Here is a 264,593-nt window from a genome sequence, read left to right on the forward strand (position 1 = left end):
CTCACAATCACTGAGTTTCACTTCCCGCCAGGACCCACCGCAGCCCCCTACCCCAACCAATATTGTAATAATAATATAATAATAATAATAATTTATTATTTATACCCCACCCATCTGGCTGAGTTTCCCCAGCCACTCTGGACGGCTCCAAATCAAATGTTAAAAACAGTACAGTGTTAAATATTAAAAACTTTCCTGAACAGGGCTGCCTTCAGATGTCTTTTAAAGATAGGATAGCTACTTATTTCCTTCACATCTGAAGGGAGGGCGTTCCACAGGGTGGGCGCCACTACTGAGAAGGCCCTCTGTCTGGTTTCCTGTAACCTCACTTCTCGCAATGAGGGAACCGCCAGAAGGCCCTCGGCGTTGGATCTCAGTTGAATGATGGGGGTGGAGACGCTCCTTCAGGTATATTGCCATAATATTATGTGTTACAGTGGAATATGGAGAGAGCCATCCCTTCAGACCCTGGCAAAGGAATATGGGCACAGCAGAAGTGGGCATTGGAGGCTTTTATTGCCTCAGGGGACATAATGTTCTATCTGCCCCAGGGGCTGTGGGTGAATCACAAGGGCCTTAAATCATTTCATCGTGATTTTTCAAGTAGATTTCAAGTAGATATTTCAAGCGGAGCTTCTCTTCTTGGCAGAGTGGGGGAAATGGTCGATGCTGCTCCAGTCTGGAAGGCTGACAAAATTGTTGACCAGGACGATTTCTCTCTTACTCTTTTTGCTTTTACCTGGAAGAGAATCAGTCTAGAATCAGAGGATGGAGAGCAGAAACAACGTAAGGTAAAGGACCTCTGGGTGGTTAAGTCCAATTGGATTCAACTATGGGGTGTGCCACTCAACTCCACTTTCAGGCTGAGGGAGCCAGCCTTTGTCTGCAGACAGCTTTCTGGGTCATGTTGCCAGCATGACTAAATCGCTTCTGGTACAACGCAACACCACGACAAGAATTAAATCATTATGCTGGATAGTAGGGTTTAGTGAGGTCAAGGCCGAGGCTGGGTTTGGCAAGAGAGGCTGTTTAACCATTTTGGAGATAATATCCAAGACCCTGGTCCAAAATATATAAACAATTTTTCATGAAAGCATGTTCCAAAGTTCCCACAGCCTCTCCAACAAAGTTGGGGGATAGGGGTTTGTTGATTTTGGCTAGATGAACGGGAGTCCTGAAAAAAACCTCTTAGGCAACAACAACAACAACAACAACAACAACTTATTATTTATACCCTGCCCATCTGGCTGGGTTTCTCCAGTCTCTCTGGGTGGCTTCCAACAAAAGATTAAAAGTAAATTAAAACATCAGTCATTGAAAATTTCCCTAAACAGGGCTGCTTTCAGATGTCTTCTAAACGTCAGTGTCTTGACTCTGCATAAGGCAGCTCCCTATGTTTTTGTGGATGAGCGGTGCAAAAGAGCGGGCGCCACACAGATCTACTGCTGTGGTCCTCCCATGTAGGGCTGGCAGGTACTTACTTCTGGGCTTTGGGTGCTCCTTTCTTTGGACCTTTTATCTTCTCACTCCCCTTTTTCTCCAGAGCCTTCTGGCCTTCTTTATTCCTAAGGAAACAAAGAGACCCTTGCTGTTGTTCCCTGGCAACCAGCACTCAAGTGGCACATGGCCAGCATTTGCCCTCTCATCCTTACTGGTTCTTTCCCCAGCACCCTCCCACTGTCTGTCACGGCATCCATCGACTCATGGAGTACTGCAGTAGCATGGCCACTTGTTCATCAGAATAAGAGCCCTGGCGGGACTTCCGGGCAAGGAACGTGGCGGACTGAACATCTACTGTCGACAGCTAAGCCAACAGAGATAATTGCATGGGGATTAATGATAGCCAAGCCATAGATCTTGGTTATCGAATTCTCACTGGATAGAGTCAGGGCTTCCCCCCCCCCCTAGAAAAAGAGGTGTCTACAGGTTCTATGGGGGAAGCCATGACTGCATGAAGTGGCATCATAGTGCTTTAAATGCATGGTGGGCATGCATATACGTGGCTTGGGTTTGGTTTAAAGACACAGTAAGGGAGACGGGGGATATTGCATTTGCTCACCCACAGTTATGATCTGGACAGTATGCCTGGCCATGAAATTAGTATGGAGAAATGTTCTGCATTGCAATTAAAATTATGGTAGCTCTCTTTAATGGTGCATCTATACATACAGTGATACCTTGGTTCTCAAACAGCCTAGTTCACGAAAAACTTGGAACCCGAGTGTAGCAAACCCAGAAGTGAGCGTTCCGGTTCTCATTTTTTTTGGGGGGGGGGAGTCGAATGTGCTTTGTTTTGAGTTGCACTGATTATTAGCGTCCTACCATTTTAATCAAAGAGTTCCGCTTCCGCTTTTAGTGTTGTGCTGCTAATTAGCATCCTACCTATCTGCAGACCAGTGTGAGAGAGCACACTGATTTGGGAGGTGGGGGAGAAATGTTCTTGCAGTGCTCTGCAGCCCAGCTGCTTTGACATGAGAGAGAGAGAGAGAGAGAGAGAGAGAGAGAGAGAGAGAGAGAGAGGGAGAGAGAGAGAGAGAGAGAGAGAGAGAGAGAGAGAGAGAGAGAGATCTCAATAGATCATGCTGATTAGGGCAGTGCAGAGAAGCGCCACGGCAGCTCTGAAGCCCAGAAAGAGGAAGAGATCTCAAAAGATAGCACTGATGGGGTGGAGGTGAGAAGCATTTTAGGGGTAGTTTTTCAACAGTCAGGAACGGATTCATAGTTTTTGCATTACTTTCTATGGGAAAGTGCGCCTTGAGTTTGGAGTGTTTTGGTTTTGGAACGGACTTCTGGAACGGATTAAGTTTGAGAACCAAGGTACCACTGTATAGCACAGCACGTGCCCATTCTATGCAAATCTTCATTCTCTTTGGTCCAGGGCCAGCCCAAGGCATTTTTCTGTCTGAGGAGGAGGAAGAGGTTATGCTCCCAACACCATTCCATGCACGGAAACCAACTGGAAAGGGAAGGTGAAACATTGGCTAATCAGTAGTGTCCTTCATGACACATGATACCAGCAGGTTAGTTATGGGGGTTCAGGATAGGCTGCGTGACAGACACAGCTCTGTCCTCCAACAGAAGGCAAGTAAGAAGTGTGCCATGATAGAAGTTTATAAAAAATTATGCACGACCTGGGAGAAAGTGTATAGAGAAAACTTCCCCTGCCAAAAAAACCCCTCTAGAATGTTAGAAGATTCAGAACAGATAAGATAAATTCCTTCTTCAGGCAGCGCATCGTTGAACCATGGAACTCACACCTGCAGTAGGCAGGGATGACAATTGACTTAAAGGTAAAGGGACCCCTGACCATTAGGTCCAGTTGTGGCCGACTCTGGGGTTGCGGCGCTCATGTCACTTTACTGGCCGAGGGAGCCAGTGTACAGCTTCCGGGTTATGTGGCCAGCATGACTAAGCCGCTTCTGGCAAACCAGAGCAGCGCACGGAAACGCCGTTTACCTTCCCGCCGGAGCGGTACCTATTTATCTACTTGCACTTTGACTTGCTTTCAAACTGCTAGGTGGGCAGGAGCAGGGAACCGAGCAACGGGAGCTCACCCCATCGCGAGGATTCGAACCGCCGACCTTCTGATCGGCAAGTCCTAGGCTCTGTGGTTTAACCCACAGCGCCACCCACGTCCCATGACTATTGACTTAGGTGGCTTCAAAAGAGGATTGGACAAATTAATTGGGGGGAAGGCTACCATTGGCTATGTTCTGCCTCCACAGTAGGAGGCAACAATGCTTCTGAAGACCAGTTGCTGGAAACCACAGGAGTGGAGAAGTGCTCTTCTGCTCAAGTCCTGCCTGTGGTTTTCCCACTGTGACACGCATGAGCTGAAAATGGGAGGTTCATAGAATCATAGAATAGAATCATAGAATCATAGAGTTGGAAGAGACCACAAGGGCCATCGAGTCCAACCCCCTGCCAAGCAGGAAACACCATCAGAGCACTCCTGACATATGGTTGTCAAGCCTCTGCTTAAAGACCTCCAAAGTAGGAGACTCCACCACACTCCTTGGCAGCAAATTCCACTGTCAAACAGCTCTTACTGTCAGGAAGTTCTTCCTAACGTTTAGGTGGAATCTTCTTTCTTGTAGTTTGGATCCATTGCTCCGTGTCCGCTTCTCTGGAGCAGCAGAAAACAACCTTTCTCCCTCCTCTATGTGACATCCTCTTATATATTTGAACATGGCTATCATATCACCCCTTAACCTCCTCCAGGTTCAAGCTCCATTCACACCCCATCCTGACACCCTGGCACTTACGGTGGTTGGGACTGGCTGGGTACCGGTGGTGGTGCCTCTGCAACTGGTGGCGCACTAAGGAAACTGGAAAAAAAGAGAGCAAAGAGTTCAGAAGTGAGAAGCACGCTTTGGCCCCTTGCGACCACGCCAGAGATAGCAGCTTATTTACTTCCTCCCCAACTGTTGCGTGGCGAGTTCCTGCCCCCACCCAGTGGAAAAAAAGACTCATAACACAATTTTTAAGGTTAATGGGCAAAATAAGGCCACAACATTATTGGTTACAGGTGGTGAGCGGTATTGGCTTAGGCATTGGTCCTAACCAACTATATCCGGCTTCAGCAAGTCTGGAAAGGGTTAGCCACCAGTAGGGGGAGTCCTGCTGATGCACATCAACTAGGAACTCCCCTGGGGGCACCGCTCGGGGGCGTGCCTTAGGCCCTCACCTCCATAGGCTTCGGACAGGGCCACGCCCCCTGGAATCCTTTATTGGGCTACCCTTCAATATGTGGGTCAGGTGATGGCGCTTCCTCCCCTCTTCCATCTAAATAGCAATACCAATACCAATGCCTAACCGCCAATACCGAGAAAGTTGTGGCGATTTGCTACGAGGTTGGCGAAAACCAAGTGGCTGGTGCCAATTTGCCAAGTGGAAAAATTCCTACCAGGTCCCTCAATGGCGTCCAACCAAGGTCCATAGCAAGGTCAAGGAACAAAAACCTTAAAGGGCAGGAGGGTGGAAAAAGTAGGAACAGCTGGCAGACAGCAAAGAGGGAGATCCTCGGCCGTGCCCCCTTTAAATAAGTCAGGCCACGCCCCCAGACCCAGCTGATTGGCTAGCCAGGGGGTGACGCGGCCAGGGATTCCCCTCTTTTGCCGCCTCCAGCTGCTCCTGTTTCCCACCCTCCCGCCCTTTAAGGTTGGCTCCAGCCACCGCACGTGTGGTGGGAGCGTGAAGCCCGCAACCCCACCTCCTCTGGAGGGCGGAAGTGGCTTTCCCAGTCAACAGAGATCCTTACAGATCCAAACCTAGACCAAGGAGTATAAAATGACAGCTAAATAAAATCACAGCTAGTTGCTCTCCTCTGCCCCTCACACTTGCTATCTTATAGTTCAATCCTACACCTGACGGTTCAGAGGTGCTTCCAAGCACTGGTGGAGAAAGGGGTGTGCGGTGGGTGCTGCCAACCCCGGGGGGGTGTCATCCCTGAGGTGGGTGACACCGCTGCGGGTGGTGCCCCCCTGGGATGCTCGCAGACGCACCCCCCGGGCAGCTAGCCCCTTCCCCAGTGCACAGCATGGAGCTGTGCTTCCAAGTCTCTTTCTCACAAGTAGCTGAAGACAGGTACAAATTGCTCGTACCCAGGAACACCCCCCCCTAAGTGCACTGCTCAGCTGCTGGGTCACCAACTACATAGACTGTAAACTCATTGAATGCTACCTGTGCATACCTGAATACAACTATTTGTGCCCCAGGTCCACAGACTGTACACTCCTGTGCACTCAACTCCTTTTGTTACTCTCCCCATTCAGTTTGATCAAAGATTAAAGCAAAATGCCTTATAAAGAAGTAAATAAACTAAACAACAAATGATAAATATAATTACGCTTTGCTCCTTTTGACTTGGTAAGTTATCAGGCCTCCAGCTAAGATGATCCCAAAAAGACTTCCAATAGCAATCACTGCGGTGATCCCCAGAGGAAGGCCTTTGGCTTTTGCCGCTTCGTCCTCTCCTGAAGGTTTAGCCTCTAAAAAAACCCCAAAAGACATGTGAGAACTAGGAAAATGGCTCCCAATGCCTACTGGCTCCAGCTTGTACCAAGTAGTGACCTTCCTTATCCTTGCCACCACTGGAAGGTAAGATGGGAGAGTTGTTGGCTGGCATCCGTCTGTCTCGAGAGACAATGGAGTGTGCCTCCTTGGGTGAAGCCAAACTGCTGCAGTAGCAGCGCCAAAGTGACTTCCTGGGCAGCGAGTATGGAGGTTCTGGGCTGCCCAGGCGACAGGACTCCTGATGTGGCCTTGCTGATGTGGTCTAAGGAGATAGATCAGAGGGGCTTGGAAATTACTCATCAACACAGTGAGCTCCTAGACAGCAGAATGAGAAGAAGAAGAAGAAGAAGAAGAAGAAGAAGAAGAAGAAGAGGAGGAGGAGGAGGAGAAGAGTTTGGATTTGATATCCCGCTTTATCACTACCCGAAGGAGTCTCAAAGTGGCTAACATTCTCCTTTCCCTTCCTCCCCCACAACAAACACTCGGTGAGGCACTTCCGGGGTGGCGCCATCGGCATTGGCGGACTCCCTCCGAACCGGAGGGACCAGCTCCGCGCGAAACGGGTCTTTTCCGCTGCGGCGAAGCGGGGACCCTTTCAGAAATCACAGGCGGATGAAGCCTGTGACCGTGGGACTCGGTGGGCACCTTTAGCGCCCCCCAACCCGCAAAGGAACCCACTAACAGGCTCCGAAGCGAAGAGGGAAAAGTGGCGCGGTGCTGTGAGTCAACTGCTATTTCCGTGGAGCGAAGCCGCACCTAAAGTAATCGCCCGTGAGTACTCAAATATTGAACAATTGGACTTCAAATAAGAACTGGCGATTAGAAAGGAATTGGACTTAAAAATTTACCTTAATTTGGCACTGAAACGAGAAGGTCTAAACAGGAAGTCAGCCTTCCATTTCCTTTTAGTCAGAAGAAAGCAAAGACAACGTAAACTAGAGCTTAGAAAAATACTTTCAAAGGATTGGTTTTCACCATTTAAAACCGTTGAACCCCCCTTTGGTAGCAGGAGAAGAAGGGGGATTTTTTTTGGACTGTTTAAACCTGCAGAAGTGAGTTTAAGTAAAGTAACTTTCCACCATCCTGACCCTGGAGCGGGGTGTCAGAATTGACGTTTTGAAGCTCATTGACCAGAGACAAATGCTTTTGACAGATAGTTTAAAAAAGAGTAACATTGTGATTCCACTGTTTCCTTTCGCATTTTAAAGGAACTAATATTGACAAAATATATTTAAAAAAGAAAAACTTTGTTGCTATTGTCCTTAAAAGAAAGAACAACCAGAAGTTCCCCCTCTAGAGGGGGACTGTGAAATTGTAACCAATTCTAGGGAGCTTGCAGCTGCCACAGATTACAGTGGTACCTCGCAAGACGAACGCCTCGCAAGACGGAAAACCAGCTAGACAAAAGGGTTTTCCGTTTTGGAGGCGCTTCGCAAGACGAATTTCCCTATGGGCTTGCTTCGCAAGACGACAGCCCATAGGGAAATATCGGGGACAGCGGGGAAGCGCAGCGCGTCTTCCCCACTGTCCTTGGACCTCCTCCGAAGCTGGGCGGTGGGGCGGGAACGCCTCCTCCCGCCGCCGCCGGGCTTCGGAACGATGCTCCGAAGCCGGGCGGCGGGGCGGGAACACCTGCCTCCGAAGCCGAGCGGCGGGGCGGGAACACCTTCTTAAGGCGGGCGGGGGGGGGAAGTCTTTGTTCCCCCCTGCCTGCCTTCCCGGGAGAGCGGAGAAACACAGCACGTTTCTCCGCTGTCCCGGAGGGCTTTTGAAGGCAGGCGGGGGGAGCAAAGACTTTCGCCCCCCGCCCGCCTTCAGAAGAGGTCCTGGACCTCTTCTGAAGGCGGGCGGGGGGCAAAAGTCTTTGCTCCCCCCCTGCCTGCCTGTCCCGGAGGGCTTTTGAAGGTAGGCAGGGGGGGAGCAAAGACTTTCGCCCTCCGCCCGCCTTCAGAAGAGGTCCAGGACCTCTTCTGAAGGCTGGCGGGGGGCAAAAGTCTTTGTCCCCCCTGCCTGCCTTCCCAGGGGCTTTTAAATCGCCCCGGACAGCAGAGAAGTCCTCCGCTGTCCCAGGGCGATTTTAAAATGCCGCCTGCCAGCATTTTAAGATCGCCCGGACAGCGGAGAAGTCCTCCGCTGTCCCGGGGTTTTTTAAAATGCTGGGGGTGGGAAGAAAAGCCCTTGTCCCCCCCCAGCCTTCAGAAGAGGTCCGGGGACAGACTGTCCCCGGACCTGGTCTGAAGGCGGTTTCCCTAGGAACGCATTAATTGATTTTCAATGCATTCCTATGGGAAACTGTGCATCGCAAGACGAAAAACTCGCAAGACGAAGAGACTTGCGGAACGAATTAATTTCGTCTTGCGAGGCACCACTGTACAACCGTGGGAAAGGAATTGTGACCTTGCAGGACAATGTTATCAGAAGCACTGTTGGGTGCTTTCTGTAAAATAAATGCCCTATTGGATCAGTTAAGTCAGAAGACGGATTTGATGACTAATGCGGCCAGAACATTTGAACAGGTAGTGGGAAATTATATGGAGCCCACCCAGGAACTTAAACAGGAGTGTGTCCTGACAGAGCAGATGATAGAAGAGGATGTTGCAGAATCTTGGGTGCCAGAGATGGAGGGACTTTTGGCCCAGCAGGAAAATGAGCCTTTGGATTTGACAAATGAACTTGGAAAAAACCAGATTTGGAAAGACAAAGTTTGGATTGATTTGGAAATGGGGGGTTGGACTGACCCCCCTATGCAGGGATGTTTGGACTTTCCAAGTCTGGCAATGGGCCATCAGAGGTTTGGAGCTGTTGGGACTTCCAACTTTGGAGGGAATTTGAATCATGTCTTAAAATACCACATGGAGTCTAGTCTGGACTGTGAGAAAGGGGCTGATTTGTTGAAAAGGGTCAAAAACACTACCAAGCTGGAGTTCCCATAAGTGAAAGGAAAATATGAAGAGCTGCAGAAGGGACATGGAAGAGATTTGAAGGCCTCGGATATAAGATCACCAGGTTAATGTGCCAGACTAATGGGATAAAAAGGACTGACAATCCCGGGACCGGGGGGAGGGGACGCTGGAAGAAGATTGGATTGTTTTTATTCTCTTTTTTATCATCAGAAATGTTTTATGAACGTTGGAAAAATGTTGAAATGAAATTACTTGGCTCTTGTAAAAATGTTTAAAGAATTAGGTAAAAAGGTAATGGTTATGAGAAGCTGGTAAAAATAAGATTTAAGTCTTAAGTTTTAAGGTTTTTTATAAGATAAGATGAAAATAGAGTAAGGTAATGTAATGACAAATTATGAATTATGGAAAGGATTTGCTGTGACAATTATTAATCAAGATACAAGAGATGGGAGGAGGAGGAGGTCATGGAAAGAAGGTAATGAAAGTGGAGAATGTGAAAATGATGGTTTTATTTTTTCTTTTTCTTTTTCTGTTTTTGTCTTTTTTCTTTGTAATTTTGTCTGTTTTCTTTGTAATTTTTAAAAAAATTCTTTTTTCAATAAATATCATTATAAACAAAAAACAAAAAAAACAAACACTCTGTGAGGTGTGTGGGGCTGAGAGACTTCAGAGAAGTGTGACTAGCCCTAGGTCACCCAACAGCTGCATGTGGAGGAGTGGGGAAGCTCTTTTTTTGAAAGTGGGAAGTGGGTGTTGTAACAAAGCCGCTGATCGTTTGCTGATCAGGGAGAGAGATAAGGGATGCTAGAGATAAAGAAGGCTGCCTGGGAGCAGGGAAGGTAAAGACAGCAAACTTGCAAAGGGGGGAAACAGGAAAACTAAAGCAATAAGGAGAGAAATTAGAAGAAAAGGAGGAGCAAAAAACTGCTCCAGCTAATGAAAAGACACTAAGGCAAACAAGAGGGAAGGGAGTGTTGAAAGGAAGCAGCTGATTGGCGCTAGAGATAAAGGAGGCTGCCTGGGAGGGGGGAGGTAAAAGCCCATGGATCCTCAGGATTTTTGCATTGGGTCACCCCAAATTCACCATCAGATGACATAGCATGTCCATGGCTATAGCCTGCACCCAAAAATCACGCATCCACTGTTGCTTTTGGCACAAAAACATGGTAACAAAGCACGGATCCACATGGATTCTCAGGATTTTTGCATTGGGATACCCCAAACTCACCATCAAATCACACATCTGTGGCCACAGCATGAACCACAAAAATCATACATCCACTGTTTCGTTCAGAATATTTTCTTTCCTTGTTTTCCTCTAAAAAAAAGGTGTGTCTTATGGTCAGGTGCGTCTTATGGAGAGAAAAATATGACACACACACACACACACACACACACACACGTCTCTCTTGTATCCTCCTTTTCAGGCTGCAATTCCTCTTTACTGGCAAAGCCTCGGTGGCCACTGTCCTACTAAGCTCTCTAGTGGATGCTTGGCTCTGCATGAAGGCCAGTCCTCCCGTTTGGCCGTGAGGCAGATACCTCAGGCAGCAGATTCTAGGGGTCACAGAAGGGCATCAAGTTGGTATTTAATTTGCTAACGTATTTCCTTGTCACAGTTATTTAGTTTAACACCATCCATGCTTGGGAGAAGGAGAGGCGTTTGTGGGATTTCCTGCCTCAGGTGCCAAAACAATTTGCTGTGCATCTTGATTTGGAGGGGTGATGGTGGAACAGACACTTGTCTTGCTGACTCAGGCAACAACATGCCTGGGGACACCCCTGTCTCGCATCTCAACGGTAGGTTGGTGTGCCAGAAAGGGGCTGCAGCTCAGCAGAAGAGCACCGGCAAAACCAAAACTGGTGCCAATTTGAACCAAAATAAAACAATTAGTGGTTTGATTCCCTGCCCCCCAGACCTAGGCTAAGGTTCTATAGGATGTAAAATGTTTACCTTTGAACACCACAGGTTTTTCTCCCTCTTTCATTTCTTTACCATCAACTCCTTGTACTTCCACCTGCAGCAGATAGAAGGTGGCATCTTCAGGAGTTAGCTCCATTATGTGGAGGGCACATTCTGCATTTACAGATTCCCTGCCAGTATAGGCAAAATGGTACTCCAGTGAGGAATTGGGTGGTGGTATGTAGGTCAAGATTTGACTAGACTTTGCCTTACTCCCCCGAAACCAAGTGCAGGAGGCGTAGCTGCCTATCCCTTTTGGGATTAGGGTGACGTCCATTCCTATCTCTGGAGTAACTGGTTCCAAATCAATAGTAATATCACCCCCGGGACTCTCGGGTTCATCAGGCCCCCCAGGAGAATCAGGACCCTCAGTTTCCATAGTTTGCATGGTTCCCGAACCAGTAACTGTGGCACCCGTAGTTTGTGACCCAGGAGGAACAGTAGGAACCTTTGTTGTTGCTGCAGGAGCAAAAGGAGGAGGAGGTGGTGGTGGAGGTGGTGGAGGAGGAGGAACAGTAGCCTTAGGTGTCACTGCAGGAGGTGGTGGTGGTGGTGGAGGAGGAGGAGGAGGTGCAACAGTAGCCTTAGGCGTCACTGCAGGAGGTGGAGGTGGTGGTGGTGGAGGAGGAGGAGGAGGAGGTGGTGGTGGAACAGTAGCCTTAGGTGTCACTGGAGGAGGTGGAGGAGGTGGAGGTGGAGGTGGAGGTGGTGGAAGAGTAGCCTTAGGTGTCACTGGAGGTGGTGGTGGTGGAGGTGGAGGTGGTGGAAGAGTAGCCTTAGAGGTCACTGCAGGAGGAGCCCCAGTTGTTGCAGGTGGAGCAGCAGCCGTTGTAGGTGGAGCACCAGCTGTCGTTGCAGGAGCCCCAACTGTGGTGGCAGGAGGAGCGACAGCCACGGTTGTTGTTGCTGCCGTCATCACAGGAGCAAACAGGAAGCAAGAGCTCAAGATGTAGGCTGTGGAGTGAGGAAGAGAGACAGTCATTCAGTTCAAGAGGCCAATAGCAGTCAGGAATAACAGAGATAGCAACCCTCTTGATTTTATTTCTAGATCACCAAGCCAGACTGAAGGCCTGGATGATGCCTTCCTAGAACAGATTACCAAACATTTTTTTTTTAAAAAAAGGAAAGATATAGGACTTCCAGAGGCGGCGCAAAACGGTAATGGCGGTCCTCTTTGCGCTGTGAAGAGGGGCTCCGCGGAAAAGGGTCGTCCGTTGCGGCAGAGCGGAGACCCGTTAAGAAAACCCACAAGCAGAGTGAGCTTGTGGTCGTGGGACTCGGCGGGCACCTGGAGCGACCCTGGAAACGAAGAAGGAACCCTGTAAGGGGCTCCGGAACGTGAAAGGGGGAGCGGTGCTGTGAGTTCATCGCTCTTTCCGCGGAAGTGAAGCCGCGCGGCTGCTACCGATGAGCGCTGACCTTTCTTCTATGAACATTCGACTTTAAACAACATACTCGTGAGTAAGAACCACAAGATTGGGGAACTAAATTACTGAATTCGGCTGAAAACGGGAGACGTCAAAAGGGAAGTCCGTCTTCCGATTCTGCTTAAGATCAAAGCAAAAGACTCTGACAAGCGGGAGCGCTGAAAGGGGGACTTTAAAAAGGAATCGGCTTTTACTGTGCAAACTCTAACTTTGCTATTTACAAGTAAAGAGGATTACTTTTGTGTAACTAAATTGGATTTGGACCGGGACTGTGCCCCTCTTGGTGGATTACAAAATTTTGAGAAAAGACAGTCTGCGGACTGCCGGGATACAAAAGATCTGTCAATTTGCGGAAACTGTATCTAAAGATTTAACGTGCTACTTTTGAGCCTCATCGTCAGATACAAACAGGGAACTGTTACATGCACCATTATTGAAACTTTCTTTCTGACTTGGGTAGAGCTCTGCAAGTTTAAAAGCTTAAAAGGATATTGAAGGTACTTCCTATTTTATCTTTTTTTTTTCCTCTTTGTTGGTCTATTGGGAACTTAATGGTGGAAAGTTTTTACTTTTCTTTGACTACAGGGGAGCTCCCCCTAGAGGACTGTGGATTATTTGGTCTCTGAGAACTTCTTATTGTTTTGTCTATCTTCTGCCTGGATGTTTTTATTCTGGATTACTTTTCCCATGGGATTTACAATTTGACCTTGACACATAGACAGCTGTGGAATGAGTGGCACAGGGAGAACAAGGGCTGCTAAATCAAAACCAAAACAATCTGAACTGTTGCAAACAACTTTGACTGTGCAGACACGCAGATCATCTGTTCCAACTGTCTTAGGCTTGCAAGAAGGAGAAATCAAACAGCCAGATTCAGGGGATATGGCTTCAGGAGGGCTTGACCCAGTCTCTAAAGAAATCCTGGAACAATTGGCAGCTTTAAACAGGAAAGCTGATGAACAGGCGGAAAAATTTGATCAAGTGACAGCCACTATCAACAAATTGACTGAGCAAGTTACTCAAAATACACAAGCAATTGGGAATATCCAAACAACAACGGCTGAGAATCGTAAACTGGCTGAGGAAGCGAATCAAAAAGCAGAACAAGCCAACAAGAAAGTTGAGGAGGTAAGAAAGGAAGTAAGGCCACTGAGCAGGCAAATTAATGAACAACAGGCCTATCTGTCTATGGTGGAATTGAAAAATTGGGAGAATAATCTTAGACTGAGATCAATTCCAGAACTTGAAAAAGAAGACTTGATTGGCTTTTTGACAGCAGAATTTTCTAAGTTCTGGGGTACAGCGGAAGACAAGGACTTTAAAATTGTCACCGCTTTCAGACTGGGAAGAGTGGTAAGGAAGGATAGATCTAGAGACTGCCTGATCATTTTAAGATCTAGGCAAGAAAGAGATAACATACTAGGCCTACATTTCAAAAATCCACTGGTGATTCAAGGCAAGAAAGCAGAAATCTACAGAGACGTTCCGAAACAACTTTTGGATTTAAGAGCTACATACAAAGACCTAGCAGGACTATTGAGAAACAATACAATTCCCTATAGGTGGGAATTTCCCCAAGGAATATCTTTTAACTTCAAAGGGAAAAAAGTAAAAATTAGATCAACAGAGGACCAAGAGAAGTTTCTGCACGACCACGGGGAGGACCTTCGGAAAGGAGTGGCAGGAGTCTGGCCACCACCTCCGCCTGAACCAACACCTGGGCCACCTGTAGGTCTGGACGAAAAAGTTGACTCTCTACTAGGACTTGCAAATTGATCCAGGATGTCTCTACAGCTACTTAGTTGGAACATTCATGGCGCAAATTCCCCGGAGAAAAGAAGAAGGATTTTTCATATTTTGAAAAAAGAACAATTGGACATTATTTGTTTGCAAGAAACACATGTGACTAGGCTCCACAGGAAAGTGCTAATCAACAAAAGATTAGGCCAAGAATTTATTTCTTCAGACAAAGTCAAGAAAAGAGGCGTAGTGATTTATGCAAAGGAGAACCTGTCACCGAAATTTATGTTTAAAGATGAACAAGGAAGAATTATAGCAATAGAGATACAAACACAAGGAGAAAAATTTTTGATAGTAGGAATCTACGCACCAAATGAGGGGAAATCGGAATTTTATAAGAAGCTGCATGAGACAATGCTGGACTATATGGACTATACTAACATCATTATGATGGGAGACATGAATGGAGTGGTCTCTACTTATATGGACAAGTCACAAAGCCAAAATTTGACTAAAGATGGCAGACTACCTAAAACTTTTTTCGAACTAACTGACACTATGGACTTGATTGACATTTGGAGGACAAAGAACCCCCTAGGGAAAGAAGGAACTTTCTTCTCTGAGGCCCACCTATCATGGTCAAGAATCGACCAAATATGGACAACTAGAGGGCTGGCGCCTAAGACTAAAAAAGTGGAAATCTGCCCAAAAACCTGCTCCGACCATAACGCTCTGAAAATGGAATTAAGACTTACTCCACCCGGTTCTTTTAGATGGAAAATGAATGACACTCTGTTAAGAGATCAGGAGATTGTGAAGAAGGCCCAAAAAACTTTGAAAGATTATTTTGAAATAAATTTAAACACTTCGGTTGAAAAGAGAACAATCTGGGACGCAAGTAAAGCTGTGATGAGAGGGTTCCTGATACAACAGAATACGATCAACAAAAAACTCTGGACTGGAAAAAAGGATAAGATATTAGAGAAGATAGGAGACGGAGAAAAAAAGCTGAGATTAAAACCAAAATCAAAAGAAATTCTAAGAGAGATTAAATTCCACCAAGCACAATATGCGAAATTGATAAACCAAGAAGTGGAATGGAAAATTAAGCAAATGAAACAAAGATCATTTGAATCGGCAAATAAATGTGGAAAGCTGCTAGCATGGCAGCTGAAAAAGAGACAAAAACTGAACTTTGTCACCAATCTGGAGGTTGAAGGGAGAAATATTCAGAAACCAGAAGAAATTAGAAAGTGTTTCCAGAGATATTTCAAAAAACTGTTTACGCAAGGGCCACAGGAAGAGACTGAGATAGACCAATTTTTAAAAAATAATGGATTACAAAAATTATCTCAAGAGAAGAGAACAACCCTGAATTATAGAATAACACAACAGGAAATCGAGAGTGCCATTCAGAATATGCAATTAGGGAAATCTCCAGGCCCAGACGGACTTACCTCCAAGTACTATAAGACATTAAAAGACTTTTTGATTCAACCATTAATGGAGGTATGCAACCAGATTATGGAGGGGGAAAGGGCACCAGAATCGTGGAAAGAAGCATTCATCACATTGATACCTAAATTGGAATCTGAAAAGACTCAACTAAAGAACTACCGTCCCATCTCACTCCTTAATGTGGATTATAAAATTTTTGCTGATATTTTGGCTAATAGACTTAAAAAAGTGTTAAATGAAGTAATTCATAAAGACCAGGCTGGCTTTCTCCCAGGTAGACATTTGTCTGATAACACTAGGAACATTATTGACATTTTGGAATTATTGCAGACCAATATAAACACGAAAGCAGTTTTAATTTTCATAGATGCAGAGAAGGCCTTTGACAACATTTCTTGGAAGTTCATGAAGAAAAACTTGGAAGGGATGGGAGTGGGACAGGCGTTTCAAAACAGTATAGAAGCAATCTATTCAGAGCAAAAGGCCAAACTGATAGTGAACAATGTGGTGACGGAAGAGTTCAAAATTGAAAAAGGGACATGACAGGGGTGCCCTCTCTCCCCTCTGTTATTTATTTCAGTCCTGGAGGTGCTTTTGAATTTACTTAGGGAGGACCGGTTGGTGCAAGGAATACAGGTCGGAGTGAAACAATATAAACTGAAAGCTTTTGCAGATGACTTGGTGTTAACACTACAGGAGCCAGAACCTAGTACCAAAAGAGCTTTAGAACTGATTCATGAGTTTGGTCGGGTGGCAGGATTTAAGTTGAACAAGCAAAAAACCAAGGTTCTGGGGAAAAATCTGACACCTTCAGAAATAGATGGGTTTCAGAAGGAGACAGAGTTAAATGTGGTTAAAAAAGTGAAATACCTAGGGATTAATTTGTCTGCTAAAAATTTGAATTTATTCAAAGATAATTATGAAAAATGTTGGTCAGAAATCAAAAAGGATTTTGAAATCTGGTCAAGATTAAAACTTTCCTTGTTGGGACGAATAGCTGCCGTTAAGATGAATGTATTGCCTAAGATGTTGTTTTTGTTTCAAACCCTACAGATCGTGGACAGAGTGGAATGTTTTGGAAAGTGGCAGAAGGATATTTCGAAGTTTGTCTGGCAGGGCAAAAGGCCCAGGATAAAGTTTAAAATTCTAACTGATGCAAAAGAAAGAGGGGGATTTGCCCTGCCGGACTTAAGGTTATATTATGAAGCTGCATCTTTCTGCTGGATGAAAGATTGGTTCTTATTAGAAAACACCGATGTCCTAGATCTGGAAGGGTTTAATAATGCTTTTGGATGGCATGCATACTTGTGGTACAACAAGGTAAAAATTCACAAAATGTTCAAAAACCATATTGTCAGAAAAGCTTTATTTATAGTCTGGACTAAATACAAGGACTTGTTAGAAAACAAGACCCCGAGGTGGCTATCACCAATGGAGGCTAAGGCCCGAAAAAGACCCAACATGGAGGTTGGTTGGCCAAAATACTGGGAGATAATAGAAAAAACCGGAGATAATTGGAGATTGCAGACCTTTGATAAATTAAAAAACAAGGTGCAAGACTGGTTGCACTATGCTCAAATTCAAGAGGTATTTAAAATGGACAAAAAACAGGTTTCCAGGTGGAGAAATCAAAATTAGAAACAGAATTATTGGAACCAAAGACTAAAATTCTTTCAAGAATGTATACCGTATTTTTCGCACCATAGGGCGCACCGGACCATAGGGCGCACCCAGTTTTTAGGGGGGGAATTCAAGAAAAAAAATCTTTTTTCCCCCCGCAGCCCCAAAGAGCAGCGTACAGGCTGCACACAACCTCTCCCTGCCGGAGGGGTTGCGTGCAGCTATGGATCAAGCCAAGGCAGCGAGCGGGATGGATCCCGCTCGCTGTTTTGGCTTCCCCTAGCCCCGTGCAGCCTCTCCCTCCCGGGAGAGGCTGCGTGGGGCTAAAGAATCCATAGCCCCGTGCAGCCTCTCCTTGGCAGAGGGGTTGCGCGCAGCTATGGAGGAAGCCAAGGCAGCGAGCGGGATGGATCCCGCTCGCTGTTTTGGCTTCCCCTTTAGCCCCGTGCAGCCTCTCCTTGGCGGAGGGGCTGCACGGGGCTTTCCTGGCTTTACTGGGAGGTGGGGGGATTCCCTCACCTCTCCCAAAAGCCCGCAGAAGCCGTGCAAACCCTTTAAAGAGATTGCGGCTTCTCCTGGCTTTCCTGGGAGGCGGGGGGATTCCCCCACCTCCCGCGAAACCGGCAGAAGCCGCGCGCCTTTTAAAAGGGCTGCACGGCTTCTCCTGGATTTCCTGGGAGGCGGGGGGATTCCCCCACCTCCCGCGAAACCGGCAGAAGCCGCGCGCCTTTTAAAAGGGCTGCACGGCTTCTCCTGGCTTTCCTGGGAGGCGGGGGGATTCCCCACCTCCCGCGAAACCGGCAGAAGCCGCGCGCCTTTTAAAAGGGCTGCACGGCTTCTCCTGGCTTTCCTGGGAGGCGGGGGGATTCCCCCACCTCCCGCGAAACCGGCAGAAGCCGCGCGCCTTTTAAAAGGGCTGCACGGCTTCTCCTGGCTTTCCTGGGAGGCGGGGGGATTCCCCCGCCTCCCGCAAAACCAGGCTCCCCCCCGCCAGCCTTCTAACCAAGTCGGGGGACAGCGGGAAGGGCGCGCTGCGCCCCTGCCGCTGTCTCCCGAGTTTGCGGGGCTGGCGACGGGGAGGAGCAGGCTTCTCCCCCCGCCAGCCTTCTAACCAAGTCGGGGGACAGCGGGAATGGCGCGCTGCGCCTCTCCCGCTGTCTCCCGAGTTTGCGGGGCTGGCGACGGGGAGGAGCAGGCTTCTCCCCCCGCCAGCCTTCTAACCAAGTCGGGGGACAGCGGGAAGGGCGCGCTGCGCCCCTGCCGCTGTCTCCCGAGTTTGCGGGGCTGGCGACGGGGAGGAGCAGGCTTCTCCCCCCGCCAGCCTTCTAACCAAGTCGGGGGACAGCGGGAAGGGCGCGCTGCACCTCTCCCGCTGTCCCCCGAGCTTGTGGGGCTGGCGGTGGGGCTCTCCTGAAGCCTAGAGAGCGAGAGGGGTCAGTGCGCACCGACCCCTCTCGCTCTCCAGGCTTCAGCGAAAGCCTGCATTCGCACCATAGGACGCACACACATTTCCCCTTCATTTTTGGAGGGGAAAAAGTGCGTCCTATAGTGCGAAAAATACGGTAACTTGCCAACTACCCCAATATCTGTTGGAACACAGACTTCCCAGGAGGTGGAAGAAGCAACAAGGGGATCTTCTATATTGGACCTGGTCCTCACCAACAGGGAATAACTAATTGACAAAGTGGAAGTACTTGGAAAGTTTGGAGGAAGATGAATGTAGTTGGACATGAACTCTGGATTTTAAGGAGGCCAATTTCAAAAAGCTCAGGGAGCTAGTGGATGAGATCCCATGGTCAGAAACATGAAAATAGAAGGGAGTCCAAGATGGATGGGAGCTTCTTAAAGGTGAAATATTGAAGTCCCTAAAGCAGACATTTTCAACAGGAAAGAAAAGTAGGAGGCATATAAAGAAACAGATGTGTCTGCATAAGGAGCTTACAGGTGAGCTGGAATTTAAGAAAGGTGCATTTTTTAAAAAATGGGAGAAATGGGAAATCACAAAGGAGGAACCAACACACGAGTAGCCAACAGATTTATGCGGCAAAAATCCTGGTAATGTTCCCCAGTGGGGTCTGCAGAGCTCACTGCATCCCACTGTGCTGCTCAAGCCCGTGTCTGCCAACCTGAAAGTCAGAGCGCGTGTGACCTGGGAGCGTGTCCCTACCAAGGATAAGCCTCCATCTCTGGCATAATTTGTGGCTGGTTCCTCCATAACCTGGACAATTGTCATTAATCAAGAGGTGCTCCTGGGCTGACATATGCCAATGGGCTGCAATCAATCAGCTGCCGAAAGGACTGGGCTCTTTGAAGGGGGTGGCGGGGGGGGAGGGGAGAAGATCCAGGTAGCTACCGACCGGTGAGCTTGACATCGATGCCAGGAAATGTCCAAGAACAGAGAATTCAACAGTCAGTCTGTGAGCGCTTAGAAAAGGGTGCTGTGATTACTAAGACCCACCATAGGTTTCCCAAAAACAAGTCATTCCAGAGGAATCTCACTTCTTTTTTTGATAGAGTTATAAGCCTTGTGGATTGGGAGAATGAGTCAGAAAAAAAAAAAGCTAATGCGTACCAGAGAAGAATAGTAAATTAAACTGTTGGAACGAGAATGGTAATTTAAACTGACCGGGAAGCTCAGGAACCAAGAAGACCAAAACTTTAACAAAGAGTGGAGGGGGGAATTATCTTGGAGACCACCGTAAGCAGATGAAAACGTTAGCAGGACTGCAATAACACTTGTAATGTAGCAAATACTATGGAGACAATGGAGTGATATAAAATTTGAACTAACTGAATAATATGCAGTTAAATCTGCAATGATAAAATGGGCACAAGATATAGGATATAATATTATGTTTGCTGACTGGGAGAAGTTGTGGACCACCGGGATTAAATTTACGACGTGTAATGCCCTAAGAGAGAATATTATGAAAATGATGTACAGGTGGTACATGACTCCAGTCAAGCTTGCAAGAATATATCATTTGCGCGACAATAAATGTTGGAAATGTAAAGAAATTGAAGGTACATTCTTTCACCTTTGGTGGACGTGCCCAAGGATTAAGGCTTTCTGGGAGATGATCTATAACGAAATGAAAAAGGTATTTAAATATACTTTCCTGAAGAAACCAGAGGCCTTTCTCCTGGGCATAGTTGGCCAATCGGTGTTAAAGAAGGATAGAACTTTCTTTATGTACGCTACAGCAGCAGCAAGAATTCTCATTGCAAAGCACTGGAAGACACAAGACCTACCCACTGTGGAAGAATGGCAGGTGCAATTAATAGACTATATGGAAATGGCGGAAATGACTGGCAGAATCCGAGACCAGGGAGAAGAGTTGGTGGAAGAAGATTGGAGGAAATTTAAAACTTATTTACAGAAACATTGTAAAATTTTTGAATGCTGATGACATTGAAATGAATTGAAGGGGTTCTAGCAACAAGGTAAAATGCAAGATGGGATTGATAATAGATAAACTAATAGGATATGAATTTGCTGAACCAATTTTTAAAAGGGATACAAAAAAGGGAGGCGTGAGGAAGTCAGGAAAATAAGTTAACTAAAGATGAGAAATTTAAAAAGAGGGAGTTTTGTTTTCTTTTATATGTGTTTTAATTTCTTCTTCTTTTTCGTGTTTAATGTTTGTATTTTTGTATTTTGTAATTTTGTATTTTTTTCTTGTTGTTTTTGTATTTTTCTGAACTTTTTCTATTGATAAAACTTAATAAAATATTAATTAAAAAAATAAAAATAAAAATATGCAGTTGAAAGGGCTGACAATAGGACCCATGAAGGGGAGGATGGGAAGTCCAGAGATTCAGAGGAATCTTTAAATATGGATGAGTATGATTGTATTGTCATATTCTTATACTTGTAAAATCAAATAAAAATTATTTCCAAAAAGGAAGAAAAAAGAAGCTAATTCTGTTCTAGGCAGCCTAGGGTCCAGATCCAGGGAAGCCATAGTACTGACTGCTCTAATCTGCCTTGGTCAGACCCCCAACTGGAGTCATGTGTTCTAGGTGCCACCGTTTAAGAAATATATTGAGAGGTTTGGAACGCTGATTCTTCTCCCCAGGCCAGAACCTCTGTTCCCCAGAGACACCCCCCATGTCTTACCTGCTAGAAGTAGAACCAGGCAGGACCTTGCAAACCCAGAAGGTCCGCAAGCTGTTGGGCGGCGTCTGCATGTTGATCGAGTTGCTCTTGCAGGTGGGAGGGTGTGGGGCATCCTGGGAGGTTCTCTTTGTGCCCAGGTTGGTGCCTGGGTTCCCCCCGTGTTCTTTGATGCCAGTGATTGGGATCCCCAGCTGAGCCCAGACACCCATCCTAGGTTCTCTTCTCCCACCCTAGGCCCAGGGTGCTTCAGTGCCAAGAGCCTGCTCAACCCCAGTGTAAACTCCCGGGTAACAAGAGAAAGAGGTCATAAAGCAGAGACATGAGTCACAAGCTGAGGGAGACCCCATGACTTTCCTTCTGCCCTGCTATGAAATAATAATAGTAATTATTATTATTGTTATTACTATTATTATTATTATTTATACCCCACCCATCGGGCTGGTTTTCCCCAACCACTCTGGGCGGCTCCCAACAGTATATTAAAAACACGATAAAACATCCAACATTTAAAACTCCCCTAAACAGGCCTGCCTTCAGATGTCTTCTAAAAGTCAAGTAGTTGTTTATTTCCTTGACATCTGATGGGAGAGCGTTCCACAGGGCGGCCGCCACCACCGAGAAGGTCCTCTGCCTGGTTCCCTGTAACCTGACTTCTCGCAGGGTGGGAACCGCCAGAAGGCCCTCAGAGCTGGACCTCAGTGTCTGGGCAGAACGATGGGGGTGGAGACACTCCTTCAGGTCTACTTGGCTGAGGCCGTTTAGGGCTTTAAAGGTCACCACCAACCCTTTGAATTGTGCCCAGAAATGTACTGGGAGTCAATGTAGGTCTTTCAGGACCGGTGTTATGTGGTCTCAGTGGCCACTCCCAGTCACCAGTCTAGCTGTCGCATTCTGGATTAGTTGTAGTTTCCAGGTCACCTTCAAAGGTAGCCCAACAAACAGGCAGGCAATCAACTCTTACATCCTCCTAGTGTCGCAGTAGCTTCTGCAGTGTGTGGAGACTGGCCCCTTCCTTGGAGATATCAGAGGCACTTTATCTGATTTTATTTTCTTTAGCATGAAGCTAGGTTTAGGGGGAGAAACTTGACTTGGTTGGCATATGAACCCTCCTATACCTCACTTTCCAAAGCAATTAGAATCATAGCATCGTTGAGCTGGAAGGGACCACAAGGGTCATCGAGACAAACGCCCCCTGCAGTGAAGGAATCACTTCTTTGTGATTGGCAACCCAGTTCCCTGGCCAAGGAAGGTGTGCAGAAATCCATGCGCTAGGCATTACGTCGGGCAAAATTGCATTGCGGGGAAAAAAGGTGTATATCTCTGCTTGGCAAGAAATGTGCATGTTAAGAGAAAATCCGTGCTTTCACGAGGTCTTTAAAAAACCAACTTACTGCGCACTAATGTGTAGTTGAACTTGTAATTGCAAAATATGAGAAATGGGGAGAAACAGAAATGGACCTATTTGCCTACTGTTACTCACTGATGAGACAACAGCAACACCACCAATAACCCAATAACAATATGCACATTATAGAATACTATGGCAGATACTGGAATATAAATTAATTAATTCTTATGATGTTTTTATAATGTTGCACTATTTTAGTGTTGTTAGCCGCCCTGAGCCCGGCTTCGGCTGGGGAGGGCGGGATATAAATAAAATTTATTATTATTATTATTATTATTATTATTATTATTATTATTATTAACCCATCCCAGCAGTCCTTTGCAAAGCAGTGCCAATACAGTCAGAAATAACCACTTGAGGCTTTTATTTCATCAGCAGATATGGTGTGTGTGGTTTTTCTTTTTCTGCCTGGGGGCCTGGATAGACCTAAGAGATGGTGCTTAAGTGATCCACCACGATCTCCATGCATACGATATTCCTCTTCTGGGGTGGGGTAGGGGGGGGGTTGGAGGTTCCTTGGACTTTGCTGATGCTGCTCCATACTTGAATGATGACAATATTCTGGACTAGAATGATCACTCTGGCTTTAACCTGGAAGAAAGCCGGTCTAGAATCAGAGGACGGTCACCACAACTGGAAGCAACCCCACCATCTTTATCTCTGATACGCTGGAAGGTTATACTTCTAACACATGAAATTTATTTAATTGTTGCAATTATATCGCCCCCTGTCCCCCTCCAAGGAGCTCGAGGGGGCATACATGGATCTCTGCCTTCTCATTTGAGCCTCAAAACAGGCTAGCTAGGGCGTCCCCTGCCAATCGGTGTTGATGATACTGAGATAAATGAACCAATGGCCTGGCTCATTATAGGGTGATTTCCTGTGCTGCGCAGGATGCTGAGATGCTAGAAGAGGATATGATATTTGTCGGATATGATCCTTCCTTCCTTACGTTTGTGAGTTCAGCAGAGGGGAACCCCCCTCCCCCAATAACAATATGAATTTTGTGCAACATTTGTCTTCATTTAATAACTGGACCCTCACCCCAAACCACTTTCTCCCCAAAGGTGGAAATGGAATTCCAGAAGTCTGCCCTCCCTCTCTGCCTCCTGCCAGATGTTGTTTAATCATCATCATCTTCTTCATTTTATTATTTATACCCTGCCAATCTGGCTGGGTTTCCCCAGCCATTCTGGGCAGCTATCAGAATATATAAAACATAATAAGGCATCAAATCTTAAAAACGTCCTGATACAGGGTTGCCTTCAGATGTCTTCTAAAAGTTACGTCGTTCTTAACTTTTAGAAGCCATCTTAACTTAAGTAGTTTGTGGTTTTTGGAGAGAAAATCCAGTTTTCTCCAGAAAGAGAGGTTTCAGGCTCCATCCTCTAGGTTTGCTACTTACTGTGCTGCAGAAGACGTGGTTACCGTGGACAGGTCCAATTCATTGCTAAAGAAATGGGGGAAAGGATTGAAGAGTTTAGGAGGGAGAAGTTTGGCACCTCTCCGTTGTGTCAAAGATGGTCGCTTCTTTAGAAAACCTCCATGTCCCTTATTTGACTGGGGCTCTGTTTTCTGCCGTTCACTGAGCCTCTCTGGTGCTTAATTTGCCTTCTGGGGACACCTCATTCAATGTTTTGGCGTGAGATGCTACCGTTGTCATTCAACTCCCCTCCCCAGGGTCTATTCATGTCTAAGGGTGGGCTGATTCAGTGCCAGATTTATGTATAAGCTAAACCAGCTATAGCTTAGGGCCCCACTCTCTTGGGGGCCTCCCAAAAAAATTAAAGGAAAAAAACCTGGATGTACATTTCAAAAATATAAGACAAAAACAAAATAAAACCTACATACAGCAACAGTGTTTTGTGTTGTGTAGGCTCCTACGATGTACATATTTTGTTATGTGCAGATGGCTTTAGATACCTATTAGGTCCATAAATTTCCATATAGCATATATTCAACACGAAAAACAGCGACAATCTGTTGTTGACAAAGGACAGTTGGACATATAAAGGGCCCCGTTACCTTCAGTAGCTGAGGGCCTCATCAAACCTAAATCCAGCCCTGGGGCTACCCCTTTGCAGTTTAAAAGGAACTTGGATTGTTTAAACTAAGAGGCTCACACTAGCCCAGGGGTCTGCAACCTTTAAGACAAAAAGAGCCACTTGGACCAAAGAAAAAAAAAACGGGAGCCGCAAAACCACTGCGACATTTAAAACAGTGGGGAGTGTCAGGGCACACAATGCACCTCCTCCCCTCGCTAGTATCCGCCCCGGAGCCGCGGCAAAGGTGTAAAAGAGCCACATTCCGCTCCGGAGCCGCGGGTTGCTGACCCCTGCACTAGCCTATCCAAGCTGCCTCAACACCTGAGCCCAAGCCCTGTGTCATTTAACCCTTGGTTCACATTACACCAACAAGAAGAACTTGCAGGAGAGCTGGTGTGGAGAACCTCTGGCCTTCCAGATGCTGCTCTCATCTTCCCTGAGCATTGGCCGTGCTTGCTGGGCCTGAGGGGGGTGGGTGGTTGTGGGCCAGCAACATCTGGAAGTCCACAAGTTTTCTGCACCTGCCACGGAGGCAGGCTGAGGAACTTGCGCCCCACACACCCAGCACTCACTGCCCCATTGTGTAAGGCTGGTACTTACGTAGGTGCCTTGCTCTGACTGCCCACCCTAGGGAAACAAAGGAAATTTCAGATGTAGGCATTAGACGTTCATCGTTCCCCACAGTGGACCAGAGTCTCCCTTCTTTTGAAGGCATCTATGCAAAGCTCCACCTCATCCTCTCATCCACCCCCGAGACTGGGTTGGTGGAGCAGCCCTGTGGGACTGCTGCAGCCATAGATCTCTCCCAACCTCACTGCTGCCTTGCCCTGGTGAGTGCAACCCTAGTGGTACCAGGGGAAAGTGCCACTTTCCCCACCAACAAACTAACCAGGGGTGTGTTTTTTTCAGCAGGAACTTGGGGAAACTGAGTTCCCTTACCTTTTAAAATTAAATAATATATATAAATATATTGGTCGAGGGTGGGTGGGTGGGCCTGGAACATATATGCCGCCTCCTCCTCCTCATCATTTTTAATTTGTATACCGCCTTTCTATCTTTCTTTTTTTTTTAGATAATTTTATTTATTTATACATACAACAAGAAAAAAACACACAGAGAAAAACACAAATACCAAATGACACACAAATTACAAAAATAACCATAGACATATAATTTTCTTGGCAAACAATAAAACATCTATTGGTCTTAACACTAAAGACCCAACTTCCCGTCTATTCCATATTTCAAATTCATATTACGTATTGCCAATACACACTTTTTTCATAATTAAACTTATTCTCAATAAATCTAATTTCTTCTATCTACCTAGCAACTATCACTGAAGTTCCTTGAAGTTTTCTATCTTACAATACTCAAGGCGGTTTACAAGCTGAAGAAACAAAAAATTTACATCTCATAACAATCTAATACAATACAAAAACGTGATAATAAAACATAACTTTAAAATAGGCAACCTCCATCAAAAAGCTGACATTCAACAGTCATTAGAATAGTATAAAATAATAATATCAACATATAAAAGTTAAACAGAAATCCACTCAACAGTTACAATACTATCTAAACTATAATCAATAAAACAACGGAAAGCCACAGTGCATAAAACAATACAAGACACATTGAGAAGCAGAGGGTGGAGCAAGGCAGGTGGAAGGAGGCCTTGCCTGATGGACGCACCCAATCCCTGAGCCAAAAACACACCTATACCTGTAATCAATGAAATTGTGGCCATTTCTAATCCAGATCGTTGTCTGCTTGAGTTTATTAATTGCATCTTACATTTAGCCGCGGCCTGGGGAGGAGCTGTCTGCGCTGCAACTGGGTCCGCAACAAACAAACAAACAAACTTTGCGGTGAGTTCCCCCACTCCCCACCCCCTGTCCTAGAAAAAAGCACTGGAGCTACCACTGCTCAGGGGAGTAGCTGAATGACTGACCTAGTGATCTATAGGGTCCAAGGCATTATAGGGCAAAGGTGGAGTCGTTTATTTTTTTTACTAGGACCCCAGTCAGGTGCCGGACTTGGGTGGGTGGATATATGCTCAGAATGGGGTACCTTGGAACACACATACTGCTCAGGAATTTGTGATCTGTACCCAGGACCAAGCTCACAAGTCCCTCCACACAAAAGCCTGCTTCTTTCTGCGTGCTAGACCACTACAAAGTCACAAACCCTTGTTGATCCACTGCAAATCAGCCAAAGATCTATCAGTATCCGTTCCTCCTGATCTACCTTCTGCCCTCCTGTTCCAGGGGACCCCAAGAAAGTTCCATTTCCCTGAGGAAATCTGGCCTGATCCGCAACAAACATCTTAAAGCACAGCCAACACACCTTGAAAGCACATGGCTTCCCCCCAAGAATCCTGTAGTTTTCCAGTCACAAGAATTGCAGTCCCTGGCACCCTTAACAAAATACAGTTCCCAGGATCCTCTGGGGGAAGCCATGAGCTTCAAATGTGCATTGGTTGTGCTTTAAATGCATGGTGTAGCTCTTTCCATAGTCACAGTGGGTTTTCCCAGCTGTTCCCCAGGTTGAAGATTGTTTAGTTTGTCCCATTGGTTGGAGCCAATGAGAACCAACCAGACCCTATTTGAATAGCTCCACCCCTTTATCTCTGTAGCCCTGCCTTGAACTAGAAACCCACCGACTTCACCGTTCTTAAGTGCAGTACTTAGTGCTGGTTCTTACTAGTCTCCAGGGATAGGGGTTACCACCATTTTTTGGTTTACGTCTTCCATAACAGAGGGTGGAGTCAGAAGTGGAAACTCTTGGGGCTTAAGCGTCTTCTCAGAATTTAAGCCATAGGTATCTTTCCCCTACAGAACAGAGTTGTTCAAATCCCAGTTCTGCATGTCTGCTGCAGAAATTGACTAAGGATAGCACTGATTGGCTGGTTCCTGTGATGTCAGGAACCTTCAACCTTCCCTGGACACATCCTTGGAGAAGGTTTTGCAGTTCTTTTAAATTGTTTCTTTTGGGGGGGGGAGATGCACATTCAAATGAACAGGAGTAAATGTACATGCTGTGCTTAAAAATAAAATATAATTCAGACAAGCAGTCTGAAGAAGCACTGTGGGGATGTGAATGTCAGATTGTTGAAGTAGTGTTCAGTTTGCTGACATGCATGCTTGCCATTTCAGGTAGGAAGCCTGGAGAAGCCAGACTCCTGCTATGGCTGAGGGACACTCTGTAAGTTCTCTTATTTTTGTTACCTGAATCCCTGCACTTCTCATAGAACCCCAAATATGGAAATGGAATCTTGGAGCTCTGAGACACTCCTGTAACTCCCAAAAGCTGTTTTTTTCAAGAAGGAGGAGGAGAAGGAAGAAATGAAGAAGAAGAGCACCCAGGATTTGCCTGCTGCTTACCTTGAAGGTTTATTGCTTGCTATTGCAGGTTCTGGTCCAGCACTCCTAAAATAAGCAAAAGGACAGAGAGTTCAGGAGCAACAAGGTTGTTCTGGACCCTCTCAACTGCATCACAGAAAGTCCTCAGATATTTGACGCCTAAGTCATCTAGGTGCTTTAAACACTAGTCCGAACACCTTGAATTTCACACAGAAATGAACCAGCAGCAGAATGGAGCCGTCCATGAGGAATAAGGGGAGGAGGCATCTAACCAACAGCTCAGTTTTCCTGACCAAAATTCTGTGCCACCCTAGGCTATTTGAGTTTCCTCTGCATGAGAATGAGGAGGATGGTCTAGATAGGGAAAGCACTGCCGCGTGAACAGGGAACAGCCCTCCCCAATGCCACAACTCATCACCAAAAGCAGGGTTGTGTTATGAAATGCCTCCCCAACAAGACCCGACCAGCGCCCACCACCCACCATCTTCAGACACCAGGCAGCAGAAACCAGGTTCTTCTAGAAGGCTTTTGGGGTCTCGCTGTTCATTGCTTCCCCTGTTGCTATAGAAACGGTTATTGATTTCTGTTTTAAACATTTTGATTTAGCCGTCAGTAGAATTATGTAGTGCTCACTGGAAGGACAGATCGTGAAGCTGAGGCTCCAATACTTTGGCCACCTCATGAGAAGAGAAGACTCCCTGGAAAAGACCCTGATGTTGTGAAAGATGGAGGGCACAAGGAGAAGGGGATGACAGAGGACGAGATGGCTGGACAGTGTTCTCGAAGCTACCAGCATGAGTTTGACCAAACTGCGGGAGGCAATGGAAGACAGAAGTGCCTGGCGTGCTCTGGTCCATAGGGTCACGAAGAGTCGGACATGACTAAACGACTAAACAACAACAGAATTATGTATCTTATAGTAATGGAGCTCCGGAGTTGTGGGCAATACCTATCAGGTGTCCACACTAAGTTTGGCATAGTTTCTCTCTTAATGAAAAAGATTGCCTCAGAGCGTTAGGCCAAGCCCTCCAGCATTTCTATGATTATTTTTTTAAAAAATCTTTTACCAACAACCAAAACACAAACATTGAAACCCCCTAGGCAGCTGATACATTGGGTATACATATTCAATAACATACATATTCAATCATATACTCATTCAATAATATACATATTCAATAATATTCAACAATAACATGTTCACATCAACCATATGTACACTTCTATATACCTTAACACTCCTCCCTCCACAAGGTTTATTTAACTTTTAACATTTTAATTGCCCCAAATTGTTCAAAAATACCAAAATAATTCAATATCTTCTCAAACCAATCCTCTTCTTTCTCACTGACCTTAAACCCTTTCATTCTTTGTATCTTCACAGTTAGGTATTCCAAAATTATAATATCATTCAGTTTTTTCCTCCATTGGTTCACCCCTAGCTCTTCTGCATTTTTCCAATTACTCGCTATAACCTGTCTGGCTGCAATTACCATGAATTTTACCCATTTACATTCCTCTTTTGTTTTTAACTCAGGCTACTCAGAACTGAGTAGCTCCAACATTTCTATGATGAAGATAGTTGTCATCCCTATCTATACCCTCCAACATTTCTCCGATGAATTTAGGGATGCCCAGTGCTATTTTTCTGGAAAAAGAGGTGCCAGAACTCATAAGGAACACCTCTTTCGTTCTACTAGAATGGCAATGGCACCCACCAGACAGGTGCCGGAACTGAGTTCTGGTGAGTTCCGGCTGGCAGAGAGCCCTGAGGATTTCCTATTCCATACCCTCCAACATTTCTCTGATGAAAATAGGGACATCCTGGAAGAATGGCAGATGAAGGTGATAGACTACATGGGATTGGCAGAAATGACTGGCAGAATCCGAGACCAGGGAAAAGAGACGGCGGAAGAAGATTGGAAGAAATTTAAGAACTATCTTAAGAAACAATACAAAATTAATGAGTGCTAGAACGATGTGGCTTTAGAAATCAAATGGAGTACAGCTGTAAAGATTAAGTTAAAAGAAAAGAAAGGTTGACAATTAGATAAAATTAAGGGTGAGGATTTGCTGAACTAAATATTTGAAATGGGAATGCAGAAAGGGGAGGTATGAGGAGGTCGGTGAAGTAAGTTTTAAGAAAATAAGGTTCTGAAATTATACTTGTTCTTTTTTTGTTTGTGTTTGTGTGTATTGTTTTGTTTGATATAATTTGTAAAACTTCAATAAATATCTTTTTTTAAAAAAAAGAAAATAGGGACATCCTAAGGAAAAGCGGGACATTCTGGGATCAAATCAGAAACCAGGATGGCTAGTGTAAATCTGGGACAGTCCCTGGAAAACAGGGACGCTTGGGAGGGTCTGGGTTGGCTCCTTTCAGTTTCCTGAAAGATTAAATCAGAATCTATCCTTCTAAGATACAAGGAAAAACAACAAAGTAATAAGTGACGAAGAGATATTTGTTACCTTTGAGTTGATTTGGTTTGGTAGCTAATCAGTCCCACGGCCAATATGACCCCCAGGAGACACCCAAGAACAATGGCTGTGATGGCTCCTCCTGAGAGGCCTCCGGCTCTTTCTACCTCTTTCTCATCTCCTGGAGGTAAGGGAAAAGTCATGTGAAAACAGCGATGGGAACCCAAATCTGCCTGTGGCATTGGCACCGTGTGGTTTCCAGAAATGCAAAGAACACTTGCCTCTCTATGGACTCTGACCGTTAGCCTTCTATTTCTGTCTCGGAAATTATGCTTTATTATACTAAACCAGGGTTGTGAGACATGAAAGAAAGTTGCTGAACTTCCTTTTGCAAAATCTCCCCCCAAAATGAGGGGATTTGGTGATTTTAAAGGAAATTCTTGGACATTTCTACGGATTTTTGTAAATTCCGCCAGGACACTATTTTCGACGGGCGAATCCCAGATATATCTGGGAAATGATGGACATATGGCAGCCCTTGCTTTGGCCATTTGCCACCTGACACCAGAAACAGCTGAGAACTCTTTCTATCACCTGTTTCTGGTGTATGGTGGCCAAAGGCCATAGCAACAGTTCAACAACTCTGTCTACAGCTCAGCCGAGTGCAGCAGCTGAGGGCCTTTTTATGCAGGCATATTTTTATAGATTGGATTGAGGTTTTCGCCTTGATGGAGGTGCTCCTAAACCAAGCATTCCATTTAAGCTTGATCGTCTTTCGCACCTGTTCTAGAGGAAAGAAGGGCCCAAAAAGCAGTTACCTGTAACCTCCAAATATTTTTGCCCAACGAGAGAGTATTCTATCCCATTCCTCCACACTTCCATCTCTACCTCATATACAGCAGTGTCCTCAGAGGTGATTTTGGTGATGAGGAGAGAGCAATCCTGATTAAGAATTTCCCGACCGGTATGGCCAAACATGTATTGCAGCGAGACATTTGGCTGCGTATAGAAGAGCGCAATGGTCCTCGATATAGGGCCTACCCCTCGCTTCCAAAGGCAGCCCACAAAGCCTTTGATATCTCCATCCAGGGTGAGTAGAATGTCCTCGTCTATGACCGGAATCGATGGGTAAAAACTGATAATGATATCCCCCCTGGGTGGTGCCACGGGTTCCTCGGGCTTAGGGCGCTTCGAAGTAGGACCACCAGGACCACCAGGAGGACCCTTAGTTGCCACTGCTGGAGGGAGAGGGGGGGGAGGAGACTTAGTTGTCGCTGAAGGAGGACGGGGACGAGGAGTCTTAGTTGGCACTGCAGGAGGAATGGAAGGAGCCCCAGTTGTCATTGCAGGAGAAGTCCCGATTGTCGTTGCGAGGGGAGTCCCCTTTTGCATTGCAGGGAGAGCCCCTGTGGTTGTTTCAGCAGCTGCAGCTGCTGTTGCGGGGGGAGTCCCGGTTGTTGCTGGAGGAAGAACAGAAGCATTCGTCGTGGCAGCCACCTGAGGCAAACAAGGAGGCTTAGGAGCGGCCATTTTCTTCACATGAGGATGACGAACTTTAACCCTTCTGGCAGCTTGAGTCAACAGGAAGCAAGAGCTCAAGATGGAGGCTGTGGAATGGGGAGGAGAAAGTCACTCCGTTCAACAGGCCAAGAACAGGCAGGAGTAATGGAGACAGAAACCCTCGTAATTTCATTTATTCTTTCTCCTACGTTTAAATCCTGCCTTTCTTCTGTCATGGCACCCAAAGTGCCATACATGTGGCTCTAAGGTGGTCAACAATTCAGCCACTGACCAGACTGAGACCTACTAGGCCTCAGCAAATTAGTGGTGGCCTCACCTGCCTTCAGACCATACCCTGCAATTTTGCAACCAGAAGGGGCTTCCCAGCTTACCCCCTGCGAACAAATAAAGGGGGATTTTCGATCAACTTTATATTTAAAAAATATACAATTGTCATCTCAGAATTTGGGAGGCATGGCTTTTTATACTGAGGTGGCCGTAGAACTTATAAAACAGCTTCTCTCTCAGTATTAGATCTCAGCTGTACCTCACTGTTAGGATATTGGTTGAGATCATTTCTTCTAAATGCACAAATGAAAAATGAAGCTACAAGGAAACTAGCAGAATATGAAAAGAAGCTGACAAGAGATCATATAATGGCTAAGGGATGAAATTTCCTTTTATACAAACCCTTTTCATGAACCCATTTTGCTCCTAACAAAATCTAAAAAGCTGGTGCTAATTAAATTGGGATATAAGCATTGAAGAAGATAAATTGAACAATTTATGGACAAAAGCACCATATAAATATTTGTCAGCAACTACCAGGGAATGCTTATTAAAAATTGTGCATGGATAGTATTTAACACTGAGGCATCTATGGATGCCAAATTATAGGTACACACCAACTTATGTGGTGGAGCTGTCCACAAATGGAACAATTTTGGAATGAAGTTTTAAAAGAGATTGTAGCTCAGACAACCCCAATAACCCCAGTAACAGTCTTACTTCATTACTACAGATATGGACCAGTTAAGAAGTAAGGAATTAATAACACATTTATTGAAAGCAACTAGAATGGCAATAGCCAGAAATGGGGAAAACCTTGCCGTTAATGAATATTGAGCCCTGGTATAATACAGTCTGGCAAGCAGCTGTAATGGAAAAGCTGTTTGAATCATAGAATCATAGAGTTGGAAGAGACCACAAGGGCCATCGAGTCCAACCCCCTGCCAAGCAGGAAACACCATCAGAGCACTCCTGACATATGGTTGTCAAGCCTCTGCTTAGAGACCTCCAAAGTAGGAGACTCCACCACACTCCTTGGCAGCAAATTCCACTGTCGAACAGCTCTTACTGTCAGGAAGTTCTTCCTAATGTTTAGGTGGAATCTTCTTTCTTGTAGTTTGGATCCATTGCTCCGTGTCCGCTTCTCTGGAGCAGCAGAAAACAACCTTTCTCCCTCCTCTATGTGACATCCTTTTATATATTTGAACATGGCTATCATATCACCCCTTAACCTCCTCTTCTCCAGGCTAAACATGCCCAGCTCCCTTAGCCGTTCCTCATAAGGCATCGTATCCAGGCCTTTGACCATTTTGGTTGCCCTCCTCTGGACACGTTCCAGTTTGTCAGTGTCCTCCTTGAATCGTGGTGCCCAGAACTGGACACAGTACTCCAGGTGAGGTCTGACCAGAGCAGAATACAGTGGCACTATTACTTCCCTTGATCTAAAAGCTATACTCCTATCGATGCAGCCCAGAATTGCATTGGCTTTTTTAGCTGCCATGTTTGGGGGAAAAGGTGCCATGGTGGAGAGAAAAAAAACCCAGATATGTCTACACAGTGTGTTGTGATTTTATTAAATATACAAACAAAGCAACATACGGATGAGAAATACCTGCAACCTATATTGCAATATGGCATAGATAAACAGGAACTACTCATTCGCTCCCTCCTATTACTCTGTGTTTTCTAAGCTGAACTGCTGAAGAACTCATTTTACAGGTTTACTGTAATTATCTCATTATTACGTATGTACAGTCGTACCTTGGTTCTCAAACGCCTTATGACTCGAATGTGTTGGCTCCCAAACACCGCAAATCTGGAAGTGAGTGTTTCAGTTTGCGAACATTTTTTGGAAGCCAAATGTCTGCAGCCAATCGGAAGCTACGCCTTGGTTTTTGAACGTTTTCAGAAGTTGAATGGACTTCCGGAATGGATTCCTTTCAAGAACCAAGGTATGACTGTACTGTAAAACAAGATAGTTGGTATTTTAGGTCCCCACCCAGTAACCCATATTTTGTTAGTCCTGTTATGTTTAGGAGCTATGTGTGTACAATTTTGTAAAAGAATATTATATAGCTATAGCTATAGCTATAGCTATAGCTATAGCTATAGCTATAGATATAGATATAGATATAGATATAGATATAGATATAGATATAGATATAGATATAGATATAGATATAGATATAGATATAGATATAGATGATATAGATATATGTATTTTAAAAAATAAATAGATCTCAGTCCTTCTGGGTCTCTTCTCCCCAGACCATCATCAAGCCAGGATCTCTGTTCCCCAGAGACGCCCCCCCCCCCAATCTCTTACCTGCTAGAAGCAGAACCAGGCAGGATCTTGCAAATCTGGAGGGGCCCCAAGCTATAGAATGGTGTCTGCATGATGTCTGTGTTGTTCTTTCAGGTGGGAGGCTTACGGGCATCCTGGGTGGTTCTCCGTGCCCAGATTGGGGTCTGAGTTCCTCCCAAGTTCTTTGATGGTGATGACTGGGATCCCCAGCTGAGCCCAGACACCCATCCCTGCTTTTCCTCTCCCCCTCAGCCCAAGATGTCTCACTGCTTGGGAGCCTCCTTACCCCCTAGTGCAAACTCCCAGGTAACAGGAGAAAGAGGTCATAAAGCAGAGATATGAGTCATGAGCTGAGGGAGACCCCATGAGTTTTCTCCTGCTTTGAAACAGGCAAACTAGAGACTCATACATCACTCCGATAGCCCCTGGAGTCTGTGTGCTATAGAGGTTGGACCCTGTAGATATCTGAAGTGCTGCGTTTGATTTAAAAACAAAAACACATACTGTATTTTTCGCTCTATAGGACGCACCCAACCATAGGACGCACCTTGTTTTAGAGGGGGAGAACAAGGGGGAAAAAATCTCCCCCTCTCTGCACAGTGCCCCTTCAGCGAACCGGCAGGAGAAACGGAGCCCCTTCCATTTCTCCTCCCACTTAGCTGAAGGGGCACCTACTCTTCAGCGAAAGGAACCCGAAGCCTCCAGAGTGCAGCGGGAACTCCCACTGCGCTCCAGAGGCTTCAGGCGGCTATCTGGAGAGGGAGAGGGGTCGGTGCGCATCGACCCCTCTCGCTCTTCAGATAGCGTTGGGTTCCTTTCGCTGAAGCCTGGAGAGCAAGACTCTCCTGGCTACAGCAAAAGGAACTCGAAGCCTCCGGAGCACAGCGAGAGCGCTCTCTCTGCGCTTCGGAGGCTTCGCGTTGCTATCGCTGAAGCCAAGGAGCCTGCATTCGCTCCATAGGATGCACACACATTTCCCCTTAATATTTGGAGGGGGGAAAGTGCGTCCTATGGAGCGAAAAATACAGTATGTTGCATCATCCAGCAGGCCACACAAAAAGCCCTGTTCCCAATCCACGGAGCTCTGCCAGCTTAGAGTTAGCATATTGAGGAAACAATCCATCATTCTGCCATCTGTCCTGACTCCTGTCTGATGACCTCCTCAGACTCAGATTATGGCTTTCAGCAGAAACTTCAATGATCAGATCAGTACGACACATAGGCCAATTGGAGACCTAAAGACACAGCATGGGCTAGAAAGCTGGACACTGTAGCTGGGAGCAGAATAGGAGTCTCCTAAAAACTCTCAGCACCTTTAACAAACTACTGTTCCCAGAATTATTTAAATAAGCTATGGCTATTTAAGGGAAGCGGGTGGCGCTGTGGGTTAAAGCACAGAGCCTAGGACTTGCCAATCAGAAGGTTGGCGGTTTGAATCCCCGTGACGGGGTGAGCTCCCGTTGCGCGGTCCCTGCTCCTGCCAACCTAGCAGATCGAAAGCACGTCAAAGTGCAAGTAGATAAATAGGTACCACTCTGGTGGGAAGGTAAACGGCGTTTCCATGCGCTGCTCTGTTTCGTCAGAAGCGGCTTATTCATGCTGGCCACATGACCCAGAAGCTGTACGCCGGCTCCCTCGGCCAGTAAAGCGAGATGAGCGCCACGACCCCAGAGTCGGTTGCGACTGGACCTAATGGTCAGGGGTCCCTTTACCTTTACCTTTTAGGGCTATTTCAAGTGGTGCAACGTTGCTTTAAATGTATAGTACAGAGGAGACGGACCTCATTACATTCATTTCACATTGGAGGCCTTGTTTTGAAAACGGATCCCAAACCCTCTGATGAAAATAAAGACGTCCCATTCCATAATGATAATTTTACCATTTACACTCCACACATCTTACTGGGTTGCCCCAGCTGCTCTGGGCAGCTTCCAACATATATAAAAACATTAATATATATATTTTAAAAAACCCTTCCCTATACAGACGGCTCGAGGGCTGGATAATTCCATACCTTCCAACATTTCTCCAGTGATAATAGAGACATCCAGACTTGAATCACTCTGAGAAAATGTACCTTCTCTCCACAAAGGAGAGTTAAAAAATAAAATTAAAAGGAGTTCAACGTCCTCCTGAAGTCTCTGGCAATCAAGTCTCCTTTCATCCAGTTTAGCAGATGTGGCGTCTTTTTTCTTCTTCTTTTTTAAATATATTTTTTATTAGTTCTTACCTTTTTTAACACAACATATCCAACATTATAATAACAAACAAAATCCGCTCGCCCCGTCCCTTGGGTGGGCAGGGTTTGCGACACCATGTGGGCTCCTGGGACAGGTGAGCCACCCACCTGTGTTCCAGGGAGGCCATTGCCCTGCCCCCATCTCGGCAGGCCTATGGGCAGCTGGCTGGGGGTGGAGCGAGGGCCAGCATAAGGGACCAATGACCCCAGGCTCACTTTTTTTCCTTCCAGGTCCCAGGACCTTTGCTGGTGAGGTAAGTGCTGCCCCCCCCCCGCCATGTGGGTTTTGGGCTGCTGTGCTCGCTCTGCAGTACTGCCCCGCTAGCCTTGTACGTGTGTGTGTGTGTGTGTGTGTGTGTGTGTGTGTGTGTGCCTGGCGAATGTTTCCTTTGACAGAGCAGCGCGTGCCTCTCAGCTGGCTTGGAACTCCCGGGACCGCAAAAGCATTTTGTTGTTGCGTGTGTGCTACATATCCAACATTATAATTACAAATACAGTGGTACCTCGGGTTAAGTACTTAATCCGTTCTGGAGGTCCGTTCTTAACCTGAAACTGTTCTTAACCTGAAGCACCACTTTAGCTAATGGGGCCTGCCGCCGCGCTGCCGGAGCCCGATTTCTGTTCTCATCCTGAAGCAAAGTTCTTAACCTAAAGCACTATTTCTGGGTTAGCGGAGTCTGTAACCTGAAGTGTATGTAACCTGAAGCATATGTAACCTTAGGTACCACTGTATAATCTTTGCTTTGCCAAGCTTATGACTTGCCTCCGGCCCTTTAGCTGGTTTTTTTGTTTTCAAGTCCTTGTATCGCACTTTAAAACATCAATTTCTGACCTTTATGCCTTTAAAATCAGTTCTATCTCAATTGGTCTAGAAAATTTTAAAGTTTATCATTGCCAGATTCATTCCAATCCCGCTAGTGTTTTCACATTTTTACAATAATTAGTCATATACCAAATAAATTTACTCCAGTCTCTTTGAAATTTTTGGTCGTCTTGGTTCCAGATTCTACCGGTCAGCTTGGCTAGTTCCGCATATTCCCTCATCTTCGTCTGCCACTCCTCAATCATTGTTAAAGCCTGCAATTTCCATCTTTGGGCTAATAAAGTTCTTGCTGCCATCGTGGCGTACATAAATAATCTTTGGTCTACCTTCGCAATTTCTTCTCCCATCAAAGCCAGCAAAAATGCTTCTGGTCTTTTGGGGAAAGTATATCTAAACATTTTTTTAACTCATTGTAGATCAATTCCCAAAATGCTTTTACTTCATTGCAAGTCCACCACATATAATAAAAATCTCCGTCTTTCTCTTTGCATTTCCAACACAATTTGTTTCTTATCCTGTACATTTTGGCCAATTTCACCGGTGTCAAATACCATCTATGCATCATTTTCATTACATTCTCTTTTAAGGCCATACAAAATTTTATACTTTGATTCCACAATTTTGACTAAGCTTCAAACTCAATATTATACCCAAAGTCAATAGCCCATTTTATAATAACTTCATTGGTCTCTTCATCTTTTGTATACCATTCTAACAACAAATTATACATCTTTGTGAACAATTTAACTTTGCCCTCCAACAATTCGGTGGCATCTTAGGCAGTTGTACACATGCCTTAGAAGGAACCAACATGGCACCCTGCAGGTGTTGTGAGACTCCAACTCCCATCAGCCCCTGCTACCATGGCCAATGGTCAGGGGTGATGGGAACTGTAGTCTAACAACACCTGAAGAGCACCGTGCTGGCTACCCCCACAAGACATCTCCAACAATCAAATGGACCCATTTATCCAACCTGTGTGCAATTGGGCAGACAGATTGGATAAATGCCAATTATAGTACACATGCCGTGTAGCATTCATGCCATGGAAAACAACAAAGTTACAGGCAGCAGATGGTCGTCCGTCTGTCCCGCTTGAAATCAGTGCAAAAATGGAAGCAAAACTGAAATGAAACAAAAGTAAATTGAAAACAAGGTCCATGGAAATAAACAAAACAAAGGCATCCTTCAAAACGAAAATTAAATGGAAGGCGAAATCTATTCCCGTTCAAGTGCCTACCCTTAATTCAAGGTGATTCACCATGATGTTATCAATTTTAATATATACATTATGTAATACCATGGAAGTTAATGGCGTATACACCCATCCCAACCCAGCCCCGGGCAAAGGATTACAGATGCCAAGAGAAGTGGGTTCTGGAGGCTTTTATTTCATCAAGGGCCATGTTGTTTTTATGCCCCTGAAGGCTTGGGTGGGTGTTGGTGTTTAGGGTGTTGATTATTTCGTCATGATTTCCAAGGATATGGTCTCCTCTTCTGGAGTGGTGGTGGTTGGGGGTCCACGGGCTTGGCTGATGCTGTCCAAGACTTGAATGCTGACTAAATTCTGGACTAGAACGACCTCTGCTTTCACCTGGAAGAAAACCAGCCTAGAATCAGAGGAAGGAGACCAGAAGTGGAAGCCGCCACATCCCCCACCAGCTTCCGCTTTGAAGGCTACAGGTCTAATCCCATTCCACAATGAGAGTCTGACCCAAGCTGGACATAGAACTAGAATCGAGGAACTTTGATCTCTGTAATGATCTCAGGCAGGCAAGCAAGCTCCGATAAGAATTAATGAGTCTGGAAAAAATTTAAAGATTATTTACAGAAATATTGTAAAATTAATGAATGTTAGAAAAATGTTGGAATGAAGTTACATGGCTTTAGTAGAAATGTTATAAGGAATTAAGTATAAATATATTAATAATTAAAGGAAAAAATAAGGTTAGAATGAGTTAAGATAATTATACGATAGAAAACAGAGGTAGATGGAAAGGAATTGCTGAAATAATTAACAGAAGTGGAATACAAAAAGGGAGGTGTGAGGAGGCCGAGGAAAGAAGTGAATGAAAGATGGAATAATGAAATTTGATTTATTTTATTGTTGCATTGTTTTGTTAGTTTAATGTATTGTATTGTTGTGTTTTTTCTTTTCTTTTAGTGTTTAATTTTTTGGGGAAAGTAATAAATATTATTATTTTTTTAAAAAAGAATTAATGAGTCTCTGTTTATTTACAATTAACACCCAGAGAGTGGCTCCGAGCCTGCCGCTCTTCGCTACGAATTGGTCACTCTGAGTCTCCTCCCCTTTCGCAGCACAAAGGGCGCCAAAGTCCAGTCCTTCCTCTCTTGTACTTCCGTTGCATTTTCACCCTTTCAGTTCTTCTGGTTCAGGGAGAAGGTGGGTGGCCTCCCCTCCCCAAACGAAGAGTCCTCTGAATGCTGCCTTCCTCCTGTTTGCTTAGCAACCCTTCAATGCCATCTATCTCCTCCCTTCCCTTAGCCTGCAAGCTTTCCGAGTCTGTAGCTCTATCTGAGCCTGGGAACTCTTGATGAAGGCGGCCCGAACTAACCCACTCCTGCTCTGTCTGTGATTGCATCCCCTCATCTCCAGAGTCAGGCAATCAATTCAGCCACATCCCTGACAACCTCCAACTTCTGTGGTTTCAGACAACACGGGGCAAAATGAGGTAGAAAAGTCCTGAGTCCACGTCCCTTCTAAGCTTATACAGTGGTACCTCGGGTTAAGTACTTAATTCGTTCCAGAGGTCCATTCTTAACCTGAAACTGTTCTTAACCTGAAGCACCACTTTAGCTAATGGGGACTCCTGCTGCTGCCATGCCGCCGGAGCACAATTTCTGTTCTCATCCTGAAGCAAAGTTCTTAACCCGAGGTATTATTTCTGGGTTAGCGGAGTCTGTAACCTGAAGCGTATGTAACCTGAAGCGTATGTAACCCAACCACTGTACAACCTTCTCTAAGACTATACAATAATCTTACAGTGATGCAATAATAATAGTTAGGGATGAATTGCGATGACCAGTGGAGATCTCCTTGTTTTGTCTTTCTGCTAGATCTGCTCATTTCTGCTTCAGTATCTTGTTTCCCAGTTATTTGTGTTTTCAGTGAAGTTCCATTCTACATAACTGGCAGGGACTGTAGTGAGGAGGTACTTTTTCTGAACCAAGAGCAGGAGGACAGTATTGATTTAGAACAGTGGTTTGAAGAAGGGCATAGTCCAGAGTGGAAAAGCTGGGAAATACTAGGTGAGGAACAGCTAGAAGAAGAAACGGCAAGAGACAGCTGGCAGATTCAGTGTCCTTGGACAGCATTCCTTGCACACACACACACACACACACACACCCTTCGCCTAAGACTAGAAGGGTTTGTGAAGCGTTAGAACAGAAAGCACAATGACAACAAGCTCAGATTACCTGACGTAGGAGTGACGTAGATTAATGGGGATGGAGGGGGTGAACCTTTACTGGGAGCAACGCCGTTTTTTAGAGAGATATGCATTCCTTTGTCTCTCGCTGTGATCATTAAAGAACTTATCTGGTAAGAACGCTCCTTTCATTTGATCTGCTTATTTACTGCCGCAGGGGGAAGGGATCTGATTCCCCGAAATCTGACAGTAACAGAACTTTCATGACATTCTCTTGAAATGGAAGCACCTTGGGTTTCCAGAGTTCCTAAATGCTTAGCTTCAGAGCACACAGAACAACTCCTCCTTGGGGTTCCTCCCATGCGCCTTCTCCAGAATGACTCTAGGAGCCAATCCTCAATGGCCCCCCTTTCACTCCAATTGGCTCCAATCAGCACAAAGAAGGCTCCTTCTCGGTGGCTAAAGCACTCCCCTTTCATGCTGATTGGGCAGCTCCTGGATGTTGGAGATAGAGAACCTGCTGGGACCCTGCTGCAGAAATAGTAGCGGGTCTTTGATCTCACCAGGACCCTGGACCACTACACCACTGCAGATGGGGCTTGAGAGAGAACCAAGGGACAAGGCATAGAGGAGGAGGAGGAGGAGGAGGAGGAGGAGGAGGAGGAGGAGGAGGAGAAGAAGAAGAAGAAGAAGAAGAAGAAGAAGAAGAAGAAGAAGAAGAGGTTGAGGAGGAGGAGCAGTTTGGATTTGATATTTGGATTTGAGAGCTCTACCTCTCTTTTAAATCAGAACCAGTGAAGGCGGTGAAGGTCCTGTGTAAGTGTCTGGAGGCGGTTGGAGGATGGATGGCGGCTAACAGATTGAGGTTGAATCCTGACAAGACAGAAGTACTGTTTTTGGGGGACAGGAGGCGGGCAGGTGTGGAGGATTCCCTGGTCCTGAATGGGGTAACTGTGCCCCTGAAGGACCAGGTGCGCAGCCTGGGAGTCATTTTGGACTCACAGCTGTCCATGGAGGCACAGGTCAAATCTGTATCCAGGGCAGCTGTTTACCAGCTCCATCTGGTACGTAGGCTGAGACCCTATCTGCCTGCGGACTGTCTCGCCAGAGTGGTGCATGCTCTGTTTATCTCCCGCTTGGACTACTGCAATGCACTCTACGTGGGGCTACCTTTGAAGGTGACTCGGAAACTACAACTAATCCAGAATGCGGCAGCTAGACTGGTGACTGGGGGCGGCCGCCGAGACCATATAACACCGGTCTTGAAAGACCTACATTGGCTCCCACTACATTTCCGAGCACAATTCAAAGTGTTTGTGCTGACCTTTAAAGCCCTAAATGGCCTCGGTCCAGTATACCTGAAGGAGCGTCTCCACCCCCATCGTTCTGCCCGGACACTGAGGTGCAGCGCCGAGGGCCTTCTGGCGGTTCCCTCATTGCGAGAAGCAAAGCTACAGGGAACCAGGCAGAGGGCCTTCTCGGTAGTGGCGCCCGCCCTGTGGAACGCCCTTCCAGCAGATGTCAAAGCGATAACTACCTGACATTCAGAAGACATCTTAAGGCAGCCCTGCTCAGGGAAGTTTTTAACGTGTGATATTTTACTATATTTTTGGTTTCTATGGAAGCCGCCCAGAGTGGCTGGGGAGGCCCAGCCAGATGGGCGGGGTATAAATAATAAATTATTATTATAAATTATTAATTATTATTATTATATTCCGCTTTATCACTCCCCAAAGGAGTCTCAAAGCGGCTAACATTCTCCTTTCCCTTCCTCCCCCACAACAAATACTCTGTGAGGTGAGTGAGGCCGAGATACTTGAGAGAAGTGTGACTGGCCCAAGGTCACCCAGCAGCTGCATGTGGAGGAGCGGGGAAGCGAACCCGGTTCCCCAGATTACGAGACTACCGCTCTTAACCACTACACCACTCTGGCTTAGGAAGCTCAGGAAGAAGGAGGAATCAGAACCATGAGACAGGCCAGGTTGGGGTCTGAAACTGGGGGGAAAGGGATGGCACTATTTTCCGATTCTCATTTTAATTACCCACATGTGGGCCCCACAAATCTTATTTTCCTCCCACCGGTACTTACCCAGGTCGGACATTGTGGCTGCTTAATATCAGCTGATTCTCCATCCTAAGGAAACAAATAGAATCTCAGAGGTGGGCTTGGGACTCACAGGGTTCCCAAAACAGGACCAGAATCTCCCCACTTTTCCAGCTCCTCTCCGCAATGCCGCCCCCCAGGATACAGCTAAGAACCTGATTAAAGGACATGCCAGCATCCTACACATCTGGATAGGCTTGCCTAAACAAAAATGTTTTTAGCTGGTAAAGAGTACATGCCTTAGGCTGAGGGGACAATGAAAGGCCTGGTGTCAAGAAGCAGAGAGTTCCAAAGTTTTGCAATCTTTGCCAGAACCAAGAAAAGTACAGATTGACAAATTTGCCAATTTTGGTTCTCTAAATTCCTTGTTTCCCCAGCATTTGAGTGCGAATTTCTCATAATGAACCCATTTTTGTCTAATCAACACCCCCTCCCATAAAATAAACCAATCATTTTTGGGAGGGTTGCTTTCACAAACATGCATTTATATGCACATTTTAGTATATGCATTTCTGAACATATTTTTTTGCCTGGAGAACTGCATGGCGACTTTTAGGGAAATGTGGATTTTGAAGGATAACTGTGCTTCAGTTCACATTAGGCAAGCTCAATTTTAAACAAGAACAGAATCATTTCCCACAGGAAAACTGGAGAGGCCATGTTCGTTCTCAGGCTGAGGGACCCTCCATGGGTCCCCTCAATTTGCATTCACTGAATCATTGGACCCTCATTTAACCCCCAAAGGTGGACATGGAGTCCCGGAGCTCTGAGACCACTCCAGCCCACCGAAGGTGGTCTTCTTCCAAAAACAGGATCTGGGCTGTATCCTAAAGGCCTGCGATTTACCTTGCGTGAGAAGGTCTGTTGCTTCCCATAGAGCTGAGGAAAGAGGAAAAACAGCAAAGAATTCACGTGTGAGAAGTTTATTTCTGGAAGCTCTCAGCTGCCTCCCACAAGCGCCAGCTTCCCTTCTTTGACATCCATGGAGAAGTTTTGCAACAGTTTTAAACTGTTGAGGGGCATTTTGAACATATGAGAGGAATTGTATGTGCATGGTTTTAAAAATAAAATAAAATCTGCAGACAGTGTATATTTTTAGGACCCATCTGATTTCTGTAACTGTAAGTTGTTTTAAACCATTTTAAATGTTTTCATGTTCTAACCTGCCCTGGGACCTTAGGGTTAAGGGCAATGAATGAATGAATGATATGAATCACAGTGAGGAAGACCACGACTGACTGTTGAAGTCATGTTCAGTTTTCTGCTCTGCATACCTGCAATTTCAGAGTCATATTATGGCTGAGGGAACATCCCTTCCCCAATAACAATACAAATTTTGTGCAACATCTGTTTCCATTTGAATAACTGGGCCCCACCCCCACCCCAAACCACTTTGTCCCCAAAGGTGGAAATGGAATTCCAGAAGCCTGCCCTCCCTCTCTGCCTCCTGGCCGATGTTGTTTAATCATACCTGAAGGAGCGTCTCCACCCCCATTGTTCTGTCCAGATGCTGAGGTCCAGCACAGAGGGCCTTCTGGTTGTTCCCTCACTGTGAGAAGCAAAGCTACAGGGAACCAGGCAGAGGGCCTTCTCGGTAATGGCACCCGCCCTGTGGAACACCCTCCCATCAGATGTCAAAGCGATAAACAACTACCTGACATTTAGAAGACATCTGAAGGCAGCCCTGTTCAGGGAAGTTTTTAATGTGTGACATCTTAGTGTATTTTTGGTCTTTGTGGAAGCCGCCCAGAGTGGCTGGGGAAACCCAGCCAGATGGGCAGGGTACAAATAATAAATTATTATTATTATTATTATTATTATTAATTATTATTATTATTATTATTATTATTATTATTACGCCGCCGATCGAGCTGGGTTTCCCCAGCCATTCTGGGCAGCTATCAGAATATATAAAACATAATAAAGCATCAAACATTTTAAAAAGTCCTGATACAGGGTTGCCTTCAGATGTCTTCTAAAAGTTATGTCGTTCTTAACTTTTAGAAGACATCTTAACTTATGTAGTTTGCGCTTTTTGGAGAGAAAATCTGGTTTTCTCCAAAAAGAGAGATTTCAGGCTCCATCCTGTAGGTTTGCTACTTACCGTGCTGTAGGAGGCATGATGGTTACCACGGTGGGGTCCGATTCATTGCTAAAGAAACAGGGAAAAGGATCAAAGAGGTTTTATATATATATATAAAATATTTATTAAAGTTTCAAAAAAAGAAATTACATAAAAACAAGAAATACAAAGGTAAAAGACAAAAATAAAAATACAAGAAAAATACAGAATAAAAAAAAATAAGTGCACTTACAAAAAAAGGGGGGGGGAATGAACCTTTCCATATCTTACATTCATATCCTTGTTTCCCTGACCTCCTCATACCTCCCTTTTTTGTGTTCCAATTCAATTAATTATTTCAGCAATTTATTTCCCTCCTTATTATCCTGATCTTTGATCTTAATATATTATAACATTAAATTTTTACCTATTTAGAAATCCAATTTTTCCATATTCTTTTATATCATTACAGCTAGAAACCACTTAACTTCAATCAAACATCATTCTAACATTCATTAATTTTGCAATACTTCTGTAAATAGTCTTTAAATTTCTTCCAATCTTCTTCCACCGACTCTTCTCCCTGGTCTCGGATTCTACCAGTCATTTCCGCCAATTCCATGTAGTCCATCACTTTCATCTGCCATTCTTCCAGAGTGGGTAAATCTTGTGTCTTCCAATACTTTGCGATGAGTATTCTTGCTGCTGTTGTAGCATACATAAAGAAAATTCTGTCCTTCTTTAACACCGATTGGCCGACTATGCCCAGGAGAAAGGCCTCTGGTTTCTTCAAGAAGGTATATTTAAATACTTTTTTCAATTCATTATAGATCATCTCCCAGAAAGCCTTAATCCTTGGGCACATCCACCAAAGGTGAAAGAATGTACCTTCAGTTTCTTTACATTTCCAACATTTATTATCGGGCAAATGATAGATTTTTGCAAGCTTGACTGGGGTCATGTACCACCTGTATATCATTTTCATAATATTCTCTCTTAAGGCATTGCATGCTGTAAACTTCATACCTGTGGTCCATAACTGTTCCCAGTCAGCCATCATTATGTTATCAAAGAGTTTAGGAGGGAGAATTTTGGCGCCTCTCCGTTGTGTCAAAGATGGTCGCTTCTTTAGAAAAGTTCCATGTCCCTTATTTGACTGGGGCTCTGTTTTCTGCTGTTCACTGAGTCTCTTTGGTGCTTAATTTGCCTTCTGGGGACACCTCATTCAGTGTTTTGGTGTGAGATGCTACCGTTGTCATTCAACTCCCCTCCCCAGGGTCTAGTCAACATATGTCTTGGTGGGTTGATGAGATACATCTTCAGGACATAGGAACATCCAAGGAGGCTGCTGGATGAGGCCAATGGTCCATCTCACCCAGCATCCTGTTCCCACACCCAGATGCCTATGGGAAACCCATGAGCAGGATCCGATCACAACAGCAACTCTCCCCTCCTGTGGTTTCTGGAAACTGGTATTCAGAATCATTGCTGCCTCTGACCATGAAGACAGAGGAGAGCCATGATGACTGGTAGCCATTGATAACCTCCATGAATTTGTCTAAACCTCTTTGAAAGCCAGAAAGCTGGTGGTTTCTCATGTGGAGACAACCCATGAGAATGGAAGTGCATGAGCAATTGGGCTGTCTCCCAGTTTCTCACCCCCCCTCCCCATATTTCCATATCGGTTTGTGATTTGTTTATTGTTAAATCCTCATGAGAATTCATCAGCATTATTGCGACTTTCTCCTAATGCAGACATATTTTGTAGAGACATTCACAGAATCACAGATTTGTAGAGCTGGAAGAGACCACGGGAGTCAACTAGTCCAACCCCTTGAAATGCAGGAATCTTTCACCCAACCTGGGACTCGAACCCACAACCCTAAGATTAAGAGGCGCATGCTCTACTGACTGAGCTATGGGATTTTGCCTGATATACACATTGTGGAAAAGCAATCTCGTGTAGGCACCAGCTCTTTAGGATGACCCAGTGCCCACACAGGCCATTCGTATGCTGGTCAAAAACCTGGCTCTTCAAGAAGGCTTTTGGGACCAGCTGATCTATTGGATCTCCTACTACTACTACTCAGAAAAAAGTGGGATTGGGCTTTGCTTTTTAAAAATTTGTGCTCAGGCCATATTCAATATCTGACTCCTCCTATCCCTCTGATTCTCCTTCCGTTTCAATTTTTTTTAGTCATTTTGCATACAACTTTTACATTTTTGGTTAGCCCCCTCAAGATTTGTGCAAGATCAAACTGGAATGCAAGAAGGAGAAGGAGAAGGAGAAGGAGAGGAGGAGGAGAAGGAGAAGGAGAAGGAGAAGGAGAAGGAGAAGGAGAAGGAGAAGGAGAAGGAGAAGAAGAAGAAGAAGAAGAAGGAGAAGGAGAGGAGGAGGAGAAGGAGAAGGAGAAGGAGAGAAGGAAAGGAGGAGAAGAAGGAGAAGGAAAGCAGAGGAGAAGGAGAAGGAAAAGAGAAGGAGAAGGAGAGGAGAAGGAGAGGAGAAGGAGAGGAGAAGGAGAGGAGAAGGAGAGGAGGAGAGGAGGAGGAGAAGGAGGAGAAGGAGAGGAAAAGGAGAAGGAGAAGGAGAGGAGAGGAGGAGAGGAGGAGGAGGAGGAGGAGAAGCAGAAGAAGGAGAGGAGAGGAGGAGAAGGAGAAGGAGAAGGAGAAGGAGAAGGAGAAGGAGAAGGAGAAGGAGAAGGAGAAGGAGAAGGAGAGGAGGAGGAGGAGGAGAAGAAGAGAAGGAGAAGGAGAAGCAGGAGGAGGAGGAGAGGAGAAGAAGGAGGAGAAGGAGAAGGAAAAGGAGAGGAAGAGAAGGAGAAGGAGAAGGAGAAGGAGAGGAGGAGGAGGAGGAGGAGAAGGAGAGGAGAAGGAGGAGGAGAGGAGGAGGAGGAAAGGAGAAAGAGAAGAAGAAGAAGAGGAGGAGAAGGAGGAGGAGAGGAGAAGGAGAGGAGAAGGAGAGGAGAAGGAGAGGAGAAGGAGAGGAGAAGGAGAAGGAGAAGAAGGAGGAGGAGAAGAAGGAGAGGAGAAGGAGAAGGAGAAGGAGAAGGAAAGGAGAGGAGAGGAGAAGGAGGAGAAGGAGAAGGAGAAGGAGAAGGAGAAGGAGAAGGAGAAGGAGAAGGAGAGAAGAAGGAGAAGGAGAGGAGGAGGAGAAGGAGAGGAGAAGGCGAGGAGAAGGGAAGGGAAGAGAAGGAGGAAGAGGAGGAGGAGGAGGAGAAAGCATCACCTTGTAGAAGGTAACATAGTCAGGAGAGTTACCAGCACAACCCCAAAAAGAATCGCTCCCACAATGCAGCCAAAAGCGAGCCCTGCGATAGCTCCAGGAGTTAGACTTCTAGGCTTTCTCAGCTCTGGAGTCTTTTCTTCTGTGGAGACAAGGAAAGGCAACCGTGAGAATGAGGAAAAGGAAGGATCACAAACTTCTTGCTCCAAATTGTCAAAGCTACTTTGCTTTGGCAAGTGAGAATCAGGTTAAGTTTGCATGGAATCGTAGAGTTGGGAGGGACCACCAAGGGTTATCCAGTCCAACCCCCCTGCAATGCAGGAATATCAGCTGAAGCATCCATGACAGGTGGACATCCAACCTTTGCTTAAAAACCTCCAAGGGAGGAGAGCTCACAACTTCCAGTGGGAGACCATTCCACTGTCAAACAGCTCTTACTGCCAGAAAGTTCTCCCTGATGTTTAGTCGGAATCTCCTTTCTTGTAACTTGAAGCTCTTGGTTTAAGTCCTACCCTCCGGAACAGGAGAAAACAAGCTCGCTCCACCTTCCAGGTGGAGCCTAGGACTTGCCAATCAGAAGGTTGGCGGTTCGAATCCCCACGACGGGGTGAGCTCCCGTTGATCGGTCCCTGCTCCTGCCAACCTAGCAGTTCGAAAGCACATCAAGCGCAAGTAGATAAATAGGTACCACTCCGGCGGGAAGGTAAACGGTGTTTCCGTGCGCTGCTCTGGTTCACCAGAAGCGGCTTAATCATGCTGGCCACATGACCCGGAAGCTGTACGCCGGCTCCCTCGGCCAATAAAGCGAGATGAGCACCACAACCCCAGGGTCGGCCACGACTGGACCTAATGGTTAGGGGTCCCTTTACCTTTACTTATCATAAATGTGAGCTGAGTCAGATTTCTTCCCCCGGTTCCCAGTCCTTACCTGTGACCAGTAAGAAGGCCTCACCCACTTCGTTAGCAATCTTTCTAGTCTTGAATATTTCGTAGAGCCCAATGTCGTCGAATGTTACGTTCCGGATGTGCATGGAGCAATCGAAGCTTGGCGTCTGGCGTCCATCATAGGCTGCTTTAGGGTAGAATGCAGCTTTTGGGGGTGGGTGGTAGAGGAAGATGGGGAAAGACTCGTCCTTTTCCCCCTTTGTCCACAGGCAGGAGATGACGTCTATCATAAGCCCTTTGGGGACGAAGGTGACATCCTGCCCTACCAGGGGGTATTCTGGGTCTAGGCTGACATCAATGGTGATATTCTGAACAGCTTGCGTCAACAGGAAACATGAACTCAAGATATGACCTAGAGGTGAAGGGGTAGAGAAGAGACAGTCAGGGCAGGGCTACACTTGACAATTATATTGTTATAACTGCATTATAAACATGTGGCACCAGATGGCGCTGCAGAGCAGCAATCCATCACCAGAGGGATTTTCCATTAAGAGCTTTTCTAGCGTTTTTTTCCCCTATAGAGTTTTTTTAAATCTGTATAGATCCAGCCTCAGTCAGTTCTAGGAAGTGACATAAGAAAAAACTCTTATATTGGATCATACCATTCTATGCATGGGGGTCTGCTGAGGGCCTTCTGGTGGTTCCCTTGCTGCAAAGCTACAGGGAACCAGGCAGAGGGCCTTCTCGGTGGTGGCGCCCACCCTGTGGAACACCCTCCCATCAGATGTCAAAGAAATAAACAACCACCTGACTTTTAGAAGACATCTGAAAGCAGACTTGTTTAGGGAAGTTTTTAATGTGTGATATTTTAATGTATATTTTAGAAGCCACCCAGAGTTGCTGGGGATGGCGACGGGAGATTGTTTGCAGCCGCGAGCAGGAGATATACAGTGGCGATTGGGCAGGTGATTGATGTATGCACCGAGGGCTGTTTGGGATTGGCCGTTGTGGTGGCAATTGGGGGGGCGATTTGTGGCTGCTGGTGGCGATTGGGCAGATGATTGTTGTTTTTTGCGAGGCGTGCGATTGACAGCTGCGGTCAGGCAGGTCAGGAGGGTGAGTGATTGTTGGCAATCTGCCCCCCATAAAGCTCAACAAGTCTGGGCAATCCCCCCCCAAGGAAAAAAAAATACCCTCTGGGCAATCTCCCCCCATTTTCTTAATTTGGAGTCCCCAAAAATAGGCGTTGTGTTATACACGGTGTGTGTGTGTGTGTGTGTGTGTGTGTGTGTTATATACGAAAAAATACTGTAAGTCCTGCCCCACATAGTCAATCACATGACGCAGCACACACAAAGCTTTTGAATGGCGGTACCCATCAGTTTTTTGGGGGGAAGCCCCCTCGAATATTTTATGGCAAAGCCCCCATGGCCCCTATGACTAGCCCACAAAGGCAGGTCCATGTGCTCTACGAAGGGTTGTATCATCAAGAACATGCCTCCCATGGAGGGTCTGATGAGACTGTAGCCCCTTCTCTGGTGGGTTTGAGAAGGACGTTCCGCGACTCCCACACGCCCAGCACCAATATGGTCAGCACTGGCTATGGTACAGTCACTTCTGAGAAAGCGGTTGGTTGGGAGCTAACCAAGCATTTAACTAAAGATCAGTACCGGAGTTTGTTCTTTTCTTCCACCCTCCCAATGCCCTTTCCTTTCATGCCATGTATTTTGGATCGTAACATTTAAGGGCAGGGACTACAGAGGCTGGGAGTACTTTTCCACCGAAGTGCAGGGTGTAATGAGGAGGAGGAGGGAAAGGTAAACACCAGGGGAAGAACAAGAATCAGGTGGGGTTGGACTAGATGATCCTCAAGTCCCATTCCAACTATGAGTTCTATGAGGAAGGTCTGACAAAGTTGCACCCCTGGGAAAAGGGGTTAGTAAGGGGAACATGTCAGAGACATCACTTTGCCAACAGAGGTCCGTATAGTTAAAGCCATGGTTTTCCCAGTAGTGATATGTGGAAGTGAGAGCTGGACCATCAAGAAGGCTGATCGCCGAAGAATTGATGCTTTTGAATTATGGTGCTGGAGGAGACTCTTGAGAGTCCCATGGACTGCAAGAAGATCAAACTTATCCATCCTGAAGGAAATCAGCCCTGAGTGCTCACTGGAAGGACAGATCGTGAAGCTGAGGCTCCAATACTTTGGCCACCTCATGAGAAGAGAAGACTCCCTGGAAAAGACCCTGATGTTGGGAAAGATGGAGGGCACAAGAAGGGGATGACAGAGGACGAGATGGTTGGACAGTGTTCTCAAAGCTACCAGCATGAGTTTGACCAAACTGAGGGAGGCAGTGGAAGACAGGAGTGCCTGGCATGCTCTGGTCCATGAGTTCAAGAAGAGTCAGACACAACTAAACGACTAAACAACAACAAAGGAGAACATTATATCCTCTTTACATATTTCAAAGAACAGTTGTATTGTTGCACCACGTTGTCAGGATTTTGGGGTTGGGTGGGGCATGGCTTGTACTAAGACAGCCAAAGAGTTACATCACCTCGAAAGGGCAATTTTAGATCTAAGTGCCTCCCCATGGAGTCCCAAATAAACTCTCACCTGCTAGAAGGACCAGGGCCCAGGATCTCCCATGGCTACAGGAGGCGCCACCTTTTGGGCACTGTCCACATGATGTTCCCGCCCCTCTTGGAGATGGGAGGGGCTTGGACATCCTGGGAAGGTGGCCTTTGTGCCCAGCTGGTTGCTTAAGTTCCTCCCGTGCTCCTTGCCGCCAGCGGCTGGGACCCCCAACTGAGCCCACCCACTCCCCACCCACCCCAGGCTGTCCTCCTAGGCCCAGGGTGCTTCATCCATAGCTCCCCTCTTCTCCCCTCCACCCCACCCCTCCACCCTACAGCAGTGTGAAGCTCCCTGGTAACCGGAAGAGGTCACAAAGCAGAGGTCTGAGCCACAGGGAGCAGCGTGTGACTGGGGTAGAGTGGTCCTGTCTGGGGAGGTTCTTCTGAAAGGCAGGCTATACATTTGTACACCAAGCCAGAACTTTTTGCCATTTTGGAGGTGGGGGCAGTTGGTTTGGGTCAGCGACAAGGAGATTCCTTCCCCCCCCCCCATAACTTTTATTAAATTTTATACAATTATGACACACTCTACAACAACAACAAAAGAAAAGAAAAGAAAAGAAAAGACAAAAATAAAAATAAAAATAAAAAGAAGAAAAAAACAAAAGATACATCTGTAACAGATAACAACCAACACATAAACCACAAAACAATCTTAGTTATTTAAAAATCCAATCTTATAAACATATTAATTGACTTCCTCAAATCCCTCCCTTCTGAATTTCCTTGTGTCTGAATGTAACAGTTTTCCAATATCATTATTAACCCACAATATTCCAGTTATAATCAATTTTCTTCACTTTTCTTAATGTTCTAAATCTCATTTATTTAAATGAATCATAATTTGATCCTAAGCCTATTTGGTACTTTTGTGTAACTTCTAATTTTTAATATTACAATATTTATTCAAATAGTCTTTAAATTTCCTCCAATCTTGGTCTTCTTCTTCTTTCTGGTCATGGATTCTTCCAGCAAGGTCCGCTAGCTCCATGAAGTCCATCATCTTCATCTGCCATTCTTCCACAGTTGGTAGTTCTTGTGTTTTCCACTTCTTGGCTAGTAAAATTCGAGCAGCAACGACAAGGAGATTCCAAGCCAACTCCCTGAATTATCAGCTGTGTGTGTGTGTGTGTGTGTGTGTGTGTGTGTGTGAGAGAGAGAGAGAGAGAGAGAGAGAGAGAGAGAATTTTCACATTTCTTTTCACATTTTACAAAACACAAGAAAACTAATAACGTTTTTTACTCATTCACAAAAATGTATTTAATGATAATAATAATAATAATAATAATAATAATAATAATAATAATAATAATAATAATAATAATAATAAAAATTTTATTTATACCCTGCCCTCCCCGGCCAGAGCTGGGCTCAGGGTGGCTAACACCAGTAAAATTACAGTAAAAACATAATAGGGGAGAAAACCCAATTTAAAATACAGGTTAAAATGCAGTTTAAAATGCATCCTCATTTTAAAAGTAGCCCATAGATCAAAACCATAAGGGAAGAGAGAACATAAGAGTCAGACTGAGTCCAAACCAAAGGCCAGGTGGAACAGCTCTGTCTTGCAGGCCCTGCGGAAAGATGTCAAGTCCCGCAGGGCCCTGGTCTCTTGTGACAGTGTTCCACCAAGTTGGGGCAGTACTGAAAAGGCCCTGTCTCAAGTTGTGACCAATCTAACCACCTTGCGACTTGGTACCTCCAAAAAGTTGTCACTTGTAGACCTTAAGGTCCTCCACGGGGCATACCATAGGTACATGGGTCCTATATACACCTCTATTGCTATAACACCCCAAATGGTTTAAATTCTGCATAGAACTATGCAATATTAAACAGTTAACATCTATTGTTATTGCTTGGAAAGGGGTCGCATGCTTGAAAGGATAGTCTTTCTTCACACACGCCACGGCCTCGGCTGAAATACCCATCACAGCTGAACCAGAGAAGCCAACTGACGGACAGAGCATCGCTTTAACACCAGGAAGTATAAATCTGAAGACAATGAGTGTCTGCAGCTGGAGAAAAACAAGATCGTTATCTATTTCCTACATCCACTTTCTGCACAGAGAATTGGATCTGCCCTCACTGGGAGGGAAGCTGGGACCCCCAAACTGCTCTCTTCCCATCATAGATTTAAGGCCAAGCGACTCTGGAACTTATAAACTGAAAACAGAAAGACCTCTGAGACATGAAACAGTCCATCATTAGGAAAGATTTCCCCTTTTCCTATCTTTTAGAGACTCCCAATGTGCCTTTAGAGGGTTCTCAGTACATGGTCTCGGACCAGGTTTCTGAGCACCAGCTTCCTAAAAAAATTGCCTTGTTGATTTTTGTAATGAGAGTGAGCAGCCGATGTCACGAAGCACAGAAACCTCAGCTTTCCTCAAATTGTATGCTGTGCTTCCTCATTTTAGGAACCATCGGCTTTTAATTGGTGCATCTATCGAAGCCGGGCGATGTTCAACTTGCCCTTGCAGTCCATACCTCTGATTCAATAAACATTTGTTGTGATTCGGGAATGTCTGTCGTTGATCCTACAGACCACAAGGAATGTCTTGGTGACTTGCATCCAGAACTTTGGGGGGTAATATCACAAATGATATTTAAAAATTGGATTTAAATGCTGGGGGCGGGGCAAGGCAAGTTGGCATTTTGATGCCGCTGGCATTGGGCTGAAGTTGTCAAAGATTTGCATGCATGAGCAGCACCCAGCCAATGGGAACTTGAGGGTTGCAAGGCGCTCCAGGGATGGGCAGGTCCAAGGCAGGTTTAAAGGAGAGAGAGAGAGAGATGTCCCAATGACCCAGGGACATTATTTACAATGAATTTTTAAAAATATTAAAATATAACTTTAGCAAAAAAAAAAGAGGCATTTTTATTAGGGCTAATTGATGAAGAAATTGATAAAAAATATGTAAATTTATTTATGTATGCCACAACGGCAGTGAGAATCCTCTTGGATCAAAGGTGGAAGTAGCAAGAACTCCCTACATTGGAAGACTGGAGAATAAAAAGGGTAGAATTTGTGGAGTTGGTGAAGCTGATGGGGAGAATCAGGAATCAGCCCGAAGAAAAATATCAAAAGGACTGGAGCAAATTTATTTATTATTTGAAAGAAAACTGTACTCATTTAAAAACGTTTGTAGCATTAACGTGAAATTATGATGCCGATTTATAAATAAGAATGTGATTTCTTAACATGATTATAGATAAAGAAGTGATTATGGGAATGCGAAAGATATGTTATAGGCTATAGGGGTGTCAGAAAGAGAGGTAGAAGGAAGTCAAAGCTCACTTTGAGCAAATAAGATGTTGTGAATATGTGTATTGAATTAAAATGAAATGTGGAAAAATCCAATAAAAATTGTGTGTGTGTGTGTGTGTGTGTGAGAGAGAGAGAGAGAGAGAGAGAGAGAGAGAGAGAGAGAGAGAGAGAGCTGTCAATTTCAGGACATTGGACAGCTCTGGGAAGGGAAGAAAATCTAAGATAGCTAAGGCATTTGCAATTTCTCCCCCTCTGTACATTATCTCAGTGCATTTTAAATCGACTTTCTTTTTGGTGTGATTCTTTGGCCAATAGCTGCATGCTCACTGGAACAAATTAATATGCCGTCCACCAGGCAAGGCCTTTTCCACCTGCCTTGCCCTCCAGTCTCTGCTTCTCAGTTGTATTATTTTATGTACTGTGACTTGCCATTGTTTTTATTGATGATGGTTTAGAAATTATTTATTGTACTTGTTAAGAGTGGGTTCCTGTTTAATTTTTATATGCTGATATTTAATATTCCACACTGTTCTAATGGATTGTTGAATATGACATTATTTGATATCGGTTGCTTATTTCAAAGTTATGTTTTATTATCACATTTTTGTATTGGATTAGATTTTTACAATATCTATATTGTCATTGTCCTATAAAGAACAATGAAATTGAAAAATCTACATAAGACATTCAAAATCCCCTAAAAACTCTGAAACCCCATTTTAAAATACAATATACTATAGAGACTCCTTATACTGCGTTTAGAACCAGAATTGCATTTGCGTAGAAACTGTTTCTCAGGCGGCTAGTCCTGGTCTTTATAACCCTATACCTTCTTCCAGAAGGAAAAAGCTGAAAGAGATTATTTCCGGGGTGTGCACTATCCTGCGCTATCTCTGCAGCTTTCTTATGGCACCTGGAAGCATAGATTTGATCCAAGGTGGGAAGAGTGCACCCAATTATTCTTTCTGCAGTCTTTACAACCCTGGACAGCATTGTTTTTCCCCTGGCTGTGCAGCTCCCAAACCACACACAGAGACCATAAGTTAATACACTCTCCACAGTACAATGGTAAAATGCCATCAACAGGTCCTTTGAGAGATTGTTTTTCTGGAGGATTCTCAGAAAATATAACCTCTGCCATGCTCTCTTCATCAGGTCTTTGCTGTTTTCTCCCCAGGTTAGGTCATCTCTCAACTCCATTCCCAGAAATCGAAACAGCGAGACCTGTTCCACGCACTTCCCCTCAATAATAAGTGGCTGAATATTCAATTTACATTTCCTAAAGTCCACAATAATCTCTTTTGTTTTATTTAAGGAGTAAGTTGTTTTTCCTGCACCACTCCCCCAACTGCTCAACTTCCTTCCTATAGGTCGCCTCCCCCTCTCTAGCCGTAATTAAACCAACCACCGTTGTATCATCTGTGTTATAAGGTTGTTATGTACTGAGTTGAATAGGATCCAAAATGCAGCAGTATGATTGGTCCGCAGGAGCCACCCAATCCAGCTCCAGGTGGAAGTGAATCCACAACCTGATTGGCCTACAGGAGAATCCCGGAATTAGCCAATCACGTGCAACCCATTGTGTAAATAATGTATATAAAGCAGACATTCTGGGGGAACTTCCATTCCTCCTCACCACTATGAGCTGAATAAAGAGCATGAAATCCACTCTAGACTCCGAGTATATTTCAAAGGAGTACATTCCTTGAAAACCGCCTTGGGTATAGTAAAATAGAAAGGTGGTATAAACATTAAGTGGCCGACTCTGAGGTTGCGGCGCTCATCTCGCTCTATTGGCTGAGGGAGCCGGTGTACAGCTTCTGGGTCATGTGGCCAGCATGACTAAGCCGCTTCTGGCGAACCAGAGCAGCGCACGGAAACGCCGTTTAGCTTTCCGCTGGAGCGGTACCTATTTATCTACTTGCACTTTGACGTGCTTTTGAACTGCTAGGTTGGCAGGAGCAGGGGCCGAGCAACGGGAGCTCACCCCGTCGCTGGAATTTGAACCGCCAACCTTCTGATCAGCAAGTCCTAGGCTCTGTGGTTTAACCCACAGCGCCACCTGTGTCCCGATGTGGTCTTAGCTGAGATATATTGAATGACTGACTCAGCTAGATGCAACCAATAAATGTTCTGGCTAAGTACACCCAGAACTTTCTGGTCAAAGTACATCAGGTTTACAAGTGTGGAGGAAGCAATGAAAGGCAAGAATAAGTCTTCCCCTGGGTGAGGGGAATGGGGCTCTCTGCTGGCCAACAGGCAAGGGCTTTCCGCATCTGTCTTGCCACATCTTCCAGCCCTCAGAGCCCTAGGAGCTTTCAGAAGGAAGTTGCCTGGCAATGGGGCGACACTGGGGGCTTTTCCTTGGGTGGAAAAGGAGCTGGGAGGCAGCACTTCTAGCAGGTGAGAGGGATTGGGACCCTGAGGGGGGAGGGGGGGAGGAAGACCCAAAGTGGGTTGCGGAATGGGTTACCCTTGATAGTCTTTGGTGGTGTGTAAGTAGGTTTCCGCACTGTACTTGTCTACCTTTGGGGTTCATTCCCCAAATCGATTCATCCTGCTGTTGCTGTAGCTACTGCTGTTATTAATACAAATGATTCCCCACCACCACCACCAGGGCCGCATTTAGGTTTGATGAGGTCCTCAGCTACTGAAGGTAATGGGGCCCTTTATATGTCCAGCTGTCCTTTGTCAACAACAAATGGTCGCTGTTTTTTTGTGTTGAATATATGCTATATGGTAATTTATGGACCCAACAGGTATCTAAAGCCATTTGCACATAACAAAATACAGTGGTACTTCGGGTTAAGTACTTAATTCGTTCCGGAGGTCTGTTCTTAACCTGAAACTGTTCTTAACCTGAAGCACCACTTTAGCTAATGGGGCCTCCTGCTGCCGCCGCGCCACCAAAGCCCAATTTCTGTTCTTATCCTGAAGCAAAGTTCTTAACCTGAAGCACTATTTCTGGGTTAGTAGAGTCTGTAACCTGAAGCGTATGTAACCCGAGGTACCACTGTATGTATTTTATCAAAGTAATTGTTGAACTGGAATACAATTAAGAAGAAGTAGATTAATAGTGAAATACAATTAAGAAGAAGTACATGGGGGGGCAAGAGAGAGGGGGCCTAAGCTATAGCTTGTTTAGCTTATACGTAAATCTAGCACACACACCCCCGACAGCCAGTTCTGTTCCTATTTCTGATGCTCTCTGGGACAGAGGACCCCCACCCACTTTTGATAAGATTTGCACAAAATCAGAAAACGGCAGCAGTAAAACTCATCGTAAAAATTTCTGCGCCCTATATATTGTGCAGCAATTTTGTGTACGCAAAGTTTATGGCTCCATTCCTTTCTTTCCAAGTGGGTGTGTCAGGAACATAGGCTTTTATACGTATAGATGGAGGAGCAGCACCGTTGCCAGGAAAGGTTCCAGAGTTTGGGCCTCTTTAGCTCAAGGAAAAGGCGAGTCGGAGGCGACACGATAGAAGTTTATAGAATTCAGCCTAGTGGGCAGAGAAATGTTTTCCTCCCTCTCTCACGACACCAGAATTCATGGGCATCTAAGGGAGCTAAGTGTTAGAAGATTCAGCAAAGATAAAGTCCTCCTGCACACATACTTAAACTATGGAACTCACTGCCACAAGAGGGCAAATTCATGGATCGCAAGACTATCAAGGGCTACAAGCCATGATGGCTGTGCTCTGCCTTCAAGATCAGAGGCAGTACAGTGGTACCTCAGGTTAAGTACTTAATTTGTTCCGGAGGTCCGTACCTAACCTGAAACTGTTCTTAACCTGAAGCACCACTTTAGCTAATGGGGCCTCCTGCTGCTGCTGCACCGCCAGAGCACGATTTCTGTTCTCATCCTGAAGCAAAGTTCTTAACCTGAAGCACTATTTCTGGGTTAGCGGCGTCTGTGACCTGAAGCGTATGCAACCTGAAGTGTATGTAACCTGAGGTACCACTCTAATACGTCTGAAGACCAGTTGCTTGAGATGGCAGGGGTGCCAACTTGAATAAAATATGGGGGGGGGCCTAGGTATGCCCTGTCCTGCATAACCGATCACATGATGCAGTGCACACACAACATTTGAATGACAGTGCCCACCAACTTGGGGGGGGTGAGCAGCCCCCTTAAATATTTTATTGCAGAGGCCGAAGCCCCATGGCCCCCTAGGAGTTCGCTCCTATGGCAGGAGGGGAGAGTCAGTTGCTGCTTGCCAGTTTTGCCAAAGACATCTAGTTGGCACTGTGAGAACAGGATGCTAATTAGATGAGCCTTTGGCCTCATCCTGCAAGGGACTCTTCTTATATTTCCTTTTGATCCCTCACTAGCTATATCTATTTATTTTGATTATCCCAAATTTACACACACACACACACACACACACACACACACACACACACACGAACCGATTGCACAAGCAAGTTCGCAATTGCCTGTTGACTTTTGCACATTTCTCGGGTGGGGGTTGTTTTAAAAGGAAGGCGCACCCACGGCGTTCTGTGCGCATGCCCTGCCTGTACTTTACTGGCATAACAGATTTGACAAATTAAAAGGTGGGAACAAACAATCCAGGGGAACGCTTCCTGGTATGAACAGGTGAAGCCGAAGTTGCAAATACATGCAGGTGTGGACTGCTTTGGTCTATCGCAATTGGGGATAATGGGGATTAACAGCAAAGTAGTGATATAATGTGGACGAGTCCCATGTTTCCTAGAGGAAATGGGGGCAGGTTGCTGAGAAGGTCCAGGAACAAATGCTCAAAACAGCTTTCAAAAACAGTTTTTCTCGCTACCACCATATATATATATGGCCTATATAATAGTGTTGACACGGTGGGTGCGAGGCGGGCAGGGTGTACTCTGGGCAAGAGCGATTACAGTGGTGCCTCGCAAGACGAAATTAATTCATTCCACGAATTTTTTCGTCTAGCGAATTTTTCATCTTGCGAAGCACGGTTTCCAATAGGAATGCATTGGAAATCAATTAAAATATATAAAATAAAAATAATGCGTTCCTATGGTCAAAAAAAGTCCAAACAAAGCCAAATTTGCTACAACAAGAGTTTATTAAGTGCTCTTTAAAGTCACACATACTGTAAAGAGCATTTCAAAATTCAAACCCAGAATTTTTTTAAAAAACAGCAGAGTGGCCCAATGGTCACAGAAAATCATAAAAATGCAGAAAAAATCACACACAAGCTTCCAGATTCTTGCAAACCCCTCCCCAACTGTTCCCCCAGCCACCCAGCACACAGAAATTCAAATCCAGATTTTTTTAAAAAAAACAGCAGAGTCCCCAAATGGTCACAAAAAATCATAAAAATGCAGAAAAAATCACACACAAGCTTCCAGATTCTTGCAAACCCCTCCCCAACACCAAGTCCTTGAATTCCAAACACCCCAACCCAAAATCCAAAACCCCCCAAAAAAGTTTTAAAAGCTTAACTTACCAAATGGCTGCAAAAGAAGTTCTGGAAAAGCTTCAAAAATCACCAAAGTCTTTAAAAACCTCAAAAAAGGCTACTATGTACACTGCGTGCTATGAGTTGCTCCTCGAAGTCAAGTCGCAACTGTATTAACGGTGTTAAGAAAAAGGAAACAAACTTGCAAGACGTTTTCGTCTTGCGAAGCAAGCCCATAGGGAAATTTGTCTTGCGAAGCAACTCAAAAACAGAAAACCCTTTTGTCTAGCGAGTTTTCCGTCTTGCGAGGCATTCGTCATGCGGGGCACCACTGTATTTCCTTTTTTCTACAGCATCACCAGGAGGAAGGGGTGGGTGCAGCTTAGCACAGTGCCATCAAATAATGGTCAAAGAATAGTGGCTCATAGAATCATAGAACTGGAAGGGGCCCCAAGGGTCATCTAGTCCAACCCCCTGCAATGCAGGAATCTCAACTCAAGCATCCATGACAGAGGGCCATCTAACCTCTGCTTAAAATCTCCAAGGAAGGAGAGTCCGTACTACTGTTGGACAGCTCTTACTATCATAAAGTTCTTCCTGGTGTTTAGTTGAAATCTCATTTCTTGTAACTTGAATTGGTTTGAGTCCCACCTTCCAGAGCGGGGGGGGGAGGGGGAGTTTGCTCCATCTTCCCTGTGACAGCCCTTGAGATATTTGAAGACAAATCTCCTCCCAGTCTCCTCTTTTCCAGGCTAAGCATACCCAACTCCCTCAACCATTCCTCATAAGGCTTGGTTTCCAGACCCTTTGTTGCAGGAAAACCTACTCCCTTTCTCATGAGTAAACCAAAAAGTTCATGAAGTGGGGTTTGTGAAAAAGGAGTCCAAACATTTATTTCTGCGCAGAAGTTTTGATCTAGTGGGATTGCTTTGCAAAGACTGGACAACAAACAAAGAACCCAACAGTTTTTCTATTCATTTACAAAAACTACAAATTCAGTCACCTAATCAGAGCATTTTGTTTCTCTCTTACAAAACTCACTGGTATGAACATGCTGTCTCCTCCTAATTGGTCTGAATTGCAAACAGTGAGAGCAGGCGTACTAGTTAGCTTTAGACAAAGGAAATTCCTTGTGGTTTGTTAGATTTTTATTGCAGGATTAAGTTTCACCTCAGTTGTCAAGGGCTCCATGATCACTGCAGATGGTGACAGCAGTCATGAAATTAAAAGACTCCTGCTCCTTGGGAGAAAGGCAATGGCAAACCTAGACAACATCTTAAAAAGCAGAGACATCACCTTGCCAACAAAGGTCTGTATAGTAAAAGCTATGGTTTTCCCGGTAGTGATGTATGGAAGTGAGAGCTGGACCATAAAGAAGGCTGATCGCCGAAGAATTGATGCTTTTGAATTATGGTGCTGGAGGAGACTCTTGAGAGTCCCATGGACTGCAAGAAGATCAAACACATCCATTCTTAAGGAAATTAGCCCTGAGTGCTCACTGCAAGGACAGATTGTGAAGCTGAGACTCCAATACTTTGGCCACTGTTATGTACTGAGTTGAATAGGATCCAAACTGCAGCAGTCTGATTGGTCCTAGAACAATAGGATCCAAATTGCAGCAGTCTGATTGGTCCTAGAACAATAGGATTCAGAATGCAGCAGTCTGATAATAATAATAATAATAATAATAATAATAATAATAATAATAATAATAATAATAATAATAATAATTTATTATTTATACCCCGCCCATCTGGCTGGGCCTCCCCAGCCACTCTGGGCGGCTTCCATAAAAACCAAAAATACAGTAAAATGTCACACGTTAAAAACTTCCCTGAACAGGGATTGGTCCTAGAACAATGCAGCAGTATGATTGGTTGGCAGGAACCACCCAATCATGCTCCAGATATAAGTGAATCCACAACCTGATTGGCTTACAGTAGAATTCCAGAATTAGCCAATCATGTGCACCCCATTGTGTAAATAATGTATATAAAGCAGATACTTTGAGGGGACTTCCATTCATTCCTCCTCACCACTATGAGCTGAATAAAGAGCATGAAATCACTTTGCGACTCTGGGTATATTTCAGCCACCTCATGAGAAGAGAAGACTCCCTGGAAAAGACCCTGATGTTGGGAAAGATGGAGGGCACAAGGAGAAGGGGACGACAGAGGATGAGATGGTTGGACAGTGTTCTCAAAGCTACAAACATGAGTCTGACCAAACTGCGGGAGGCAGTGGAAGATAGGAGTGCCTGGCGTGCTCTGGTCCATGGAGTCACGAAGAGTCGGACATGACTAAATGACTAAATAACAACAACAACAGTTGTCAAGCATGCTCAGATCATACCAAAAGCTCAGTTCAGTATGTTTCCCTGTTCTTCATTACCTCACCTTGATCCTCTTGGTCACTGCCCTCTGCACACCTTCCAGCTTGTCAGCATCCTTCTCTAATTGTGGCACCTGATGAAATTGTGGCACAAATTTGGGGCCTGGGAGTCTGCAGCGAAAGGGCGTTAAGGAGGAGTGTAGGAGGCATTCGACCTCCTGCCTTCTGTTCCTCTGCCAAAGTCAACACCCTTCTTTTTCCTTCTTCCCAATCTTAAGAACATGAGAAGGTCAGGGGCCCATCAAGTCCAGCATCCTCACATAGGCTAGCCAGATGTCTACAGGAAGGCCACTGGCACAACCCGAGTGCTGCAACAACACCCTCCCTACTTGTGACTTCCAACAACTGTTATCCAGAAGGATAACACCTCAGACAGTGGAGGTGGAACGTTTTGTTGTTTAAAGCCCTACATGGTCAGATCCCAAATATCTGAAAGGCCATCTCCTTCCCCACAGACCCTCCTGAGTGTTAAGATCAGCTGAGAGGGTCCTCTTGGTTTTTCCACCATCTGCAGAAGCTCAGCGGGTAACAGTCCAGAAAAGGGGATTCTAAGTTATGGATCTCTCTCTCCGCTATAAGTTTTCAGCAAATTCTGAAGATGCCCCTCTCTGGCCTTTGAGAGCCAGTGTGGTGTAGTGGTTAAGAGCAGTGGACTCGTAATCTGGTGAACCGGGTTCAATTCCCCGCTCCTCCACATGCTCATGGGTGACCTTGGGCTTGTCACACGCCTCTGAAGTCTCTCAACCCCACTCACCTCACAGAGTGTTTGTTGTGGGGGAGGAAGAGAAAGGAGAATGGTAGCCGCTTTGAGACTCCCTAGGGTAGTGATAAAGCGGGATACCAAATCCAAACTCTTCTTTGACACCTGAGACACAGAATTTTTTAGGACCCACCTTGCCATTGGCTTCAAACAGCTTTTCACGCTGCATTGTACATGGGGAACCACAATCCCTCACCACCAACAGTTGGAATGGGTCCTGAGAACGCCTCTTGCTCAGCCAGAATCTTACATGTGCAGAAATGGGAAGAGGAAGAGACCCCAACCAAAGAAGGACAGCTTATAACGTTAATGGAGGATGCTGAAATGGCTGAAATTGGCTGTAAAACTCAGAGATTGAAATGATGAACTGTTTATCTTGGAAAACTGGAGAGCTTTTTGGGGACCATCTGGGAACCAATGTAGGTCTTTCAGGACTGGTGTTATATGGTCTCGGCAGCTACTCTCAGTCACCAGTCTAGCTACTGCATTCTGGATTAATTGTTTTTTCAAGGTCACCTTCAAAGGTAGCCCCACATAGAGCGCATTGGAATAGTCCAAGTGGGAGATAGCCAGAGTATGCACCACTCTGGCAAGACAGTCTGCGGGCAGGTAGGGTCTCAGCCTGCATACCAGATGGAGCTGTCGTACCAGATGGAGCTGGTAGACAGCTGCCCTGAAAACAGAATTGACCTGCGCCTCCATGGACAGCTGTGAGTCCAAAATGACTCCCAGGCTGTGCACCTGGTTCTTCAGAGGCACAGTTACCCCATTCAGGACCAGGGAATCCCCCACACCTGCCCGCCCCCTGTTCCCCCAAAACAGTACTTCTGTCTTGTCAGGATTCACCCTCAATCTGTTAGGCACCATCTATCCTCAAAATAATAATAATAATAATAATAATAATAATAATAATAATAATAATAATAATAATAATAAGTGTCTTTCTCTCCTGGTCATATGATAGATGGTTGTGTAGTAGTTGTGTAGAGACTAGTCCACTGTACAAAGGTATGTGTCCCTCAGGCTGAAAAAGATTGCCACCCCTGGCTTGATGAGAAAAATCTCTCTTATTTCCCACACTGCAGCCTCCATCGTGAGTTCTTGCTTCCTGCTAACTCAAGGCCAGGACACCATCGCCACCAAAATCTCCATCGCTGTGGAACCACTGAATCCAGTAGCAGGGCAGAGCATCACCCTTACACCAGGAGTTGTCTTAGAAGATTTTAAAAGGTGCCACTGGTACCGTGGGGTGACAGCTGAATCGGAGGGACTGATCTTCACCCATACACCTCCGTTTTATGTGCCAGGAGCGGCCTACACTAGGCGAGAGACAATGGGTCCTGGCTGCTCCCTTCACATCAGGAATTTAGTACCAGAGGACTCTGGGATTTATACAGTAACACTGGACGAAAGTGGGATGCTTTCCGCCACAGGCCATGTGGACATGGAGGTTTCAGGTATGACGTTCTCCAGCCCTTCTAATGCCTTTATGTCAGGGATGAGGAAATCTGTGGGCCTCCAGATCCTCAGCCAGCATGGCCAATGATCATGAATCATAGAATCATAGAGTTGGAAGAGACCACAAGGGTCATCGAGTCCAACCCCCTGCCAAGCAGGAAACACCATCAGAGCACATCAGAGAATGAAGGAAGTGGGAGTTGAACAACATCTGACACCATCCTGATATATCTTTAGGCACCGGGGGGACGGGGGGACATTCTTCTATAAACAAGTATTTGGCCTTCAACCATCTGTATGTAGCCTTTTAGATATAGGTGTAATATTTTTAATGTATTTCTTCCCCCTCTTTCCCCGCTTGGTTTTAATGTATCTACCATATTGGCCTGAATATAAGTTGCACCTGAATATAAGCCACACCTTTAAAATTTGGCAGTTTGGGGGAGGCTTGGGAGTCTCAGACGGGACGGGCGCCGTTGCCCCGTGCTCCTGGGCTGCTTCCTGGCGTGGGGGGAGCCACGCCGCTTTGCCAATGGCATAAGGTCGTGAATACAGTGGCGTAGCGTGGGTTGTCAGCACCCGGGGCAAGGCAAGTAATTTGCGCCCCCTAACCCGTGGATTTTAGCACTCAAGTGCGAGCGCGCCCTCGGATTTTTCCGGTAACACTTGACTTTATAGAATCATAGAATCGTAGAGTCGGAAGGGACCCGATGGTCATCTAGTCCAACCCCCTGTGGTGATGATGATGATGATGATACATTTTATTTATACCCCGCCCTCCCCAGCCAGAGCCGGGCTCAGGGCGGCTAACACCGGTAAAATTACAATAGAAACATAATGGGGGGAGGGACCAATTTAAAATACAGGTTAAAATGCAATTTGAAAAGCAGCCTCATTTTAAAAGTAGCCCACAAATCAAAACTGTAAGGGGAGGGAAGGCATAAGGGTCCCACTGAGTCCAAACCAAAGGCCAGGTGGAACAGCTCTGTCTTGCAGGCCCTGAGGAAAGATGCAGGACCACGCAGCTGTCCCGTGCGGGGATCGAACCTGCAACCTTGACATCCCTATTTCCATAGGGTTCGGGTTTCCGAGTGGCTAGGGAAACCAAGCTGGATGGGGAGGGGAAGCCACAAACATGAGTCTGACCAAACTGCGGGAAGCAGTGGAAGACAGGAGTGCCTGGCGTGCTCTGGTCCAGGGGGTCACGAAGAGTCAGACACGACTAAATGACTAAACAACAACAACAATAATAATGTATGAAGTTACATTGAAAGACCTACATTGGCTCCCTGTACGTTTCTGAGCACAATTCAAAGTGTTGGTGTTGACCTTTAAAGCCCTAAACGGCCTCGGCCCAGTAGACCTGAAGGAGCGTCTCCACCCCCATCATTCTGCCCGGACACTGAGGTCCAGCGCCGAGGGCCTTCTGACGGTTCCCTCCCTGCAAGAAGTGAGGTTACAGGGAAGCAGGCAGAGGCCCTTCCTGGTAGTGGCACCTGCCCTGTGGAACGCCCTCCCACCAGATGTCAAAGAGAAGAACAACTACCAGACTTTTAGAAGACATCCGAAGGCAGCCCTGTTTAGGGAAGCTTTTAATGTTTGACGTATTAATATATTTTTTGGAAGCCGCCCAGAGTGGCTGGGGAAGCCCAGCCAGATGGGCAGGGTATAAATAATTTATTTTTATTTTTATTTGACACCCCCCAAGCCAAGGAGATAAGTAACTCTACAACTTCACAAGTCATCTGAAGGGAAGTTTTTTTAAATGTTTCATGTTTTATTATATTTTTATCCAAGGTGACTGGGGCAGCCCAGTCAGATGGGAAGGGTATAAATAATAAAATTATTACTATTATTATTATTATGGAATAGGGCGTCTCAATTTTCTTTGATGAAATGTTGCAAGGTATTCCGATTAATGCTTTTTATAGGATATTGGACACGGTGCGAGTTTATGGCTGCCAAGTATTGGCCTGAAAGGAAGCGCAGCCGGCGTCAGAGAACTGCTGGAGGATGGAGCTTGCAAGTGTTAGAATGCAAAACGCGGACAGGTTCAGGCACGCAAGAAGGTGGGGGAAAGGGGAGCCCGGATGGCTCAGTTTAAGAGCACGGCGCTGATAAGGCCAAGGTTGCAGGTTCGATCCCTTGTAGGGGGCAGCGGCGTATTACTGCATTGCAGCGGGTGGGACTAGATGACCCTCGGCTCCCTTCCAGCTCGACAGATTCTATGAAAGCACATGGAGCGCGGAAGTTGCATTGCAAGTAGTACGGGGGGGGGCGCAAGGGTTGCAGAGAGAGAGAGAGAGAGAGAGAGAGAGAGGGAGGGAGGGAGGGAGGGAGGGAGGGAGGGAGGAACTGGCCCTCCGCTGGACAACTGACCCGGCCGGGCTCTGTTTCCCAGGGAAGCAGCAAGAAGTTGCAATCCAAAGTTGCAGAAGCGCCCTGCTCCTTCTTCCGCGGAGGGAAACGCTCCTGCGGAGGCAAGAGGCAGCGAGGAGGCGACGAGGTGAGGCTTTTGTGAGGTAGGGAGAGGAAAGACGGGGGAGGGAACCCAAGGAGGATTTGCACGAGAGGGAATGAAAGGGAAACGCGCCTCCCACGCGGAGCACTTTTCCCCGGGAAATGCACGGGGTGGGGTCGTGGCTGATCCGTGCTGCGCACTTGCGTCGTGCGGCCCAAAGTGCTGCAGGATCGCCAATGCAAGACCCCCTTTTAAAACCTCCCCCTCCCCCAGCTCTGGAAAAAAAGGGGGAAGGGAAGGGAAGGGAAGGAGGAAGGGTATGGCGTCAGGGTGCGGAGGCTGCCCGTGCCCGGCCAGGCGTCGGTGGTGGCGTCAGCGCTGCTGCAGCGGCTGCTCCTGCAAGCAGTGAGTGGAGCGCAGCCGCAGCGGCGGCGGGGGGGCGCGCGTGCGCCAAGGCGCAAGGCTGGCGGTGGCGGCGGGGAGCCCGTCGGAGGAAGGAACTTGTCCCTTCCCTCTGGACTCGCGCCCCCCGCAGATGTTGCGCCCGGTGCGGCTGGCACCCCTGGCACCCCCCACGCTACGCCACTGCGTGAATATAAGCTGCACTTTCAGACACGATCAGCTGCACGATCAGAATTTGGGGAGGAAAGTGCAGCTTATATTTGGGCCAATACGGTATGTGGGGTTGTTTGCTTGGAAGTCACTTTGTTTTGCCCTGGGCAAGATAAAGGAACTAACCAAATTTTATAATTAACAATAACAATAATATCATCTGGGGAGCCACAGGTTCCTTCATGCCTAGTTTAAATGTGCCCTGAGTTGTCTCTCCTGCTGCGTCATTAAAAAACCGGAGGCATTCCTTTTAGGTTTAATTACAAATGATATCCCCGACAATCAAAGGAAAGTATTCCTTTATGCAACAACAGCTGCCAGGATGCTTATAGCAAAAAACTGGAAAGGGAGAAAAATTCCATCAATGAAAGATTGGCAAATTAAATTTTGTGAATACATAAATCTGGCAAGACTCACAACATTCGTAAGGGGACAATCGGACCAGAAATTATTAAAAGAATGGGGTTGTGCTAAAGAGTATATGAAAAAACATTGTTCTGGAGTAAGTATATTGGTATGTAATGAATGATGCTTTACAGGGTTAAAGGGGGGGAAATGGTGTTAAAAAAAAAAGTACAAAGATGGATGTAATCTAACCAGACACAACAATATAGTAAGAGTAAAATTTCTGAGGTCTTAGAACAAAGGAATATAATAATAATAATATAATAATATCTTTATTGTCATTGCCCCCTCTCGGGGACAACGAAATTACTTGGCTGCTCCATCCACCCAGGTAGTCAATATGTGTATATGTACGTAATGATATGGTTTTTTCTGTAGATGTGTGCTTTTTCATTTTTGTTTAGTGTTGTTTTGTTTCCTTTGCTTTTTTTTTTTTTTTGCTTTTTTCTGGGGGGGGGTTTGTATGTTCCGTTCTTTTTTGTTTGTATAGTATTATTTTGGATTCAATGTTTGTAATTTTTGTTATGATTATGCATTGAAAATTAAAAAAATAAAAAATAAAAATAAATAAATGTCAGGCTTCAGAGGATGCAACTCCACACGGTAGGTTGCCAGGAGTGGATAAGACGAGGAAAGTTCTTACCAATGTTTTTTTATTCAGTATTCACAGAGAGAGGCTTAGAAATGCAGCCTCTTGGAGTAATGGTGTTGCTCTGATTGAAACGCTACCCCCTCTGTCTCTCCCATTATGCATCATCACTACGGTGGGCTGAGCTGTGCCTTCTGCCTCTGAGCTCTCTGCTCTCCTACTTTCAATGCCTGCCGGATTCTGGGAAAGGAGGGGTCTGGGATGCTTTCTAAAGACACTGAGTCTGTCAGCTGTCTCTCCCCTGGTGCCAGTGTGGTGTAGTGGTTAAGAGCGGTAGACTCGTAATCTGGTGAACCGGGTTCGCGTCCCCACTCCTCCACATGCAGCTGCTGGGTGACCTTGGGCTAGTCACACTTCTCTGAAGTCTCTCAGCCCCACTCACCTCACAGAGTGTTTGTTGTGGGGGAGGAAGGGAAAGGAGATTGTTAGCCGCTTTGAGACTCCTTTGGGTAGTGATAAAGCGGGATATCAAATCCAAACTCTTCTTACACAGGCACACATGCTAGTCTCCCAACAGCTTACAGCCTAAAGGAGGTGATTCATTTAAATGTCAGTGCACTATGCCAACCATTCGGGGTTCCTTTTCCAGTCAGCAGAGTCACCCAGAAAGGGAAAGGATAGTGTTAGCCACTTTGAGACTCCTTTGGGTAGTGATAAAGCGGGATATCAAATCCAAACTCTTTTTCTTCTTCTTCTTCTTCTTCTTCTTCTTCTTCTTCTTCTTCTTCTTCTTCTTCTTCTTCTTCCTCCTCCTCCTCCTCCTCCTCCTCCTCCTCCTCCTCCTCTCCCACTATTTCCCAGCTTTTCCCCTCATCTGCCTCTGAGTTGTTGTAATTCTGAACTGTCTTCTTCTTCTTCTCTGGAAGGGTCAGGCTGGAGAGGCAGTCTCCACCATTTTTTCCTCTGCCCAGTCCCTGGCATTAAGTAAAGCATCCCATGTGTTTCACCTGAGAGTCTAGTCAACCTCACCCCCTCCCCAAGTGAGCCTCTCCTGTCTTGGGAAATGGTCTAAAGGTGGGGTTCCTCAATGGTCATATGTGATGGAGAATGCAAGAGCTGGAACACACAAGGACTCACCAAGGACAAGCCTCTTTCTATTCTCTGTACAGAAATCCTCTCCAGACCAGTTCTGTTGCCTGTAGAATCGGTGCTGGCAGAGAACAGGAGCGTCACCTTGCGCTGTAGCACCTCCGACAGCTCCAATGTCAAAGTCTTCTGGTTCAAGAATGGGGAGCTCCTCCAAGCTCAAGCAGGACTCTCGGAGCAGAACAGAACCCTCACTCTAGCTGGAGCCTCCGAAGATGAATTGGGGACCTATACCTGTGAGGCCAGAAACCCCATTAGCAACGCCATAAGCAATCCCAGCGTAATAAGTGAGTAATCCTAACCTGACCATGCTGCTAATTCCTATTCTCCTCTCTTGGGGTGGGTGGGTTGTGTGCATCCAAGAGATGTTTTAAAAAAAAGGTAAAGGATCCCTGACAGTTAAAGTCCAGTTGCGAACGACTCTGGTGTTGCGGTGCTCATCTTGCTTTATTGGCCCAGGGAGCCGGCCTACGGCTTCCGGGTCATGTGGCCAGCATGACTAAGCTGCTTCTGGCGAACCAGAGCAGCGCACAGAAGCGCCGTTTACCTTCCCACCGGAGTGGTACCTATTTATCTACTTGCACTTTGACGTGCTTTCGAACTGCTAGGTGGGCAGGAGCAGGGACTGAGCAACTGGAGCTCACCCCGCCACGGGGATTCGAACCGCCGACCTTCTGATCGGCAAGTTCTAGGCTCTGTGGTTTAACCCACAGTTGGTGATTACCTATTGTCACGGGCTGCCTCTGGTCTCAGCTCACAAAAGACCAACGCCAAGCTCTTCTTATATACAAGGATGTTTATTGCAGTTCATTCTTGGTTCCACAACCGAGGCATGCAGCCCCGAGTGTCTAACGTCAGACATTTGAAGTCCCCTCTGACTCGGTCCCGCCCCAACTTATGAGGCTTGTGCTAGACCACCGCTTCCTGTCTTTCCTTTTCCGCAGGGTCTTTCTGCCCCCCCTGGGTTCCTTCCCTCCTGCTCTCTCCCGAAGCGGATTCCTGAGATGCCTGTTCCCCCCTCCTTCGTGCTTTGGGGCTGGGCTCCTCCTCCGGGCTTTCTCCATTTCCGCGCGCCTCCACATTTGAACTTGGCGCGCGCTCGCTACCCCTGACCTTCCTTTTGACACTGACACTACTCCCTGTACTACTCTCCCCCTCTTCCGGCAGGACGTTCTCCCCAGATCTCCTTCCCCTGTCTCTTTCCTGCTCCGCTCCGTGTGTAACACTGGGAACCCCCCTCTCTTCCCTTCGTTCCTGCTGGGAAGCCGGCCCCGATCTCCCACTCCCGCTCGGGGTTTCCCTGCTGCTTCCCTGCTCCTGGCAGGTCCCCCCTGTGACCCCCCTTGTCCTGACTAGGGGCACCCCCTCCTGAGAATCCTCCGATTCACTTGAGAGACTCATGGAAGATCTCAAGTCATTGTCATCCTCTTCCTCACTGTCCTGGGATTCTTCCTCGTCGCTCTCCGTCTCCTCCCTCACCTGTGCCTCTGTCCCTGAACCCCTGACACCTATTTTGCAAAATGAGAGGTGCTGAGGGCAAACCTGCCTAGCAGCTGCAATTTCCCACCTTCAGAGATAGGGTTGGTCCTAGAACATATACACGCCATGTAAAAAGGTGCGCCTTCAGCATTCACCAAAAGCTGTATAGAGAAGGTGCTAGGACTATTTCTGTGGGGAAGATATTCTACAGTTTGAGGGCTGCCACAGAGAATGCCGAGTCCTGGCTGACTCCCTCGACAACTGAAGGTAGAGGAACTACAAAGAAGGATCCCTCTGCCAATCGTAACACTAAGGGTGGTCTGTAGGGAAGGAGGCAGCTTTCCAGATATTTGGGACCTATGTTGTTTGGGGCTTTAAACACTAGCATGGGCACCTTGAATTCTCCCTGGATACAAACCGGCTGTCGGCACAGTGGTTTTAGAATACTGATTAATTAAGTTCTAAAGGTAAACACAATCATTAATCTGGCCACTGCAGCCCTCAAAAGGACATTTTTCGATTCCAGGTTCTCGTTCAAGTCAAGCTGCTTGGAAAGCAGAGGACATTGCTAAGATCACTACTGGGATCTTGATTCTGATCCTGTCATTGATTGGGCTGGGGATCTCGCTCTACAGATGCCGTGAGTATGACAATGAAAGCTGCAAGCTAGAACTAATTGCTAGAAAGTTAAAGCTGGGGCTGTTGCTTACAAATCCCTATTGGGGGCAGTGGGGGGGGGGAATAAGCAGTGTGGGAACATAGGAACAGAATAGGGAGTTAGAATGTGCCATACAGCCCAAATAATGGGGAATTGTTTTAGAATCTGTATGGAACATTTCGTTAGACTTAAAATGGAGACTGATTCAGCCAAAATTAATGTTTCAGGTATACTCGACTTCACAAGGTATAGTCTAATAGGATAGTGTGAAACAGTCTAACATAGCCTATTGCAGAGGAATACTGTGGTACCTCTGGTTGCGAACAGGATCCGTTCCGGAGGCCCGCTCGCAACATTAAAAGAGTGCAACCCGCAGCAGCGTGTCTGCGCATGCACGGGTTGCTATTTGCCACTTCTGCACATGCGCGTGACATCATTTTGTGCTTCTGCACATGCGCAAGTGGTGAAACCCGGAAGTAACCCTTTCCGGTACTTCCGGGTCACCACGGGATGTAACCTGAAAGAACGTAACATGAAGCGGACGTAACATGAATTATGACTGAAATGCTGAAAAGGCCTCATTGAGGCATCTAATGTGGCATGTGACCCAAAATTCCTTTTGGTCTGAAGGTATTGTCTGCATTCCTTTTGTACTGGAGAACTCCTTTGCAGTTGTCTATTTGTTTATTGCATTTTCGAAGGCAGCCCTGTTCAGGGAAGTTTTTAGTGTGTGGTGTTCTATTGTGCTTTTACTATTTTATTTTTCAACCACCCAGAATGGCTGGAGCTACCCAGTCAGATGGGCAGCACATTATTATTATTATTATTATTATTATTATTATTATTATTATTATTATTATTATTATTATTATTTCTGCCCCACTTTTCCTACAATGAGCTCAAGGTGGCATATGTTGGTTCTTCCCCATTGCATTTTATCCTCACAACAACTTTTGTGAGGGAGGTTAAGCTCAGAGATAGCGACTGGCCCGAGATCACTCGGTGGACTTCAGGTGGCCAAGTGAAGATTTGAACCCTCGTCTCCCAGCTCCTGGTCCAGTACTCTAAGCCACACATATCGTATATTCTTAAAAAGTAACAACTAATGGAGAGCTTGAATGTTAAGATTTGGTTTCCAGTAGCCTCTCTCCCTCAGGTGGCCGATGTCGGACTGAAAATACTTCCACTGTTGAGGCACCTGAACCGCCAACATGTGACCCTCCTGCCTATGAAAATGTTGCCATTCCAGACAGGTAAGGCCTTAGATGAGCTTTGTAAGGCACCCCTACAACGAGGCAGTATTTCCTTTCAGTGCTGTCATTAAGCCTGGTGTTCTAATTGAAGAGAATATAAAGGAACCTGCCCTGGGTAATTTATAGGCTAGATTAAATGAGTTAAACTGAGGGTCACCAAAAGGCAGTGGCAATCCTGAGCTCTTCCCTGGTTGCCTATGAACCCTCTGAGCACCACACTCACACAGCCTCCTTGCACATGAGGTGGTGAGAATGGTTACCCATTTTTCCCTTGAAAAGCAAACAAGGCTGAAGAATGAAAGCTGGAAGAGAGACGCTCTTTCCCGCTTCCTCCTTCAGCTCTATGACCTTTCCAAGGTTCAGATTCATTCTATTTGGATTCAGCTTTTACTGAGATCCCTTGGAAAAGGGAAACTCGTGTGTACACGCTTTCTCTCTTTCAGTTTTTCCACGGGAGCAGAGGTGGGAGAGAAGTGACCCGAGGGCAGGCACGCCAACTCGAGAAAGAGATTGTGGGGGCTTGCGTTGCGTCCAGGCATCACGTGCGACGTCACAACATTGTGCGTGATGCCTGGACGTCAGATACGAAAAAACACCCACTGAAAATATAGGGCATAACTCACTTAGATTAATCCATTCAAATGGGCCTTTCTGTAAGTAGACGTATTTGGTACAGCCCCTAGGATGGCATCCCTGGTACTTGTTCCATTAGCAGAAGGATTTACACTTGCACAATGGACTTCCCTTCTCCTTCCCTCGAATCTGCTCTGGAGGGTCAGGGAAAGCCCAGAACAGATTTAGGGGGCACATGGGAGTACAGGAGAAAGTTCCATTGAGCAAGCATAAATCCTTGCACTAACGGAACAAGTTACTCAGTGTTGCACTGGATGCAAGTCCTAAACTCCGTGTAAAGGATGCCTGGATTCTCCAGCCAGTATAAACCAACCAATGAGAGAGCGCTTATTAGCTGCTCTTTCAAAAGTGCATTCTGCTTCTAAGGGGGGGAAACGCAGCCCATGCCATCACTGTTCTCTGGTGCTGCCCAGGAAAGCAAATAAAAGCAACACCAAAACGGGGTTGACTTTGAAGTTTCCAACCTGATGAACCCCCGTTTTCTCTCCAGACCCCGCAGTGAAGAGACAAAGTCTGCGTAGAGAAGATGTAACATGGTGACAGAGGAGCCCACCAATGTAAACAATTGAAAATATTAGCAGGATTTTGAAAACACTTGCAATGAAGAAGAGAAGAAGAAGAGAAGAGTTTGGATTTGATATCCCGCCTTTCACTCCCCTTAAGGAATCTCAAAGCAGCTAACAATCTCCTTTCCCCTTCCTCCCCCACAACAAACACTCTGTGAGGTGAGTGGGGCTGAGAGACTTCAGAGAAGTGTGACTGGCCCAAGGTCACCCAGCAGCTGCATGTGGAGGAGCGGAGACGCGAACCCAGTTCATCAGATTACGAGACTACCGCTCTTAACCACTACACCACAGAGAACTATGATAAAAAACTGAGTTTTAGGAAAAGATGGAGAATATGATATGAAGCAGTTTGAAAAGAATATCTGGGGAAACCATGGAGGGAAGTTCGGGGATTTTGAGAATCCTATTTGTAAAATGATTATGATGATAAATGTTATGATGATTATGATGATAAATGTTAAAAGTGAAATTGAATTAAAAAAATGTTTGAGAGAGAGAGCTGGAAGGATGCCAGGATCCTGCCAGAGCCTCGTGCCTCCTTCCCAATGTGGGAATGTTCAGGGTGGCAGGGGAGGATATATTGTTTATTAACATCCTTCCTAACTTGCTCTAGCAAGTTTCTTTATGTAGCAGAGTTACATTCCCCTTTTCATGCGCAGCAGATAGCTGGTTGCAGGCTCGTGTGAGCCTCTCACTATTATACAATTCAGTCTGTCTCAGATTGAATTGTACATTCCTGGTAAATTCCCTTAAATCCCTCTTAAAAGAATAAAGACACCACAATCTTATTCAAAATCAGTAAAAGAAGTTTACTCACATCAGTTCACAGTTGGATTCCTGAAGGCAGACTTAGTTACAAATATGTACATGTGGATCTACCCCATATGGGGGAATAATCCCAGTGCTTCTGCTATCTGAGAGCTAGCAGAGCAATCCTAGCTAAAAGCTGGTCAAATGAAGAAAGTCAAAAAGAGGAAGGTGTGCTGCGTGACTCGTCCTTTCGTTACCTGGACAGGTTAGGTCATATCCACCGTCTATCAGATGCAAAAGGAAGGATGCTCCAGCCAGGAGGAACAGGAAGTTTTGACTGGCTGGACCAAACATTCCCTCGCATGACTTCTCTAGCATTACAAGGAATGTTGTACTTGACTGCCTCTCATGGATCACATTCCACACCCAAAGCCCGGCACCTCGCTTGGGGGGCTTTAGGAAGGCAGTGTGAGGGCTGGGCAGGGCCATCAAATGTTGGCCTCACTTTCCTCCGACCCCCTTCCCCATATGACAAGGCAGTGTGCACACTGTGGGTTCCTTGCCAATGTCTTCAATCAATCAATCAATTTCCTTTATTCGACCGATAGTCAGAATTAAAACATTACACAATAATTATAAACTATAACATCATAGGGGGTACATAAATAAGGTAGGGCCACAGTACTAGACCTCTCACAGATAACCCACGTCAAAGCATTCAGTTATACGTTTCTGACACTTGAGTGCCAGGAAAAGAAATTTAGCCACTGACAAGGTTGTTTTCCCAGAAGACTTATTTAGCAGATATGCTGTCTGCTTTCCTCTTTGTCGGGAACTGAGCTGGGGTAAGTATGGAGTTATAAGATACTGTCTTAAATCGTTGTAGAAGGGACAGCTCAATAAAATGTGCTCTGTGGATTCTACCTCACCCAATGCACAGTGGCATAATCTCTGGTCATATGGAACTCCTCCATATCTTCCCTTCAGGATCGTCGAGTCAAGAACATTCAGCCTAGCCGCAGTAAATAGTCTGCGGTATTCCACGTAGTGGATATCCGCCAGGTAGCGAGCTGGAGCAGCCCGATACAACTGCTCCCCCAGAAACAACCCAGGTTTCACACGGGCTATGTCCTCCTGTCTGGCAATATCCCTTAATCTTTGCGCGATCACCGCCTTTGCGTGGCTATACGTCATGGACTCTATATAAAGGGAGGACAACCCGCACTTCTGCACTTCCTCCACTATCTCCCCTTCCCATGGAGATTTAAAGTTATCCCTCAGAATCAAGGGGGCCAAACCCACCGGTCTGAAACAGAGCTTGAGCCATAGCCATAACTTCGCTTTCAGGGCCACATACCTAAAGGCTTGACAACCGGTTTCCAATCTCATGATCGCGCCTGCCACGGAGGGGGGGATCCTGAGTATGGCCCTGAGGAATTGGGTTTGGATAGATTCCAATTTTTCAAAATCCCTACATGAGCCCAAGGCAATGCCCACCAGCAGAAGAGGGAGGACTTTCATTTTAAAGAGACGTAAGGCAACATTGACAGTTTGTGCCTGTTTCTTGGAGTACAGGGTTCTAATCACCAGGGCTGCTTTGGATGCGTTCGAGGCTATGTATTCTCTGTGCGCCAGGAAGGACCTATTTGATCTTACAACCTGACCCAGGTATTTGAAGCAACTGACCTGCTCTAAAGGAATACCATTAATTGACCATAAATTAGGCTTCAGTCGAGCAGCAAAGACCATTATTTTGGTCTTGGCATAATTTAATTGGAGCTCGTGTTGGGTCTCATATTCATGAAGAGCTCGAAGCATCCTCCTTAATCCGATGGGGGAGGTAGCTAATAGGGCAGCATCATCCGCATACAGTAGGACATTTAAGGCTCGTCCTGCCAGTTTTGGTGGATGGAAATCAGCATTTGCCATATGCACCACTAGCGAATTAATATAAAAATTAAACAGAGCAGGGGCAAGCAAACAGCCCTGTCTTACCCCCCTAGTGGTGGCAACCGGATTGGAGACTAGCCCCTTACTATCTATCCTAATCCTCAAGAGGGTATTTGTATGCAGATTAATAATCAGCAAGAGAAGGCGGCGGTCGATAGATGTCGCTGCCAATTTTGTCCATAGCTGGTTCCTGGGAATTAGATCAAAGGCCTGCTTAAAGTCTATAAAGGCGACGTGGAGGGCTTTTAGGCCATTGCCAGCGTACTTGGTGGCCAAGTGATTTAAGATTAAGATTTGGTCTGTTGTTGATCTTCCGGGGCGGAAACCCGCCTGTTCCTCTGCGATGATATTGTTGCTTTCCATCCAGGTCGTTAATTTGTTAAGTAGAAATCTTGAATAGATCTTCCCGATAACATTTAGCAGGCTAATTGGTCTAAAATTGGCCGGGTCTGTGCGCGGCCCTTTCTTGTGAATTAACACAATCAGTGCAGAGTTCCAGCTTGGAGGAAATTGTGCTGTTTTGTTTATATAAGTAAAAAGAGCTGCTAGGGGTGGACACCACCAATCCTTATTGGCTTTAATAACATCTATAGAAATAAGATCGTCTCCGGGTGCCTTGCCCGCCTCAAATTGGCCTATAAGTGTTTCCACTTCAGAGCAGGTAACAGGATCCCACTCTGGCAAGGGGGCCAAATCTAACCTTCCTCCGCTGGGTGCGTGAGCTGCATATAAAACGGAGAAGAAGCTTTCCCAGGTGTCAGCTGAAATTTGGGGTTCTATCCTTGACAACGGTCTACCCAGGTATTTGGAAATTTGGTGCCAAAAGGAGGAGGGATTTCTATTTTCTGCAGCTTTTAAAAGGTTCTTCCAATCATTTCTTTCTGCCGCAAGCTTCTTTTCCTTTAATAGTGCTTTATACCTTCTCTTGAGGTTCATAAGGTGACTGCTAGGTGCGGGGTCATTTGATGCCCTATATGCCAAGAATTCATTATATAGGTTGTTCTTGAAGTGCCTACATTCCTCGTCAAACCACTTTTTATGAGAGAAATGGTTACTATTCATTACCGGGGTCTTAGCCAACGAAGGTTTTAGCAGTTCTACTAAATTGTCATATATTGGCAGTGGCTCAACTGCCTGGATAAGGGAGTCCCTTGTCTCTTGCAATTGGTCAGACCAAAGGAGTTCATTTATCCGTTGAGCCATATTGTCGGTCCATTTTAAGGCAGTGGGCCTCATCTGAAGCTGGTTATTTGTAATAGGCACACAGGAATAGGTAGCCAATTCTCCATCCAGGACCAGAGAAAGTTCTAATGGAAAATGGTCACTTTCCAGCCTCGTTACCACCCTAAAGTTGGAAATTTTGGGAATTAGGTCTACTGATGTCCAAATAAAGTCTATGGTAGAGGCTTGGGAGCCTGACCAGAAAGTAAATTCGGCAGGGTAATCAGAACTGAGAGCTCCGTTTAGAAGGTGAAAATTAAGAGCCATCAAAGTTTGTCTACATTTAAAACCTGCGTATGTAGCAACACTGTCTTTAAAATTCCTGGGTAAAAGGTCTGAGGTTAAAATGGGTAGTGAGGGATATTTATTATATTTAGCAAATAATGATTTATCAGAGTGAGACAATCGGCCATTGAAATCTCCTGCAACTAGGAAGGTGGCTTCAGGATATTTCTCTAGGAGAGTTTCAAGAGTCTGTTGAATTTCCCTCCATCTTTGGTCCACCAGGTTTTTCTTATAGATTGGGTGCAAATAAACATTAATCAGCACGAACACTTCCTCCGCTGTTTGTAGCTTTACACCCAGCATGGATGACGACTGGATGTCAATTTGTTCCACCTGCAGGTTTAAGGCCAAAGAAACTAAGGTAGCCAACCCACCTTGTGGTCTGCCAGATGATAGTAAATTCTGTTGTGCATTCAGGTAGAAGCCCTTATACCCTGATAGGGAGAAGCCCTCGCAAGCCCAGGTCTCTTGCAGCAAAAGAATATGACTGCCTTTTATGTAGGCGACAAAGGATGGATCCATCAGCTTAGGTTTAATGCCAGCTACATTCCAGGATAAGAAAGTAAGTAATCTCCTGGTCACCCCTTCGAGTCATGCTGGGCCTTGCGGAACCAGCACGGCAGAATCCACCTGGGAATGCACGCGGCGAGGGGGGACAATAGGCTGGAAGAAGGAAGTAATTGTAGCTTGCTTACCAGGCAATTTCCGAGCACCACTTACCGCAGCAGCAACCATGAATTGAGGCTTAATTATTGGTAGCTGCAGGGATGGATTCTGGTGCACGGGGGTATCACTTAACGACAGGTCCATAGACTCTACATTTAAAGTATGCTCTAAGATTGAGGGGGGTGGGCCTTTTAGATCTGCGGATGCGGATGCTGTAGGGAACATGCAGTGTAAGGCAGGTGGAAGGCATCCTTTTCGGTTTGCCTCCAAAAGAGCATCCAGTCTTGCCACAGCTTCCGAGTTTGACCAAAGGGTTGTCGAATCTTCCACTGTATCCTGCCCGGGCTTGACATCCCGAGGCCGTGTACAGCCAGGTTGCAGATCAAAGGTCGTTAAAGCAGGTACCACTTGGGCTTGTGTAGACTGATCTACAATTGGTGAGGAATTCATCTTATTTATATGAGCATGGTCTTCTGAGTTACGGAGACAGAGTAGCAGCTCGTCCAATCTGTCCGTTATCTCAGTCCGCTCCAGTTTTGGCAATTGGGAGAAGGATAGAAGTAACTCACGCTCCGTAGAATTCTCCAGATGTATAGCCTTTGTCAGTGGAGGCAGGGGGGCTGATTAGATCTGCGGCCAGGGGAGTTGGGGTCGTGACAATTGGCGGACCCTCAGACTTGTCTGCTTTCTTTTTGAACAAGCAGTTTGGTAAGAGGGGGCAGATCTTGGTATTGGTAAAGACTCTTGTAGCAAGGATTCCATAGTTAATTAGAAGGCTTCTTGAGGACATAATAAGTGCAGGGAGCTTTTTGGTTTTAAAGGAGAGCAGCACTCTCTGCCTCTGAGGTCTGCTGCTAATATGATCAGTATGCTTCAGGTCAATAGAGCTAGGGATTACCCTCAGAAGCTCCGCTAGGTGTCTCCTTATATCACTCTTATAATGCCAGTTTATCACCTTGCCTCTAAAGGGGCAAACCGTTAGGCAGATTTTGGTAGCTTGCAGCAGCAGTTTGTGAGGAGGTGCAGAGTGTTGTTCCTTCTTATTTTGCTCACCTTGCTCACTTTTCTGATTGCCAGCAGCTTGAGGAATTATACAGGAGGTATGAGGTAAAACGGGTGCTCTGGGCATTTGTAAGGGCTTCATCTCAGGTGGTACATCAGGGGAACTGTCTTTACCTGTTAGGGATACAAGCGAGATAATCTTCTCCAAGGATCCTTGGATGTCTTTTATGTATTTAAAGATATAGTCCACTGTTCTAGCAACTAGGTCTAAAGTAGACGAGTGTTTAAATAGTATCTCGTCAATGCAGCTTTCACAGGCTCTAGTGCAGACATTCGAGTGGATGCCAGTATTATTATTGCTTGAAGGTTTAGTAGGCAGGTTATCAAAAGGTTCTTTCACACTGGTTTCCTCGTCATTCATCTCTGCTAGCAGTGTGAAAGAGTTTGAAACCGGAATATTAAAAATATCCTTTGTACTTTCAGATTCACTAATTTTTGTTTGTTTAGCAAGCGGCAGGCATCTCAGTTCCTCTGTGTCGTCTAAATCTCTGGAATCTCTGGTACGTTTCCCAGTTCCTCTCCCACAAGCAGGGCTGTATGGTTGCTTAGTCATTTCTCTCTTCATGCACCCGCCCCAGTTTCAAGGTCAATGGTTGTCTCCCCGATAGAAAGAGGCGTCCTCCTACTTACTAATTTAAAACTAAAACTAAAAAGCTAAAAACTAAAGTTAAAAGTTAATAGGTTTCTATACTCATTAAAACAATCTTAAAAGATAAATCAGGGAGCTCACACTCACGCTGACTAAGTGCTGTTCGCCATCTTGGATCTCTTCTTGCGGGCCACTTGCTATAAAAAGTTGGACCGCCCTGGTCTACAGGATCTCTACATCACACATGTGCGGAAATGGGGAAGAAAGACCCAAGGAGTAGCTGGTCCATTTTCGTCATTTGAGAGGACATCCAAATCGTACCCAAGGGGTGTGCACATGCAAGAGACACAGGAACTCTATAAGGAGGAACAGAGCAATGGGTGACACAGAGAGAAGGGAGGTGGTGAAAGAGATAGAAAGGCCTTCTTTTGGTACCAAAACACAAGTCTAAATGGTGGTAGTGTCCTCCTCTCTCGCTCCACATCAACCACAAGTCTTGGCCGACGAGGAAAAATGCTGGAAAACAAAGAGAGAATTTTGTCGCTATAATTGTTCAAAGTTTGCAGCAAGAACACTTGCCTCACTTCCACTGGAAAATAATAGTCTGCCAGCATCTCAGCATGTGATTTATGGTAAAATCCTAGCACTAGTAATCACAAATTTAAATTGAAACAGCAGAAGCAGGTGGCAAGTTCCTGGCTGGGAGTCTACAGCAGATCAAAATTCTGGACTGGTTGGAGACTTCCGCTTTAGACATTTTTTGTAATGAACCCTAAATGTCCCAACTCTCGGATATCGTCTCCCTCTTTGCACTCTTGCAACCCGGACTGCATCTTTGCTGTCGTTTTTTGAGGCGGGTGCTGCTGAGTTGTATTTGAGCAAATAGTTCAGGGATTGGCTTGGCTAGTAAGGGGATAGGAGGAAGTTAATGAAAGAGCTTTGTTTGGATGATTTCCAACCCTTGGGGGAAAACCCAGTGCTGAAAGTTCAGCGGCCAAGTTCCTGTTTCTCTGATCAGAGACTCACTCGGAGCCAGCAGTGGTGCTGGAACCAGATACTAGGCAAGGAGCAGAGAAAGACCCCAGAGCACGAGCTGTCAAGGTACAGAGAGCCAGATCGATTCTCCAGGAAGTGCACCCACAAGATGGACAGGCCACGCAGATCCCATGGCTGGAATGTCTCCTGGAAGATGCTGCCCTTAGCAGGTGGGAGGTCAGCACCCTGCAATGGGGAGGACTTACTTGGGGGGAGTTGAGGATTCTGGAGGAATTTGGTCTTTTAGCTCAGATCTGTATCTCTCCCACTAATGCAGATGTCGAAACCTAACTCTGCACCCAATTTCCTACTTCTCCAAATGTTGTGGTGCAGTTCTCAAGAATTCAAATTAGAGGAAGGTGTTGTTTTGAGTGAAAAACCACTGTTTAAACATGTATTTATATGCTAGGGACCACCCTGTTGCACCCTTGGTTTCCTACCTACTAGGATGCAGAATCCGGACCCCATTTCCAAAGGGGTTGCTGGTAAGAGCACTGGAAGGAAGCAGGTGGAGTTACATGCAGCTGAGCTTGGGGGTAGCATGAGTATGCTGGAGGAATTTGGCCTTTTAGTTCTAATATAGATCTGCACCTCTCAGACTAATGCAGAGGTCTACACCTCACTCACTGCCAGATTTCATGCTCCTCCAAATGTTGCTGCGGTGTCCTTCTCAGGAATTCAAACTAGACCATTGTGTTAATTTGCAAGAGAATGCATTTTAAATATGTACTTAAACTTGCAATGAAATGCAAAATTGGCAAGTCCCACTAAGGGCCGCACCGCTTCACCCTCTGTTTCCTACCTACTTGGATGCAGAATCAGGCCCCCATTTCCACAGGTAAGAGTTCTGAAAGACTGCAGATTGAGTTACATACAGACCCTCCAGGTGTCCCTGTTTTCCAGATACAGTCTCCGATTTGCAGAAGCCAGTTTCTGATTTGACCCTGGAATATCCTGGTTTTCCTTAGGATGTCCCCATATTCATTGGAGAAATGTTGGAGGGTATGGTTCCATGATGACTTTGACAATGCCTCAGAGCCTTCTAGACAAGCAGCTCTGGAGGAAGGTAGAGAGGTAGTACTTAAGGGGCAGGCTGGATCCCTGGGGGAAATAAAAAATGGTAGAAGGATTCTTAGTGCCCGGTGAGCACTTTGTGTGAAGAAAGGAATCATTTATTAAAATGAATGTTATTTTTCTTTCAATCAATACCGGTGATTGGCAAGACAGATTGAAATTATTGAAATAAATGGCAAAAAGATATCTGGCAAGGGGAAAAACCAGGAATAAAATATAAAATATTGATAGATGAGAAAGAGAGAAGAGGTTTCTCCCTGTCGGATATGAGATTATACTTTGAAGCTTCCTGTCTGTGCTGGTTGAAGGAATGGTTGTCACTGAAGAATCCGCATATTAAAGACTTGGAATGTCATGATAATATATTTGGCTGGCATGTGTATTTGTGGTATGGTGAAAGCACATAAAGGATTTATAAATCAGATTATTATGTTTATTTGTTAAAAATGAAAAATTATAAAGAGAAGAAAAGAAAGGAATCATCCTGAGTCCCTGAAGGAGGTAAACACAGACAGATGCCCAGACCTCCTTCACTGGACCCCTTTATGTTAATGTTTGCTTAGCTAGACACATGGGAGGGTCCTGGAAGGGGAAATGCAAGAGCGCTTCCCCTTTGTTCATGTCTGCCCCAGAAGAAGGTTGAGGCTGAGCTGCCAGGAAAGGAACTTCCTTCTTGCTTGCTCAGTAAAGTAAGGGCTACACTTGGTGTTTGCAGGAAGCTCTTGAGGGGAATCACTGTTACGAACTGGGATATTTAGAGTGTGCCGTGACATTTCGGCAGAGGTTAGATGGCTCCAGGAAATGCCTATTTTCTTCTTCTTTAGCAGAACATGTCTTTCATTTTCTTCTCCACACTGCAGCCTCCGTCCTGAGTTCCTGCTTCCTGTTGACTCGAGGCCAGGAGACAACTGGAATAAGTATCAGAGTTGCTCCAGAAGTGCTGAAAGAAGGAGAGAGTGTCACCTTAACACCAGAAGGTCTTGATCTGAAGAATATTGCCAGCTGCAAATGGTACAGAGGGGCAGCTGGAGAAAGAAACATGATTATTTCCTTTTTCCTAGCTCCAGTTAGTGGTGAGTCCAAGGGACCTGCCCACACTGGCAGGGAAACTGTGAAGCCAGATTGCTCCCTTTACATCACAGATTTAAAGCCAGATGAATCTGACTCTGGAATCTATTCATTTAAACCAGAAGGTCTTGGGGTTACCAGCACAGGGGATACAAACATCACCGTTTCAGGTATGATTAACTTGCTCTCCAGTCATTCTTACTTCTTATGCACCCAAATCTATCTCCTCTGCTGCGCTCTGAGGTGGAGAGTTCTGTGTCTTCCCCCTTAGGGAGGGTGGGATGCGGCTCGTGAATTTGTCCTAAACACAATTCCTCTGCCCCAAGAATGTGCCCCTACAAAATCATTCATTTTTTCATCAGAAAACTATACCAGAATACGCTAGTCTTGCAACAGCCTTTTTAGCTGTTCAAATGGGGAAATGTTTGAGGGGGTTTTTGGGTGGGAGGGGGAGTTATATTCATTTAAAAGCATTTTTAAACCAACATATGGTGTTGGAGGAGACTCTTGAGAGTCCCATGGACTGCAAGAAGATCAAACCTCTCCATTCTTAAGGAAATCAGCCCTGAGTGCTCACTGGAAGGACAGATCGTGAAGCTGAGGCTCCAATATTTTGGCCACCTCATGACAAGAGAAGACTCCCTGGAAAAGACCCTGATGGTGGGAAAGATGGAGGGCACAAGGAGAAGGGGACGACAGAGGACGAGATGGTTGGACAGTATTCTTGAAGCTACAAACATGAGTCTGACCAAACCGTGGGAGGCAGTGGAAGACAGGAGTGCCTGGCGTGCCCTGGTCCATGGGGTCAGGAAGAGTCAGACACGACCAAACAACTAAACAACAACAACAACAACAAAACATGTCAGTGGCTCAAAGTGGCTTTCTTTGATGGCTTCTCTTAAAGAGACCATAACCAGATTCAGCGACCATGAGGACCCACAAATGATGATTGTCTTTTCATCTGCAGAAATCCTCTCCAACCCAGTCCTGCGGCCGACAGAATCCCTAGTGGCAGAGAACACAACTGTCACCTTACACTGCAACACCTCTGATCACTTTGACGTCTCCATCCTTTGGTTCAAGGATGGTAATCCTGTCCCATCTAATACTGGGCTTTCTGACCAGAACCGAACCCTCATGCTAACTGGCATCACCAAAGAGGACGAAGGGATCTATATATGTCAGGCAGTCAACCCTGTCAGTAATGCTACAAGCAACCCCAGTAAGATAACTTTGGCATGTGAGTAATCCACTAATAAACAAGTAAATCCTTTCCTCTTGACTCTGCTCTCCATGCTAGTTGCTTCTAACTCCCTATCGCTTTTTGTGTGGAGGTAGATTATGGTGTTTCATCAGAGAAATGTTGGCGCATATGGGACAGCTGTTTTCAATGCTCAAGGGGCCTATAGCTTGTTGTGCGGCCCACATAGCTGAGTGTGGGAGAAGAGCTTGGGGGAGCTGGAAGGATCAAAGAATATCGCTAGACTGGGGTAGAAGGAGGTGGGGAGAGGGGGTTGGGTGGTAATATTTAGGGTGTATGTTGAAAAAAGAGACAACGCATGTTCTTTCAAAAACCAAGAGAATATGTAATAAAAACATTCAGGAAGGAAGGGAGGAAGGGAGGAAGGGAGGAAGGAAGGAAGGAAGGAAGGAAGGAAGGAAGGAAGGAAGGAAGGAAGAAAGAAAGAAAGAAAGAAAGAAAGAAAGAAAGAAAGAAAGAAAGAAAGAAAGAAAGAAAGAAAGAAAGAAAGAAAGAAAATCACTAGACTGGGCACTGAGTCCGAGGAAGAACTATTTCTCACCTTTTGGAGGGTAACACCTTGGCTTCTTTTCTAGCCAATCTTATGTGAGCCAGGAAGAGCTGCATTCATTTCTGGACATTATATGCTGCTGCCTCTCTGCCCCCAAAGCTGGGTAATTCTAAAGTATTGACCTTCCTTCCTTTAGTGCTATTAGAGGGAGAGATGAGAGGCCAGATTATTGTCAACCCTTAATGCAAAATCATGAAAAAAGTCCTTTGCTCTTCAGATTCATCAGATGGTTCTTCTTCTTCCTCTTCTGGTTCTGCTGGAGCCCTCGCTGGGACTGTTATCGGGTCCCTGGCTGTGATATTGGTGCTAGTAGGAACACTGACTTACGTCTTTCTCCGTGAGTAAAACCAGAGCAGCCCGTGGACTGCAGGGTGCTCTCAACATGGTGCTCTCAACTGTGGGATGAGTTTTACTAGTTAGGAGAGGATATATTAATTGCAATTTATACCTCCAGGCAGGGACACGGGTGGCGCTGTGGGTTAACCCACAGAGCCTAGGGCTTGCCCATCTGAAGGGTGGCAGTTCGAATCCCCGCAACGGGGTGAGCTGGACCTAACAGTCATCCGTGACTGGACCTAACAGTCAGGGGTCCCTTTATCTTTACCTTACCTCCAGGCACCCACTTAAACAAGCTGAACAGAGTTTAAGATCCCATCCTTAGCAGAAAATTAAAGCATAAGAATTGTGAAGCCTTATTTGGGTAAAGCCCATCTAAAACGTAAGCTGTGTCCCCCTTTCTTACCTTTCTTGACAAAGAATCAGGCAACAGACTGGGAAGTAAGTTAAAATATGATTTACTTACTTATAGCCGTGCATTGGTTCTCTGCAACAGCAGCAGTAAACAAACTATGCAGGTAAAATACTTATATTTACAGTAAAAACAGCCTCAGACATGTGTATGAGCTGGAGCAAGCGGAGCCCTCATTGGTGGTTAAAGAAAGAGGGGTGGGGAGGTGGGGAAATGAAATCACACAGAGCCCTCTCTCCCATGTACATCTCTATAGTCTGCCTATCAGCAGTACAGCTCTGTGGTCTTAACCCCTTCTCATGCTAACTGGCAAGAATATGCATTGTTAAGTTGGACTTCTAATCTCCTACTACACCAATGGTCCCAACTCACACACTCAAGTGAAGAGAGGAGAGGAGGAATAATTCGCTGTATATACAGTTTTACTTTATTTCCGTTAGACGAATAGTTTTATAAGTTGCAATTTTAATTCTGCAATAAAGACTTTAAGCTGAAATGAAATGGATGAGGTGTTTATTCCCACGTGGGAATTCACCAACACATGAGCTGAACTGAGAAGACTTTCTGGGTGACTCTGCTGACTGGAAAAGGAACCCCGAATGGTTGGCATAGTACACTGACATTTAAATGAGTCACCTCCTTTAGGCTGTAAGCTGTTGGGGGACTAGCTTGTATGCCTGTGTAAGAAGAGTTTGGATTTGATATCCCGCTTTATCACTACCCAAAGGAGTCTCAAAGCGGCTAACAATCTCCTTTTCCCTTCCTCCCCCACAACAAACACTCTGTGAGGTGAGTGGGGCTGAGAGACTTCAGAGAAGTATGACTAGCCCAAAGTCACCCAAGAGCTGCATGTGGAGGAGCGGGGAATCGAACCCAGTTCACCAGATTACGAGTCCACCGCTCTTAACCACTACACCACACTGGTGTAAGAAACGGTGTCATGGTTAGAGTGTCATACTGGGAAGCTGGAGACCAGGGTTTAAATCCCCACTTGGCCACGAAGGACCTTGGGCCGGTTGTTGCTTCTCAGCTTAACCTACCTCACAGGGTTGTTGTGAGGCTGAAATGCAGAGCAGCAGAACTGTTGCACCCTGAGTTCATTGGAGAACAGGGTGGGATAGGATGCAATCAATCAATATCAATAAACTGCATTTCTCCTTCTTGTTAAGGACAAGATGCTTCTTAAAAAGCATAAAGAAATAGTCTTGCTGCAGTTTGCTTGATGTTAGCCTGCTCTCAGGGGCAGATCTGTAGGGTCTGTTGTAGGATATGAGGTCCACATTACGAGTTTATTCCCAGACTTCTCCCTCCTCCAGGTGTCTGTCGTCGAAATGGCAAAACTTCCACCCAGGTTGTATCCACCCCTCAAATATATGAGAACGTTCCTCCGTCTGGACAGGTGAGTGACTCGGGGGGCCTCCAGATGGTCGTTTGGGGTGAGATGGGGCCACCTCAAGCATGGCAAGCACTAGGCACCTACAGCATCTAAATGCCATCTCCACCCCACACCCCTTTGATCTGGGTTCCCTCTTTTCAGGCGAAATTCAATAAGTTAAAAAAAAAAAAAACCCTATTGCCCACAATGAACCTGTTTATGTACCTGTCTCACCTCCAACACATTTGGGGATGGTATGATTGGAAATTTGTATCTGATGTAGAAATATTTCATCTTGCTTTCTCCTCCTGAACTGTGAAGATCTCTGGAGGACTTCAGTTCTCTGCCAGGAGTATTAACGGAGGGTCAATTATTTTATTTTATTTTATTTTATTATTTTTTTACTAACAACCAAAACACAAATAGTGAAAACAAACAGTGAAAACCCCCAGGCGGCTGATGCATTGGGTATACATAATCAATAATAACATATTCAAATCAGCCATATGTACAATTCTATATACCTTAACACTCCTCCCTCCACAAGATTTATTTAACTTTTAACATTTAATTGCCCCAAATTGTTGAAACCTACCCAAATAATTCAATATCTTCTCAAACCAATCCTCTTCCTTCTAACGGAGGGTTGATTATAACCAGGCTTTGTTGGAAGAAAGATGATCACCTTGTGAGGAAGGCTGCCATCAAGCTAGTTTTCTTATGCTGTTGTTTATTGCCAATATTATGATGGGTTTAGAATGGAGCCGATCCTCTCAATTTTAAAGCATTTACCTGGTAGACAAGGAGTGGGGAAAGTGAGTTCTGGGGGTTAAATATCACTTTGCCGACGCTCAGTCTTTCCACAACACACACTCCTTCTCAGATCATGTCCACCACCAACCTGGCTTCACACCTTGCCTGAATGTTTTTGCCTGGCTGGAATATGTCTTTGAAAGTCTCAGCCTTGCCTGGATGAAGGTGTAGAGAGGGATGTGTGCAGAAACTAGCCTACTGCACAAAGGTGAAATTTGCATTTCTCGCTCCACCCATTTTTACATCTGGCTCCACCCACTACTGATCTGCGGCTACTTAAAATCTTCCTTTCCCATCAAGCTGGGGAAATTTTTCTTTCTCTTGTAGCAAACCATGTGAATGGAAAGGGCAGGAATATTATTAGAAGGGAAACCCATTTTGGTAATTGAGGCAGGAGCTCAGATGATCTTAGAATTGGGTTTTGGGTAGATGTAGAGTTGAACATGTTTTCTCTGTATCATGTTGGCATTCTGTGTTATGACACACTGACCAGATGCTTGGAAGCTGTGGCTGGATGGTTTCGTGGGAGCCGATTGAAACTAAATCCTTCAAAGACAGAGTTCCTCTGGCTGGGTCGGGATGGCATGAGGATGAGGGACCAACTCCCTTCTCTTGCGGGGGCCCAATAAGTGCCATTGCCTTCCGTTAAGAGTTTGGGTGTAATCACTTCCGGGGGCGGCGCGAAACTGTAATGGCGGTCCTCTTCGAGCTCTGAAGAGGGGCTCCGCGGAAAAGGGTCGTTCGCTGCGGCATAGCGACGACCCATCAAGATAAACCACGGGTAGAGTGAGCCCGTGGCCGTGGGACTCGGCGGGCACCAGAAGCTGCTCCGAAAACACAGAAGGGACCCCGTAAGGAGACCCGGAGTGAAGGAGGGGTAGCGGTGCTGTGAGTTCATCGCTCTTTCCGCGGAAGCGAAGCCGCGCGGCTGTTACAGATGAGCGCTGATCCTTCTTCCTAAAATCAACGCTAAACTGCAAGCAACATACCCGTGAGTAAAGGGGTTTAAAATTTGGCAAAAGAAATTCGGTAAATTTGGCTGAAAGCGGGAGACGAGAAAAGGGAAGTCCGTCTTCCGACATTGCTGACAAGATCAAAGCAAAGCTTTTAAAAACGGAAGCACTTGAAACGGGACTGTGGGAAGCTTAAACTTTTTCGTGCTATAAGATCTGCTTATTTTATTGAGCTGAAGGTGGAAATGGACATTGACTAAAAGAAGTAGTAAGTGGTGACTTTCCTCCTATCTTTTTTCTCCTTTGGGCTGTATTTCTAAAGAGCCAGATTGTCGGGCTGCCAGAGAGAGAGACTGTGTCAAACTGCGGAAACAGTTGCAAAACTTTGCTGGAACGTAACTGTTATATTTGAGCAGAAAAGACTGAATGGGATACTGTTACAAGCACCTTTCGTGAAACTTTGTTGATCTATAAAAGGCGCTTTGGGAAATTTTGAGTTTATGAAGGGACTTTTGGACTAATGAATTTACTGTCTTGAAACAATTTGGAACTTTAATGGCGGATTACTTCCTTCTTTGTCTTTGAAACCTGGTGGTACTCCCCCTACAGGGCTTTCGGATTATAAAATCCTGGGAACTGACTTTTGTTTTGAATTCCATCTCACTGGTTGTTTACTCCTGAATTTGTCTTTCCCATGGAACAATAGACAATTTGACCTTGAACATTGACAGATGTGTAATGAGTGGTGCAGGGAGAACAAGAGCATCTAAAGCAAAGGAAACTAAAGAGGCTAAGGAAAGAGAAAAGGAAAGAAGACCAGCACAATTTGTACAAACAACATTGACCCAAGGACGCCGTTCGTCGGTTCCAGCTGTACTGGTGACCCAAAGAGAACAAGGGGAAATAACTGAGAAGTCCACTGAGGAAGATATGGCAGCAGGTGGGTCAGATACACTATTAAAACAAATATTGGAGCAATTATCAAGTCTAAACCAGAAGGTGGACGACCAGTCTGTGAAGATAGATAAAGCAACTTCCTCGATTCAAAAATTGACTGACCAAGTTTCCCAGCACACGCAAGCCATAGAGAAATTGCAAGGAGCAACAGCGGAAAATCGGGAATTAGCTGGAGAAGCAATCCAGAAAGTGGGAGTTCTACAAAAAGAGGTTGAAGAAATAAAAGGAGAAGTCAGGCCCCTGCACAAACAGGTGGGTGAACAACAAGTCTATCTGTCAATGGTGGAACTGAAAAACCGCGAGAGCAACATCAAATTGAGAGGTATTCCGGAACTCGAGCAAGGAGACTTGATTGGATACCTAACATAGGAATTCTCGAAGTTCTGGGGTTTAAAGGAAGATACAGATTTCAGGATTGTCTCGGCATATAGACTGGGAAGACTGGTAAGGAAAGACAGATCCAGAGACTGTTTGATAATTTTAAGAACAAAGGAAGAGAGAGACAAGATCCTAGGCCTTCATTTCAAAAAAGCAATTGAAATACAAGACAAAAGGGTGGAAATTTACAGAGATATCCCGAGGCAGCTGCTGGACCTTAGAGCCACCTATACAGAATTAGCAAAATTGCTGAGACACAACGCAATTCCCTATAGGTGGGAGTTTCCACAGGGATTATCCTTCACCTACAAAGAAAGGAAGGTTAAAATAAGAACACCTGAAGATAACCAAAAGTTCCTTCACGACCACGGAGAAGATCTCCATAAAGGAGCGGATTGGCTTCCAGTTTTACCAGCACCAATACCGCCCGGAAGTGGGCCAACGCCTACACCCTCGGGATCTGAGCAAAAGGAAGACACCCCATCTTAAGAACATTTTAAATAGAACAGGATGTCTCTGCAGCTACTTAGTTGGAACATAAATGGCGGGAATTCTCCGGAAAAAAGGAGAAGGATATTTCATATCCTAAAAAAAGAACAATTGGATGTAATATGTCTGCAAGAAACACATGTGACTAGGCTCCACAGGAAAGTATTAATCAATAAAAGACTTGGCCAAGAATTTATCTCATCAGACAAAGTTAAAAAAAGAGGTGTTGTAATTTATGCAAAGGAGAACCTATCGCCAAAATTTTTATTCAAAGATGATCATGGAAGAATTCTCGCAATTGAAATCCAAACACAAGGGGAAAAGATTTTGATACTAGGAGTTTACGCGCCAAATGATGGAAAATCAGAATTCTACAAGAAGCTGCATGAGACAATGATGGACTATTTGGACTATGCTAATATTATTGTGATGGGAGATATGAATGGGGTGGTGTCTACAAATATGGACAAATCCCAAAATCAAAACTTAACAACAGACGGCAGACTCCCCAAAACTTTCTTTGAAATGACAGACAATATGGATTTGATTGACATTTGGAGGACAAGGAACCCCTTGGGTAAAGAAGGAACCTTCTTTTCTGAGGCCCACTTGTCATGGACACGAATCGACCAAATTTGGATATCTAGAGGGCTGGCTCCGAAAACGAGAAAAGTGGAAATCTGCCCAAAAACCTGCTCCGACCATAATGCCTTAAAAATGGAACTGAGACTTTTCCCAACTGGATCCTTCAGATGGAGAATGAATGACACCTTGTTAAGAGATCAAGAGATTGTGAAGAAGGCCCAAAAAACACTAAAGGACTACTTTGAAATAAATTTGAACACTACGGTGGAGAAAAGAACAATCTGGGATGCAAGTAAAGCTGTAATGAGAGGGTTTCTGATTCAACAGAATTCGATAAAAAGAAAATATTGGAATGGAAAAAAAGAAAAAATTTTAGAGAAAATAAGTGAAGGAGAGAAAAAGTTGAGAATCAAACCGAAGTCAAAAGAGGTGCTAAGAGAGATCAAATTCCATCAAGCACAATATTCGAAACTGATCAATCAAGAGATTGAGTGGAAAATCAAACAAATGAAGCAGAGATCGTTTGAATCAGCAAATAAATGTGGAAAGTTGCTGGCTTGGCAGCTGAAAAAAAGACAAAAGTTAAATACGGTTACAAATTTGGAGATTCAAGGAAAAATAGTTCAGAAACCAGAAGAAATAAGAAAGTGCTTCCACAGATATTTCAAAGAGCTCTACGCACAGGGGCCTCAGAAAGAATCGGAAATGGACCAATTTCTGGAAACAAATGGACTACCTAAAATAAGTCAAGATAAAAGATCAATTCTTAACAGCAAAATAACTCAACTGGAAATTGAAGGTGCCATCCAAAACATGCAGCTGGGCAAATCTCCAGGCCCGGACGGACTCACCTCCAAATATTATAAAACTTTGAAGGATTTCTTGATACAACCGTTGTTGGAGGTTTGTAACCAGATCATGGAGGGGAGGAAGGCACCGGAAACGTGGAAAGAAGCATTTATCACATTGATTCCCAAGTCAGAAAGGGAAAAGACTCAGCTTAAGAACTACCGTCCCATCTCACTCCTGAATGTGGATTACAAAATTTTTGCAGACATTTTAGCAAGTAGACTTAAAAATGTATTAAATGAAGTAATTCACAAGGACCAAGCAGGCTTTCTCCCTGGTAGACACATGTCGGACAATACCAGGAACATTATTGATATATTGGAGCTGTTGCGAATTAGAAACACAAGGGCTGCTTTAATCTTTATTGATGCGGAGAAAGCTTTTGACAACATTTCTTGGATGTTTATGAAGAAGAACTTGAAAGGGATGGGAGTGGGACGGGGGTTTGAAAATGGATTAGAAGCAATTTATTCAGAACAAAAAGCTAAACTGATAGTGAACAATGTGGTATCGGAGGAACTTCAAATTGAAAAAGGGACACGACAGGGGTGCCCTCTATCCCCTCTGCTATTTATTTCTGTTCTGGAGGTATTGCTGAATATGATTAGGGAGGACCAGTTGGTGCAAGGTATAGTGGTCGGAGCGAAACAATACAAACTGAAAGCTTTCGCAGATGACTTAGTCTTGACATTACAGGAGCCAGAATCTAGCACAAAAAGAGTTTTGGAACTTATCCTGGAGTTTGGTCGGGTGGCGGGATTTAAGTTAAACAAACAAAAAACTAAGGTTTTGGTTAAAAATCTGACACCTACAGAGATAGAGGGGTATCAGAAAGAGACAGAGTTAAGTGTGGTTAAAAAAGTGAAATACCTGGGAGTATCCTTGTCCACTAAAAATTTAAATCTTTTCAAAGATAACTATGAAAAATGTTGGTTGGAAATTAAAAAAGACTTGGATATATGGTCAAGATTGAAACTTACCTTGTCAGGCCGAATCGCAGCTATAAAGATGTGTGTTTTGCCAAAAATGTTATTCTTATTTCAAACCCTTCAGGTCGTGGACAGAATGGAATGCTTTGGAAAATGGCAGAAGGATATTTCTAAGTTTGTCTGGCAGGGCAAAAAGCCCCGAATAAAATTTAAAATACTAACTGACTCAAAAGATAGAGGGGGGTTTGCCCTGCCGGATTTAAGGTTGTATTACGAAGCTGCAGCCTTCTGCTGGTTGAAGGATTGGTTTCTGTTGGAAAACACCGATGTCCTAGATCTGGAAGGGTTTGATAATGTGTATGGTTGGCACGCATATTTGTGGTACGACAAGGCGAAGATTCATAAATTGTTTAAAAACCATATTGTCAGAAAATCGATTTTTGCCGTCTGGATGAAGTACAAGGACCTATTAGAAAGTAAGACCCCGAGGTGGTTATCACCTGTGGAAGCCAAGATTTCTAAAAAAAGGCCCAATATGGAGGCCTACTGGCCAAAATATTGGGAATTGATTGAAAGAGTTGGAGATAATTGGAAGCTCCAAAGCCAGGACAATCTAAAAGGTAAGGTGCGAGATTGGTTGCATTATGCTCAAATTCAAGAGGTATTCAAAATAGATAAAAAAGTGGGTTTCCAGTTGGAGAAATCGAAACTGGAGACGGAGTTACTAGAACCAAAGACTAAGGTACTTTCGAGGATGTATGACTTGCTGCTTAAATGGAACACACAGGATGAGACAGTTAAATCTGCTATGATAAAATGGGCACAGGATGTAGGACACAACATTATGTCTGAGGACTGGGAAAGGTTATGGAACACCGGTATGAAATTCACGGCATGTAGTGCCTTGAAAGAGAACATTATGAAAATGGTATACCGGTGGTACATGACCCCAGTCAAGTTGGCTAAAATATATCATCTTTCTGATAATAAGTGTTGGAAATGTAAGGAGGCAGAAGGGACATTCTTTCACCTCTGGTGGACCTGCCCGAAGGTAAAGGCCTTTTGGGAAATGATACATAATGAGTTGAAAAAGGTATTTAGATATACCTTTTCTAAGAAACCAGAGGCCTTTCTCCTGGGCATGGTGGACCGGAAGGTGCCAAAGAAGGACAGAACCTTGTTTATGTATGCAACCACAGCAGCTAGGATTCTCATCGCTAAGTTCTGGAAAACACCAGATTTACCCACACTGGAGGACTGGCAGACGCAGTTGATGGACTACATGGAGTTGGCAGAAATGACTGGCAGAATCCGAGATCTGAGTGAAGAAACAATGGAGGAGGACTGGAAAAAATTTAAGGACTATTTGCAAAAACATTACAAGTTGTTTGAATGTTAAGATAGCGCACGATTAAGAAACGTTATGCTTCTGCAATTTATTTTAAGCAAATGATAAAGTAAGCATTGATGAAAAAAAACGAGACATACTTGAAACAAAATATTATGTTTATTAAGAGTGTTAAAACTAAATTACAAATTTTTGAAATTGGTAACATAATATATTTAAAGGTATAATAAGATGGGAAACAAGATAACAAATTGCTGAACTGGCTAGAACAATGAATGCAATGCTGAGAGGATGTGAGGAGGTCCAAAAGTGAACTGTTGAAGGACGTTAAGGAAAGTTTCTTAATATTTCTTCTTTTTTTATTTTTCTTCATATATATATATATAAAAAATGTTTCTTGCATGTTGCCATGTAAACAAATTTGTTAACCTATGAAAAGAAACGCAATAAAAAATCATTATAAAAAAAAAAAGAGTTTGGGTGTAATCCTTGACGCCTCCCTTTCCATGGAGGCACAGGTTACAACAGCAGCCAAGGCGACATTTTTCCACCTTCGCCGCATCAAGCAGTTAGTCCCTTACCTTTCCCGCCCCAACACGGCCACAGTGATCCATGCGATGGTCACCTCCAGGCTTGACTACTGTAATTCTCTCTTTGGCTTAGAATCAGTTTGATTCCCTCCCCCTCTTTCTTTTTCCTTTCTCCTCCTATGAAGAGATTGCACCCTAATGTTTTAATGTTGTATTTTAATCGTTTAAATTGTATTTTAATCAACTTGTTTTTATTATTGGTTGTTAGCCACCCTGAGCCTGGTCTTGGCAGGGGAGGGCAGGGTACAAATAAATTATTATTATTATTATTATTATTATTATTATTATTATTATTATTATTATTATTTTATCTGGAGTTGGTGACTGCAGTTGAATTTTGCACCAGGTCTCTGGCCATGTGAAAAAACATGATTTGACCTATTTAGAGTACTAAGTATTGTGGGTTAAGAGGCACCCTCAAGCTTTTCCCGCTATTGCATGCTGTTTAACATTTATGTTTTGCATCAGTGCTAACTTAGCTGACCTTGAGAGCAGATGAGGGGTGCCATTTCCATGATCCAGAGGATTTATAGTCTAGATTAAACAGTGGAGCACAGAAAGAAATGACAAATTAAGTCACAAAGATACGAAAGGAAAGTGGGTTTAAAAAACAAAATAAAAACAGAACTTTCTGTTTTCAGAAAAACACTCCCTCTTTCAGCATCTGCTAAGGTGCCCCTAAATGTGGGTCTTAAGAAAATGGAACTGGCCAAGTTCAGCTGGCCACACATTTAAAACTGGCCATAATAATATAAACTGAATTCTCAGAATTCTGCACTGACACACTGCAAGAACTGGGCATCAGGGCTACAGTGAGGTGCTCCCTTCAACATATTTTTGTCGTTGACCCAGGTTCATCCTGAAAATTCCTCCAGCGCTGCCACCACATATGAGGTGAGTCCTTTGTGCTTCAGAATATTTGGAAATGCCAAATATGACCAAATATCTGTTACAGTGGTGCCTTGGTTCTCAAACGCCTTGGTACTCAAGCAACTTGGAACCTGAACACTGCAACCCCAAAAGAAAGTGTTCTGGTTTGCGAACGTTTTTCAGAAGCCGAATATACTCCGTTTTGAGTGTTACACTTCTGATTTGAGTGCCACACTTCCGTTTTGAGTGTTGCGCTGAGGTCTGTCTGTTTTTGCTATTTATTTCGCATTTTTTGATTTTGCGGCTGTTTTCTTTTCTTTTTGTGACTGTGGAACGCAGTCCAGCTACTAATTGATTGATTGATTGATTGATTGATTGATTGATGATGTGACTGCAGTACATTGTTCGTTGCTTTCATTTTATGGATCAATGGTCTCATTAGATAGTAAGAGTTGTTTTTAAAAGTCTGGAATGTCTTAATCCATTTTGCATTACTTACTATAGGAAAGCGTGCCTTGGTTTTGGAACGCTTTGGTTTGGGAACAGACTTCCGGAACGGATTAAGTTTGAGAACCAAGGTACCAATGTATTAACAAGAGCCCATCAGCTGCTCTCACAATTAACCCGAGATTACAGACACAACTCAGAAAGCTGGCCTCGTACATTTTAGGGCCTTATGGGCAATTGTCTTCCTCATGTACCTACCCAACAGAACATAGAAAGTGGCCAAATACCAAGTCACCTCTTTAGTCTATCAAGCTGAGTAAAGCCTACATTGAATGGCAGCTGCTCTCCTAGATTTCAAGCAGGGATTTCTCCTTCCAGAACAGAAATGTATGTACACCTAGATGGCCAGCTGCAAAGGTGTGCAGGTCTCCTGAAGGATTGTAGAGTCAGGTGGAAATGGGTGTTTCAGCAAGTGAAGCTTTTCTCTGCTCACACTGCAAAAGAAGCCCTGAGGGAACTAGACCTGAAATTCCTCCTTCGCATTGAATTCACAGTGGCATGCCCTGTATTCCGAATTATCCAAATTCCAGGCAGAGGATGCCCAGGTTCCCTGAAAGTATAAACCACTTGCCTTAAAGTCACTAGCTCTGATTTCCATCTCTTCTTACAGGCCATGCAGCTTCCAAGAATATAAATACGTAAATAAATGTATTCTTACACTGGCCAGGAAAACAAATGAAAGCAAAGGTGGATTTGACTTTCCTGACCCATCTCCACTTTCTCTTTAGACCTTGCAGCCCAGAATCCCTTCTGTCTACGAAGAGATAAAGAGATAAAGACATGGACCAGCAACTTCCTCTCCTCTGCTGAGGCCTCTCCTGGGCCCTCAAGCCTCTTCCCTGATCTGATCTCTTCCTTTCAGATGGTGCTGAGTAAATACAGGGCATGTCTTTCTGGAAATCCTAGTCCTTGTTCTGAACAAAGGAAGCAGCCTTAGTCCCCAAGGGACTCTCACACTGGGAAAGGCTTGGGGATACTGAGACAGAGACACAAAGGAAACTCCTCCTGGAACGGCCAGGCAGAAATCCTTGGAATTGCATCTTGTGTGACTAAAGGATTAATGCTGAGGGAGAAGAAAGAAAAGGGAAATTCCTCATGAAAATTTGCCTGCATTTTAATGTAAATATAATATATTTACATATATATGTAAATATAATAAATTTAATGTGATATACACATTTTTCCAAATAGTTTTGACAGATGTTCACATTTTCAGGTATTCCCCTCCCCTAAAAAAATCCACGTTTCCATGTTATTTTCACACTATATGCACACACACTACACCCCTGAATGCTACTGCTGGAATGAGAAAGTCTTTGTCATACACCTGCAGTTGAGTAATAATAATAAATAATAATATTTATACCCCACCCATCTGGCTGGCTTTCCCCAGCCACTCTGGGTGGCTCCCAACAGAATATTAAAAACATGATAAAACATCAAACATTAAAAACTTCACTGAACAGGGCTGCCTTCAGATGTCTTCTAAAAGTCAGATAGTTGTTTATTTCTTTGACATCTGGTGGGAGGGGGTTCCACAGGGCAGGCGCCACCACCAAGATGGTCCTCTGCCTGGTCACCTGTAAAAAGAATGTCTGTCTGCTCTCATGTGGGAGGGAGTTCCACAGGCTCGGGCCTAGGTCACCAAAGGTATGGCTTCCAGTAGTTGTGTTGGACATTTTCCATATCTGCTATTGGGTCCCCGGAGCACAGATTCACACGAAGTGGCAACCAACCTTGCAGGATTCAACAGGATTTATTTGAAATGCATATGCAGGACAAAGGCACAGTGCGATAAGCTCGCAATCTGCACACCCCAGTCAGGGGGCGCCCACTTTTTATACATTTGCAGAATACAATACCACCGGATTTCTTGTAAAACCACCTGATTTCTGGGAAATCGAAAGTTATAGCAACTTCCTATGTCCTTACATAGGCTTGCCCCCCCCCCCTTCCTGCAATGGCCCCACCAGCCTCTCCACACCACGGAAATGTGCATTTCTGAGTCTGCTTATCTCTTTACAACCTTGAATAATAAACATTTGAGCCTGTTCCATCAATGCCATCGTTGTTCTCCTGACGGACCTCTCCTTTCTCAGAAAGGCCATGGGGGGGGTGTCTTATGGCCCTACAGTTGCAAGCTATGCACCCGAGCTTTGGTGGACCACAGACAGAGACTCCCTTGGATATTGCCATGCTTGGGCAGGGATATAAGGGGTTTGTGGTGGTCCTTGAGACTGTAAGGAAACCTCTGAGCCGTTTAGTACAATCCAGCTGTGAAAGAAAGCTACCCTGGCCTTGTGTTGCTGGAATTTAACCTCTCACTGCATCCATACCCCCGCCCCCATTGACGTCTGTGTCCCAGAAGCTTGTCGGTGAGGCAATGCACCCCTCTGCCCGAAAACGTTACCCCACACCGGATCTGATTGACACTTTCCCTTCCTCTAATATGAGAAAGCCTCTCCTCTCCTGAAGCGGCCTCATTTGCTGTGTGGTTTCTCCCCAACAGCCTTCCTTCCTTCCTTCCCCATTCGTCTTTGCAGAACCACAGCTTCTGCACTCCTCTCTGGGCAGAAAGGGAGCCGTCTGCCCCAAAGAAAGCAGAGTTGTCCCACCCAGCCTCCTGTCTTGTTGGGGTGAAGGGTCCAGCCAAGCACAGCGAGCGACCTGGGGGTCACTGGCGGCTGAGTGGAAGCAGGAGCGGCCGGAGGAACCCAGGCATCCTGGTGGTCCTGCTGGCGGCAGCATCCAGCGTGTGAAGTCCCACAATGGGGAGGAGGCAGGAGCGTCATCGGAGCCTAGCAGGTGAGGCAAACAGGGGTGTCAGAGAAAGCCTAGGCATCTGGCAAGGTGCTGAAAGGGAACCGCAACAGGTTTTCCTCTTTTTTTGTGGCTGCATTCCCTGTGGCTGTGTCCATTTGTATAAGAGAGGAGGGAAGAAGGGGTGGGAGCAGACCAATTTGACAACATCCCTGCCCATGGATCCTCAGCAACAACAACAACAAGTGGTTTCTTTTAAAATTGTAGACCAATGCAGAAAGAAGGAAGTTTGCAAGCATGCAGTTGAACACACACAAAAGCAACATACAAACAGACGTACGGTGTATTCCCACGCATGTTGCCTCAGAAGAAAGTCCTGTTTAGTTTAATGGAACTTACGTACTTCCATGTAGGGGTCAGTTTTGATTTTCTCCGTATCTCGTTTTTCCAATCTCAAACTCGGTTCTCCACACTTTGAAGCAATTTGTGATTTTATTTTTAAACGCTCGTTGAAATTGTTCCGCAAATTAGTGGGCATTTCTCCTAATAAACATGCTTTTGTGTGCAGTTTTGACTAATTGTGCGCACTTTTCGGAAGCAATTTCTTCTAATGTAATGCACTTTTCTATATTATGTTCTGCTAAGAACATATTTCATATTTATGCGAATTTTCTCCACAATATTCAGCTTGGTAGGGGAACTACATCATAAAATTCAATAAAGTGAGAATTTTGAAGGATGTCTTTATTTTCATTATTGTACTGTTTTGGGACATGCAAATCTGAGAGACTGATTTTCATGTGAACTGAATCAAATTTCATGACTATTGGCAGCTGCATATATATGTGTGTGTGTGTGTGTGTGTGTGTGTGTGTGCGCGCGCGCGCGCCTAGTACAGGTGTTTTTGTTTTCTTCTCCACAACACAGCCTCCATCCTGAGTTCTTGTTTCCTGCTGACTCAAGCCCAGGGCAAGACCGAAATACACATCACAGTTGACCCAAATGTGCTGAGAGAAGGACAAAGTGTCACCTTAACACCAGGAATTGTTGATCTGAAGCAATACCGCGGCTGCACGTGGTTTCGAGGGACACTTGAAAACAAAAATCGAATATTTACCTATGCCAGAGCTCCATTTGAGGATCGGCTAAATGGACCTGCCTTCACAGGGAGGGAGACTGTAGACCCATTTTGCTCCCTTCGCATCACACTTTTAAGGCTAAATGACTCGGGAATGTATACATTGACAGTGGGTTTACCTGTGATACTCAAAACGGGGAATGCAAACCTAACTGTCTTAGGTATGAATCTCGCTTCCTTTCCCATCTTTAATGCCTTTAGAAGTAACCTTTTATCCCTCCAAAGTTGTGTCCTCAGTTCAGTTCTTGACTAGATTTATGATTATTATATCCTCCAATGAACTTGCCCCCAGTACATCTACCGCTCTAGAGAAGTCCAGGCACAACTGCTGAGTTCAGTAACCACAAGCAAATAATGAAGGTTTGGAAAATAAGTTTTCCTTTAGGTTCCAGCTGTGGGATGGTTCTTTTCAGCTTTTAGTTTCCCAGCACAATGTGGTAGCTAGTCCGAAAGCTCTCTTTTCAACTTCATAGAATGGGTGTTTTGCTCAAAGGGGAGGTCTCTTTCCCTTCCTTTTTCTCTCCTTTACCATAATCTTAGTTTTCAGGTTAATAATAATAATAATAATAATAATTTATTTATTTATTTATTTATTTATTTATACCCCGCCAATCTGGCTGGGCTTCCCCAGCCACTCTAGGCAGCTTCCAAAAAAATATTAAAATACTGTAATACATCAAACATTAAAAGCTTCCCTAAGCAGGTCTACCTTCCTGTTAACTCAGTGTTGCAGGAAATGTTATAGCACAGGGGTCAGCAATTTTTTTCAGCAGGGGGCTGGTCCACTGTCCCTCAGACCTTGTGGAGGGCAAGACTATTTGTTTTGGAGGGGGATGAACAAATTCCTATGCCCTACAAATAACCCAGAGATGCATTTTAACTAAAAGCACACATTCTACTCATGTAAAAACACACTGATTCCCGTACTGTCCGCTGGCCGGATTTAGAACATGTTTGGGCCGGATTCGGCCCCCGGGCCTTAGTTTGCCTACCCATGTTATAGCTGAACAGAAGAGCCAGCCAGTGGCGTAGCGTGGGTTGTCAGCACCCGGGGCAAGGCAAGTAATTTGCGCCCCCTAACCCGTGGATTTTAGCACTCAAGTGCGAGCGCGCCCTCGGATTTTTCCGGTAACACTTGACTTTATAGAATCATAGAATCGTAGAGTCGGAAGGGACCCGATGGTCATCTAGTCCAACCCCTGTGGTGATGATGATGATGATGATGATACATTTTATTTATACCCCGCCCTCCCCAGCCAGAGCCGGGCTCAGGGCGGCTAACACCGGTAAAATTACAATAGAAACATAATGGGGGGAGGGACCAATTTAAAATACAGGTTAAAATGCAATTTGAAAAGCAGCCTCATTTTAAAAGTAGCCCACAAATCAAAACTGTAAGGGGAGGGAAGGCATAAGGGTCCCACTGAGTCCAAACCAAAGGCCAGGTGGAACAGCTCTGTCTTGCAGGCCCTGAGGAAAGATGCAGGACCACGCAGCTGTCCCGTGCGGGGATCGAACCTGCAACCTTGACATCCCTATTTCCATAGGGTTCGGGTTTCCGAGTGGCTAGGGAAACCAAGCTGGATGGGGAGGGGAAGCCACAAACATGAGTCTGACCAAACTGCGGGAAGCAGTGGAAGACAGGAGTGCCTGGCGTGCTCTGGTCCAGGGGGTCACGAAGAGTCAGACACGACTAAATGACTAAACAACAACAACAATAATAATGTATGAAGTTACATTGAAAGACCTACATTGGCTCCCTGTACGTTTCTGAGCACAATTCAAAGTGTTGGTGTTGACCTTTAAAGCCCTAAACGGCCTCGGCCCAGTAGACCTGAAGGAGCGTCTCCACCCCCATCATTCTGCCCGGACACTGAGGTCCAGCGCCGAGGGCCTTCTGACGGTTCCCTCCCTGCAAGAAGTGAGGTTACAGGGAAGCAGGCAGAGGCCCTTCCTGGTAGTGGCACCTGCCCTGTGGAACGCCCTCCCACCAGATGTCAAAGAGAAGAACAACTACCAGACTTTTAGAAGACATCCGAAGGCAGCCCTGTTTAGGGAAGCTTTTAATGTTTGACGTATTAATATATTTTTTGGAAGCCGCCCAGAGTGGCTGGGGAAGCCCAGCCAGATGGGCAGGGTATAAATAATTTATTTTTATTTTTATTTGACACCCCCCAAGCCAAGGAGATAAGTAACTCTACAACTTCACAAGTCATCTGAAGGGAAGTTTTTTTAAATGTTTCATGTTTTATTATATTTTTATCCAAGGTGACTGGGGCAGCCCAGTCAGATGGGAAGGGTATAAATAATAAAATTATTACTATTATTATTATTATGGAATAGGGCGTCTCAATTTTATTTGATGAAATGTTGCAAGGTATTCCGATTAATGCTTTTTATAGGATATTGGACACGGTGCGAGTTTATGGCTGCCAAGTATTGGCCTGAAAGGAAGCGCAGCCGGCGTCAGAGAACTGCTGGAGGATGGAGCTTGCAAGTGTTAGAATGCAAAACGCGGACAGGTTCAGGCACGCAAGAAGGTGGGGGAAAGGGGAGCCCGGATGGCTCAGTTTAAGAGCACGGCGCTGATAAGGCCAAGGTTGCAGGTTCGATCCCTTGTAGGGGGCAGCGGCGTATTACTGCATTGCAGCGGGTGGGACTAGATGACCCTCGGCTCCCTTCCAGCTCGACAGATTCTATGAAAGCACATGGAGCGCGGAAGTTGCATTGCAAGTAGTACGGGGGGGGCGCAAGGGTTGCAGAGAGAGAGAGAGAGAGAGAGGGAGGGAGGGAGGGAGGGAGGGAGGGAGGAACTGGCCCTCCGCTGGACAACTGACCCGGCCGGGCTCTGTTTCCCAGGGAAGCAGCAAGAAGTTGCAATCCAAAGTTGCAGAAGCGCCCTGCTCCTTCTTCCGCGGAGGGAAACGCTCCTGCGGAGGCAAGAGGCAGCGAGGAGGCGACGAGGTGAGGCTTTTGTGAGGTAGGGAGAGGAAAGACGGGGGAGGGAACCCAAGGAGGATTTGCACGAGAGGGAATGAAGGGGAAACGCGCCTCCCACGCGGAGCACTTTTCCCCGGGAAATGCACGGGGTGGGGTCGTGGCTGATCCGTGCTGCGCACTTGCGTCGTGCGGCCCAAAGTGCTGCAGGATCGCCAATGCAAGACCCCCTTTTAAAACCTCCCCCTCCCCCAGCTCTGGAAAAAAAGGGGGAAGGGAAGGGAAGGGAAGGAGGAAGGGTATGGCGTCAGGGTGCGGAGGCTGCCCGTGCCCGGCCAGGCGTCGGTGGTGGCGTCAGCGCTGCTGCAGCGGCTGCTCCTCCTGCAAGCAGTGAGTGGAGCGCAGCCGCAGCGGCGGCGGGGGGGGCGCGTGCGCCAAGGCGCAAGGCTGGCGGTGGCGGCGGGGAGCCCGTCGGAGGAAGGAACTTGTCCCTTCCCTCTGGACTCGCGCCCCCCGCAGATGTTGCGCCCGGTGCGGCTGGCACCCCTGGCACCCCCCACGCTACGCCACTGGAGCCAGCAAGGCTGGAGGGAGGAGCTGCTGGGATTCTCGACTTTCTCTTGTCTGATGTTGATTTCCTGATTTCTCTCCTGGAACACATGAAAGCATTTTGTTGTTTGCCTTGTCTAGCGCTAGGGAAAGCACAATATCTGCCTCAGGCGCCAGATTTTGGTGGCTATTGAAGATGGCCAGGGTATAAATATTATTATTATTATTATTATTATTATTATTATTATTATTATTATTATTATTATTTAGCAGCAGATTATTGGATTATTAGAAATTACGGTAATTATTTTAAATAGGATTGGGAGCTCTGCTTGTGTTCCCCATCTTAGCCTTAGCTTCTCCTACTTCCGGTTCTGCTGGAGCCCTCGCTGGGACCATTATCGGATCTCTGGCTGTGATATTGGTGCTGATGGGAACCCTGACTTACGTCTTCCTCCGTGAGTAACACCAGCACTGGCCCCATGGTTCAGACCCTCCGTGTCCCTATTTTCCAGGGACGCCCCTGATTTAGAGAAGGCATCCCGGTTTCTGATATGATCCCGGAATGCCCTGCTTTTCCTTAGGACGTCTCTATTTTCATCGGAGAAATATTGGAGGGTGTGGAGTTATGCGACCCCCGAGCCAAGTAGATCAGTAACTATACAACTTTTAGAAGACACCTCAAGGCAGTCCTGTATAGGGATGGTATTTTGTTTTGTTTTGAAGTTTAATGGGCAGTATATAAATAATAAATAAACTGGAGAAATGTTGGAGGATGTGGACTAGTTTGTCCCTATTTTATCAGAGAAATGTTGGAGGGTATAGAGTTATCTGACCCCCCCCCCCGAGCCATCTGAAGGCAATCCTGTATAGGAAAGGGTTTTTATGTTTAATGTTTTATTATTATTTTTTCATATATGTTGGAAGCTGCCCAGAGTGGCTGGGGCAACCCAGGAAGATGGGTGGGGTATAAATAGTAAAATTACCATTATGGAAATGGACGCCCCTATTTTCATTGGACAAATGTTGAAGGGTATGCATAGTTCAGGGGTCGCTCTTCATTGAGCTGCTGATGGCCTCAACAGACACACAACACACTCACTTTCACTCTCTCTCTCTCTCTCTCTCTCTCTCTCTCTCTCTCTCTCACACACACACACACACACACATACACCAACCATTGGGGCCACACAGACAAGCTTGGCTCCCATTCAAAAGCCACAGTGCACCCACACACTGCTGAAACAGCTGCCTGAGAGACTAGAGGGGAGTGGCAGCACAGCTGGGTTCAGCCTAAGTAGAGACCCTTCTGAGCTCCTGGGGTCCTCAGCCAGTGCATGATCTGGCAACAGGCAGAAACCACTGGAACCTTCCAGGCTGTTTTGGTGCTTTTCCTGCTATGGGGCAGGAAGCAGATGCGGAACCCAGGTTGCTTCCACTCTGTGGAATTATTCTTATTATCAATTATTAATAGTTTTTATTATTTTTATTTATTATTTATACACCGCCCATCTGGCTGGGTTTCCCCAGCCACTCTGGGCGGCTCTCAACAGAATATTAAAAACGCGATTGTCAGGGGTTTAGGAGCAGAGGCACGGGCAAGGGAGGAAACAGAGAGCGAAGGGGAGGAGGCAGAAGAAAAGATGAGTGATGACGACGACCCGAGATCTCCTAGTCTTTCTAGTGAATCAGAGGATTCACAGAAAGGAGCACCAGTGGCCAGGGCAAGGGGGGCACCCCAGGAAGATAGAGCCAGAGGGGACTCAGGGGGGAGCAGCTGGAAATCGGGACCAGCGTCACCGCCAGGAAGCAGGGAAGAGGAAGGGAGCCAGGGGGGAAGCGCTGGCAGCTCACCACAGGAGGGAGGGCATGAGTCAGGAGTGGCCACACCTCCATCGGGGAGCGAAGAAACGGTTAAGAGGAAGGTGGAAGGTTGGGCGCGCGCGCCAAGTTCAAATGCAGAGGAAGGCGGCGCAGTAAGCAGCCCCGAAAGGGAACCAGGTCCTAAAGCCCGGCGCAAGGAGGCAGGAGGGTCCGGGTCAGCGTCAGAAGAATCCCGGAAGGAAGAAGCCCCGGGGGGTAGAGGGACCCAGAGGAGGACAGTCAGGCGGAAAAGGTGGAGCAAGGCTAGGATATTAAGTTGGTGCACACGGGGCGGAGACTCAGACGGAGCTTCGCCGATCTAGCTACTAGACGTAGAGTTTGCGCGCAGCAGCGTGAGAATGGAAACTGTAATTCAATAAAGACTTTTACTTAATGATCGCTGGCTAGCGTGATCCTCTGTGAGCTAGGATCTTCAAGCAACTCTGACAGTAAGCTCCGTCTCCCCATTGTGGGCATCTACAGCCTCGAGGAGGGGAGAGAAACAGGTGCCTACTAGCGAGCTCACGAACGGCAGACGACATGACGGCTGAGCAGCAGATAGAGGACCTCAGAAAAGCAGTGGCACAACTGAACGCCGAGGTTCTCGCATCCAGGAAGAGAGAGGAGGAGGCAGCTGCCGCCTGCAGGGATCTCCAGGTCAGGTTAGACGTGCTGACAAAGCAGACACCCCGGCAGGAGGGAATTGGGTTGGCGAGACGGACAGGCGGGCTGGTCTCTCACTTCGATGGGAACCTGCAACAGTATCCCAACTTTAGAGCCGACGTACTGTGCGCACTGCAACTGCTGCATAAAGACTTTAGAGATGAACAAGAGAGAGTGGGGTTCATCATGTCCCATCTGCATGGGGATGCGAAAGCATGGCTACGCAATTTATGGAGAGATAATGATCCGGCGCTCCAGAATGCGGATGCCTTTATTAAAGCGATGGATGGGTGCTTTTTATCAAGTATTGACGTGGATCTTGCACGGAAGGAGGTGCATGGGCTGAGACAGAACAGGGCACGCGGGAGTGGCACAGAAGGAGCGCATCAACGAAGTCACGGAGATTTTGGACTCCAGATGGGGGGAAGAGGGGGTAGAATACTTTCTCGCCAAGGAGGGCACCCCGGCCAGTGCGAACAGCTGGGTGCCGGGCTACGCCTTAGACGAACCTCTGCTCAAAGACGAGTTTCATGCCCTCTTCCCACATAGACCTATGCCAGCAGACTTTTTCGACGACTGGCTTTTCACGCCCACGCTTTCGGCCAGCACGTTCCGGGGGTTCGACTCGGACGAGGAACCGACACGAGACGTCCGTTCCCCGGAGGGGTCACCCTCGGGATCCGCCTCAGAACCCTCGTATTGGTGGGACGATAGGCCAGAGGAGCAGTTCCGCAGAAAGTGGCTGGAATGCTCAGGACGAGCAACGCCGCCAGGAGGAAGTGAGGGAGAGACGGACATGGACATTTTCGGGGACGACCCTGGTTTCGAGCACGGCGGCACAGAGATGGAAGCGGAGGTGACCGTCGTCGACGAGAGCAGGGAGGAAGACCCGGGAGACTTCAGATGGAGGCCCGCCACGGGAAGCGACCGATATCCGACGTTCGTCCCTTTGCAACAGCAGCCCCCAGCTCCAGCACCGGAAGGAGGGGAGGGGGGAATGGGGGGCTTCGAGGGGGGGATGGATGTCAGGGGTTTAGGAGCAGAGGCACGGGCAAGGGAGGAAACAGAGAGCGAAGGGGAGGAGGCAGAAGAAAAGATGAGTGATGACGACGACCCGAGATCTCCTAGTCTTTCTAGTGAATCAGAGGATTCACAGAAAGGAGCACCAGTGGCCAGGGCAAGGGGGGCACCCCAGGAAGATAGAGCCAGAGGGGACTCAGGGGGGAGCAGCTGGAAATCGGGACCAGCGTCACCGCCAGGAAGCAGGGAAGAGGAAGGGAGCCAGGGGGGAAGCGCTGGCAGCTCACCACAGGAGGGAGGGCATGAGTCAGGAGTGGCCACACCTCCATCGGGGAGCGAAGAAACGGTTAAGAGGAAGGTGGAAGGTTGGGCGCGCGCGCCAAGTTCAAATGCAGAGGAAGGCGGCGCAGTAAGCAGCCCCGAAAGGGAACCAGGTCCTAAAGCCCGGCGCAAGGAGGCAGGAGGGTCCGGGTCAGCGTCAGAAGAATCCCGGAAGGAAGAAGCCCCGGGGGGTAGAGGGACCCAGAGGAGGACAGTCAGGCGGAAAAGGTGGAGCAAGGCTAGGATATTAAGTTGGTGCACACGGGGCGGAGACTCAGACGGAGCTTCGCCGATCTAGCTACTAGACGTAGAGTTTGCGCGCAGCAGCGTGAGAATGGAAACTGTAATTCAATAAAGACTTTTACTTAATGATCGCTGGCTAGCGTGATCCTCTGTGAGCTAGGATCTTCAAGCAACTCTGACAAAAATATCAAACATTAAAAAGGCTGCCTTCAGATGTCTTCTAAAAGTCAGATAGTTGTTTATGTCCTTGACATCCGAAGGGAGGGCGTTCCACAGGGCGGGCGCCACTACCGAGAAGGCCCTCTGCCTGGTTCCCTGTAACCTCACTTCTTACAGTGAGGGAACCGCCAGAAGGCCCTCGGCGCTGGACCTCAGTGTCCACTGCATTTCATTCAAACACACCTCATGCATTGCTTATTCAGTCACTGGGAGTTTGTTGTTTTCAGAACACAGAAAATTCAACTTTTAAAAAAAACTTAGTGGAATAGCTGGACAGTTTTGCCAGGTATAGAGGCCTTATTGCCCTGCTATTCTGGCCAATCGTGGTCCATAGACCAACTTCCTAAATTATCCTAAGAAACTTCTTTGTCCTCTCCATTAGTTTGACCCACTTCTTTCAAATAGCATTGCATTATTATTATTATTATTATTATTATTATTATTATTATTATTATTATTCTATATCACCCTTCTTCAAAGATCATTGGGTGGCTTACAATATGCAAGACTCATAAGAATATGGAAAACTGAGAAAGGGAATAATTTTGCTGAAGATTGCTTGATGTTACACTGCTGTCGCAGGCCGGTCTGTAGAGTCTGCACTGGAGTAAGGTGTTCCGTGTTAAGACTTTATTCCCTGACTCCCCCCCCCTCCAGGTGTCCGTCATAGGAAGGACAAAACTTCTACCACAACCTCTGCGGCCACACCCACCCCTCAAATATATGAGAATGTTCTTCCACCAGGACAGAGAAAGCCTGAGGTAAGTGACTTGGGATGGGTATTTGTCATGAGAGAAATACTCCTCAAGCATGTAGTTATTTCAGAGTGCCCACTGACATAGAAATGCAAGCCCATATCCCCCCCCTCCCCAATTTCATCTGAATTTACCCTTTCAAGCGGTGGGGAGGGGGATGCGCGCAATGAAATTCAGACACGTGGTTTACATACTTATGTATGTGCTTGCCTTGTAAATTTATGAGCATTTAATTTATATATTTGAGACCTCAAATTCTTATAACAGCCCCTTCCAACTCTACAATTTTGTGACCGATGAATGATCTTTGCCATCTTTTTCTCTTTGTTGCAGATTGAGCCTGAAAGCTCCTCTGAGGCTGGCAATGTATATTTGGTGAGTGGAAATCCCTTGCGCGTTCAATGTCAAATATGTTCCAAATATCTGTTGTTGGCCGGAGCCCCTTGGCAGCTATCACGCTTCATCAATGCAGTCGGATCTACATGGGCTTCCAGTTTATTTGCATTCCATGCAGGGCCATCTTACTCATAGGCACTAGGGGTGCGGGGCATCCGGGCGCAGTCTCTCAGGGGTGCCAGGCCGAGAGTCCGGGGCCGAGATTTGAAGTCCGGGGATTGGGAAGAGTCAACAGCCGCTGCTGAGCGGAGCAGAACAGAGCCCATCAGAGTACAAAGCTCTTCTGCTGCAGGTGAGCGGGGCACTGAGGCAGCCGGCCAGCCCTGCGCTCCTGCTCGCCTGGGATTGGTGGGCCGTTGAGAGGCCCGTCCAGCGCACGCTGCTCACACGAGGCACCTGGCTCCGCTCAGCCGCCTCAGTCTCGACTGTTGTTGCACTGGGGTCTGCTTGCCCACCCCTTCAGACGCCTGGCCCCAGCCTTGCTCTGCTGCCACCGCTGCCTCAGGCTACTCTGTTCTTGTTGAGGCGGCCGGCCAGGCCAGCTCTGCTGCGCGCGCCTCGCTGGCCCACCCTAAAAAAGGTCAACAATTTTGGGGTTCCCCCTACAACTCTGGGCAACCTGGGGGGGCACCGGATGGATCTTTGTACCCTGGTGCTGCATAGACGGCCCTGATTCCATGCAAAGGAGACACAGTAAAAGGGCTTATACCAGGCATCCCCAAACTCGGCCTTCCAGATGTTTTGGTACTAAAACTCCCATCATCCCTGCCCACTGGTCCTGTTAGCTAGGGATGATGGGAGTTGTAGTCCCAAAACATCTGGAGGGCCAAGTTTGGAGATGCCTGTCTTATACACATCCACCTTTGGCTCTGTGTGTCGCCGTTTGCTCCAATTTGATTGTTAGAAGCAAGTTTTCGCAGGGAAACTGGTGAGGCAAAAGAAAAAATAGCAACTTTGTTGTTTGTTGTTACTGGACCTGGTAAGCCCAGCCAGGTGAGAATGGGTGAGCCCTAGCTCATGCAGAATGAGGGCAATTTGCAAATGAAAATGTGTTTGTGGCTTCCACCTGAGCCATCTCCATTTTCTCTTTAGGCCTTGCAGCCGACAACCCAGTCTGTATATGAAGAGATAAAGAGATAACAGATGGACCCCACAACCTTCTCTCCACTGCTGAGGCCTCTCCCGGGCCCTCAAGCCTCTTTCCCTTTCCAATTTCTTCCTTTCAGTTGCAGCCAAGTGATTGTCGGGACCAGGACATTTTCTCTTCAGGGCTTAATCCTTCTGGAAATCCTAGTCCTTGCTCTGAACACAGGAGCCAGCCTTGGTTCCCGAGGGTCTTTCATGCTGTATGATGGGAACAACTTGCAGATACTGAGACAGAGACGCGAGGGAACCTCTCCCTGGAAAAGGCCGGACTGAAATCCTTGAAATCACACCTTACATGTCTAAAGGATTGGCGCTGAGGGGGAAGAAAGGAAGTTGGCAAATCCTCATTAAAACCCACCAGCATCTTTCTCCTACTGGACACATTTTTGTAGGCCGTTTTGAAGGATGTTCTAATTATTGCAAGCAATTTCTCCTAATATGAGGCATGGTTTCCTGAGATTTCCATGGATCAATTCTTTTCAATGCACACTTTCACCTAATATATGCATTCTGGCACTCATAGCTTGGTCATTTCAAAGTTTAGACAGTGGCGTAGCGTGGGGGGTGCCAGGGGTGCCAGCCGCACCGGGCGCAACATCTGCGGGGGGCGCGAGTCCAGAGGGAAGGGACAAGTTCCTTCCTCCGACGGGCTCCCCGCCGCCACCGCCAGCCTTGCGCCTTGGCGCGCGCACGCCCCCCCCCCCCCGCCGCTGCGGCTGCGCTCCACTCACTGCTTGCAGGAGGAGCAGCCGCTGCAGCAGCGCTGACGCCGCCACCGACGCCTGGCCGGGCACGGGCAGCCTCCGCACCCTGACGCCATACCCTTCCTCCTTCCCTTCCCTTCCCTTCCCCCTTTTTTTCCAGAGCTGGGGGAGGGGGAGGTTTTAAAAGGGGGTCTTGCATTGGCGATCCTGCAGCACTTTGGGCCACACGACGCGAGCGCGCAGCACGGATCAGCCACGACCCCACCCCGTGCATTTCCCGGGGAAAAGTGCTCCGCGTGGGAGGCGCGTTTCCCCTTCATTCCCTCTCGTGCAAATCCTCCTTGGGTTCCCTCCCCCGTTTTTCCTCTCCCTACCTCACAAAAGCCTCACCTCGTCGCCTCCTCGCTGCCTCTCGCCTCCGCAGGAGCGTTTCCCTCCGCGGAAGAAGGAGCAGGGCGCTTCTGCAACTTTGGATTGCAACTTCTTGCTGCTTCCCTGGGAAACAGAGCCCGGCCGGGTCAGTTGTCCAGCGGAGGGCCAGTTCCCCCCTCCCTCCTTCCCTCCCTCTCTCTCTCTCTCTCTCTCTCTCTCTCTCTCTCTCTCTCTGCAACCCTTGCGCCCCCCCCCCGTACTACTTGCAATGCAACTTCCGCGCTCCATGCGCTTTCATAGAATCTGTCGAGCTGGAAGGGAGCCGGGGGTCATCTAGTCCCACCCGCTGCAATGCAGTAATACGCCGCTGCCCCCTACAAGGGATCGAACCTGCAACCTTGGCCTTATCAGCGCCGTGCTCTTAAACTGAGCCATCCGGGCTCCCCTTTCCCCCACCTTCTTGCGTGCCTGAACCTGTCCGCGTTTTGCATTCTAACACTTGCAAGCTCCATCCTCCAGCAGTTCTCTGACGCCGGCTGCGCTTCCTTTCAGGCCAATACTTGGCAGCCATAAACTCGCACCGTGTCCAATATCCTATAAAAAGCATTAATCGGAATACCTTGCAACATTTCATCAAAGAAAATTGAGACGCCCTATTCCATAATAATAATAATAGTAATAATTTTATTATTTATACCCTTCCCATCTGACTGGGCTGCCCAGTCACCTTGGATAAAAATATAATAAAACATGAAACATTTAAAAAAAACTTCCCTTCAGATGACTTGTGAAGTTGTAGAGTTACTTATCTCCTTGGCTTGGGGGGTGTCAAATAAAAATAAAAATAAAAATTAATTATTTATACCCTGCCCATTTGGCTGGGCTTCCCCAGCCACTCTGGGTGGCTTCCAAAAAAAAAATTAATACGTCAAACATTAAAAGCTTCCCTAAACAGGGCTGCCTTCGGATGTCTTCTAAAAGTCTGGTAGTTGTTCTTCTCTTTGACATCTGGTGGGAGGGCGTTCCACAGGGCAGGTGCCACTACCAGGAAGGCCCTCTGCCTGCTTCCCTGTAACCTCACTTCTTGCAGGGAGGGAACCGCCAGAAGGCCCTCGGCGCTGGACCTCAGTGTCCGGGCAGAATGATGGGGGTGGAGACGCTCCTTCAGGTCTACTGGGCCGAGGCCGTTTAGGGCTTTAAAGGTCAACACCAACACTTTGAATTGTGCTCAGAAACGTACAGGGAGCCAATGTAGGTCTTTCAATGTAACTTCATACATTGTTGTTGTTGTTGTTGTTTAGTCATTTAGTCGTGTCTGACTCTTCGTGACCCCCTGGACCAGAGCACGCCAGGCACTCCTGTCTTCCACTGCTTCCCGCAGTTTGGTCAGACTCATGTTTGTGGCTTCCCCTCCCCATCCAGCTTGGTTTCCCTAGCCACTCGGAAACCCGAACCCTATGGAAATAGGGATGTCAAGGTTGCAGGTTCGATCCCCGCACGGGACAGCTGCGTGGTCCTGCATCTTTCCTCAGGGCCTGCAAGACAGAGCTGTTCCACCTGGCCTTTGGTTTGGACTCAGTGGGACCCTTATGTCTTCCCTCCCCTTACAGTTTTGATTTGTGGGCTACTTTTAAAATGAGGCTGCTTTTCAAATTGCATTTTAACCTGTATTTTAAATTGGTCCCTCCCCCCATTATGTTTCTATTGTAATTTTACCGGTGTTAGCCACCCTGAGCCCGGCTCTGGCTGGGGAGGGCGGGGTATAAATAAAATGTATCATCATCATCATCATCACCACAGGGGGTTGGACTAGATGACCATCGGGTCCCTTCCGACTCTACGATTCTATGATTCTATAAAGTCAAGTGTTACCGGAAAAATCCGAGGGCGCGCTCGCACTTGAGTGCTAAAATCCACGGGTTAGGGGGCGCAAATTACTTGCCTTGCCCCGGGTGCTGACAACCCACGCTACGCCACTGAGTTTAGATAAGTGAAAATTTAGAAGCATGGCTGCAATTCAGTTCTCATGATCCAGAAAGAGACCTCATTCCATACTCTCCAACATTTCTCCGATGAAAATAGCGACGTCCCATTCCATAATTATAATTTTACTATTTATACCCCACACATCTTATTCAGTTGCCCCAGCCACTCTGGGCAGTTTCCAACATATATAAAAACATAATAAATCATTAAACACTTAAAAAAAACCTTCCTTATACAGGATTGCCTTCAGACAGCTTGGGGGTCGGATAACTCCAACATTTCCCCAATGAAAATAGGGATGTCCTAAGGAAAAGTGGGGCATTCAGGGATCAAATCAGAGACCGGGACGTCTTCTCTAAATCTGGGACACTCCTGGAAAATAGGGACACTTGGAGGAGGGTCTGTTATTCTTGAGAAGAAGTCTCTCCTCTTGTGAGGGTCACTCATCTGCTGCCTGGTTCCCCCCGGCAGGTTCCGGACTAAAATGACCTCCTTCCTCATTCCTCTTTGCTATCCATCAACTGCAGAACCATATCTCTAGCACAGGGGTAGGCAAGCTAAGGCCCATGGGCCACAAGCAGCCCACAGGGGTCGTTTAAAAGGCCCACGAGCCGCCTCCGCACCGAGCTGCTTGCTCGGCAAGTCCCCATGCGCTGCACTAAACCAGCGCAGTGAGGAGCAGGGACTCACTTCTGTAGCGCCGAAAATTGCATCTGCACATGTGCATGTTGACATTTCCATTCCACCTTAAGGAGCAGACGTGTGGAATTGTTGCGTGTCACATGTCTGTTTACATTCCAGCACAGCTTGCTGTGTTTTTATCTGTTCTCTCTGAGATGATGAGAGAGAGAGAGAGAGAGAGAGAGAGAGAGAGAGAGATATGTTTCTTTGTCCTGATTTATGATTAATAAATCTGAAGATGTATCATGCTTCCATAAGCCTCACGCCTATTCTGTGTGTGCAGTTCAATCAGCTGATAGTGTGCACTGGCTGAGTAAGCCCAGGTTGCTGATTTACGTCAGAGCAGAGGTGATGGTCTTCACAGCAGGATGGCTGGAAGGAGACTGCCCAGTCCGGGCTAGTCAGCTGACCTCCCGGCCCTCTGCATGCCAACAGCGCAGACACCGGAAATTGTGTCTGCACAGACGAGCGTGTGCGCAGTCCAGCCCATGGAGGGAACTCCACTGGAGTGAACTGGCCCAGGTGAGGTAAACCTTGCTGTCCCCTGCTCTAGTACTTCTCTCTGACATCCCATCAAGGGAGATAGCTTCCTACAGGGCAATGGTGCCAGCCTCCTACCTCATTGGACTGGACTCAGTCCAGCAGGCTGAGAGGGCGGTCGGGAGCCACAGGTGGGTGGGTGAGTGTTTGGTAGGGAGAGGAGCCAGAGGAACGCAGTCATCCTCCTGCTGCTGGCGAAAGAATCCAGCTTTCCAGGTGAGGTGAACTGGGGAGACAGTGATGGGTGAGGATGATTTGCTCTCTGCTCCATATCAACCACAAGTGTCACTGCTGAGAAAACTTCCAGAAATCCCAGTCAAGCTTGCAAAAATTTACCACTTGTCTGATAACAAATGTTGGAAATGTAAAGAAATTGAAGGTACTTTTTTTCACCTTTGGTGGACGTGCCCAAGGATTAAGGCTTTCTGGGAGATGATCTGTAATGAATTGAAAAGGGTATTTAAATATACCTTCCCTAAGAAACCAGGGGCCTTTCTCCTGGGCATTGTCGGCCAGTCGGTGCAAAAGAAAGACAGAACTTTTTTTATGTATGCTACAACAGCGGCAAGAATACTCATCGCAAAGTATTGGAAGACACAGGATCTACCCACCTTGGAAGAATGGCAGATGAAGGTGATAGACTATATGGGACTAGCAGAAATGACTGGCAGAATCCGAGACCGGGGAAAAGAGACGGCGGAAGAAGATTGGAAGAAATTTAAGAACTACCTTAAGAAATATTGTAAAATTTACAAATTTTAGAATAATGTGGCTTTTAAAATTAAATGGAGTACAGCTGTAAAGATTAAGTGAAAGGAAAGTAAGGGTGATAATTAGATAAAATCAAGGGTGAGGATTTGCTGAATTAATTTTTTTGAAATGGGAACGCAGAAAGGGGAGGTATGAGGAGGTCGGTGAAATAAGTTTTAAGAAAATAAGGTATTGAAATTATACTTGTTCTTTTTTATGTTATCTTTGTTTGTGTGTGTGTGTATTGTTATGTTTGTTATAATTTGTAAAACCTTAATAAATATTTATATATATAAAAAAGAAAACTTCCAGAAATCAAAGAGAGGGTACAACTACTTAATGGGTTCAGAAGATTAAACACCTATGCATGAAATCTTGGTTCACTTGTATCGGGGGGGGGGGGGAGTAGTATGGCAATACCTTAGCACAGCAGTTCTCTGAGCCACACTTTCAAAATAAAAATTTGCTCATGCTGCAATGAATTTTTAAATTTTTTTTAATAAGAAATGCACTGGAAAACAAAAAGAAACAACACCTATCAGTGCTTGATTTATAACATAGGGCTTATAATATGACTGGGTTTCCCCAGCCACTCTGGGCGGCTCCCAACAAAATATTAAAATACGATCAAAACATCAATCATTTAAAACTTCCCTAAATAGGGCTGAATTCCAATGTCTTCTAAAAGTCAGATAGTTGTTTATTTCTTTGACATCTGGTGGGAGGGTGTTCCACAGGGCGGGAGCCACTACCGAGAAGGCCCTCTGTCTGGTTCCCTGTAACCTCACTTCTCGCAGTGAGGGAACCACCAGAAGGCCCTCGGAGCTGGACCAAAGTGTCCGGGCAAAACGATGGGGGTGGAGATGCTCCTTCAGGTATACTGGGCCAAGACCATTTAGGGCTTTAAAGGCCAGCACCACTTTGAATTGTTCTTGGAAACGTACTGGGGGCCAATGTAGGTTTTTCAGGACCGGTGTTATATGGTCTCAGTGGCCATATAACTACACTGAAATGTAACTGCTTGGCGGCCACTATACTACACTGAAATGTTTAAATGTTTCTTTGGTGGTCCGTATAGTTAAAGCTTTGGTTTTCCCAGAAGTGATGTATGGAAGTGAGAGCTGGACCATAAAGAAGGCCGAAGAATTGATGCTTTTGAATTATGGTGCTGGAGGAGACTCTTGGAGTCCCATGGACTGCAAGAAGATCAAACCTATCCATTCTGAAGGAAATCAGCCCTGAGTGCTCACTGGAAGGACAGATCCTGAAGCTGAGACTCCAATACTTTGGCCACCTCATGAGAAGAGAAGACTCCCTGGAAAAGACCCTGATATTGGGAAAGATGGAGGGCACAAGGAGAAGGGGACGACAGAGGACGAGATGGTTGGACAGTGTTCTTGAAGCTAGCAGCATGAGTTTGCCCAAACTGTGGGAGGCAGTGGAAGACAGGAGTGCCTGGGGTGCTCTGGTCCAGGGGGTCACGAAGAGTCGGACACGACTAAACGACTAAACAACAACAACAACAATCTTCCTGCCATGATTGCCATCCTCTCTTGCCACACCAGGATGGCATGAACCACTGCCTTCGCGTGTGATGTGTGTCTAGACACTAACACGATTAAGTGTAAAGGAAATGTGAAATTGGGTGCCAAGTTCCTGGTTGGGAGACTAAGGTGTGTTTGTGGTCCTGATTGGTTTGAAGACCACTGCTTTAGACCTTTTCCATGATTAATCCTCAACTTCCCAACTCTGTATGACAGTCTGCCTGGACCCAGTTCTTCAGCTCAGATCACATCTTTGCTACCAGCTCTGAGAGGCGGGTGCTGACGAGTTAAGCATCTGAGCAAATTGTTCCCGGAGTGGCTTGGCATATGAGGAAGAAGCATAGAGTTCTAGTATGGGTGCCTTGCAGTTCTTGGGGAAAACCCAGTCTCGAAATCTCAGCTGCCCAGTTCCCCTCTGTGTGGTCAGTGACTCAGCCGGAGGCAGCAGTGGCACTGCATGCTGGGCAGGGAGCAGAGAAGGACCCCAGAACACCAGCTGTGAGGAGACAGGCAGCCTAAACCAAGCCCCCAAAAAGGGTGACCGCAAGATGGGCAGGCCATGGGTGGCGTCCTGGCAGATGCTGCTCTTAGCAGGTGAGAGACCAGCACCCTACAAGGGGAAGGACTTACTTGGGGGGAGTAGGGGATGTCCAAAGGATTTGCTCCTTCCAACTCTGATGCTGGCTGACTTTATTTGCATTTCTCAGACTAATGTGGGGCTGGGAGCTTAACTCTCCCTCAGATTTCATACTTCTCCAAACATTGTCGAGATGGAGCTCTCCAGAATTCCAGCTAGAGGAAGCTGTTGTTTTGAGAGAAAATGCATTTTAAAACATGCAATTAGGTGCATATTTTAAAATGGAGGGTCGCCTTGCTGCTGCCCTAACATTTCCACAGGTGTTGCTGGCAGGGAATCTGAATGAAGAGAGCTGGAGTTACAAACAGTAGAGAGGGAGAAGGACTTTGAAGGTGTCCCCACACCTTCCAGCGAAGGAGCTGTGAGGAAAGGTAGAGGGGAAGTACTAGGGAGGCAGGCTGGGGTTCTTACAGAGACAGAGAGCTCAGATCCCAATGAAGCATCAAAGCAACCATATCAGTGCTTGGATTGTGGAAAGAGCTCCATTAGCAAGGCACATCATCCCACCTCATAGGAAAGAAATGTCACAGGTTTGAAACCATCTGAATGCTTAGAATGTGGAACGAGCTTCAGTCACAAGGCTAGTCCTACTTCACATTTTTAAAAAATCCACGCAGGAGAGAAACCATAGGAAGCAAGTCTAGAGTGAGAGACTAGGATGATGTCCACAGTTTCCAGAAACTCTACTTGTTGTGGGTGAGCTGAGAGTTTGTTTCAGTGCTTTTTTTCTGGGGGGACGCAGAGGGATGCATGGAGCTCAAGGTGGCTTCTGTAGTTCCCCTGTTGCTCATTCAAGCCCCACAACAACCCTGTGAGGTAGAGGTTAGGCTGAGAGGTAGCAACTCTCACAACGGCTGAGTGGGGAATCGAACCCTGGTCTCCCAGGCCCTAGGCTGACACTTTAACCACTGCACTACCACTGGCCAATTTCTCTACCATCCCCAGATTATGGGCAGCAGTCAGCCTGGTTTAGTGTGCATCAGGAGCCTTTTCTGATCTTGCTATTCTGAGTCAGAGAAAGTATTGACTCATCATGGTGACCCAACTCATTGGCTCCCAGGAACAAGAGGATGGATGAATATGATGCAAAGATGATATCATCACCACTCCAACACTAAAACTCTGTACAGAAGGATGGGGTATGTTACAGTGAAGGAGAATTTAAGCTAACTTGCACAAACTGGTCTGAAACTCTTTGGCAACTCCATCGTCTTGGCCTAGAACCATTTCCCCCCTTTTAATTCTTTTTCTTCTCCATCCTGCAGCCTCCATCCCACGTTCTTCCTTCCTGCTGATTCCAGGCCAGGGCAAGACGAAAACACACATCACAGTTGAACCAGAAACCCTGCGGGAAGGACAGAGTGTCATCTTAACCCCAGGACGTGTTGATCTGTTTAGCTGCCACTGGTACCGAGGGGCAGCTGAAGAGAAAAATAAGATCTTTGTTTATTCACTAAGTCCATTTGCTGAACAGAAAAATGGACCTGCCTTCAGTGGGAGGGAGTCCGGGGCCACAGACTGCTCCCTTCGCATCACAGATTTAAGGCTGAGCGACTCTGGAACTTATACATTAAGAATGGGAGGATTTCTGCGTAATGAAATGGGAGCTACCAGTATAACCATCTCAGGTATTTCCCCCCCCCCTCCTTTCTCACCTTTTAGAGATGCCTTCAGATGTCCCCTCTCTTTTATCTGTCCAGAGTTGTTACATTCCTGCATTGCAGGGGGTTAGACTAGATGTCCCTTGAACCCCTTCCAACTCTACAATTCTATGATCTGCTGAGTTTTGCATCTGCCGAGGACCAAGTAAACTTGCCTCCAGAACAACACCTTCTGTGGAGAAGCCCAATCATAATAATAATATTATTATTTTATTATTTATATCCCATCCATCTGGCTGAGTTCAGTAATTATAAGTGAATCGCGAAGGCTTAGATTTGTTTGTTTATTTATTTTTAAGGCTCTGCTAATGGGACACGGCTCCTTTCCTGGAGCAGCTTAGCAGAACAAACTTTATGTTTCCCGAATGTGCCCTAACCCCAAGCAAAATGCACATAAATCTCTCCCAACACGCCAGGAAGAAAACCAAAAGCTCCCTAACCTTTACAACTGCTCCATTCCTACATTAGCTTATAGTGGGTCAAAATTATGTGTCGAAAATAACAGGGTGCTACTTGATCCCTTTAAGATATTCATCAATGGCAATGTGCTGCATACCCCTCAACTGTCCCGGTAAAACTGGGACATGCTGGTTTTTCCCCCACCAGAGAACGGCTGCCTTTTTGAATGCTGTGATCTTGCATGATTTCGCATTGCAAACTCGCCCTGAAAAAGCACTTTTTCAGGGCTGTGTTCATGTAACTCATGCGGAAGTACAGCCCTGGAAGGCAGCTATACAGTGGTACCTCGGCTTAAGAACCTAATTCGTTCTGGAGGTCCGTTCTTAACCTGAAACTGTTCTTAACTTGAAGCACCACTTTAGCAAATGGGGCCCCCGCTGCCACTGTGCCACCGTTGTACGATTCCTGTTCTCATCCTGAAGCAAAGTTCTTAACCCGAGATAATATTTCTGGGTTAGCGGAGTCTGTAACCTGAAGCATATGTAACCTGAAGGGTATGTAACCTGAGGTACCACTGTACTGAGTAGCAGCCTCAAAGTGGCCTTCTCTAGTAGCTACAATTGAAGAGACCTTAACCCAGCAGCTCTCAACCTGTGGGTCTCCAGATGTTGTTGGACTACAACTCCCATCATCCCTGAGCTCTGGCCTTGCTAGCTAGGGGTGATGGGAGTTGTAGTTCAACAACATCTGTGGATGTTGAGAAAGGCTGCCTTAAGCAGGTTCAGTGACCATGAGGACCCACAAATGATGACTGTCTTTCTGTTTCATCTGCAGAAATCCTCTCCCACCCAGTTCTGCAGCCGACAGAATCCCTAGTGGCAGAGAACACAACTGTCACCTTACACTGCAACACCTCTAACCGCCTTGATGTCTCCATCCTTTGGTTCAAGGATGGTAATCCTGTCCCATCTAAGACTGGGCTTTCTGACCGGAACCGAACCCTCAGGCTAACTGGCATCACCAAAGAGGATGAAGGGATCTATATGTGTCAGGCAGTGAACCCTGTCAGTAATGCTATAAGCAACCCCAGTAAGATAACTATGGCATGTGAGTAATCCACTAATAAACAAGGAATACCTTTCCTCCTGACTCTGCTCTCCATGCTAGGGTTAAGAACCTTTCTTCAGGATGAGAACAGAAATCGTGCTGCAGCAGCGGGAGGCCCCATTAGCTAAAGTGGTACCTTAGGTTATGAACAGTTTCAGGTTAAGAACAGACCTCCAGAACGAATTAAGTTCTTAACCAGAGGTACCACTGTATCTGACTTTTAGAAGACACCTGAAGGCATCCCGTTTAGGGAAGTTTTTAATGTTTATTGCATTTAATAATAATAATAATAATAATAATAATAATAATAATAATAATAATATTCTATTGGGAGCTGCCCAGAGTAGTTGGGGAAACTCAGCCAGATGGGCAGGGTATTATTATTATTATTATTATTATTATTATTATTATTATTATTATTAATTAATTAATTATTATTATTAATTATTATTATTGGCTCCTCCTCACCCTGTCCTGTCTGTTCACTATCCCTCAAGCACCCTGTTTCTAGCACTTCCTAGCTCCTCTAAGGTGTGGCCAGAATCCCACCTCCCGTCCCCAGTCTCAAAATCCTCTTCCTCTGCGCCTTCCTTGAGCAGCTGTTGGTTGGGCAGATTCTACCCTCTTCCTCATGCAGCCAGTCCCTGACATGGCGGCGCTTAAATTATGCTGACAGACTCACCATCTGAAGAGGCTCAGAGCTGCACCCCAGTAAAACCCAGTTTACCCAACAGAGTAAGCTCTGCTCCTAACTGTATGGTGGACAGTTTTGCTGCTGTTTTTTGCTGGTCCAGAAACGCTCACTGGGCGGAGGTGTATACAGGATAATGCCCCCCCCCCACCATATTTCCAGCCCCTTGCTTCTACCAGCGGGTCTATAGAGGCTAGATTACAGGCAGTCCTTAATTACTACATCGCTCAGTCTCTTAAATATATGCCTTGCTCTTCAGATTCTTCTGCTTTCAGTTCTGCTGAAGCCCTCGCTGGGACTGTTATCGGGTCTCTGGCTGCAATACTGGTGTTGATGGGAACCCTGACTTACCTCTTTCTCCGTGAGTAAAACCAGAGCAGATCCCAGACTTCAGGAGACCCTTGTCAGGGCCAGGGCTGAAGTAGCTGCCATGGGCAGCAGAAGCCCAGTAAGCAAGGGTTTGGGGGGTGGGGGGCAGGGCCAGGGCCAGCAGCTGTTGCAGAGTAGCAATATTGCACAGCTAGGTAGCTAAACATGTGTAAGACTGACTCCAGACTTCTTCTCCCTCTTTCAGGTGCCCGTCATCGGAATGGCAGAACGTCTTCTCCGGTTGTACCCACCCCTCAGGTATATGAGAATGATCCACCATCTGGAGAAACAAAACCTCAAGTGAGTGAATCAGGGGGCTTCTAGATGGGTGTTTGTCATGAGATGGATATTGTGGAATGTGATCCATGAGAGGCAGTCAAGTACAACATTCCTTGTAATGCTAGAGAAGACATGCGAGGGAATGTTTGGTCCAGCCAGTCAAAACTTCCTGTTCCTCCTGGCTGGAGCATTCTTCCTTTTGCATGTGATAGACGGTGGGTATGACCTAACCTGTCCAGGAAATAAAAGGATGAGTCCCGCAGCACACCTCTCTCTTTTTGATCAGCTTTTAGCTTGGACTGCTCTGCTAGGTCTCAGCTAGCAGAAGCACTGGGATTATTTCCCCCATATGGGGTAGATCCACATGAACATATTTGTAACTAAGTCTGCCTTCAGGAATCCAACTGTGAACTGATGTGAGTAAACATCTTTTATCGACTTTGAATAAGATTGTGGCATCTTTATTCTTTTAAGAGGGATTCAAGGAAACGTATCAGGAACATGCAATTCAATCTGAGACAGATTGAATTGTATAATAGTGAGAGGCTTACATGAGCCTGCAACCAGCTATCTGCTGTGCATGTGAAAAGGGGGGGGTGTAACTCTGCTACATAATATGTATATTATGTATTAGTATTAGGATATTAGTAAACAATATATCCTCTCCTGCCACCCTGAACATTCCCACAGATATTACTCATACAGGCAGATTTTTCATTGAGTTCACAGCCTTCCTTTGGCATCAAGATGCCAGCCCATATTTTCCCCTATGTGGTATTGATTTACACTTTTCCTGGGGAATGTTGGCCACAATCCGTTCGCAAGAACTCAAAGATTCGGCAGTTGTCTGTGCTAGTATAAGCTTCAGCATATTTTTGTGTTCTATCCAGGTTAAGCCTGAAAGTTCCTCCAAGGTCAACAACACATATGAGGTGAGTAGAAAGTCCCTTGCCCTTTGAAATGTTTGGAAAATTTCAACTAGGCTCAACATATCCATTATCAACCAAATAATAGCCCATTACTGAAAGAGCTGCATTGGCTTCCAGTTAGATTTCAAGCACAAGTCAAATGGCTAGCTTTAAGCTTCTCTCATACTGTTTAGGCCTTAGAGTTCACCTTCTCCCACAGGTAGATCCCCAACCATTTGGACCATCTTCTGAAGCCCTTTTCCAGACCCCCCCACCCACACACCTTCAGTGGTAATGTGGGTGGCAGCCACAAACAGAGCCTTCTCTGAGTGGCACCCCAAGTCTGGAAGTCATCCAGAAGGGAAGTTTGCCTAGCACCAGCCCTGCTGTCATTTGGCTACTCAGTGCAAATGGGCAAATCTCCTATAATAGAAATGGGTATCTTGGGAAGTATAAGCTTTTCCCTCCACGCACCAAAGGAAAGAGCAGCAGATATTGCCCCCGAAATTGCTCTTTTACAGCGGCAATCCCTGTATTGTAATTTATCCGAATTCCCATGTGAAGGGCACCGAGGTTCCCAACTGATATAAATTATCCAGACAAAAGGCACTTGCATTGATTTGCTTCTCTTCTTAAAAGATGTTCTGCTTCCAAGAATATAAATAATGTCACCAGCCTTAGTCTCATGCTACCCAGGAAAACAATTCAAAACCAAAATGGTTCTGACTTTCTTGTTTCCGCCTGACTCATCTCCATTTTCTCTTTAGACCTTGCAGCCCAGAAGCCCTTCTGTCTACGAAGAGATAAAGAGATAAGACATGGAACCAACAACTTCCTCTCCGCTGCTGAGGCCTCTCCTGGGCCCTCGAGCCTCTTTCCCGTTCAGATCTGTTCCTTTCAGCTGCAGCTGAGTAACATTTTCTCTGCAGGGCCAGGTGTCAGGAGTGTGGGCAGGAGCCAGGCCCTGTGACCAGGACTGGAGCCTTCCTAAGTTTGTTCTGGAGAGGCAAGGCTCGGCTGCACAGGTGAGGCCGCTTGGTAACTCACTGCACCAGGTGGCAAGAGTTGGGAAGGGATATAAGGTCAGCATTTCCCTTCGGCTCTTTGCCACAGCAACACGTTCACTGCCTTGCTATGTTTGGCTCCTTGGCTCCTTGCTTCCTGACCCTCGGACCCTTGGCTTCTTGCCTCCTGGCTCTCTGACCCTCGGACTCTGGGCTTCCTGGCTTCTGGACTCCCATTCCTTCTCCCACCCCGCCATCTTTCCCCCAGTCCTGACGTCCTCAGCAGGGACTTCGATCGCCCCTGAACTGGACCATGACACCAGGTCCTTCTGGAAATCCTAGTCCTTGTTCTGAAGAAAAGAGCCAGCCTTGGTCCCCAAGGGACTCTCACGTTGGGAAAGACTTGCAGATACTGAGACAGAGACACAAAGGAAGTTCTCCCTGGAAAGGCCAAACAGAATTGCATCTCGTGAGACTAAAGGATTAATGCTGAACAGGCAAGGAATCGCCATGAAAATTCATCAACCTTTTTGTGTACGCCTCTCTTAATAAACACATTACATATGCATTTTTTGACTAGCGTTCAAATTTTTGCAAGCACTTTCTCTGAATGTGATGCATCTTTTCCTGTTGTTTTCATGACTATATTCCTTATTACACTTTCCCTTAAAATATACATGCTTGTAGACATCAGTTGGTTGCAGAACGGCATTGCAAGATTCAGGTGAGTGTGAATTCTGTAGGATGCCTGCATTTTTGTTCCCATGTTCTTCGGGAAATTTGCACATTTGATATATTTGCCTTCAGTGCAAACTGAACTTCCCTTAGGAACACCACTTCAGCCCTGTCCATCTGTGCTCCGCAACACCAGTATTCGGCAGACCAAATATTGCTGCGCTCAACCTCCCATGAACCCCCACCATGCTGCTTGGGGCTGATGGGAGCTAGAGTCTCACAACACCTGGAGGAGCCGAGGATCACAAACACACCCCTGCTCTGTTGCTGATTTCTTCTTCCTGCTTACAAACCAACTTTCCACATGTATCAAGTTTCTCCCCTTGCTTGTATCTAATCCAGCCAAGGAGAACCTTGTCAGGTCCTGATCCTTGCCCTCCTCGAGTGTCGTTGCCTTGAACTGTGATGAAGCCTTCTGCTTGCATAGATGGAGGTTGGAACTGTGTGTGTGCAGAAGAAACCTCTGATTTACATCCTGAAGACATTCATTTACTGCTTAATATCCCTCACTTCTAAGTGGTGTACATTTAAATAAACCATACAGAGAGCAAAACAATAATAATAATAAAAATCCATCCTAAGGTCCAAAACACTAGCTTGAAATGCCTGCTGGAAGAAGAAGAAAAGTCTTTGCCATGCACCTGAAGTTCAGTTGAAAGAACATCTGCCTGGCCTCATGTGGGAGGGAGTACCCTAGGCCTAGGTCCGCAGCATTGAAGGTGTGTCTCTGAGCCATGGGGGAACCACATGGAACAGAGACTCTCCCAAAGATCTCCCAAGATCAGGCAGGAATACAGGGGTTAAGGCAGTCCTTAATGTTGTATTAAAACCTCTGAGCCATTTATTACTATCGAGCATTATATAAATGCGAAGGAAGGAAGGAAGGAAGGAAGGAAGGAAGGAAGGAAGGAAGGAAGGAAGGAAGATAGCTCAGTCAGACTCTTACTCTCAGGGTCTGTCAGGGACCGTGCTGAGGAGGGCTGCATGGAGAAGGAATGGTGGGAGCCCCCCTCCCCCTGCTCCTGATCAGGATCCTGAATCTTCCCAGGAGCAGGAGAACAGTATAGATTTGGAACAGCGGTTTGCAAAGGGACATAGTTCAGAAGGCAGAAGCTGGAAAGTACTGGGTGGCGAACAGCTAGGAGGAGGAGAACTGGGGGAGAGAGAGTTGACAGGCTCAATGTCGCTGGAAAGCATCCATCTGATCAGCCCAAGGTCAAGAAGAGCAGATAAGGTGGCAGCACAGAAAGCACAGTGGCTGTGAGATCCGGTTGCAAAATGTGGTAGTGACATGGGTGACTAGGGAGGAAGAGGGTGGAACCCTTAATTGGGAGCGCCTTCATTCCTAGGAAATGGATTCTTTGTTCTCTCACTGTGATCATTCAAGTTCTAACTGGTAAGAAGACTCCTTTCCCTTTGTTCTGCTTATCTACTGCTGGGAGGGGGGAGCCAATTCCCTGAAGCCTGGCGGGGTCATGGGTTCGAGCCCCAGCTCGGGCAAAAGATTCCCACATTGCAGAGGGTTGGACTGGATGAACTGTTAGATTTCTGTTATGCCACTGTGCAGTTTTTGGAGTCACAAGACTCTGTTGATATTCCAGACCGTTGGAAGTCTCACCGGAGATGGATGTTGATGTTACTGGTTTCCTGTTTCTTTGTCCTGTTGTTCGCTGGCTCTCACAGAGAGCAGGTGCATATTCTTTTCTGTCATGCGTAGATAGAAATAAACGTAGCAATGTAGCACATATTTCGGCTCCTGCTGCTGCTGTTTGGGTACCCTGCAGAATGGGGAGCGTGCCTGAAGCCTCATTAAAGGCTTAGGTCGTTAATCACCGTCGGAGCAGAGGCCGATGGATTCCGAAGATACGACGAGGAGGAGAGCCATTACAGCTCGGTCGTATGGAAGTTCTGACATGAACCTCATGGTCCCTTCCAACTCTACAATTCTATGATTCTAGGAAGGGAGGGAGGGTGGCCAGAATATACCTCCAGGTACAGCCTCACATTCCACCCACCCCTGGCATGTGATCTTTGGAAGAAGAACAAAGTATCTGTATCTGATTGGCCCTTTTCCTGGCTGCAGTCAGAGGAAGTTTCTCCACTCCCCAGCCTGATTCATTTGCCGTGTCCCCAGCCCTTCCTTCCCCATTCCCCTCTGCCATCCATCATCTGCAGCACCAAAGCCTTTGCACTCCTCTCTGCCCCCACCCATTAGCAGTAACTGGACAGAGAGAGGGAAAGAAGGAAGGAAGGAGGGGAGCTAGCTGTCTCTGGGACAGCAGGGCTGCCCCACCCAGCCTCCTACCGCAGGAGGAGGAGGGGGAGGCGTTGAAGGAACCCAGGCATCCTGGTCCTGCTGGCGAGAGCATCCCGCTTAAGTCAAGCCCAGGAGGAGGAGGCAGCAAGAGCATCTGAGTTGAGCAGGGGAGGGGAGCTGTAGTAACAGAGAATGAAAAGAGGCAGTGAAAGTGTTAGAAAGCCAAAGAAAGTCTTTTTTGGTTAACACCCGGGCCTAAATGGCAATGCAAGTGTGCCCTCTTGCTCCATCAGCCACAAGAAAACCAAAGGAAATCAAGCAGAGGTTACGAAAACTGAAAGGGAACTACAACTAATCCAGAATGTGGCTGCTAGACTGGTGACTGGGAGCAGCCACCGAGATCATATAACACTAGTCCTGAAAGACCTACATTGGCTCCCAGTACGTTTCCGAGCACAATTCAAAGTGTTGGTGCTCACCTTTAAAGCCCTAAACGGCCTCGGTCCTGTATACCTGAAGGAGCATCTCCACCCCCATCGTTCAGCCCGGACACTGAGATCCAGCGCCGAGGGCCTTCTGGAGGCTCCCTCACTGCAAGATGTGAGGTTACAGGGAACCAGGCAGAGGGCCTTCACGGTAGTTGCGTCCACCCTGTGAAATGCCCTCCCATCAGATGTCAAAGAAATGAACAACTATACAACTTTTAGAAGACATCTGAAGGCAGCCCTGTTTAGGGAAGCTTTTAGTGTTGGGTGTTTTATCGTGTTTTTAATATTCTGTGGGGAGCCGCCCAGAATGGCTGGGGAAACCCAGCCAGATGGGCGGGGTATAAATAAATTGTTGTTGTTGTTGTTGTTGTTGTTAAGTGTTCAGGAGTTTGACCAACAATGCATGAAATATGGGCTCACTCCTGCTTCAAAAAATAATACGCCAGTGTCTTAGGGCATGGTGCGGGTTTAAACGCCAGCACTATTAAGCCTAAACGAAAACTAAAAATGTGAAAGTAGGGCCCCAATTCATGGTTGGAAATCTAAGATGGGTCTCAGGTCTGGACTGGTTTGGAGATCACTGTTTCGAACCTCTTCTGTAATGAACCCTAAAGTTGCCAACTCCTTATGCACACTCTTCATCTCAGATCGCATCTTTGCTCCCAACGCAGAGAGATGGGTCCTGCCAAGTTACATATTTGGGTGAGAAGTTCCAGGAATGGCTTGCCTGATAAGGGCATAGGAGGAAGTGTACAAAAGAGTTTGGTTTGGATGATTTCCAACCCTAGGGGGGAAACCCAGTGCTGAAAATTCAGCGGCCAAGTTCCCGTCTCTCTGATTGGAGACTTGCTCAGAGCCAGCAGTGGTGCTGGAACCAGGTGCTAGGCAAGGAGTTGAGAAAGACCCCAGAACACTAGCTGTGAAGGGACAGAGAACACCCACAGAAGTACACCCACAAGATGGACAGGCCACGCAGAACTCGAGGCTGGAAGGTCTCCTGGAAGATGCTGCTCTTAGCAGGTGAGAGGTCAGAACCCTGCAATGGGGAGAACTTATCTGGGGGGAGTTGAGGATGCTGGAGGAATTTGGTCTTTTAGCTCAGATCTGCATCTCTCCCACTAATGCAGATGTCGAAACCTAACTCTGCACCCGATTTCATCCTTCTGCAAATGTTGTGGTGCAGTTCTCAAGAATTCGAATTAGAGGATGGTGTCATTTTGAGTGAAAATGCCTTTTTAAACATGCATTTATATGCAAAAGGCCTGCTAGTGACCACCCAGTTGTACGCCTCCGTTTCCTACCTACTAGGATGCAGAATCCGGACCCCATTTCCAAAGGGGTTGCTGGTAAGAGCCCTGGAAGAGGGCATAAGAACTCCTTTTGGAATGAAAGAAGCTTACACGCAGCTGAGCTGGGGGTAGGATCGTGACCTCAGAGACTTCTCAAGAAGGAGCTCTGAGGGTAGCACCAGCGGTATTAGAAACTGAGATAGGAGCTAGATGGCAGTTTAAGCCTAGGTTATGGGTGCAACAAAAGAATGTCTAGGCACACTTTTTTAAATAACGAAAACACAAAGCTGAAAATGAAGGAACTGCAGCTAAAATATTATGTTCATATTTCACATGGTCTAGTCCTTCCCCTGCCCACCCCCTTAATATTCTTAAGAGGGTATCTTCTCCAGTCTTCAGAGAGTAGCTGGAAGTGGGGACACAGAAAAGGGTCTGCCTTTCCTTCCCCTCTGCAGTTTTAATCTGAAATCTTCGGCGCAGTACTGCCCCCAGAGCTCAGAAACTGCTCACGCTGATGAAATTCCCTGTCGCAAAGTGTGCCTGGAACAATGGGAGTTTTGAACGCTGAACACCAGCGGACCAGCCTGTGCTCCTTTCTGAGTCAGAGATGGAGAGGCAAAACTATTGGAGGAGGAACCTCGGTACGCAATGAGATGAGGGCCTTGTGAGTAGAAAGGACTCATCCTGAGTCCCTGAAGGGGGTGAGCACAGACAGGGGCGCAGACCTCCTTCCCTGGGCCCCTTTACGCTCCTGTTTACTTACCTAGAAGCACGGGAGGGTCTTGGAAGGGGAAGTGCCAGAACGTTTCCCCCTTTTTCATGCCCCAGAAGGTGGCTGAGGCTGAGCTGCCAGGAAAGGAACTGACTCAGTTGCCCAATAAAGTAAAGGCTGCATTTATTGTTTGCAGAACAATTCTTGAGCGCAGGGGCGGTCCAGGACATGTTGCTGGTGTGTACAAAATGCCAACCAAATAATAATAAAAATTTATTATTTGTACCCTGCCCAACTGGCTGGGTTTCCCCAGCCACTCTGGGCGGCTTCTAACAAAATATTAAAATACAATAACCTATTAAACATTAAAAGCTTCCCTAAACAGGGCTGCCTTCAGATGTCTTCTAAAAATCTGGTAGTTGTTTTTCTCTTTGACATCTGGTGGGAGGGTGTTCCACAGGGCGGGTGTCACTACCGAGAAGGCCCTCTGCCCTCTGCCCTTGCCACCATGCCTGTGCTGCTGCCAACTCCACCGTTGCAACAAGGTAGTGGCAGCAACCAGGGTGCCACATCAGCAGCCGGGAGCGCTAGGGGTAAATGGCAGCAAGTGGCATGGCGGCATGGGCAAAGCCGCAGCAGGGCTAGCAGTGGCACAATGGCGGGGCTGGACCTGCTGCCTGAGGCGCAATATTCTGCCAGCCTTGCTGGGATCGCCGAAATGGACTGGGATATTTAGAGTGCATTTGTAATGCTTGGTTCCTAATGAGTGTTAATGAATATATAATCGGCTATGATGTCATTCAAAATATACGAATAAGCCACTTCAAAATGATGTGAATATCATACAACACATCTCCTCAACACATTTTAAAAGGGCACTGGACGTCAATCAACCAAAGTCCTGGTTAAAGAGGAATATTTTTGCCTGGCACCTAAAGGTGTATAATGAAGGCGCTGGCCAAACCTCCCTGGGGAGAGCATTGCACAAATGTGGAGCCACTGCAGAAAAGGCCCTGGTGTTGCCACCCTCTCACAAAGGAGGCACACAAAGAGAGGCTTCAGAAGATGATCTCAGGGTCCGGGTCGGTTAATATGGAGAGAGGTGGTCCATATTTTTTTCCTTCTTCTCCACCCGACAGATTTCATCCTGAGTTCTTGCTTCCTGATGACTCAAGCCCAGGACAGTCTTGGAAGGCCCTTCACGACTGAAGGAAATTCTCCAGAATCACAGACTGCCGTCTTCACAACAGAAGGTACTGACCTAAAGCAACTTACTCTCTGCTCTGGGACCAAGGGACATTTGATGAGAGAAATTGGATTTTTATCTCTTATCAGGTCTTGCTATCCAAACACAATGCGTCCTCAGGAAATCCTTTTGTTAGGTGACTGTTTGCAAGTCAACGATTTCCATTGATTCCTATGGGGAAATTTCTATTGCGTTCCCAACCATGAAATTCTTACCCCCAAATGGTGAGGGGAAACCTGGGGAAACCCTCTGAAACCTTGCAAGGGGCAAATGAGGAAGGGCAAAATGCTCTCTAATTTGACCGATCTCTCGCCCTTCCTCCCTCCCACCATGGTTTCTGGCGAAACACCTGCCATGGACCAGGGAGAAACCCCCAAAAGGTTGTTTAAGGATGCATGTGAGTCCAGCTGTTTGGATATCTGAATCTGCAGTGTATATAGCCAGGTTGGGTACTAATGCCTCACGTTTGGATAAGTGAATTTTCACATGGCAAGCGTTTGGATAGCGGGACCTCTGCTGCGGACAGGAAAATGTATCTGCCTTCATTGGGTGGGAAACTGGGGATTTAAGGCCAAGTGACTCTGGAACATATACACCACAAATGCAAGAATTTCTGGGCTGTTATGAAAATGATATATCAATGGTATCACCGTGCAAATTGGCAAAAATGTATAAATCTAAATCAAATTATTGTTGAAAATGTAAATAGAAAGAAGGTTCTTTGTATCATATGTGGTGGTTTTGTAGGAAGGTTAAAGCTTACTGGGAAATGATATGTAATGGATTGAAAAGGATGTTTAAAATAATGTTTGTAAAAAACAAAACAAAACCAAAAACCAGAAGCTTTTCTTTTGGGAATTATAGGGACAGAACTACCTGAACTGTATAGAAACTTATTCATGCATGCTACTACAACGGGAAGAATGTTACTTGCCCCAAAATGGAAAGAAGTAGAAGTCCCACCAAAGGAAGAATGGATACAAAAACTTATGGAATATGCAGAAATGGCAAAACTTACCGGAAGAATAAGAAATCCAGATAACAAACTTTTAATAAAAGAATGGAAATAGTTTGTTGAATATTTACAGAGAAATTTTAAACAGATAAGAACATTGGCAGGATTATTGTAATAACCTGCAGTTTCATAAGAGTATATATTTAAAGTAGATGAATAAATGAACAAATTAAATTAATTTGGGTATGCAGAAGATGTTAAAAATAAATTTATGGAACCGCAGAAAGAGGGGGAAGTGAGTCAAGTTTTGAAGTGTTAAAATGACTGTAAATTTATGGAAATGTATAAACTTGAAAAAGCATTAAAAAAAATAATTTCTGGGATGTGAAACAGAATATAAACATAACCATCTCAGGGTTGTTCCCCCCCCCCCAGTTTCCCATCTTTTAGGGGGATGCCCTCAGTGTGTTCCTTTTATTCACCCAGAGCTGAGTTCTCTTTTCAGACTCTACATTTTTAGGGAAAGTTGCTTTGTGAAAGCGTATGTCTCAGGCAAAATTACATGTATATTGGAAGAAATTGACTCCTAAAATGTTGATGGATTTTCACCAGGAGGTGTATTTTCTTTTCTATAACTTTCAAACGAATGTGGAGAACTGAACCCAACCCAAGATTGGAAAAAATGAGAAACAGAAATCCCTAGTCTGGAGGGGGCCCAAGTCCTCTTCCGTTTCCTTTAAGTTAATGGTCCTTTTCTCTGTCCATCCCCACTGTCAGGAATGAGCCAGCTCCTAGTGGAACTTCGCAGCTAGATGCAGAAAAGAGAGGGTTAGATCTGACGCAGGCTGAACAGTGGCGAGTGTCCAGTGCGACTCCCTTGGACATTGAAATGCCGGTTGCCAAGGGAACAACTGAGAGTGGGCTGGAACACAGCCAAAGCTCTCAGGAAGTTCAAACAGATGCAAGCAGACACAGAGATAGTCTGTCAGAATGGGAAGAGGCTGGAGCTAATCCAATAAGTCTGAAGAGTTGGGGAATGGGAGGGCTGCTAGACAGGATGCAAAACCAGAGTCTTAAGGTGCGAAAGTTCAATATCTTCTGTAGGAACCAGAAGGAGTCTTCAGAAGTGTCATCTTGAGTAATAATGTTGGCTGCTTCGTTAGAGCTGTCCAGAGTTATCTGTTAGTTTTTAAAATAAATCCTCCTTATTATTTACCTACGCTTACTCCTTTTTAATTACCTATGCTTACGCTGGAACCTGGACTCCTGGCACCCACCCTGCAGCTGCCACCCATTTCATCTTCTTCTCAATGCATTCACAAACTGCGACCAGGACCATAATATCAACGACAGAGGAACTATCAGATCTACACAAAGAAAATAACTTCACTGATACAGAAACAGGTGGGAACTCAGAGCAATAGTTTGACCTCCAAGTACTGAGGGGAGGGGAATTCTTACAGTTCCAGTTCTGAGCAGCAAGCAGAGGTGTTAACCTTGCTTCTTTCAGATCAAGGGATGGATTTCACCTAGCAACTGAAGTTCCTAAAAATATTCTCCGCAGGCCCAGTCAACCCTTCAAAAAGTGTGGTGGCCACCATCGTCATCATTGTGGTTCTGCTGGTACTCGTCGGAGCTGGGTTTCTGCTTTACTTCTTTCTCTGTGAGTAACACACTGGAACCTAGGAGCACAAGACTCCCAACCACGAGAAAGAAATGATGGTTCGTGTCCAGAGCAGGAAGGAGATGGGGAACCTGGAGTCTCCCCCTTATTAAGGAAGGAGATATGTTTGTAGGCTTAAAATCCACCCCTTTCCTTAGACCCTTTGGAGACCCTGTAAAAAGTGCTCCTAGGAACCTAGGAGATCATGCTAGTGGTCCATCTAGCTCAGGACAGTCAACACTGACAGGCAGCAGATTGCAAGCAGGGGTCATGAATCATAGAATCATAGATCAGTAGAGTTTAAAGGGACCCTGAGGATCATCCAGTCCAACCCCCTGCAATGCAGGATTATTATTATTATTATTATTATTATTATTATTATTATTATTATTATTACCCCACCCATCTGGCTGAGTTTCCCCAGCCACTCTGGGTGCCTCCCAACAGAATATTATTATTAGTAATAATAAAGCGATAAAGCATCAAACATTAAAAACTCCCCTAAACAGGGCTGCCTTCAGATGTCTTCTAAAAGTCAGATAGTTGTTTATTTCCTTGACATCTGAAGGGAGGGCATTCCACAGGGTGGACGCCATTTCCGAAAAGGCCCTCCGCCTGGTTCCCTGTAGCTTCGCTTCCTGCAATGAGGGAACCGCCAGAAGGCCCTTGGAGCTGGACCTCAGTGTCCAGGCTGAATGATGGGAGTATATGCAGGTATATATCCTTCAGGTATATGCAGCTGTCCCGTGTGGGGATCAAACTTGCAACCTTGTCATTATCAGCACCATGCTGTAACCAACTGAGCTATCCAGTCTCTCCCAGCCCAACCTGGAGATGCTGATGGGGATGGCACATGGGACCTTCTGCATACAGGGCAGGTGTTCTACCTCCAAGCTGCCTTATAAGAAGTCTTCCTTTTGTTCCATCTTGATCAGTATTGTCTACACTGAATGGTCCAGAGATTTGAAGAGGGGATGCTCCCAGCCTCACCTAGAGGTGCCCCTGGGGACGGAACTAGGGGTGTTGTGCTTGCAAAGCAGATTCTCTCCCACTGAGGAATTATGACCCTTCCCCCTTGCCCTTCATTTGACTCCGAGCCTCCTCCTTTCTCAGGTGTCCGTCGTAAGAGCCACGGGACACCCACCCAGGTCATCTCCGTGACATCGTTATATGAGAACATCTCCCCTGCTCAAGAGGTGAGGCCTCAAGTGGGCGACACAAAGGCTTTGGGGAATCAGCTTCCTCCCCTGTGGCAGTAAATAAGATCAAATGAAAGGAACGTCTTACCAGTTAGATTCTTTAATAATCACAGCGAGAGAGAAAAGAATACGTCTACCTAGAAATGGCGGTGCTCCCAATTAAGGGCCACTCCCCCCCCATTAATCCGCATCTCTCCTATGTCTTGTAATCTGAGGTTGTACCCTCTGTACTTTCTGTTCTGCCACTTTCTGAGCTCTCCATGTCTTTGGGAAAGGCGGGTGAATGCTATCCAGAGATTGTGAATCTGTTAACCCTCTCTCTTTCAGTGTTTCTTCTGCTAGCTGTTCACCACCCAGTACTTCCCAGCTTCTGCCTTCTGAACTATGTCCCTCCACAAACCGCTGTTCCAAATCTATACTGTCCTCCTGCTCCTGGGAAGATTCAGGATCAGTAGGAGGGGGAGACTTCCTCAGTGCAGCCCTCCTCAGCACGGTCCCTGACAACTATTCAACACTGGCTTTGAGATTTTGAGGTGCTGTCGAGAGCATAACAGTCCTTGTCCAGGGGTATTTACCAACTTTAAACAGGAAGATATGTATTTATTAAAATGCATAATAACAAATGTATCACATGATAATCCCCAGCCCACAGTGATTTATCAGGTGCTACATTAACACAAAGCTTAGGCTGAGAGACAGTAGCTCAGGAGTGCCCAAACTTTTTTTAGGATTGAAGTTGTAGAACTTTTTTTTTACAATTTTACCCCAATTTTACCCATTACCTACCATGGGGGCCAAATTAAAAGAGTCCCCAGAAACGGGGACTCTGAACATGCCTGCAGTAGCTGGTCGCCCAGTAACCTTGCAGGGATTTGAACCCTGGGTATAACAACCAATAAATGACCTTCAACCATTTTTAATTCATTCCAGGTCATGCCCAACAGTTCCTCTGCTGCTGACCAGGGATACGAGGTAAGCACTGGCAGGAGCTCTTCATGATTTACCCTTCAGAAAAGACCCGGAAGAAGCCAATATTAGGCAATAATTTTGGAGGTGGTGCTGGGTGCACTCCAGGGAGCCTCGATGCAAAGGAGAGATGGGCTCTTGTGTCTCTGAGAGCTGGTCAGAGGACGGGATTTCTTACCTTTCCCTCCTCCCAGGCACAAACATCAATCATGTCACCTGATGCACTGCCTCCATTTCTTCTTTAGAGTCTCCAGCATGGAGATCAGAACGTCTACAACGAGTTGATGTTCAGACAAAACCCATCGGAAGTCCCCTCTGTTGGGTCGTCTCCTTGACTCTCGTTGCTCATCCCTTTTCAGAGGAGATGTGCTCATTTCAGCGCATCTGAAGTGGGGATATCATCTTCTCCATCAAAATGGACCCTCCTTCCTTCAAGGCCTGTCCTTCTGCAAATCCTAGCCCTCGCTTCGAATGAGCAGCCACAACAAATCAGGATCAGAAGAAGAGTCTGCTTCCTCGTGACCCTGCTCCCGTCTTAAGATGGAGAGGCTTTCACAAACATCCCTGCTTGCCGAGGGATTGTGGGTGGTGAATGCTGAGTTTTTTGGGTGGGAATTTTAAGAATTCACTGGATGCCTAGATCCAGGTTTGGGGCAAGTCATCTTTGGTGAGAGAGCTCCAGCAGAGACTGAAAATCACTAAACACGCAGCGAAATAAAGCATGGAAATATAGGCTGCTGGACCTTTAAAATATCCCCTTCTTGGTTGCTTCCAAAGCTCCCCACTGCCCTCAGCATAGAAAGAGACCACAAATTTGGTAAGTTAAAAATGGTTTACTTGCAAACTCTTTGAGACCCACCATCTCCTCCCATCCTGCTTTTTCAGTGGCAGGAGTGGGCACATGTGGGAATATTCAGGGATGCAGGAGAGGATATTTGTTTGATTATAGCCTTTCCAACTTGTGTTAACAAGTTCACAATTTAGCAGAGTAACATTCCCCTTTTTAAACTCACAGCGGATGGGTTTGCTCAGGCTCACTAAAGCCTCTATAATAACTGTTCTGGTATTTCCCCCTTATTCTCTCATAAAAGATAAGACACGACACAGTCTTCTATGAAAGTATAAAAAGAGTTTACTCACATTCTGTTCACAATAGGATCCCAGAAGGAAGTCTTAGCTTAGAAAAGTAACATACACCTGGAAACTATCTCATAAGGAGACAGTCGCTTTGTCCTCTCTTGGCTGGAAGCCAAGACAGCATCTTTGGCTAAGCAGATGTTGCTTCTTTGATGCATGTGGTCAAAGAGAGAGAGATGGCTGCCCTGCCCTGTGCTTTTGTCATTACCTGCACAGGTGAGGCCACGCCCACCTCTAGTCACATGCAGAGGAAGTCTGTCCCAGCCCAGAAGGAAACAGGAAGTTTACCTGCTGGCTGGACAAACATTCCTCCCCATGTGTAAACATGTTCACTCTAGGAATGTTGTACTTGACTGCTCTTGTGTTTCACATCCCACAGCACTGTTACGATATAGAAGCAATGCGGCCGCGAGCTGCTGGTAGCTTGAAAGCAAAACATAATGGGAATGTTGGGACTGTTCCGTGGGAAACAGAGGGACGGTCTATTCACAGTGCGAAGCACCGGAATTAGCTCAGAGTGTAATATGAGCTGTACAGGAAGTACAGGAGGAGTTTGTCTCTCGACTGCCGGAGTTTGAAGAGAGCAGTCATGTTTTCTGTAACGCTGCAAAGACAGAAATAAAGGCATGTAAATACGTTTCTGTCTATCTCTTTCCCCTGCCTGGGGGGGGCAGGAAAGAGGGGGGGGTGTTCTTCTCACGCTGAGAAGGATCGCCTATCGTGACCTCTGCCTGGATCTTGCCGGGAAAGCAGACAGGGAGGTCATCAGGAGATCAAGCCGGGTGCCTGGAGAGTGGCCAGTTTCTCCTGATAAAGGCTTGATTCCCAACAAGCACAAAGATGACCTTGGGTCCCCTGGTCCCCCAAATCACCTTGGGGGTTTTCCGGGGATTTTACAATCTCACGTAACCCCCCCTTCCCTCCGCCTGAGTTCCCCCCACGAATGGGAGAGCTGCTTTCATGGCCCCAGACACGAACTGGAAACTGCAGCCGCGTATTTTAAAGACTAACAAGCATTAAACAACCAAAAGCCTTCCCGTTAGGTATTTTAGGTCAAGATCTGCCGAAAGAGAAGAGGACATTATTTATGTATGCTACTACGGTGGCGAGAATTCTGATAGCACAAAGCTGGAAGACTGGAGAAATTCCGACAAAAGAACAATGGCAAGAGAAATTGATGGATTATGCAGAACTGGCAAAACTGATGGACTACGAGAAAAGGACAACAGTGACTTTGAAAAAGAGTGGGAACCTTTTATAATATATTTGCAGAATCAAAGAAAGAACATCGACTTGATGGCAGGATTTAAATAAACACTCGCATCTTTATTAACAGAGAACATTTAAAATAATAAAGAAATGATATAGTGGATTTTAAGAAACAGCAGTATGTAATAAGGGAGTAACAAACCAGAAATGGAAGCTGAGGGAAACCCAGGAGGGAAGAGGTGTAATATGTATGCTATTGATATGAGATGTATGCAATGACAGAAAAGAAAGTGAATAAAAAAATATTTTAAAATAAAATAAAGACTAACAAGCAAACCCTATTCCCAGCTCAATCAAGATTTGAACTGGGTGCTTATAGCTATAAGTCTCTGCTTCTGAAGGAATATTGATTGACTTGAACCATTTGTTCTCCATTTGATGTGTTCTATGCTGAGTTTAAATTGTGTTAGCTGCTGTGTTTTCTGCAGATTTCTGCTAGGGTTCTTGTTTTGACTGAGCTCCTTTGTTTCGGTTTCTGGATTTTTATTATAAATTGCGTTTTGTGTTTTATTGTAATAAGTAAAGCACCTGGAGAACATGGCTGGGTGGCTGGTATACAAATGTAAATAATAATAGTAAATGATTAGCAATAATAATAGATGATGGTGAATATTTGCTCAATAAACAGGTTGTCTGAAAGAAACCGCAGTCTGCTGAGTTGACTGTGAGTAGCACCCACCCGTCTGTATGGTTATGTAATGTTTGACTCAACGCTGCAAGACTGATAGTTCTGATAATGGAGGAACGTTCTCTGAGGGAAACCCCGTTGAAGTGAATTGTGCAAGCATATTGTTCATTTAGAGAAGATTCCCACAGGATTCTGCCCCATATTACTTAATTGTGTGTGAGAGAGAGAAATTGACGTGCAGTTTCCTCAGGCGCCTGAAAGATTTGAGTCATGACACCATCTATTGCTTCCTTCTTCAGTTGTCAAAACAATCTTTCTGTGTTTCTACAATCACCTCTCCACACTTTGAGTCATCTATCTGGGCTCTTTCAGGCTGTCACTATTTTGGGGAGACAATTTGCAGGCCGCACTGCTCTGCACATAACTGGATGCATTTCCACAAAGGCAGGGATGTGACTTTATTTGGATGCTATGCTTTTATACGTGCTGTGAGCCGCCCAGAGTGGCTGGGGAAACCTAGCCAGATGGGCAGGGTATAAATCCTATTATTATTATTATTATTATTATTATTATTATTATTATTATTATTATCACCTATCAAACACCATATACTGGTCTGCAACTGCCCACCCCAGCTTGCCAGTTGACCACTCCAGCTGCATGAGACTGAGAGGGCAATAAAAACAACATGCGAGTCTTTTTACATCTCCTCTGCAGTGCCATTGGACACTGGACTTTGGGAGCCATCTATGTTCTCACATGATTCCTTTTTGCACCAGGATGGGGTGGAGAATGGAGTGTCCTTCATGGAATTATAGAGTTGGAAAGGGTCCCCAGTGTCATCTAGTCCAACCCCCTGCAATGCAGGAATCTCAGCTAAAGCATCCATGGCAGATGGCCAGCTGACCTCCGCCGAAAAATATCCAAGGAAAGAGAGTCCCCAACCTCCCAAGGGAGTCCATTCTGCTGTCGAACAGCTCTTATCGCCAGAAAGTTTTTTCCTAATGTTTAGTCGGAATCTCCTTTCATGTAACTTGAAGCCACTGGTTCGAGTCCTACCCTCTGGAACAGGAGGAAACAAGCTTGTTCCCTCTTCCACGTGACAGCCCTGGAGATATGTGTCTAATCATCTTTTAAGGCTATGCTAGTGGGTGGCCGTCACTTGCGGGAGCGAATTTCACAGGTTAACTATGGGCCGTGTGGGAAAAGTCCTTTCTCTGGTCTGTCCTGAACCTTCAACTTCACTGAACACCTCCGAGTCCTAGCGTAGGGTTGCCATATTTCTAAAAGTGAAAATCCGAACACAAAAAATGTTGAGCTTTTTTAGCCCAAAATTATTGGGCAAAACAAAAAATAGGGAGTTTTTGAGCTATTTTTAAGTGTCCAGATTTTCACAGACCCTTCGGCGATTCCCGTCCGGACATTGCTTCCACCTGCAGTATTCCGGCTATGTCGGGGAAATTCCAGACATATGGAAACCCTAACTTAGCTCCCCTACCCACCCACCCCCCAAACCATGTCTGCCACCGGCTGGAAGGAGAAATTCAAATACTTTGAAATACTTTATTGTCACTTGTACAACTTGTATACAGTGAGATTACACGAGCACCCCCCACTCAGCTCTCTTAGTAAAAATTTCTTAATTCGCACTCCCACCAAACCCGAAAGTCAGTTGCCCTGTTGTTATCTTTTCATTCAGCAGCCTAACAGCCCACGGATAGAAGCTGTTCTTTACCCTGTTGGTGCAACTAATCATGCTTCAATATCTTCTGCCCGAGGGCAGGAGATCAGGAAAGTGCCGGCCAGGGTGTGAATCATCCCTGAGAATTTTCCTCACTCTCCTGAGGCAACCTTCTTCCGTGATTATCCAGCGGATTCACGGGACAGCCCATAATATCTTGTGCTGTATTCACCACCCTCTGTAGGCACTTCCTATCAGTTGATGTCAAACCAGCGTACCACACCGTGATGCAGTATGAAAGGACACTTTCTATTGTGGACCGTAGAAGGAGAACATCAAATGTTGATTGACATCGTTCTTTGGCAATATTCTGAAATGTGGTAACCTTTCCTCCATCCCCTTGATAAATTGGGCAGTCCTTTTCTGAGCCCTTTTTGCAACTGTGCAATATTGTTTTATGTACAACAAAACATCTGGAGGCAGTTAAGACCTGGCAGCCTCTCATTGGCTCAGGCTTTGGGCTGGGCATCTGTGTCTGTCTTGTGGCCTCATCATTAAAAGGTAAAGGGACCCCTGACCATTAGGTCCAGTCGTGGCCGACTCTGGGGTTGCGGCAATCATCTCGCTTTATTGGCCGAGGGAGCCGGCGTACAGCTTCCGGGTCATGTGGCCAGCAGGACTAAGCTGCTTCTGGCAAACCAGAGCAGCACACAGAAACGCTGTTTACCTTCACGCCGGAGCGGTACCTACTTATCTACTTGCACATTGACGTGCTTTCAAACTGCTAGGTTGGCAGGAGCAGGGACCGAGCAACGGGAGCTCACCCCATCACGGGGAATCGAACTGCCGACCTACTGATCGGCAAGTCCTAGGCTCTGTGGTTTAACCCACAGCGCCACCCGTGTCCCTGGCCTCGTCATTAGCTGATGCTGAAGAAGCCACGGGCTCCTTCCTTCCCCTTTTTCTTCTGCCAGATGCCCACCAAAAGCTTTTGCTCCCTTCTCAACTCCACCAGCACATGACCTGGCACCCAACAAGAGGGCTGGGAGTCACGGGAGGAGGAAGCCCTGCTCTGCCTGGGTCACACTGAGGACGGGGTGCCCCTTCCCTCCCAAGCCCCTATTCCACTCCTGGACTTGCAAACCACCCCCTGGAGCACTCGTGGGGGGTAACAGGAATAGCAAAGGAACCAGGCATAGCTGTCAACGTTTCCCTTTTTTAAAGGGGAATTTCTTTATTTCGAATAGGATTTCTCGCAAGAAAAGGGGAAAGTTGACAGCTATGAACCCAGGCATCCGGCAGACAGCACTATTGTCCTGTCAAGCAAAGCCCCCAAAATGGAAAGGCAAGCAGGGCATCTGTGGCTCACCTGGACCCTGCGAAGGTGTGTTGCAGGGGGTCGGACTAGATGACCCTTGGGTCCCTTCCAACACTATGATTCTATGAAGAGCCCCTGGCAGGCAGCCCTCCTCCTGGCTGTCTTCGCCTTCATCGACTCGTCCGCATCCGTGCCGTCCCTTTAGTCGACATAGTCTCCATCGCTCTTTTCCCGTCGGGGCCGCCCAGGAGTTTTGTTTATTGCGCATTTATGACGCTCCTGGACTCCTCGGTTCCAGGCCAAACGCGGCTGAGCTTCGCGCTCCTCCGTCTGGTTCTGGGCAGAGCCCTCTTAGCCCTTGCCCCCGACGTCCGCGCATTGGCGACAATGCAGCGGTCCCCCAAGGACGCAGGGAAGGAGCCAGCCAACTGAGTCGGCTCGCGGTGGATGGAAGCCCGGCCCCCGAGGAAGGCAGAGCCGGGCAGGATCAGCTCTGGGCTGCCCGCAAGCGGGCAAACGAAGAGGCCCCCACCACGAAGCGAAGCCCCGCCATAGGCAGGTTGGACGTGCGTCCAGCCCAGCCTTGGAGACCCCCGGGATGGAGGAACTGCTGGCTCGCGGCGCTCCTCGCAGGTGAGCAGGATCGGGACCAAACTGATGGATATGGTTATGATTTCGTGCTGCGAAGCTCCCGGGACTTTTTAAAACGAAGAGCGGGGGGCAGAGGGATCAGGGGGGCTGCAGAAGCATAGAGACTTATTTCACTTTACGCGTGCTCGCGTTGTTCCTCTGATCAAAATCGCCCCTTCCAGCAGCTTGCAGACACGGTTTGGTGGAGGTGGGTAGGAGAAGTAAGTACGTGACTCTCCGCCACCCCATGGCTATTGGCAGAAGTGCCAACTTGGTGCCCATGGGTGCCCGGGGCCGCAGATGCCATGCAGCTTACATGGCCCTGGCACCGAAATTTGTGGGTGCCTTGCCCCTTCATGGGGAATTTTGTGGGTGCTTGGGCACCCAAGACCCCAGGGAGTTGGCACCTATGGCTATTGGCAGCTTTTGGATCAGGGTTTCCCTTGAGACTTCATTTCAATCTCCCTTTGGACTTCATTTCTGTTGTCACTCAGTTTTGTATCAGAAAAATGTTATGCAGGGTGACCATAGCATAGAGAATTGAATACTCCCGACAGTTGAAATTCTCCACTCAGAGAGGCTGAATTCTGCGCAGGCTGAGAGCCTTTGCCTGGGGCTCCTTATTTTGCCTAATTGTTTCAGGTCTGGGGGTTTGCATCTGCCAGTCGTGGCAAAGAACATTGCAGCGTGCAGCAAAGGCACCATCTTCCTTCCTTCAGCTGAGATGGCATCTCTGGTTCATCAGCTGTGGCTGACACTCACACAGCCCTGTGTTTTCGCAGTGGGAGGTGAGGTGGGGTACCAATTCCTTGGCTACCCAACTTCAGAATGTGGGAGGAGTGGGCAAAGGGGTGAAGACCCTGCATACGAAAACTTAGGACATTTTTTTGTTTCTTCCACTCTTACTTGTACATTCAAGAATGTGTGTATTGCAGTTGTGTGGTGTGTTGTATTTTTTAAATTAATTTTTATTGCATTTTCAGTTTTATCATAATCACAATTTCCATACATATTTCAAAAAACTCAAACCTCACTCTATTCGAGCATCGACTTCCTCCCACCCCTTTTTCTGACTTCCATACATATTTACTTTATTCTTAGCATTTCCATAACAACTTTTTTACCTTCTCTCTTGTTTTTTAATTCACCTCTTTAAATGTAAATCAGTTCCTTATATTCTCTTTCAAAACATTTCAACTCAAACTACAAACGTTTTCAAATGTTTACATTGTTCTTTCAAATATACTATAAATTTGCTCCAGTCCTTTTGAAACGGTTCGTCACGCTGATTCCGGATCTTCCCAATCAGCTTTGCTAACTCTGTGTATTCCACCATCTTACTCCTCCATTCTTCCACTGTTGGGCTCTCCTGTGATTTCCATTTCTGAGCCAAAAGTATCCTTACGGCCATTGTGGCATACTTAAACAGGTTTACATCTTTTGGGGGGATTTCATCTCCAATTAAACCTAACAAGAACATCTCTTTATTTTTTATTAAAGTTATATTTCAAAATCTTTTTTAATTCATTATAAATTATATCCCAATAGGCTTTCACCATGGTACACGTCCACCACATATGATAGAAATTCCCCTCCTTCTCCTTGCATTTCCAACAATTTTTATCCTGATTTCTATACATTTTAGCGAGTTTGGCTGGTGTTATATACCAACGGTACATCACCTTTGTTACATTTTCTTTGAGTGACATACATGCTGTGAATTTAATTGTTTTTGTCCACATTTTTCCCATTTTTCAAAACCAATGTTATGTCCCAAATCTTGGGCCCACTTAATCATAACACTTTTTACCTCCTCATCCTTTTTGTGCCACTCTAGTAATAATTTATACGTTTTCGACAATGTTTTTCTTTGACTGCTCAGCAATTCCATCTCTATGTGTATTGCAGTTGTTGAGGTCTCTTTGATGCAGTGAAACAGACTTTGGGGCCATCCGTGGATCTCTGAAAGAGAACAGAACTGTGCTGAAACTAGGACTTTTGTTTGAAGTGACGTCTCCTCTTCGCTCTCTCCCCTTTACAGCCTCCATCCTGAGTTCCTGCTTCCTCTTGACTCAAACCAAGGGCGAGAAGGAGATAGTCATCAAGATGGACCCAGAACACCCAGAAGAAGGAGGCAGTGTCACTTTCACACCTGTAGACATTGATGTGGGGAACCTTAACAGCTTCATCTGGTACCGAGGGGAAATTGAGGAGAGTAGTCGAATCTTTACTTATATACTAGTACCATCTAGAATACAGAATAATGGACCTTCCTTCACTGAGAGGGAGACTGGGGGCCTAGACAGCTCCCTTAACATCAGGGATTTATGGCTAAATGACTCTGGACTCTATACATTGACTGCTAAAGTATCTTCAGGAACGGTGATAGGATTTATACTCATAAATGTCTTAGGTATGGTGTCTACTTTTAGGATCCGCCTTACTTCTATTACTGTAAGTTATTTTAAACTGTTTCTAATATTGTGTGTTTTAATGTTATAGCCTGCCCTGGGAACTAAGGGCCCAGGGTGGGTAAATAGTGGTAAAGGAAATAGTAATCACAGAACTGACTTTATAATCTGAAACACACACAGAAAGAGAGACATCGCACGTTCTTTTGTAATTCACGGAAATCTGTAATAAAAATTGTTTTTTTAAACAAATCAAAGAATTGCAGAGTTGGAAGGGACCCCAAGGGACATCTAGCGCAACTCCTTGCAATGCAGGAATATGCATGGAGAAGAGTGATGAGGGAGCCCAACAAATCCATCGGCATGTCACTACCTGGCAGCCCTGCTGACCTTGAGGCTCATATTCCATAAACTGGGAACGTTAATTAATGCCGTTGCGATCTTGCTTGTTAACCTTCGGGTAGAGTTGCTTAGTCGGTTACTGGTCCTGTTAATACGATTTTGTAATTTCTGCTATATTGTTGTTTTACCCATTTTATTTTTATCGCTTTGCTCCCTGCTCTGGGGTTGGAAAAATCCAATGAGGAACGGGATAGAAATACTGTAGATTAATCAGAACGGCATGGAATTCTCTCGTGTGCAGGGAAGCCGGAATGTGCAGTGCACACAGGTGTATTTGTCCACGCAGGTCACCCTCCAGCTGCATTCGTGGAGGGATGTGAAGAGAAAGTTTGAGACGCTTCACTGCAGCAAGGCCACAGACAAGCTTGGGGCAAAGTTCCCACCTTTTTTCTTTCTTTTTTTGCTCCTGTCTTTAAAAGTAGTCAGAGCAGGCAAGAAAGATTCTGGTGATACTCTTTTTACCACATACAGTCATACCTCATGTTACGTTTGCTTCATGTTACATTTTTTCAGGTTGCATCCCACAGCGACCTGCAAGTACTAGAAAGGGTTACTTCTGGGTTTCATCCCTCGTGCATGCGCAGTAGGGCTAAATCGCGCTTCGCACATGCGCACAAGTGCCAAATCGTGCCGCGCAGATACAGCGCTTCAGGTTGCAGGCTTTTCACGTTGTGAACGGGCCTCCAGAACAGATCCCATTCACAATCAGAGGTACCACTGTATCTCCATGCCAGGGAGGGGGGGGGGAAACCTTTAGCTATTCATCAAGGCTGTTCTGAATCAAATAACTGGCAACATTAGGTTGATGTCCAGAAGAGCAGGTTTCACTGAAAATTGCCCTATACTCAATGTTACACATGTGGAGGACATGCAAGAAAATAAAGGAATTTTTGGAATGTAATCTATAATGAGCTTTTAAAAATGATTAAGGTTCCTATCCTTTATTTTAAAAACCGGAGGTGTTTCTCTTAGGGATATTTGGCCCAGATATACCTAAAAATGCGAGAGAATTATTCTTGTATGCTATTGTAGCTGCAAGAATATTAATTTCATCAAACTGGAAAGGAGAAAAAATTCCAATAAAGCTGGAGTGGCAAAGTAAGTTGTTGGAGTACGCCAAATTGGCAAAAATGACAGTAAAACTGAGAGGTTCTACAGGGCAAACTTTTATTAAGAGATGGGATATGTACAAAAAAAATACCTTATAAATTACTGTAATAACATAATGCCAGTGGGAGGACTCGAATGAATTCTGTGGTATGTTGACTAACAAGAGAATACAATATTGATAATTGACAAAAGCAAATAAAAGAAAAGAAAATGAATGTTAATAGTGTGCTAGAGAGATGAAGCGGTAAATACACGATGGGGTGGCAATATTGGGATACTGCCAGGGAGATAAAGTCCATCATGGCCCCCAAGCCGGCTGCCGGACGATCCATCGATCTCCCGTAGTCACGCAGTATGAGCAATTAGCGACACGAGTTTCCTGAAAATACCTTGCCACATTCCAGGGCTCATGCACACTCTTATCAGCAGATAATGCACAGCCAGAAGTCGCACTCAGGAGAGCATTATTTACAAGCTTTTATTCAGCGTTGATCAGAACAAAGAAAGACATGACTGTCTGCATCAGTCTTCGACAGAGAGAGAGAATGAAAGCAATAGCAAACATAAACATCCTGTGAACAGGAAATACGCAGGCTGTGACACAAACATCCTGCTCCCTTTTAAGGTGGAACGGAAATATCCTAACATCCTCCCCCTTTCCGTGTAACCTGTAGTACCTGTGGTTCAACCCAATTGCAACCTTTGTACGTAAACCTTAAGTTGTTCTCTGTTAACAACCTTAGACAACAGATCAGCAGGAATTTCATTTCCTGGCATGTAGGACACCTGAATGAGTCCTTTCTGAATACAATCTCTTGCACGATGTAGCTTAATCTGCAAGTACTTGGTTCTTTGCTTGCAACTCTCTGAGTTCAGCAAAGCCAAACTCGATCTATTGTCTTGATACACTTGTACAGGACATTTCACAGACACTCTGATGTCCTTAAACGGTTGCATCAACCATTCACAATCCATGAGTGAAAATGACAGAGCATTGAGTTCTGCTTCACAGGAACTTAGGCTCACTGTTGTCTGCTTCTTGCACAACCAGTCAAACAGGCAGTGGTTGTACATGTAGCATACTCCAGAAGTGCTCGTACCATCCGTGGTGTCACTTCCAAAACTTGCATCTGCAAAGATTTCAAGACCTCCAGTCTTCTGACTGGTGAACCTCAGCCTGTAGTGCATAGTCCCTTTTAAATAGCGGGCTATGCGCTTCAGAGCTTTCCAATCCCGAACAGTAGGATTGTTGGCATGTCTGCTAAGCAGCTTACAGCTTACAGCTATGTCAGGTCTTGAGCATCTAGCAATGAAATTCAACTTACCTAGAATGCAACGTTGTGTCAGAAAACGCTTCAGCAGTACTGTCTACCTGGTAACCTGTCACCATCGGTGTGTCTGCTGGGTTTGCATCAACCAAATTCAACCTGGTTAAAACATCAGCAATTTTCTGTGTTTGGTGTACCAGAAAATTACCTGCTTGGTCCCTCTCCACCTGTAGAGAAAGATAGTTGGATACCTTCATGTCAAAGTGCTCCTTCAGCTGAGCTAGGGTGTTTTGGTAGAAAGCCTGATTCTTCCAAAACATCAGAAGATCATCAACAAAACATAAACAATACAGTTTGTTTTGCCCCTCCTCCTTGACAAACACACACGGATCAGCTTTGCCCTGGTGAAAACCTAGAGAAAGCAACGTCTCAGTGAGTTTCGTGTTCCAACACCTGGCACTCTGCTTGAGACCATATAAGGATTTCCGCAGTTTACAGACCATTCCCTTCTGTATCTGCATCCCGTCAGGTGGAAGCATGTACAGCTCCTCCCCCAAAATCCCGTACAAAAGAGCTGTATTAATGTCATGGTGGGAAACATGCAGTTTCTCCTCCGCAGCGATCTTGAGCATCAGCCGAATGCTCTCATATTTGACTGTGGGGGAGTAGGTCTCATGGTAATCCTGTCCTGGTACCAGTGAAAAACCTCTGGCAACTAATCTAGCTTTGTGTCTGACAACCTTGCCATTCTGGTCTGTCTTGGCCTTGAAGACCCATTTGCTGCCAACCAGTCTCATCCCTGGGACTACCGGTACCAGTTCCCAAGTTTGGTTCCTGTTCAAGGAATCAACTTCAGCCTTCATGGCATTAAGCCAAGGCTCAGCATCTTTAGAGGTTAACTCCTGAACCTCTTGAAGCTTGAAGGTTCCCACACCTTCTCTGAGCTACTAAGAACAGCAGTTGCTGTCTTAGCAAACTCATCAGCAAATCTCTTTGGAGGTCTGCCCTTCGTGGCTCTCTCAGATCTGCGTACTAGACGCAAGTCTTCTGGACTCATCTCCTCTTTCTTAGGAGAAAAGTGACCAATGGTGAACAGTGGTTCTTCCAGTTCATTGTCAGACGCATCAGATGGTTTGACTGAGGCCTTTGCGCTCTTGTAGTCTGCTGTGTCATCACTGTCACTGATACCAGCAGCAGCGCCGCCCACTGAACTGGAATCTGAACTCTGATCATCATCATCATCGTCATCATCCTCAGCAGCTTCTTCAGCTTTAGCTGCTTGCTTGACATCACCTTTTAGCTGCTTGCTTGACATCACCTTCAGGCTACTCTGTTGTTGTTGAGGCGGCCGGCCAGGCCAGCTCTGCTGCGCGCGCCTCGCTGGCCCACCCTAAAAAAGGTCAACAACTTTGGGGTTCCCCCTACAACTCTGGGCAACCTGGGGGGGCACCGGATGGATCTTTGTACCCCGGTGCTGCATAGACGGCCCTGATTCCATGCAAAGGAGACACAGTAAAAGGGCTTATACCAGGCATCCCCAAACTCGCCCTTCCAGATGTTTTGGTACTACAACTCCCATCATCCCTGCCCACTGGTCCTGTTAGCTAGGGATGATGGGAGTTGTAGTCCCAAAACATCTGGAGGGACGAGTTTGGGGATGCCTGTCTTATACACATCCTGTAAGACCTATTACAGTCGTTAAGAGTCGTCAACAGGCTCATCTCAGCTATCTGCCAATCTCCCATTCCCACCACCCTTCTGAGTAATACCCCTCCCCACCTTCTCACTATATAGAAGGATCTGGCAACTTCTGTTTCAGTGTATCTGAAGAAGTGTGCATGCACACGAAAGCTCATACCAAGAACTAACTTAGTTGGTCTTTAAGGTGCTACTGGAAGGAATTTTTTTATTTTGACTATGGCAGACCAACACGGCTACCTATCTACTTTTAAATTATTATTATTATTATTATTATTATTATTATTATTATTATTATTATTATTATTATTTAACTTGTATGCTTGTTTCATCTTTTTAATCTCAATAAAGCAATTTAAAAAAGAGAAAAAAAAGAAAATTGCCCCATACTCATGTGATCAACTGGGGAAGGAAAATCATGGACACATACTTTCCAAAGCTCACAGCACTTTTCTCTCCCGTCTTGCAGATGTAGAGGAGGCTGACTCCCATCCCCAAGCGTCAATTTTTGGAATCATCCTAGGTTGTATGATTGGAATCGTGGCCATGGGAGGTCTGGGGTTGCTCCTGTACCCCAGGTTTCACTCAGTGTAAGTCTGCCGTCCTGGTCCCCTTGAATCAGGGTCCCCCTGAATTTGCCATCTCCCCCTGGTTCTCTGGGAAGTTTCTGCTCTGCTTAACTGCTTTGAGTGGTCTCTCTGCTCAAGCTCAGGGTTTGAGGCTGTCTCACTGTGGTGAGCCAATGTGGTGTAGTGGTTAAGAGCGGTAGACTCGTAATCTGGTGAACCGGGTTCGATTCCCCGCTCCTCCACATGCAGCTGCTGGGTGACCTTGGGCTAGTCACACTTCTCTGAGGTCTCTCAGCCCCACACACCTCACAGAGTGTTTGTTGTGGGGGAGGAAGGGAAAGGAGAATGTTAGCCACTTTGAGGCTCCTTCGGGTAGTGATAAAGCGGGATATCAAATCCAAACTCTTCTTTTCCTTCTTCACTGGTGTCCTGCCCGGTTCCCCAGATTACGAGTCTACCGCTCTTAACCACTACACCACACTGGCTCTCACTTGCAGCAGCTGAGGTTGCCTTTCCTTGATAATCCACCAAAGGCACCGTAGGCCTATCCTCTGTTAAACCTGATGATTCTGATACACAAACATTTGCAATGAGTAGATGACCACATCAAGCACCCCTCCAAAATTGGTTAGAAACTGTACACATTGGGTTGACTTTTCAATTCTAAAAGGTAAAGGTAAAGGACCCCTGGCAGTTAAGTCCAGTCGTGAATGACTCTGGGGTTGCGGCGCTCATCTCACTTTACTGGCCGAGGGAGCCGATGTTTGTCCACAGACAGTTTTTCCGGGTCATGTGGCCAGCATGACTAAGCCACTTCTGGCGAAACCAGAGCAGTGCACAGAAACGCCGCTTACCTTCCTGCCGGAGCGGTACCTGTTTATCTACTTGCACTTTTTGGCGTGCTTTCGAACTGCTAGGTTGGCAGGAGCAGGGACCGAGCAACGGGAGCTCACCCCGTCGTGGGGATTCGAACCGCCGACCTTCCGATCGGCAAGCCCTAGGCTCATGAGGGGTAGCTAAATTGTGACCTTCCAGATGCTGTCAGACTCAATAAATGTCTGGAGGACACCTGATTGAGGAAACCTTCCTTAAAGGTATTTTTTTGCCATTTGGGGAGTTCCTAGCAAGGCATTTTCTTTGCACCCCTAACCCATCTCAGGCCACTCGCCTTGCCTGCTTCCACTAATCTAGTAGGAGTTGTTCCTTCCGTGGTCTCAGCCTTTTGAGCAGAGGGTTCAAAAGGAGCAGAGGGTTGTGGGTTTTGAGTGTCTCCTGCTTGGCTCTGGTGGGCTTATTCTCCTGGATCTCTCTCTGTTCCCTAATGCTCTTTCTGTCCTGTTTCTGTCATTTCAGAGCCAGGCGTCGCTGACACGAAACCCACCATGGTAAGAATGATACACATATGATTCCTAATGTATTCAGACTCCAATCTCTAGAAAGGAGTAGGAAGGGAAGGGGAGGGGGTTTGAGCCAAAGCAGAGCACAGTGAAGGTCTTCCTTCCTCAGAAGGAAGTAGGACATGGATGAGGAACTTTTTCAACCCAGCGAGCCAGATCCTTATTTCCATGAGTCCTGTGGGCCAACTTTGACATGTAGGCTGGGTCACCCCTCTACCAGTCACCTGACATCTGCCCCTCTCAGTGTGTCCTGGTTGGTTCTGCTGGGCCTGGGTTCTGTCTGTTGTACGTTCCAGGTCCGTGACTTTCTCTCTTTGTAATTTCAGACCAGTGCTTCAGTGTATCGGTAGGAACAGAATACAAACCCACACTGGTAAGGATAGAACAATGGCGGTACCTAATATATGCAGACTTCAGCATTCTGATTCAAAGTCTAGAAGCGGGAGAGGGGTTGAGTTGCAGCAGAGAATGTCTTTCTTCCTGCAAAGGAAGTAAGAGCAGGAGTGGAGAACCTCTTCAGCCCAGCAGTCCAGATCTTTATCTCCATGAGCCCCCTGGGCCAAGTTTGCCAGGTAGGCTAGGTCACCAACCTGTCAATCACATGACAACAATGACTACGAATTTCATTTGCAAGGAGGTTCCTTTGAAGTCGCTTATAAACAGACTTCAAAGTGTGGGCCACCTTTGGAAAGCAATTTTCCAATCTATATAAGTTGATGCAACCCCAGGATAAAGACGCCCATGTTATTTGGAATAAAACTTGCAGCATTTACTGAGGACAGACAAATACTCTATATAGAGAATAATCCCCAAGAAATACAAAATGTTATAAGAGCTCTTAAAACCAACAATTCACCAGGCTTTGATGGTTTACCTGCATAATTTTATAAAAAACATTTTCAGATAGCAGTACTGTTAAAATTAAGCTGTTTAACTATTGTAAGCTAACTAAGGTAATATAAGAATCTTGGAAAGATGAAAAAATAACCTTAATTCATAGGAAAGACAAATATCCGACATTACCCTAATCTTATAGACCAATATCATCATTAAACCAAGATTTCAGAATTCTTGCTCCAATGTACACAAAAAAGTTAAAGTTATTTTAATGTATAGACATCCAGACCCATGGATGTCATAGAAATAGCTTTGGTTTTCTTAGATGCTGAAAAAGCTTTTGATGGGATAGAAAGTAATTATTCATATTCCCTGTTGGATAAATTAAATACTGATGTTCCTTTCTTGGAATATATCAAAGCTGTTTCTGAAGACCCATGCACAGTTTTATATATAAACAAACAAATATAAATATTTGAAATCATTTTTGAGGAAGCAGAGCCCCCCCCCCTTCACCTTTGCATTTTTTGTGTGCTGAACCATTGACAAAATTGATAAAGAAGTACCGGGGGGAAATGTTAAATCAAATACCAATGCTGGTATTCATAATATTGATGTTGTGTGAAGTATATATGTATTCGATAATACTATGTACCTATGAATTTGTTGAGTTTATGTGTTTGTTGTGTTTTTTAAGTGAAATTTAAACATATATTTAAAAGGAAGGATCTAGAGCTTGGCTGTTATCCTGACACCTTTACACTCGCTGCCTGGATTTCTGGAAGGTGGGATCAGGTTTGATGTTTCCTGGATAACAGATTGATTATTGATTGCATGCTTTCCCTTATAACCCTGCAAGTAGAAAGTTGTGAGCTCTGTTGTGTCATCATGCTTGCTTTTGAAAAATTCAACAAAAGCTAGAAATCCAGGGAACGGCCTTGCAATAAACACTCAAAAGGGCTGCCCCTTTACAGCCCCCGATACCACAATGCCTTTGAACTTCCCCTTGGTCCCACTGACTCCTTCTGATGTTCTCTTGCAGGGTGAAGACATACAATATTCAACACTAGCCTTCAAGGCCAACCACCCTCCTTAGCCAGAGCCAGCAGCCGTCTGGCCTTTGGAAAGCAACATAATATGCTCAGAAATCAAGAAGAAATGATCAGGGATAATTCTCCCCCGGTGCTCTCCTCAGTGCAAACATCTCCTGTGACTCACCTCCTTTGCCTGGATTGTTTTGGGGAAGTGTGTTGAAAAAATTGGTTGCCTTGTCTGAAGAGAACCCACATAGGCACACAGTCACCTGGTGTAATAAAAAGTTTTAGCAGTGGGACCAAGTGGTTCAAGTGGTTTTTGCCCCTCTCGCCTCTTCTTCCAGCTCCGCCCCCCAGTGCCGCTTCTCTGGCCCACCACAAGGTCTGAGGGACAGTGGACCAGCCCGCAGCTAAAAAAAATTGCCGGCTCCTGACCTAGGCTCATTGTGTACGAAGAGAGCATTGCTCAAAGACAACAGTCTTGATCAGAGATAATGGGATCTTAAGGAGACAGTCACCTGCTCATAGCAGTAGATGATATGAGGTGGACAAAAGCTTATTTGAGGGTGCAGGGCATAGAAGTCTGCTATCCTAACCATGCCTACTCAGAAACAAGTCCTCCTGAATTCAGTGAGGCACACTCCCATGTAAAGTGGGGTTAGGATTGTGGTCCCAGTCATCTCCTTGATGGGGAGAGCCAATGTGGTATAGTGGTTAAGAGCAGTGGACTCGTAATCTGGTGAACTGGGTTCGCGTCTCCGCTCCTCCACATGCAGCTGCTGGGTGACCTTGGGCCAGTCACACTTCTCTGAAGTCTCTCAGCCCCACTCACCTCACAGAGTGTTTGTTGTGGGGGAGGAAGGGAAAGGAGAGTGTTAGCTGCTTTGAGACTCCTTTGGGTAGTGATAAAGCAGGATATCAAATCCAAACGCTTCTTCTTCTTCTCCTTGAGCTCTTGTTACGAGCTATTGTGCAAAGAAGGAACTGAGAACAAATCCCTCCCTCCAACTTTTGATCTCCAAGTGGGGCCAATGGAAGGAAGTTTGCCTCTTCTTTGTCCCTTCTGCGTAGAGCCGCCTCCCTTCCTTCCTTCCCCTTTTCTGCCGCAGCCAGAAGCCGGGCCTCAGCTCTGGTCTCTGCCCCACAGTCTGTCCCCTGGCTGGCTGGCTTCGGCACAGAGAGAGATGTGAGGTGTGGGATCCTGGTGCTAAGTTCCCCACCCTACTCTGTGCCCGTCGGGGGCTCTTGCCCGGCACAGAAGCAGGAAACACAGGAGCACCAGAAAGAGGACGAATCCAGGAGTCAGCTGAGGGGAGTCTCCTCTGGATCAAAGTCTGAAATGAGGCAGGAGAAGCCGCCGTGGTGTGCTAGGGCTTCGCTGGGGAAGAAGGGCTCATGGCAGGCCACGCTCTTCAAAGGTGAGATGGATAGGGACCCTAAATAGGAGGAAGGAGACACAAAGAGGGAGGGGAAATAGGTGCTGCATTTCGATTTGTCCTTTGCCAGAGGGTGGCTAGTCTTTGGTGGCTGACTGTACAGCTCCAGCCACCTATTTCCCAACATTTTACTGCAATGCGCTCTACGTGGGGCTATCTTTGAAGATGTCCCGGAAACTACAACTAATCCAGAATGCGGCAGCTAGACTGTTGACTGGGAGTGGCCGCCGAGACCACATAACACCGGTCTTGAAAGACCTACATTGGCTCCCAGTACGTTTCTGAGCACAATTCAAAGTGTTGGTGTTGACCTTTAAAGCCCTAAATGGCCTCAGTCCAGTATACCTGAAGGAGTATCTCCACCCCCATCGTTCTGCCCAGACACTGAGGTCCAGCGCTGAGGGCCTTCTGGCGGTTCCCTCACTGCGAGAAGCTAAGCTACAGGGAACCAGGCAGAGGGCCTTCTCGGTAGTGGCACCCGCCCTGTGGAACGTCTCCCACCAGATGTCAAAGAGATAAACAACTACCTGACATTTAGAAGACATCTGAAGGCAGCCCTGTTCAGGGAAGTTTTTAATGTGTGACGTTTTGATGTATTTTTAATCCTTGTTGGAAGCCGCCCAGAGTGGCTGGGGAAACCCAGCCAGATTGGCGGGGTACAAATAATAAATTATTATTATTATTATCTGCTATGTGATAGCACGGAAAGAGATTTCGATCTCTCTAAGGGTGATAGGCTACATTCACAACATACATTTAAGGCACTGTGATACCACTTTAAACCATCATGGCTTCTCCCAAAGGATTCTGGGAGGTGTGGTTTGTTAAGGGTGCCGAGAATGGTCAGGTGACTACTATTTCCCCTCTCAAAACTACAGTTCCCAGAGATGCCTGTGAAGAGGGATTGACTGTTTAAGCTACTCTGGGAAGTTCTTGAGGGCTGCAGTCCAGCACTGAGCAGGACACACAATCACTTTTTTAAAAAATAAATAAATTAATTTATATACCGTTCCTCATCTGAAGAGCACAGAATTGTTTACATATAACTTTGAAAAACCATAACATAACCTTTAGAGGAGGCCCTTTTCTCAGTCCTGTCCCCTTCACAGCCAATCTTGGTTGGGATGTAGGACAGGGCCTTCTCAGTGGCTGCTCCCAAACTTTGGAGCTCCTTTCTTAGAGAAGTTAGACCGGTTTCTTCCTTGTCCTTCCTTTCTTATTTCAACATGCTTTTAGGAACTGACTATTCTTAAGGAAAGGGCTGGTGCTGTGATGTTTTTATTGTTATTATCTCTATTTTTAATAGATCATAAATGTGTGTTTGTGTGTGTGTTTAATTATCTTTTAATGATTCCCCCCCCCCTATGTTTGTAGCTTTTGAGTCCCCGTCTGGGAAAAAGCTGGGCTATAAATAAATATTATAATAAATATAACAAAAACAACCACACACATGAACATAGGGAGTTGTTTTATTATGTACTTGAATTGTGAATGTTGACATTTCAATATTTGTGCAATTTGTTTTTATAATCCACTTAGAAGCCTATTTTAGCATTAAGTGACATATAAACTAAGAAATTATAATGGAAAGAGATGGAAAGAAGATAAAGTCCCTGCCAGAGAAGAATGGCAGATCAAGTTGATGGATTGTGCCGAAATGGCTAAAATGACCGGAAGAATCAGAAATCAGGAAGACCAAAATTTTAACAGGGAATGCGGAAAATTTATAACTTGTCTTAAAGACCATTGTAAACAGTTAAAATTGTTAGTAGGATTGGAATATCACTTGTAGTTTACTGGTGAATCTTGGACACAATGGAGAGATAGAAGATTTGGATTATTATTTGGTATGTTAATTGGATGCCTTTTATTGGAAAATTAATAAACGTTCTAACAAAATTAAAAAAGATTTGGATTATCATAAAAGATACAGGAGGAAATGATTAACAATAGGACCCACAAAGGGGAGGAGAGAATTCCAAGAGATTCTTTGCAATCTTGTTTTTATGCTGCATGTCAGATATGTGACTGTAAAATTTTAATCTGAAAAACCAAATAAATAAATTGCAAAAAAAACGAAAAGAAATTATAATACGGGGACGTGTTTTTGCTCTTCTTTCCCCCGCTTCATGCTGCAGCCTCCATCCTGAGTTCCTGCTTCCTCTGGACTCAAGCCCAGGCCAAGACAGGAATACCTATCAAAGTTGAACCAGAAATACAGCAAGAAGGACAGAGTGTCACATTAACACCAGGAGATATTGATGTGACCACACTTCGTAGCTGCAAATGGTACCGAGGGTCAAGTGCTGACGAAAATCGAATCTTCACCTACTTCCTAGCTCCGGTGATTTCACAGAAAAACGGATCTGCCTTCACTGGCAGGGAGACTGGGAGAAGAGACTGTTCCCTTCGTATCACAGATTTAACACCAAGCGACTCTGGAACCTATACACTGGAACCAGAAGGACCTCTGGAACAGAGAATAGGGGCTATCAATATAACCGTCCCAGGTATGATGAGCTTGTTCTCCAGTCATTCTGACCTTTTATGCACCCAAATCTGCCTCTTCTACTGAGCTTTGAGGGCCAAATGACTCTGGAACCCATACATTTAATGTTTTAATGTTGTGTTTTAATCTTGTTTTTAAGTTGTATTCATTCAACTTGTTTTTATTATTGGTTGTTAGCCGCCCTGAGCCCAGCCTTGGTTGGGGAGGGCAGGATATACCGTATCTTTCGCTCCATAGGGCGCACCGGACCATAGCGCGCACCTAGTTTTTAGAGGGGAAAATAAAGGGGGGGGAGAATTGTTTCCCTTCTCACCCTCAAAAAGCAAAGAAGCCAAGACAGCGAGCGGGATCCACCCCGCTGGATGTCTTGGCTTCCTCTTTAGCCACGCGCAACCTCTCCAGCCGGGAGAGGCTGCACACGGCTTCGTTTTTAGCCGCGGGGCTGGGGCGGGGGAAGCCCGAGCTTCCCATGACCCCAGCCCCTAGAACAGGCTGCTATCCGCAAGCCTTTGGAGCCCAGCGGGAACTCCCACCTGGCTCCGAAGGCTTGCAGATAGCTGCCTGAAGCCCGGGGAGCGCAGCGGGAGTTGGCGCTGCGCTCCCCGGGCTTCAGGCTTCAGGCTGCTATCCGCAAGCCTTCGGAGCCCAGCGGGAACTCCCGCCGGGCTCAGAAGGCTTGCGGATAGCTGCCTGGAGAGCAAGAGGGGTCAGTGCGCACCGACCCCTCTCGCTGTCCAGGCTTCAGAGAAAGCCTGCATTTGCTCCATAGGATGCACACACATTTCCCCTTCATTTTTGGAAGGGGGAAAGTGCGTCCTATAGAGTGAAAAATACGGTAAATAAAAATTATAATTATTATCATTATCATTATCATTATTATACGTTGAGAACAGAAGGGCCTCTGGGTTTTGAAACAGGAAGTCAAACCTAGAGGTCTCAGCCATGATTCCCCCCCCCATCTTTTAGGGGGTCCCGTTGGTGCCTTTAGAAGTTTCTTCCCTTTTATCCCTCCAAATGTGTCCTCTAAGCAGCTTCTGGCTAGGTCTCTGAGCATTTCTGCTGAGGGCTGAGTGAACTTGCCCCCAGCACAACTGTCTCCAAGGAGAAGCCCTGTCATAGCTGCTGGGTTCATTAACTGCAAGCAAATTATGGAGAATTAGAAGAAGAAGAATGTTTAGGTTCAGGTATTGAAGGCAGCTACTTTTAATAAGGGTTCCTGCTGCAATTCCCTAATTCCTAGCACAACGCGGTTGGTCTGGAAGCTCCCCTGGGTGGGGGGTAACTCCATAAAATGGGCCTTTTGATTGAGGGTAAGGTTTCTTCCCCCTTTATAAAACCCCTCTCACGTGGCAACCACAACCCTCAGTTTTTGCTTGACTCAAGCCCAGGGCAAGACCCCAACTGAAATAGTTCAGTTGCTGCCTTCATTATACACCTTTAGGCACCAGGCAAAAACGTCCGTCTTCCTGCAGGCCTTTGGCTGATTGGCATCCGATGCCCTTTTAAAAGTGTGTAAGGGGGGGGAATTATTTGTTTGTTGTTCTTATTTTTATCATGTATTTTGTGGGTTTTTTATATTGTTATTTTATGTTGTGAACTGTCCTGAGATCTATGGATAAAGGGTGGTTAACAAATTTAATTAATTGATTGATTAATAATAAAAATGGTGGAACCAGCAAACCCAAAAGATAGGAAGAGTTTCTGCTCAAATAGGTTATTCATTACTAGTCCTCAGGGTGTTGCAGGAATTTATGTATAGGTTTGCGGGGACAGTTGCCCCTCCAGCAGATATCATGCACATGCAGCCCGCTACCAAAATCAGCACAATCACTTTTGTGATTTGTCCCCACAACACTTCATCACAGTTTCTTCCTACCTATTCAAAGAGAGCCAGTGTGGTGTAGTGGTTAAGAGCGATAGACTCATAATCTGGGGAACCGGGTTCGCGTCTCCGCTCCTCCACATGCAGCTGCTGGGTGACCTTGGGCCAGTCACACTTCTCTGAAGTCTCTCAGCCCCACTCACCTCACAGAGTGTTTGTTGTGGGGGAGGAAGGGAAAGGAGAATGTTAGCCGCTTTGAGACTTCTTCGGGTAGTGATAAAGCGGGATATAAAATCCAAACTCTTCTTCTTCTTTGCTGCAGGATACCAAATGTAACAATTCACTGATAGATGTATCTGTGTACTGGCTCACTGGGAAAACTTTAGAAATTCATATAGACATGTGAGCTCAGCTACTCAGCAGTCCCTCTGCCTGAGTGATAATTCCTGGCATCCTGATACCTGAGTGCCAGACAGGTAGCCATTCCAGAAATAACAACCCCAGATGAAGACAAAAGGGTGTGATTAACTTGGCTGGGAAACAGGGAAAGATCTCTTTTGTTACGCTTGATGGGTGTTTGGTGGAGGGCAAGGGGAACCATGGGGCAGGGTCCAGGATGCTCAGATTACTGCCACCAGACCTCCCCTTTCATGATGTAACCATGATGTATTAGTGATGTAGTTTTGGGGGGTGTAACATGGGGATTAGCAGCTAATAAAAGTTTGGGTTCTCTTTTGTTTGGGGCTTCCATCTTGTTCCACCTTGTGGCAGGTGGGAGTCCTGTCGCGACAGTCTTCAATAAAGGCCAAGCCTACTGGCTGCTGTTTTGCTCTGGTATTCCTGGCTGGTGTCCTTGTTTTTTTGTCCAAGGGAGCCCTCAGATTTCTCTGTTAACAAGGGTCAGCAGATGGAAGGAAACTCAGCCATTGCCTATTACCAACCTTCACTTAAGGAACAGATCCATGGGTTGTCTGGCTTTTTAAAAGGCAGATTCTTTCATTTCTGTGTTTTGCATCATGACTATGTTATTCTTTCCTCCATTCACCTCAAAGGCCTTGATGTGTTTGAAAAGAGGCGGTCAGCCAGATGAATGTTGGTCCTTATTGCTGCCATTGCTGCGTTCCTCAAAACCTTCTTTCTGGTTCCAGATACTGCTCTGCTGGATGCAGGAGTCGTTTCTCGGATTGTTGTTGGGTCTCTGGTTGCACTGACGTTGTTTGGAACACTGCTTTGTGTCTTATTCTGTGAGTAAGATGTTGGAAGTGCGGAGCCTCAGATTCCTGGGTCCTGTCGCCAACTACTGGAGCCCAGGGGTATTGCTGGACAGGGCAGGGGCAGAGGGTCTGCAGAAACAAATGTGCATAAAATGTGTTTGTGCTATCTTAGACATAAATGCCACATTATTGTTGTTGTTGTTGATGATGTTGTTATTACCCCGCCCATCTGACTGAGTTTCCCCAGCCACTCTGGGCGGCTCCCAACAGAGGACTAAAAACAGGATAAAACTTCAAACATTAAAAACTTCAGATGTCTTCTAAAAGTCAGATAGTTGTTTATTTCCTTGACATCTGAAGGGAGGGTGTTCCACAGGGCGGGTGCCACCACCAAGAAGGCTCTCTGCCTGGTTCCCTGTAACCTCACTTCTCACAGTAAGGGAACCACCAGAAGGCCCTCAGAGCTGGACCTCAGTGTCCGGGCTGAATGATGGGGGTGGAGACATTCCTTCAGGTATACTGGGCCAAGGCCATTTGGGACTTTAAAGGTCAGCACCAACACTTTGAATTGTGCTTGGAAACGTACTGGGAGCCAATGTAGGTCTTTAAGGACCAGTATAATATGGCCTCGGTGGCCACTCCCAGTCACCAGTCTGGCTGCCGCATTCTGGATTAGTTGGTAGTTTCCAAGTCACCTTCAAAGGTAGCCCCACGTAGAGCGCATTTCAGTAATCCGAGTAGGAGATACCATACTTTTCTGTGTATAAGACTAGGTTATTTTATTTAAAAATTATGTTCAAAATTGTAGTTCGTCTTATACACGGATACAATCCCCCCCCCCATTTTCTCAATTTGGAGTCCCCCAAAATAGGGGGTGTCTTATACATGGGGGCATGTTATACACAGAAAAATACGGTAACTAGAGCATGCAAGCCATCCATGTCACACCCCAAAAAAATTCTTCAGTGAAGTCCCATTCCATTCATTTATTCCCCTTTGAATTTTCTGACAGAACCTGCTCCAAATCAGTTCTGCTTCTATCATCTCAATTCTTTACCCCAATATCATCCCTTATTATAAAGGAAAAAACATAAAAGCAAAGCTCTGTGTAGGGTGAATGTTCAGGTTTGATTCCCACTTTTCTTCCTACTTCAGGGGCCTGTCGTCTGAGATTTAAGACGTCTGCCCAGGTTGTATCTCCACCTCCTTTACCTGATGATGTTCCCTTTTCTGGACAGGTGAGACCTCAGTATAGCGAGGGAAGCCATTTGCACTGCCAAATCCTATTTCAAGTTTATTTTCAGCATGCTATATTTAAGAACATGAAAGGATTGCAAGGGCCCTGCCCCAAGGAATATACAATCAGTAAGGAAGGGAAAGGATTAGCAGTTGACAACTCAGCAAAGAGGGTGGGGTTGGGACACAAAAAATCGGCTTTCTAAAAGGGAGGCTGCCCTCCTCTGGGGCGTTAAAAAATGTTTTGCAAGCCTGCGTCTTCCCAGGGTTCACCTAAGCCTGTTGATACCCGCCTTCATTTCTCAACGGATCCATTTTGGTTCAATTTCTGTTGCCACACAGCACTCAACCAGAGCCAGGGCCTTTTCAACTCTGGCTCCCGCCTGGTGGAACGCTCTGTCTCATGAGACCAGGGCCCTGCAGGAGCTGATTTCTTTCTGCAGGGCCTGTAAGACAGAGTTGTTCCGCCTGGCCTTTGGCTTGGAATCATCTTGATCCCCTTCCCCTCTATCCTTTTTCCTTTCTCCTTCTGTGATGGAACTCCTATTTGTGGACTTCCCTGGCTTTTTTCTGGCCCACGTAGGAACAGTCTGGATAGTTGGCTTTGGTGAAGATTTGATGTTTTCATCCCCAAAAAGTTTTTGATTTGAGTTTCTATTGAAATGAGGCTGCATTTTCATGTTGTATTTTAATCTTGTTTTTAAGTTGTATTTTAATCAATTGTTTTATACCTGGTGTTAGCCACCTGCCCAGTCTTGGCTGGGGAGGGCAGGGTATAAATTATTATTATTATTATTATTATTATTATTATTATTATTATTATTATCATTATTATGTTTGCTATTAGAACTAGCCATATTCAGAATTCAGCACTAACGCACTGTCTGGGCTAAACAGTTCACCAGTCCCTGCTACTGGTGCTGTTGCTTAATAACCAAGAACTGTTCTTTAGCATCATTACTATTACTGTCATTTGTATTAAATCCAGGTCAAGTCTGACAGCTCCTCTGATCCCAACCGCATGTACCAGGTAGGTGTAGGTCCTTCACATTTATCCTTCTCTCAGAAAAGACATGTGATCCCATGTGATCTCCTCTCTCAAAGGGACAGAGCCACTGGAAGGAAAGGCCCTACCAGCCTTCTTAAGTCCTCAGATGACTTTGGTCTCTGGCTGAAACAACATCCACTTTAACTCAGCAACATGGTTGACTGGGAGCTGTCCGTGGTCCTGATTTACCTGGTCCTGATTTACCTGAGCCCCAGCAGAATCAGAGGCAGAAACTTTCAGACATGTACTACACAAACACCTCCTCCACATATGCTGACCTTGTAAAGGAACATCTTCACATCCAAGGTGATGGGGGATTTGTTCTGAATATGGATTCAGGTTTCCTCCTCCCTGCTTTCCATACTGATGCCTTCCTCTTCCTCTTCCTTTCTTGGTTAAAAGTTGTTTGTCTTAAGAACTTAGAAGAGTTCTTAAGACAACTAGCAAAACTGACGGGAAGAGTTAGAGGAGTACTGAACCAGAAAATATTTGGAGAATGGAGAATATTTAAGGATTATATAAGATCATATTGTACCAATCACACCATATTAGCAGAACTTGAGTGATACTTGTAAACACAACAAATACCGTTTGTGGTGTAGACGGGAACAATATTAAAGAATATAAAACTGTGCGAAAGAAACGACAGTATAAACAGTACAATGAGAATGATTGGAAGACTCGTTTTGTCAGAAGTCTTTTTTATTTAAATGTTTATTTAAGTATTAATTTGGAAGATGAAGTTTTTTTATGTACATAAATTTGCTTTTTCTTCTTTCTGTATTTTCTTTTCTTTTTTCTTAATTGTTTTTTCTTTATTTTTATTTTTGTAGTATGAGATTGTAAATTCTTTGTATAAGTGTGTAATTTAAATTAATAAATATTATTTTTTAAAAAAGAACTTAGAAGAGTCTTAAAATAAATAATTATAGTACAAATAATTAAATTTTCAAAGACTCAGGACAATTTTATAGTAGATAAGTCTATTAACGGCTATTAATATGGCTGGCTGTGTGGTACCTCCATGGTTAGACTCATAGGCTCACGGAATGGTAAAGTTGGAAGGGACCCAAACGGTCATCTAGTCCAACCCCCTGCAATACTAGAGATGGCCATTCAACCTCAGTGGCCAACTTCCCAGGATACCCAGGTTAAAAAAGAAGAAAAGAAAGTTTTGCTCTCGGTGCTTCTGTCTCATGCAACTCCATTTCGTCCTCAGGCCCTCCAACAGAGAGACCAGCCAATGTACAACCAGCCGAAGTGGTGATGCAGGAACCCACCAATGTCCATTTTACTTCTGAATTGGAGCTTCAATGGAAGAGCACACCCTGGAAGTCCGAAGTACAGCCCCCTGGTTCTCTGGCTAAAGGGATCTTGTGGAAGGGCAAAGGAGACCTTGGAGATCCAGTTGGAATAAAAGTTCTGAGCTAGCTCTGAATCTGCATGAAATAGCTTCCGATGCCCTACTCTGGGAAGCTCTCCCCGTGATGGCCATTAAATTCATCAAAATGTTACTTGTGTGGCCAGCATGGCCTCCTTTGCCAACCAGGTGCCTGGCAGATGTTTTTGATTACAACCCCCATCAGATCCAGCCAACCTCTGGGGAGCACCTGTTTCTGGATTAAAGAAACAGAAAACCATATTCCATTTTTTGCTATGGACGGAGCTGGTCCAAAAGAATTGGTTGCCCGAGGCAACAAGAGTAGTTGAGCATTTCTTTTTGGCAAAGTTGTTGAGCTTGCAAAAGTTCTTCCATCTTGGCAGCAATAAGTAATTAGCAATTTGTTATACTTTCAAATCAGCTGCCCGAGGCTGCTATCTCACTCTGCCCAATGGAAGGGCCAGCCCTGGCTAATGGGCAAACTGCCTCCTTTCTTGGTGGTGTGAGAACATGCCCCAGGGTCAAGGTAAAGGACCCCCTGGATTGTTTGTCCAGTCAAAGGCAACTATGGGGTTGTGGCACTCATCTCGCTTCAGGCCAAGGGAGCCGGTGTTTGTCCACAGACAGCTTTGTGGGTCATGTGGCCAGCATGAATAAACCGCTTCTGGCACAACGGAACACCATGATGGAAACCTGAGCAGCGCACGGAAATGCTGTTTACCTTCCCGCCGCAGTGGTACATATTTATCTACTCGCGTGTGCTTTTGAACATACTATATCCAGTTGGTTAGGACTGAAAATCCAAGGAAGATGATCGCTTAAGTTCGCAATGCTTTGCCCAGGCCTTCTCCAACCCATAACCCCAGAATCTCTGTTTCATTTGCTTTTATATATTTTATACAGTGGTACCTCAGGTTAAGTACTTAATTCATTCCAGAGGTCCGTTCTTAACCTGAAACTGTTCTTAACCTGAAGCACCACTTTAGCTAATGGGGCCTCCTGCTGCTGCCGTGCCACCGGAGCACGATCTCTGTTCTCATCCTGAAGCAAAGTTCTTAACCTGAGGTAATATTTCTGGTTACAAATAGGTAGCCGTGTTGGTCTGCCATAGTCAAAATAAAAAAAATTAAAAAAATCCTTCCAGTAGCACCTTAAAGACCAACTAAGTTAGTACTTGGTATGAGCTTTCGTGTGCATGGACACTTCTTCAGATACACTGAAACTGGAAGGAATTTTTTTATTTTTTTATTTTAATATTTCTGGGTTAGCGGAGTCTGTAACCTGAAGCGTATGTAACCCGAGGTACCCCTGTACTGTTTTATTTGTTTTGGATAGTATTTCAGAGAGAGAGAGAGAGTACATAGTACACCACTTACAGATTTTAAGCACTTTGGAAATGCTTTTAAATAAATCAATGAAGCTGCTGGTAGATGCAATTAAAAAATAAAATAAATTTCCTGAATCACCACCAGGAGGCACATGATTGCATGTATTGAGAGAGTTCCTTGAAACTCAGCGGAATAAATTTCTGAGTAATGTCATCCTTCTAGGAGGGTTGAAATGAAGGTCCCCCCCCCGTCCCCCCCCCCGCCCCATCAGTCTTTGTCAAAGTGCTTTGGCAAATGTCCTGGCAACTTGGTTCCCGGGTGAAATGGATTAACCCAAGTCCTTTTTCGTCTGGTTTCCAACCTAGTTTTATTTGTTAGTTTGCTTTTTACCTTTCTTTACCACCCATCAACTTAACTGTGCTCTCAGCAGAACACCTGCCCACGTGGTAAGACAAATTATCTCTAGAGAACTTAACCGCTGCTGACACTGGCCACAGACAAGGCATGAAGCGAAGGAAGGAAGACGAACTTACTCCATTCATAAGCAGAGGTTGGCTGGCCACCTGTCCTGGATGCTTTGATTGAGATCCCTGCATTGCAGGGGGTTGGACTAGATGACCCTCAGGGTCCCTTCCAACTCTACAATTCTATGATTCTGAGATTCTAGGACCCTAGAGTCTAGCAGTGACCAAAGTCAGACTCCTGTTCCACTGGCTAAGGCACTGGACCAAGTTCCTGCCTTTGAGGTTGGCAGTCAGGGGCAAACTAAATGTTATCCCATGCTGCAAAGCAAAAGTTCCTGTTAAAGGTTGTTGTTGTTGTTTAGTCATTTAGTCGTGTCCGACTCTTCATGATGCCATGGACCAGAGCACGCCAGGCACTCCCGTCTTACACTGCCTCCCGCAGTTTAGTCAAACTCATGCTGGTAGCTTCGAGAACACTGTCCAACCATCTCATCCTCTGTCGTCCCCTTCTCCTTGTGCCCTCCATCTTTCCCAACATCAGGGTCTTTTCCAGGGAGTCTTCTCTTCTCATGAGGTGGCCAAAGTATTGGAGCCTCAGCTTCAGGATCTGTCCTTCCAGTGAGCACTCAGGGCTGATTTCCTTAAGAATGGATAGGTTTGATCTTCTTGCAGTCCATGGGACTCTCAAGAGTCTCCTCCAGCACCATAATTCAAAAGCATCAATTCTTCGGCGATCAGCCTTCTTTATGGTTCAGCTTTCACTTCCATACATCACTACTGGGAAAACCATAAAGGAGCTGAGCTTAATTTTCTCTATGAAAAGTTAAGTCTCCAAGGAGATGAGAGACTGTTGCTGCCCCACTGAGAGGGAAAGTCCTCTTGAAGAAGAGACTGCCATTTCCTGAACAGCCGCTAGAGGGACACAGAATCCCATATAAATAAAAAGACAGGGTGTTGGGGAGTTGATAGAAAACATCCAATCTCGGTTTTGAAAGTCAGTGGGTGGTCTCCAGCAAATATTCCTGTCTCAGCCTAATTTATCACACAGGGTTGTTGTAGGGATAAAATGGAGTAATTCCAGGCCCACCGTCCGAAGCTCCTTGGAGGAAGTGTGGGATGTGATATATAACACCACCACAGCCAGCAACAGGCTCAGCTTGTGGGCTGTTGATTTGCAAGGCTGTGTTTTGATGAAGTATGTTGCGAGAATGCTTAATGGGCACTGGTGCTTCTCCATTAATACTGAACACACATTAAGTGCTCAGGAAACCATTTTAACTGCGTTGCCTGAATCAAGAGGCGTTGTCATCACTAAATACCTCCTCAAATGATGGGGCATTTAAATGCATTTCACGAGATGCAATTAGTACCTAATCGGTTCAGTTGTTTTCACAATGTGTGCAGAAATTAATTTGGTATCCTAACAGTTGTTTTGTTTTTGTTTTTTGCAATTTGGAGAGGGGTTTTTTCCCTAGGGCGTCTTTGGAGGCCCAAACCCTAATCTTGTCCCATCACCAACTTTGGTTGCCATCCCAGTCATCTTCAAGGAATGAGGTGGGGAGGAATGTTATCCTTAGTCTCAGGCAGCAAAATGTCTTGGGCCAGCTCTGCAGGCAGCCAACATCCAAAGGGATTTGTGCCTGTGCACGTGTTATAATTAGGATTTTCCATCTCAGGCACCAAAAATGTCTTCAGCCACTGCTCTGTCAGTGTTGCGGGCACCGCCGGGTGCCCCTGCAGAGCCCTGCCCACAGGGTCTTACTGCCCCCATTCCTCCACAGGCACAAATCAGGTTTGAAAGAAGCAAGAATCCTCTCCCCAGCAACAATCTCCAGAAGGATCACCACACAAAAAAAGTAAATAATTTGTTTACAAAAAATAGCTTGGACAAAAGTTACAACACTCTTTTTTCAAACCTTGGGGCAGCGTGGATCAACTATGAAACTAATAAAGCTTAGGTTTCAGGGCCCATAAGCAACTTTTGATTAAAAATTTTGTGTTGAGAAGACCTAATTTGAGTCACATAACTCTAATTGGTTAATCTTGTGTTGAATATATTTCAAGAATCCCAAAGTTTGAGAGTCAGTAGCACAGATGTTGTAAAGGTGTGTTGATCTGTCGGGGAACAACCCCCTTGAAGAATCATACAACTGTAGCGTTGGAAGAGATCACGAGGGTTAAGCCAGTCCAACTCCTTGCAATGCAGAGATCTTTTGCCCAACATGGGCTCGAACCCACGACCCAGAGATTAAGTGTCTCATGCTCTACCGACTGAGCTACTCGTTGCTGGCTGCCAATGTCATTTCAAGGGGCTCCCATGTCAGTTCAAGCTTCAGGGCCACAAAAATGTAGGTCCGCCACTGCTTTGGGTTTGGAAGTGTGGGTTTGTGAGCGCGGTTCTCGTGTGCGTAATTGCGCAACAAGCACCGAGCGGTGCAAGCGCGGTTCCGCCGTGTGGCCGGGAACGTTTCCCAGGCTTGTAGATGCTCCCAGGGTTCCCCGAAGGTTAGCGACCCCCTTTTCCTCCCGTGCCACGTTTCTGCCCGAAATTCGCCCTGCCTTTCCGGGCGGGCGCCCTGGGCTCTCTCTATTGCGCTTCCCAGACGTGGCGGGACGGGCGCGCCCTGGCTCTTTCTCCTCCTCCTGCTCCCCTAACGGGAAGTGTCTGCTCGGCAAGGCGGGGCCGATCGAGGCTTCAGTGGCCGCTGGCTGGTTGTGGGCAGAGTCCTCTTCTCCCCGCCTCCGACGGCCGCGCCTTTCCTGCGAATCCCGCTACCTGGCCGAGGACGCGGCGGGCTGGAGCGCGCAGACCGGGTACAAGTCCGGCCCCCGAGGGCGGGACGAGCGAGGCAGGGTAGGGCAGGGCAGGGCAGGGTCGCCTTTAGGCTGCCGGATCTCCAGGCGGGCAGATCAGAACCCAGAGATCTGTGGCCGGGCGCTGGTGAGCAGCTGGAAGCGAAGGGGCCCCCTCCCACCGCGAAGCGAAGCCCCGCCATGGGCAGGCACGAGGCGTGGAGACCCCCCGGATGGAGGTGCTCCTGGCACACGGCGTTCCTAGCAGGTGAGGCGGATCGGGACCCTAAAAGAGAGCCACAGATTTGTTTATTTTTTGGGGGGGTCTTAAAGGAATGGGGTGGGGAGGAATGGGGCTTCTCTCTCTGGCCCCGCTTGCCTGCCCCAACAACTATGATTCTGCGTTGAGATCCCTGCATTTGCAGAGGGTTGGACTAGACGGCCCTCGTGGTCCCAAAATTGGAAGGGATCCAGATCTAGTCCAAGCCCCTGTGTGGGGCTCAAACCCACAGCCCTGAGATTAAGAGTTTTGTGCTCTACCAACTGAGCTACCCAGGGGATGATTGCACAATTCTAGCTCATATGATTACTGTGTTTATTGCTTTTATTAAAGCAAGATCCATGGGGTGATCAGCTGTTTAGTGACTATTCAACGCCTCGCTCTTGATTTTGGCTTCGGTGCCCCTTAGCGCCATAGGTCCACGCTCATGGCAAATTGCGCCTGAATTGCGCACCTCTTCCTGAGAATCTCCTAGGCATCCACTTTTTAAAAACTTTTGAATACTTTTGCAGGGTTGAGGTAATTTCGTGGAACAGGAAGCTACCAATGGCTGCTAGGCAGGCAGGCTATAGATTACCTCTGGTGTTGAATACAGTCCCTGAATTCCAGTCCCTGGGGAAGTGGAGCAGGAGAGGGTGGTTGTACTCATGACCAGTTTGTGGGCTTCACAGAGGCATCTGGTCGCCGCTGTGGGACCAGAATACTGGATTAGAAGAGTCCTGATCCAGAAGCCAGGCTGTCCTTATGTTCTTAAGTTTTACGGGTTCCCTAACCCAAATCAAGGGACCTTTTAGCACCTAGAACCTAGTCAATCCCTCTCCATAGGGTCAAGTTACATGGGAGATTGGTGATTAGGGTTGCAATCTTATGCCCACTTATCTAGGAGTAAGTCCTACTAAACTCAGTGGGACTTACGTCTGCGTAGACATGTAAATGTTTGCATTGTAGATCTCCCAACAGCTTTAAAAAACTTTCATGGGGAGTGGAGGCAAAATGGACCAGGGTGGCAGCATTTGGTGGAAAAGAGTTTAATTCTCTTCATTCAAACATACCATGTGACCAAAATTGCCTGCCTTCAGGTGTTAATGGACATGATTTTGGGTCAGTGGTGTCTTTCCCCCCTCGAGGACTAATGGCAGCTTTTGGAGTGTAGTGTTCATTTAAGGAAATAGTCCCGCAAGGTGGGGGTGGGGGAGCAGGGTTTTAAAAAGGGCCCCTTTCTCCTGAGCTGCAATCCTTGTCGAGCTCATCCTTCTTTGAGGTTGGGCAGGGGTCGGCAAACTTTTTCAGCAGGAGGCCAGTCCACTGTCCCTCAGACCTTGTGGAGGGCCGGACTATATTCTGAAGAAAAAAATATAAACAAATTCCTATGCCCCACAAATAACACAGAGATGCATTTTAAATAAACGCACACATTCTACTCATGTAAAAACACCAGGCAGGCCCCACAAATAACCCAGAAATGCATTTTAAATAAAAGCACACATTCTACTCGTGTAAAAACACGCTGATTCCTGGACCATCTGTGGGCTGGATTGAGAAGGCGATTGGGCTAGATCCGGCCCCCGGGCCTTAGTTTGCCTACCCATCCTGTTGGGTGACATCTGATTGGGACTTTCCCGCCCATAGATCCAAACCAATTCCAATGGGAATTCCCATCCCCATGGCAGGGATGAGATGGAAAGTGAGAGAGATAAAAGGAAGGCAAAGGTTATAGTTCTATGCACAGTTTGCTGATAATGCTGAGGTTTATGGAATACTTGTATGGCTAAGGAAAAGAGGAATTGTTAGAAACTCAGATATATAAGTTAGGCGCCAAATGGCTCCTTAAACCAAGGTGCCAAAGCGGAAGGCCTAGTTGCCATTTTGGGGCCAGACAGCTTGAAAGTCATATTTTACAATACGACTTTTTGGTTCCTGAAGTTCATTCTGATTGTGCAGATAAAATATAACGGATAGAATTCTACAGGATGTGTTGCTAGTGCGTGAAAGCAGTCCATATCCAAGAATCCCCAGGCGGGCAATTCCAGATGGTGGAGACGTCAGACGGGATACCTGTTTCTTGACTATACCATTTCAGAACGCAGGTGGGGTGTGACAGTTGACTTAATGATCTCCATTTTTTTAAAAAGACCATTATTGTTTATTTTCTTTCACTTGTTTATATGCTCATTAATGTGGGCATTGTAATTATATCAGCACTCCTTTGGGTTGAAGTCTCTTTGAAATAGTGTGAAATCATTTCTTCATTACCTGACGGCCTTTTGGAATATGATTACTACACGTGCTGATATCTGTTATTTTTGCCTAGAACAGGTCTTTTGCTTGCAGTTAAGTTTCCTTCTTTTCTTCTCCACACTGCAGCCTCCGTCCTGAGTTCCTGCTTCCTGTTGACTCGAGCCCAGGAGACTGGAATAAGTATCAGAGTTGTTCCAGAAGTGCTGAAAGAAGGAGATAGTGTCACCTTAACACCAGAAGGTCTTGATCTGAAGAAGCTTGGCAACTGCAAATGGTACCGAGGGATAATTGAAGAAAAAAACATTATTATTACATTTTTCATAACTCCTAGTGGTCAGACCGAGGGAACTGCCTACACTGGCAGGGAAACTGTGAAGCCAGATTGCTCCCTTTACATCACAAATTTAAAGCCAGATGACTCTGGAATCTATTCATTTAAACCAGAAGGTCCTGGGGTTACCAGCACAGGGGCTACAAACATCACCGTTTCAGGTATGATTAACTTGCTCTCCAGTCATTCTTACTTCTTATGCACCCTAATCTATCTCCTCTGCTGAGCTCTGGGGTGGAGAATTCTGTGCCTTCCTCCCGGGGGGGGGGGTGGCTCGTGAATTTGTCCTAAACACAATTCCTCTGCCCCAAGAATGAGGCCCTACAAAATTATTCTTTTTTTTCCATCAGAAAACTATACAGTGGTGCCTTGCAAGACGAAAAGAATCCGTTCTGTGATTCTCTTCGTGTAGCGGTTTTTTTCGTCTTGCGAAGCAAGCCCATTGAAGGATTAGCAGATTAGCGCTATTAGCGGCTTTTAGAGGCTTTTAGCGGCTTATCTGCTGATCAGATCAGCTGATAAGCGGCTTAGCGCTATTAGCGGCTTTTAGCTGCTTTTAACGGCTTATCTGCTGATCGGATCAGCTGATAAGCGGCTTAGCAGCTTAGAAAAAGGTTGGGGGAAAGGGGGGAAAAACCAGCAGGAACTCGCAAGACATTGTCGTCTTGCGAAGCAAGCCCATAGGAGATTCGTTTTGCGAAGCACCTCCAAAACGGAAAACTCTTTCGTCTAGCGAGTTTTCCGTCTTGCGAGTTTTCCGTCTTGCGGGGCACCACTGTACCAGAATACACTAGTCTTGCTACTGCCTTTTTAGCTGTTCAGCTGGGAAATTATTTGAGGGTTTTTTTGGGAGGGGGAGTTATATTCATTTAAAAGCATTTTAAAACCAATTAATATTTTAAAATCCCTAAACTCTGTTACTTGCAATAGTAGGAATGGGGGGGGGGATCCAATACAGTTCACATTTAAAAGCAGACCTTCCTAAGTCACAGTTTCCAAAACAATATGAGAACACAGCCACCCTTTGAAATTCACACTTACTTGAATTTTGCAGTTCTCCAGCCCAGCAATGTGTCCAAAAACACAAGATAACAAAGATAACGTGCATAAGAATGCATATTTGTGACAATAACATACAAAAATGAATTATAATGTGTGTGTTAGGCAAAATTACAAAGCAAGTTATGTACATTGGGAGAAATTGCACTAAAATCCTGTTGAATTTTTTGAATTTTCATGAGGATTTCTTTTGATGGGGAAATGTATAGAACTGAATACAGTGGTGCCTCGCAAGACGAAATTAATCCGTTCCGCAAGTCTCTTCATCTAGCGGTTTTTTCGTCTTGCGAAGCAACCCTATTAGCGGCTTAGCGGATTAGCGCTACTAGTGGTTTAGCGGCTATTAAAGGCTTAGCGGCTATTAAAGGCTTAGCGGATTAGCGGCTAAAAGGCTATTAGCGGATTAGCGGCTTAGAAAAAGGGGGGGAGCGGGGGAAAATCAGAACACTCGCAAGACGTTTTCGTCTTGCAAAGCAAGCCCATAGGGAAAATCGTCTTGCGAAGCAGCTCAAAAACGGAAAACCCTTTCGTCTAGCGGGTTTTCCGGCTTGCGAGGCATTCGTCTTGCGGGGCACCACTGTAGTGGAGAAATGAGAAACTTAAGAGAAACCAAAGTTGACAGATTTGCCCATTCCTCTGCACTGGTCACCCTAATATACTGTTATATTAGTTAACTCCCATAATATGCTCTCAATCTGGATTGCTAAAGAGGCGTAAACCTGCACCATTTCCCCCTGTGCTATCAGTAAATGCTCACAGGGGAAATCAAGTTCCTGATTGTTGTTAATGATTTATAGTGCAAAAATAGGAATTGGTAGTGACTCCAGATTAACCAAACTGGAGGGGAAAGGGGTCTTCTGAATGTGGGATGTGAGCCAGTCTTCCTGGATCTGTGCCAGCTTGTTGGTATTGATAAGAAGTTGATTCAATTTGGCTAACTTGCTGCAGGAAAAAAGTAGTTCTCCATTCTGAGTGAATGGCACAGGCAGGAGTGCCAAGAAAAACTATGAGCAGTGGTGTCTGGGTTATCAATAGAATAAGGTTGGCTGATATATATATATGTAGGGTGGTACTCTCTGCCATCTTTCTGCATCTGGTCTTGCACAAAAGTGGTTGGAAGGCTACCCCAAAGCGGTAGAGCAGGTTCAGTCCCCAACATTTCCAGGTAGGGCTCGGGAGAGAATCCTATCTGAGATAATGTAGAGCAACTGCCTGCTGGTGTAGATAATAGTGAGCTAGATAGACTAAGGCAGTGTAAGGCTGTGTTCCTATAAGGGACAGTTCTTCCCCATTCTTTTGGACTGGGGGCTATCCTGCCTTGTTACCTTGGTGAAACTTTCCCAGGGGTGTCTTTATACAATGACATTGGAGCAAATTAATCCACTGTTTTGCATGTGCTGTTCTAGTATGCAACAGGCTGCCGAGCTGCAGAAAGCGAGTGGAGCATCTGCACATTGAGTTAAGGCCACATGGAGGCCGATGTACATGACCCAAGTGACATGATGAGAAGGGAGTTGGGTGAATGCGTGTTGCATTGCTGGTTACATTGCTGTCATGGCGTGGGTTTGTTCCATGTACACCTCGCTTGAACCAGAGAGTTTTCCAAAGTGCCAAAACTGGTGTGGCAAATGTGGTGCAAGTTACATCCGACTAAGGATGTGTTCACACTTCTTCTGTTTACAGTGCACTCGCACTGCATTTCCAGTGCTGGGTTTTTTAATCCCTGTTCACATGACGTCGGCCAAAATGCCCATGTTATCTTGTATTTTGTTATAAGATGCTACTGTTTGATGTGTTGTTTCTCAAACCAGCTTCACCCCAGTTGGAATCCTTATACCTCTGCATAGAGTAGAGACATCCCCACTTTGCCAATGCCCCCTGGTGTGTGTGCAAACAGAAACAAATCTGACATGAATGAAGATGTGCTTATGTGAACAGCTTGCAGGGGTGAGGAGCAGGGAAATGCTTTAAGACGGCAGTATCTACCCAAAGTTCTACTTGAAAATGACCCTCTGAAATGAAAGGACCAAATTTAGTCATATCATTTCAGTGGGCCTACTCTGAGAATGACTAACATTGGGTGCAACCCATTGTCTTTAAAATGAGTAGAAGAAGCAAGAGTGACCCATGAGCAGCACTGTAGGAAATGGACAGACCTGACTCATGGGGTACAATATACATGAGCCTTATTGCAATGAACAAGAGCTATATTCTTAAAACATACAGGTGCAGGAAAATCTATTGATGCATTGCACCCCATGTTACATTAGGTTCCACTGGATTTTTCCTTGTTTTGCACCAAAATGTATTTGCTTGCTCCTGAATGGCAGAGTTGGCGTATCAATACTCCGGGATGATTTAAATATAGTCTGATTTGACTTAGCAGAGGTGATTCCCCAAACCTGGTTGCCTACGTGGACTTTGGGTTTTAATATTCCAGGGGTGCCCTGTGCAACGCTCCCTGCGGCACCCTCTTGGCCCAGCGCCCAGTGCGGGCGAAGCAGTCATGCTTCCCTAAATTCGCCTCTGCCTGCGTGTTCTCACACGCATGGATTCCTAGATTGTAGTCTATATCACTGATGTTTGTGTGTTTGGATCACATTTGTTCATATGCTACAGTATACCAGCTATATTCATCTGAGTGTTGCAACGCGTGCTATCATATTCTGTTAAAAGGGTATTAAACTTGAGTAGGTATGAATGGAATTCAGAATTCTTAAAATCTGCATATTTGCCAGGGAGGTTTTCTGAAACACTGAATGAGATCATGGATTTGTGAAATCTAACTATTTTCCAAAGTTGCTGGGCATCTATTTGTTTATTTATTTCCGCTAATATGCCAAAATGGTTGTCTGATCCAGCTTTCTGACAATAATCGGACTGTTGATATACATTATGCACAGGGTTGCTGGAAATACACATGCGCAAACCAGCACTGAAATATTATCAGATCAAACACTTGTACAGCGCTTGAATACTTGTAGCCGAATGTGGGAACTGAAAAAACACCGAACGCTCAATTACTTGTCAATTATAAATGTGTTCTGCATCCATCAGACTCCGTGGAAGCATCTCTGTTCTTTTCTGTTTTTGTTAATACATTTCCAAAGTGCTTATTTGCTGGGTATTTGTTTCTACCAATCTCCATCAAGCGTCAGTAGGAGAAAGAAACTGTTGTTAATGGTTCTCTGTTGGCAACCCTCTGGTTTCAAACCAGTGATAGGATAGTTCCAACTTGCAGCTGATGTGAGCTGATGCTGGACGAAGCAACTCACTTTGGACATCCAATTCCAGGGTGCTATTAAGAATCAGAATGCAATTCATGATCTGGTGGTGGTGGTGTTATATTTTACCAGCATTTGGATTGCCATTTGGATTTTCCTGCCTTGGGTACCACCCGGCTTCTAAAATGGGGACAGTCTTTGGTTCCCTTTCTCATGCTTTCACATAGCTCAGCAATGATAACACTGTGTCTCTTCCATCTGTAGAACATCTCTCCGAGCCCAAGGTGCTTGTTTCCCCATCCCCTTTCCTAACTGAGTTCGAGACTGTCATTTTAACTTGCAACACCACGCCTAGCATTGTCAGTGTCGCCTGGTTCTGGGATGGATTGCCTCTCAGGGAGAGCTCTCAGATGCAGCTTTCCGATGCTAATCGGACTCTCACCATCCACGGCATTAACCGCAGCGATGCTGGGGATTATCGCTGTCAAGTGTCCAACCCGGCCTACACTGAAATGAGTGATGCCGTATACATTTCAGTGTTCTGTGAGTATCTGTCTCCAAGCGCTGTCCATTGGACCTGTCCCGGTCTCTGCTTCTTCTCTGTCCTGTGGTATCTTCTCCCGCCTCTACATCTCTTCAGGTGCTTCGGTTTCGAAAAAAGTCTTATTTTATTTCTGGTTCTTCAGATCTCTCTGGGTTTCTTCTAGGGAACGCCTTCATGATGCTTGGATAGAGAGTCAAGATATGGTGATTGAACTGTGCCAATGCAATGTGCAAATTTTGTTGTGGTATCCATGAAAACCTAGTCCCAACGGTTCAGTTCAGAAATCCACCTCTGCTGCTGACTCTAGCACCTTGGTCACCTTCTTTGTCTTCTCTGTTCCTCATTAGATTAAATTGTAGTTTACCCTCACCTTCTAACAGGAATGGTCCTGTTCAGTATCTTTGCCAGTCTGCCATGCCCTCCTCCAGAATACCCCATTTCATTCCCCGCCCTGTTTTCCATTTTTCTTTCTTTTCCAACAAACAACATTAGGTGGCTGAGTCCACACGGCTGTTTTTGCTGCCTTTGGTTGTTTTTAAATAAAGATTTGGCATAGTTATACAAACCTCAGAATTCCTCCAAGCACTTCCTCTCATTTTCCCAGTGGCATATATAAAGTGTACAATAGGTGTGGTTGGGTTTTTTTTTACAACTAGCGAAACAACCATAAAATAAATGCAGGTTAAAGTCCGAATTGGATTTCCACATGAAATCAAAGTTGACTTGTCCTTCTGGGAACAACACGCGGAAGGATAATATTAATAATATGGCCCAACGAGTCTGGATTACATTTTTGAAGAGAGGAAGCAACAGATCATTCCAAATAAAAGCATGAAGCAGGTAGTCCCAAGAAGAAGCATGATGTCGTGGAACATAAGTTTTGTAGTAACTGAAAACAGTTAAGTTTTTTAGTATTTAATTTAAATATATCTATATGTTTGCCATGTAGGGCAGGCACCATTTGTTCTGTCTCAAGCACCATATTGAGGGCCTTACACAGGAAGGAGTGAAGCCATTGAGAACTAGGAAGAGAAATGGCCTGAGGATTTCCCTCAGATTCATCCTAGCTCTGCCTTAGTTTGAACATTTCGTGGGTCAAACTGGCATGTGGCTCTTCCAAGCAATTTATTCATGTTCCTCTTGCCTGAGGGAGATTATTTGTGGACATGGGAGGAGGCTGAGAAATCTCCGAAATCTCGCTTTGAGGCTCACTTATAAAATCCCAGACTCCCACCCTTTGAGCAGAGAACACTGACAGACATGTTCTCTTCATGAAGATTAAACGAACCAAGCTGCCAACATCTTTCTCTTTTTTTTATCTATTTCCTTCCCTTTTCTTGCCCACTTCAGATAATTCTGAAGCAACAAATAAGTCAGGAGAGGGGTGTGTGAGGGTTCGCCCCAGAGTCTAGTCAGGTGTGAGGGAGAACGGGCTTGGGCCCGGTCTCGGCTGCCACAGAAAGGCCTCTGCAGGATTTCCCCCCTCACACAGTTTTGTTTTTCTCTTCCTCCTCCTCCTCCTCTGTTTCTCATTAACTTGACAACTGTTTTTATTTGCTGGCATCAGGCACAGGTTGCTGGCACCACTCACTATGACTCCCTTGGGTAAAAGGGCACCCAGGCAAGCGAGGCGAGGCAGAACAGGGGCGGCCTTTTGCAACCGAAAGGCATAAAGGCCTGCTCTGCTAGGGAGCTGAAAAAGGTTTATTAACATGGCTCTTCTTGCAAAAAAGGGAATGTAGCCGCAGCTATGCCTTTTATCAAAGGAGGTGCGATTTTGAGGCTCCGAGTTAGCCCACATTGGCCACACAACTCTCCCTTCTCCACCCCAATAATATAGTTTGCGGTAGTTCAAGGAGTTTAAAAAGTGTTCTTGGGGATACATTTAAATGCAGAACAAAGCTTGCTACTTTTGGGGGCTGCACTGGCAAAATTGAGGCAGAATGAGCCAGACGTCAAAGAGTTCATTGTTGTGACTATAGTATATATCTGGTCCCATCTTGGTAATTATTTCAGTTATTAGAAAGGCAGAGCTGGGAAAACAGGCCCACCGTGCCTAACGGTCATTAAAGTTCCTTATTCTCCAAATAGTAAATTCAATTTCACCGACTATCGCATATAAAATGAGATTGCAAGGCATGATTATTATTGTTTCAGCAAAATGGCTTCCCCTATTAGTCTACTGGAAAGGCAGATTAGCTGCTGTTCTTTGCTGTCTTCAGAAACCTTTGCCCTCATACACAGACACAACATGCATTTTTTAAAAAACTGAAGGCAAAATTTATTTTAAGTCTGCTCAGGGACACAACTCAGCCTTCAGAAACGTCTGGATGAACTTTAGCCATAATTTCTTTAAATAATTTTGTAATTAAATTTTCTACAAAAAAAAAACTTGACAAATACAATAACAACCAAAAACAAAGACAAATATGCCCCAAAACAGTATCAAATCCATAAAATGGGATTCTCTGAACCCCATGACTTCCCTTCCACCCACCCACCCCCGGTTCCTTTTCTTTTCAGCTGCATATCATTACTACAAATTATTATTTTTTACCTCAGATTTCCTGTACTATTTCTAAAATTAAAAGTGTTTTTAAAATCCTGCCAATGTATTAATGAACTTTAGCCATAAATGCTAGTGTTTCTGTTTTAGTTATGGACAGAGCACGCAAACCATGAACAATCCACAAAAGTTTTGAATGGGTGGCAGGACAGAAGGCCGGGGGCTCCAGACTATAGCTGTCAACTTTTCCCTTTTCTTGTGAGGAATCCTATTCGGAATAAGGGAATTTCCCTTAGACCCATTGGGAAAATCCTCTATGAAAACAGCGCACAGCCATCTCTGATCTGTAGGGCTAAATGATCTGACTGCAGCCGCTTTTCCTCCATTCCATATAAGTGAATAGAGCTGTGAATAGTCTGTTTCCTCCACTAGAAACCGGGTAAGGAGGATTCAATCAGGGAAACCCTTTGCGAAGGAAACACAATCTTTCTGTGCTGCATTTTTAATGCTTACTGTTTTGATCTTTTCACTTGCTGGCCTCCTTGGGAGAACTCGTTCATAAAGGCAGGATGATAAATAATTACAATGAAGGTATAAATAAGTAAAAAAAATGAAATGCCTCCACCACCCTGGTTGCATACAAGAAGGCTGAGGGCCAACTTTTTGCTGGGGGCAGCAAAATATTTCGAGCCATCCCTGTTAGGCGGACTTCCTCCTGTGCCACTTCCTGCGGCACATCCCAGAGAACATCTCTCAGAGGCTGCTAGTATGTGCAGCCATCACTCCTGTGCTGTATTCTGTGTCCCTGCAGAATAGGAATCAGCCAGTTGAGCATTTTTATTGCGTCATCTAAATAAAGGTCATTCCAGTTCTCCCTAGAGACAGGTAGAATAGGAACAGCAGTGTCTGGAAATGGTGCCAGCTAGTACTGGCAGGTTGTCCTCCAAACAGGTGCTGTTTGTACAATTGTTTTATTTCCTTCTTCCTAGTGCAGAGCCCTGACAATGAATAGAAAGTTTGATCCTGGTCTCAGCCGTGGCTCAAACTAAACCCTGAGGGCACTTCTCTCAGTCCTGCTAATTTTCTCAGTCCTGCCCTCTCTGTCTACAGTTCAAAAGGAATTTTTATTATTTCCTTCCTGCCCTGTACCTGTTGGTACTGTAAAGCTGCCTCTCATTTTCATTTCATTTCTGATTTGTATACCGCCTTTTTATATTACTCTGCGCAAGTATATTACTATATAACAAAGATGGCACACCTTATGACAATCTGATCCTATACAAAAATGTCATGATGAAAGCCTAAAATAAACAACTTATATCAAATAAACTAATATTCAATCATCCATTACAATATAATAATAGCACACAATGAAGTTAAATATCAGCAAATAATAATTAAACAGAAATTCACTTTTAACAATTACGATAAATAATTTCCAAACAATAATCAACAAAAATAGCAGCAAGTCACAGTGCATAAAATAACACAATACAAATTGTGTTTGCCAGTAAGTTGCGTTGTGGGCCATTTCAATGACAGTCTATAGTTCAACAAGATAAAGTTGCATGCTCTGAATACAAAAGTTTCTGGATTCTGTGCCTCGCACCTCCAGTGAAAGGTTATGGAAAATACCTTTGCCTGAGATCTTGGAGACCTATTACCAGTCGCATTGAATAGTATTGTGTTAGCTGAACAAATGGTCTCACTTAAATAGCTTCCCCTTGTATGCTACTGAGGCATTGCTCTTCCACAGCTAGCTGGAAATGGAATTAAAATAGATGGTGCTTAATACTGTACCATTTTGTATCCAGCAATAGCTGTCCATATGGCCAGGATCCTTCTATAATGTCTACTCACAAAAGCATCCCATTCAAGAAAGGCCCCCTTGAAAGCCTTGGTAATATTTTATCCACACCAGGCATCATGTTTAGGCTAGAATTACATTTTATAGGCTAGAATTACATTTTATACCAAGGGACGTGGGTGGCGCTGTGGGTTAAACCACAGAGCCTAGGGCATACCAATCAGAAGGTCAGCGGTTCGAATCCCCGCAACGGGGTGAGCTCCCGTTGCTTGGTCCCTGCTCCAACCTAGCAGTTTGAAAGCACTTCAAAGTGCAAGTAGATAAATAGGTACTGCTCCGGCGGGAAGGTAAACGGCGTTTCCATGCGCTGCTCCCCAGAAGCAGCTTTGTCATGCTGCCCACATGACCCGGAAGCTGTACACCGGTTCCCTCGGCCAGTAAAGCGAGATGAGTGCTGCAACCCCAGAGTCGTCCGCGACTGGACCTAACGGTCAGGGGTCCCTTTACCTTTACCTGCTCATACCTCCATATGTCAGGTTCGAAGACAACACAGAAAACCCTGGGACACAACAATTTCCCATAAAAACTGAAGGAGCAAAGGATGGCAACTCCTAGGGAAGAGACTAGTGTGGATGCAACCTTAGTGTAATTCCAGAAGCTGCTGAGCAGAGCCCTATAGTAGCTATGCAGAAATTGACTGAAGTGGGGTCTTGGGATCTCATTTTGCAACCAGAAAGCAGAGGTGGAACAAAGGGGAAGGATGCATACCAAGGTGACAATGACGAAAACCAGCAGCCTGCAGCTAAGACTCATCACTGTAGATCTGTATGGAGATACACCAAGCTTGTTGTCATGACATCTTCTAGGGGTGAGATGCACAGGTTTCTAGGATGCCTGTCAAGGAGCAGCAAATAGACCCATGTGAAGAAATAAGTCCTAGCAAGGTTCTCTCTTAGCACTGTTCTATTTACTTGTGTCTGTCACCTTTCCCTGGAACATCAGGTGGCTAAAAATTCCCTGTCTTTCTGGCTCCATCTTGTTCTGGTGAAGGAATCTTTCATGTTGCGAAGGGATGGGAGGGAATCTTAGTCACCTTCTGGAATAACAACATGGTAGCTTCATCTGTTTGCCTCAGTTGGACCCGAAACACCTGAGATCCAGCCAAATACAAGAGTTTACAATGAGCATTCTGATATCCAGCTCACCTGCACAGCTATTGGAGAGCCTGCTATTGTCTATACTTGGTTTATCAATGGGACAGAATATTCTGTCGGATCCCAACTGCTCATCCGAGACATTTCTGTGGAGCAGTCTGGGACGTATCTCTGCAAGGCGGTGAATAAAGTGACTCGTGACCAGAAAAACACCACCCTGGAAATTGAGGTGGTGGGTGAGTAGCTCAAGAATGGCTGTCTGTTGCCACTATTGAAGGAACATGATCTGCTCCGACCTGTTTACTGATTACACCCTGCTGTCAATTTGGGTTGATGAAGGGTTCTCTTTATATCTGAATTTGGACCTCAAGCTCTTAGCTTGTTGTCTCTCATGCTGTGATCCCACTGTGCTTTCATCCAGTGGCTGACTCTTGTTTGTTTTGTTTTCATGTCCTTTCTCCCTTAGGGTATGTCCAAGCCATCATTCTTGATGCATTAGATTTTTAATCTCTGCTATGACCATTTGTTTTGTTTGTTTTTTGTATGCTGTCAATCTTTTCCTTTGGGGTGCCAAGGTTTTCCTAGATGTCTTCCCACTTCCTCTGATATCAACAGGAAGCTTGCACATGCCACTAAGCCTCTATATTTCCTTTGTAAATGGAAGCCAGTTTTGATTTACAAGCTGTTTTGTTTTGTTTTTTTGTGGGGTCAGGATGGAATATGGTGCTGATTGTTAGCCACAAAATCTCAGTTATTTGTGAGATTTTACCTTCTGTCTTAAATCTTCTCTGGGAAGCAAATGATCAACTGATAGTACAACACTCGCCCAGCAATGATTTTTCCAATGGTCTCTTCCTTTGTCTGTCTGGGCCCGGTGCCTGTTTCTCTTAATATTGGTTCTTTTCCAAATTGATCAAAACCCAGGGCTGTTGCACTACAAGAAACATGGAGCCCTTTTGCAACTTTTCTTTCTCAACAGGAGAGGTACGTAATGTGACCATTTCCGGCCCCTTTAATGCCAAAGAAAACAATAGTGTCACTTTGAACTGCAGTGCTGCTGGCACCAATGTTTCGTATTACTGGCTGAAGGGAAGCCAGCTGATTGAAGGAGGAGGTCATATCTCTTTAGACAACAACAACCAGAGGCTCATTCTCAACCCAGTCACCAGGAAGGATGAGGCCAACTACACCTGCTTTGGGAACAACAGCTTCTCTGAAATTTCCAGTGAGCCACATTGGCTGCAAATCTTCTGTAAGTCTAGACTGACTATGTGGGCAATGGCAGGCAGCTGGGGTCCCATAGTCCAAACCCAGCCGCAGTCAATCATAGGTTGCCCCATCACATTCTACCTTCTGTAGCAGACAAAAGTGGCTTTTTTAGCTCTTATCACAGCTGGCTTCAGGAGGGAGGAGAAACTGCCAGAGTCTGTCCTGTGCACACGTTTGCTACAGCCTCCCTCTTTTTCTGAGAGCAGTGTGGCTCTCCATTGCAACTAGCTGTGAGTGTACTTGCTGCATGAAGTCAAGAAGAGTAAGAGATTTGACCCACACCTGGCACTCAACTATAAATTGGTCCGCAGGTCAATCGTATTGCTAACCCCTAATTCTGTTGTTATTGTTGGAGGATTTTTTCTATTCTCCATTTCATCCAAGAACACACACACACCCCCACCAACACGCTTCAAGTGCACAAATTTCAAATACAAAATACAACTTTCTTACGGAGTTGAAAGGATTATTTTAGGTAACCTTGTGTGTAGCATTCAGGGGAATTTGCCTGTTTGGGCTATCCCAAAAAAAGACATAGAGAAAACTGAAATAATCATTGGTTTTCAATACATCTGTCTTTTGATCAATAGGCTGATTGAAATATCATCTGCACCCTGATCATGTTTCTGCTCCTTAATAGATCAATACCAAAGGAAAGGCTCAAGAGTGGGTAGTGAGTGATTTCCCCTGAAGTGCATACTCTTTGCATCTAAAAGAGTCATCTATTACCTAGAGCCAATTTTAATGATATACTGTATATCTTCCCAAATACCCTAGAGGTCATATATTCACTGAGCATCCATTCCCAGGGTGGGGCATCCATTTTTCTCCAGCTCAGTAAGATCGCACGGGGACAGCAGGTTGCAAAAACAAAGGTTCCAAGGGCTCTGTGTTTTGGCATCAGTGTAGTAACAACTGAGTAGCACCTCTTCTACCAGCACTGCCTGGCCCATTCCAACATGTGGTTTTCCTATATTTGCTTCAGACGGGCCCGACATCCCCACAATCGACCCTCAGGACCCAGTTTATAGAGACCAATCCACCCTTAACCTCTCGTGTTCTGCCAACTCCAACCCACCTGCCAATTATTCTTGGTATCATAATGAGAAACTTCTGGAAGCTCAGGATGAGTCCCAACTCCTGATCTCGCATCTTTCTCTAAATGATGCCGGCAATTATACTTGTAATGCCACCAATGATGTCACCGGCCTTTTCAGCCACACCAGCCTGGAGATCAGCGTCCTGGGTGAGTAGCTTGAAAGCCAGGCTGCATCCTAGGCTAACTTGCGCCTTCCTGTGGCTGATAAGACTGTCCTTGCAGTCACTGTTCATCTGTACGATGGGGACTTGATTGTGCAATCTCTGTCTCGTGGCCATTTTGGCTTCCAGGATGCATTCCTCGTATTCTGTCACCTCACTGTCCCTTTACAGTATCCATGGCGATCACTCCAGTTCAGTTCCTGAAGTACCATGAAGTTTCTCTTCTTCAGGTCAAATCCAGTTCCTGGTCTTGGAGTCTCTCTGTCTCTTACCAGATTTCTGGACTCACACTACTTTTTTCCTGTCAATGAAAACTCCCAGATAACAAAGAAAAAATGCGCCTCTCTCATCTGCCTCTATATATTGTTGCCTCAGGCCTCACTTTTCCTCAAGGTGTTTTGCACATTCCAAGTCACAAACTCTCAGTCAATGGACCATTTCTGTTCCTTGTATGCAGTCAACCTTTTCAGGGTTCCAAAGTTTTGCTAGATGTCTTCCCACTTCCTCTGGTATCAACTGGAAGGTTTCACCTGTCACTAAGTCTTTATATTTCCTTTATAATAACAAAGCTATTTTCATTTCACTGTCTTTTCAAACTGGGGTTTTTTTGGGGGGGGGCGGGGAAAGAATATGGCTCTGATGTTTGGCCACAAAATCTCAGTTCTTTGTGAAGTGCTATCTTCTGTCTTAAATGTTGTCAAGGAAACAAACTATCAACCGGTAGTACAACACTCTCCCGGCATTGATTTTTCCAATGGTCTCTTCCTTTGTCTGTCTGAGCCCAGTGCCGGTTTTTCTCAATATTGCTTCTTTTCCAAATTGATCAAAACCCAGCGCTTTTGCACTACAAGAAACATGGAGCCCTTTTGCAACTTTTGTTTCTCAACAGGAGAGGTACGTAATGTGACCATTTCCGGCCCCTTTAATGCCAAAGAAAACGATAGTGTCACTTTGAACTGCAGTGCTGCTGGCACCAATGTTTCGTATTACTGGCTGAAGGGAAGCCAGCTGATTGAAGGAGGAGGTCATATCTCTTTAGACAACAACAACCAGAGGCTCATTCTCAACCCAGTCACCAGGAAGGATGAGGCCAACTACACCTGCTTTGGGAACAACAGCTTCTCTGAAAGTTCCAGTGAGCCACATTGGCTGCAAATCTTCTGTAAGTCTAGACTGACTATGTGGGCAATGGCAGGCAGCTGGGGTCCCATAGTCCAAACCGAGCCGCAGTCAGTCTTAGTTTTCACCATCACATTCTAATTTCTGTAGCAGACAAAGTATATCTTTCAGCCCTCATCACAACTGGCTTCAGGAGGAAGTCGAAACTGCCAGAGTCTGCCCTGAGCACACGTTTGCTATAGCCTCCATCTTTTTCTAAGAGCAATGTGGCTCTCCATTGCAACTAGCTATGAGTATACTGGCTGCATGAAGTCAAGAAGAGTAAGAGATTTGACCCACACCTGGGACTCAACTATGAATTGGTCCGCAGGTCAATCGTATTACTAACCCCTAATCCTAGTGTTATTATTAGACGGTTTTTTTCCTATGCTCCATTTCAGCCAAGACAGGCCCCTCACTCACTCCCCCGGACACTCTCCAAGTACACAAATCGAAATTTCAAATAAAAAATACAACTACCTTATGGAGTTTAAAGGGTTATTTTAGGTAACCTTGTGTGTAGCATTCAAGGGACTTTGCTCATTTTCCAAAGGCCAGAAAGCTATAACTGAAGCTTGAAAGTCTAGTGGCCAATTGGGAGGAATACTATAGAAGAGATCCGGTATTAGTTCCCTTGAGTCACCCAAATTTGCGAGCAACTTCGCTCACTGCCACACCCAGTTTCGACAATCCCAACAAAAGTTGTGGAGAAAACAGAAAGAACTGTTTGGTTTTACTGCATCTGTCCCTTTGATCAATGGGCTGATTGGGATATTATCTGCATTCTGATCAGCTTTCTGCTACATGAAAGGCTGAATAATGGGGATTTAGCATTACTATCACACCCTTAGGGTCCTGATATTCCTCCAAATAACCCTGAGGTGATATATTCACTGAGCATCCATTCCCAGGGATATTTCTCCAGGTTGGAATTGTTGCATGGGGACAGCAGGTTGGGGGAAAAAACACAGTTCCAGTGGCTCTGTGTTTTGGCATCAGTGCAGTAACAACAGAGTCGCACCTCTTCTACCAGCGCAGCCTGGCCCTTTCCAACATATGGTTTTCCTATATTTGCTTCAGACGGGCCCGACATCCCCACAATCGACCCTCAGAAGCCAGTTTACATAGAGCACTTCCCCCTTAACCTCTCGTGTTCTGCCAACTCCAACCCACTTGCCAGTTATTCTTGGTATCATAATGAGAAATTTCTGGAATCTCAGAACGAGTCCCAAGCTCAGAACAAGGGAGGAGAAACTGCCAGAGTCTGTCCTGTGCACACGTTTGCTACAGCCTCCCTCTTTTTCTGAGAGCAGTGTGGCTCTCCATTGCAGCTAGCTATGAGTTTACTGGCTGCATGAAGTCAAGAAGAGTAAGAACTGTTTGGTTTTACTGCATCTGTCCCTTTGATCAGTGGGCTGATTGGAATATTATCTGCATCCTGATCAGCTTTCTGCTACGTGAAAGGCTGAATAATGGGGATTTAGCATTCCTATCACACCCTTAGGGTCCTGATATTCCTCCAAATAACCCTGAGGTGATATATTCACTGAGCATCCATTCCCAGGGATATTTCTCCAGGTTGGAATTGTTGCATGGGGACAGCAGGTTGGGGGTGGGGGGGCGGAAACACAGTTCCAGTGGCTCTGTGTTTTGGCATCAGTGTAGTAACAACAGAGTAGCACCTCTTCTACCAGCACAGCCTGGCCCTTTCCAACATATGGTTTTCCTATATTTGCTTCAGACGGGCCCGACATCCCCACAATCGACCCTCAGGAGCCAGTTTACATAGAGCACTTCCCCCTTAACCTCTCGTGTTATGCCAACTCCAACCCACCTGCCAGTTATTCTTGGTATCATAATGAGAAACTTCTGGAAGCTCAGAACGAGTCCCAACTCCTGATCTCGCATCTTTCTCTAAATGATGCCGGCAAATATACTTGTAATGCCACCAATGATGTCACTGGCATTTTCAGCCACACCAGCCTGGAGATCAGCGTCCTGGGTGAGTAGCTTGAAAGCCAGGCTGCATCCTAGGCTAACCTGCGCCTTCCTGTGGCTGATAAGACTGTCCTTGCAGTCACTGCTTCATCTGTACAATGGGGACTTGATTGCGCGACTTCTGTCTCGTGGCCATTTTGGCTTCCAGGATGCATTCCTCGTATTCTGTCACCTCACTGTCCCTTTACAGTATCCATGGCAATCACTCCAGTTCAGTTCTTGATGTACCATGAAGTTTCTCTTCTTCAGGTCAAATCCAGTTCCTGGTCTTGGAGTCTCTCTGTCTCTTACCATATTTCTGGACTCACACTACTTTTTTCCTGTCAGTGAAAACTCCCAGATAACAAAGAAAAAATGCGCCTCTCTCATCTGCCTCTATCCATTGTTGCCTCAGGACTCACTTTTCCTCATAGTGTGTTGCACATTCCAAGTCACAAACTCTCAGTCAATGGACCATTTCTGTTCCTTGTATGCACTCAACCTTTTCAGAGTTCCAAAGTTTTGCTAGAGTCCAAAGTCTTCCCACTTTTTCTGGTATCAACTGGAAGGTTTCACCTGTCACTAAGTCTTTATATTTATTTAATAATAAGAAAGCTAATTTTCACTTCACTGTCTTTTCAAGCTGGGTTTTTTTGGGGGGGTTAGAATATGGCTCTGATGTTTGGCCACAAAATCTCAGTTCTTTGTGAAGTGCTATCTTCTGTCTTAAATGTTGTCGAGGAAGCAAACTGTCAACTGGTAGTACAACACTCTACCGGCATTGATTTTTCCAATGGTCTCTTCCTTTGTCTGTCTTGTCCCGGTGCCTGTTTCTCTTGATATTGGTTCTTTTCCAAATTGATCGAAATCCAGGGCTGTTGCACTACAAGAAACATGGAGCCCTTTTGCAACTTTTCTTTCTCAACAGGAGAGGTACGTAACGTGACCATTTCCGGCCCCTCTAATGCCAAAGAAAATGATGGTATCACTTTGAACTGCAATTCTGCTGGCACCAATGTTTCGTATTACTGGCTGAAGGGAAGCCAGGTGATTGAAGGAGGACGTCATATCTCTTTAGACAACAACAACCAGAGGCTCATTCTCAACCCAGTCACCAGGAAGGATGAGGCCAACTACACCTGCTTTGGGAACAACAGCTTCTCTGAAAGTTCCAGTGAGCCACATTGGCTGCAAATCTTCTGTAAGTCTAGACTGACTATGTGGGCAATGGCAGGCAACTGGTGTCCCATAGTCCAAACCCAGCCGCAGTCAGTCATAGGTTGCCCCATCATATTATGCTTTCCGTAGCAGACAAAAGTGGCTCTTTCAGCCCTTATCACAGTTGGCTTCAGGAGGGAGGAGAAACTGCCAGAGTCTGCCCTGAGCACATGTTTGCTGTAGCCACCCGCTTTTTCTGAAAGCAGTGTGGCTCTCCATTGCAGCTAGCTGTGAGTATGCTGGCTGCATGAAGTCAAGAAGAGTAAGAGATCTGACCCACACCTGGGACTCAACTATGAATTGGTCCACAGGTCAATCGTGTTGCTAACCCCTAATTCTATTGTTATTATTAGATATTTTTTTCCTATGCTCCATTTCATCCAAAACAGGCCCCTCCCTCACTCCCCCGGACCCTCTCCAAGTGCACAAGTAGAGATTTCAAATAAAAAACAAAACTTCCTTATTGAGTTGAAAGGGATATTTTAGCTAACCTTGTGTGTAGCATCCAGGGGACTTTGCTGATTTTCCAAAGGCCAGAAAGCTATAACTGAAGCTTGAAAGTCTAGTGGCCAATAGGGAGGAATACTATAGAAAGGATCCGGTATTAGTAGCCTTGAGTCACCCAAATCTGCAAGCAACTTGGCTCACTGCCACACCCAGTTTCGACAATCCCAACAAAAGTTGTGAAGAAAACAGAAAGAACTGTTTACTGCATCTGTCCCTTTGATCAATGGGCTGATTAGAATATTATCTGCATCCTGATCAGCTTTCTGCTATGTGAAAGGCTAAATAATGGGGATTTAGCATTCCTACCCCCCAGCTCAAACCCTAAGGGTCCTGATATTCTTCCAAACAACCCTGAGGTGATATATTCACTGAGCATCCATTCCCAGGGATATTTCTCCAAGTTGAAATTGTTGCATGGGGAAAGCAGGTTGTGGGGGGGGGGGGTATCAGAGGTTCTGTGTTTTGGCATCAGTGTGGTAACATCTGAGTAGCACCCTTACTATTAGCACAACCTGGCCCTTTCCAACATGTGGTTTCCTGTATTTGCTTCAGACGGGCCCGACATCCCCACAATCGACCCTCAGGAGCCAGTTTACATAGAGCACTTCCCCCTTAACCTCTCGTGTTCTGCCAACTCCAACCCACCTGCCAGTTATTCTTGGTATCATAATGAGAAACTTCTGGAAGCTCAGAACGAGTCCCAACTCCTGATCTCGCATCTTTCTCTAAATGATGCCGGCAATTATACTTGTAATGCCACCAATGATGTCACCGGCCTTTTCAGCCACACCAGCCTGGAGATCAGCATCCTGGGTGAGTAGCTTGAAAGCCAGGCTGCATCCTAGGCTAACCTGCGCCTTCCTGTGGCTGATAAGACTGTCCTTGCAGTCACGGCTTCATCTGTACAATGGGGACTTGATTGCGCGAACTCTGTCTCGTGGCCATTTTGGCTTCCAGGATGCATTCCTCGTATTCTGTCACCTCACTGTCCCTTTACAGTATCCATGGCAATCACTCCAGTTCAGTTCTTGATGTACCATGAAGTTTCTCTTCTTCAGGTCAAATCCAGTTCCTGGTCTTGGAGTCTCTCTGTCTCTTACCATATTTCTGGACTCACACTACTTTTTTCCTGTCAATGAAAACTCCCAGATCACAAACAAAAAATGTGCCTCTCTCATCTGCCTCTATCCATTGTTGCCTCAGTCCTCACTTTTCCTCATGGTGTGTTGCACATTCCAAGTCACAAACTCTCAGTCAATGGACCATTTCTGTTCCTTGTATGCACTCAACCTTTCCAGGGTTCCAAAGTTTTGCTAGATGTCTTCCAACTTCCTCTGGTATCAACTGGAAGATTTAACCTGTCACTAAGTCTTTATATTTCCTCTATAATAACAGCTAATTTTCATTTTACTGTCTTTTCAAGCTAGGTTTTTTTTTGTTTTTTTTTTTGAGAGGGGGTAGAATATGGCAGAAAATCTCAGTTCTTTGTGACATGCTACCTTCTGTCTTAAATGTTGTCGAGGAAGTAAACTGTCAACTGGTAGTACAACACTCTCCCGGCCTTGATTTTTCCAATGGTCTCTTCCTTTGTCTGTCTGGGCTCAATATTGCTTCTTTTCCAAATTGATCAAAATCCAGGGCTGTTGCACTACAAGAAACATGGAGCCCTTTTGCAACTTTTCTTTCTCAACAGGAGAGGTACGTAATGTGACCATTTCCGGCCCCTTTAATGCCAAAGAAAACGATAGTGTCACTTTGAACTGCAGTGCTGCTGGCACCAATGTTTCGTATTACTGGCTGAAGGGAAGCCAGCTGATTGAAGGAGGAGGTCATATCTCTTTAGACAACAACAACCAGAGGCTCATTCTCAACCCAGTCACCAGGAAGGATGAGGCCAACTACACCTGCTTTGGGAACAACAGCTTCTCTGAAAGTTCCAGTGAGCCACATTGGCTGCAAATCTTCTGTAAGTCTAGACTGACTATGTGGGCAATGGCAGGCAGCTGGGGTCCCATAGTCCAAACCCAGCTGCAGTCAGTCATAGTTTCCACCATCACATTCTACTTTATAGCAGACAAAAGTGGCTCTTTCAGCCCTTTTCACAGCTGGCTTCAGGAGGGAGGAGAAACTGCCAGAGTCTGCACACGTTTGCTACAGCCTCCCTCTTTTTCTGAGAGCAGTGTGGCTCTCCATTGCAACTAGCTATGAGTTTACTGGCTGCATGAAGTCAAGAAGAGTAAGAGATTTGACCCACACCTGGCACTCAACTATGCATTGGTCCGGAGGTCGATCGTTTTGATAACCCCTAATCCTGTTGTTACTGTTGGAGGGTTTTTTCTATTCTCCAATTCATCCAAGAAAGCCCTCCCCCCCTCCCCGAAACGCTTCTAGTGCACAAATTTCAAATACAAAATACAACTTCCTTACCGAGTTGAAAGTGTCATTTTAGGTAACCTTGTGTGTGGCATGCAGGGGACTTTGCCTGTTTCGGCTATCCCAACAAAAGACATAGAGAAAACTGAAATAATCATTGGTTTTCAATACATCTGTCTTTTGATCAATAGGCTGATTGAAATATCATCTGCACCCTGATCATGTTTCTGCTCCTTAATAGATCAATACCAAAGGAAAGGCTCAAGAGTGGGTAGTGAGTGATTTCCCCTGAAGTTCATACTCTTTGCATCTAAAAGAGTCATCTATTACCTAGAGCCAATTTTAATGATATACTGTATATCTTCCCAAATACCCTAGAGGTCATATATTCATTGAGCATCCATTCCCGGGTGGGGCATCCATTTTTCTCCAGCTCAGTAAGATCGCACGGGGACAGCAGGTTGCAAAAACAAAGGTTCCGAGGGCTCTGTGTTTTGGCATCAGTGTAGTAACAACTGAGTAGCACCCTTCCTACTAGCACAGCCTGGCCCTTTCCAACATGTGGTTTCCTGTATTTGCTTCAGACGGGCCCGACATCCCCACAATCGACCCTCAGGACCCAGTTTATAGAGACCAATCCACCCTTAACCTCTCGTGTTCTGCCAACTCCAACCCACCTGCCAATTATTCTTGGTATCATAATGAGAAACTTCTGGAAGCTCAGGACGAGTCCCAACTCCTGATCTCGCATCTTTCTCTAAATGATGCCGGCAATTATACTTGTAATGCCACCAATGATGTCACCGGCCTTTTCAGCCACACCAGCCTGGAGATCAGCATCCTGGGTGAGTAGCTTGAAAGCCAGGCTGCATCCTAGGCTAACCTGCGCCTTCCTGTGGCTGATAAGACTGTCCTTGCAGTCACGGCTTCATCTGTACATGGGAACTTGATTGCGCGAACTCTGCCCCGTGGCCATTTTGGCTTCCAGGATGCATTCCGCGTATTCTGTCACCTCACTGTCCCTTTACAGTATCCATGATGATTACTCAAGTTCAGTTCCTGAAGTACCATGAAGTTTCTCTTCTTCAGGTCAAATCCAGTTCCTGGTCTTGGAGTCTCTCTGTCTCTTACCATATTTCTGGACTCACACTACTTTTTTCCTGTCAATGAAAACTCCCAGATAACAAACAAAAAATGTGCCTCTCTCATCTGCCTCTATCCATTGTTGCCTCAGGCCTCACTTTTCCTCTTGGTGTGTTGCACATTCCAAGTCACAAACTCTCAGTCAATGGACCATTTCTGTTCCTTGTATGCAGTCAATCTTTTCAGGGATCCAAAGTTTTGCTAGATGTCTTCCCAGTTCCTCTGGTATCAACTGAAAGGTTTCATCTGTCACTAAGTCTTTATATTTCCTTTATAATAACAAAGCTATTTTCATTTCACTGTCTTTTCAAACTGGGGGGGGGGGGGGGTTGGGGGGGTAGAATATGGCTCTGATGTTTGGCCACAAAATCTCAATTCTTTGTGAAGTGCAATCTTCTGTCTTAAATGTTGTCGACGAAGCAAACTGTCAACTGGTAATACAACACTCTCCCGGCGTTGATTTTTCCAATGGTCTCTTCCTTTGTCTGTCTGGGCCCAGTGCCGGTTTCTCTTAATAGTGGTTCTTTTCCAAATTGATCAAAATCCAGGACTATTGCACTACAAGAAACATGGAGCCCTTTTGCAACCTTTCTTTCTCAACAGGAGAGGTACGTAATGTGACCATTTCCGGCCCTTTTAATGCCAAAGAAAACGATAGTGTCACTTTGAACTGCAGTGCTGCTGGCACCAATGTTTCGTATTACTGGCTGAAAGGAAGCCAGGTGATTGAAGGAGGAGGTCATATCTCTTTAGACAACAAGAACCAGAGGCTCATTCTCAACCCAGTCACCAGGAAGGATGAGGCCAACTACACCTGCTTTGGGAACAACAGCTTCTCTGAAAGTTCCAGTGAGCCACATTGGCTGCAAATCTTCTGTAAGTCTAGACTGACTATGTGGGCAATGGCAGGCAACTGGGGTCCCATAGTCCAAACCCAGCCGCAGTCAATCATAGGTTGCCCCATCACATTCTACCTTCTGTAGCAGACAAAGTATATCTTTCAGCCCTTATCACAGCTGGCTTCAGAAGGGAGGAGAAACTGCCAGAGTCTGTCCTGTGCACACAGCCTCCCTCTTTTTCTGAGAGCAGTGTGGCTCTCCATTGCACCTAGCTATGAGTATACTGGCTGCATGAAGTCAAGAAGAGTAAAAGATCTGACCCACACCTGAATTGGTCTGCAGGTCAATCGTATTGCTAACCCCTAATCCTATAGTTATTATTAGATATTTTTTCCTGTGATCCAGGCAAGACAGGCCCTTCCCTCACTCCCCCGGACACCCTCCAAGTGCACAAATAGAAATTTCAAACAAAAAATACAACTTTCTTATGGAGTTTAAAGGTTTATATTAGGTAACGTTGTGTGTAGCATGGAGGGGACTTTGCTCATTTTCCAAAGGCCAGAAAGCTAGAACTGAAGCTTGAAGCTTGAAAGTCTAGTGGCCAATTGGGAGGAATACTATAGAGGGGATCCGGTATTAGTTGCCTTGAGTCACCTAAATCTGCGAGCAACTTGGCTCACTGCCACACCCAGTTTTGACCATCCCAACAAAAGTTGTGGAGAAAACAGAAAGAACTGTTTGGTTTTACTGCATCTGTCCCTTTGATCAATGGGCTGATTGGAATATTATCTGCATTCTGATCAGCTTTCTGCTACATGAAAGGCTAAATAATGGGGATTTAGCATTCCTACCCCCCAGCTCAAACCCTAAGGGTCCTGATATTCTTTCAAACAACCCTGAGGTGATATATTCACTGAGCATCCATTCCCAGGGATATTTTTCTAGGTTGTAATTGTTGCATGGGGACAGCAGGTTGGGGGGGGGGGGACAGTTCCAGAGGCTCTGTGTTTTGGCATCAGTGTAGTAACAACTGAGTAGCACCTCTTCTACCAGCACAGCCTGACCCTTTCCAACATGTGGTTTTCCTATATTTGCTTCAGACGGGCCCAACATCCCCACAATCGACCCTCAGGAGCCAGTTTACATAGAGCACTTCTCCCTTAACCTCTCGTGTTCTGCCAACTCCAACCCACCTGCCCATTATTCTTGGTATCATAATGAGAAACTTCTGGAAGCTCAGAATGAGTCCCAACTCCTGATCTCGCATCTTTCTCTAAATGATGCCGGCAAATATACTTGTAATGCCACCAATGATGCCACCGGCCTTTTCAGCCACACCAGCCTGGAGATCAGCGTCCTGGGTGAGTAGCTTGAAAGCCAGGCTGCATCCTAGGCTAACTTGCGCCTTCCTGTGGCTGATAAGACTGTCCTTGTAGTCACTGCTTCATCGGTACAATGGGGACTTGATTGCGCGACCTCTGTCTCGTGGCCATTCTGGCTTCCAGGATGCGTTCCTCGTATTCTGTCTCCTCACTGTCCCTTTACAGTATCTATGGCGATCACTCCAGTTCAGTTCCTGAAGTACCATGAAGTTTCTCTTCTTCAGGTCATATCTAGTCCCTGGTCTTGGAGTCTCTCTGTCTCTTACCATATTTCCGGACTCACACTACTTTTTCCCTGTCAATGAAAAACACCGAGATATCGAACCAAAATGTGCAGACGTTCCTGCCATTTCTTCTCCTTTATGTGCCTTCTCTTCAAGAACCTTCCCTCTAGAATTTTGATTTATGTGGTGGTTCAAGTTGGCAAGGGTCCCTGAATGGACCCTTTCCCTCTAGATGCTTGCCTTCCTTAACTTTGTTCTACTTGGGATTTATCTTGGTCCTCTGTCGATGATCATCTTTATTCCAAAACCTGGATCAGAAGATTTTCCACTGATTTGCGCTGAAATCCCAAATAACTCATTCCCAAAGAAGCAAACTCTGTTCTTTTATTCTCTGTTGCCGAACCTTCAGATTTCATCACACCAGTTCCTTCACTGCTGTGGATTCCGTCTTCCTTGTGAAATGCATCAGAGATGGGATTGTAATTAATGTTCGCTGCAGTTCTTCTGTTTTTAGGTTATTTACTGTATCAACTATTTTCTTGTCCACTTCTTTTGCCTTGTTCCATGTTGACATTCATCCCAGACTGGACATTCATTTCACACTGACAACCTTTTGCAACTGATAATGTTGAAGTGTTCCTATGTGTGCCCTCCTGTTCTTTGCATCTGCCAACTTGTTCCTTTATGCTGCAGAATTTAGTTTATCGGAGTTTCCTAATTGAACAAGAGTTTCACCTCTCAGCGGCAAACGGATCACACTGCAGGACCTCTCCTTAAATGACAGCTGGATATATTCAACTTCCAAGACGCAGAACGAAGAAACGACACTGAGGAGGCCTACTTACTTCTCCACTTTTACCTTGGATAACACCATCATTCCCTCTACTTCTCTCTCTTTTCTCTCTCTCCCTCTACAGGATATGTCACTAATATCACCATCAGTGACTCTGGCAAGGCCATCGAGAATAGCACCACAGTTCTGCACTGCACCTCCGCAGGCACTAACGTTTCCTACTCTTGGTTAAGAGGGAACGAGAGCCTGGTGGTTGGAGAGCGCATTTCTCTGAGCAACAACAACCAGGTCCTCACATTCAATCCAACGAGCCGGAATGACTCGGACAGCTACAGCTGCTATGGATATAACAGCTTCTCTAATGACAGCACCTCATACTTGCTGAATGTTTTGTGTAAGTCTGGTTCTACCATTGAGGGAGGGTTGGAGCAGTTCTGGGAGCGGAGCATGTGGGGGCTTGACTTAGGCCCTGAGAGTGCAAGGCTATAACTTTTAAAGACAAGGATATCTGGCAAGCAGATTCAATAAGACTGAAACACACAAAAGTAGAGAGACCCACCATGTGAGTTAACTGACTTCATGCAAAGTTAGCACTCACAACTTCTAAAAACATTACTTCATGCCCCCAATCTACCTTCTTTTGGAACCAGATTGCCAGAACTCTCCCCCTACTTATTGCATAATAATAATAATAATAATAATAATAATAATAATAATAATAATAATAATAATATATTTATACCCCACCCATCTGTCTGGGTTTCCCCAGCCACTCCGGGCAGTTCCCAACAGAATATTATTATTATTAATAATAAAAGCGATAAAAGATCAAACATTAAATACTTCCCTAAACAGGGCTGCCTTCAGATGTTTTCTAAAAGACTGATAGATGTTTATTTCCTTGACATCTGATGAGAGGGAATTCCACAGGGCGGGTGCCACTACTGAGAAGGCCCTCTGGTTGGTTCCTTGTAACTTGGCTTCTCGCAGTGAGGGAACCGCCAGAAGGCCCACGGAGCTGGACCTCAGTGTCCAGGTAGAATGATGGGGGTGGAGACGCTCCTTCAGTATATCATAAAATATTTTGAAAGTACCATCAAAATCTCTAGGAGACATAGAAGATCATTATAGCAGCCCTTATTTGATCTAACCGTACACTTGATTTCACACAGCACTGTCAGCTCTTAAGAACTGCATCAGCCCCAAAGATAGTAAGTTGAAGTTCAGGGGTCTGCATCATATTGAGCGAGATCTGTGGCCCCTGTAATCCAGAGCCAGTGTAACGTAATGATTAGAGTGTTAGGCTAGGACCTGGCAACCCTAGGTTCAAATTCCCGCTCAGCCATGAAGCTCACTGGGTGACCTTGAACCAGCCACTGTCTCTCATCCTAACCTCCCTCACCGGCTTGGTGTAGAATAAAATACAGAGGGGAGAACCAAGCAGACCCCCTTGAGCTCCCTGGAGGAAAAGGCGAGATATCAATGAGAAATCAGAATAAATGAATGAATAACTAGAATTGCCTGGCCTAATCAGCGGCAAAGTAGCTGTCCAGCATCAGAGGCAGATGTCATTTCTGGACCGCTGGAATCCTTCGCTGCAGATGGCAAGGACTAGATTTGTGGCCTAGTAAAGGCATACCATGTGCTTTAGCACACAGCCCCTTCCCAGTACATATTGTGCAACTTCCTGTATGGTGATTGGCTGGCTGTGGTGTGATGTAAAAGTCTAGCCTTACTGTTCAGAAGTTAGCTGAGTCAATACTCCTTCCTTGTCTCAGATTTCACACAGAGACACACGTTTTACTGGCAAAACCTAAGAAACCAGAAGGAGCTATTTCCCCTTTCGAATGCTCAAACTGCAACTGCTGCCTATCTGGCCACATTGGGCTTCACGGTGTTAGTTTGCTCCTCCTTGAGTTTTGATGAGGGAGAGTTAAATAATGTCGCTGCCTCTTGTGTTACCCCGGAGTTATTAAAGCGACAGGCGCCATCTCCCAAGTCAAGACCTGCCACTCGTAAGCTTGCAATTCCTTCTTGTCCTTAAGCAAAGCCAGCCACCCAGCAAACTTCAGAAATCTTAGCTAATTGCATTAAAAAAAGAGAGGCCAGGCTCACTTTATAGTGAATTGTTCTTGACACACAGCTTTTCCATTTAATTGAGCTTATACGTTCCTCTTTTCATAAATTGCTCATGAATAAGCCGTAACAAGTTCCCAAAGATACCTTAAAAGCAGTGAACAAAATTATTGCCTGCGTCCTGCCCAGCTTGCTCAACTTCCCATTTTAGGTTCACTGCTTCCTGCTTTCCTCTCTCTGATAACAGAGTGATTCCCAGATCACAAACCAGTAATTGGAAGTCATGACTTCTACCAAGGATTTTCCCACAGTTTGGGGAAATCCTGAGAATTCTTTTGTCAGGATTCCCAGAGAAATGTAAGCATGGTCTAAGTAAGTAAACTTATCCCGGATATGGAAGGGGCAGTCTAAACCTCCCAAGGCAGCTATTCTGCCGTCTCTGTACAAGCGCTTCTATCTGCAATTCAGCTTTCTTCCAACTAAGAAAACAACATCACACTTCACATGCCGAACACACAGGCATGTGTCGGTCAATCTGACTCACGGTACATTTTGCCAAAGGTGGCACCTGAGCCATCCAGAATCTCACTGGCTGCCCCCAACTTCTGACTCTCCTGTATTTACTCCAGATGGGCCTGATGTCCCTGAAATTGGCCCCAGTAAGCACTATTACGCAGAGGGCTCCAACCTCACTCTCTCCTGCACTGCTGACTCCAACCCAGCTGCGCAATACACCTGGAGTTTCAATGAGACATCAGACATAGGGTCCGCCTCCCAGCTTTCTATCCACAATCTGCAGTTCCACCACAGTGGGAATTACACCTGCAAGGCTTTCAACAATGAAACCAATGCTAGCTCCACCTCCGCAAGCCGGGAGATCTGGGTACTAGGTAAGTATCCACAGGGTTACACACATCCAAACGTGACTTCTAACTCACTGGCATTTCTTTTGCCACGCTGGTTGTTTATACTCCTGTCCCACTTCCTGCTTCCATGGGACTCTTCCTGGAGCCAAACCCAATGCTATCTTTTTGCCTCCTGTTTCTTTTTTTCTAATGAATGCTTGGGTATTCTGCCATTTTCTGCCTACCCAGCAGGCTCATGTGCCCTTCTGTTATTGATTTGTCTCCCACGGGATATTGCATGGCTCACAGTGTCTCTTCGAATCTAATCAGTCACCTGTCAATGAAGACCTTCAACTCAAGATCACCAATGGAATGCACCTTCGGTGGTGTTTTGCTGCCTTGGCAAACTTCTTGTATGTTTTCTGTTCATCTTATTCCCAGGACTCTGTCCTCTCTAGGATGCATCTCCTGAAACTGGATAAGGATCTTGATGCAACAGCTTACTGCTTCCCTTCGAAGCAATGGTGCTCACAGCCACTTGCTTCACTGTCTCTCCCTCTGGTGCCTTTTTGCAGCGACTGTAACTTCTATTTAGGACTGTCCACAAATAAAATAAAACAAAAATATCTCTTGTCCGTGGAAATTGGCCATCTGTCCCCAGTCAGGGCCTTGTTCATCACCTGTCACTCAGCACTTCTTTGGTATCTTTGAGGTCCTTCTTGTTCTTCTGTTGGTGAAAGCAGTCGCATGGCTTTTAAACTACGTTTCTGTCCTCCTTGGAAGATTTCAAGGGAAGAGGGAGTCCTTGCAGGCAGACCTGCAACACCCTTCCCTGCATCTGTTCACCATTTGTTCCTTGATAACCCTCTGCCTCCTCGTTATTCTTTCCTTACAGCGGAGGTTTCTGACGTTACCATTATGGGTCTGTCGGAAGTCATTGAGAACGAGTCGCTGATTCTGACTTGCACCTCCGTTGGCAGCGAGGTCTCTTACTATTGGTTCAGAGGGAATCAGAGCCTGGAGAATGGAGGGCATATATCTCTGAGTCATGATAACCAAAACCTCACAATAAACCCAGTCAGCCGGTCTGATGCAGGTTCCTACACCTGCCGTGGAGTCAACATAATCAGCGAGAACACCAGTACCCCCTTCGAACTGACAGTGTTCTGTAAGTGTGGTGCCAATTCTCAGTTCATCCCTTCTAACACCTCCTCCCAGCTTCCCTCTCCCTTGTACAGTATGTACCTCCTAAAAACTGAATGAGTAATATATCATTCTTCAGTCCCTTGAGCCACCTCTTTAGCCCTTCACCATGATGCCCAACTTGTGATTCTCCTCTGTTTGCTCCAGATGGGCCTGATGATCCTGTAATCAGCCCCAAAATCAATACTTACCGTACGGGATCCAGCCTCAACCTCAGCTGCAGTGCCGACTCCCACCCGCCGCCTCAATACACTTGGATTTTTAAAGAGGGAATAATTGGGAACACCTCTGAGCTGTTGATCTCGAATCTGTCTCTCAACGACACTGGGGATTATACCTGCAGTGCTTTCAATGTTGAGACTAATCTCAGCAAAAGTGCAAGCCTCCTTGTTGAGGTGTACGGTAAGTATCTCTTCAGCGAACCCAGCTTGGTGTTTTCCGCTGTGGCACCAAACGCCACCAGTTTGTCTGCATTCTCTTTGGGGCAGCTCCCCGTGCTGCCCACTGTCTCCTCATCTGTCCTTTCCAACGTCCATATTCATCAAGACGTCCGTGAGTCTCTCAAGGAGAGATCATGCTGGCCTGTAGCTTGCAACTTCCTATGCTGGGTGCGGCTGTTAGCCTGGATTATATTTGGTTTACAGGAACTTCCTTTATTTTCTACTCATTTTGCCTGATGCCTGCAGCGAATGGTCAGACAGTACCAAAAAATGGAGCGTTAAATAATGACAAGAATCATGATTGGTGGTAGGGTGTCGCCGCCGCCGTTTTAATAACATATACACAGCTAACTTGATAGTTGAAACATGCCATGTAGTCCTAACTTGATAACCCAGAGTACTAACTTGGGTATATTATATTCTGTCTACATCTGGGAACGGGGGGTGGGGGAGAGAATCCCATATAATGTTCCTTTGTGTACCATGCTTATTTAGATTAGGAGGAGAGGAACCTTTCTTCTGTGGAGGCTGAGTTGCTTTTCCTTAGGAGTAATCTGTTGGGACGCGGGTGGCACTGTGGGTTAAACCACAGAGCCTAGGGCTTGCCGATCAGAAGGTCGGCGGTTCGAATCCCCGCGACAGGATGAGCTCCCATTGCTCGGTCCCTGCTCCTGCCAACCTAGCAGTTCGAAAGCAAACGGCATTTCCGTGCACTGCTCTGGTTTCGCCAGAAACTGCTTAGTCATGCTGGCCACATGACCCGGAAGTTGTCTGCGGACAAATGCCGGCTCTCTCGGCCAGTAAAGCGAGATGAGCGCCGCAACCCCAGAGTTGTCCGCGACTGGACCTAATGGTCAAGGGTCCCTTTACCTTTACCTTTAACCTGTTTGTTGCTGGGGCTGCTCTTTCCTTCCTCCCCACCCATCGGGCTGCAGGGGGAGGGACAGCTTCAGCTCTGAACTGAGAGCTTTCAAAGCCCCCCCTTCCCTCCACACTTCTTCCATTAGCGCGATCTCTATTGGCTCACCACCCACCCCTGTCCTGCCTCCTTCTCTTCCTCTAGCCACACATCCACAAAATTTGGCCGAGGGCCACTTGTCTCCCACCCCAGATCTTTTGCATGTAAGTTTCTTATGCAACATAGACCGCGCTGGAAGGTTAATGAGATTCTGTTAGCATAGCTTAGTGATGGGACTCTCACTTTGCATTGTGCATTGGAATGATCTGTGTTATCCAAACTTCTAGGCCAGGGGTTCCCAAACTGGTCTGTGGACCACCCATGGTCTGCAAGCTTCATTCAGGTGTTCTGCAGCGTGTTTATGGAAAAACACCATTTGAGTTCTATGTTAGTGGCCCCCTCCAACGACCACTTTGAAAATTGCTGAGGGTCTTAGTGTGGACTCCAAAGCTTTCTCCACTTCTGTGATGAACTGGGAAAGAGTCGCTCTGCAGCATGTGGAGTGGTTGCCATCAGCCGCAGCTTAGCCTGGTCTCTGTGCAGATCTTGGACTCCAAATACGAATGAGGTGCTGGGATTCTGGCAGTTTCGGGTTGGGAGGGAAGAAGCACTTTAGAGCATAATAGCATGGAGTACCAGAATAGTAACAGGAAGCAAACGGATCTGAAAAAGATCCAAGCCCTTGAGAAGACCGGCTCAGTGACTAAGCTAGGTTTATTCTTTGTTTGTTTGCTGGCAGATCATATGCAACTGTGTGACTGGGATTCTTTATCCCCTGCTCTGTGCCTTCCAAGCATGCATTCAGTGCATAGGAGTTACGAATTCACAAATTTTTCATGGTTTTGCATGAACCGTACACAAATACACAACCATTGTATTTGAGACTTCACCTTCTTGGAAATGGCAACCATGATTATCCCCAGTTGGGGGTTCTCCTGTAAAGAGAAACCGTTATCCCTGCAAGTGCCAGATTGCAAAGCTTTTAAAACAGTTTCTGTCCCTTACTACTGCAACAATATGTCTGGGAGTGTTTGGTAGATAGTTGCTGAAATTTCAGAAGCCAGGGAGGTCACTAAAGGAATGGTTGCCAATGCCTGGGGTTTGTCCTTACACAGGAAAACATGAGCCAAGAGATTATGCAGACCAATACAAATGAAAGACTGAATTGTGCAAATCTGCGAAATAAGTTGAACCTGCGTAATTTCTTTTATGTCACAGAATTCAGGTTTTTTTGGAGCAGAATTGGGATTCCCTAGGTAGATGTAGATTTGTTTCTTTGTTTTTAAAACATGGAGTACACACAGCCCTGATTCTCAGGTAACTAACTGATGCAAAGTGATTGTTCGAATGCCTCCTGTTAAGTTTCGGTTGGTTACTAGGTTAATGTGTCACAGCTCTGCTCAGCTTCGGAGAGTCCTGTATCAAGGTCTGCTTCCAACCCCCACCATCCATTGGGTGTTGAAGTTGTGGCTGGCTGTTTCCCTTGGTCGCATTGTCACATGCCACCCAGAACTGCGAACTGTCATCAGCTCCATTGCTGCTTCCTGGCAGATGAGCTAGGCAAAAGCCTGCTCTTTCACATCTGTTTGCTCTGTAGAATTTGCAAATCGCTTCTTTGTGCTGTCTCAGTCCACTCTTTCACTTGTACCGGTAATTTACCCTCATCTATCCAGCATCCATTGTCTATGAAAATGTGACATTCCAGGTGTGTTTGTGTCCTCCAGGTTCTTTCCGCACGATGCATCTCAAACGCCTTTCTTTCATCTTAGTTTCAGCATTTCCTTATTATGCCAATAAAGCTCAACCCTTGAACTGAGATACAGCTTAGTGCTTTGTTTATCACCCTGGGGATATCCTGGCTGACTGAATCACCTCTCTCAGTGGTAACAACTCTGTGTGGTGCATCTGAGGTCTGTTCCTCATCTCTCTTATTCTCCCACCACCACCACCCTTCTACCCCACCTCTGTCTTATGCGCTGCCCTCATCAGTATAAACATACCTTCCTTTCAAACCCGTTTACTACTTGTGGTTCCCAGGGACTGTATCCTTGGAATTCTCTGAAAGGGTTCCGAAGGAATTCTTCTCGTTATCCTCCTAAAATTCAGTTCCCATTGCTCCTTGCTGGCGTCGCTTTGCTTCCTTTTAATTAATTGAATTCATTCCCAAATCCAAGAAAACCAATTAAACAAGAGCACCCACACGTGTGATTTAATACAAAAATCAAAAGCATGTCTCTAAATCTGATAAATCCTGCTGCACTACCGGAGGCGTCCCAGGGGACCTTGAGCCATGGGGTATTTTACATCTGTTCGTTTCCTCCTCCACTCCTTTTTTTTTTTTTTAAAAAACTGTTTTAACTATTTATTTTACTTTGCTTATAGGACGGCTGAGTGCATTATGAAGTGCAGTCGTGGTGAGGAAAGCCCAGCCTCTCAACATCTTAATTTCCCAGAGGCATCTCTACATATAAATGAACATATGCAGATTGCATGCAAATACGTGTCAGGGACCTGCACCCCTGTCCATTCAGTTCCCTAGCAGTGACCCCCCCACACACTATCCAATAAACGTCTTGTCCTTCCTCCTAGTGGTTAGGAGGACTCCTCAATAGGTGCCTCTGCAGCTTCTTTGCTGATTCGTCTCCTGCTCTCTTCAAGCAAGCAATGAGAGGAGCAGGCTCACCCTGTCACCATCTTCCCCACTGCAGGTGACCTCCAGATATTCTGAATTACAGCCCCCATCAGCTCCTGCTAACACATCAGTGCTGGCTGGAGCTGATGGTACTTGTAATCCCAAACATCTGGAAGGGCACCAGGTTGGGTTAGACTGCCTTGTCTTCTCTCTCTCTTTCTTTCTCTGAGAGGTGGTGCCAATTTGGCCCAGGAGAAGAGACAAGCTAATGGTCAATGGGCAGGTTAAATGGTGCCTGTTCAGGAAGAGGGCCCAACTAAGAGCATCTTGCCCCAGGACCCTCGGGAACCTCGAAGCATTGCTGCGTGCGGTGCAATTGCCCAGGATGTTCTCCTGCACAGCCTCGTGGAAGAACCCTGGGAAAGCTTTCCTGCTTGTTCCTGCAAATTGCATAAACTTCCCCAACACTTCATTAAAGCACTTAGCTGCACACTCCCCATATTAACATTCCCTTTACAAAAACCCCACAACACCCTATTATGTGACGCCATCAGCAACTTGTGTCCAACTACTTTTAAATGGGCAAGGGATGGACACCCGAGATTGAGCACTAATAGGGCTTAAAAGTGACCAGACAACATATAGGTTGTAAAAAAAAAAAATCTAATCACCTTGTTTTTGTAAAAAGTCTGGGTTATAGCAATCGCTGGCGCCACTTAATTGTTCATTTCAAAGCATGAGGTCAGTCGCTGTCTCAACTACTCTCATTTCAAAATTTCATTAAATCACAGTTTGCAAATTCCATGTAAATTGCTGCTAAGAAGAGGCCTTTGGAGAGCAGCTGCAGGAAGCTTCTAGCTCACTTGCTTCCTCCTCGAGATGTCTTGCCTGGAAATGCTGCCAAAATGTATCTCCTCCAACACACATACACACACCCTTTCTGTGTGTTCTCTATAATGCAACAGAGACAACGGTGCCCAAAACAACCCACGGCCCTAGCAATTCAGTACGCAATTCCTTGAACACTTTTGTATAGCAATCTTGAGCTATGCTTTCACAAGAAGCAGGATTCTGCTTTAAAAGGGACAGGATTCCTGACACACTCCAGAGGCAAAGTGCTGCACTTTCCCTAATAACCACACTTGAAGAAACCCTGCCCAGATTTAGGTGCCATGAGGACCCACAAAACATGACCCTCTTTCTGTTTTGTGTGCAGAAACCCTCTCCAATCCAGTCCTGTGGCCTGCAGAAGCCATAGTGGCAGAGAACGCAAACGTCTCCTTGCAGTGTAACACCTCCAACAGGCTCGATGTCAACGTCACCTGGTTCAAGGGCAGTAACCCTGTCCCAGATAAGGCTGTGCTTTTCAACAGGAATCGAACCCTCACTCTAACTGCCGTCTCCAAAGATGAGGAAGGGATGTATACATGTAATGCTACCAACCCTGTCAGCAATGCCACAAGCAACCCCAGTAAGATTAGCTTGGCATGTAAGTAACCCTGGTTTGAAAATGCTTGGTGGCTCCTTTCTCCTTGCTGTTGCTGCATGCATTTGGCAGGGAGGGCATCTGTGAGTCCTAATGGGGATTTCCTCTCTCCCTTGATCTCCCCATCCCTGGTCTTTCTGAAATAAGGGGTGCTGGCGCTCGAAGCATACTTGGAGGCTATGAGCCCCCTATTCCCTAACCCCGGTGTGGAGGTAGCTTGTGGGGAGGCGGGAAAAGTACTCTGCAAATGCTAGCAGATGCTGTCTCCTTTATTAATAAAGGCCTGCCTTCTAAAGCAAAGCCTTTGGAAATGCCTTCGGAGAGCTGAACCCCAGTGAACACTTTCTCAGATTAATAATAATAATAATAATAATAATAATAATAATAATAATAATAATAATAATATCTTGGCCAGCTCTCTTCCTCCGTTTGGGGTGGTGTACAGACACAGGGGGGCAGGACGACACAAACGCACCTCTCCCCTGTTTCCACCCCTTGGTCCTGATTCTACTTGCTTTCCTTTCTAGATGGGCCAAATAACATTAAGCTGAACCAAACAGGAACCGTAACTCTAAAACTAGGTTCCCGTTTGGCTCTGCTGTGTACTGCAGAGTCCCTACCTGAAGCCCAGTTTCGGTGGTTTTTCAATCATACTAATATGAATGTGACGGCGAACACCTTCAGCACAGACTTAACAGCCTGGGAAGATGGAGGCAATTACACCTGCCAGGCTTACAACAGCGTCGTTAAGAAGCTGGCCTCAGCATCTGTCAATGTGAAATTGACAACGCAGGGTGAGTCCCTTGACAAGCCCACATTTGTCTCTTGTCCCACCAGCATTTTGAATGTCCCACAGTCTCCCCCTGGACCTGGTTATTTGGAAATGTGGCCAATCTGAGTGGAATTAACAGAGGAGGACGCAACTGACTCTTTTTGCGGGCAGAAAAGGGTGGTATCTAAAGTCAGCTGCACCAAGATCTCATTGAAACCAGTTGAGTGAGTTCATCCTGACAACTCCCCGTGATCTCAGTGGAACTAGGTGGAACTGGATCCAACCCAAAGGTCTTGTTTAGGCTTTCCCTTGCTCCTGCGCCTTTCATTATTTAAAGAAACATATACCCTGCGTTTCTAGGCGAGATGGCCACGCAGGACTATTAACAGTGTCACAAAATAAAACACGACAAGCAAGATAAGATATAATCAAACAATAAACTGCGTTAAAAAAATTAAACTTTAACTACAGCCTGAAAACGTAATAGCTTCGGTTTTCCCCACCCCGCATTGTTGCAGCTTCACCTGCTTGGTTTCTGGGTGTCCGACTGCAGTTTAAAGGCATAGATTACGCAGGGCCAGGGTTAAAAAACAGAAGAGGCAGACCTTGTTATCTATTCTTGCACCTGAATGCTAGGGAAAAACTTTGTGGCACATTTTCTGTCGTCTTTAGTATTAAAGCAGTGAGATGTTTTCTTTTGGAGGAGGAATGGTGATCCGGAGATGTGTGGACATTGGTTTAGAAGCTGTTCAGAAGTACAAAAATGATACAGGTTGCCTAGGCATTGTAGAAGGGGTGCAGCAAGTGCAAGCCATGGGGTTTTTTATTCTTCTCGTGGGGCTACCCATGTTGCTTTATACACCTGGTCTTCCCACATTCTAAATCCCTTAGGGAGCCCACATGGGTAGAAAGGGCTGCCTGCTCCAGAAGTTGTCCCTCCACACAGGAGGAGCCACAGGTCATCCGGGATGGAGCCTCCACACACCCTTTGTATCCGTGTTGCCCCTGTGCATGTGATGTGTGAAGAGACCTACCGGTTTGCAAGGTACAGAGCTACTCTCTGTACTGCAGCCTGAGAACCCTATTTCTTGTGGTGGTTCTGGTTTGCCGATTTGTTTGCTTAGCATCATCCATAGGCATGGCGTGAATTTGTTAATATTGACTCACTACCAACCCCCTGGTTACAGGAACAAATTTAGATGTTTGTTAATTTTCATCTTCGTTCTCGGCGTTTGGAAAGTCCAACAGCTTCCTCTTACATGCATCAGACCAAAATGCGACACAACCTCTCAGCTTAGAGCTGCAAATTTGAAGCAAATAAGAAACAGCCTTTAAGATTCAGAAAGATTAGAAACCTAAGTGTAATATAAGCAGCTGTATATTGCTTTTTATTAGATATTATTATTTTTATTAAATCGTTTTTGTGTGATTGTGCTTTTAGCAATTGTAAGTTTTTAAACTGTATCTAATGTTGTATTTTAAATTGCTGTAATCCACCCTGGGACTGTAGGGTTAAGGACGTATTATTATTATTATTATTAAATAATAATAATAATAATAATAATAATAATAATAATAATAATAATAGTCATAGAATAATATGAACCAGAAACAGATTCCCTTCTTCTCCTGTGAGTGTTCATCAGAGGGCTCCAAAATCATTTGACCGTGGTGTGTTTCACATGGAACGCTAAGCCAAAGTATGACTAAGTATTAATGAGCAAGCGTGTGGGTTGCTCTCAACACTAGGGTTGCCATATTTCAAGAGTTGTTGAGCTTTTTTTGGCAATGTCCAGGAAATTCCAGACATATGGCAACCCTACTCAACACTATCTAGAGCTAAGCCATGGTTTGTCGTAGCTCATGGTCCAAACCCAGGCTCGTGACTTGTCTTCCTCAAGCAAACCACAAGCTGTAAGCCAAGAGCAAACCTTGGCTACAGCCCATGGTTGGTTTGGAGTGAGACAAACCACCAGCCCAGGTACACACAAACCATGACTTAGCTCCTGGTAGGAGAGCAGCAGCCGGGCTAGGGAGGAGGTAGCCATCACCAACTTGAATAACCGAATAGCCTCTGAGTAGGTATGGTTAGGGACTGCACTGTTAGTTTTGGTTTACAAAGCCCTATAGAGCTTGGGATGAGGATATTTGCAGGACTTCCTCCTCCCGAGTAGGCTGCCCATGTCACTATGGCTTAAAGATGGGAACCCCCAACCATATCAGACCTTTATGAAGGTTATATTCGTAAGAGTCGAGAGGGCCTTTTCTGTTGTGGCCCCTACCGTGTGGATTGCTCACTCTCCCTATTGAAATTAGGCCAGTCTGGCTGCTTTTGCCAGCGGTTAAAGATCTGTCTCTTTGCCCTGGCCTTTCCTGGCCTCTAGTACTTGGCTGATTATTCCAGTTTTGTTGAATCCCATAAGGTTTCTGGGTTGTGAACCGTTTTGCTATTACAGCAAATGAAAAGTGCTGTAGAATTTTTTAAAAAATTAATCCAAAGGCCATCGCTTATGAGGAAAGGGGATATGAAGTGAAAGTTTGAGAAACCTCACTGCACCCATACCACATAGAAACTTGGGGTAAAGTTGCCTCCTCTTTTTTCACTCCTGCCCCTTTGCTTTCTTAACAGTAGTCAGACCATGCAGAAAACAAGCTGGTGAAGTTTTTTCTCCCACCATTTACCTCCATGCCAGAAAAATGTTCACTGTCTGAATTTCTGTTTGTCAGAGTGATGTTGAAGGCACAGGAGCTAGGGACGCTAAAATAAATCAACAGGTGGCAACCTTGGCTAGAGGTCCCAAAAGATTGACTTAGTAAAGGGAAAGGGGCATTACGGTCATAGAGTTGCTTTTCTTTTTTTGGGGGGGGGGGAATGGAAACTTCTGCATATCAACCTGTTGTGCTTCCTCTTTCTGGTTATTTGGCTATAACTTTTGATAGAATACAGGTAATTGAATAAACTTGGTTGCATTACACTCTTCATTAAATTATCTTTCCATTGATATATAATTTTATGGTCTTACTCCCCCCGCAAAAAAAAAAATGGTGTTATGAGACATCTCATCTCGGAAATACACTTTTCCCAAAAGGTTTCCATAATTTTGGCCACTAGTGTATACTGTACTTTCCAAAGTTCACAATTCCTCTTGTTCCCCTCTTCCAGAATCAACTCCACCAGGTTCGGGTCTCAGTCCAGGACAAATTGTTGGAATTGTCATAGGTTGTGTGCTTGGAGTAGCACTCATTGGAGGTCTGGGATATTTCCTGTTCACCAAGACTGCCTTGGGGTAAGTTTGCCATCCCGTTCATCTTGGATTGGGGTTCCCTATTTGCCATCTGAATTTACCATCTCCCCAGCTTCTCTAGGACCTTCCTGCTCTATTTACCTGGTTTGATTGGTCTCTCTGCTCACGCTTGGGGTTTGAGGCTGTCTCAGGGGTGCGGGTTTCTTTCCTGTCTCTCCAGCCTGGGTCGGAGCCCTGTCTTACAAGAACCAAGCCCTGTCTTGGAAGAACCAAGTGTGTCCTGCTGTTCATGCCTCCCAGCCAAAGCACAAACACTAACCCGGGTTTCCAGATTCAAGATGGGACAGGGGAAGAAACTTCTGCTTCCACTGTGACACTTGGAAAGAACTTGAATAAGTTGCAGCGGCTGAAATTTCCCGCTTCTGTATAGCCTGTCAAAAGACACAGAAGGCCTGCCCTCTGTTGAATCTGGTGATTCCAAAAGCAGACACATTTTATTTATTGATTTATAAATAAATTTATTATAACAAATATGTGTATACTGCTGTAATATAACAAATTTATCAAAACAGTGTACAACAATAAAAGCATAAAATCATACAGTGAAACCACTAAAAGCATTCAAAAAGTTTAAAACACACATATGGAGCAAATGGATGATTATGATTGGAGGGACCCTTTTTAAAAAGTGTTAAGTTGTATTGTTTAGGCAACAATATAAAGTATGGACATGCCAGACTTTCAGCTATCAGGGACCTTGAAAAGTCAAATACATATGTAAGTGGGGAGATCGTAAGGGGTGGGGAAGAATGGTGATAGTGCCAAAATTTCAAAGACTGGCGGTGTTCACGGGAGGAGAAAATTCGTCTCCTGAACTCAGAACAGACGTATAAAGGTCGGGGGTGTCTGAAAGACAGAGAGACTGGGGGGGGGGGTTCAGATCATCTCCAACACTTGCCATAAGCAATGGAAGACAAAACAAGACTGGCCCATTGGCTACTGGTTTTTGCTCGTAACCACATAGGGGTGTGCCCTAGGCCTATTCTCAGTTCACACAGGGAAACAGCGAGGCCCCCTAAGGCCTTGCCAGTGCCCTTTTATGACCAGTTGAGGACCCTTCAACTCTGTAGATGTTGATGGACTATAAATTGCATCATCCCTGACTAGTGGCCCTGTTAGCTGGGAATCATGGGAGATGTAGTCCAACAGCATCTGAAGGGCCGGAGGTTGCCCTTGAACTGAGTGCGCGCTTTAGAACATGTCCCAGAATTCCCTGCAATTTACCGGGGTTTCCTTTGCTGACACATGAGGGTTCCCTTTGCAACAGGTCAATACGGGGAAGGTTCCGTCAGTGTAGAAAGTTTGGAAACCACCACTGGTGTGGCCAAGGGCAAGATAAAAATTGGATGGATGACTATGTGGCACAAAGAAAGCGAATGAGATTTATTATTTCACGTGACTGGTCACTAGTATAGGACGAGGGGTAATGTGCTGGTTCTGTTGTTGGGGCAGAGACCCCCTGCTTGCTATAGGATCAAACAGTGTCTGCTGTTTACCTAGGAGGACGGAACAACACTCATCTAATGGAAACATACCCTCAGCTCCCGGCCGCAGTAAGTATCAGCCCAAGGGGCTGGGCCGGGGTCTGTGTGACGCATGTTGTGTGCTCTATGTTACTCTCCCCGGCCACCATCACCCCGTTTAGGCTGAGCCTTTATAGTTCACAAAGAAAGTAGATGGCCTTCCTGTGCACTTCTGTGCCAAAGCATGGGCAAGTAGGACTGCTCCATCCCCAACCCAGATGCATCGTGGGAAACTCCTGCTTAATCCGTTTCATGGAAGCGGGGAGAAAGGACTTCACAGCTGCTCCAGCTCCCATTTCCAAGAGACTGGCTGGGGGAATCTCTTCCCTGACCCCTCCTGGGGAGGGGAAAGGGAGCTGCTGTTTTCTGTGGAGTGTGGGTATCTTCCTGTCCCCTGTCGCCCTCTCCGCCCACCCCACAAAAACCCTTCATTGTCTTTTTGGGATTCCTACTGTGGCTCTGTAGCCAGCCTGGTGGTGGAAAAGCTCACGAGAGGGGACTTGCAGGAGGTGATGGGGCTCGCCAGACTGGTCTCTCCAGAGAACGTCCATTTCTGCCCTCTGCACCGCCACCGTAATTTTCCTGGAATCAAGTCTATCCAAGACCGTTCTTTGCCTGCCTCTTTAATCATGCTTGGGCTTCGGTGCGAAGCAAGGAACGGAAGTGAAGAATTGAGGGGTGAGGGTGGAAGCAGGTGGCTCCCTTCCTCTACTCCCTACATTGGCCTTGGAGTGCTCAGGTGGACTCAGCACAGGTAGGAAGATGCAGCAGGTGGGGCTGGAGCAAGGGGGAAGGGTGTGAGATGGGGGAAAGACTGGAGTGAGGAGGGGACGGTCTACAAGCACACACACATCCCCTCTCCTGTCCCACCTGTCCAGCTGATGGACCGCTACCTTGCTCACCTTTGGTCCCCACCCTGCATTCAGCTCTCACCTGGGGCTCCTAGAAGCTGTCAGCAGGCGACAGCAACCACACCCTGGAAACGGCTTCAACTGGCCGGCTAAACCAGGTGAGGGTAGCCAATGGGTCTCACACCCTCAGTGAAGACAGACTCTGGCAGATAGAGCAGACGAGATCAAAAGCTGGTCCAGCGGTCAAGAAGGCAGTTTCTGCACATGCTGTCGAGGGAAGTGAGGGGCAGATGGGGCTTGTCCACCTGGGAAGGTGGCCCATCTAGGAGAAGGAAAACTCTGATCCTAAACCTCTGCTGCCTTGTGCGATATCTTCGGGAGAAGAACAGACTCAGGAGTAAACCTGAGTACACAAATCCAGAGTGGAGTCCCTAAAACGGTTGGCGTTGTACAACTCCTGCAGCCTCGCTGGCGCCAAATGTCTTGCACTGCTTTCCTTTGGACCACATCAGTGAGGCCAAGAGGGCGGTCTGGTCATGTGGGCAGTGCAGAACCTCTAGGCACACTTGGATGCTGCTCGCGCAGCGCTTTGACTTCACTCCCAGAGGCGCACTGTCTCTCAAGACAGACAGATGCCTAAACACGCGTTGCTCATGTCTGCCATGTTGTAGGATTGCCAGTCTGGGCTCAGTGTAGGCTTCTGGGCTATTAAGAGAGAATGTTTACCTGCTAGGCCTTCCCCCCCTCCCCTTTCACTAAACTGTGGTTTAGTGAAAGTAGCAGCTGTGCATACCCGGTGGACGTCTCCTTTCTATGCAGCCCTAAAAGTGGGGGTAGCTAAGCTGTGCCACCCCCACCCCACCCCCCCAGATCCTGTTGGACTCTCCTGTTGGGAGCCCAGCAATGTCTGGATGGCACATGGTCAAAGAGGTCAGCCCTAAAGGAATACGGCCCTTTAGGAGATTCCTGATCCCAAGGGGGAAATCCTGGCCAGGCACCTTCATTGCTTACCACATTACTAATCCAGCTCACCCCATTTGTCCTGTCTGCTTCCGCTAATCCAGTGGGAGTCCCCGCCCCACTGTGGTCCAAGGGCAGAGGGTTGTGGGTTTTCCATGTCTCCTGCTTGGCTCCCGTGGGCTTGTGTTCAGGCTCTGTCTGTTGTACCTGCCAGTTCCCTGATACTCTCTCTCTGTCCTGTCTCTGTCATTTCAGACCAGGGCGTCACTGACACCAAACCCACACCGGTAAGGACGGAATCATGATATTGAAGTCCGTATCATGATATTGGCTTCATAATTGTTGACCTGGCAATATCTTGCAAATCATGATGTGTGTGTGTGTTTGTGTGTGCTATCCAAAAATCACAATGTGGGGGAAACCGTGAAGCCAGCCAATGCCTCAACATAGCTCCATCCTTATTTCAGACATTGTGATGTATCGGTACATTGCGATGTTTAGCTGGTGATATATCACAGTGCTGAAAACCAGATATCGCCCAGCGCTAGAGAGGTCTGGGGGCTTCCTGAGCCCATTCCCAATCCTGGAACAAGGAAGCAGCCCCAACTCTTTCACCTGCTAACAGCAGCTTCATCTGCAGAACGTAGCAATGTGACAGTGACTCAAGTTCTTGATGGGGACAAGAAGTTTGGATTGCCTTAATGGTGGCATCAGTCCTTCATTAGAGATCTCCAGGCAGAAGCTGCACAGGTCCACCTAGCACAGATGCTGTAGTAGTGGATTTCTTGCATCAGCAGGTCGTGGGATGGATGACCCCCGAGGTCCCTTCCAAATTTTCAGAAGCATTATCATGCTTAACAAACAATCTGCCTCTCCCCACCCATGTGTTCTGGTCACTTGGTATCCTAGCCCTAATGATCCAGGATTCTGGCCTGAGAGGTGAGTGGACTTTGGTGCCCGTACAGCCAAACTACCCTGGGGATGTCTTGCTTGCTCCAGGGTAAGTGAGGTAAGTCTGTACAGTCTGCTGGTCAACGTAGAGTTTAATTTTACCACGCTTCTAGCAACTCCGAGGGAATTAGATGTGTCTCTCTCAGAGCAGGAGGAGAGGGCTCCCTAAAGGGGAACTAGGAGCTAGTTGCTAGGAGATTCATAAGCTTCACTTTGGCCTCCACCTCACCTGTTTGGAACGGCCTCCCCTGGGAGGTGATGGACTCTCCTTCCCTGGAGGTTTTTAAGCAGAGGTCGGATGGTCATCTGTCAAGGATGCTTTAGCTGAGATTCCTGCATTGTGGGACCCTTGAGGTCCCTTCCGATTCTACAGTTCTGTGATCGCCACCTTTTAAAATGGACCTGCTCATGTGCAGTGGGTAGGGGACTTGTGGCTCAGGTGGTGCTGGCTAAAGGCTGAGCCACAATTACTTTTTGCCCTTCTCTTTCCAGGCACAGGTCCACGCTTTAAAACTTGAGCTCCTTTCTTTTGCCCCGGAGCTTTCCCCGCAAAATCTAACTATTTGAAGCTGAAGCGCAACAAATGGCCATTCAAGTTTTCTGTGGGTTGCCATTTGCTCCAATTCAGCTTTAAAGAGCAGGTTTTGATCCATAGCAGAAAGCTATGGATAAAAAAAAAAAAAGGATGCTTGGACACAGAGCTTTAAAGTGTGGACCGTTCCTGGAAAGCATGGAGGGAAAGTTAAGTGTGGATAAGCTGTAAGTGTTGGCCAGCAGAGGAGGAAGACCAGAGCAAAAACAGCCAGAAGCAAAAACTAGACAACCTAGTAAGCTTAAAAGTAATCTTAATTGCGCAGATGGTTAAATTCCAATGAAATGAAATGTGTTTCAAAATATCAAAATTAGAGTTTAGTTCTTGGCTGTTACCCTGGTACTTTTATACTCGCTGGCTAGATCACTGGAAGTTTGATGTTTCCTGAGTAACAGATTGATTATCGATTGCATGCTTTTCCTTCTAACCTTGCAAGTGAAAAGGCCTGCGCCTTGTTGTGTGCTGCTGTTTGCTTTTCTTAATTCCAATGAAAGCTGGAGATTCGGGGAAGGGCCTTTCAAGATCCCAGGAGGGGCTGCTCCCCCCACAGGCCCACCTGTGGCAAGGGCCCTGCCTTCGAACCTTCCTTTGCTCCCTCTGACTCCTTCTTGTGGTCTCTTGCAGGGTGAAGAGGACATACAATATTCAACACTAGCCTTCAAGGCCAACCACCCTCCTCAGCCACAGCCAGCGGCCACCCGGCCTTTGGAAAGCAACATAATATACTCAGAAATCAAGAAGAAATGATCAGAGATGAATCTCCCCTAATGGGCTCACCAGTGCAAACATCCCCTATGACTCACCTCTGCTTCATTTGCCTGGAATTTATTTTGGTTGGGGGGGGGTTAAAAAAACTGTTGCCTCTTCTGAAGATAAGACTATCAGTCCCTCCCTTACACACACACACACACACACACACACACACACACACACACACACACACACCACTCAATGGTTCTCCTCTACCAACCTGAGCTGAAAACAAAAAAAGCAGAAGTTTGTCTCCACGCCCTGCCACCTTCTGTAATTGAGGCCAGGGTTTGGCAAGGAACCAAACCGTTTGAAAGCAGGCCTTTCTTCTACCCACCCTGCCGTGGCTGGCATGCATGACAAGAGGGAGGCTGTTTCATCCTCGGATCTGTGTGGGGACAAACTAGAAACATTTTAGATACCTCTTCTCCCTTTCACTCTCACTCTCTCTCTTCCCATCCTGCTATCGTTTCGCTTCCTGGCTGTGCCAAACCTCCCCTCTTTCTCCTGTCCCTCGGGTTGTGGTGTCGCTAGGCAGCGGTGTGGCTGCTGCTCCCTCAGGCCTACCCCAGACACCACAAGCCCTCCCTGAGGGAGCTGGATTCCAGGCACCGGCGAAGAAAGCGCTCGATATCCGGGAAAGTGTGCACTGGGAAACAGGCTGGTGTGGCAGCTGTGTCCAGGGCCAGTCTGGACTGGAGAGGACCTTTGCTCCTGATGCCTCCCATCTGACTCCAGATACTTCTGAGCTTAATTCTTTTTTGAGGAGGCATAAAACTTGCTTGGGGGTCAGGCCAGACCCGTGGACCCCTCTTACTGTCCAGAATGAACTGGCAACATCTCAACAAGACAGCAACACCCCTCGCCCTGCAGTCTGGCTATTGGCTTCAGCTATTCTTTTGCTCATGTGAATTTGAAAGTGCCCTATGTGTGGATATGGAACTCGGGGTGACATGTGGGTGGGAGGGAGGATTTGTGGTGGCAAAGCCATAATTATTTCCCCTCTACCTTGTAAGGCCACCGATCATCCCCTCTCCACCTCCACCACCCTATTTCTCGTGATTAACAACCAAATTCAGTCTATAACAGATGGAGCAAGATGCTTTTGCAGAGCAGATTGGTTAAGCACATCAGGCCTGCTATAGAACATGGGGTGAGTTGAGGCATCTTGAATAGATTCCCTTCCATGTTTCTCCAGCTACGTGGTGTCTAGAAATGGAAGAGAACTGTGCCAAATGTCTGGAGGCTTAGAGCACTGGATAGGGGTTAGGAAGCCACCACTTGTGGAAGAGGAAGAGATCCGATGTCTCCCCGTGTCCCCTGGACGACCGCAGAGCCAGTGGGCAAAGCACTGGGGTCGGTTGCAATAACCATGACGCTCGCTGAGCAGCCTTGAGCAAGTTAACTACCCCTCAGACTAACCTCCTTTGCAGAATCGTTGTGGGGCTACAGTGAGATAAGGCTATAACAATAATAATGCCTCAATCCTGGAGCCAGCAGGAGGGGGGGTCTCAGGAGATTAATTTATTTTAATTGCAGGTGTAGAATCAGGGACAGGGGGTTCTGCATTCTAGATTAGCTCAACTCCCACGCTGCAAAGAAATGTCTCAGAACAGGCAGGCGAACTGCAAAATTCAACGAAGTGTGGCGAGGAAGAATGGAGGAGGGCGCTTAGCAGCGAGCAGTTGTCCGTTTTGCTTCAAACATCAGCACCGGTTTTGCAACTAGCCAGCTTCTACCTAATGGGGCAGACATGCCAGGCACTGTTGATGTTAGCCTGAGCCAAAGGCAGACCTCGTAAAATCTCTGATAGGAACGAGAGGGGAATCCCGTGCCTTCTGCTCCCTCGTTGTGTTGTTTGGGTGTGCGTTTTCCTCCTCCACCACCCCACGCCGAAAGTTTCATCTTCGACTGAGAGTGCCCCTCTGCTGCGATAGCATCTCGTACACTCTGGGCCTCGCTAATCGCTGGGTGTGGCTGGAAGACGGCATGTATTCACGTTAAGCTTCAGGACAGAAGGACAATGGAGCAGTGTTTGGAACAAGCGCAGGGCTCATCATGCCCCAGTTAACCCATGCGTTGTTCTCCCATCTTGAGGAGGCCTGGCACAGTCGTCTGCAATGAAGGAACCCCCACAAAAGAAAGCTTGTCTCCCTCTTGCATCCGGTTGGCACCGGGCCTTTGGAATGATTACTCGGTGTCCTGCGGGACAGGAGAAGCAGCGAAGGCCGCTCAGATCTGAGTGAGAGTGCAAAATTGGAGATGGAACGCAAAGCTGGTGATTGTGGAAATTTGGGCTGTCATTATGGTTGTAAAATGATGAATAATTTTGTTTTTAATAATAACGATAATAATAAATTGAGAATGGAAAAGACTTTTGTGTACATTATGGAGGGGGAGGCAGGACCAACCTGCCCGTGAGGCAAGGATACCCAGGGGCAACAGATCCAGCCTCCAAGGAATGTATCATCTGCTGTTACTGCTCCAGCTGCAGCACACCCCAAATTCAGTGGCCTCTTAGAGAACAGGAGGTGCTGCCAGTCTCCTTCCCTATGCTTGTTCCTGATGAAGGTCTTTATTCCCACCTTGTTCCTGATGTAGATCTTCACTCACCCCTTCTTCCCTGGCCAGGGAAGGGACACCATTTTGTGGTTCGCCTCAGGTGCCAAAATGTATTGGGGTAGCCGTAAAGGTAAAGGGACCTCTGACCATTAGGTCCAGTCGTGGCCAACTCTGGGGTTGCGGCGCTCATCTCGCTTTATTGGCCAAGGGAGCCGGCGTTCAGCTTCCGGGTCATGGCCAGCATGACAAAGTCGCTTCTGGCAAACCAGAGCAGCACACGGAAACGCCGTTTACCTTCCCGCTGGAGTGGTACCTATATATCTACTTGCACTTTGACGTACTTTCGAACTGCTAGGTTGGCAGGAGCAGGGACCGAGCAACAGGAGCTAACCCCGTCGCGGGGATTCGAACCGCCGACCTTCTGATCGGCAAGTCCTAGGCTCTGTGGTTTAGCCCTAGGGGGAAGCAATAGGATCCTGTAACTTGACAGGAGACAAAAATAAGACTTTTCTTGTTCCTGGGCCTTTAGCAACAGTTTGATCAGCTGAAACTGGGCAGTGAAGCTTTTCACTCACATGATGACATGCAAATGAATCTCTGCAAATCAGGCTGCTGCTAAGAGTAACGGAAGCAGCAGCAATGCAGCAGGAAGGTTTGGTGAGAATGTGTCAGGCAGGCTGGCCTGCACAACTCGTGACCCATTAATAATAGTGGCCCGCCTGGAAGCTAGTTAACCTGCATTTACTGCCTGCCTGAGACTGCAGACATGAGGGAGCGGTGAGATAGCATCTCGCGCTCTTGCAGGACACAATGCATGGGTGTTAGATTGCATAAGCCTTTGTAGCTCGGACGTTTTATGGGTCGGGTGTGCAGTGGTATTCTGCTTGACCGATCTACCAGGCAAACCTTTCCCCCCACTTCCTGGCTGTCCTACAGCCCATAGATGCAGCTTGTCTTGCAAGGTCCCTGGTCTCTAGAATGTGATGCCATCGCAACTCACCTTTCCCTGCTCCTCCTCATGCCCTCCCACCCATCAGAGGTGCTCCTCAGCGCCTTCCCTTTGACCCTTGCAGTTACATCACAGTTTTCTGTCGCTTTGCATCTTTGGGAGTTTGCATGAGCAAACTGAAAGTCAGCAGGGCAGCTTTTCTTGCTGCCGCACCTGCATGTCAGTAAAGATTTTGCATGTCAAATATCTTCCGGTGTTAGATCTGTGAAGACCAATTGCTGGAAATCACAAATGTGGGCCGGTGGGGGGAGAGAATGTGGTTAAATTAATGTCCTGGTGGATTGGTGGGCTTCCTATGTTCTTAAAAAACCCTTGGGTGTTTTTTTAGGGGGGTGCCACAAGCCTTATAACAGGGGTTGGCAACCTAAGGCCCGGGGGCCGGATCCGGCCCAATCGCCTTCTGAATCCGGCCCACAGACGGTCCAGGAATCAGCATGTTTTTACATGAGTAGAATGTGTGCTTTTATTTAAAATGCATCTCTGGGTTATTTGTGGGGCATAGGAATTTGTTCATTTTCCCCCCTTCAAAATATAGTCCGGCCCACCACATGGCCTGAGGGAAGGTGGGCAGGCCCATGGCTGAAAAAGGTTGCTGACCCCTGCCTTATAATAAATCCCATGCCGCCCCTAGCATGCAGAGCCTCATTTCCCAGTTTTCTATTTTTTTAGGCACATAATCACCTTGCTGCTTCTGTTTGGTGATGCTGACTATGTTGTTGTTGTTGTTTAGTCATGTCCGACTCTTTGTGACCCCCTGGACCAGAGCACGCCAGGCACTCCTGTCTTCCACTGCCTCCTGCAGCTTGGTCAAACTCATGCTGGTAGCTTCGAGAACACTGTCCAACCATCTTGTCCTCTGTCGCCCCCTTCTCCTTGTGCCCTCCATCTTTCCCAGCGTCAGGGTCTTTCCAGGGAGTCTTCTCTTCTCATGAGGTGGCCAAAGTACTGGAGCCTCAGCTTCAGGATCTGTCCTTCCAGTGAGCACTCAGGGCCGATTTTCTTAAGAATGGAGAGGTTTGATCTTCTTGCAGTCCATGGGACTCTCAAGAGTCTCCTCCAGCACCAGAATTCAAAAGCATCAATTCTTCAGCGATCAGCCTTCTTTATGCTGGCTATACTATGCCTTTAAAAAGCAGCTTGCTGCTTACCTCTAGAAATGCCTAGAAAAGCTTCCCTTGCATAATTTCTCTGTTTCTTTTTAAAAAAATAAAATAAAAGGGAGGGGTGGTGATTGCGCTGTGAGGGTTAACCCAGTTTAAAATCACTTGAGGTTTACAGTGTAAACACATGCCCTGAAACATTTCCCAGATGAAAATAGCCATGCTTGGAACAACAGTATTGACTCATGCCAAAGTTCTCTTCTGGAATCCTGTTACCCCCCTGTGTTTTGCAAGCTTTCAAGAAAACCCTTCACACCCCTCTGGATGCAGCATTTCTTTATTGCAAAACAGCCTGTTCTGTGCTCATTTCAAAGCCAGGATGATAATTGCTATTTTGGTAAAAGATACACTTAAAAAAAAAAAAGAATTCCGGTGTGTCACCAACAGTTCAAAACAGAGCACAGCAGTTCGTAAAATGGCAGACTGTCCACTGAGCTGCCTTATTCTGTATCGGACCTTTGGTCATTTTGCTCAATGTTGTCTACCCTGGCTGGCAGAAGTTTCTCCAGGGTTTCAGAAAGAGTTCTCCACTAGCCCTAACTAAAGGTGCGGTGCTGGGATTGAACCTGACACCTTCTGCTTGGCACGGCGTCGTGTAACCTCCTGCACAAACAAACCAGAACAAATGAGCAATAAAGGGTCACATAGGCTTCCTGAAAATTTGATGCAAAGAGATCAGGATTCATGCTCGGTTTTGCATGGCCATCTGGAAGCGAGGAATTTACACAGTCCAGAGCCCGAGGGAGCAATTTACAATACAGTGGTACCTCGGGTTACATACGCTTCAGGTTACAGACTCTTCTAACCCAGAAATAGTGCTTCAGGTTAAGAACTTTGCTTCAGGATCAGAACAGAAATCATGCTCCGGCGGTGCGGCGCCAGCAGGAGGCCCCATTAGCTAAAGTGGTGCTTCAGGTTAAGAACAGTTTCAGTTTAAGAACAGACCTCCGGAACGAATTAAGTACTTAACCCGCGGTACCGCTGTACTTTACTGAGGAATTTCTTATTGAAGGACGGGCGGGCATCGTCTTATCACTTCCCTTTCCGTTCCAGTGTGGTGTAGTGGTTAAGAGCGGTAGTCTCGTAATCTGGGGAACCGGGTTCGCATCTCTGCTCCTCCACATACAGCTGCTGGGTGACCTTGGGCCAGTCACACTTTTCTGAAGTCTCTCAGCCCCACTCACCTCACAGAGTGTTTGTTGTGGGGGAGGAAGGGAAAGGAGAATGTGAGCCACTTTGAGACTCCTTAAAGGGAGTGAAAGGCGGGATATCAAATCCAAACTCTTCTTCTTCTTCCTTTGCCACCGCAGTGGCGCTGAGACTCCTCCACTCTGCCTTGGAGCAGCTGCCAGTTTGATGGAGACTTAAGCGCTTGCGAGATTAGATTTAGAAACTCCAAAATGTTCCAACACATCCCCCACGCGACCCGAAACCCAGCAGGGGTAATACAGATGGTCGGAATGCTGCTATTTTAAAAACGTGGTTTATTTTTAAACCAGATTTGTTTGAAATGTCTAGAGGAGGCTTTGCTGGGTTGGTGTCTTTTGGCCACGGCCTTCAACGTGGGAGCGAAAACAAGGCCAGGGGAACATTGGGTGGAAGCTTATGCTGAGCCCAGACTGTGGGTCCATCTAGCTATGGTGGCCTGCACTGGCTGGCAGCAGCTGGTCAGGGAGTCAGGCAGGCAGCAGAGCCAGCCCTACCTGGGGAGACCTGGAAGTGTACGTGGCACTTTCTGCATGCAAAGCAGATGTTCTAACCCACTGATGGGACAGGCCAAAGATGGATCTCTGGGGCAACATTCTGCCTCCATTAGGAGCAAGGGGCCTGTGCTTGGTCTAAGCATAGATAGACAGAGTGGACATTGGAGATGCAGCCTGGAAGGCTGGTCCGGTCTGCGAACCCATTTCTGTGACTAAAACATTGAGACCATGGCTGGGAACACACTATGCATTTAAAGCTAGACACACACACACAATAATTGTTTACTGCTCACAGAGCTACAATTCCATAATAAACTATAGGTCCCAAGCGAGGTGGGTGCTTTAAATATATGGCATGTACACAGCCTTTATTGCAGATAGTGCTTGAGTATGCATACCCTCCAACATTTCTCCGATGAAAATAAGGGCTTCCTATTCATATATATTTATATATGCCGCCCATTAAACATTAAAAAAACATCCCTATACAGGGCTGCCTTGAATCATAGAATCATAGAGTTGGAAGAGACCACAAGGGCCATCGAGTCCAACCCCCAAGGTGTCTTCTAAAAGTTTCAGTACAGTGATACCTGGGGTTACATACGCTTCAGGTTACAGACACTTCAGGTTACAGACTCCGCTAACCCAGAAATAGTACCCGTTTAAAATGAATCTCTGGGTTATTTGTGGGGCATAGGAAATCGTTCATTCTCCACCCCCCAAAATATAGTCCGGCCCCCCACAAGGTCTGAGGGACAGTGGACTGGCCCACTGCTGAAAATTTGCCGACCCCTGCCCCAGACCCTCCAAGTGTCCCTGTTTTCCAGGGACAGTCCTGGATTACAGAAGCCATCCCAGTTTCTTATTTGATCCCGGAATATCCCGCTTATGCTTGGGACGTCTTATTTTCATCCGAGAAGTGTTGGAGGGTAAGGAGTTATGCGACCTCCGAGCCAAGGAGATAAGTAACTACAGTGGTACCTCGAGTTAATTACTTAATTCGTTCCGGAGGTCCATTCTTAACCTGAAACTCTTCTTAACCTGAAGCACCACTTTAGCTAATGGGGCCTCCTGCTGCTGCTGCGCCGCCACCGCACGATTTCTGTTCTCGTCCTGAAGCAAAGTTCTCAACCCGAGGTACTATTTCTGGTTTAGCGGAGTCTGTAACCTGAAGCGTATGTAACCCGAGGTACCACTGTATTTCTTAATCATTTAAATTCTTTCCACTACTTAATACTTTCAACAATACCTTGGTTTAAGAACAGTCCAGTTTACGAACAATTTGGTTTACGAACTCTGCAAAACCAGAAGTAGTGTCCCGGTTTGAGAACCTTACCTTGGTCTAAGAACGGAAGCCGAACAGTGGAAGGGCACCGGCGGCAGGAGGCCTCATTAGGGAAAGCGCGCCTCGGTTTAAGAATGGTTTTGGTTTAAAAACAGACTTCCGGAACGGATTAAGTTCGTAAACCGAGGTACCACTGTATATTAATACCAAAAGCTTAGCAGCTGCGATCTATGAAACGGCAGACCGCTCCCCGCAGGATGCCTTCCCATTGATGCCCCACAGAGAAGATACAGTACAACAGCTACTTTGCACTCTGAGTTTCAGCTTCTAGGAAACCTGTGGAGATAGCTGGACCTGTGAGGAACAAGACCAGCAGCCCCTGCAAACAAAATATTGAAAAGGCATCCCATTAGGGATAAATAAAGCAAAATTAATGGAGCAATTTACTAGAGACGAGAACCTGACAAACTGGGACAGTTGCAGCATATGTATTTTTACCACCAGTTGGGTCGGATTTGGATTTTTATGCCTTGGGCCTCAAAATAGTTCAAGCTGTCTTTTAGAAGGTGGCCTTCATTATCTTGCGTGATGACTGAGGAAAAGTTAAACGGAGACGTTTTTAGAAACAAGAATGAAAGCGCAATCTGACCTCTGTCCCAGGCATCTGTTGTGTGTGAGGATTATTTAAAATATATTCAAGAATATATTAAGGCAGAGCGTGCTTGTTTCCGTCGCTGCTCTCTCAAGCTAGAAAGGCTTGCTGCATTTTCCTCCTCACCCAAACCCCTCAAATGAAGGACCCTCCGTTCTCCACCCACATCTTGGTGCGATAAGAAATCACGTGGGACCATAAATGGATCCCAAAGTCCATATTCCAGTGGGACTGCACAGGTGGGGTACAAGGGCTCCTGCATAGGTCTTACTACCCTATCAATCTCATATGGCTGGGTTGGTCAGCGGGCAAGTCCCAGACCCGTCGGTGGTGTCTGACAGAACACCCCTGTCAAAATAAAGTCAGAAATGCAGTCAAGTTACAGAAATGCAGTCAAGTTACGTGCAGTGTGGTGTGGTTTGCAAACTGTTTTCTAGGGAACTCTGAAGTTCCTCTGAAACTTCACCATAGTTCTTCAATTTCGAAAGTCACATCTCCATCAAAGGCAGTTCGACTGCTATCTGCAAAGCACACAAGTCGCGACCAGAGGTCCTCGTTGCAGCTGCTGGAGAGTGGGCGAGGAGGAGAAGAGGCTGCCACTGCCAGGGCTAAGCCCTGATGACACAACAGCTCTGAGGTGCAGGCGGAAGACAGGGTCACCCTGGACAGGAAAAAAGTAGGAACTGAGAGGAGCACAAAGTGTATCAATTATTCTTTTTAAAAAATGCTTTGTGCATCTGCGTCTAATCCAGGAGTCGCCAACCCACGGGTGGGATGCGCCCACGAAGACCATTTTACCAGCCCACGAGCCACTCCCGAACCGAGCCACCCATTTGGTGAGTCCCCTGCGCACTGCGCTAAACTAGCGCAGCGCAGCACAGGGTCTCACCGAGCGGCACTGGAAAACGCATCTGTGCACACGAAAATACCAGAAATTGCGTCTGTGTGTGTCCAGACGCCAAAAATCACTTCTGCGCAGGTGTGATTTTCGGCGTCTGGACAATCGCAGACGCGATTTCCAGCATCACGCTGAGCCAGTCCGGCCCACAGATGATCTCCGTGGGAGTGATCTGGCCCATGGCCAGTAAACTTTGCCAACCCCTGGTCTAATCTTTCCCCTTTATACAACGTACAGTCGTACCTTGGAAGTCGAACAGCTTAGTTCCCAAACGTTTTGGCTCCCAAACGTCGCAAACCCTGAAGTGACTGTTCCGGTTTGCGAACTATTTTTGGAAGCTGAACGTCCGCCGGGGCTTCCGATTGGCTGCAGAAGCTTCTTGCAGCCAATCAGGAGCCATGTTTTGGTTTTCGAATGTTTTGGAAGTCAAACGGACTTCCGGAACGGATTCCGTTCGACTTCCAAGGTATGGCTGTATTTACTGGTGTGTATTCTTTTTCTTTTTGTAAATCCACTGAAGAATAAAATAAAATAAAAATCAGAATTAAGAGGTTTTCTCAGAACAGTGTATGTGCTGTGTCTGATTGTTGTCGTGATGGTTCCACTTGCCTTCTTCAGATAGGAAATGTTCGGGGGGGGGACACAAAAATGGAGAGTTGAGGAGGGTCGGTTGTGGATGGGGGGGGGGGAGAGAAGGGCAGAAATGTCCCTATTCTTGGCCAGAGATGGAAATAAGATAAAGTCTCTACCAGAGAAGAATGGCAGGTGAAGTTAATGGACTATGCTGAAAAGGCTAAAATGACCAGAAGAGTCAGAAATCAGGAAGACCAAAATTTTAACAAGGAATGGGGGGAAATTATAACTTACCTTAAAGACCGTTGTAAACAGTGAAAATCATTAGTAGGATTGGAATATCACTTGCAATTTAAGGTTGAATTCTGGGCATAATGGAAGAGGTAAAGGGTTGATTATCATCATCATCATCATCATCATCATCATCATCATCATCATTTATTTATACCCCACCCATCTGGCTGAGTTTCCCCAGCCACTCTGGGCAGCTCCCAATCAAATGTTAAAAACAGTACAGCATTAAATATTAAAAACTTCCCTGAACAGGGCTGCCTTCAGATGTCTTTTAAAGATAGACTAGCTGCTTATTTCTTTCACATCTGAAGGGAGGGTGTTCCACAGGACAGGCGCCACTACCGAGAAGGCCCTCTGTCTGGCTCCCTGTAACCTCACTTCTCGCAATGAGGGAACCACCAGAAGGCCCTCGGCGCTGGACCTCAGTGTCCGGGCTGTACGATGGCGGTGGAGATGCTCCTTCAGGTATACAGGACCGAGGCTTTAAAGGTCAGCACCAACACTTTGAATTGTGCTCGGAAACGTACTGGGAGCCAATGCAGATCTCTCAGGACCGGTGTTATGTGGTCTTGGCGGCCGCCCCCAGTCACCAGTCTAGCTGCCGAATTCTGGATTAGTTGTAGTTTCCGGATCACCTTCAAAGGTAGCCCCACGTAGAGCGCATTGCAGTAGTCCAAGCGGGAGACAACTAGAGCATGCACCACTCTGGCGAGACAGTCCGTGGGCAGGTAGGGTCTCAGCCTGCGTACCAGATGGAGCTGGTAGACAGCCTCCCTGGACACAGAATTGACCTGCGCTTCCATGGACAGCTGTGAGTCCAAAATGACTCCCAGGCTGTGCACCTGGTCCTTCAGGGGCACGGTTACCCCATTCAGGAGCAGGGAATCCTCCACACCTGCCCACCTCCTGTCCCCCAAGAACAGTACTTCTGTCTTGTCAGGATTCAACCTCAATCCATTAGCCGCCATCCATCCTCCAACCGCCTCCAGGCACTCACACAGGACCTTCACCGCCCTCGCTGGTTCTGATTTGAAAGAGAGGTAGAAATATGCAGGAGGAATGGATTAAGAATAGAACCCACAAAGGGGAGGATGGAAGTCCAGGAACTTCCTTGGAATCTTGTTTTTATGATTTATGTTTGATATCTCTCTGTAAAATTTTAATTTGAAAAACCAAATAAATAACATTTTAAAAAGAAAAATGTCCCTATTCTCATCTGAGGAGTTTTGGAGGGCATGGGATATCACGTGCAATGATGAGCAAGGCTTCAAAAGGTAACTTTGAGATGCATTCACAGAGCAGCCCTGCCCTAGACAAACATTGTTTTATTCTCTCTGTAAAGCTACACACCCTGGTTCTTCAGTTTTTGCCCGTTTGGGCCAGGAAGCGGGTTAGTAGCTCAGGGTTTCTTCGCCCTTACCTTTCCTCTAGACCTTCCAGGCCCAGGTCCTTAAAGCTCTGTGTCTGTGCCCTTTTTTCTGCACCAGAGCTTTCTCCACTAAAAAACGCACTCCATAAAGCTCAATCGGAGCAAATGGCCATCTGTAGAAAACACAAATTGCCAATCAGCTTTAAACAGCAGAGGAAATCATCGAAGCTTCGTTACTTAAACCGCTTGGCAAAAAAGGGGAAGTGGCCTACATATAGAGATTTGTTGAAGGATCAAGAAGGGAAATGGAAATTGCCGTATTTTTCGCTCTATAACACGCACCTGACCATAACACACACATAGTTTTTAGAGGAGGAAAACAAGAAAAAAAAAATTCTGAATGAAACAGTGGATGTATCATTTTGGTGCTTCATGCTGTGGCCACAGACATGTGATTTGACGGTGAGTTTGAGGTAGGCCAATGCAAAAATCCTGAGAATCCATGTGGATCTGTGCTTTGTAACCACAGCAACCGAAAACAGAAGAGGGTGGGCAATAAGACCCTGAGGCAGAATGCAGGAAAGCAGCAGCCTCCTCTCTGCAGCGCACGATCTGATTTTTGCCTCTGCACTCGGGCCAGTCGGCTCCAGGGACCACACATTTGCTCAATAACACGCACAGACATTTCCCCTTACTTTTTAGGAGAAAAAATGTGAGTGTTATAGAGAGAAAAATACGGTAAAAGATTAAAGATCATTTTCAGAGTTGGTTACACTACAGACAATCACATGAGATGTACAATAAGAAAGGGTTTAGTTATACAACTTATAGATTTCAAAAGGAAGTTATAGAAGAAGAAGTGAAGCTGCTGAAGAAAGCATATAGTATTTTGCTAGAATGGGAAACAAAAGATGAGGTCAAATCGGTCTTGATCAAATGGGCACAAGATATAGGACATAATATACAATTTGAGGACTGGGGAAAATTGTGAAATTTACAGAGTGTTCTCTTTTAAAAGAAAACCATATGAAAATGATGTACAGGTGGTCTATCACACCAGTACAGAGAGCAAAAATGTATAAAACCAGGTCAGACATATGATGGAAATGTAAAGAAAAAGAAAGGACTTTTTACCATATGTGGTGGGAATGTAGAGAAGTTTTAGAAAATTGGGAAATGATATACAATGAATAGAAAAAAATGTTCAAAATGGCATTTGTAAAAAAAACAACCAGAAGCATTTTTGTTAGGGATTGTAGGACAAGACCTGCCAAGAAAAACAAAGAATTTATGTATGCTACAACAGCGGCAAGAGTCTTGATAGCACAAGGATGGAAGAATGAGGAAGTCCCAACGGAAGAACAGTGGCAAGAAAAAAGGGGGGGAAATAACGTACTGTATGTGATTTTATGGTTTGATACTTTGTTATGTTGAAATTGCTTAATAAAAAATATTTTAAAAAAAAAATAGCAGAGGAAATCTCCAGAGGAGAAAAACAGGTGCTCAGACACAGAGCTTTAAGTCACAGACCTGGGCCTGGAAAAAGCAGGGTGAAAAAGGTCAATGTGGATAATCTTTTTAGATATTAAGCTATGACACAGGAACTCGCCTGCCTGGAATTCATTTCTGCCACAAGCTTAGTAGGTAGATATTTAGGCTAGTGGTTCTATCTCAGCTGAGGAACCTCAAAGGTCATCCAGCCCAGCCCCCTCCTGCTACAGAAGACTCACATGCTAAGGCATCCCTGATAGATGGACCACCCACCCTCTACTTTTAAACATCTGACAAAGGAGCGCCTACCACAGGCATAGGCAAACTCGGCCCTCCAGATGTTTTGGGGACTACAACTCCCATCATCCCTGACCACTGGTCCTTTTAGCTAGGGATGATGGGAGTTGTAGTCCCAAAACATCCGGAGGGCCGAGTTTGCCTGTTAGCATTTGAAGTTGAAGGCTGGCAAAAGCTGAATTGAGACAGAATGCTTTCCCCGGATAAAACTGCCCAGAGACTCTGAGTTTTAGAAAACAAGCAGGTTAATAGTTATTAAAGGAAATACAGGCTGACAGGAAAGATCCCTCGTTCTGTTTAGCTAAGGAGGATTTCCTATAATCCATGCTTGCTTCTGCATCTCAAGAGAAGAGAGGTCCAAAATATGTCTCTGAAAAGGTATCTTGTGGTCAGCTCCCCTCAAAAATGTCCCTGTGAGATTCTTGCCACCTCTGTACCTCCCCGGGGGTTTACCACATTACAGAAGACACCTCAATCTGTTTTTTCTGCTGTCAAAGACCACATTGTCACATTTGAAGCACTGCGATACCACTTTAACAGACATGGCTCGCCCCAAGGGATCCTGGGAGGTGTAGTTTGTCAAGGGTGCTGCTGAGTGTTGTTAGGAGACGCCTATTCCCCTCCCAGAGCTACAATTCCTAGAGTTCCCTGTGAAAAGGGATGGATTGTTAAATCACTCAGAGAATTGTAGCAAAACGGGATCTCTCCTGGCAACTCTCAATACAGTGGTACCTCGGGTTAAGTACTTAATTTGTTCCGGAGGGCCGTACTTAACCTGAAACTGTACTTAACCTGAAGCACCACTTTAGCTAATTGGGCCTCCTGCTGCTGCCAAACCGCCAGAGCACGATTTCTGTTCTCATCCTGAAGCAAAGTTCTTAACCTGAAGCACTATTTCTGGGTTAGCAGAGTCTGTAACCTGAAGCTTCTGTAACCTGAAGCGTATGTAACCCGAGGTACCAATGTACCCTTAACAGACTGCACTTCCCAGAATTCTGTGGGGGAAGCCATGACTTTTTAAAGTACAGTGGTGCCCCGCAAGACGAATGCCTCGCAAGACGGAAAACCCGCTAGACGAAAGGGTTTTCCGTTTTTGAGCTGCTTCGCAAGACGATTTTCCCTATGGGCTTGCTTTGCAAGACGAAAACGTCTTGCAAGTGTTCCGATTTTTTTCCGCTTTCCCCCCCTTTTTCTAAGCCACTAAGCCGCTAATAGCCTTTTAGCCGCTAATCCGCTAAGCCTTTAATAGCCGCTAATAGCCTTTTAGCCGCTAATCCGCTAAGCCTTTAATAGCTGCTAAGCCTTTAATAGCCGCTAAGCCTTTAATAGCCGCTAAACCGCTAATAGCGCTAATCCACTAAGCCGCTAATAGGGTTGCTTCGCAAGACGAAAAAACCGCTAGACGAAGAGGCTCGTGGAACGGATTAATTTCGTCTTGCGAGGCACCACTGTAGTATCATAGTGCTTTAAGCGTATAGTTTGAATGAGGCCAAAGTCTGGTTAAGGAGGAGCCGTGAAGCTTTCCGTCTTCAGAGCTACTGGACGGCAGACAGACCAGGCACTCAGCTGACAGGTGCATAATATGGTATTTCTACGTATATCGTGTTCCTGAGTGCTCACTGCAAGGACAGATCCTGAAGCTGAGGCTCCAGTACTTTGGCCACCTCATGAGAAGAGAAGTCTCCCTGGAAAAGACCCTGATGTTGGGAAAGATGGAGAAGGGGACGACAGAGGGCGAGATGGTTGGACAGTGTTCTCGAAGCTACCAGCATGAGTTTGACCAAACTGCGGGAGGCAGTGGAAGACAGGAGTGCCTGGCGTGCTCTGGTCCAGGGGGTCACGAAGAGTCGGACACGACTAAACAACAACATGTATATCATAGCAATGGTTTCAAAATCAGCAGCTGCACATATAAGCTAGCATGTACAAATTTTATGCAAGTCTTTTGCATGTTTTCGAAGTGATGCGTTTTCTCTTCTTTTGGCAATGTGTAAGTGACCACCTTAATCTCTCCCCCAGTCACTTGTTAGGGCAAAGGTTCCTTGATCAAAAAGTCTCACTTTGCCCAAGTTCTAGTTTCAGGTAGGTAGCCGTGTTGGTCTGACGCAGACGAAATATATTAAAAAATTAGATTGCATTCTAATTGTTGCCGTCATTTTTGCTAATTCAATCATTTCAAAAAAATAATCAAAATCTCAAACAGGAATGGAAATGTGTAGAAGAATACATGACCAAAACATGCTCCAACAAGAATTTATTGATTTGTATAGACTGATTTAACTAAGCTAAGCTAAGCAGATATATAAGACTGAATGTTTAATAATTAAGATACAAAAATACAATCTCAATAATAAAGTTATAAAATAATAATAAGGAAGTCACGCCCGGGTGGAGGGAAGACACAGGGCAAGAAATAAGAAATGGATAAATGTTGGTACATAATGAAATGTGGAAATATGAATTTACGAATATAATGTATATGTATCATTATGTAAAGATTTCATATATGGATTGCAACGAAAGAAAGAAAGAAAGAAAGAAAGAAAGAAAGAAAGAAAGAAAGAAAGAAGGAAGGAAGGAAGGAAGGAAGGAAGGAAGGAAGGAAGGAAGGAAGGAAGGAAGGAAGGAAGGAAAGAAAGAAAGAAAGAAAGAAAGAAAGAAAGAAAGAAAGAAAGAAAGAAAGAAAGAAAGAAAGAAAGAAAGAAGGAAAGAGGGGATTAAAAAATTGTCCAGTAGCACCTTTGAGACCAACTACGTAGGTTCTGGCTTCAGTGGTACCTCAAGTTTACTTAATTCGTTCTGGAGGTCCATACTTAACCTGAAACTGTTCTTAACCTGAAGCACCACTTTAGCTAATGGGGCCTCCTGCTGCCACCACTGCACGATTTCAGTTCTCATCCTGAAGCAAAGTTCTTAACCTGAGGTAATATTTCTGGGTTAGCTGAGTCTGTAACCTGAAGCGTATGTAACCTGAAGCATATGTAACCCGAGGTACCACTGTATAAGCTTTCATGTGCATGCACACTTCTTCAGTTGCCCAAGTTGTTTGCCCGGCAAGTGAAGGGCACCATAAATGTGACTGCTCAAGACCAGAAATCTTGTTTTTCAAGGGCAAGATGTTTCCAGAGAAACCTCATAAACCCTGCAGGGACCCACCCACTGCTGACTAGAATTATAAACCAGACTTTGCCACTCACTATGATTCAGGGCTATGCACCAGCCTATGGCCTGGTAAGGAAAATCCTGAGGTGCGGATTTACTCCACTGCCCAGTTCGTTGGGGTGCCACACCCTGTGTGTCTCTCCACTCAGCAAATGAAGTCTAAACAATTTAAAGAAGCAAAGAGCAGTCAGCAGATCTGATCTTTATTCGCGGACACACATGCTAAACCCTGTCTGTGGTGCCTACCCTTCCCCCCCCCAAAGAATGAGTCAAGAGACCAGAGTATGGGTTCAGATTGGCCACAACTTTATTGAGCTTCAGAAGTGGGAAACTTGGCACAGGCCTTGGCAGGTAACCCTCTCAGCCCACCTGGCTGAGGATATGCAGGCAGATGAGGTCCTGTGAGAGGGGAATGTAAAGCACAAACTTACACAGCATGCCCTTCCACTGACTTCGTCCTGGGAGTCTGACCTACATGCCACTGCTCTAGGGCCAGGGACTTTAATGGGCCCTGCAAGCGCCGCCGCATGGGAGGGAGCATGAATGCATCCCCTCAGACTTGATGTTAGACTAAAGGATACCTTGTTGTTGTTGTTTAGTCATTTAGTCATGTCCGACTCTTCGTGACCCCCTGGACCAGAGCACGCCAGGCACTCCTGTCTTCCACTGCCTCCCGCAGTTTGGTCAAACTCATGCTGGTAGCTTCGAGAACACTGTCCAACCATCACGTCTTCTGTCGTCCCCTTCTCCTTGTGCCCTCCATCTTTCCCAGCATCAGGGTCTTTTCCAGGGAGTCTTCTCTTCTCATGATGTGGCCAAAGTATTGGAGCCTCAGCTTCAGGATCTGTCCTTCCAGTGAGCACTCAGGGCTGATTTCCTTAAGAATGGACCGGTTTGATCTTCTTGCAGTCCATGGGACTCTCAAGAGTCTCCTCCAGCACCATAATTCAAAAGCATGAATTCTTTGGCATCAGTCTTCTTTATGGTCCAGCTATCACTTCCATAGGCCAGCTCTCACTTCCCATAGGATACCTTGCCAAGGCCTAAAACCACCAAAGTTGTGACGAAATGCTACGGGGAAGGCAAAACCTGCCCATGCAGAGAAAATTCCTTCCGGGTTCTGAAAAAAGCAACCATCTTACGACCACGGCAGCGCCCGCTGACCTGGAACGCAAAATATTAGTCTGTAAGGAAAAAGTATCATTAACTTGGTGACTGCTGACCTAGGATGAAATTCTTTGGAGGCAATAAATCATTAATTTGAGGGAGGGTGGGTGAGTGATCCTCAAAGGAAGAAAACCAAAAGAGGCTTGGACAAAGGGGTCAGCCTCTTTTCTTTGGCCTTAGCCCCACCCCCAGCCAATCGACCATAGTCCTCCCTGGCTGAGGGTGGGTCAAAGGCCAGCCCAAGCAGGTGGGAGGCACCTGCCCAGGTGAGCCCCACTTGGTACCGCAAACCCTGCCCACCTGTGGGGAAGGGAGGGTGGAAATTGTTGCAACAAGGTTCAAACGCAACAAGGTTCAAAGAGTAGGAACACAGAGCATGGGGTTGCATGAACTTTTAAGACCTCTCCCCATTTCCCATAATACATTTTTCAACAGCATCATCAATGCATCCCAAGTATGTCACAAAGTAGGAGTAGGGTCTGGCAACTTCTGTTTCAGTGTATCTGAAGAAGTGTGCATGCACACGAAAGCTCATACCAAGAACTAACTTAGTTGGTCTTTAAGGTGCTACTGGAAGGAATTTTTTTATTTTGACTATGGCAGACCAACACGGCTACCTATCTGTAACAAAGTAGGAGTGTCTGGCATGTAGAGACCTGAGCCCATCACCCACCCCTGTCAATAACCCTTTAACTACCCTCTTCCCAAAGAACAATAAAAGTATTTACACATCCCCCTAGCTGCAAGGCTTTCCTGCCTTCTCCTTTGAAAGTGTCAGGATTCAATCCACCATCCCAATGGGTTTCTGTCTGGGGTATGCGCTGCCCTTGATTGTCTCCTGCCTCCTATTGTGTGGCTAAGTTCACACCTTATGGAGGGGCAAGGAGTACTTGACCTTCTGCTTAAGGGATTATGGGGGCTGGGGGAGCCCTGGATTCCCTTCTTCCAGAGGAGTCATTAGCCCAGGCACCCCAAACTCAGCCCTCCAGATGTTTTTGGGACTACAACTCCCATGTTCCCTAGCTAACAGGACCAGTGGTCAAGGATGAGGGGAGATGTAGTCCCCAAACATCTGGAGGGCCGAGTTTGAGGATGCCTGCATTAGCCATTGGAGCCAAGGAAATTGGTCAAACCGTTGAATTTTGCTGATTATTAGAAGTTTCTACAGTTTTCTATACATTGGTACCTCGGGTTACATACGCTTCAGGTTACATACGCTTCAGGTTACAGACTCCGCTAACCCCGAAATAGTACCTCAGGTTAAGAACTTTGCTTCAGGATGAGAACAGAAATTGCGTAGCCGTGGTGCGGCGGCAGCAGGAGGCCCCATTAGCTAAAGTGATGCTTCAGGTTAAGAACAGTTTCAGGTTAAGAGCGGACCTCCAGAACGAATTAAGTACTTAACCCGAGGTACCACTGTACTGGATAGTCAGAGGAAACAGCTTATTGCTACAATTTTATGGACTGCTTTTCTGAGCCTCTTTGCTGTTGTGTATGTATGGTGCCTGTGTCAATGGTCATTGTCCTGGCCTTAGTTAGAGGCTGTGGTGGGGACTTGGGATTTTGGGGGAGTTGTCTAACTGCCCCCCCCCCATTCCTGGTTTTAACAGCCCCATACCTACCAAAGTATTACATACTGTTACAAGATGAGTGCAGTGGAGATTTGTAATAATAATAATTTATTATTTATACTCCACCCATCTGGCTGGGCTTCCCCAGCCACTCTGGGCGGCTTCCAAAAGAATATTAAAATACTAATAATACATCAAACATTAAAAGCTTCCCGAAACAGGGCTGCCTTCAGATGTCTTCTGAAAGCCTGGTAGTGTGGTAGTGGTAGTTCTTTTTCTCTTTGACATCTGGTGGGAGGGTGTTCCACAGGGAAGGCGCCACTACCGAGAAGGCCCTCTGTCTGGTTCCCTGTAACTTGGCTTCTCGCAGTGAGGGAACCGCCAGAAGGCCCTCGGTGCTGGACCTCAGTGTCCGGGTAGAACGATGGGGGTGGAGACGCTCCTTCAGATTTGTGAACATGAAGCCCTGTGAACAGCTCCGTATGGCAGATTTCACGCCCTTCTCTCTGGCCTCAGGGTTCCTAGGCCCTTAGTAGCTGCACGACAGGCAGAAATTCAACTGGTGCAGCCCCAAACAACTTAGATCCAGGATATCTTAATGACCACCAGAGTCCTTATATCCCACCGTGATCCTTGAGATCATTGTACTTAGTTTCCCACCGGGACTCAAACAGAAGCTACGCATGGAGTGTCGCCAGCCTCTTCCAGCAGAACAGTCTTCCAGCAGAGATGGAACACCTTGCCAAAAGACTTTTGCAGCTGTTTAATCCGCCAGTTGTTTTGATGATTATTTTTTCCTGTTTTAATGGTGCTTTATTGTTGTACACGGCCCTGATCTTACGATATGGCGGTGTAGAAACATGTTTATCAATCAACTAAAGGCTGAAATGTGCTAGGGGAAAAACAACCGATGGATGCAGTTTTCTGTACCAACTGCAGCTGGGAAGCTCTCCTTGCAGAAGTGCAGAAGGGGGAGAGAGATGATTAACCATTAACAGGCGTTGGATGAATCCGAGGGGAAGGTCCCAAGTTTGACAGCAAGTCAGCTGTTCCCTCCTCTTGTTCCTCTCTGTGCTGTTTGAACTGCAGAGTCTCAGAGCAATGGAAACTGAACCCCACCTACCCACCCCCACTTTGTTTAGCCTCTGGATAAGGTTGGGCAGCCAGCGGTACTTTCCTGCTGAGCTATATTTGGATCTGGCCTAACAAACGCTGCCAGTCATAAACTCCCAACAATGATTTTTCCAAGGACTACAAAGCGTTTGCTTTTAAGGACAGCAGAAGATCGGGCCAATCGCTCCAGTATCCTGCTCCCGCAGAGGCCAGCCCGATGCCTGTGCAAAGCTCAGAGGCGCTACCTGCTCCTACAGTTTCCAGGATTCCTGGCTTTTAATTTAGTATTGTGCGGTGAGGATATCAGACAAAGGTTGCCAGCTAGAGAATGTGGCATGCAGTACAGTGGCATCTCATTCGGGGGATACAGAGCAGAGCAGCCACACGTAAAAACAAAAACCCAACCCCAGCCCCTGTGCAACAATCCTTAAATCCTGCCAGCGTCAGCACCCAAAATAATTACATTTCTTGGTGTTTTTCATTAGGGGGAGGCAAATCGATCCATTTCGGTTTCTCTCAGTTTCTCCTTTTCCCAGTCCAAAGTTCAGTTCTTGGCATTTCGTGTTTTTTTAAAATAATTTTTATTAATTTTTCCATTTTAACAATCCAATCAAATCGCATTAAATATTCCAGATTATACAAATACATACCATATAGTCGGAATATTCTGCCAAATTATAAATTTTTATTGGGACTTCCCATGCTTCAAGTTCGGGGGGGGGGGGCTGTGATCATCTTATATCTCTACTGCCTTGAGTTTCCAATAGTTCCTTTAAATCTTCCTGTTGTTAACCTCCCTTCTTTCATATTCATTTCCACATCAGTTTGCAATAAAAGAAAATCAAAAGTCCTCCAGAAAATTCATCCACTTCTTCGTGTGAATTTCTCCCGACGCAAATATGTTAGTGTTGCATTTTGCCCAATATGAGCATTTTTGCAGCAATTCCTCCGAATGTAGTGCAATTCTTCGATGTTATTTTCTCTGATAGATACACTTTGACACATGCTTTTTTTTTTAACCCTAGCGCAGGCAGAGGCAAACTTGGCCCTCCAGATGTTTTGGGACTACAATTCCCATCATCCCTGACCACTGGTCCTGTTAGCAAGGGAACATGGGAGTTGTAGTCCCAAAACATCTGGAGGGCCGTGTTTGCCTATGCCTGCCCTAGTGTTTGCACCTGTGTCTTGGCTGGAGAAACGCATTGCAAAATCTGGAGATTTCTCCTTGCATACACATTTGCATGGAATTTCTCTTAATATATAGATTTTTGCAAAGCAATTTCCCCTAATAGAATGCATTTTCAATGCTACTTTCACTAAAATGTGCATTGGGGGGGGGAGAGAAAGAGTTTACCCTAGTATATAGATGTTGGCATGAATTACTCGGATGGAGGACCGCATTGCAAGATCCAGAGATGTACGAAGCTTTAAGGATGGTTCTCTGACCCTGCCAGAGCATCCAGGCTCTGATTTGGTGGGGGTGAGGTGTTGGTACTACGAAACTGTGCATACCGCCAGGAAGAAAAAAAAAGCATTGTGCAGACGTCATGGGTTTTCAGTGCATGGAGAGAAGCAGTGGCAGCTGCCAAAACCTTGCAGGTCAACTTGTTGTTTAAGGCACTGCTAACACAGCCTGGTTGAAAAGTTTGCGGTGCTATCAGCAAACACACGCAGCACAATTTACCTGCAAGGCTGTGTGTTCCTGTGTCGGAAGCATAACTCGATAAAAGAGCGCATGCTCCTCTGTTTATATTTTGTTTCCCAAGTAACCTTGGCTCTTTAGGACCTGACATAAAATGAAGTCTTGAAAGCTAGAGAACAAACTGTCTGAAGAGTGCGTCAGTCATGGGCTTGGGATTTATTTTTTATTTTTTTATAAAGCCCTTGATAAAAAGGAAAGGAAGGAGAGGCAAGATCGTGACTTTCAAAGAGCTTTAAGGTCTGCCAGCATCGCTTCTTCTGTGTGATGTGATTCCATTTTCCATATATCAGCTGACCTCCACAAAGCACTAATGCAATTCAGGGAGGAAAATCCCAGGCGGAGCTTGGAGACGGCTGAAGCTGCTAGGGTTTTGTTTTCCTGAAAAGCCTCCTGTGCCCTGCAACCGATGCAGATATTCAACAGGTGAAGCTTCTTCATCAATGCCTTTCCATGACCCATAAAATGCCTGTTATAGAGGCAGAAGAGCCCTGCCAAAAAAAGACAGTGGCAACCTCAGTTCTCTTCCCTGTACCATCAAAACAGAGTAATATATTTGTGGGAAGGGTGAGCCTTGCCAGGGATGAAGGACAACTGTAGTAAACAAAGCTTGGCTTCTTTCCAGCAATTCTAGGGCTGTGGGAGTGGTGTGACGGCTCTGTTAGCAGCCTTTGAACCTTGCACTGAACCACAATATCCGGCCTTCCCTGCTGAGATCTAAAGAGGTTAAGCCAATTTAAATGTTGTACTGAAGAGGAGAGTTTCTCACTGACCCAGTTAGGAAGAAAATGGCCTGGCCACCTCTTGTGTCTTCAAAAGCAGCTTCATCTTCAGGTGAGAAGTTCTTCCACCTGCTAATGTCAGCAGATCCAGCTGCTGTTAAATGCAGAAGAGCAGCAGTAAGGCAGAAAGTTGGCAGCCTTGATTTCCAGACCTGTGGGGCTTTTGGGCACTAAGGTTGTGAACTTTCTGAGGGCAATCTATCCTTAACACCAACTAGGATAAGCCATCGTTTGCACATGTTAAAGTTTATCTCCAGTAGGGTGAAAGTTTGAAATTTCTACAAATCAAGCTGCTGTAACAGGCAGAGAGAACCAGGTATTACTTATTCTTTTAACTTTGGCAGAAAACCAGAGAACTAGAACATGCAAATACTGAAACAATAAGACCGTCTCTTCCGCCTCCTGCCCCCACCCCATCAATAAATTGCATAGTAACAGGTGTGTAACCTCAATAACTTTGGGTCACCTCCGGATGACCTGTTTACTGAGCATTCATCCTGCTTTCTTTGCGCATAATTTGTGGCATGTTATACAGCATTGATTGCTTACTGAGCATTCCTTCACATTTCTTTGTGCTTTTCTTCGGCGATCACTCGTAGCCGAGTAAGATTGTGTTCCATAAACACGGTTTTAACAGCGAGTCCGTAAGTGACTGTGGAGGTCAATTCTGGATCCACACGTCTTTCCACAGTGGGGACATTGGTTTCCGGACGGGAGTTGATCACAGTGTGGATTTGCCAAACTGTGCCTTCCTCCTAGCACGTTTCTCCCTTTCGTCCTGAGTTTGAGCATCTTCAAAGCCCATGACACCTTTGGTAAAGGCTGTTCCCAATTGGAGTGCTTACAGGCAATTGTTTCCCAATTGTTGGTGTTTATACTACTTTTTTCTTTTTAATTGCCTTGAGACAATCTTTAAACCTTTTTTGTTGACCACCAGTATCACGCTTTCCATTTTTAAGTTCGGAATAGAGTAGTTGCTTTGGAAGACGATTATCAGGCATCCACACAACATAACCAGTCCAATGAAGTTGATGTTGAAGAATCATTGCTTCGACACTGGTGATCTTTGCTTCTTCCAGTACGCTTGTATTAGTTCACCTGTATTCCCAAGTGATGTGTAAAATTTTTCGGAGACACCGTTGATGGAATCTTTTGAGGAGTTGGAGATGGCGTTTGTAAGTGGTCCATGTTTCACAAGCATACAGTAAGATTGGTAGTACAATTTCTTTCTGCAGAGGCTATACAACACACTCCTGTCTACTCTGCATCCAGCAAGCTCCCACAGTTGGTTTGGGAAGCAGAGTTCGCATCCTGTGTCAGCCCCAATCCATCTTTATCTTGTATATAACCCGTTGCTACTTAGGAAATACAGCAAACCAGCTTTGATCCAAATTAAGAAAGAGAAAAACACACACAACCTAGCTGTGTTTTATGCATATACATTCAGCGTTGCATCAAGCAATTGCTCGTTGGTTTGTCTGCCTGTTTGTTGCAGTTATACCCCAGCTTTTTCTCCAAGGGGTTCACACACAACAACCCTGTGAGGTAGGTTAGGCTGAGAGGGAGTGTGACTGGCCCAAGGACAGTCAGTGAGCCAAGTGAGGATTTGAATCCTGGTCCCTCCCAGGTCCTGGTCTGACACTCTAACCACTACACCGTACTGTCTCCCACATTTGCCATCCCATACTTCCATTATTGGGACACGGGTGGCGCTGTGGGTTAAACCACAGAGCCTAGGGCATACCAATCAGAAGGTCGGTGGTTCAAATCCCCATGATGGGGTGAGCTCCCGTTGCTCGGTCCCTGCTCCTGCCAACCTAGCAGTTCAAAAGCACATCAAAGTGCAAGTAGATAAATAGTTACCGCTCCGGCAGGAAGGTAAACGGTGTTTCCGTGTGCTGCTCTGGTTTGCCAGAAGCGGCTTAGTCATGCTGGCCACATGACCCGGAAACTGTACACCGGCTCCCTCGGCCAATAAAGCAAGATGAGCGCCGCAAGCCCAGAGTCGGCCACGACTGGACCTAATGGTCAGGGGTCCCTTTACCTTTACTTCCATTATTATCCTGTCATTTTCCTTACTGCAATCAGTCCGGGGTTTCGTTTGTTTGCTTTTACTCTTAACCGCATAACCCGAATTCACCCCATCAAACTGAATCCCATCTGCATCGTCCCAGGAGCATCGCTGGTGTGTGTGTGACCCTGTCCTCTTTTAGCAAGGACCGAAACCAGAAAAAGAGGGAGTCTTCCTGGTGGTGCTGACATGATACAGTCAGAGCACACACACCTGCTGTATTCTTTCAAACCAGGTTTTTTAAAAATCAGGTCTGGTTACTTTAGGGCTGGGAGAAAAGTGACTTATGACCCACCAGCGAAACTGGCAAGTGATGCATTCTAGAAAATAATCTCCATCATTGTAAGGAGGTACATAGTTCTTAAAGTTCACAAGAAGCATTACCGAAACATGCCATTCTTATTGACTCCACTCAAATTGAGGTGCAGGGTTTTTTCTTCTTCTTAAGTGCTCTCAAGTCTTTGTTCCAGGCCTCTCCCTTCCGGGCACTCCTGTAATGCTCAGCTCCAACTCATCTCATTCCTTCCCGGTGAATTATTTAGATGCCATTTCCTGGAATCTCCTTTGTTTCGTTTCTCCACTAGCCAAAAGCTAAGAGCTGAAAGAGAAGGCAATCTCCACTAAGACAGTTCTATTCCTCCACTGATAGGCTTCTTCCTCAGACGACTGAAAATTCAGCTGTTGTTTATAGGCAGAAATCATCCTATAAAACATAGCCTCAGACTAGAGAAGAACCAGACAGGGATCTGTCTGTCTGTCTGTCTGTCTGTCTGTCTGACTGACTGACTGACTGACTGACTGATTGTCTAAGATGTAACTCTACAACAGACCCAGACGGGGTTTAAATTATTATGTTTGGCAGTCTAAGCTGACAAGGTAATGGTAAAGGTAAAGGGAGCCCTGACCATTAGGTCCAGTCATGGCCGACTCTGGGGTTGCGGCGCTCATCTCGCTTTATTGGCTGAGGGAGCCAGCATACAGCTTCCGGGTCATGTGGCCAACAGCACTAAGCTGCTTCTGGTGAATCAGAGCAGCGCACGGAAACGCCGTTTACCTTCCAGCCGGAGCGGTACCTATTTATATACTTGCGCTTTGACGTACTTTCGAACTGCTAGGTTGGCAGGAGCAGGGACTGAGCAACGGGAGCTTACCCCATCGTGGGGATTCGAACCGCCGACCTTCTGATCAGCAAGCCCTAGGCTCTGTGGTTTAACCCACAGCGCCACCCGCGTCCCTAAGCTGACAAGAGCTATCGATTAAATTGATTAAACTGCTCCTTTCATTTGCAGGTCGAAAAGGGAGAATTTTGGCATGTGTACAGCAGGGATGGGGAACGTGCAGCCTTCCAGATGTTGGCGGACTCCATCTTCCATCATCCCCCACTATTAAGCCCTGCTGGCTGGGGCTGATGGGAGTTGGAGTCCAACATCTGTAGAGCCACAGGTTCCCCCTTTGAGTCACTTCCGACACACGACAATTCTACAATTCTATGATTCCTTTATTTAAAAAAATAATATTTATTTGATTTCACGAGTGCAGAGTTATAACAATACAAAAAACATATCCATATTGGGAGATTTCTCTGAATCTCTAGTCATCCCACCTTCATGGGTCCTATTATAAACCATTTCAACTGTATATTATTTCATCATCCACCTTTTATGTCTCTCCCTTTTTTCCATAATATCTTCTACATTACAAGTGTTATTGTAATCCTGCTAAGGTTTCCATCTGCTTACAGTGGTCTCTCAAGTAAATTATAATTTTTTCCCATTCTTTATTGAAGTTTTGGTCTTCTTGGTTCCTGAGCTTTCCAGTCAGTTTTGCCATTTCAGAATAGTCCAACAGCTTAGTTTGCCATTCTTCTCTGATAGAGACTTTATCTTCTTTCCATCTCTGGGCTAGTAACATCTGTGTGGCTGTTATCACATACATGAATAGTCTTTTCTGCTCCTTTGGGATCTTGGTACCTGCAATTCCTAATGAAAAAGCTTCTGGGTTTTGTTTTGTCTTTTACAAAAGTTATTTTAAACATTTTTTTCAATTCATTATATATCATTTCCCAAAGGCCTTTATTACCTTACATGACCACCACATATGATAAAAGGCGCCTACTTTTTCTTTGCATTTCCAGCAGATATTTGTGCTTGTCTTATACATTTTTGCTAACTTACTAGGAGTCAAATACCACCAGTACATCATTTTCATACAATTTTCTTTCAGCATACAACATGCCAGGTACGATTCTATGGTTCTATCTCTGCCCTGTGCCCTTGTCGGTTGCGTAAAGAGGGGAATTTCAGCAAATGCTACTTATTAGAGGGGGGGGGAGAGGAGAAAAGCTGGACCTGCTGAAATTTCCGCCTCTGCTCAAAGTGTTTGGAGAGGCTCCAGTTTCCCCAGCCACTCTGGGCAGCTTCCAACAAAATACTAAAATACAATAACCTAATAAACATTAAAAGCTTCCATAAACAGGGCTGCCTTCTAGATGTCTTCTAAAAGTTTGGTAGTTATTTTTCTCTTCAACATCTGGTGGGAGGGCATTCCACAGGGCGGGTGCCACCACCGAGAAGGCCTTCAGGTATACTGGGCCAAGGCCGATTAGGGCTTTAAAGGTCAGCACCAACACTTTGAATTGTGCTCGGAAACATACTGGGAGCCAGTGTAGGTCTTTCAAGACCAGTGTTATATGGTATCGGCGGCTGCCCCCAGTCACCAGTCTAGCTGCCACATTCTGGATTAGTTGTAGTTTCCGGGTCACCTTCAAAGGTAGCCCCACATAGAGCGCATTGCAGTAGTCCAAGCAGGAGATAACTAGAGCATGCACCACTCTGGCGAGACAGTCTGTGGGCAGGTAGGGTCTCAGCCTGCATACCAGATGAAGCTGGTAAACAGTTGCCCTGGACACAGAATTGACCTGCGCCTCCATGGACAGCTGTGAGTCCAGAATGACTCTCTGGCTGCACACCTGGTCCTTCAGGGGCACAGTTACCCATTCAGGACCAGGGAGTCCTCCACACCCACCCGCCTCCTGTCCCCCAAAAACAGTACTTCTGTCTTGTCAGGATTCAACCTCAATCTGTTAGCTGCCATCCATCCTCCAACCGCCTAGAGACCGAAATGGGAAAGACATGTTTTGTTGCGGCTGGGGCAGAGGAAGGCGTCCAGTGGTGCAGCTGGAGATGCACCCTAGCGTTTCTTCTCTCTGTGCTCCTCCCAGAGGTCATTCCTCCTCAGGTCACTGCTACAAACGCCCCACATCTCCACAGTGAGCTTTGCTCAAAGTGGCTCATCACTTATTCTTAAAACAGGGCGGTTAGAGGGTGCAGATATAATAATTTAATAATAATAATTTATTATTTATACCCCGCCCATCTGGCTGAGTTTCCCCAGCCACTCTGGGCGGCTCCCAATCAGTGTTAAAAACAGTACAGCGTTACATATTAAAAACTTCCCTGAACAGGGCTGCCTTAAGATGTCTTCTGAATGTCAGGTAATTATTTATCTCTTTGACATCTGATGGGAGGGCGTTCCACAGGGCGGGCGCCACTACCGAGAAGGCCCTCCGTCTGGTTCCCTGTAGCCTCACTTCTCGCAATGAGGGAACCACCAGAAGGCCCTCGGCACTGGATCTCAGTGTCCGAGCTGAACGATGGGGCTGGAGACGCTCCTTCAGGTATACAGGACCGAGGCCGTTTAGGGCTTTAAAGGTCAGCACCAACACTTTGAATCGTGCTCGGAAACGTACTGGGAGCCAATGCAGATCTCTCAGAACCGGTGTTATGTGGTCCCGGCGGCCACTCCCAGTCACCAGTCTAGCTGCCGCATTCTGGATTAATTGCAGTTTCCGGGTCACCTTCAAAGGTAGCCCCACGTAGAGCGCATTGCAGTAGTCCAAGCGTGAGATAACTAGAGCATGCACCACTCTGGCGAGACAGTTCGCGGGCAGGTAGGGTCTTAGCCTGCGTACCAGGTGGAGCTGGTAGACAGCTGCCCTGGACACAGAGTTAACCTGCGCCTCCATGGACAGCTGTGAGTCCAAAATGACTCCCAGGCTGCGCACCTGGTCCTTCAGGGGCACAGTTACCCCATTCAAGACCAGGGAATCCCCCACACCAACCCGCTCCCTGTCTCCCAAGAACAGTACTTCTGTCTTGTCAGGATTCAACCTCAATCTGTTAGCCGCCATCCATCCTCCAACCGCCTCCAGGCACTCACACAGGACCTTCACCGCCTTCACTGGTTCTGATTTAAAGGAGAGGTAGAGCTGGGTGTCATCTGCATACTGATGAACACCCAGTCCAAACCCCCTGATGATCTCTCCCAGCGGCTTCATATAGATATTAAAAAGCATGGGGGAGAGGACAGAACCCTGAGGCACCCCACAAGTGAGGGCCCAAGGGTCTGAACACTCATCCCCCCCCACCACTTTCTGGACACGGCCCAGGAGGAAGGAGCGGAACCACTGTATGACTGTATAGATGCCGGGTTGCAATGCAATGCAAGAATATTGGACACGCAATGCAATAATATTGGACATGAACATGTTTAAATGTTAGAAAACTGGGTTCCGCATCGGTGGCTTGGTTGGTGTGAAAGTGCAGAGCCTTTGGCTGAAAAAAGCTGATGACAACTGCCGTGGGCTGCAAGCCAGACAAAGGAAACTGATCGGCAAGCACTCCTCTCTCTCCCTAACTGTTACTCATTAGATCTGTCAGCCATCCTGTATCTCTGAAACGGTGTGTCTAGACCGGTGGAATCTGAACTTGGCATGGCAGGTATTCCTTACTAGGCTGGTATTGAATGTTTGCTGCTTGCTGGGTCCCCCGTAGAGAGAGCGGGAGACACAGGCCAGGTAAGGCGATAGTTTCCTTGGAAGTTGGCACAGAACAGGGTATTGCCTTACCCAATTCCAACGTTGCTTTCTAGCTTTTCATTAATGGCTCGGAGCATTTTATGACCTTTTGAAGAATAGCTAGAAAGCTGCCGCTCCTTCTTGCCAATATTGCAGGGGTGACGCACTCCTGGTTCTTTGGAGAGAGAGGTAGCAATTGTCGGTGCAATGGCACCATGAAATCTGACCGCAGAAGCAAGGAGGCAACTTCCCAAGTGCGGCAAGGCGACCCAAGACTTTATAGCCACACCCTTCCTAATGTTGCGGACACACCTTGGTTTTTAAGCACATTTGTGTCCCTCCAAATAGCTTGTTAAGGGCGTGGGGGGAATTGTAGCTTGGTGAGGGGCGAACTACGGCCCTCAAGATTATTGGGTGTGGGATGTCATGTGGATGGTGTGGCTGTGACCTTTGGCTATAATGCCAAAAAGAACTTTTGACCCATGTAAACATCATGGCTTCAATACCAAGGCAGTTTCTTCCCTCTGATTGCTGAACATCCAGTCTGATGAAGAGTTCTTTTGGTCCCAAAAGCTCTTGGTCTCTTTGAAATTAAGGGTGGCCGTTTAACCCTTTGCCATGCGTGCCAGTTTAACTTACGACTTAGAATCGTAGTTGGAATGGACTCTGGGCTCATTCCTGCAAGGCAGGAATCCCAAGAAGTCTTCCTTCCTTGGCTTGGTGTATTAGGCGGGTTCCTCTTTGAGAAAACCTGATTTATTTAGCATACAATGGATTGGAAAATAGCAGACCAGGAGATGATGGCATTGCCTCCTCTGTGAAATAGGTGGTATCCCTCTTTGTCCCTGGCCAGCTACACCACAGCTCATAATCTGGTGGCTGCGTAGAATTGTGATAATCTTGGCTTTTTTGTGATTAATAAAGAGCAAGTTCCTAGACCTCGTTGATACATAGATGACTAAGGTCTAGAACAATAAAAGTACCTGGGAGAGTTGGAAAGGGACCACGAGGGTCATCTAGTCCAACCCCCTGCAGTGCAGGAATGTTTCACCCAACATGGGGTTCAAACCCACGATCCTGAGATTAAGAGTCACATGTACAACTGAGCTATCTGATGGGGGCATTTGCAAAATTCCAAGAACCTGACAATCGTTTTATTAGACCTAATATAGACAAGGCATAGTTCTGGTTTTGCTAATTCCTGCTTTCTGGTCATGGCAGAAACACTGACCCATCTAGTTTTCATAGTTTTCAAATCCATTCTAGCCCTATAACTCTATGAATAGCAGAAAAACATTTCTGGGTTAGGTTGAAAACAATGGAACAAGCGAAGACGGTTCCTACGTATTGCCTTTGATGTTAGGTTGCCACGAAGTGGCTACATTTGGAACTGCAGCCTCCCAAATCGCCTTGCATTACATTATTGCATCTTGGCAGGTAAGATTGTTATTTTAAAAAGGGGAAGAAAAAAAACTTTGAATGTTGCGAAACCTGATGTTTTGTTTCCACAGCAAAGGAACAGGACTCCAAGGCACCAGGAAGAGGAAATAATAAAAATTAAAACTGTCATGTCACACACAATTACTTGGAAAGCAGCTTCACGTTAATGAAGGGAAATTGCTTCAAAGTAAACAGGAGCGTTGGGCTGAATCATGCATAGATTATGAGAAAGGTCATGAACTTTTGGGCAAAAGGCCAGGAACTACCCACAATGCATTTCTAAGGCTGAGCGCACACCATAGATTTAAAGCACATTTAAATCTGATTATACATTATACCCCTTCTCCCTCCCTCCCAAAAAAAGAATCACGGGAACTATAGTTTGCTAAGGATGCTGGGGCTTGTGGCTCCGGGAGGGGTAAACTACAGATACCAGGATTCTTTGGGAGGGGGGAAATTAGATAGTCTGCACATCTGATAAGATCCGATTCAGTGGGTATATCAGATTTTCGTCAGGCACAGCTGCAGAACGATGAGAAAAGCTCTCAGACGCAGAGGAATTGATTGGTGCACAATACAATCAAAATATGGGTCAGGTGAAAATATGGGAAAGCCCATAATCTAAACTCCGTGTAGGTTTTGTGCAGGCAAATCCGGATGAATGTGCCCAATTCATCACCCTTCATCACCCCTGACCATTGGCCATGCTGGCTGGGGCTGATGGGAGATGGAGTCCAAGAATCATAGAATCGTAGAATTGGAAGGGACCCCAAGGATATTCTAGTCCAACCCCCTACTATGCAGGAACATTGTCAAACTACAACTCCCATCATCCCTGACCATTGGCCATGCTGGCTGATGGGAGTTGAAATCAGACAACATCGGAGGGGGGCAGAGCTTCCCCACCCCTTCTCTCCTTCATGGGAAAATAGCGAGAGTATAGAATCATAGAATCATAGAATCATAGAGTTGGAAGAGACCACAAGGGCCATCGAGTCCAACCCCCTGCCAAGCAGGAAACACCATCAGAGCACTCCTGACATATTTTTGTCAAGCCTCTGCTTAAAGACCTCCAAGGAAGGAGACTCCACCACACTCCTTGGCAGCAAATTCCACTGTCGAACAGCTCTTACTGTCAGGAAGTTCTTCCTAATGTTTAGGTGGAATCTTCTTTCTTGTAGTTTGGATCCATTGCAAGGTGGAATCTTCTTTCTTGTAGTTTGGATCCAGTACAACTGGATTCTATAGCAAGGGTGACAAGATGAATAGATATCCTGGGAGCAGCTGGTGCTCTTTTAGTTAAGGAAAGAAGCAAGCATCCGATTCCATCATTATAAGCCTCAAAATTCTATAGCATGTCAAAATTAACAATCACGCCATTCTTCTGCCTGTTTGGGCAGGCCTTCTCTCCCACGAAACAGGATGTTTTGTCCTCAAAGAGGATCTCGGCAACACTAACAAAACAATAATAATCCCCATACCAGGAAACTGGCCCTGGGGTGAATACCATCAAAGTCTTGTTGACACTGGTGGGGCATCATGCTTGGCTGGTTTGCCAGGTGGGCACCAAAAGGGGGGCAGGATATGTGGGTCCCAGCCAGGGGACGGATCAGCAGCTGAGATCCAGTCAGGTCCTGCTTCCAGGCATTCGGTTGGCCGCTGTGAGAACAGGGTGCTGGACTTAGATAGGCCGCTAGTCGGATCCATCAGCTAGGAACTTCGTAGGTTCTTAGCTACCCAATCAGCTTCTTGCCCTGGGAAGGGACACCATCTTGCCCTCTGCCTCGGGCAGCAAAACAACTCGGCTCAGACTATTGGGCTGTCAACTTGCAACCTGACCCCTCCACCTGCACCTTTACATTTCCAGCTGTGGTGAGATATGGCAGTGGCCAATTCCCTGCCTGTCCTCCCTCCCCAGTGGTTTTTTTGGCTACCCCCTCCCTCTTTGCTATAGCAGGATTTCTACACAACTGGTTGTACCAGCGGCAACACTCAAAGTTGTCTGTCCCAGCCTCCTCCTCCTTATTATTATTTTCTTCAAAATAATAATCTGCTATACTATACTATAGCAGAGACATCACCTTGCCAACAAAGGTCCGTATAGTTAAAGCTATGGTTTTCCCAGTAGTGATGTATGGAAGTGAGAGCTGGACCATAAAGAAGGCTGATCGCCGAAGAATTGATGCTTTTGAATTATGGTGCTGGAGGAGACTCTTGAGAGTCCCGTGGACTGCAAGAAGATCAAACCGATCTATTCTGAAGGAAATCAGCCCTGAGTGCTCACTGGAAGGACAGATCCTGAAGCTGAGGCTCCAATACTTTGGCCACCTCATGAGAAGAAAAGACTCCCTGGAAAAGACCCTGACGTTGGGAAAGATGGAGGGCACAATGAGAAGGGGACGACAGAGGACGAGATGGTTAGACAGTTGTGATGGCCTGGGAATCTGATTCAGAGGCTGAACCTGAGGAATCCCAGCCTGCACAGGAGTCCCCGCCTCCAGGGCCGGCTGAGCAGGGGCTTGAATCTGAAGGGCCCTCACCTGTGCCGGATCCTCAGGAGCAGACACCAGCTAAATCCGAGGACCCATTGCCTGCACGTGCTCCTATCCCAGCCCTGTCAGGGGAAGGTGAGGTTGCCTCTGGGTCCAGGAACCCTCCAGCCTCTCCTGAGCTGCAGAGGAGGGAACTAAGTTCTCTCAGGAAGTGCTCGCCTCCAGGCCAGGGGAGGCGAGGCACCTGTGGGCCGGGGCCACCCTATGCCTTGGAGGAGATAAAGGCCAGCCCGCCCAGTCCCAGGTTGCGAGAGCAACATCGTTGGTAACCTGTTCCTGCCGGCACCCCGACCTGCTCTCCTGAGTTCCTGACCACACCCGACTCCTCACTTTGGACCTCGCTTCGCCCCTGACAGACAGCCTCCTTACCCTTGACCTAGGACCAGACTTAGACCACGCCGCATGGTAAACCCCACCCCCCTCCGGAACCAGCACAACAGTGTTCTCGAAGCTACCAGCATGAGTTTGACCTAACTACAGGAGGCAGTGGAAGACAGGAGTGCCTGGAGTGCTCTGGTCATGAAGAGGCGGACATGACTAAACAACTAAACAACAGCAACAATACTATACTATGATATTGTTACACACCGGCCCAGTCTCTGAGCGGTACGAGATCCCAGGGGTTCCAGGCCAGGGTTCATGGTTGCTTTTGGGAATAAGGCACAGAGGAGACTGTGGTGTCTTTAGAATATATGGTTTATTTACCCGTATGTACCACCTGAGCCTGCAGTGGAGGGGGTTCACAGCACTAGCACCCCAAAAGGGTCTTTGTTTCTCCTCTAACCTCAGCCTTGGATTCAAGCAGAAACCAAAACATTGCTCTCAGGCACTGCTCTGACTATCTCTCCAGCTTGCTCCTTTTCCTATCACCGGCAAACTCTAAACTCTGCTTTGTTCTTCTAACTAACTGCAAGCTAGAGGAGGGGCCCAGGGGCGTAGCAAGGAGGGGCAGGGGGCAGTGGCCCGGGGCACAAAATTCTGAAGGGGTGCAACCAGGTACAACAGCTGTGTGCCCCGCCCTCAGATTGGCCAAGCTGGGAGGCATAGCTGTCAACTTTCAGATTTTAAAATAAGGGATCAGCAGCCTCGAAAATAAGGGATCAGCACCTGTCCCGGAGACAGTCTACGGGATATCTAACAATCCGGGATAGCAGCAGGAAATAGGGCTGGAATAAGGGAATTTCCCGCAAAAAAAGGGAAGGTTGACAGCTATGCTGGGAGGTGGTGGAGCTGCCAAACTGAGAAGGTGCACAGCCACAGCCACCACCAGAAGCTGTGCCAGCAACCATGTGCCTCATGGGCTCTGCACACACCCCTGGCATGTGCTTCTCCCCCAGCTGCCCGGTCCACCAGGGGGTGTAACACTTGCTCTGCCGCGGGCACCAGCAACCCATGCTACACCACTCGAGGGTCCTCACACGGAGTCTCTTTACTTTGTTCTCCTCAATGGCCCATCAACCAGGATATCACCTCACAAAATCATAGACTCAGTGGAGATTGCACATTACGGCTGACTGTGGCCCTACTCTGGGAGAATTCTGTGCCCCCACACTGCCGCCTGCCCTCCATTTTGCTTCCATATAGAAACATCCCTCTCCAACTGCAGAGCCTCCAAGTCTCCCTATTTTTCAGGGATGTCTCTGATTTAGAGAAGCCATCCCAGTTTCTGATTTGATCCTAGAATGTCCCGCTTTCCCTTAGGGCGTCCTTATTTTCATCAGAGAAATGTTGGAGGGTATAGAGTTTTCCAACCCCTGAGCCGTCTGAAGGCAACCCTGTATAGGGAAGTTTTTTAAATGTTTTATTATGTTTTTGCATGTGTTAGAGGCTGCCCAGAGTGGCTGGGGCAACCCAGTGAGACATGTGGGGCATAAATAGTAAAAATTATCATTATGGAATGGGACCTCCCTCTTTTCATTGGAGAAATGTTGGAGGGTGTGCAATTGGTTTCTATCAATCTTGTCAAACCAGCCAATCCACTCTTTAACTACAGCCCCATCCTTGAATTTCGAAGGATGGCTGAGCTCCTCTTTGTGTACTGAAAGTGCAAATTCGGTTACTTGGCCTTTCGATGCAGACTGAATCGAATGGCTCCTCCGTCCGTACTTGGGACTTGCCACAGGGCATCCCCATCAAGTGCTTTTTGCCTGGCTGGAATATGTCCTTGAATGCCTCTTGGCTGCTTTGGTGGAATGGGGTGTGTGTATGTTTGGAAACCTCTTCGTTCCTGAAGTATAGTCCTTTGTACAAAGCAAAGACTCACATTTATTGCCCCTCCCATTTTTCCTTTTGGCCCCTCCTCTTGGCCCCAGGTGAGGGTGGGGGTCAGCCTTGGACTGGGGGGGGAGGTACCCTCCCCTCTTCTTTTGTATTTTTATCCTCTGATAGCTTTGCTTTCCTTTGAAAAATTCCCCGAGCTGAAACACGAAGCCCAAAAGTCCGGGAAGTAATATGATCCACTTTTTTTTATTTGTGTCTGTCGCTCTGATCTGAATTTGGCAAGCCACGCTATTTGCCAACTCCCAGGTACAAAAGCTGTATGTGTATACAGGTTGAGGGGAGATTTCCCTCTTCACAAAATATGCATCTCGAAACTTCCAGGAGCTTTTGAAAGCTGCTCTCTCCAAATAAACAAACGTGTTACAGGAGAGCGTTTCTGCTCCAGTGATCCAGGGCCTGCCCCGAAATAATCCCTTTCTTCCCCAACTCTTCCCGTAAATGACATCAAGCAAAAAGGGAGTTGACTCAAAAAGCGGCGCAAGCGGAGAGATTCCCTCGCCGCTACAAATTTGTGCCTTGCAGACTTTCGCGGACGCCGCTCTTTGCCATGGGCCGATTCCTAGCTTGGACTCTCCTGCTCCTGTCGCTCAGTATCCTTTGCTGCACTGCCAAGGATAAAGGTGAGAGGGAAGGATGGAAACTGGGAGGCGGAGGAATTGCTACATCGATTCTTCCCCCTTTGGTGGGGGAACTGCGGAACCTTCTGCCACAGGACGCAGCGGCGGCCACCAATTTGGATGGCTTCGGAAAAGGATTGGACAGATTTGTGGAGGAGAAATCTGCTGGTGGCTACTAGCCATGATGGATGTGCTCTGTCTCCACGGCTGGAGGCAGTAATGCAGGGGCGGATCCTGGTAATAGGCCACCCTGTGCGAGGCCATTTGACGCCCTCGCTCCAGCCCTCTGTGGCACCGGCTCAAGCCAGGCTTTGGGAAGGAGGCATGAGGTTCTGGCAAGGTCCCAGAGCCCTCCTACCTCTTTCCCCAAGCCCGGTAAGGGCTTTGCTTGCCCGTCTTTGGGAAGGAGGCAGGAGCCCTTACTGGGCTTGGAGAAGGCACCTTCCTTGGCTGCACCCCCAGTATGATGGCAGGGTTTGTGCTGCTGTAAATCTGCCTCTGTAGTAATGCTCCTGAACGCCAGTTGCTGGGAGGCGCAGCAGGGGGAGAATATTTTTGTGTTTGGCTCCTGCTTGTTGGATTCCCACAAGCATTTGGGAACAGGATGCTGGACTAGGTGGGCCATTGGCCTGATCCTGCAGGTCCCAGTGGCTTAGCGTGGGTTGCCAGTGCCCCGGGCCGCATGGAGGGAGGGAAATGGATGAAGTACACACGTGCATTCAGCTGCGTCACAAAGGAGATTGCAGCCTCAGAGATAAGAAAAGAAGAGTCTGTCCATTGTCTAGAGAGGTCGCTTCTTGGTTCTCATGGAAAGGGGTCAGCATGGCACGGAACATCCTGCTTTGCCAGCCAAAGGTGCCAGGCTCAATCCCTTGCCCTTCCCAGCTCAGGGTGGTCCTGGGTTGGGAGAGCTTGAGGTTTGCCGCTGCTGGAGAAACGCTGTTAGAATAAACTAGCCTTCCCCAGTCTAGGGCTCTCCATATAGAATCACAGAGTTTCCGCTTCATGGGCGAGTTGGGATTCGAACCCAGATCCTAGTCTGACATTCCAACTGTTACACCACACTGACTGAAAGGCACATACCAGCTAGGAAAAAAACAGTCAAGGAAGGCACTGAGCAGGACCGGTAAGGGGCATGGTCTGGTGAAATGTAATGGCCAAGGAGAATCCCGGGAGCCAGAGAGAGATGTCCGGGGGCCGCATTAGGCCGCCAAGCCACCCCACCCATGATATATGAGGTGGAAAGGTAAGAAACAAGTTTCCCGTCCCCTTCTCCCCCAGGACCATCCTTTGATGGCCATCTGTCGTGGATGCTTTAGTTGAGATTCCTTCATTGCAGAGGGTTGGACTAGATGACCCCTGGGACCCTTTCCGATTCTATGGTTCTTCTCCCCTCTCCAGACAGAAGAGCGGGCAGAGACTGCTGCGAGAGGGAAGAGTCACTCGGAATATTTTAATTGTTTTAATGTTTTAATGTTGTATTTTAATCTTGTTTTTAAGTTGTATTCATTCAACTCGTTTTTATTATTGGTTGTTAGCCGCCCTGAGCCCGGCCTTGGCTGGGGAGGGCAGGGTATAAAGGAAAAATTATTATTATTATTATTATTATTATTATTATTATTATTATTATTATTATTAGGTCTTGGGACGCAAGGAAGTTCATGGCAGCAAAAAATCCCCCATCTTCTTTCCTCCAGCATAATTCAGGAGAGGACCATGACTCTCCAGAGTGGCTTTGCAGAGGGCACAGTGGGGAGAAGCAGGCGGAGACTTATCCTTCTGTGTCTTGAAATCTATTAACTTGTTGCTCCATATAAATTATCCGCCCTCGTTCTCAGAGTAGCTGTCTTGCTGTTCGGAGTTGTGATAGGAATTTTGTGGTCTTAGATATATGGTAATGTTCATAAGCATACCAACCAAGCATGTACATAGATCAGCACAGGAAGACCGACCTAGAACCATTTTGATTCCTAAACTGAGCAAATGTTTTCTCTGCAAGGTCAAAGTGGGAAACCTCCCCATTGTCTCTTTCCTCACAAATCCTGTCTGAAAGGCACACTTAAGATATGAATAGGATGTGAGCCTGTGACCTGGCCCAGGAACTATGTATCTATCATTACAAAAGACTGGCCAGGCTCCCAATCAAGTGACTATTAACAGGTAACCTGCCAGACAGGAGATAAACAAGGACAGGAGAAAAACAACATACAAATTTCTGTTTAGACCGCCTTTTCTGTGATGTAGGTATGATGTATCTGAGGGGTGGTCTTAGGTTACACACCTTCTGTGATGTAGGTATGATGTTTCTGGGGGTGGTCTTGATCTACAGGGTGGCAATTTCAAAAGTCCATATAAGGCCTTGCACACCATTGTTCTGGGTTCCTCCTCCTTTCCTGCAGGTGAGGGGAGCACCCTGTTGCAACAGATCAATAAAGATCAAGCTTACTAGCTGCTTTGCTTCTCAATATTCTCTGGTTGGCCTCTGTTATTTTCTCCTACCAATAGGGAACCTATGTAAGGACTCTGTATGGGTTCTTGGATACCCCACAAGGGAAAAAGGGCCATTTTTGTTTACAACAGAGTTTACCCAATTGATCATCTTTCCCCTTTTCTCTGCCAGGTAGAAGATTCCGTTCAGGCCACAAGGGGGGAGAGCCAGCCCAGGAAGGCCACCAACCCTGCAGTTGTTCCGGTGAGTCTCTTTCTTGCACCACCAACCCCGACAGTTGAGAATATGGAAACTCTCTACCCCAAGTTCCGCTTTCAGTTTCCTCTGCAACAGCTGGCCTCGCCTGTTTGTTGCTGTGTGGCATTCGAATAAGATCTGACCTGTAACCTCTTGCACAAATCACTCGGGCTCGTCGCTTGGTTTGAGAGCGCCACAAACCAAACCCAGGTCCCCCCCACTGTAATCTGACTCTGAAATTTCCCAGTGTGAGAAACGGAGATGGATGATGGTCATCGTTTGTTAATTAAGAACAATTAATGTTGACGGTTAATAATGCAGCAAGACGCCGCCTAATGCCAAATTAGGCTTCAAAGCGATCTTATAAAAAAAACCAACCAATTATGCAAGCATTTAAATATAAAGCACCCATAATTAAAATGCACAGACAATCCCATTAAAAATTAAAATGTGAGCATCCATAGTTAAAATGTGCAATCAAGCAAACCGATGCAATAATTAAAGCAGGGAAATCCTGCTGGAGAGGTGAAGGAAATGTCTGTGTGAAGAGCCGGTGAATTAGACTGGGGGTTTTCTCGTCATTAGTGAGTGAGGCTGGGACTCAGCATGGTCTCCTATGGATTAACTCAGAACATAATGGTGGAATCTCATCTATGGAGAATGGAGAAAACTGTGTGACTAATCTATGGCCCTCCAGATGTCATTTATGGCCCTCCAGCTTCTTCTCCTGAAGAAGAAGAAGAAGAGTTTGGATTTGATATCCCTCCTTTCACTCCCTTTAAGGAGTCTCAAAGCGGCTAACATTCTCCTTTCCCTTCCTCCCCCACAACAAACACTCTGTGAGGTGAGTGGGGCTGAGAGACTTCAAGGAAGTGTGACTGGCCCAAGGTCACCCAGCAGCTGCATGTGGAGGAGCCGAGATGCGAACCCGGTTCCCCAGATTACAAGACTACCGCTCTCAACCACTACAGCACACTGGCTCATGCATGGACATGCTGGCTGGTGCTGATGGGAGTTGAAGAAGATATTGAGAACCACCCCTGGCTCACTCCCACAATGGAGAACTGGAAGAGGATGGGGCAGCAGAGGAGGAATTGCACGTGGTTTGGCTCGCTTTCACGAGACGTCTCTGCAGTCAACACTCCTAACATAGGAACCTAAGAAGAGCCAATGGCCTATTTAGTCCAACATCCTTCTTCTCACGCCCAGAGGCCTATGTGAAACCCTCAGTCTGGACCCTAGCACAAGACCAACGTTCCCTCTTGTGGTTTCCGGCAACTCGTATTCCGAAGCATTGCTGGTTCCAACCGTGGAAGCAGAGCCGAGCCACAAGGACCAGTAGCCATTGTCTGCCCTCTCCCTGAATTTGTCCAGCCCTCCTTTAAAGCTATCTCAGTTGGTGGCTCAGGGACGCGGGTGGCGCTGTGGGTTAAACCACTGTGCCGCTTGGGCTTGCCGATCGGAAGGTCAGCAGTTCGAATCCCCACAAGGGGATGAGCTCCCGTTGTTCTGTCCCAGCTCCTGCCAACCTAGCAGTTCGAAAGCACACCAGTACAATTAGATAAATAGGTACTGCTCCGGCGGGAAGGTAAAAGGCGTTTCTGTGCACTGCTCTGGTTTTGCCAGAAGCAGCTTAGTCATGCTGGCCACATGACCCGGAAAAACTGTCTGCGGAAGCGGACAAATGCCGGCTCCCTCGGCCTGTAAAGCAAGATGAGCACCTCAACCCCAGAGTCGTTTGCGACTGGACCTAATTGTCAGGGGTCCCTTTACCTTTACCTTTTAAGTTGGTGGCTATGATTGCATCCTGTGGCAATGACTTCCGGAGTTTAACGATGTGCATACAGTTTCTTTGGATGTCCACGAGTTCTAGGTTTAGGAGCACTCCGAGATATTCTGCTTGCATGCCCTAACCCTTTCTGGTTATGAGGAGTGGGGAGGACCATAAAAGCACTCCTCCATCCCAAATCTTGCACTTGCCTCTTCCCGCTGCCAGTTACCATACCTAATTACTCATCTTTTGTTGGCTTATGGTGTTTTAGACCTGCGTGGGCCCCGGAATCCAAAGAAACATGGACGGCTGTGTCCTTGCGATGGAATCCTTACCGGTTTGTCTCTGCCAGGTAACAAAATACCTTGAGACAGGGCTGGTGGTGGAGATAAGATGAATGGGAAACATTTATCCTCCCCCCCCCCAAAAAAAAAGACTTTAAAGGGGAGAAATAATTTATTGTGTATCCTATGCAACTAGCGTCTCATTGATGGGAGGGAGAGAGTCGTAGTCAACACGTGGGTCCCCTAACCAGATCAGTCTCAACTTTGTATGGTTTGTGCTTGTATCTCCTATTCGTGGCCCTGGTGGCTAGATGAGTGCTGCAACCCCAGAGTTGGTCACAACTGGACCTAATGGTCAGGGGTTCCTTTACCTTTTTAAGCTTAAATCAGCCATGCCTAATCACTGGGGAAGGGTTGTAGCTCCAAGTTAGAGCATCTGTTTTGAATGCAGAAGGCTCCAGGTTCAATCCAGGGCTGGGAACAACCTTGTTGTGAATGAGCTTTATGTGACCCCTGTAAAAAGTGTTTGTTCTACAGATCAAAGCACCTGAATGCATACATTGGGCAGGGGCGAAACTAGGCTTTATTTCACCTGGGTCAAAGACCCAGTTTGGCACACTGACCCCAAGCACATTTGTGTAAACACACACACACACACACACACACACACACACACAGAGGCTGGGAGCCTCAAGGGCGCCCCTCTGGAGGCTTCAGGGGGGGGGACCAGCTTGCCCCCTCCCCTAGCTACAGCACTGCATCAGGTAAGGTGATCTCACAAGTCAGCTGCTCCCGAATTGTTAAGGGATTAATATACTAATAGTAACACCTTGATTTTGGCCCACTGGCAATTCAGCAATTCAGATCTCTGAGCAGAGGCATTTTATGTGGGGGGGGGGGGTTGGGTCGTACACACTTCCACTTGTTCCACTTGCCTATAAGACAAGTGTCCGAATGGTTTTCCCCTTGATCCGCTCCTTTCCCAGGGAAAACCTGCTCTTTACAGCTAGATCGGAGCAAACGTCAATTTGGAGAAAACCCAAATTGCCATTTGCTCCCGTTGAGCACTAAAGAGTGGTTTCCCCCCGGAGGAAAGCAGCAGGACAAGAGGAAGTTTGGATCAACCCAGGGTTTCACTCCTGCCAGCAGCATTCTGCGCTAGCTGCAGCGTCCAGATCAAATGCAAGGGAAGCCCCACACAGAGTGCATAGCAGTTGAAGTGGGGTAATCTGTGTAAAAGGGGCAGGAACATAGGAATGTGCCTTATACTGACCACTGGTCTATCTAGCTCAGTGTTTCTCAAACTTGGGTCTCCAGCTGTTTTTTGGGGGGACTACAACTCCCATCATCCCTAGCTAGCAGGACCAGTGGTCACAGATGATGGGAATTGTAGTCCAAAAACTACAGCTCTCCAGGTTTCCAGAGACGGGTCATTCCCAACCCTCCTTGCAGATGTCAGATGTTGAACTGAGCAGCTGAATTATGCAAAGCAGATGCTTGATCACTAAGCAAGAGCATCAGAAGGGAAGATATAAACTGTCCCTTCTTCTTTTTTTGCAGAACAGCACCATCGCCACCACCGTGGCCTGGCCAAGCGGCATTTGCACCAGAGAAGGCATCGGTGCCAGGCGTTTGTGAATAAGTGCCACATGATGCGGGTGGCCATACCCTTGTAGCTTTCTCTTTTTTTAACATAAAATTTTATTAGTTTTTTAACATATCATTTTCAATAGTAATTAAACATACTTTTACATCTTATTCAAATTTTTTTTTACTTCTATCAGTCCTGTCTGCAAATTTTCCAATCTAATCTCTTAGTATGCATTTCTTATTTTCCCAGTGTGGTGTACTGGTTAAGAGCAGAAGACTCGTAATCTGGTGAACCGGGTTCGTGTCTCCGCTCCTCCACATGCAGCTGCTGGGTGACCTTGGGCCAGTCACACTTCTCTGAAGTCTCTCACCCCACTCACCTCACAGAGTGTTTGTTGTGGGGGAGGAAGGAGAATGTTAGCCACTTTGAGACTCCTTAAAGGGAGTGAAAGGTGGAATATCAAATCCAAACTCCTCCTCCTCCTCTTCTTCTTCTTCTTCTTCTTCTTCTTCTTCTATTACATTTCGAACTCATAACCAATATCTCTATCTTTTTCTACTCTGAAACGCTTCGTTTATTTCTCCTTACAAAACGTCTTGTAGTCCTACTAGCGTAATTTGTTGATTACAGTTGCTCTTCAAATAATTCATATAATTCAGTTGCTCTTCAAATAATTCTTCCAATCTTCTGTAAATCTCTGGTCCCGCAGGTTTCGATTCCTTCCTGTCATTTTGTCCAACTCTGCATAGTCCATTAATTTCGTCTGCCATTCTTCTTTCGTTGGAATTTCTTCTTGCTTCCATTTCTGGGCTAACAATACTCTTGCCGCTGTTGTTGCATATAAGAACAGTTTGACATCTTGTCTATTAATGTCTTGGCCTATAATACCAAGTAAAATGCTTCTGGTTTTTTAAAGAATGTATATTTGAAATATGAAATACCCTTGTAGCTTTCTCTGCCCCGACAAGCACACAGCTTAATTTTTTGTGTTAACCATAAAACAAATCCCTCTTCGGTACTGGCTGTCTTTACTTTGTTTGTTTCCCCACAACGGTCCTGCGAGGTAGGTGAGGCTGAGAGGCAGCAACCGGCCTATGTTTACCCAGGGAGCTTCATAGCCAAGAAGGGGACTGAACCCTGGTCTTGCAGGTCCTAATCCAACACACCAACCACTACCATACCCTCCACGTATCCTGATTCCCCAGGGACGGGTTCGTGAATTACAGAAGCCATCCCAGTTTCTGATTTGATCCCAAAATGTCCTGGTTTTCCCCTTTTCCTCTCCTCCACACAGGGCCTTATTTTGGTTTGATGAGGCCCTCAGCTACTGAAGGTAATTGGGCCCTTTTATATGTCCAGCTGTCCTTTGTCAACAACAAATTGTTGCTGGTTTTTGTGTTGAATACAGTCATACCTCAGGCTGAAGTAGCTTCAGGTTAAGTATTTTCAGGTTGCTCTCCGTGGCGACCCAGGAGTAACGGAGCGCGTTACTTCCGGGTTTCGCCACTCGCGCATGCGCAGGCGGTCAAAATGATGTCACGCGCATGTGCAGAAGCGGCAAATTGCAACCCACACACATGCAGACGCGGGTTGCGTTCGCTTCAGGATGCGAACGGGGCTCTGGAATGGATCCCATTCACATCCAGAGGTGCCACTGTATATGCTATAATGTAATTTAGGGACCTAATAGGTATCTAAAGCCATTTGCACATTTTGCCGTGCAACCAATCCATGCAGAATATAGGCACCCTAAATATAGAAATGAGCAAACCAGTGATATTTTAGGGAGCAGGCTAGCAGGTGGGGCCCATTACTTACGCACAGGAGCCTACACAACACAAAACACTGTTGCTGTATGTAGGTTCTATTTTATTTGTTTTTTATCTTGTATTTTGGAAATGTACATCCAGGGTTTTTTCCTTTAATTTTTTGGGGGGGCCCCAAGAGAGTGAGGCCCTAAGCTGTAGGGCTTGTTTAGCTTATACGTAAATCTGGAACTGCCTCTACATCTTTGTGGAGAGCAATTTAAAGTGGGAGAAAGATCAGACCACCCAGCTCCTGCCCCTTTTGGAAACAAGAGTCTTTGCTCTGTGTGTGTGTGTGTGTGTGTGTGTGTGTGTGCATGTGGAGACGCAAAAACAGAGTCCTGTTTATACTGAAAATAAAATACCTGCACCAAATGAAGGAACAGAGAGGACCAGTCACCACTGCAGTGCCAGAGCGGCAGAGGTAAGGCCGGGCACCCATAGCAAAAATTTTGTGGGTCCTCGTCCCCCCCAGGGCTCCGTGGAGTTGGTGCCAGTGGCTCGCAAGAAGCCCCAAAGCAGGGCCTAAGCACAGCAGCTCTCTCTACGCACTTGTGATTGCCAGCAAACCAGTATGCAGACCTTTTACTCTGACCCAGAAAGGCTTCCCTTCCATGCTGCGTGTCAGACGTGTGTCATCCGAGGGGCAACATGATAAAATCTGGCGGCAAAGCATTTTGCTTCCATTTAAGGACAGCTCACAAATCATTAAAAGTTGTCCTCGACCCACAAAAAAAGCAAAGGTTACAACCATGTGACTTAACCACAGGAAATTGTGAAGTCGTAAAACTGGAGCTGCAAGATTTAGGTGATTTTGTTGGTTGATTAACAGAATGGTGGGCAAAAAGAGGTAAACGTCGAACTCAGGCGTGGGGGACATGGAAACCTCTGGATGTTCACAGGCTACAACTCTCATCATCCCAACATATTGGTCATGACAGCCGGAGCTGAAGGAACTTGGGGATCCTGCAACATCCTGCTCTAGAGCCTAGAATTCTGAGGAAGCATCTTTTAAAAGTTGAGGAAGAGAGAGAGATTTGATAAAAATGTGGGCAATCTGTTTTTGGATCACTAATTTATCTTTTAGGGAACAGTCAGAGGCTAATTCTCCTTCCTTGGCTGTGTGTTGCAGGGGGACTTAATCCCAATAAAATGGAATTGCTATTGCTCGGGAGACCTACTCATCAGGATAAAAGTTTAGGCCAGATCCTGAATGGGATCACGCCCCTTCTGAAGGGCCAGGTACACAGTCTAGGAATGATCCCACGCTGGGCACTGTCTGTGAAGACAATGTTGACATCTGCTGCTTTTCGCCAGCTTAGGCTGGTTCAGCAGCTGCGGCCCTATCAAAAGATGGCACTGATTACGTCCAGGTTAGATTACTGCAATGTGCTCTACGTGGGGCTGCCCTTGAAGACTACTTTCATAAACTGAAAGTGGTACCTGTGTTTGGTGCAAAGATTGCATGACACCTGTTCTGCATAGTCATTTCCAGGCACTAATTTACATTAGACAAAACATGCGCATTAGGCAAAATTGCAGATAAAAATGCTGGAGACAATTTTAAGAAAAACATGAATTGCTGCAGAAATGCGTATAACTGAATTTAAGATTGCAAAGGTGAGAAACCAAGAGAACCAAAACTAACAGATCCAGCCATCCCTACAAATTTCTTCCAAGTCTGGCTGTGCACAAAAAGAAAAGAAAAACTTTAGCAACTGCTAGTGGGGATCAAGAAGAGGTGGCAAGAATACACAGAGGAACTATACCAGAAAGAAATGGATGTCTCGTATACCCCAGGTAGTGTGGTTGCTGACCTTGAGCCAGACATCCTGGAGAGTGAAGTCAAATGGGCCTTAGAAAGCACTGCTAATAACAAGGCCAGTGGAAGTGATGATATTCCAGCTGAACTATTTAAAATTTTAAAAGATGATGCTGTTAAGGTGCTACACTCAGTATGCCAGCAAATTTGGAAAACTCAGCACTGGCCAGAGGATTGGAGAAGATCAGTCTACATCCCAATCCCCAAGAAGGGCAGTGTCAAAGAATGCTCTAACTACCGCACAATTGCACTCATTTCACACGCTAGCAAGGTTATGCTTAAAATTCTACAAGGAAGGCTCAAACAGTATGTGGACCGAGAACTCCCAGAAGTGCAAGCTGGATTTCGAAGAGGCAGAGGAACCAGAGACCAAATTGCAAACATGCGCTGGATTATGGAGAAAGCTAGAGAGTTCCAGAAAGACATCTACTTCTGCTTCATTGACTATGCAAAAGCCTTTGACTGTGTCGACCACAGCAAACTATGGCAAGTTCTTAAAGAAATGGGAGTGCCTGATCACCTCATCTGTCTCCTGAGAAATCTCTATGTGGGACAAGAAGCTACAGTTAGAACTGGATATGGAACAACTGATTGGTTCAAAATTGGGAAAGGAGTACGGCAAGGCTGTATATTGTCTCCCTCCTTATTTAACTTATATGCAGAATTCATCATGCGAAAGGCTGGGCTGGATGAATCCCAAGCCGGAATTAAAATCGCTGGAAGAAATATCAACAACCTCAGATATGCAGATGATACAACCTTGATGGCAGAAAGTGAAGAGGAATTAAAGAACCTTTTAATGAGGGTGAAAGAGGAGAGCGCAAAATATGGTCTGAAGCTCAACATCAAAAAAACGAAGATCATGGCCACTGGGCCCATCACCTCCTGGCAAATAGAAGGGGAAGAAATGGAGGCAGTGAGAGATTTTACTTTCTTGGGCACCATGATCACTGCAGATGGTAACAGCAGTCACGAAATTAAAAGACGCCTGCTCCTTGGGAGAAAGGCGATGGCAAACCTAGACAGCATCTTAAAAAGCAGAGACATCACCTTGCCAACAAAGGTCCGTATAGTTAAAGCCATGGTTTTCCCAGTAGTGTTGTATGGAAGTGAGAGCTGGACCATAAAGAAGGCTGATCGCCGAAGAATTGATGCTTTTGAATTATGGTGCTGGAGGAGACTCTTGAGAGTCCCATGGACTGCAAGAAGATCAAACGCATCCATTCTTAAGGAAATCAGCCCTGAGTGCTCACTGGAAGGACAGATCCTGAAGCTGAGACTTCAGTACTTTGGCCACCTCATGAGAAGAGAAGACTCCCTGGAAAAGACCCTGATGTTGGGAAAGATTGAGGGCACAAGGAGAAGGGGACGACAGAGGACGAGATGGTTGGACAGTGTTCTTGAAGCCACACACATGAGTCTGACCAAACTGCGGGAGGCAGTGGAAGACAGGAGTGCCTGGCATGCTCTGGTCCATGGGGTCACGAAGAGTCGGACACGACTAAACAACAACAGTGGGGATCTTGTTCACTTATTTTTTGCAATTGTAACTGTATATTTTTTTAATGTGCAGTGTGCCCTGGATTTTGGCTCAGAGGAATCAGGGCAGCACATGTAAAGCATATGACTTCCCCCCCAAAGAATCCCGGAGGACTGTAATTTGTTAAGAATGCTGAAAATTATAGCTCTGTGAGCGGAGAACCACA

The 264,593-nt window shown here is 46.2% G+C and overlaps 13 protein-coding genes and 5 long non-coding RNA genes across 29 annotated transcripts; 12 read left to right on the forward strand and 6 right to left on the reverse strand.

The window, feature by feature from the left end:
- Positions 1–497: 497 nt before the first annotated feature.
- On the reverse strand, positions 498–5,970 carry LOC308590616. The gene is made up of 4 exons (XR_014009798.1): positions 5,849–5,970; positions 4,266–4,319; positions 1,482–1,565; positions 498–739 (listed from the first exon to the last, which is right to left on the reverse strand). It is a non-coding gene; the product is annotated as an uncharacterized lncRNA (long non-coding RNA).
- Positions 5,971–11,357: 5,387 nt separating this feature from the next.
- LOC308590619 lies at positions 11,358–21,384 on the forward strand. The gene is made up of 3 exons (XR_014009801.1): positions 11,358–11,427; positions 11,515–11,842; positions 21,257–21,384. It is a non-coding gene; the product is annotated as an uncharacterized lncRNA (long non-coding RNA).
- LOC308590602 (uncharacterized protein) lies at positions 11,580–21,455 on the reverse strand (the record flags this gene model as incomplete). Its single annotated transcript, XM_081200799.1, has 2 exons — positions 11,580–11,835; positions 21,247–21,455. 2 exons carry the CDS (start codon positions 21,453–21,455, stop codon positions 11,658–11,660), a joined length of 387 nt encoding a protein of 128 aa, XP_081056925.1. The 3' UTR covers positions 11,580–11,657.
- A 1,546-nt stretch (positions 21,456–23,001) lies between these two features.
- LOC308590599 (uncharacterized protein) lies at positions 23,002–31,695 on the reverse strand. The gene is made up of 6 exons (XM_081200795.1): positions 31,301–31,695; positions 30,534–30,663; positions 28,086–28,130; positions 25,300–25,326; positions 24,060–24,104; positions 23,002–23,245 (listed from the first exon to the last, which is right to left on the reverse strand). Exons 1-6 carry the CDS (start codon positions 31,458–31,460, stop codon positions 23,230–23,232), a joined length of 423 nt encoding a protein of 140 aa, XP_081056921.1. The 5' UTR covers positions 31,461–31,695; the 3' UTR covers positions 23,002–23,229.
- Positions 31,696–43,111: 11,416 nt separating this feature from the next.
- Positions 43,112–52,134, reverse strand: LOC308590526 (uncharacterized protein; the record flags this gene model as incomplete). The annotated part of the gene is made up of 6 exons (XM_081200652.1): positions 51,918–52,134; positions 49,344–49,712; positions 48,419–48,557; positions 45,235–45,282; positions 43,977–44,009; positions 43,112–43,160 (listed from the first exon to the last, which is right to left on the reverse strand). The coding sequence occupies exons 1-6, from the start codon at positions 52,027–52,029 to the stop codon at positions 43,112–43,114; spliced, it is 750 nt and encodes a 249-aa protein (XP_081056778.1). The 5' UTR covers positions 52,030–52,134.
- An 11,937-nt stretch (positions 52,135–64,071) lies between these two features.
- Positions 64,072–70,728, forward strand: LOC308591519 (cell adhesion molecule CEACAM16-like; the record flags this gene model as incomplete). Its single annotated transcript, XM_081202286.1, has 3 exons — positions 64,072–64,102; positions 64,848–65,219; positions 70,457–70,728. The coding sequence occupies 3 exons, from the start codon at positions 64,072–64,074 to the stop codon at positions 70,726–70,728; spliced, it is 675 nt and encodes a 224-aa protein (XP_081058412.1).
- An 11,665-nt stretch (positions 70,729–82,393) lies between these two features.
- Positions 82,394–125,530, forward strand: LOC308590453 (cell adhesion molecule CEACAM21-like). 6 transcript variants are annotated; one of them, XM_081200511.1, is made up of 7 exons: positions 82,395–82,750; positions 84,515–84,892; positions 85,690–85,962; positions 86,751–86,870; positions 88,598–88,680; positions 97,400–97,441; positions 98,787–99,139. In XM_081200511.1, exons 1-7 carry the CDS (start codon positions 82,474–82,476, stop codon positions 98,859–98,861), a joined length of 1,248 nt encoding a protein of 415 aa, XP_081056637.1. In that variant the 5' UTR covers positions 82,395–82,473; the 3' UTR covers positions 98,862–99,139. The 6 variants fall into 6 exon arrangements, with proteins under 6 accessions (XP_081056640.1, XP_081056637.1, XP_081056639.1 ...); XM_081200513.1 differs by lacking the exon at positions 98,787–99,139 and adding an exon at positions 125,330–125,530 and having other exon boundaries at positions 82,396–82,750; XM_081200512.1 differs by having other exon boundaries at positions 82,397–82,750; positions 98,653–99,140.
- Positions 100,431–112,450, forward strand: LOC308590528 (cell adhesion molecule CEACAM6-like). 6 transcript variants are annotated; one of them, XM_081200655.1, is made up of 7 exons: positions 100,431–100,642; positions 100,682–100,729; positions 101,612–101,983; positions 105,626–105,766; positions 110,295–110,398; positions 110,726–110,767; positions 111,881–112,450. In XM_081200655.1, the coding sequence occupies exons 2-7, from the start codon at positions 100,693–100,695 to the stop codon at positions 111,926–111,928; spliced, it is 744 nt and encodes a 247-aa protein (XP_081056781.1). In that variant the 5' UTR covers positions 100,431–100,642; positions 100,682–100,692; the 3' UTR covers positions 111,929–112,450. The 6 variants fall into 6 exon arrangements, with proteins under 6 accessions (XP_081056781.1, XP_081056780.1, XP_081056782.1 ...); XM_081200654.1 differs by having other exon boundaries at positions 100,431–100,729; XM_081200656.1 differs by having other exon boundaries at positions 100,431–100,729; positions 105,659–105,766.
- A 4,361-nt stretch (positions 125,531–129,891) lies between the features above and the next one.
- LOC308590561 (uncharacterized protein) lies at positions 129,892–137,696 on the forward strand. 2 transcript variants are annotated; one of them, XM_081200710.1, is made up of 7 exons: positions 129,892–130,066; positions 132,187–132,300; positions 134,533–134,652; positions 134,813–134,911; positions 136,025–136,107; positions 137,041–137,082; positions 137,322–137,696. In XM_081200710.1, the coding sequence occupies exons 1-7, from the start codon at positions 130,006–130,008 to the stop codon at positions 137,409–137,411; spliced, it is 609 nt and encodes a 202-aa protein (XP_081056836.1). In that variant the 5' UTR covers positions 129,892–130,005; the 3' UTR covers positions 137,412–137,696. The 2 variants fall into 2 exon arrangements, with proteins under 2 accessions (XP_081056836.1, XP_081056837.1); XM_081200711.1 differs by having other exon boundaries at positions 129,939–130,073.
- Positions 137,697–137,702: 6 nt separating this feature from the next.
- On the reverse strand, positions 137,703–143,313 carry LOC308590650. Its single transcript, XR_014009840.1, has 3 exons — positions 143,161–143,313; positions 139,050–141,393; positions 137,703–138,594 (listed from the first exon to the last, which is right to left on the reverse strand). It is a non-coding gene; the product is annotated as an uncharacterized lncRNA (long non-coding RNA).
- Positions 143,314–143,428: 115 nt separating this feature from the next.
- Positions 143,429–154,764, forward strand: LOC308592426 (cell adhesion molecule CEACAM16-like). The gene is made up of 4 exons (XM_081203830.1): positions 143,429–143,742; positions 145,781–146,152; positions 152,551–152,582; positions 154,474–154,764. The coding sequence occupies exons 2-4, from the start codon at positions 145,846–145,848 to the stop codon at positions 154,525–154,527; spliced, it is 393 nt and encodes a 130-aa protein (XP_081059956.1). The 5' UTR covers positions 143,429–143,742; positions 145,781–145,845; the 3' UTR covers positions 154,528–154,764.
- Positions 154,765–155,540: 776 nt separating this feature from the next.
- On the forward strand, positions 155,541–165,244 carry LOC308590535 (cell adhesion molecule CEACAM4-like). Its single transcript, XM_081200671.1, has 6 exons — positions 155,541–155,883; positions 158,040–158,411; positions 161,381–161,476; positions 162,602–162,684; positions 163,671–163,712; positions 164,950–165,244. The coding sequence occupies exons 1-6, from the start codon at positions 155,805–155,807 to the stop codon at positions 164,995–164,997; spliced, it is 720 nt and encodes a 239-aa protein (XP_081056797.1). The 5' UTR covers positions 155,541–155,804; the 3' UTR covers positions 164,998–165,244.
- A 19-nt stretch (positions 165,245–165,263) lies between these two features.
- On the forward strand, positions 165,264–166,579 carry LOC308590661. Its single transcript, XR_014009850.1, has 2 exons — positions 165,264–166,199; positions 166,385–166,579. It is a non-coding gene; the product is annotated as an uncharacterized lncRNA (long non-coding RNA).
- Positions 166,580–173,398: 6,819 nt separating this feature from the next.
- Positions 173,399–174,739, reverse strand: LOC308591587. Its single transcript, XR_014010197.1, has 2 exons — positions 174,180–174,739; positions 173,399–173,815 (listed from the first exon to the last, which is right to left on the reverse strand). It is a non-coding gene; the product is annotated as an uncharacterized lncRNA (long non-coding RNA).
- A 1,161-nt stretch (positions 174,740–175,900) lies between these two features.
- LOC308591586 (cell adhesion molecule CEACAM5-like) lies at positions 175,901–218,698 on the forward strand. The gene is made up of 12 exons (XM_081202345.1): positions 175,901–177,371; positions 182,821–183,075; positions 197,107–197,376; positions 199,688–199,948; positions 200,799–201,071; positions 201,254–201,508; positions 206,353–206,625; positions 207,150–207,416; positions 210,558–210,681; positions 212,200–212,252; positions 214,289–214,320; positions 216,201–218,698. The coding sequence occupies exons 1-12, from the start codon at positions 177,239–177,241 to the stop codon at positions 216,321–216,323; spliced, it is 2,319 nt and encodes a 772-aa protein (XP_081058471.1). The 5' UTR covers positions 175,901–177,238; the 3' UTR covers positions 216,324–218,698.
- Positions 187,914–191,378, forward strand: LOC308591573 (cell adhesion molecule CEACAM6-like). The gene is made up of 2 exons (XM_081202335.1): positions 187,914–189,704; positions 190,781–191,378. Exons 1-2 carry the CDS (start codon positions 189,398–189,400, stop codon positions 191,047–191,049), a joined length of 576 nt encoding a protein of 191 aa, XP_081058461.1. The 5' UTR covers positions 187,914–189,397; the 3' UTR covers positions 191,050–191,378.
- Positions 191,835–194,019, forward strand: LOC308591572 (cell adhesion molecule CEACAM6-like). Its single transcript, XM_081202334.1, has 2 exons — positions 191,835–192,194; positions 193,186–194,019. The coding sequence occupies exons 1-2, from the start codon at positions 191,888–191,890 to the stop codon at positions 193,452–193,454; spliced, it is 576 nt and encodes a 191-aa protein (XP_081058460.1). The 5' UTR covers positions 191,835–191,887; the 3' UTR covers positions 193,455–194,019.
- A 33,944-nt stretch (positions 218,699–252,642) lies between the features above and the next one.
- Positions 252,643–259,427, forward strand: LOC308592568 (uncharacterized protein). The gene is made up of 4 exons (XM_081204126.1): positions 252,643–252,931; positions 255,549–255,620; positions 257,657–257,737; positions 259,230–259,427. Exons 1-4 carry the CDS (start codon positions 252,859–252,861, stop codon positions 259,343–259,345), a joined length of 342 nt encoding a protein of 113 aa, XP_081060252.1. The 5' UTR covers positions 252,643–252,858; the 3' UTR covers positions 259,346–259,427.
- The last annotated feature ends 5,166 nt before the right edge of the window (positions 259,428–264,593 follow it).

Source organism: Podarcis bocagei (genome assembly GCF_964188305.1).
Source record: "Podarcis bocagei genome assembly, chromosome: 7".
Lineage (NCBI taxonomy): Eukaryota > Metazoa > Chordata > Lepidosauria > Squamata > Lacertidae > Podarcis > Podarcis bocagei.

Excerpts from the sequence above, each read along its gene's own strand:
- LOC308591572 (XM_081202334.1), top strand. The coding sequence starts at position 191,888 with ATGGAGCCCTTTTGCAACTTTTCTTTCTCAACAGGAGAGGTACGTAAT. Across the intron at positions 192,195-193,185 it reads ACATTGGCTGCAAATCTTCT|ACGGGCCCGACATCCCCACA; the intron begins GTAAGTCTAGAC and ends TATTTGCTTCAG.
- LOC308591573 (XM_081202335.1), top strand. The coding sequence starts at position 189,398 with ATGGAGCCCTTTTGCAACTTTTCTTTCTCAACAGGAGAGGTACGTAAC. Across the intron at positions 189,705-190,780 it reads ACATTGGCTGCAAATCTTCT|ACGGGCCCGACATCCCCACA; the intron begins GTAAGTCTAGAC and ends TATTTGCTTCAG.
- LOC308592426 (XM_081203830.1), top strand. The coding sequence starts at position 145,846 with ATGGACCCAGAACACCCAGAAGAAGGAGGCAGTGTCACTTTCACACCT. Across the intron at positions 146,153-152,550 it reads TATACTCATAAATGTCTTAG|AGCCAGGCGTCGCTGACACG; the intron begins GTATGGTGTCTA and ends CTGTCATTTCAG. Across the intron at positions 152,583-154,473 it reads CTGACACGAAACCCACCATG|GGTGAAGACATACAATATTC; the intron begins GTAAGAATGATA and ends GTTCTCTTGCAG.
- LOC308590599 (XM_081200795.1), bottom strand. The coding sequence starts at position 31,460 with ATGTTTGGCCATACCGGTCGGGAAATTCTTAATCAGGATTGCTCTCTC. Across the intron at positions 25,327-28,085 it reads GCAAGCAATAAACCTTCAAG|GGTGGGCAGTCAGAGCAAGG; the intron begins GTAAGCAGCAGG and ends TTGTTTCCCTAG. Across the intron at positions 24,105-25,299 it reads AGTCAGAGCAAGGCACCTAC|CAATGAATTGGACCTGTCCA; the intron begins GTAAGTACCAGC and ends CCATTTCTTTAG.
- LOC308590453 (XM_081200511.1), top strand. The coding sequence starts at position 82,474 with ATGAAAGAGCTTTGTTTGGATGATTTCCAACCCTTGGGGGAAAACCCA. Across the intron at positions 85,963-86,750 it reads CAGTAAGATAACTTTGGCAT|ATTCATCAGATGGTTCTTCT; the intron begins GTGAGTAATCCA and ends TTTGCTCTTCAG. Across the intron at positions 97,442-98,786 it reads GCGCTGCCACCACATATGAG|ATGGTGCTGAGTAAATACAG; the intron begins GTGAGTCCTTTG and ends TCTTCCTTTCAG.
- LOC308590561 (XM_081200710.1), top strand. The coding sequence starts at position 130,006 with ATGGACAGGCCACGCAGAACTCGAGGCTGGAAGGTCTCCTGGAAGATG. Across the intron at positions 134,653-134,812 it reads CTTCACTGATACAGAAACAG|GCCCAGTCAACCCTTCAAAA; the intron begins GTGGGAACTCAG and ends TATTCTCCGCAG. Across the intron at positions 137,083-137,321 it reads CTGCTGACCAGGGATACGAG|AGTCTCCAGCATGGAGATCA; the intron begins GTAAGCACTGGC and ends TTTCTTCTTTAG.
- LOC308590528 (XM_081200654.1), top strand. The coding sequence starts at position 100,693 with ATGGGGAGGAGGCAGGAGCGTCATCGGAGCCTAGCAG. Across the intron at positions 101,984-105,625 it reads TGCAAACCTAACTGTCTTAG|GATTGGGAGCTCTGCTTGTG; the intron begins GTATGAATCTCG and ends TATTTTAAATAG. Across the intron at positions 110,399-110,725 it reads CAGGACAGAGAAAGCCTGAG|ATTGAGCCTGAAAGCTCCTC; the intron begins GTAAGTGACTTG and ends TCTTTGTTGCAG.
- LOC308592568 (XM_081204126.1), top strand. The coding sequence starts at position 252,859 with ATGGGCCGATTCCTAGCTTGGACTCTCCTGCTCCTGTCGCTCAGTATC. Across the intron at positions 252,932-255,548 it reads CTGCACTGCCAAGGATAAAG|GTAGAAGATTCCGTTCAGGC; the intron begins GTGAGAGGGAAG and ends TTTCTCTGCCAG. Across the intron at positions 257,738-259,229 it reads TACCGGTTTGTCTCTGCCAG|AACAGCACCATCGCCACCAC; the intron begins GTAACAAAATAC and ends CTTTTTTTGCAG.
- LOC308591586 (XM_081202345.1), top strand. The coding sequence starts at position 177,239 with ATGCAGCTTTCCGATGCTAATCGGACTCTCACCATCCACGGCATTAAC. Across the intron at positions 201,072-201,253 it reads CTTCGAACTGACAGTGTTCT|ATGGGCCTGATGATCCTGTA; the intron begins GTAAGTGTGGTG and ends TGTTTGCTCCAG. Across the intron at positions 210,682-212,199 it reads TTCACCAAGACTGCCTTGGG|GAGGACGGAACAACACTCAT; the intron begins GTAAGTTTGCCA and ends CTGTTTACCTAG.
- LOC308590535 (XM_081200671.1), top strand. The coding sequence starts at position 155,805 with ATGAGGCAGGAGAAGCCGCCGTGGTGTGCTAGGGCTTCGCTGGGGAAG. Across the intron at positions 162,685-163,670 it reads ATGTTCCCTTTTCTGGACAG|GTCAAGTCTGACAGCTCCTC; the intron begins GTGAGACCTCAG and ends TATTAAATCCAG. Across the intron at positions 163,713-164,949 it reads ATCCCAACCGCATGTACCAG|GCCCTCCAACAGAGAGACCA; the intron begins GTAGGTGTAGGT and ends TTTCGTCCTCAG.